Source organism: Serinus canaria, chromosome 20 (genome assembly GCF_022539315.1).
Source record: "Serinus canaria isolate serCan28SL12 chromosome 20, serCan2020, whole genome shotgun sequence".
Classification (NCBI taxonomy): Eukaryota; Metazoa; Chordata; class Aves; order Passeriformes; family Fringillidae; genus Serinus; species Serinus canaria.
The window spans coordinates 9,994,695-10,266,771 of record NC_066333.1 but is presented as its reverse complement, the minus strand read 5'-3'; the positions used below and the strand labels follow the sequence as shown (position 1 = coordinate 10,266,771).

The window sequence follows — 272,077 nt, the reverse complement described above, 5'->3', positions numbered from 1 at the left end:
ATACTTCTTCCACCCCCCCCCCTAGATCTACAATGTAGATAATGACTCTGGATCAGGTTAAGGTAATACCATTCTCCTTCTGTTTGTTTTCTAAAAATTAAGTTGGTCTAGAACTCATTACAGAAACATCTGACAGAGGTATGGATTGGGGTGACAAGGGACAGAACAGAGAAGCCTAGGGATGGTTTTAGTCTTACCTGACCCATCAGAAGACTAAAGGCCCATCAATAAATAGATAAAAACCTTATTGTTTTGATGGGTGATTTCTTGCTCTTCTTTCCTGCCCCTCCCTTTGCTCCTCACCCAGGACCATTTGAAACACTGAAAGTTGGAATTTAACCAGTAACACCTTGATTTCAAAAGTTCAGTCAAACAAGATGACAAAATTCACACTTTTGTCAGTTTCCATTGGAAAGTGTTCAGCAAAACCAAGATTTTGGGTTCATTCATAAATGTGCACTAACCTTGTAGCCAGTATCCCTCCCTACCTTTCTGCCTTGTATACCATTTCCTTTTTTTTTTTCTTTTGGAGGAGCAGAGGAGTTCAATGGATAATTTGGTGAGTAGAGAGTGTTAGGAGCAAAGGAATGAAGCCTTGGTTGGAGATGATGCAGGTCTGTGCAGAAGTTCCCCATTGGTAACCTTGAAAGTCTGTCTGCTGATTCTTCTGCAAATGGATGTCAGTCTCCACTAGCAAGTGATCAGCAAAAGCAGCAAGACTTCATTTGCATCCAAAATACAAATGTTTGACAATCTATAGGAAAAATATTCCTGGTTTAAGTATTTTTCTTTGAGTTTAAGGGCAAATGCAGTTTTACTTCAGACATGCACAAGTAAGGAAATAAAGCAACTTCAGTGCCCCTTGTAGTCTACACTCTTGACTGTCTTCTCCCTGAAATCTCAAAATATTGTTAAAGTCTTGGTCTTCAACTCATCCCTTGTACTTCAGTTGTCCTTAGGTAAATCCCTGAAGAAGTCTAATGCTCCTAATAAGGATTAATATTCATAATTAGGGTATCTCCTAATAGGGACTAATATTAATAATTAAGTATTTTATGCTGCAGGAAAATGTCTTAACCCTTGCACTGTAAAATAAAAAGAGGTGAACAATAGATTTGGACAGCAACAGTACAGTCCCTTTTTCTTTTATGATAATCATACCTACCTACACCCCTATTTCCACTGATGGACAGTGTCTGTCCTCATGGGTACTGGACTGTTTCTGCCAGCCACAGAAGCTCCAGCCTTGTGCTGCATTTCAGTGTTCTGGACAGAAGCCTCGCATGAGCTGCCAGGGAAGAGAAATGGCAAAAGCACCCACTTAAAGAAGTGTTTGTATCGGCATAACAATTACTGGAACTCCAGAAGCAGAGCAGAAAAAAACCCCAACTCTTCTTTTCATAAAATATATTTGATTGAATAAATATTTAATTAGGAAAGACATAGGAAATGTCTGTTACAGGGACAATACTTACGAGCTTGGTTTTCAAACCAAAATGTTAGCTGAGCACACAACTGCCTTGGCAATCTCCTAAGTGTTTCTAGGACAGAAGACTGTGCCTCTAGAACATGCTCCATGCAATTCCCACAGGAGTTATTTATGTGTGGCTCTCCTGAGGCATTCCAAAGTCCACGCAGCTCAACATCCGGTGCCCAAAAGAAAACGCCCGGAGAATATACTGTAGGATAAAGGATTATTGTTTCAAACCCTGCAAGGCTTTACAGCATAAAAGAGCTGTGGAAAACTTTTTCCTTCCCAGCTGCTCTTCATCTGGCTCATCATGCTTGTTACTGCCAAGATAGGAAGTATCAATACCTAGACTCATCTGTAAGGGAATTCCTAAGGAACTTTACTCATAGGAGAAAATGAAAGTTTCTAAGCACACACCCCAGCAGCTTACAGAGTTTTCAAAGCAAATCTTCGGAAGGGGATTACTAGCAAATGTCCAGAATTCTGTGTGTGGAAGAGACAAGCAGCAGAGATGTCAACTAAGATTTGTGTTTTATCTGTGATGAAAAATTTCTTGTGCAAGCCTACATGATTCATGGGAAAAAGAAAAATACTATTAGAAGATTAGAGGTCCTTCTGGTCACTACAACCAGCTTCAGTAATTTCACATATTTTGAATTTAGCAAATTATTAGAACTGACTGGGCAAAATGAAAATGCTTTCCTCTCTAAGCAAATTAAAGGACTTTTGGAAAATTGAATCACTATTTCCAAGACAGATTATGTCAAGAAAATGTGCCTACTGATGGGTCTCATTACTGGAAATCCAATTTGCACATTTTACAGTCAGGATTTGTTAGAATATGTTTGAAATATTTCTTTTTAGAGAAAGGTGACTTTGGCAGGTTTTGCTTCAATTTTTCTGTGAGTCTTTATGAGCAAAGTATGATCCTGCTAGGGATGTTTTATCAACAATATATCCTCAGACAACCTAATGGTACATGATACCATGGATATTCCAGTAATGGATTCCTGCCCTCTCTTGATTCAGAGCTGGACACATTTAACAATTGACTAGTTATGATAATCAGTGTTATCATCCTTCTTTATATGCTTCCCTCCACTCACTGGCCTTCAAAAATACATAAATAAAAATAAGTGAAAGAACAAAAGATGAATCTTCATCCTGTTTGTTCTTGGTCAGTGCCAAGAACAGGTACAGCCAATGCCACATCAGTTGTGAAACAGCAGTTGCTGTAGATGAAAACATTTGTCCTATGAAATTTCCTATCTAGAGAATGTAACTTCCAGGAGCAGAGCTGGACACACTCTTTATCTAAATCCTTCAGTAGCCCCATGGTTCTTCTCTTTTAAGATAGAGTATTTCAAAAGAAGATTTTAGCTCAACAATAATATCAAATTAAACTAATGGGCTGTAAAGTTGGTAAAACTTTCAGCATATGTTCAATACATAGGGGAAAATCCAGATTCTTTTGCATTTGAACTGGAAGAATAATTACATGTGCAAGCAGTTCTGAAAGTCATTTTCAGATGACAAAAATGGGTAAATCAGTTTCCCTACTCCATTTCTAGTTCACAGTCTGACAAATGCTCTTACCAAGCCTTAGGAGACAATATAATTCCTGAGTAACCTTAGAGAGATTATAAAGAAAACAGACACAAAAGACACTGAACTGGAAAGCCAGTGTAGACGAGGTATAAAAACATCATCATTTACAGAAAGAACAAAGTTGCTGTCACTATTCTTCAGACCAGTTCATGCTCTAAGTTAGACTTGCACAAACCTTTTGTCTTCAAAATGTCCTGCTAGCAACTGTGTGTCCCAAACAGCCTTTGGAAGTTTGGCACAGGTGATGTCATAGGCAGAGTAAATGCTGAGGATGCTGCTGAGTACAATACAGAGTCTAAGATAATGATGTGAGGTCTTCTGGAAAAAATTAAACATATTAATCAGAATGAAGTGAAAAAAATTGAAAACCCAAATCTCTTTTTTCGTTACTTTACAGGGAAAAAACCCTGTGGTTTAAAAGTGCACTAAATAACAAACATCTTATCGTACATGAAGTGATGAAGAAATGAGGTATAAGGCACAAATAATGCAAAGGCTTTGGAACAGTAAATGTCAGAATTGTCACATGTTTGTGAAAAGTGTGTACACACAGACTACAGTGGTAAGGAGAAGCGTGAGTTAGAAGGAGATTAAATCCCAGTTTATTGTCGTACAAAAATTAATGACTTCCTGAAACTGCACTAAAATCCTACTGCTATGAATTACTGTACCATTCTTGGTATCTTTAACCTAAACCTGAATTAAAACCTATAAACTTTAAGCTCCAAAGCCTCTTCAGTCTTATTTTTAAAAGGAAAATAACCAAGATAAATGAAGAACACCCTAGAAGATAAAACAATGACTAATAATTCATATCCTCAAAGACATTTCTGAAACATGACTTTTAAAACAAGTCCAGGAACAATTCAAGCCATGAAAGCTGCAGCAGATGTTGTGCAGGGAAAGAACAGCACACTGCCAAGGCTGGTAAAATGATCCCTTACCTCACTGAACAGAAAGAAGCCGAATCTACAACCCATTTGTAAAACAGGTAAGGAGGGGGAGATTCTTTGGCTGAAGAAGAATGAATGCAAATGAGGTCTCTCAACTGAAACATCTCAAAAAGAACTCTTTCCTCTATGTTCTCAGCCCAGTAATTTACATTATTGCCCTATGGTTTGATTTGCACAGCAAGAGCTGTACAGCTGGGTCTTGGTTCAACCCCACTGAAGCCTCAGTGCCAAGGAAATAGTGCTCAGTACTGATAGCTGGAATGTGTTCAATAGTTTGGAGAGAGAAAACTCCAGAGAGGGAAGGAGAAGCCCTTAAAGAAACATTGCTGTCGAGCTTTCTGGAATTTTAGCCAAACCCAGCTGGTGAAGGTAGAGTTCTATCCAGGGAATGGTGACATTTTCTGGTCTGCAACATCCAGGGGTCTGCAGTACTGCTTTGTACTCTCAAAACCATTTGATTTTGTTCAGAAAAGACTGGTCCCAGAGTGATGCATCAGGCTGTACTCGCAACTGCTCCTTGGTCTCTCCTCTGAGACACTGTCAGGTGTACCAAATAGGTCAGTTGTGACAGTCTGGTTGTAACTTGGGCTCTCTTCAGCCCAGAAGTTGATTTAGATCATTGGTTATCACTGCAGCTCTTGAACCTCTCAGAAAGTTGGGCATGAAGCTCAATACACAGATTCTTATTGTCCCAATTAATGCATAAATGTGAGCCTCCACAAAATCTTCCCCTGCAGACTAATCCTCTGCAGCATTTCATCCCTATAAGCCAATTTTTTTGCTTCCTTTCTCTATTTATTACTTCCTTTTCTTCCTTTTGATTGCAGTGTGTCTTCAATCCACCTTTTGCTCACTTCAAGCCTGGAAGAACCTTATGAAATCCCACTTTTATCCCATTCCCTCACATCAGTGCATCAGTGAGGATACAGAGAGGTTTGCCATTCACTTCAGTGCAATATACTCCAAAGAAAAGCAGCCTATGCAGCAAAAAAACCTGTCAGAAATTTCTCCTAATGGAGCTTAGTATCTTAGGTGCTGTTCAGTTCTCCCCACTCTCCTAGATAGACAACTATATCTCTTTATGCCCTAATTATTTCTAAACTTAGGTCTGAATCCTCTAACTCTTTTCAATGGGAGATAGATGCATAAATGCCTTTTTTAGATGTGTCTGACTTAAAAGTGTTCATCCTTCAACTTTTGTCCCCAAACTGCAAACTTCAGCTTTGTCAACCTTTTTTTGTATCACATACACTATCTATCCATTTAACTGTCTTCCTGAAAGGATCTCTTAAAATAATATCCAGCTTCCACATCTGTGAATAAATCACTACCTACTTAGCCAGGATAAATTCATCTTGCCATTCAAGATCCAGAAAGCCTTGGTATAAAAGATGCTTGCACTTCCTTAACTGCTTCATTCCCCAAACTTCAATGACAAAGTGAGCTGTTAGAGCAGGCAGGACTTTGGGCTGAGTTCTCAGTCTTATGTCTAGTACTAAGTGTGGGTTTTAGTCTCATTCCTATAAAGTAGACACTGGTGGAATGGTGTGCATCTGGAAAGTCTGGAAGAGCAGTTTGTGTTCATTCTAATAAAAGATGTTACACATGTCCAAGATTTACTTTTATAAAAACAAATAAATTGATGTTCCCACTTTACTCTGTTGCATCAAAAGTGACTCCTTGATAGATTAAGACAATCAAACACAACTTTTAAGTAGATTCATGGCATATAATTAGCAAATACTGGGCAGGTCAGAACAGCACTGTTGACTTATCCCACCCATTTAAGTGGATATACTGATATATCTTTAAAAAATGAAGAGTTCAGAAGTCAGACTGGTAATTTGAATCTTCCACATGGAAGTGCAGAAAAATTCTCCAGCATGCTTTTGGAATTTTACCACTGGATTTTCACAAGTACAAAAAGAAATGATAATTTTGCATTACAGCAAGGAACTGCATTACCTTTTAGAAAGTAGTTGATTTTTCAGGGAAAGTAATAACTGATTACAGTATGAAAAGTGGCATTGAATGCATTAATGGAACAAGAAAATAAAAATGTATCGTTGTAACGTAAGCATATTTACAATAAAGTTGGTTAAAGTGCAGATTAAGAGCCTGGTAATTCTAGTAAATAATACAAAATGCTGCTTTTTTAATCTTTATAGGTAATTCCTTATCTGGAATACTGACATCATACATTATAAACACTGTGTATCTGCACAAAATAAGATTGTTTTTAGCCAAACGCACATGAGCATTTCATCTTCTGTTTGTAATTCATACAGTTGGAGCATTCAAATAAACAGTGCCCAAAGTGTGGTTTCACTTTCATGCTCACAAACTCTGTGGGTCAGGATAAGAAGTTTAATTTCTCTGCCATCTCCTCCTCATTGATAAAATATATTTTGTCTTGACTGTGCAATGCTCTTGGATTGCTGGGAAGTGCAATGGAAAAATGCAGATTTATGCCAGTGCCACTGAATACACAGTCCTGGTACTAATTAAAAGAGCCAAACCCCCACAAGCCTAAAACTATGACATTTTATAAAATATTTTATTTAAAACCAGAAGTTAAACTGACTTTAAATTTGATATATGGGGGTGGAATGAAAGATGTCAAAATTAAAATCCCTGAGGTACAGACGCAAAACTGATAAAAAGAGAAAGAGAAAAAGGGAAAAGAGGACAGAACACCATTACAGGTATTACAGTCTCTGTATTTATTTCTGAAATAAAAAAGAAAACAGCACTTCTTGTTTTGATGGATTTTTTTTTCAAGAGACCCCTTTTCCTGAGATGTGAGGCAAACTGATGTAATTAAGCACTATTTTCTCCATACATCATTATATCTAGTTTTCTTAGATTGTGGGAAATTGAGAAACTAATTTTACAAAGCCCACATTGTCTAAATACAGGTTACCAATTCTTCTATTTTTTCTACTTATTAATATTTCCAATTTTTGTTTACCTTATTCCATTCTCCACCCCTCATTCTTCCCATCATTTTATTTTCCTTCAGTTGAATTCACATTCTTTTTTCTTTATTCCACTTCATCAGCTTTTCTTTGTGTAGAATAAAAATCCTTACAAGAGGATGCTTTTTTTCCTTCTCGTGTTTTCTGTTTCCCCATCCTATTCCAGACCTTCCTTCATTCTGGGCCTCTTTTCTGCTGCCCATTCCCCACACCTCTACAGAACAGTGTCCTGTACTTGGTGACCTTCCCCTCCTTCCCTGCAACTACCATAATCTTATTTTGAAATTACTGCTTCAACATCTCTTCCTCTAGGGCTCAAGCATTTCTCTCTTCCTTTATACCACTTGTTTTGTTTACCACACCCAATTCTATTTTCAGTTCCCCCATTTTCCATGCTTATTTATTTTCTTACCTCCACATTTTTTTATTTTTGCCACCAATTGCAAAGGCATCCCATTGTCCCCAGGTGCAGGAGGTGATGCTTCAGCAGGCAGTGCCTGGCTCCCTTCCTCCAGCAGCTGGAGCTTGTTACAGGGGTTCTGCCAGCTGCTGCTCTGTCCTTAACTCTGCCACAGCTCACATTTCCATGGACGTGGCCATCATCCACCACAAAAGCTCTCTCACCATCACACAGCCCACAGATTCTCATCACTGCAGAAAGGCACAGGTTTCTCTTTTACCTGCTATGAAATGTGCTTAGATACATGGCTGCTTACCCTCTCAAATGCCTCTAGTTGCCTTTCAGCTGCCACAGGAATCTCCTGAGTTCTGGCAACACAGGTTTTGCTGTAAATAAATTAGCTTTGCAGTTACATGGTGTGCCTGTACCCTACCTCCACTCTCCAAAGACCACAGGTACCTGTAGTCCAAGTGGCTGTTGTGTGAATCCTGTGTCTGCTCTGATCATGAGGTGCCTCTCTGCCAAATTTCTTCCTACAGCCACGATGAACTGCAGTCAGCATCTTCATATGAAGCCAAATGTTCCCTCTTCATATGAGGGATGCCTGGGATAGCACACTTGTAATGAATTTACACAATGAGAGATGCTCTTTGCTTCCTCCTTTCAACACTTGGTGGATGAGGAACTGTATTTTTTAGCAGAATAAATAATACTAACAGGCCACTTAAAATGTCAGGTGTCATATTTCTTCTTGCTGATGGCTTGTTATCTCTGACTGTTGTCAAACACAAGATATTGAGGAAATTCATTACAATAAGAGTATCTTCCAGAAGCAGGCTGATTTATAGCCATGGTGATTATAACTAAAATCCTGTATGTTTGCATATCTCTCCTTACCAGTGTATAGGTCATGCCAACTTGGTGTAGTTTTCATTTTCCACACTGCTTTAATTAGCCTTCCTAGAGGATCCACATCACTGTATTAGTACATGTGACTGTCTTTTTCTTCTCTAGTATTAAAAAGGAAAAAAAAGAAAAAGGAAAAAAAAGTGAAGGAATAAAAGAATCATAATAATACCTTGTGTTGAATAAGTCACAAAGTACTAGAACTTACAGGTGCTTATGAACCAGTGACAATTTTGTTTGCATAAAGAAAAAAATGAATCGAGCTGCAAAACCTGGAGCCCCATTTACTATTTCAAAAGAAAATCTTAAGAATGGAAATAAGAAACATCAATTTAAACATATTGTGGAGTTGGAAGATGTTAAGCAAAAGAGGGAGTTCTACTTCTCTACCTTTGGCTGCACTATTGACATAATTTTTTTCATTATAAATAATTTTTTGTGGCTGCCCCAATCTGAGCAGCCACATTTTTTCTATTTTTTTTTTCTATTACTTTCCCTATTATTTCTCCATTTGATCTTTTCTACTCTCAAAACTAGGCACTCCTCACACAGAGGAACTAGAGGTGTTTTTTCATTAGGGAAGTTTCTAACCATCAATTTGCCCACTAAAGGGCACTGTTTACTGCAGTCAAAAAGGAATCTCTTCTTTCCCTCTGTAAGTTATATTAAGGCTGAGCTAAAAATGTTGACTTTAAGGGCTGAGTTTCTTATTCAAAATTACTGCTTTTCCAATTACTATGTTTTTTTTTACTTTATATTTTTTAGGAACTCTATGCTAGAACAATTTAACAAGGAGAAGACTGAATGAGTGGAAAGGAAGAATCTGCCCTGTTCAAGCAGGGGAGATCTGCTCTTCAGGCTGTATAAACAGTACGAAAAGTAGCACTATAAAATACATAACGTCATAGGGCAGCCAGCTTGGGGCACTGGGAGAACAGCTCCCCGAGCCATGGTGTGCAAGGACGCAGGGATGAACCTCTGGGCTGCTTTCTCCCGTGTCGCTGTTGTATCGCTGATGGAAAGAAGGATGTAACTAAGGCAGGGGCGCCTGCAGCTCCAGCGAACCTCCCTGCTCTCAGACAATGGCTCCTGCTGCATTGTCCCCGGCTGCTGGCTTTGAATCTTAATTCGAGTCACACAAATTAGCGAGATCTGTGCACTCTGACCCGCTGCCCGAAACGCAACTGCCCTGCCTGATCCCCGTGCAGCCTCTCGCCGGTGAGTGATTTCCCCTCCGTGGCCATGTCTGCCAGATGCTGCCGGTTGTCTCTCATTGACCCGCAGATGGCCGGGGAGCCGGAGAGCTCCCGGGAGACGCCGCACGGAGCGGCCCCATCCTCCAGCTGCAGCCTGGCACGGGGTGACCACGCCGGGGTGACCCGAGCCAAACCGGGCCGGGCCAGCAGAACAAAGGCGCGGAGCGACCCGCACAGAGCAGGGCCCGCCGGGCACCCGCGGCTCTGCCAGCACCAACCGCGGCACCGGAGGGAGAAGGGGCTTGGGCAGAGGCGGCCATGGCTGTTCTGTGACGGGAAGGCCATGGTCTCCTTATCCCCGCGCTGCGTGACAGCAGCTCTACCACAGCGGCGAGGGGTAATAACACCCGGTGAGGGGCAGTGCCACACAAAGGGCAGTGCCACCCGGGCGAGGAGCGGTGCCACACAGGGGGCAGTGTCACAGAGCCGCCCACAGCCGCCCCTCCCCGCGCGCTCCCCTCAGCCGCGGCAGCGCGGGAAGCCAAGTGCGCGCACTCCCGCCCCGCCCCGCCTGGCCCCGCCCCGCCCCGCGGCGCACGTGGCACCCTCGCCCGCGCTGGTCACGTGACGCGGGCCCCGGGTGTTCCCCCTCCGCCCCTCCCCGTCTGACCCCGTCTCTCCCGTCTGGTCAATAGCGCGCGGCGCATGCGCGGTAGCGCATCACGCCCCCCGCCGCCTCCCCCCGGCCCGTCTCCCTCCGCCCTATATAAGGCGCGCGCGGTAGGGTCCTGGCTCCGCAGTGCGCGTGGGCGGCGCGGCGGCTCCGCGCGGCTCTGGGACCCCCTTCCCCTGCCCCGGCTCCGCCGCCGCCATGAGCTCGGGGACCCCCTACATCGGCAGCAAGATCAGCCTGATCTCCAAGGCGCAGATCCGCTATGAGGGCATCCTCTACACTATCGATACCGAGAACTCCACCGTGGCGCTGGCCAAGGGTGAGGCGGGGCCCTGTGGGGGGCGCGGGCGGGCCTAGGCCGGCGCTGGCTGAGGGGACGCGGCGGGGGCCGCTGTGCCGGGAACAATGAGCGTGCCCGGGGCCCGCCCGCCCCGTGGGGCTGCGGTGGGGCTGGAGCCCCGGGTCTGGAGCGCTGCTGCTCTCCGTGAGTCAGCACTGACAGGGGCCGCGCCGGAGGGGCGGGCAGGGCCCGGGATGCTGAGCAGCCCTCGGCTCTCCCCAGGAGCTCCCGGGCAGAAGCGCTGCCGGCAGCGCTGGCTCCCCTGGCCATTGTCAGAAGCGGGGAGGTGACGCTGGGTATCGCGGTGCGTGCTTCTGTTCCCCTCGCTCGGCTGTGCCCGGCTGTGTGTCTGTGCTCGGCTCGAGGCGGGCCCCAGGCCGGCGCTGAGAAAACAGTTGCTGTTGTGTCTTTGTTCTTTCCGTGATCGATAACTGGACTCTGCTCAGGTGAGGAGGGTGGGAGCTGCTGCACAGAGCACTGTGGGCCACCTGCACGTGGGTCTAGTTCGCCGACCTTGCTGGTTCCTCAGCGAGGCTTTACATTTTGTTTCCCTGTAGAAATGCTGATCGTTATCTTTGAAACAGTGTCATTTGGGTTCAGTTGTCACCTGTGCTGGGAACTCCTGTATTTCATCTCAGTGCAACCTGTCCTGTCTTGTCTAGTCCCTCAAACATGAACTTACTCCTGTACTGCTTTTCAAGTCCAGCTTGGCTACTTCAGCTAATGTACATCGGCTTTTTCTTTTCCTGAGTTTTGTCCTTCCTTATTCTGGGCAGTTCACACGTTCTTCATTGCCTGTAGCCAGCCATCGGGGTTGTCCTCAAAACAAACACCTTTTGTTTTGAAAGGCTGCTTGCTGGCAGGAGGCGCTGACTTGCCAGATTCACAACTACCCGCAAGGCAGCCTGTGCCCCAGTGTTTACCCAGCATAATGATGTTTATAGGATGCTGAACATTATTTAACGTCCATTACAGTGTTTTCTGAAGTTAAAAATGCGAGTTTTCTCAAATTCACTTTTTCTGTAGGAATGTAGCTGTTTATTTAAATGCACAAATGGAGCTGTTTGTGTTAGTGCTTGGCTTAAAGTACTTGAGAGGTTGCTGGAAGGATGCAGTTCCTTTCCTGTAGGTGCAGAAAGGTCTTCACCTTGACCCTGCAGCAATAAGAAATGCTTCTTACCTAGTCCTGCCTTACACATTGCACTTGCTTCTTCAGAGCTGGTGTGTTTCAAAGGCATGTGTGATTGAAGTGCTTTATGATGTGAGTAACTATATGCACTGGATAAGATTTCTGGCAGTTCTTGTATTTATTGGTCTCCCAGTGTTCAGTTTTGACGAATTGGAATGCCTAAGAAGTGGTCGTTGCAGTAGGTGGGGAATACATTTTTCTCTACCTAAAGAGCTGTTCTATAAACTTGACATCACAAACCCCCCTTTTCATTGTAGCTCAGAGGGGTTTTTCAAATTTAGAGACTTTATAGCAAAGCAAAATTAGTGTCAGAATTACAAATGTAGCAACAAGGCAGTATCAACTCGGTGTGTGGTGTCAGTGGTTTAAAACACTTTATCTCTGAGGCACTAGAAGGGCCATGAATTACTGACATGATGTTGAAGTTGTCCAGACTGCAGGTAAATTGTGGTTAAACCCTGGATGCCACTGTTTAAACACTTCCATGTGCAATGCAAGTACCATTCTCTTCAGTTCTATCATTCATAAAAAATATTTAAATTGAAAGAGACCTCAGGAAATCTGGTTGAGCTTCTCACTTGAAGCCAGGCTGACTTCAATTGATTTATATTTGTTAAACCTCAATACGTGCACAGAATCTTAAATGGTGGAGATTCCATGGACTTAATTCATCACTACAAGAAAGTTGTCTGTTTTGTTAGAGACTAAACTTAAATTGCAAACAAAGGAAGTTTAAACCCACTGCTGTCCTGTCAGGAACTCACTCCCCCTTAAGTAGAAGTCTAAAGAAATTGGAGTTTTTGAACAAATTATCTACATAAGCTCTGCTTTCCAGTCAGTCATGCTGTGCTTTCTGCCCCTTCTGAGCTTAATCTCAACAGCCTTACATGAGTAGGAACTGTGTTGTAAACCAGGAGCTGCAGTGTTGTGGGGTTGATTTTTTTCTGTTCATCTGTAAGCAGTTGTCAGTAACTTCATGGTAGACAGCCCTTCCCACTTCCACAGGAACTTTAAGCTGCACTTTCTGCTGTGCCAGAAACAGTTAAACACCTGAGGTGCAGGGACAGGCAAGCTCAACTCCTACAGCCCTGTTTTGTCTACAACAAGGACTTTGCTTTCCACACCTTTTGTGTTAGAAACCTTGGGACCAGCCAACTGTGAGGCTGCCTGGGCAGCTTTGGGCTTTGCAGGTCGTGTGTTTGTCCGTGTGGAAGATGATGGGTTGATCATGGTGCTTTCCAAGTTAGCTATGGAATCCTGCAGGAGCCCTGGATACTTTTAGTACATCATGCCATGAGCTGTAATAATCCAATTTTGAACAGAGAGATCCGTGGTACAGTTCATGTCCAAAAGGCTACAAGCATTGCTTTCAGTTTATAATCTGCTTCTGGTTGACTGGGTTACAGCTGTAATATGATCAAACAGCAGCTGGAGATCTAAAATAACTTGGGGAGGTTATTTACCCTAGGAACTCATGGAAGATGGCCATTGAAAGGAAGTGACTGACAGCTTGTCCTTGTACCAGTGAAGATCCCGTTCCTGTTAGGGGCAAACTGAGGTGCTGAGCAGTGTGACAGGGACATTCTGGCATTCACCTGCTCCTTGGGAGCTCACCTGTCTGTTAACAGGAGCGAAGGCCATTTGTGGCACTAAGTGCTGCCTGATGTGAGGTGACCCACCTGCATACACCCTGGAACAGGACTCTTGAGTATCCCTGGCTACAACTGCCAATGCTCTGTATAAGTTAGAAGCAGCATGGTGTGCTGGGGATGCTCAGTGCATACACTTCTGGTGTTCTCTTTCCTGGGAGGATGTGGTGCCCCCCTCTGTGTGACAGGAAGAGTGGCTTTTCCTGGTGGAGATGTTTCAGTGTTTCTGTGATAACCTGTTAGAAGCAGTTGAGGGAGTCCAATACTGAGTTCTTCCATTGGCAGAAAATGTGCATCAAGCCAGTATGTTCTGGTACTCATCTGAACTGGGAGTGCCTCTCAAAGACAGAAAGCAGCCACCTAGTGAACTTGGGAGTTTCTGTAACGTGTGGCTGAAATTTCAAGCTTTTACCTGTCAGTGCCACAGTGATGTAACTGTGCTGTTTTCCTGTGCCAATAATCCAGTCTGACCTCTTCTTACTTAATGGCTCAAATTAATTTATGCTTCTACCTAGTAGTTGCCACAGTCAGCTGAAGTCTTTTACTTTTTCCACTCTGATGTGTGACATTGCTGGTTAGTGTCTGTTTGAGTATTCTGGTAGTTGGCACTCAGTAAAGCCTCCCTAAGCACTTAGATTTTATCACTGATGGCTTGCTTTGTAGTCACATTAATCATAAAAACAGTGACATTGGAGTAGAGAGGGAATTTTAATAGGAAGTTTTTATCATTGATAAAACCACCTCTATCTGCATAATAAATGTATGAAACCAAAGGTGCAGATTTGAACTCTAAAGGCTCCTATGATTTCCCCTTGCTGCTTCAGGGGCCTCTCCGGGTCTGTTGCAGTTGTCTGGAGCTGAATGCCTGCATAGGACAGCTGCTGGGGAGGGAAGGAGAGTACAGCACTGTGGGGAAGTCCTTGGGTTTGGAGTAGGATTCTTCACTCCAGCTGGTCTGTGGTCTTTACCTTCACAGCTTGATGTAAACAAAACTGTTTACACAGGCTGCTGAAAAAGTTGGCATTTGAGGGAGCAGATGTGTGTGAGAAGGAGATTGAGGGTTCTGGAAGTAGCTGTTGTTGTTGTTAGAAATGGCAAGTGTTGAAGGAATGCTTTTTAATTGCGTGAACGTGAGCTTGCAGAGTGCTGCAGTGGCAGTTCTGCACTAATGTCACCGTTTCCATGCTCCAGTGCGATCCTTCGGGACCGAGGACCGGCCCACAGACAGACCGGCTCCTCCCAGAGAAGAAATCTATGAGTACATTATTTTTCGAGGAAGTGACATCAAAGACATCACTGTCTGTGAACCTCCAAAAGCTCAGCATACTCTGCCACAAGATCCTGCCATCGTCCAAGTAAGTTAGCCTGAAGTGTTGGTGAAAAGCTGAGATTGGTGTTGGAAGATTGCATTTTGGTAAAAACTTATAGAAATAAAGGCAAGTTAGTGTCTCCAGGAACCTTCAGATTATTTAAAGCATCCTGAATTTTGTTGTAATGTTTAAAGTAGCAGCAGCATTAAGACTCCAGTCAACAAAAGCCAGATCTAGCTGAGAATGCAGGAAAATCATAAAGAGGTAAACTAAACCTTCTCAGAATTTACTTAAGCTTTAGTAATGCTGTACATGAAGTAAAGAATCACTGCCAAAGCAAGTTGACTACTGGGCACTGTAAATGGAAATGTGCTTTGTCTTGTTACAGTCTTCACTGGGCTCTGCCTCTACATCATCTTTTCAGCCACATGTGCCTTACAGCCCGTTTAGAGGTATGCCACCTTACAGCCAGCTTGCTGCCAGCTCTTTGCTTAGCCAGCAGTATGCAGCTTCCTTAGGTTTAGGTAAGTACAAACGTTACTTGCTAGAATGGAGGGATGGTCTTGTATGCAGCTGTTGTGAAAGCAAATAACAGTTACTAACACCAAACTCCTTGCCAAGTGTCAGGCTGCAAGGAGCAGTGAATAAGCAGCTCACAACTTTGTGCAATGATTTTACTGCAAGGAGGCCTATGTTTCACTTGCATGTGCACACACACACACACACATGAAAGAAACAAACTAAATAGCTGAAGTTTCTTTCTGGAATTAATGGGAATACCTGACAGTTGAGGCCAGTTAATTTCTAATCTAACACACCTCACATCACATGTAAAAAGAACTTGTATTTCCAGAGAGGACTGTAAATAAGCTGCTCTAATGCTGTTCTAGAGAATCTTGTATCTCTTTCCAAGTCCTTCAGATGTTTCACTACCTTGTATCTTATCCATGTATCTCTGCTCTCTCTTCTTCCCTCTATCTCTTTAGAGAAATTGGTAAGCCCTCCAGCATCAGCAGCTGCTTCCAGCCCTAGTTCTTCTCCGTCTCCACAACCTGTTTCAGAGCCTGACATGTCTTCAGAGCCCCATCAGCTCTCTTCCAAGGGTAACAGCAGTTTGAGGACTCCAAATATTTGGAAGAACTGCATGGCACTTGCAAACACTGTTCTTGTTAACCCCTTCTAGAATGATAGTGCTTATATGGGTAATGCCAGTAGAACTAGTTTGTTCTCAGCTTTTTTTTGCCTTTCATTATGTGAAGTGTGATTGCTCCTGTCCTAGAAGTATCAATTAGAGAGACAGGAGAAAGGAAAAGTCCAGGACAGTGGATCCTCTTGTGTAAGTATCAGGAGAAGGATGAAGTTTAGAGATGCTAATGTTCTGCATCCTGTCCAGGAACATGTGTCACCATAGGGTTTGGGTGAGGAATTGGTCAGCCTTTCCTGGAAAAAGCAGCACACTGCTTCAATTGCGGGTGGCCTTGTGGTTGGAGACTTAGGCTCATCAAAAATTGGTTGTATTTTCTATAATTGAGGAAACATCAGGGTAGATTTCATGCATGATGGGGCATTGTACCTTGTCCAGACTCCCAGTTAGTAAAGCATGACTAACAATTAGTGATTCCTGAGTAGCAGAGATAACATGGTTTTGGGTGCTTGCTTATATGTGTAAAATCTTTAGAGAAGGTTGAGTTGAGATACCAGACTGACCTTCCTCAGAGCAGGGTGACCAGGTGCAGCCTGCATTTAAAACATGATCATTAGTTTCATCTGGTTTTAGCTTAAGCATGTATGCTTGTGTTGGCATGAAGCTTTTTACTTACTCTCTGCTTTTGGCCATCTATCTGTACATAGTTTCTCAGTACTCTGGCTAAACTTTGAAACTTTCTCATGTTAAACTTGCACATCAGCTTTGTCCTACTCAATAATCCTTAGGATATGTCTGTCTTCCTTGCAAGTTTTCCAGGTATACATTAACTGGGAACCTGCATGATGTAACCTACTGGGTATATCTCATGTTGGACTTGGGTGACCCAGAAGTGTCAGTGGCTTGGTTTGTGTGGACTCTTCAGTTTTTCACTTTTCTTGCTCTTTTAATATATTCAGTTAAAGTTTGCTTCCAAGCAGTTCTTATGCATAACTACATGAACCTATAGTACTCCAAACCTTCTAATTAAACCTAGAATGCAGTGTTTCTTCTGAGTACTGAAGACTGTCACTTTTTAATATAATTGGTGTAAGGTATACCAAACCATGAAAAGTATTTACATGTTTTGTAGTGTGAATAAATAAGCCTGGATGGAAGAGCAACAGAAGTCTTGGTAACACTTTGGCCTTGACCAAGAAGGAATTTAAAAGGGTAACTTTGAGATCCTGGTCTGGTTTCAGGTTTTCTTTGTCTGAAAGCTCTAACAATAAGCAATGAAGTTGAAGGACTTCTAAAAGCGGCTTACAAAAGGGGATATAGCTGAGGTGTTTAAGCTTTTGCTGCAAAACCTTTTTGACAAAGTGGGGTAACTTTGTTGAACAGTTTCAAAATGGTGAATTTTTGTTTCAGATTTAAAGTTATCATGTAAAGTAAAATCCTGCATAAAGCAGAAATTAGATTTTGGTATAAACTGTGAGTGACTGACTTGGCTTGGTTGTTTAATGTTTGTCTAACTTGATTTTAAGAAATATATGGGTATATTTCCTGAAACAGGCTCCGGATGTGAGAGCCATGACTTGTATGGCAGTGGTGCCTTACCTGGTGCCACTTAAACTTAGCCTGTAGATGCACACTCAAGGCTTTGAGTCATTCTTGACCAAATGGTTTCTCCCTAGAAGTGGGCAGGGTTTGAATGGTGTTGGCTCAATTTCTGAGAGGCACTTAGTCATTGGGATCTTTTCCAGGTGCTGGCTTTCCTTCTGTTCACCCAGTCCGCAAAAGCCCCATGGTAGAGCAGGCTGTCCAGACTGGCCCAGTTGACAGCATGAATTCCCAAAAGCTGCCCCCAGTGAAGGTTACTCCGGGGATTCCGCGCAGCGCCCGGCAGGTCCCGCAGGCCAACAGCAAAGCGAGCGGTACGTACACACCGCTTCAGCCCTGACTGCTGGGCTGGAGCAGCCTTCCAAGGTGCACTACAACCCTGAGCTGGCTGGGGATTGTTCTTGTGCTCCTTTAAAGTTTATTCTTCTTATTCAGTAGATACAGTTCAGGCAGCACCTGTGCAAACCCAAGGACAGGTGAATGATGAAAACAGAAGACCTCAAAGGAGAAGATCGGGTAGGTTAAGCTGATGCTAAACAGTCTCAACAGCCTGTGAAGGCAAGTGGTGTTAACTTCAGTGAAGGATTAACTGACAGAAGACTGAGAGAAAGCTTTGGGCATCCAGAGATGTTTCCCTAACAAAACAGCTTCTGGAGTCGCAGAAGTTCAGAACATTCCAGGGACAGAGTTCTAGCGCCTTTTCTAGAAAGTTGCAGGTATGTCATAAAAATCAATGCTGTGACTTGGCAGCAGCAACTCGATTTCTCTGAAACCTCAAGTATATTTACTGGGAGAGGCAGCCTGTTTGAGACTTTCCAGGGTTTTTATAAAAGAGAGGAGCTATGGAACACTTACCTCCATAGAGCAGAATTCTTATTTCAAAGTGGCAGTACAAGCATGGGCCAGAAGTAAGTGACATTCAAAGAGGTTTCTGCCCAAATAAAAGGAGAAGGGAGAGGAAACAACACTTCAGACTCTCAGGTCTTCAAATTAATTAGTGTGTAGAATGGGTCATAGTTTTTCAAAAAAAAATCTCAGTTGGAAACCAGAAACTAGACAGAGCACAAGCTCCCTTTGTGGGTAGATGAGTCTTTCGCTGGATTTTCTGAGACCTTTGCCATCAAGATGGGTTTTAGGCTAATTACAGTGCTGTGTTTGCAGGTGAAGAGCAGACAGATAATTTTCCCCACCTCTCTCAGCTTTTATTGCTGTAGTGCTTGTTCTGACTTCCTCTGCACACTGGAAGGAAAGTTGGGTGCACTCTTAGTGGTAAGACTGACATCCAGGAATGCTGCACAGAAAGTTAAAGTGTTGCTGTAATGTGTCTTCTACAGCCAAAATCAGAAGTTGCTTTCAAAGAGGTGTGGCCTAACCACAGGACTGGAAGCCAGAAACTCCTGAGTTCTATCCCTGGTTTCCTCTGGTCTTGAGCAAGCCATGTAACCTCCCTGTGCGTTACCAAGTGTTTAAACTCTCCTGCTTTCAGGAAACAGGAGAACCAGAAACCGTTCTAGAGGACAAAACAGACCAACTACTGTGAAGGAAAATACAATAAAGTTTGAAGGTGACTTTGACTTTGAAAGTGCAAATGCACAATTCAACAGAGAGGAGCTTGATAAAGAATTCAAGAAGAAACTAAACTTTAAAGGTTTGTGCCTTCATTAAATATGAATTGCTGAGCTAGTAGTAAACAAGAACTACATAGACAAACTGGTTTTGAGAAACTGCATGGTTACTTAAATCTTGTTTGAGGGAGCAAGAGAACAGATGGCTCTGCAGTGTGTGCCTCAAGGAGGTGTAATACATTTCATTATCTTCAGATGACAAAGCAGAGACGGGGGAAGAAAAAGGGGACCCTGGAGTGGCAACCCAAAACAATGATGGTAACGCAGAGGAGGACCTGCTGGGGCCCAACTGCTATTATGATAAATCCAAGTCTTTCTTTGACAACATTTCTTCAGAACTGAAATCTAGGTAAGTGTATTTTAAAAGCTTGGTTTTTAAAGGGAATTTCAGGCATAAAATTTCAGACATAATCTATGTGACATGGTTTAATTATTTAAAAATTTTAGAATAGACTTTAGACAGGGAATATTGCCATGCATTTGGTAGCTCACAAGTGATGTGAACCAAGCTTCATGCAGTGAGATCAAACAAAAAACATTTCAGCTGATATGATACACTTGCCTAAACTATGATAGAGGAGTTACCATTTCTGTTTCCCAGTACTGACTTTGAACCCATTGATTTTAAACAAATTCCTTATCTGGCTTGTGGGAGAGGAGGCATCAGGGTCATGCTGTACTGAAGGTGCAGCTGGCAGACAGGAGTGACCTAAGCCTGGAGGTGGGGCAGAGAGGTCAGCTTTGGCTATGGAAATGCATTAGGTTAAATGTTGGGAATATGAAGGGAAAGCTTCAGCTTTCACTGCCACCACTGATGCTATCAAGTGCCTGGAGAAATGAGACATCCCTTTAGTGTCAGCATGAGGGGTTCCCTTGGCTCTGTGGTGTGGCTGCAGAGGGGATGGCTTAGAGCAGGTACACTGCAGCTGCTGCTTGTTGCAGTGCAGCTCAGCAAAATCAGGGGTTTGAGGCTTCCTCTCTAAGTGAGCTGGTGGTTCTTTAATGTTTGTGTTCAAGCTGAACTCAGCCTTGCTCAGTTCCAGGCGCACTACGTGGGCTGAGGAGAGGAAGCTCAATACAGAGACCTTTGGAGTGTCTGGACGGTTCCTTCGTGGCCGCAGCTTCCGAGGTGGATTTCGAGGTGGAAGGGGGAGTGGAGCAGCGAGGAGAAACCAAACCACTCACAGAGCTGGTACTGGCAGAGTGTAACTTCAGAGGCAAGTGCTCTAGCAAGAGTAAATACTCTCTCTGAGCCAGGTTTGTCTCTTACTCCTTGACTGAACTGTCTGTGCAGTCTCTTTTGCCCTCCAGTCTAAATGATGTAGCAATAATTGTTCCTTACTGGATTTGACTGATATTTCTAAAGGGTAGAAGGAGATAGGGGTGGTTTAACATGTTGATTTCTAGGTCTCACCTGTCTGAAAAGGTTCAGCTCAAGCAAGCAGCTTTTTGCTTCTCTCTAAGCATTTCAGCTGATACAGGGGTGTGAGCTTTGCTATTTCTCTTCTTGGGAGAAGAACCCCATAATATCAAATCTAATTCTACCTTTTTTCTGAATAGGTTCAAACATCTCTCCTGAGAGAATGAAACTGTATATAAAAAGAAAACAACCAACTGCTGCACTAACGTGGGAAAATGGTTCATATTGTTTACTGTCTCAGCTCAAGCGACAGAATTTCATGTACTACTGCTTATATTTTGGACTTCCTTTGGACCAGCCACTGTCTGCTGGAATATTTTTTGGAAGAGGGAATGTGTTCAGGGGTACCTTCTTCAGGGTGTCTTTTCTTTTTGTTTGTGTTTTTCAAGTGCAGACTAACTTACACGGTTCTTCTTTCTGGGTCTCTCAAGGCTGCTATAGTCTAAGCTCAAAGTCAGACTCCTTTTCTGAACCCTGGAGAAGAGAAATCATGCTGTTTTAACACGGAACCAAAGCTCACTTGAAATAAACCAGCTATAATTTGTTTGTTCTGAGTAACCAAATGGATCCTTTGGTGCTGCTGGTCTCACAGATCTTGGCAGCAGGTGTGAAGTAGCACTTGGTATCTGGAGAAATGGATTCCTGGTGCTGAGGAGTTGTGTATATTGTCACTTGGGAATACTGGAGTGTTGATCATGTAGTAGTGTTTGACTGTACAGCTGTTTGTGGGCTGCTGCTGGGCTGGAGGTACCACAGGACCGTGGCTCTGCCTTGAGCTGCAGGGTGCTGGGAATGCCTGGGGCTTGGAGCTCCTGGCTGGAGTGTGAGGACACCATGTGGGATGGGAGCAGTGACTGTCCCCACTCATGTGCAGAGTTTTTGGCAGTAGTGACTGTCTAGGAAGGAGACCTGAAGCTCTGACTTGTTTGCCTCGGTTTGTACCTCGCTGGAGGCAGCACCAAATGCAAACAGTTCTCTGTACTCTGTAGACTGTGGTGGAACTCTTTGGAATGTTTTCATTCAACTAGGGATGGGAGACCATATAATGAAGCTTAACAGATGGGCATGTTTAATTTCTTTCCTCTATACCCCCATACTGTAAATAGTTTAGTTGTTTTTCTTTTGTTTTTAAAAATCTGTATGTGGGGAGAGGGCTGGGAGGGAGGGGTTACCTTTGTTTGCATGAAATAAGTGGGTTAAATTGCTATAGGCATGTGTCCCGTTTTTGGTTGGTAGGGAATTTTGTTGAAAAAGCACCTTGATGACTGAACCCCTTACATAGCTCAAGTTTTTTTAGTTATGCATTGACCTAGGTTACTGTAAAAGCTTGGATTTATTTTTGTAGGACTTTATTGCTGAGAATTAGAACATAGCAGTGGGGCTGCTCTTTGGAGTAATGTAAATTGTAATTATAATAAACATGTAAATGTTTAATGTTTCCCTCCACTTCTGTTCTGTACATAGCTCCATAACATCACTCCCTACACCTCCTCTGGCACCTGTCCTTGCAGGGCTCCCATCCAAGCTGCAGAAAACCTGGCTGCAGAGCTCTGGCAAACCTGGAAGTGTTATACAGTATTGGAAAAAGGCTGAAACACCCACATTAGGCACTGCACCTTGTACTGTTGCCTGGTTCCCATGCTGGGACTCAGCCTAATGAGGGTTATGTTACTCCAGCCTTGCAGAGGGAGGCCCTGGGGTTCCCCAGGAGCTGCTGCAGGCCCTGGCTCACACCTCTGAGCTGGGCTGTGCTGAAATGGCTCACTCAGAGCTGCTCTAATTTTGCTGCTGGTGAAGCAGCCACTGTGGCTCTAAGTGTGGAGATGGAATTGCACTGCCCTGGCAGAAGATGGGAGGAGAAATCCTCACTGCTCCTGTGTAATCACCATTATTCACATGTAGCTGTGCCTTTTCAATTGAGTGGGATCAATTCCCTTGTTTCCACAGTAAAGCTTCAGCTCCCAGGCATAAATACATCCTTGACACTGCTGAAGTTAGTGTGAAGCCAGGTGATTGCCTGGCTCCTGCTGTCCAGGAGCAGAGGGGCCTGGTGGCTGTGGCTCAGCCCCAGGGCTTGTTACCTGTGAGCCCTTCTTCCCCAGGAGCACTGGGGGCTCAGCTGCAGCCCTGTCAGCTTCCACATGGAAAATTCCCAGTGTGAGGACCATTGGAGTGACTTGAGCAGGAAACCAAGTGCAGCTTTTTTTACTTCAATGTTCCAGCCCAAGGGCTGATAAATTAACCTGGGGTTCCAGGACCACGCTTCCTCTGGCTCTTGTGGCTGATGTGTCCCTGAGCAGCAGCACTGCTGTGTCCCTGTCCTTGACTCCTGTGGGATTCTCTGTCCACACTCTGCTGGGCAGCATTTCCCTGTAAACAGCTCCTGGCTGGGAGAGCCTAGCCCTGTGAGCTCTGCTGCCTGGAGCATCCCTGCTCTGGAGCTCCTTGGTGGCCTGAGCAGGGGCTTGAGTACAAGAGCTGCCCCTTCCAGGTTCCTGGGCCAATTCAATCCTTGCTGTGCCTGCTGTCACCCCCAGTCCTGCTCTGGCCCTGTCACACCCTCTGCTGTTTCCAAGGGCAGTTTACTTCTACCCCTTTGGTGGATACAAATGGGGAAACTTACAATAAAGGAGCACCTGTTCCTATTGCTTCAAGTACTGAGACTTGAGAGTGTGAGCTCAGGTGCGGAGGGGCCTGAGGCTGCTCTGAAATGACGAAACAGCTCAAACCAACTCCTGGGGTAAGAGGTAGAGAAGAAGCATGTGAGGGCAAATACCAGAGGAGAAAGTGGAGGAGCTACAACTCTGTTCTATGTAACACTTGCTATAGTTACGGTTTAGCTCCTGGTGCATAAATCCCCTCTGGGAGCCACACCAGAAATGCTTTACTCTGAACCAGACTAGGAAGCACCAGGCCATGCACCTCTGCCCTGGGCATGGGCCTGCAGCAGCACATTGTCATGCTGACCCCCAAAACACAGCCCCCTCTCTCCTGTCCTTTAGCACTACAACACACACCTGCTGTCACAAGCTGCTGCAAGGCAGACCCAGCCTTTTCACCTTGAAAGATGCCCATTAGGGAGTAAAAATCCCAACTTAGTTATGTTGAGACCATAATACAACCCCCAAGACAGCTGCTTAGGGTAAAAAAAAAAAAAAAAAAGGCACATGCTGAGAGCTGAGACAGTGCAGAAAAGAACCATTAAACAAAGTGAAGTGTCCAGGGAAAAAAATGCAAGCAAAGTCTCTGTCCTTTAATGGGTCACTGCTGCTGTTCTGTAGCCAATCAGATCATGCTGGGTAATTAAAATCCAAGGAACAGACAGGTTTTTTTAAATAACAGCTTTAAAAAAAAATCAGTAGGTTTATTGTAGATCTCAAGAGAGCACAGTATGAGTAACTGGAATGCCTACATGTCTATACAGAATAACCCATCACTCGAATTAAAAAGAAGCAGCTAAGTGGGTGCATTTCATTCATCATGATGTTTTCTTCTGTTTTTTCTTTTCATTTTCTTCCTTTTCCTTTTCAATTTCAGCCACATACTTCTCAATTTCTTCAGGGTTTAGGATCTAAAACAGAAACATGGGTGGTGACCCTCAGGATATCAATAAACTTAAGAGACCTTCATGGAAGTGATTCTAGTTCTGCCATGGGAAGAACTGCTGTTTATCTGAAACCAGGTACCTGCTGCAGACACAACAACATTCCTTGGCCACGAAGAATAAACTGAAGTATTTGTCAGTACAAAAATGTGAGATTAAGTTCAGGCAGATCAACAAGGACAGTATCAGAAACAGGCTCAAGGGGAGAGAAGCAAACAACAGCCTCACCTTCAGCGGCTGCTCCCGTCTCATGACTGCCAGCTCAATGTTCTTCCCACCAGACTGCACCACCTGTGTGAGGCAGAGGGAAGCTTTAGGAGCCTGGCCAGGAATTCACTCCAAAAAACTCCTCTCAGGTCTCCTCAGAAGAATAGATGTGGATGGGGTGTATTTCACTCCTTGGCTCTTGAGCTTTCAACACCAGCAGCACTAACTCTCAAAAGGGTTTTCACAGTGGTGCCAGTGCCCTGGGCAGATGGAGAACACCTCAGCCCCACCACCTGACCTGTGCTATTTTCTGTATCTTGAACTACAATTAAAAAAATAAAATATTCAGCATGTGCTTTAGCACATCTCTGGTGCATTTGTGTTAACCCAGAACTGAAGTCTGTTTTCCTCCCCAGAGCTGCTGCTAAGTTCTGTGTAAACCATGGAAATTGTTACCCAAATATTCTGAACTTTTAATTCAATCCAACACCCACAGCCTACAGTAAACAGCTCTCAGAGATCCTTTGCAGTATTTCCTTGGGACATTCACAAATATTTTCCCATATTCACATCTAAGAAGTGACTCTGGACAGTGAAAAGCCACAGGAGAGATGTGAAACAGCCTCACCTCCAGAAGAGCCTTGATGACAAGTTTAATAGTCAGATCATCCGTTTCAATGGCCTCATCAGTGTAGTTTTTCTCCAGGAACTCACGCACAGATTTGGCTCCTCTGCCAATGGCATTAGCCTGGAAACATAAAGGGGAAAAAGAAAATGAATGGGAGTTTAGAAAAGATGTCATTTGCAGAGTAAGAAAGAAACACAAAGTTGTACAACTACATAATCTGTCACACACAAGGACAGTTATCTGGCACAGACAGGTTGGTTTTGGGTTTTTTTTGTAAAGCAGGACAAGACTTCCCAAGGAAAGCTGAACTGCAGATGGCCACTCTCAGTACATTTGATCATTAAGGACTTTTGCAGCTGTGAGACAGCACCATCTGGCCAGCGAGATCTCCCCTAGCCCAGTCCCACTTTAAAGGAGACATTAACTCACAAATATTCCATTTCCAGTGGGGACTGCACCCACTCACCTTCCAAGCATGGTAGGTGCCAGAGGGGTCAGTCTGGTACAGCCGGGGGGTCCCATCGAAGTCGAAGCCCACGATGAGGGCGGAGATCCCGAAGGGCCTGCGGCCGTTGCTCTGCGTGTACCTCTGAGCACAAAGGACACATCTCAGGCACTTCTGAACACCTTTCCAGGCTGCAAAGCACACTCTGGAGCAGTTACAACCAGAAATGCTTTTAGCTGGCTCTCTGCATTAGTCAGGACTCTGTATCCCATGGAGCCCCTAAGGCAGGCAGGTGAGAGGTAGTTCCTGTCCAGGTGTAGTTCCTACACCTGGTTACAGCTTCCAGAAGCACCTCCCAGCCTGCTGAGCGGTGCTGAGGCAGCCAGAGACAGGTCTACAAGCCCCAGTGTGCAAAAAAATACCACGAGGACACCTGAACAGTTTTCACTGATGATTTGCACTGATTCTACAGGAAATCATGGCAGCTCCTGCTGTAAGCAGGTTACACTGGAGCCATGTCACAGCCCTCCTGGGGCACTGCTAGCAAAGTCACACACCAGGGGCACAGGAGGGCTGACAGCCACGGCACCACAGCAGCAGGAGCTGGGCCAGGTGTGTTTGCAACAGGGTGAGAGAAATGGTGAATGTGCCAGAAAGGCAGACACAAATGTGAGATTGGATAAAGGAACAAAGTGAAACTCTGGAAGTGGTGCCTTGCTCTGACAGACCAGTGATTATTACAACAATCACAGTATTACCATCACCACTGCTCCAGCAGATCTGTGCATAAGTAATTAAATTTTCTCTAATTCTCACTGGTGGCTGAAAATCAGTTTAATACACTGGCAAATGAGTAATTTTCTCACAGAACACAGCTGGGCATATTTTGATGCTGCAGTCCATTATAAATTCATGACTATCAAACACAAAACATATTAAATACTGCACCAATTTGTTCCCCTCTTACCCATCCCTGCAATGGTTTTGCAGGAGTTAAACCAGGAGCCATAAGAAAAGACAGTAACCCAGGCCCACTGTTCTGGGAGTGAGATGAGCAGGGTGCTCCTGATGACATGAACATGGAACTGTGCAGGCCTTGCAAGCACTAGTTGCTTTATCTTGGGGGGAAAAAAAACTCAAACAGCACTCAATTGTTTTTTTCCACTCCCAATAAACACCCACAATGTGTTTTTTACCAGGTAAGTGGAGTGAGGCCAGAGCCCAGATATTTACACAACTTGAAGAAGTGTCATATATTCCATGTTACACAATGTGTGGTTCATGTAACACATGTGACACTCTAGTCCCACGTGGTACACATCTGTTACACACCAAACTGTACAGAATGCATAGCACAGGCTAGCACAAGAGCACATAAAACACCTCTGTCAGGTGAGGACACACCCTCAGCAGCTCTGGCAGCCCCAGGTACCTGTTTCAGGCTGGCAATGTAGCGTGTGATGTACTCCACGGTGACAGGGTCCTCCACAGTGAGCCTGTGGCTCTGACACTCCACCCGAGCTCTGTTTATGACTATCCTGGCATCAGCTGTCAGCCCTGAAATGACAGAGTGGCCTCAGAGTCATGAAAAAATCTCAGAACACCAATCTGGCCCTAAAAGGCCACGAGGTCAGTGTCAACAGCAAGGGAAAATCAAAGCAGAGCTCAAACTCTCAGGTTTGCTGAGCAAGAGCATTTGTAAGGCAGAAGAAAAAGGCTAATGCACAAAAAAACCTAAAGGGTTTAGTTTACAGCTTCCATGTTTGTGAGTTAAGTGACATACACAGTTCTGAAACAGGTAATGGGAATATTACTGACAGCATTCCATATCCCAGCAAATCTGCCATGCTTATTCTCACACACATTATTCCTCTTGCATTCCTCCAGTCTGATCTGCCCAGCAAACCTCATCTAGTTAATGAGGCTACAGCAGCATGATGTTAGCTGACAAAAGTGTGTGACCCTTTAAAAACAAGATTTCCAAGAAATTTAATTCTTATTTTACATTTTAGCTAATGCTGCCATTTTTCACGTACTGCCTTGTTTTTATTAGAGAATTTTTCCTCAAGTTTGTGAACACCCCTGCACATATCCCAGACCCTGGCTAAGGGAGCAAGGCAGGAGAAAGAACTGAGCCTCTCATTCCTGCACACTGAACCAAAACCTTGTCGTTTTAGTCAGTTAAATCAGATCTCCCCTTAAAAATATTATTGACACTGACACTCTATTTCTCCATATTAAAAAAGAAAGGATAAGCTGCTGTGGAAATACTGTGCTTCCCACAGTTCTCAGTCAGTTACACCCCTAATTTTGGGTTCCCATATTCCATAAACACACCCAAAGGTGCCCCGATAACTGCCAAAAGCCCTGAAGGGACCATGTACCTGCAAAAGCCATGCAGACATTGTCATCCAGAGCACAGATCTTCCTGACAGTTCTCTCATCCTGCAGCTTTGCCACCGACTTCTTCTCCACACCAAGGACAACAATATCCTTCCCTCTTACTCCAACCTTCCGTGTATGAAAAGAAGAAGTAAAAAAGTTAACCCAGGTCCAAACATCCTGACAGCTGCAGACTTTACTCAAGTGAGCAGTAACCAAGCACAAACCCCCACGCTGTAAGCATTACCTCAGCTTGAAGTCAGGATTTTATTTCCCACTCAACCCAGAGGCAGGACTGATGTAAAAAAAATTGCAATGCATTTCAGGGTGCAGTTTCATCACCAGTTTATAACAACCTAAATCCCTGTGGCTCCCAAAAGACAGACTCCAGCTCCTCTTACGAACTATCCTTTCTCCAGCAGTACCATCAGTGTTTCCACAGCCATGGAACACCCCACTAGTCCGAGCCCAAGGCACTGAAGATCAGGCCAAGTAACACCTACAGCTGCCAAAATGTTCTGTCTGTAGCTGCTTTAATTTCCTAATTTGTACCTGGAATACAAATTTTCCAACATCACGGAGGAAAAAAAAGCCCTTGACCCTTCCCTTTCATTCCCACTGTTTCTTACAGGGGGATGGGAATCAGCATGTTCCAAATGTTTCCAAAAACAATAAACTCAACAAAGATGGGTGATTATATTGCATGCTGTCTCCACCTGTACAGTATTTTTAATTTCTGAAAAAACCGAGGAATCTATTTGGTAATAAATCTTGTTACATTTATTCCCATCCCAAAGACGGTACATTTTCTTTTTGGTAATGGCAATTAAAACATACTACAACTATTAATACAATTACGACTTTTTTAAATTAAAACTTATTATTACTAGAACTTATTACAATCACTAATACAACGGTATTTGCAAATAACACTTTTTTTCTCCTCCCCTAAATGAATTAAAACTTTCATGGAGCAAAAGCTTGGGACAGCTGGAAGCCGGGAGAAGCAATGTACTCCTAGGGGCTTTTACCGACGTGTTCAATGCACAGGGACTCTGCCTCGTGCACAAACACAGAATATACCACACTCTGCAGCACGGACGGACCAGGAGAGGATCCCTCCAGGCCTAACGCTCCGCCGGAGCCCCGCAGGCAGCGCTGGGCTTTGCGCAGCCCCACGGACGGTGGATCCCCCCGGGGAATCTCCTGCAGCGGCTCCCGCTGCCCCGCGGCCTCCCGGGCCCGCCAGGCCGGGCGCGCAGCGCGGCCCAGCCCCGCCGCGGGCCCAGCCCCGCCGCCGCCGCCCCGCCAGCCCCGCGGCCGCCGACTCACCGCGGTGGAGCCTTTCTTGACCGCCTCCTGCGCGTACTCCACCTGGAAGAGGTGCCCGTCCGGGGAGAAGACGGTGATGGCGCGGTCGTAGCTCATGGCTCCGGCAGAACCCGCACCGTCATCCGGGCGGGCCGGGGGCGGGGCCGCTGCGCTCCTGCGCTGCGCACTTGGCGTACGCACTCTGCGCACGCTGCGGAGCGCTCCCGCCGTGCGCGCTCGGCGCAGCGCCCGGCACGCCCCGCGCTTGGCGAACGCACCGTGCAGGCAATCCAGAAGGGTTTGGGGTGGAAGTGACCCCAAAAATCAGCCCGTGCCATGGGCAGGGACACCTTCCACTACCCCAAGTTGCTCCCAGCCCCGTCCAACCCCGATTTGCACATTTCTAGGCATAGGGCAACCGCAGCTTCTCCGGGCACCCTGTGCCAGGGCCTCGCCGCCAGGGCAGGGAAGATTCTCCTACTATCTAACCTAAATCTACTCTTTTTCAATGAGAACCCATTCCCCTTGTCCTGTCACTCCTCTCTCTTGTAAACAGCCTTGCCGCATCTTTGCTGTGAGTCCCCTTGTGGTACTGGAGAGCCACCATCGGGTCACCCCGACGCCAGGCCGAACAGCCCCGATTCTCCAGCCTTTCCTCGCAGCAGAGGCGCTCCATCCCTGTCACCATGTCGCCGTGCTGCCCCGGCCGCTCCCTGTCCCCCGTTCCCGCTGTCCCCCAGCCGCACGCAGCGCACTTAGCGTAGCGACCCCGCGCCGCTCCCCGCGCTGGCGCACTTGGCGTACGCAGCCGGCGTACGCAGTTGGCGCAGCGGGCGGCGCGGCCGAGGCCGCGGGAGCCGGGCGGCCGGGACCGCACCATGTGAGTGCGGCGGGGAGGCGGTGGCGCCGCCGCTCCCGTCCCCTCCCGAACCGCCGCCGCCGCCGCCGCCCCGCCACCACGGGGGCTCGGGGGGCGCGGCCGGGGCGGTGCCCGGAGGCGCGGGGCGCGGCGCCCGCGGGCGTTCGCGGGGCGCAGATCGTACCATCTGCTGGCGCCCCCCTCCCCGTGCACTGCGGAGAATCCTCGCACGGCAATAGCAGCCAGATAATAACAATATTATTAGAGCCTGGAACCGATATATTATAGACACATAAAAATCCCCCACCATGTCGGTTGCCTTTGCTTCTGCTCGCCCAAGAGGCAAAGGGGAGGTCACCCAGCAAACTATCCAGAAGGTAAAAGAGCATGCTTTTATACAGACAATTTTAGACATTTATTCTGTCCATGCTCCTGCAGCTGGAGGCTGATTTCTAGGGCGATCAGGAAAACTCGTGAATTTGTGAGGGCTGCAGAGATGGACAGCTGGAGAGAGAGAGGTGGGGGAAGGAGGAGGAGGAGGAGGAGGTGGAACAAAGCAAAGGTGTTCAGATCGCTGCAAAGAGAGCGAGAGAAGGACGTAGGGAATAAAATCGGGATGGCACGTTATCCCTGCTGCTCGCCAAGGGGAAACGCTGCCAAGCATACATTGGGAAACGGCAATAACATTTGCAAATATGGGATAAATTTATGATGGTATGTCAGCTTCTTGCCCCCAAAGAATCCAACCTAAAAAAATGAATTCAAATAAAATACTGAATTTGCAATGGTTTTCTTTTGTATCTGGATGCAGAATTTTAATCTCTCAGAAGATAGAGGGAGCACCAGCCACTGGTATTTTTCATAAACTAATATTATTATTGTGATGTGTTTACTGATGTTTAATGACAAACAAAGGTTTTGAAAAATTTTCTCTGGAGAGGTGATCCCTACATGGGTCTCATGTGGAGGCCAAATCAGAGGGTGCTGAGTTGGGAAGTTATTGTTTCCTATTTCCCAGGACTGGCAGCACAAGCAGACCCTGGCACCCTTCTCCTGCAGAAGGTGACGGTCAGGAGCGAGGAGGCTGGAAATGTCAATAAAGAATGTGATGTTTTTACTGTCACTGCTGTTTATCAGGTGCATTTTGCTGTCATTTTGACTGTTCCCCACGGCTCAGGTGTGGTGGCAGCCAGGTGTGAGCTCCGTGTGCTCCCTTCTCTGCCAGTGACCAGGGCAGAAGTGCCACTGCCAGCGCAGCAATTAATCTGTCACCAGGGGCTGTGCGGCCAAGCCGCGATCTGCTGCCAATTTATGACTTCCAGGGGACAAAAATCCCCTCGATGGCAGCGTGTGACAGAGCAGAGCTGAGGGCAGAACAAACTGCCACGAGAGAGGCTAGAGAGATGACTTGCATCTCGGGAGAGTGTTTGGAAACATCCCATTTTGTGGAGCTCTTGCAGCACGTGGTGTTGTGAAACCAATTCGTTTTAAATACAGAAATGTTTCAGACTCAGTGAATAAGTTTTTCTCTCACCTGCAAATCAGTTGGAATGATTTCATAATTCAGTTGTTTGCAATTAAACCCACACCCACACACAAAAGTCAGATAAAGTGTCTTCTGTTCGATTTTCAAGTCCTTTCATTTTTGCATATTCATAAACTTCATGGAGGCTTCAAAATGTTCTTTCTTTAAAAATAGTGAGTGGAACCATTTCCCATCTGAGGTGCATTTGCTGGCAGGTTACTTTGGGACTGTTCATCAGTGTTGGGCTGTTGGCAGTGACCTCCTCTTTGACCATCAGCAATGCTGAGGAAGAGACTTGCAGGCACAGGACCTGGATGGGATTTATAGCCGAGAATGGAAACGGAGCAGAGAGAGCAGGAGAAAAAAAAAAAAAACTCATAAAGTCCTCATTAAAGTGAGCTTTTGAGAACACATAGAAAATTCTATGAAAAATATTGTTCTTATTTGCATTCATATTATATAAGCAGCTCATTTTTATTTATTAACTCAATTTTAATAGTCTTTCAAAGCTGTTCTTATCCCAGTATCAAATATTCCTAAAACAGATTTCACATGGAGGAAGTCAGAGCTTTTGGCAATAGAGTAGTGGTGGTGCTCCTCTAAAATAGTTCATCAAAGAGCATTTCCAGGGCAGTGAAATTCAGTTCTGAACCAGAAATGGTTCTTTCTTCAAGAGCTCTCCTGCCCCAATGACACAGTGGCTCAAAAGCCCAGTCTTACAAGCACTTGATAGCAGTGGTACCTACAAGCTCTATTATGCCAGAGACAAATCTAAATTTCTGTATGCTGGTATTATTTTTTTTTATTCATTCACCTGGAGAAAGCATGCTGCATTCACAAGAAATCTGGGGGAAAGGGACAAACTAATGTATCTGAAATTTCAGAACAAATCAAATGATATTTTAAGCTTTAATCATATCATGAGCTCATTAAATAAAAGTCAGGACATATCGGGATATAATTCTTTTAAACAAGGTTTCAGTAGCTGCAGTGATGCAAATTTTGTACTTCATCAGGTTCAGCTGTCAGCATGCTTTAGGAAAAGGAGGAAAAGGAGTAGGTTTAATTGTTTGAAAGTTTGTTTCCTACTTAAAAGTAGGCATGTTGGTAATAGCTGATGTTTTGGAAAGGGTTGGGTGATACTTTGGGATGAGGCAGAGATAACTCACAGTGAAAATGTTTTCCTTCTTCAGCATCAGAATTTATCTGCCATTTAAGGAACAAGCTAAGTGCATGAATTCTTTTGTATGGGTATTTCAAGGAACCACTTTAAAAATAACTGTTTATAAGTGAATCAACCCTGTGGCTCAATAAAGTCACATGTAGGTAATTTACAACAGCCAAAGCAACAAAACTGCACAAAACACCATCCAGTGCCAAGGAGGGTGGAGAATCACAGAACCACAGGACTTCCATACAATTCTCATGGTAACATGTTCTGGTCCTATTTCTTTTATGCAGATGCTAGATGAAAATCACCACCTAATACAATGTATTATGGATTATCAGAGCAAGGGGAAAACTGCAGAATGTACTCAGTGAGTATTACAAAGTGGGGAGTTTGTTAGAAGTGTTTCCTGAAGTCTGGCTCTTCCCTTTGCTCAGTGGCACAGCTGTTGGTTTGCTCTTGGAAACACTCCTGTTCCTTTCTAGGAGCTTTTCCAGTTCATGGAGAACTGTGAAGAAGCATAAATGGTTCTGGTGCTGCTTACTTGAGTAAACACTCCAGTTAGAGCACTCTTGAAAAAAAAGTCATGTTTTTCTCAGCTTGCTGGCAGGGAAAACAGGTTTTGGGCTTTGGAGTTCTGGAATTTCATTCCTATCAGGGCCCTTGTTAGACAGAGAAGGGAGAAGTGTCTGATTGTTGGAGCAGCTGACTGGGTATCAGTCCTCAAAGGTGGAGGTCCCAGCTCCACAGTTCAGAGTGCTTTCAAAGGAGGGTGTATTTTCTCTTCCCCCAAGTTTATCCTTTGAAGTTTATCCTTTTATAAAAGAGGTGATGAGCACACTGATCCTTGATGAGAAACATGACAGCACAGACAAAGGACATTGCTGCTGCTGTTTATTAGGGCAGATTAAAAATGGGTTAAGGTAATTTAATTAGCCATTTGTAAATAGGGGGGAAAAAAGAGAAATATTTGGAATTTTGTGTATTGTTAACCCTTTCCAAATGAGCTTTACTCCTTGTTCTGTAGATACCAACAAATCTTGCACAGAAACCTGGTTTACTTGGCAACAATAGCAGACTCTAACCAGAATATGCAGTCCTTGCTTCCTGCTGTAAGTACCAGTACAATTACTGTAATTAATATGTTAATGAATATATATATATATATATAACTATATTAGTTCTACTAATGTAATATATTAGTAGAACTAATAATTCTTTCCCTCAGATACATTAGCTGTGCCAGAGGGAAATGTTCTTTGATTCTGTCACTGATCACTATAAATGAACTGTTCTTTAGTATTTTTCCAGCTGAAAGTTTTGAAGTGGCCAAGTAGACCACCAATCAAAAGTTACTTTTATTGCATTTACATTATGTTCTTTGGGACATTTGTGTTAATCTCTGTCCCAAAATGATGCAGTGGTGCAGATCTGAACAGCTCCATTTGTTCCAGATTCAATATTCTTACCTGTTCTTACTCTATTCTTTACTTGTGGGGGAAAAATGTGCTGCTGATTTGCATCAAAAATCTAATTCAACACTCGGGCGTAGGTTTGTCTTTACACATGTTGTTATTCTTGCTCAGTGGATTGATTTGGGAAGTACCACAAGTAACACAAACTGCAGCATAGCTTGGCAAAGGTCAATCTGTCACCACACTCCTGTGTTGTCTTTGCTAATGCATTCCCCGCAGTGGTTGTGTTTGGAAATCCATGTGAGTGCAGAGGAACGAGCACAGAAGCCACGCTCTGTGACAAACACAGTAATTTCAAGCCTTTCCCTGTGCTGCTGCCTGTCAGCTGCTCTGTCATGCTCAATGTCATTGACACAGAGGAGTCAAACCGAGAAAGATTTACCCCAAAAGCAAAGCAAACACATATTTATCCCAGGCAGTTTTTAGTCATAGTCAGGCTAATTTGGGGGCTGCTATTTTTCTAATTCAAAACCTAACCAAAAATTTTGCTTTTTCCTCCTTGTTGTTTCGCAGCCACCAACGCAAAACATAAACTTGGGCCCGGGAGGGATGAGTCAGAGCGCCTCCAACCAATCCCTCCACTCGCAGAGCAATCTCAGCGATGCCATCGGGACCGGCCTTCCTCCTTCCTCCCTCATGCAGAGTCAGATTAGCAATGGTGAGCTTTGGTCCCCTTTGTGCTGCTTTGCTGTTGCCTGGCAACAAAATCATTAATGCAGAATATACTTAGAGAGCTGGAAAAGACCTCTCCTAACTCACCTTTCAGGCATATGGGGATTTCAGGCACATGCTGAAATCACCACAAAATGGCTACAGGCAGGAATGATGTTGGTTTCTGCAGTGCTTTGTGTTTCTGCAGAGGAAATGAAAGACTTTTTTTAAAAAAAAATGGATGATGAAAATCACCAAGTAAAGATGCATGCAAGTTTTTAGTAAGAAAAATTATATGTTGCAGTATTTTTGTCATGGAAGTGGCAGGGTTGGCCAGGGTAAAATGGAATTGCTTGCATGACTAACCACACAACCAAGCCTTCAGATTGCAAAGACCTTCCAGGATACATTTCTCCTTACAAATCATTTGGTGTTGCACCAGTCTTTGTCCCCTACAGAAGCTTGCAGAGGTTGTACTACACAGTCAAAGAATTTGCACAGACGTTTCATATTAAAAAGATAATATAATCTGTTTGGTTTTGTTCATGCAACTAAGCTAATTGAAAAACAATTTTTAATATGTGCGTTTTACATTATGAATAATCTGTTTATTTTGTAGATCACAGTTATTCAGTCAGTTGTTTCTGTGGGTGTCTCCCAGAGTAACAGAGAGCAAAACCAATTTCTATAAATAGAAAAATCTGATTGTAAAATCACAGACCTTGGCAGAGGAACTCAAGAGCAGACACAAGCCATGAAATTACTTCTGAGTTTTTGAAAATCCCTTCGTGGTCAAGCCTATTGTACCTTTTACAGGACTGGATAAGGGACCTGTAAAGTGAACTCACTAAATTTCTCAGGGCCTTTGTTTTGAAAGATTTAATACTGAGTATGAGTAATATATTAAGTCAGTCAAAACATTGTTTTGTGTTATAGAGAATAGGCATTTTCAGTGCTACTGTTGTTGGTTTTCTGATTTGCTCCCCAGCCTCCTCCAGATCTCTGGAGTAATTTTCTGCTGATTGAAAGAACCAGGCTGGAAGTCATGAGGACTGGACTCATCCACATATTTTCCCTTACAGTCACAAATTAGCCAACCTTTTTTTTTTTCTTATTTTAAAGAGGGCCAAGAATCTCTAATTTTTCCCATGCAAATAAGGCAAGGTTTACCAACACTTGCTTCACTCCACCTCTCACTCAAGGCAACTCTATCTCCATTCACACACTGTGTGACCTTGTGTTGCACCAGGATCAGCTTTACAACTTAAACAAACCAGAGCAAAACACAGAGATAATTTTCTGTAGTAGCATTTTGACCCAGCTCCACTGATTTCAGGAGAGCTGGCTCTCTTTATCTCTTGTTGAAACTGCTGCTTGCTTCTCTCCATCAGAGGAAAATATCATAACTTACAGCAAATACTCTCATTTTGATGTCTATGAAAAGCATTAAGGGTAATTAATGAGGTTTGTACTAAATGAGTTAGATGTTTTTCAGAGGCTGCAGATACACTTAATAACCCTGAATTCAAATATTGTTATTTAAACATTGCAACATAATTCTGCCTTTTCTAAGGATTCTGCATTCTACCTAAATTAATTGAAATTGACAACAATATGGCTGCATTTAGATAGACAACAATATGCACCATCACAGCTTGGATAGTAACAATATACAGTGAAAACAACTTTGCAAAACTCATTCATAAAACTATTTCCAGCAATAAACAAAAATAAGAACCCCATTTCCCCCAATATTAGCTACCCAACTGGAACAGAATTCTGAAAAATAAGCACACTGCCAGATAAGTAGGATGGTACAAACTCAGGATGTATCTGGAGCAGTCTGATGATTACACTCTGATGCTGGCAAGGGAGTAACAACTGGGATTGTAATGGTGGCTTGGAAAAGTTATCTTCCTCTGTGGAACTTTTAGTCAAACTTCAGGAAAGGGAGAGATAGGCTTGTTCTCTGAGCAGAGGCTGCATTGGTACTTCAGAAGCCCCAGTTAAGAAGGTGAGCTGGTTATAGAGGAACTATACAGTTATAGATAGTTAAATATAGTTATATACACTATGTAGGAATAGTGCATGCAGCAATCTGCAAAGTGTCTCTCAGCCACTGTTGTGCCTTTCCATTGTCACCACCTGTGTGAAGGGGGAAAAGGAATCAACTGCAGGACAAGAGGAAGGAAAGGACAAATTTCCAAAGGCTGGGATGTTCCCAGAGTCTATGTATTTTCTGAAGTACCTGAAATCAGTGGCATTATTTATTTCTGCTGCCTGCAAGGAAGTGGTTGTAGGGCATTGCTGCTGGTTTTGTTCTTTCCATCTGCAATCCTGTACAGCCTCGATTTGGCTGCCAGGAAGAGGAGGTTTGCTCTAACTGTGCAGCAGGCACTTTTACTTTGTCTGTACATAACAGGGAGTGTTAATACTGAGGACTTTTGGTTTTTTTGTTTTGCCTTATCAGAAGGTATTTCAGAAAGGCCGCGAGGCCTCATGCTCACTGTGCTTTGCCAATAACAGCTGAGATTTTCCTGTTGCTCTCTCTAATTTTTGTAGGTCCTAACCACGTGTCTATGCAGCAGTCAGGCCAGAACACCATGCCCACGACCTCTCTGAGCATGAGTGTCAGCAGCCATGGGACTGGCCCTGGCTACAGCCACACAGTGCCTGCGTCTCAGAACGTGCCAATGCAAGGCCAGGGCTCCATAGGCAATTACGTCTCTCGAACAAACATCAACATGCAGTCCAACCCAGGTAACTCCCTCTGCCTCCTCCTGGGCCACCTTGGCTTTCCACTGACCTCAGAGGGTTTGCCACGCATGACTTTGTTCTGTCAATATTTCCTGTGGAGAGTGACAAATGTACCGGAGGAAAAGACAGCTTTAGGAATCTCTGAATTTCCACGTGTCAGGGGTCAGTGTAATTCAGAACAGTTTCAGACTTGCTTTAACTTAGGCTGACTCGCCATGGTTAGGGCTGAGCTGGGGGAAGGAGGGTCAGGTAGAGGTGCAGCAGCATTGTCTGATAGCCCTGGCAGCAAATCCCACAGCCATGGGAAGGATCTGAGCAGCACCTTTGCCCAAGCACAAAGAACCTGCCAGGTTGTAACACATTTACTGTTTGTACATTACTAGCCCATTTTTTTATTTTATTGGTACTTCACATTGTTTGCAGGGCATTAAGAGACAAGCAGACAACTCAATCTCTTAATTAAAAAAAAGTTTGCTAGTTGAATCACATTGAATGGGATGTCTGATGCTTTAGAATTCTTTACAGCAGCATGACATTTAGGAATCAAATAAATCCTAGAATATCAGTTTACTTAAACTCTATAATCATCAGGTGTCTGAGAAGAAGGAAGCACAAGAAAGAATATATTAGAAAAGAAATGCAGCAATGAAATAGTCAGGAGGTAGACAGGAACAAACATCATTTCTTGTTTCTTCCTTTAACCCTACTGCAATAAGGTTTACATTCTTTTAAGCAAGCTAATAATAATCAAGGGCTGGGTGTATTTTTAAATATCTGCTGAAGCAAATGGCAAGAACTGACCATGTAATAAGATCCCTTCTGCATTCCAGTGCAGAAGAGTAAATAAATCCAGTAGGAAAACATCTCCCCCTGTGGAAAATTCACAGAATTATCAGGATGCATGTTAGCTGAAGGTTTTAGCTTGCCTCTAAAGAGACTAGGAGAGAACTGCCCCATGTTCACCTTTGGAAAACAATCTTTTCCATGTCCATTGTAGTCTCCATGATGCACCAGCAAGCAGCAACGTCACATTACAACTCAGCACAAGGAGGGAGCCAGCACTACCAGGGACAATCCTCCATTGCCATGATGAGCCAGAGCAACCAAGGCAACAGCATGATGGGGCAGCGACCCATGGGCCCTTACAGAGCTTCACAGCAAGGTAAAATTGCTATCAGATTATTGATAGAACCTCATTAGACTGATGACACTCAGTCTATCCTCTGGGATACATAAGTCACCAAAATTTCCAAGTCACATTTACAAACAGAGAATCTCGCCCAGGAGCAGAGGAAGTCCTGAATGGTGCAAGTATCATGACAATAAGATGCACTTGAATCTATTTTCAAGATTCATCAATTTAATTATTTTGGGTGTTTAGAAAAATAATTCTGTTTAAAAAGGATCATAAATCTCTAAAGAAAATATAAACAATTTGATATACAGCTCATTCAAGGCACTGGGAATCTATTAAATTCTTTCTCATGATGCTGGATCAGCCCTAACATGGCACAGTTAGCAAGGAACACATTTCTGGAAAGAAGATACAGTTTGCCAGCAATTAGAATGAAAAATTAGGCCAAGGAAAGGAAAACACCAGAGGATAACTACCATGCTTTAAGACCTCTCTGGAATAAGTTCTAAGAGGTAATAAAGATGCTACACTGATTCGAAAATAAACTGAATTTTGCTAATAAACAAATTATGTATTAATGAAAATATATTTAATTCTGACTGTGCTCTTGAGCATGGAATCCATTCCTGTGCTTTCTAAGATCTCAGATTAGTAGATGAAATGCAGCCCTTACTTTCGGTGTTACTGCAGGAGTGATTGTAGGAAATTTCAACCATCTTACCAGCTTTGGCTGAGAATACAAATTTATTTCCTTTTTCTAGTGAGAAAAACATCTTTATAACTGCTCTCAGTTGTTTGCTCTTCCAGAAATAAACTTTGTTTTCTTAAAAAAAAAAAATTGGATAAGAGAAATGCATCCCTTAGGAGTCCACAGACTCAGTCTGCCTTGTCTTGTGCCTTGCAGGTTCCTCGCAGCAGTACATGGGTCAGGAAGAATATTACAGTGAGCAGTACAGTCATGGCCAAGGCTCATCAGAACCCATGAATCAGCAATACTATCCAGATGGTAATTCCTCTGAGCTGGGCTCACCGTGATACTGCTCAAGTGCAGAGCACCACGACTGCCACATCCAAGGACACTGCAAACCTATTGTGCTTCATTTCCAGTTTCAATGCTGGAAAATTAGAATCCCAGGGGATGGGAGCCTGGTACAAAACATGCACATCAGTGCACCCTGCTATATTAACTGCTCCAAGAAGAGCCCAAAGCCCAGTTTGGATTAGTAAACACAAGAGTTCTGTCCATTGGTGTGACTTTCTTTGCCTCGTATTCGATATTCTCCCTAAGGGGTCTGTTTGTGCTCTTAGCCTCATCTTGGTGGATAAGCAGCTTCATAATATATATTAAATATACATTCAACACTGTGTCTATGGTCCCTTTAAGAATGTATTTGACAAATCTTTGTGACTCCTTGCAGGACATGGTGATTATGCCTATCAGCAGTCATCCTATACTGAACAGAGCTACGACCGGTCGTTTGACGACTCTACACAACACTACTATGAAGGAGGTAGGAAAACACAGCAAAATCTTAACAGTAAATTCAATATATTATTGAGATCCCCGTACTCTAAATTAACTGGTACTATTAACTGAATTATGCTGAAGCAAGGTGGCATTTAGGAGAAGCGATGTCATCTATGGAGCCTCTGTTCATTTTGTTGTTTCAGGATACAGCAAATGGAATTTCTATCATAGGTATTAAAAAAAAAATAAATACCAGTAACAACTAGATAAAGTGGTCTTTTCTGGGATATATGAATAAACATCATTATCATGAAGAAAATAAAATGAGAGGGCTTCTTGAGAAAGCAGCTATTTATCCTGGCAGACTTATCTTTGTGACTTTTTCTTCTGAAGCCCTTCTGGGATAAAAAAATTACTTTGGGAAACAGGTTGTTTGTTTGTTTGTTTGTTTGTTTGTTTAGTGATGTGTATAAATAAGTAACTCTCCTATTCAAAAGAATTAAAAATCACTGGAAAAATAAACATCTTGCTTGGCAAAATCCAATCATCTGTTTCTAAGAAAAGTATTTGTGTATGAGTTCTAGACCAAGGCTTCTTATGCCTTTGTTTTCCTTATCATCCACATGTACAGTGAAATACCTGCTTCATCTCTGACCAAACAATTCCAATATTTCCCTCTCCAGGAAATTCTCAGTACAGCCAGCAGCAGGCAGGATACCAACAGGGAGCTGCACAACAGCAAACATATTCCCAGCAGCAATACCCAAATCAACAGAGTTACCCAGGACAACAGCAAGGATATGGTAAGAAAACTTTCAGTGGCTGATCAAGTGTTTTCAGTGTTTCACCCTGATGCCTCCATTCCTAAGCTAAAATAGGCTATAAACTATTTCCTTGATTAACCTTGGATTAACAATGTACCCAAATTAGCCAAAGATCTAGTAAAGGGATTCTGGGCAGTAACATACATAAGTATAGCACTGCATTCCATCCTGAATCCCTCTCTCTTTTGATAGAAGTTAAAAATTCACATTTTCTTCGTGTTGACTTTATGTTAAACATCATCAGGGGGTCACTGCCTGGGTTCCCAGGCCTCCTACACATCTAGTCCTTCTGAACTGACATGAAAAGGAACATCAGCAGTCCAGAGGATCACTCCTCTGTTGCTTATGGTGGCACAGCCAGATTAGAGAGGAATTTAAACATGCAGTTGTTACTAAAATATAGGCCAGGTAGTTTGCACAGAGATCATAACTGAGCTGTGCCAATACAGATTTCAAAGAGGCTTCACTTAGAAGTATTATGACATTTTTTGAGCAAAGTTTAAAATCTGAAGTTTACACTACTGCAACTACATCATTATTAGTATCAACACCTCCCAGTGTAAACGTAGAGGGGAGGTCTTGGCAGAATTTACTCACTGTTCTTGCTCACAGAGCTTACTTTGTTAGTATCACATTTTGGATCGTGTTAACTCTTAAAAACTCCAGCAGATCAAGCCTGTAATGGATTTTACTGCCTGCAATGGATTTTACTGTCTTCTCAGGTCCTGCACAAGGAGCCTCTTCACAGTATTCCAGCTACCAACAGGGACAGGGGCAGCAATATGGAAGTTACAGAGCTTCCCAAACAGGCCCATCCGCTCAGCAACAGAGGCCTTATGGCTATGAGCAGGTAAATTGTCTAAATCTCTGCTCTGAAAGAGCAGATTAGGCTGTTAGCTCTGTCTATAAATCTATCTGATAATTTGGGGCATGTATATGGGTGATACTTCAGTAGGTCTTGTAAAATTCAGAGACCAAAAGAAATTGCCTAACTTGCAGTAAGCCTCCAATATATTATCCTTCAACATTTCTATTTCTTCTTTTTTTTTTTTTTTTTAACAGGGACAATATGGAAATTACCAGCAATAAAAGAACACAGTGCTGTGTCAGATTCCTTTCAATAGTATCTCAATCTTTTGAACTGGATGTACAGGCAGTTTTGATTAATTGTAATATGTTGGTTACCCCTTAGCACAAAGCAGCGTCTGTATGTGAACAGTGTTCATTTCATGCTGGATATGAAGCAGTGCACTACTGGTAACAAGACAATGCTTTAATGGTTTGATATTTGGTGCTGTGTATAGTACTGTATGTTGATACAACACAGAAGTTTTTCATTTACCCTCTCTTGTCCCATTCTTGATGTTTCTGAATAGCTTTAGGATCATTAGATCACAGTTGTGCCCCGTTCTGGAAAGCAGCCAGGTTGTTCTGCAGTCTGGCCCAAAGCAAAGCCCATCAGTCACATCTCAGTCCAGGGAAGTTCCCTGTGGTAAGTTACTGGTGTTTTTTTTAACTGGATGCATTGAAGATTACCTGCCAGCCTCCAAAATCCATGGCTCTTCAGTTTACTTCTACAGAACAAGGGGATGGATACATTCCTTATAAAATGTCAGTTCTGTGCTATATGACAAAAAGTAACTGCAACTTCTATAATACCTACCTACCCACCCCAATCCTATAATCTGCATAAGTCCACATTTCTCTTGTGAAAGGTACAGAAAGAGGATCCAAACCTATGATCATAGAAATGTTAATAAACAGATGCACCTTTTATATGTCCATGTACATATAAAAACAAAGGTATTTCTGTCGTGGAAAGAAAACCAGAAAGGAGCTCTGAGACCTGCAGTGTCAGCCTGCTCGACATCAATATTGCTTCATATCGTGCTTAGCTGAGAAAAATATCTGGCAGAAGTCCCATCTTGAATATCCTACTCCAAATTTTATAACTTGCATATACATTTTTGTGCCAAATTTTGCAAGCAGGTGGCTGGCATCCTTCTTTATTCTGATTCTTCTGCTGCCCTTGCTCAGATTCCCCAGCAAGCATTATAACCATAAATATTGTCAAATTTGGTGGTCTGTTGTTCTCACAGCTCATCATCACTTTTATTTTCCTATTGTAGCTTGACAGAAAAATAGTTCAGAGGTAAAATAAAAAAAATGCATTTTTATTGCAGACAAGCAATTAAATTCAGCTTTAATTGTGAGACACTATTATGCATATAGAGAGAGGAGCTATTAATGGGGTCAACCAGTGAGAGAATACCAATAGAGGGAGAATTTAGAGAGAAGAACTAGTGGTATGTAAAAATCAGTATGAACAATGTAAGTCTCTTCTATTCAGTTTTATATGTTCTTATAAAGTCTTGGGGGGGGGGTGAAAAAAAGGGCGCTTTTAAAGTGCTTATTTAAGTGTTGAACAAAATACTGTGTCCAAATTTCTCTGAAGCAAAAAGCGGGGGTGGCTGTGTAGCCCACAAACATTTTTTGATATGAGATTAACTGCAAATTTACAAAAGTAAATACACTGTGTAGAATTTTCTCCTTTTCTTTGTCTGACTGGTGTTATTTATGGGATTTCGAGGACTTTATATTTCGAAAAACAAAGACCACAGAACACATCTCTCAATTCATTACTTGTTTTTCCTTTAGAAGAAAATCTTTAACTGGACAAATAGGAAGTTTACTGTTAAATGTTGTCCAAGCACTGTCCTTCCTTTGTTAATAATTTCAACTACTGGTAAAATAGAAGACTTTTTTCAGTCAGTCCTCATTTATCTCATCTTTCCTGCTGGTGTTTTCATACAAATAAGTACTCTCAAATAGCAAGGAACAGAAAGGAAGTTAAGATTGTTTTCTTTATAATAATTACTATTACAGGTAGCCAGAAGAATGCAATATTGCTCTTTGCCAGTTTGGGAATATGCCTTTTATGTGGTTTTTGAAAGTGCTGAAATGCTTTTGAGAGAACATGAACAACACTTAAACTGAAACAGCAACATTACATCAATCTGAAATGTCTTACATTAAGAACTTCGTGAATGTTGTGTATATAATGTATTTGAAAGAGCACTTTGAAAATAGTTTGTACATTTATTTCCTAATTTATACATGATTTTTGGTGTTAATATTTCTAATTGTTAATAACAAAACTTTTATTTAATGTGTCATCCATTTTTATGTATTAATGTGGAAACAAAGTGATGCCAGCATTTTGACTTCTTCCATGAATTGTATCATTTTCTGTTTTGTAATACAGAATGCTTGAAAATGGTTTAGTTTAAATATTATCTGAAAGTGGATTTGGTGGTACTTTCCTTGTGGCAGATGGAATGGGTAGCACAGGCTACCCTTTCCTTGGGGGTGCTGATGGTGAGAGCTGGCCGTGCTCCAGCCCAGAAATCCCCCGGGAGCTGGGCTGATCCCGGCGTGGCAGCAAGGGAGGGAGAATTCAGCTCCTCAGGGCATGGACCTGCTGGAGAGGGCCCAGAGGACAAAGCTGGTCACAGGGATGGAGGAGCTCTGCCGTGAGGAAAGGCTGAGAGAATCGCCATTGTTCAGCCTGGTTAGGGGAACCTTGGGGTGCCTTCATTGCAGCCTTCCCGTGCCTGAAGGGAGCTGTGAGAAAGACGGAAAGAGACTCTTTACAAAGGCCTGGAGAGACAAGACAAGAGGAAATGGCTTCAAGCTGGCAGAGGACAGGCTTAGATGGGGTATTGGGAGGATGCTCAGTACTGCGAAGGGCGGGAGGCCCCGGCACAGGGTGCCCAGAGAAGCTGTGGCTGCTCCAGTCCTGGAAGCGCTCAAGACCAGGCTGGACGGGGCTTGGTGCAAGCTGGGATAGTGGAAGGGAGAACGAGGTGATCTTTAAGGTCCCTTCCAACCCAAACCATTCGGGATTCTGTGCCTCGCGGGGCCGCCTCAGCCCTCACGGGCCGGGGCCGGGCAGAGGCGGGACTGAGGCGGGGCTGGGGCCGGGCTGAGGCCGGGCCGGGGCTGCCGGGGGCGCGGCTTCGCCGCAGCGGCTGCGCCGGGGAGGCCAAGGCGGAGCTGTGGCCGTGCCTGTCCCTCCATGGCGGTGCTGTGTGGAGCCGGGCTGGGCCGCTCGCTGAGGCGCTGCGGGGCCGGGGGGAGCGGCCGCAGCCCCTGGGAGCCGGTCCTGCTGCTGCTCAGCCCGCCGGCTTTCTCCACGAGCTGCGCCCGCTGCGCCAAGGACAGGCGGCTGAGGCAGAAGAGAGCCATTTCCGAGCGGCAGCTGGTGAGTGCTGGGCTCTCTGCGAGTTCGGGGTGCCTCCCGCCGCTGGCGCTTCTGGAGTGAGGAAATACTGGCTAAAATATAATTGACTTCCAGAACAGTGAGGAAATGAGTCTGCCCCGCGATATTCTCGGTGCTCGCATTGATCGTAGTAGCGGTCCTCTCCCCCTTTGGCCTCTTTGGGCGGGAAGCATCCATAAGTCTAGAAAGTAAAAAGGTTTTTAAAGCTAAAGCTCTAAAATGGTGTTTTAGCTTTAAATCTAAAATATTGGTTTGTTTCTCACTGGTTTTTTAGTCTGCGGCGTAGTCAGCTGCCAAACAAGCATCACTTTATGTCAGAAAAACTTCAGGGTCCTAGAATTTATTCTTCATCCTGTTTTTATATTTACACGTTTCTGAAAAATATTATATTCTAATGATCCATAGATCACTCCCCATTAAAAGCCATAGTTTACTCTTTCGCCGTGTGGTGGTGCCAAATACTTTCTAAAAGGGCTTTTTAGTAGTAGTATAAATTTGCTTATCAAAAGTTGACGTGAGAGGAGGTTTTTTTCAGTTGCTTATCTTTGGTATCATAACACTATTAAGACTTTTTCTCCCTTTCGTACTCTTTGTGCCGTTTGTTTAAAGTGACCCTTGAAGCCCATTCTCGTTATGGACGTTATGGAGTCCCTTAGTAACTGACAGAATTAGAAAGGTACCACGATCACAGTCATGCTTTCTCTTTTCATCCCCCTGTGTAAACAATTCCACCTGTCAACGAATGTACTTCCCTAATATTTTCCCTTAGGAATTTCATCCATTTTCTGGATATAGATAGTTACATCAACATAGCCTTAGACATTTGCTTTTTCAAAAGTTCTTAAAAGCACTTGAAAGATGAGATCTGATTTTCTTTATTATTACACTCAGTACAGTGCATTTAGTTGATCTCTGAATGCCAGCAGAGTTCTGGTTCAGAGTTCTGTGATTTTTTTACTGTTGAATGAAATTCATCATGGTTAAATATAGCAGGTCTAGCTAATAATAAAACCTCTTGGAAGATGAGTTTGCTAAATTGTACTTCAAGGTAGCAACTGCCACCCTTGTTGCAGACACGTTATTTCGTGGATCAGCGGAAAGTGCGCGTGGTTGGAGGACAAGGAGGAGACGGGGGCCAGTCCTTCCACAGTGAGCCCAGAAAAGTGTTTGGAGGTCCTGATGGTGGGAATGGAGGTGATGGGGGTCATGTCATTTTTAAAGGTAAACCTCACTGAATCTGTTCTGGTTTGTGTTGTTGTTTTCTTGCTTAACACCCCACCCCAGCAAAAACAGCGCTGCACGGATGGTATGAAACGATAAATGGCAAAAAGGTTAAATTGGTTGTTTCTGTATGACATGTCTTCACTTTTGAAGTTTTGTCCTGAGCTGTGGTAAGGAGGACATAAATGACACTGACAGCCTTAGAAAGAATTTTAAAAATCTAGGTATTTTGCGGATACTTTAGTGAGTGGTGCCTGACTCTGTTATGTTAAGATCTGATTAAATTTTCCTCTTAAGATGAGTAAAGCTGCTTCTACCACCACCCTGCTGTAAAATCTAATCTAGCAAATTAATTTTGGTTTGGAATGACCACATTAATAAACCTAAGCAGCTAAGTACAGACAGTTAAACTTCATCACAACTTAGATTGATATTAGTCTTCCCTGATATGTTATTGTTGAGACAGTAAATAAAAAATAGGGACAATAAATAGTAAATAGGATGTGCACTCATGCAATATTCAAAAAGGGAAAGAACAGTCAAGAGTTGGCTTTTCTGTGCCTGTTTTACTAAAGCAATGTGTTCAAAATGTGTGTCTTTTGCTTTTCAGCTGACCAGCAAATAAAATCACTTTCTTCAGTGTTCCGCTTCTATCAGGGTTTTCACGGAGAGAGAGGAACAAGCAAAAACTGTTATGGAGCTAATGGTGCACACATGTATGTTAAAGTAAGTCAGTGGGTGCTGGGTGGTAGCTTGGTACATGGCTGATTTACAGGCTGGAGAACCTTATTGTGTAATGGAGGGTAAATGTCTGATGGTACTGTTTGAGTTCAGAAAGTGAGTTTCATGAAAGACAATTCTCTTTTTGGGCTCCTCACCTTGGGAATATGCAGGAGCGATTTTCAGCAAATCTGAAATCAGCTGGGGAGGATCAGCTGCAGGCTTTGAGCTTTGGTGTAATGCTTGCACCTCTTCCCTTTGAGGTCCCTGTCGGTACTTTGGTGAAGGAGGATGGTGAAGTTGTGGCTGACCTCACCCAGCATGGAGAAGAGTACATTGCAGCTTATGGAGGAGCTGGAGGGAGAGGGAATCGCTTCTTTCTCTCCAACGAAAACCGCGCTCCGAAATTATTTACTCCAGGAGAGCCAGGTCAGGAGAGGGTCCTTCATCTGGAGCTCAAGACAACAGCTCATGCAGGATTGGTGAGTTTCTGTTGGTTCAGTTTCCACTTGACTGAAGAAATAATGTGAGAAACATTTTCTTAGCCCCTGGCTTGCTTGTTTGGAGACACAGCTCGATGCTTTCTTGATCTTACTTGGTAGAAGGGTGTCCAAAGTGATTCACAGAGCTCTCACTCTCATGCTGCTTGGTGTTGTCCTACTTCTGCTAAAATCCATACCATACACAGAGAAACAAGATTCATCAGTGGTTGCTAATGATGTACAGAAGCTTTGCTGGTTCTGCAGATGAACACTACAGTAAAAGAATTCTTTTGAAATGGTTTGTTTTCTTGGTTTGGGCTTTTTTTCCCTTAAATTTTAAAGTTCAAATCATCTGTTTCATCCCTGTATTTCTCTTTTTACAGATCTTAAACATTTGACTTTGTTAGTGCCACGTTTATCATCCTCTGAAATGAAAAATGCTCAACTTGGAGCTTAAGCTATTTTTGTATTTGAGCATGGAAATATTCTAACACCAGCTGGCAAACCTGTGAAAGTTATGCTTTGCTGCAAAATGTTCTTGATGTAGTCCAATAACTGCAGAATAACTGTCTGGTCTAGCAGAATTTTGCAGATTTGTTAAAGATGGAGAAATTTGTGTGTTTTTATTCCAGGTGGGCTTTCCCAATGCTGGCAAATCCTCACTTTTGAGAGCCATCTCCCGTGCAAAGCCAGCTGTGGCTGCCTACCCATTCACAACCCTAAACCCCCACGTTGGCATTGTCCACTATCAAGACTATGAACAAGTGGCAGGTGAGAATTTGAAGTTTGTTGTGTGTACCTTGATAGCAATTTGTGTCACCTTTGTAAATGCTTTAAAATGCTGCAGAAAGATTCAGAAGTTCTCTAGTGTTCTTGCTAGTTCTAAAGAACTTCAAAGAAAACTCTACTGAAAGCCCATTTCACCTTCACTTGGTACCCTTAGTGCCAAACTGTCAGTCTGTATTCTGTCTGCACTGGAGTAATCTAAATTTAGGTGTTTTAAAAGATAACAGCAGCCAACTTAGCATGAGTTGTGCCTTAATATTGAGGCACTGAGACATAATTCTGAAAGTACTAACACTGGCCAGTAAAAGACTGGGGGGATTTTGGGGGGGTTTTATTGGATCTGCTGAATTCACTGTGAAATTTCTCTTGCAGTTGCTGACATTCCTGGCCTAATCAAAGGTGCTCACCAGAACCGTGGGCTGGGGATGGCCTTCCTGAAGCACATTGAGCGCTGCCGCTTCCTCTTGTACGTGCTGGATCTCTCTGTGCCCCAGCCCTGGAGCCAGCTGCAAGACTTGAAATATGAACTGGAAGCATATGAAAAAGGCTTGTCTGAGAGGCCTTGTGTTGTGATTGGGAATAAGGTTGACCTTGCTCAGTCCAGGATCAATCTGCCACTCCTTAGGGAGCAGGTAGCTGAGAGGGTCATCGCGTTGTCTGCGCTGACAGGAGACAACTTGGAGGAGCTGCTGTTGCATCTGAGAGAACTCTATGACACTTATGTGAAGACAGAACAGTCACAAGGACAGAGCCCAGTCAAGTGGTAGAAGCCACAATTGCTGTGAACTGTGCTGGAAGGAGAACAAAGTCAAAATAGCAGTTTGATGAGAGTGCATCTCTGTGACTGGGGCTTCCTGTGGGTTGTTTTTGTTGTGAATATGGAAGGGCACAGCATGGGGATTTGTTCTGGACTGCTGCTTTGGAAAGATTGTTTTGTTTGTTTACCTTTGAGGTGTCTCTGAAGTTTTACAACAAAGCTTGAAAATTGTAATCATGGTGAGTGTTGAACTGGAAGCCTGGCTCTTGTTTGGCATACTATGGAATGAAGAGAATGCTGTCTAGTAGAACTAACTGAAATTCAGGATCTGCAGGATATGTTGGCTTATTTTATGAAGTGTACTTAAGTCACTTTCTCAGTTTTCACTAATCAGAAGTTCTAAAATAAAATCAGGTTGTCCCATGTTTATTTGTTTTTATATTATGGCTAATTTCAGTCGTGTCTTAAAACTTTTCTCCTATTGTGGTTTGGTGTGGATTTTTCTCCTCAGAGGAAGGCACAGCTCAGTAATTTTAGGGAGGAGGAGCATGAAAGAACTGCAACTAATGACTGAAATTATTTTCTCATTAATATAAATAATTTACTATATTTAAATGCTGGCAGCAGCTAAGTAGCTGAATAAACTGGCCAGGAACCAGCCATTTGAGACTCACATCTGAGTTTTCCCATTTAGAAATCTCAGACACTGTTCTGAGAAATCCTAGGCTTAGATACATCAAATAAAATAAACATTCAGTTCTTTGTGTGTGTGTCCCCCTTTTTTTTTCAACTATATAATTTTATGGACTATGTTCTTAAGGAATTCAGGAATCTTAATTTAGAACAGTGGTCTTTGCCCTCTCCATATACTGAAAGAAGAGTTGCTTCTGTATACTCTGGTCATATTTTCTGTAAAAGATTATTATCTTAATAATGGAAAGTCCAAATTCATCAAAACGTATAATTAAACTTTTTCATAAGAGACCTGAACAGGCTTGTGGGGTGCTGAGACACAACACTGTCAGAAAGAGAGGAAATTACTGAGTGGATATGAAAAACACTAAGCTGTAGCCTCTAACCACTTTTTGTAATACACCACTGTGAAGGTGATAATTCTCTCTGCTTATTTCTCTGCACATTTTTGATTTCATCCCTGGTAGTCTGATGCTTCTGCATGGAGCATCCTTAAAAGCAGGGTTTTAATTCTGAAAAAGTACAGATCAACTTGAAAGCCTGAATTGATTAATAAATTAATGCCAACCAAGTAGTTACCTCTCCTAAATTCACATTCTGAGTATTTCTAGTTGTGGTCAGGTCTGGGGAGTAATCTCTGCATTATAAGCAGTGATGTTGGTATAAATAGGATCAGGAAAAAAATCAAAACTAATATTAAATCCTAAAGTGTCTCCTGTGTTTTGCTTCATCCCTGGGTTTTTCTGAGTTGAATTAAATAGAAGTTAATATTCAGTTCTGTTCTTCTGTTTGGATTTGTGCAGCATTTTTAGGCTTCACTGCTGTTCTTCCTGCTGTTGCTACGCGCTTTTCAACCACTTTTAATAAAACTAGGGGAAGGTTGCCTGAACATCAAAGCTGGTGCAGCTTCTTAGCAGATTATTTAATACCCACAGAGGCTTTTCACTCTCTCTGGCTGTGTTTGAGAATGCCAGAGGCCGTTCCAAAAGCCTCAGTACTCTGAGGAGCTCCCAGCCTTCCTTCAGTGCTCAGGTGCCCCAGTTCCTGCAGGGAGAGCAGTGTTGTTTACTGCTGTGTGAAAGCACTGGAGGTTTCCTGACACCTCCCGGCAATGTGCCATTGATCCTGCACTGGGCTCTTTGTTCTGAGCGTTTCAGCCACCTGCTCTGGGGTGACAGCACCAAGCTCCCAAAGCCGTGTTCCTAACAGGCTTCAAAGAGGCTTTGCAGCCTCAGGTGCTCCCTCATCCGGCAGTGAAAAGTGCCAAATACCTCCAGCTTTGTTGTTGGAACAGCTCTTTGGAGAAGCTTGGACTTCCCGTAGTCTTTAAGTGCTTGGGTCGCATTTCTCCAGGGTGTTCCTTCACAGTTAGCACAAAGATCTCATTCCAGTGGAGCACAGGACTGAGAAGGAACCTCTGGTTCTGCTGAAATTAAAGTATTTGCAAAGGAAATGCATTTTGCCTCTAAAAACAGTGAGGAAAAAAAATCATCAGTTTAATGGTGAATTGTTTGGGGGAATTGTTGTGTGCTATAGGGTGTCTTTCCACTTTGTTTTTGGCAGGGGCTGGGGTGGGTGGGCTTGTTTTGATTTAGGTTTTGGTGGATTTCTTCTGCATCATTCCCTTTTGCTTTCCACTGCTGAACCCTTTGATAGTGACTTTGCTCCTTAAGTTGGCAAGAGGAGAGAGATATGGTAGATTTTATTTCTCATTCTGACAATAGGCCATGAAAATTCAGTGTGAATTTAAGTCAAATCAGTTCTATTTCCTGGAGAAGCCTGAGCCATAATTTTGTTCAGCACTTTCCAATTCTAGTACTCTTTTGCATTTTTTCAGTACATGATTACAACATTATTTCAGTGCTAATTGTAGGGGGTTTATATTTATTTTATTTTATTTATTTTCCCCTTTGTAAGTCTTTGGAAAATGTAAGTGGTATCAATTGCTTGGAAAATCAAATGCTAATGTAAAAGCAAGCATTAGAAAGGATGGCACTTTTAAACATGTGGATACTGAGGACTCATTGCAGCACATTAACTAAAGCATTGAAGCTGTGTGTTTAAGCATGAGATGTTTTGCAATTTACTGTTTCCTAAAGCCCTTTTTTTATTTTTGCCTAATTTTTTTTTTTTTTTTTTTTTTTTGCATTAGGCAAAGATCTTCCATTATTGTCTGTGTCCTTATTAAGAGTCCTCATAGTAGATTTGTGGTAAGTGAATAAGTACTCTTGACTTGAACATACTGAACAACTTGTTACCTGTTCATTAATTCAAATTAAAGAATGACAGGAGTGGCTGTGAACCAGAGATGCTCGTGCACATCGAGTGGGATCTGGTCATAGTTTGGACAAGCTGCTGGACACGGATCCACCACCCAACTGCTTTTCTGTCCTGCCTTCCATGGGATCCTGTAAATGGGGCTCACTGTCCAACACCTGCATTGGCAGTCACAGTTGTGGAAAGGCTTTGGTGAGAATTAAAACTCCCCCCTGACACTGCTAAACTTCATCCCAAGGTCGATGTGTGCCTGGCCTTTGAAGAACAATTCTATTTTCTGCTAGTCTTCCATGCTGCAGGTCCTAGTGCCATTCCACAGCAACAAATTTTTCTGTTTTTTACACAGGGATTAAATGTGCCTGCACTGTTGAAGTCTGGAAATACTGCAGTTATTGCTTGGAGGGAAGTGTTATTATTTGGAGGGGAGGTTACATTTGTATGCCAATAATGATAAAAGATGATTTTGCAACTCTTGATAACGGAACAAAGCTCCCTTCAGGCTGCACTCTTGATTTTTCTCTAAGCAGTTCTGAAATTAATCATGTGGTGTGTGCCCATTTTTCTGAGTCATAAAACCTAGCTGGTAGAAGGACAAAGGCAGGAAGATTTTCATCAGTCTTGTTTTAATGCTGAGATTATGTTTGTCCTTCGTTTCCCCACTGAGAGTAATTTTTCATCTCCTCTTTTCTGATTGAAGTAGAATTGTCCAAGGAGGCTTTAACAGCATCTGTCATCCATAGGGTTTGGGGTTTTTTTTCTCTGCCCTTCTATATATAAAATATAGCTTTGACTCCTTGAACTGTGCATTCCTTACTCAGCTCTCTTCTTTGCATGTTGCTATATTGCTCTGCCATCAAGGTGAGGACATGTATTTGTGTATCTTATAGACATTTCCTGACTGATGAGTGAGAACAAGAGCCCAACCATACTACACATCCATATGATTATGGTTTAATAACTCACCGTGTCTGCATGTTCCATTTCAGTAAGGCTGTGGTTGGTTACTTTAATACAATCCATTTTATTCTGGTAACATTCAATTCATGTAATTGGAGTGAGTGGCATAAAGCAGTGGTGACCTGGCTCAGTTTGGTGGGCTTTTAACCTGACTGTAGCACTGCAGCAAACTCGGATGCTGTTATTTTATGTCATGATATCAACAAAACACAAAACATCCTTGTGCTATCCCCATATGCTGAAAATGTTTTATACAGACACAACCACCTTTTAAAGTGCAGGTTTAGAAATGCACTTTAGATGCAGACTTATTAAGACTGATTGAAAAACTGAAAATGAACTGCTGAACAAATTATCTTTTGTTATTCAAATCCTATGTGGAGCCTTTTTGTCTTTGTAACTGGAGAAATCGATAGGCAATTAATGTGCTGGTAACAGTCAATATTTTAGAAAGCATCTGATGGGTTGGGATCAATTTTTGCATATGGAAAAGCTTTGTCATGGTTTAAAGATTTCTCATTTGAATCTTGGCATTTGGGTTCTTGGTGCTTAATTACCTTTGAGACTGGAACATCATTGTTTCCCAAAGATTTGTGAATCCCCACCCAGGGCTTCCTTTGTATACACACTAAGCAGATAAACGATGGGAAGATTCCACTGATTGATGAATGGAAGAAGATACTTGCTTTTACAAATAAACTTTGCTGATAAACGAAATTAGACATTGAAAGATGAAAGGAGCAATGGGGAAGAAAAACCCCTGAATTCAGTAAGAATTAAAAATTAAAAGGGAGAGTTATACATTACAGGGAAATCTCTGGTATCAGGCATTCTGGGCAGTCTGTACCTCTCAAGTACCTCAGCCAGCGGGGAAAGAGAGAAGGGAAATGCGGCCGGAAAATTGGGATAAAAAGGGAGGCTGTGTCCTCCAAAAATTCGAGAGATCCCAGGGGAATGCCCCATGGCCTCTCCCTTTATTTGAATAAAGCCAGAAAGGACTCCTCTGTCTCCTGTTTGGACATAAACCTCTGGTGTTTGTAGATTAATTTTCCTAACAAATCGGTATTTTCTTACTGCGTGTCTTTACAAAACGTTTCTTCTCTTCACGTACCCACCCCCATAGCAGACGTGTAGTGGAAGTTTAAAGCAGTGGTGCAAGTGGGCAGTTGCTGGGATGCTGAGGTCTGTCTGGGGTCTAAAACCCCAAATCTGATGACATTAAATTACTCCAGAGCCAGGGGTTGTGGGTTTGAAGCTTGCCCCACTATGCTATGGGTTGGGTGCCACATTGGCTGTGCTTGTGCCCCTTGTGTCTATAGGCTGAAAAAATGTATTTTATTTTGGCAAGCTAACACTTCTCTGTTTCTAAATCAACCAAAATTTCCAGCTTCATTAACTAATTTATGGCCATTAGGAAAATGGTTTTGATGGATGAAAATTCATGGGTTTGAATTTTTTTTTCAATTACTGTACCTTATGTTTCTGAGTGAGTTTTTAATCTGATTTCAGTGGTAGAAACTGAATCACGGAAGGCTGAGGTCCAATCTTAGCCAGGCTTGGAAAAGCCTATATCCCACTGTTTTTTAAGCATTTTGAATTAAAATATCTGTCTGGATTTGGACCCTAGCAACTTGCAGAATCACAAAGAAATTCTATGGCAAAACAGATTACCTGAAATATGGAAAATAATCCTCCAGTATCCACTTTACCCTCTTCATGGAACTGCAGTCCATGGCAGTGTTTAGGAGCTTTAGAAGAGCTCACTCACACAACTCCTGTTTATTTTTTAAAGCATTCAGAAATTCTTTCACAGTAGATAAAACTTAATCTGTAGATGGATAACAACAATTGCCATGTGAAACATGTACAATTTACTAACTGGTGCCACTAATTGATATAATTATCACTAATTAAATGTTCTAAAGATAGTGATTTTTGTAATTGTTTTTCAATGGCTTGAAATGGCTTCTGAAGCTGATCAACAAAGCAGTTCTAGAATTGTATGCTAAGACTAAATTAAATTAGTGCTGCAGAAGTTATTTTCCTAATGTATTTAGCCTGAAATAAACTGATATCACATTTAGCTAACCAGGGCACTTGATGAATGGGTGCACAGTAGAAGATTTGCTTTTGGTTAATACTCAAGCTGAAAAATAGCTACATTCCCTCTTTCATGGCAGGATAGCCTAAGTGCTCATACATTAATCGAGAAAATAATTGCAGAGGGCCACAAATGTGCTTGAATAAAGAAAGAACTTGTTCAGATTTTCTCAGAAAATGCTCTGCCCATTCTGGTCTTTCAGTTAATAGACCTGCTTTTTCAAAGGGAATTTGGTAGATTCTGTCAGCACACAGATACCTCTTCAGAGTCTATTGTAAAAGTGGCATTTAGGCTGACTAAAATTTATGCTCTGTGTTCTTTTATTGTGAAGGAGGCAATTCTGATTTGGTAACTTGTTATGCCACTGTTGGGAGTGATTAATATTGATTACAAATATTTCCTATTTACAAATGGTGACTGGAGAGCACTTTTCTGAAGTGGTGCACAGTGCTGGTTCTCAGTGAAGTAATTGTTGAGGTGAAAGCATGGTTATTAAGATGAGTCAATTGTAATGACCTTAAATTCCTGATTTTCCCAGCTTTTAGCCATTTGTTCAGTACTGCTGGAACATCTCTCAAGAGGTGAGTGAAGGAAAGTTGAATTTCTGGGTTTTTTCAAGGGAAATCAGTGTAATCCCTGTGTTCTCAGGGATTATCTCATTTTTGAGATTGTTACTTCATAGTAGAGGACAGGAGCATGTGGGACTTGTGAGGGGGAATTTCTGAGGTATTTCAGCTCTTAACTCTCTGAAATAAAGAAGAACTCTTCTTCAGCCTTCTGTCAGCAAGAGCTCTTCCCAGTGAGAGCTTCAGGAAGGATGTGTTGGGCATTTTGGTCCTCTGCTGAGGTTTCACATTGCCCTGGTGCTGTATTCTTCCAATGACAGTTATATTTGACTTCAGGCTTTTCCTCACTCTTGAATTAGCTGTGTCTCAGCATTCCTCTGCCTATACAGTTCCATAAAGTTTTTGGTTAAACTTTTTAATGACAACAACAAAAGACCTTGTTCCTTTCATGAAAGCTCTTGGAGAACAGCTTAATTCCCAGAGCACTGACCACAGGCTTCCTTAAAGTATTACACTTATTATTTTATCCCTGTATATTTTGAATACAAGCTGTATCAGAGATACTAAATGATGTTTTAACCATAGTGGTCTATTAATTTGTGCTTCTTAGAATATAAAGTATAAATTATTTTCATAATGGAGGGTGATTGCTCTGCTTTGTCAAACTGTTTTCAATTCATGGACACTGCAGGGTGTACTTGCAGCCTTGTGTTCAAGGATTTATATGCAACCCCCATTATTGTTTGTTCTTCAATAAACAGCTTCTAAAGGCTAAAGTTGTGTGTGAGCTGTGAGTTAACAGCTAAAAATTTTGCCAGAACTCTTGTTGCCCTCCTAGTAGAGAGGTTGTTGTTTGTGAATGCTCAGGGAGATCTTGAATGAGATTATTAACTACTTTGCAATCAGTTTTCCTTCAGTGTTAATTGTGCTGCTAAATCCTGGGATATTGTGTTAAAAATAACTCCAAAGTCAGTGTCACACCACAGACACATTTTTGTGTTTGAAAGATGTTTCAGCTGTGGGACCAGTCTGCATAGAGAAAACTCCAGTTTTGCCATGAAGCCTTTACAACCCAACCAAAGGTCTTGCTTAGTGCCTCTAAATCATTAAAAAAAAAAAAATCAGGTAATAGCATTTTAAAAATGGAAAAACAGTAAAACAGTCTTGTTCTTCCCCCACAGAAGTGCACCCACAGCTCTACCTATGATGTTTGGTACTTGGATTAAGTATTGGCTTCCTTTTGCACCCAGACTGTGCAAGCACATCGCAAATGATGGAGGAAAAGTGTGAGGCTCGTAAATAAGTAATGCTTGTGCATCCTTAGCAATAAAAATGGTGCTGATTGAATGAGTCATTGACATTTCTGGGCTTGCAGCTGGAGGTGCAGGGACAGAGCTGGGGTTTTTTGCCTTTGAGGAGCTCACAAGTGTTCCTCTCTCAGGTGGTGGTGGGTTTGTTGAAGTAAATACCAACAGTAGTTTTAAATCTCAATAAATGGTGGTGCTGGATTAGAGGTAAGACCTTCCACCCTGCAGAATTCCTAATTGCTTTTCTAAACCCCCATAATTCCTTAAATGCAAGTATATTGTCAGAAAATTGTTTTAAGGAGGAAAGGAGGAGACTTAAAGTTAAGGGAACAGAGAAGTGTTGTGAGTTCCCTACTGTCCACAGGAACATCTGTGCAATCTTGCATGAAAGGCTGGCCTTGTGGTGGCAGAAACTGAGAGCTTTTCTCTTTTGTGGCACTCATCCAGGGCAGCTCACAGTTTTTGTTCTTGTCTGCAATTCTCACTTCAGAAGGAAAGATAACACTCCTTACTGTGCCTCATCTATTTGCAGAACAAGCTCTTTAGAGTGCAGGAGGTCTCTTTTAGGACCAGGTCTGTACTGCAAAGTTGTGCTGGTGACACTGCTCCACAGATGGGCTTGTGGAAAATCAATCCTCCCTCACAGAAATCACGTTGTTAAAGTTCTTTCTGGCAAGGATATTAACCCCTGGTCTTTCCATCCTAGTTCTGCTGTGAAAATGAGTGGTCATTTACAAACCATTAGCATTCTTTCAAATCAAAATATAATCACATCTTGCTACTTTCAAAGCCCTTCCCTCCCAGCAAATCTCATTAATTATCCCAGACAGGTGTTTTTCAACAAAAGCTCCTTGCATTCTCTCTTCTTCTCCAGCCTCCTCCTTGAGCTAATGAAGCTTCAGTGATGTCTGTGGAACAATGGAGCAATTTCTGTAACTGCAGGTTGGAGATGAAAAATAAGGGATGGTAATTGAGGAGGGGCTGGAGGAGAGGCTGTGGAGCAAAGTTCCTCTGCTGTGTAAAGAGATCTCTCATTACTGGTGATTAGGGAGGAAGCATTTAGAGAGACAGAAAGAAAGTAGCTGTGCTAAAATAAAAAAATGGGTTTTGATAGTTTGTTGATATGCAGATGCTGCTGTAGGAAAAGACCACAGAGCTCTTTAGGGCAGCCTTTATGTCCTCGAGTTAATGGAGTGGGATTTGTATCAAGAGAGGGGAACTGGCATCACCTCCACTCTGCTCCTGTGGGAAGTCTCTTATCCAAAAAGCTCCTGGCATGACTTGCAGCTGCCTGAATGCTGTTTAGCAACACTCCATGAATAAATTGGATGCTTCTCTGTGGAATTAGCCAGGTTTCTTTTCTCTGTGGAGATGTGCTGTGGAAATGAAGCCTATGTGCTTCCCCAAAAATTTTAATCATATTCATAATTACAGCCACTCTTCCTTCATGGCTGTTGTAAACAGGTCCTCCCTGATTAGCTTATGCCAAGACAATAGGAAAGAGGCAACTTTTTAGCCTGTAAAAATAAATGATACAGAGTTGTTTTGCTGGGCTGGATGACAAGCAGCCCTGCCTTATCCAGTGGTTCTGCATTTTCACAATTCATATTGCATTATGCCTAGAAGCTTCCCAGTTGCTGCCTCTTCCAAATGCATATGGACATTTATATTCTGAACACTGACAATCAGCAGAATTCAAATACTCTTTTAAGCATATTTGAATTAGTCATCAGCTGCTCTGAAACTGCAGAGCATCTCCCAACATTTTCAGTATGAAAACCAGGCTCAGGTGTGACCTCATGTCCAAGCATAAATAGTTGTTTTTCCTTTTTATCTGGCAAAGCAAGAGCTCTTATTTCAGGAAGGAATATAAGTATCTTCCCTGCAAATCCAACAATGAATAAAATTACTTTCAACCAAGTGTAGATAATTCTGCCCACATGGAGGTCAGAGACCATGAAAATACTGTGCAAAAGGCTCACAAGGAAATCTAATCTTTCCTTCCCTCTGGGAAAGGAAGGTGTCACACCAGGCACCTTTTTTAATCAGAATAATTGATCTAGTAGTTCCACCTCTCCTGTTGAACTGAAGAGAACTACAGCTGGAAACTGGTGCCTTGGGCACGTTATGGCTTTGCCATTTTTAAGTGAACCAGTGAGGTTTGTGAGTTATAGGAAGAGTTATTGCTGATGTAACCTCTGCAGATCCCAGTTCCATGTAACATGCTCTGGAAAAGGCCAGAAGCTGGAGAGAACTGAGTGATGTGCACTCACCACACCCTCAGGGGGCTGTCAGGAACCTGCTCACCAGAGGTAAGAGAAACTCAGCTGTGTCAGGAGCTGGCTTTTTGTGACATGAATAACTGCCTCCTCAGGTAAACCCATGGATGTTTTGCTTCCAGTTGGATTTTATCATTTCTGACAACATCTTTTATCACCATAAAATATGCATCAAGCTTCTTATAAAAATACTTTATTGAAGTTTTCCGAAGGGTGCAGCCACAGGGAAAGGTACGAGCAGACTCAACATTTATCCTGTCAATTCACAGCACACATACTTTGAGGGGTGATTTTTAACCCATAAATAACAGACTGACAGAACATGTCACAAGTCTGAAATATCACATCCACGAGACAAGACATCACTTAAAACCTGACTTCAGGTGACAATACTGATCTATTTGACAAATATCACTGAGATACAGTCTGATGGCATTTTCTTTTCACTTTTAGCAGCAGCCAAAAGCAGTTTGCTTGCAGCAGCAAAATGTAATTGGCGATCACAACATCATAAGCTTTTGGGTACTGCTTTACAACATTTGGGTTTCTATTTGTAAATGTGGTTTTCAGAGTTAGGATCTTGATCTCCCCTTTGCAATACTGTTAAATACGAGCATTTGCCATGGCAACTAATTACTTATTTGTGTTACTACATCTCTGAGCAGTGCCAGCAGTGGAATTAATCTGCTTTTTGGTCATACTGCCTCCGTGCCCAAAGAGGTTGCAGAACAAATGGGCAACTGTGATGAAGCATGAGATGGGAAGCAGAGTAAAATGACCAGGATTTTATGGTGAGACCAAGGCTGGAGCCCTGGTGTCTTGAATCTTGTGCTCTATCTGTGTAATTAGTTGACAGCTCTAAGAAAAAAAATTAAATTAAACAGGAAAAGAATTGATGCTTGTGTTGACTGAATCAGCTCAAGCCAGGTCTCCAATGAAGTGAGGTATTTTAAAATAAAGAATGCAAGAGTTCTGAAACTTGAAAAATTTAAGAGGTCTGAAAAGAACATTTTAAAAAGGAACATTAAAAAAGCAACAACACAAGATTAGCTTCTATCTGATCTTGTTATTCCCTAACACAGTGCCAGAAGAGTATCTTTAAGATCCTGCAGAAGATATTTGAAGATGTCTTTGGGTTGTCAGGATGGAGTCTGTGGAGAAGCTGGCTCTGTGCTGGCACCTTTCACGTGGGCACAGAACCCTTTTCTAGACCCCTCCAGGGCTGGTTCCTGCTGCATGGCTCTGGCCAGGAGGGAAGCACTCCCACGGGAGCCCTGGGCAGTGTGTGGCAGGACACAGAGGAAATCAGAGCAGTTTTGAAGTAGGGAGGGATCAAGCAATACCAACAGCACGATGCTCAATGCCTCAGAGCCTGGCTGTAAACTCCTCAGGGCAGAGATCTGACCCTTCTTGGGGTGTGGAAGGGACATCTATTGCAACCCATGAAACAGGGATCCAGATTATGGCTGCAGTTGCAGTTACAAAAATGATAAATGAGATGTTTTCTTCTGAGGTTTGTTCTTTTCTTTCTGTATCACCATCATCCATGTGTAATAGGTGTGAGGAAAAAACTCTCCCATTTATGAGGAAGATCGGGTCTGCCAACAGCTAAGCTGTAGTTTAGCACAGTAGTTTAAGCCAGATATTTATTTTTATTAGCTTTTTCTTTTCAGTTTGCAGTTCATCGGAGCAAAACGCTGGTGCTGCTCAGGCTGACTAGGTGGCAGCAGAGCTCTTTTGTGGCACCTGCAAGTGGCAGACACAGATTTCACTACCCGTGGTTAATGTCAATAAACCCCTTTATCCTTCTCTGCGGTGGGATTTTGTTTGTTGATGAACTAAAATAAGTTAATAGTGGGCTCTCTTCTGCCTTCCTCATCTGCCCCACACCATTGCTCTTGGGTTCTTCCAAGGAAAAAAGCTCCAATCCCAGCAGAAATCAACCAAATCTTTTCTCATCCTCACATTGGGCTGGCTTCACCCTCAGTAGTTCTGAAGGGCATAGTGAGGCTGGACCTTCAGCTTCTTGGGGCAAAGGAGTTTAATAAAAGCCCTTCTGAAGCTGGAGTGGCAGAGAGGGTATAGGACAGGGTTGACAGCCGAGTTGATCCACAGCAGCCAAAAAGAAGTCTCATACCAGAACTCAGAGATGCACTGGCCGTGGCAGCCAGCACGGATGATCATCAGGAGAGTGTACGGAGCCCAGCAAATCCCAAAAATGCCCACTATGATTGCCAGTGATTTGGCCACTTTCTTGTCTCTGCAGAGCCTGAAGTGCTGAGTTGTGCTCTGGGACACGATCTTCACCCGTTTCTCTGAGGACAGAGTGGAGGCTGAAGTTCTGCAGCTCTTTTTGTCGCAACATTTGGGTTTCTTGGAGCTCTCCGAGCTCGTTTCCAGCAGGTCTTTGGCATCCAGGCTGGAAGGGGAGGCTGCTGCTTGAGCTTTGCTCTTAGAGAGGTCGAGGGCTTCAGCTGACTCCTTCTGCTCCCACTTACAGCATTTCAAAGAAAGCTTTGCTTCTGGGCTCCTTTCTGTCTCTTCACTGAAGGACTGGTTGTGCACTTCGTGGAAAACATCCAGGCGCATTTTGGTGCGCTTCTGGATGTTCAGGTAAATGCTCAGGTTGAAAAACATCACGCTGATGAAAGGGGTGAAAAACTCCAGCGTGGAGGCTGTCATGAGGAAATACCAGTTGTAGAAGAACTCAGCATAGCATTCCCCAGTGGGGATGATGCTCTGGCCTGATATGTACTCCCAGCTGATAATGGCAGGTCCGTAGAGCAGGAATGCCAACACCCACACCATCACCATCTTCAGCACTGCTTGCCTGGTGTTGCCTTGCTGGGCTCTGTAGGCCACCTGCAAGAGGAAAGCCTTTTCTTACACACAGTCCCACACCCCAGCTGGCTGAGGCTCCTCACAAATGGACTATTAGTATTCCTGGTAAAGTTGCTAGGCAATACCCCAGCAGTCCAACAAATTGGTATGCCATAGGCAACGGGAGCAATTGCTAGATAAATCACACTCTTACAGGGAAGAGTTAGAGCACTCATTTTACAGCTCCAAAATATGGTGTCTGCTAAGTGGAAATGTACTGATTTGGTTGGGGCCTGGCAGCTGTCTGCACCCACCACTTACCTGAGCTGTCCCTGTCAGTCCCAAGGAGAGGCACTTGACCAACTCCTGTGCTGTATTTGTGGTCAGGGAACGGGCAAACAGCAGTGGGTCAGATCTGCCTGGGAACTGCTCATTACCTCCTGCAAAAGGCTGAGCATTTTGATCTCCCACAGTCTCAGAGACCTGTCCACATTCCCTGCCAAAGCTGGCAGTGCTATTTACTGCCGTGAAGCTGTGAGTCTGACTGCAATCCACTTGTTTGTCCTGGGGATAGTAAGCTCTTGCAAGTTAGTTTAAAGTCTGCTTACCTGGCTGGCTTGCTTGTACACTACTATTCTGTCACCTGGGAAGGGAACACCTGCACAACGGGGACTGAGCCTTAAGTGATTTAATTATGCCAGGAATGCTAATCTGAAACCACAGCTGAATTATACATTTGTGGATGATTATTGTCTTCCAGGCTGAAAGATTCACAATTTATGGAGGATTCAAAGAACTTTTAAGTATTGCAGACAATCTGGAGAATAAAGCAGGAGGAGAGTTATGTCCCTCTCAGCTGCCATGACAGGACTCACCGCTCTTGTCACCGAGAGGAATCTGTCGTAGCTAATTAGTACGATGTTGAAAACCGAAGAGGTGCACAGCAAGTAATCAACCACCAGCCAGAGTTTGCAGAGGCTTCTCCCGAAGATCCATCTCCCCGTCAGCACATAGGGCACGTAGAGGGGGATGCAGAAGGCACCTGCAAGGGGAGGGGTTCGTTCCCGGTGAGAGCCGGGCTCTGCCCCGGGGACCCGCGGGTGCCGGGGGGTCCTTCCCTCTGCGCGCCCGGCCGAGGGAGCGGCCGGGGAACAGGGTGGGGACCGGGACTGCGGGAGGGTGTCGGGGGCAGGAGTGGAGCCCGGGGGAGCAGCCGGGCCGGCGGAGCCCCGGGCGCGCTGCCCGCCCCGCCGCCGAATTGCTGCCGGTGCCGGTGCCGGCGGGCGCCCCGCGGGCGGCACTTTACCTACGAGGAAATCCGAGATGGCCAGGTTGAGGAGGAAGAAGTTGTTCTGGGTGCGCAGGCTGGAGTCCGCCACGAAGGCCAGCATGACCAGCGCGTTGCCAGCCACGGTGACGGCGATGAGCAGGGCCATCAGCGCGCCCAGCGCTGCCGTGCCCGCGGCCGCGAAGCGCCCGGCGGCGGCGGAGCCGTTCAGCGCCCCGCCGCTCTCCATGCCCGCACCGCTCCCGCCGCGCCGCCGCCGCGGGGCTGCTGCCCCTCCCCGCCCCGCCCGCTCCCGCCTCCTGCACCGGCCCCCAGCACCCTCGCGTACCCCCCGAGCAGCCCCGAAACCCCCAGAGCATCCCTAAATCTGCCCAAGCCTCTCTGCATCCCACGAGAGCAGCCCTGAGCATCTGCACATTCCCACGTATCTTCTCAGCCCGGGAACATCTTTGTACTACCCAGAGCATCCCTTCATCCCTCCGGGGCATCCCTGAGAATCCACACATTCCCCTCTCAACCTGGTAGCATCCTTGAATTACCCCGGAGCATCCCTGATTCCCCCCCAGAGCATCTTCTCCCATTTCCCTTCCCTTCTCAACCCTGGAGCATCACTGCATTACCTCGAAGAATCCTTGCTACCCCCCTTAAACACCTCTACATTCCTCTTTCCCCTCTCAACTCAGAAGCATTCTTGTATTCTCCCGGAGCATCCTTGCATGCTGCACAGGAACATTCCTGCATCTCTCCAAAGCTCCACCATGAGTTTTTTGCTCCTGCCGTGGGGTCTGTGCCTTAATGAACAGGAGAGAGCTCAGAACTTCATTTGCCTTTTAATCAGCCAGGAGGCCTCCCTGGCCAGGTGGAACACAGAGGGTGATGATCTTGCCTCTACTCCTCATGGGCAGCAGGAGGAAGAGGTAAAGCTGCCAGGGTGCAGACAATTCTGCAAACCAAGGAGTCCTTGGGGCCCCCAGCCCCAGCTCCAGGAAGGTGATTACCTCTTCCTTCTTCCACCACTTGTTCACCTTTCACAGCTAAAGAGAATAACTTCTGTCTGAGGACTTGTTTCAGCTGGTGATTCTGCAGGATGAAGTTACCTACCACTGTACAACCCCCATGCACGGTGTCTGCTCCAGGTGGCAGGAGAGGAAACATCCCCACAGGAATTGTCACAGGGGCAGGATCAGTTCTGCTGTCACCACTTCTGGAGAACAGCACAGGGATGAGCAGAGCAGCAGCTGCAAACACAGAGAAGGGTACAGGCTGGAGACCCTGACCAGGCACCCCTCTGTCTGGGGAATTCGAGAAACAGAGAGATCATAAGCAAAGCAAGAAAACTCTGCAAACCCAGAAACAAGCCTGTAGTTAAGGCCCACGGGGTTTGCCACCTTCTGATTGCTCCGAAAGCTATTTTCACCTCAGGAACTACTACAGCCTCACCGAAATCCTCTTCAAACACGCAGCCACAGCCGCTGGCGGCGGATCCTGCTGGGAGAGAGCTCTGCAATCGCTGTAAATCTTTTGGAGCCGGCAGAGCCGAGCACTTCTCAGCACTCCCGCAGGTTGTGGCCGCTGTGGCACCCACCAGAGTGGCTTCAGCAGGAGCCAGCCAGCCTCACCCTGTCCCTTAGCGTGCCCAGCCCTGGGACAGCGCGCTGGCTCCGCGCTCAGAGCTGGGCTGGCATTTCCCAGCTGTGCGCACAATGAGCCGGCAGCTGCCCGGCACGTGTGTCCCCCTCCTCGGGGACACAGGTGTCCCCAAGCCGGTGTCTCCATGGATGGCTGAGGCTCGGCCGCTGCCGCATCCCGACAGAGGATGTCACTGTGCGCTCGTGGAGCCGCGGGTGGGAGCGCGGAGGATGCGGCGTGCCAGAACTCCCGGCTGGAGGTGCTTGGTGCGTTCTTCAGCACTGCTCCAAGGGGATCAGACCAAACCACCCACCCAGCCACCCTGCCCGGGCCGGGACTGCACCACAGCCCAGCAGAGAGGACGTGAATTTTATGCCGATCACCACAGATGTGATAGAGAAAGAGTTATTTTTGTTTTTTTTTTTTTAATTTTATTTTTTTGACTCCCGTGATGTTTAATGAACCCACAAACCACTTTCACTGTGCGGCTGTTTGTGATTTGGTGTTATGTGTGATCTCCAGCCACTCAGTCAAGCATGAGTGTTCACTGGAATGTTTACAGATTCCAAACGATGGGGTGTGTGCTGTGCATCTCCTATCCCCAGGAGCAGTTTGCTGTTTGTTAGCTGTCAGCCATTATTCAGAATTTTCACCACCTGGACAGAAAGCAAACCCCCTACTTTGTACCTAAGGTAATTTACAAACTAATACAATACAATATGGACAAATCACAGTTATTTTTTTTTAATCTAGAGTAAATTTCTAGGATTGTTGGATAAATAAGAGGTGATAGAGCTCAGATTACAGGTTTCCTGATCCTGATGTTTCTCTCTTGCTTCAGCAGACAGGTCAAGTGTATTTCTAATACATTTCAGGAAAGGAAATCACACAAGCTGTAGTTAAAGCAGAGCACACTCAGACATGCAAGCAGATGGTCTGACAGCTCATGTTTGGAGCTGGCTTACACAGTACATATGCCATGTGTAGGTACCCCTTGTGCTCATAAGTGCTTATATAAGTTCACATGGGGTGTTCTGACCACCCTGCATCAGGCCATGGGCAGGGAGACCTCCTGACCACTGCTCAGTCCCTGTGGATCTGTACAGCAGAGCCTTTCTGGCTGGTCTGAGCTGTAGCTTAGCCCCAGGCTCTCCTGAGCCTCATTTCTGTTTGTTCTGAGGTTGTGCCTGAGCAGCAGGAGCTGGGGGTGGCAGATCAAAGGATGGTTCAGGCTGGAAGGGACCTCTTGGGTTTTTCCAGGCCAACTCCTTTGCTGAAGCAGGGTCAGGTACAGCAGGTTGTCCAGGGCTTTGTCTGGTTGGGGTTTGAATATCTGCAGGAATGAAGACTCCATAACCCCTCCAGATAAACCTGTTCCAGCTGCCCTCCAGACTGCCCTCACAGTCAAAAGGTCTTCTCTTGTCTGCACCATCATGCCCACAGACAGCTCTCTATAAACCTAGGACTAGGAGGATATGCACAAATTGTAGTTTTTCCATTGCTTACTTCTGCCCCATGGAGCCAGTTTGTCTCTGAAACAAACTTTAAAGAAAGAGATTATTAAAAAATCTCTTTGTGTTCATGTCTTTACTGATGAGGGTTGAAAGTCCTCTGGCATTCACACAAGTATCTGTGACTATGAAACTTTTGTTTTATTTCCTTTTCTTCTGCCTTTCATCATGGGACATGTTTATTCTGTTTGGAAAATTCCCTTTTTAAAGATCCCCTCACAAGTTACCAGCACACATGGGTGAAGAGAAGGGCAGTGAGGCAGAGAAAAGAGATTCCAAATTGGCTGAGGGCAAAATCTTCAAGGAGCCCTTCAGCATTTCCCTGCTTTGCCAGACCCCCAAGATACAGCACAAACCCTCAGTATAAATATTTCACATGATGCACCAACGAGTAAGACACAGAAAATGCCAGGGGAGCATTTCTCATGCTGGAGATGCCTTTGCAGTGAAATGCTACTCTTTGATATATATTTCTCTTAAAAACAAACCCAACAACAACTTGTCTGTCAAAGCTTGGGGAGCTGTTAGGACTGAAAACCAGCATGGCAATCCAAACCTGGCTGGGACATGATGGAATCAGTGACTGGATGTGCTTCACCAGCTCAGCCAGGTGTCAAAAAAGCTTCTGCTGCTGGCAGGAGGTCCCTTCCTTACCATACTGCAGGGGACAAAATTGAGCGAGCTTGATGTCAAAGACAATGCTGACCAAAATAATCCTTGAAAATGCTAAGAAATAACCTAAGAAATAACTAAGAAATTACCTGTGAGGCAGCTTTCAGAGAGGTGTGAGAAACTGACATCCACTCCCAAAGCAACACATGCTGAGAGCTCTAAATGGCACAAAGCCACCACGTCCCTGAGAAGGATCACAAATCCTGGAGGGGAATTGTCCCCATCTGGGCACAGTGTGTGTTCATCTGCACTCAAAACATGTCCTGTACCTTTTCACTTCTTTCTTTTCCTTCCTTCTTTCCTCTCCTTCCTTTGTTCTTTCTCTCCATTCCCAGCTGCAACCTGCAAATCCAAACTCCCAAAGTGTTAAAAAATGCATCCTTTGCTATAGAGAGACTTTTCATAGTTGGATCTGTCTCAAACTGCCATGAGTGCTTTTGGCTTCTTGGGAACAAGCTCCTTAAGATTACAAATCGCCTTGTCACTGAAAAAAGTCACATTTCTATCCTTGTTCTATCCAACAGCACTTTTGTGAGCAGGGAAATGCTGAGTTTGGGGGAGGAAAACAAAGCAGAGCAGGATGAGTAATGCCATTAGTAATGAAGTAAGTGTCTGATCAGAGTTAACACCTGACTCTTGTCAGGGCCAATTCAGTATTGTATTTCAAAATGAGAATTTCAGAGCACAGTGGGGAATGGAAGCAGAAGTCATCCTACATCTGTCAGCCTGGACTGAGTTGGCAGCTGCTGTTCAGACTGATAGATGTTTGCAGAGAGAGACAGCAGGGTCTGAATATGAAGATGTGAAATCCATGTGCAGCTGCTACCAACCATGCTGGAAGCATTTTGCCACATGGAGGAGTGAATGTTAAAGCTCTGTTGAAAGAGTATCCATTAAATTTGGTACTCCATCAGGCAGTGGTTTAAGAGGCAAGGCTGGCCTTTGTTTCTAATTCTCTTAATGGCAGCGAGCGGTGTGGGTTAGGAGTGAGAAAAAGAGATTTGGGAAGGACTAAAACATTTCTAATCAAAGCCACTTCTGTTCCCAGGCAGATGGAAAACAGAGCAGCTGTGGAGAAATGAGCTGGGTTTCTCTGGGCTGTGTGCAAGCTGTGGCACAGTGGGCTCCTTTGCACTCCATCAGACTTCATAAAACTTCAGGTCACTAAGCAATGAGAGGGGGAGGGTTCAGCCCATTTCTGGAGTCCATGGATATCTCCAGAGCCACCACCAGGTTCTCATGTGAGGAGAACTACAAATGTCAGCTCGCTTGCTTCCTGCAGGAACTCATTGGTAACCTCATGTAATATTTAACAGACTTCCTGGGCTAATTAAGTATATTGCTTTATATAGTAACTAACATATCTCTAATATGTATCAAAATTTAATTCAGTTTAATTCATTATTGCTGCTCAGCATGGGCCCAGTTCTCTTTCCCCTTACAAAGATGCAAATCCATTAATTCTTTGTGTGCATCAGGGAGCCCTGGGGTCACCAGACCCCTTCCACACACAAACATGGACAACTTTGCTCTTGTCTCTGCCCAACTTAACTGGACCAAAAGAGTTCCTTCAGGGCAGCTGAGACCAGAAGCTGTCCCCAGAGGCTCCCATCAGCTGTCTTACAGCTGGAGGGTCCTCCAGGCACAGTATTTGAGGGATTTAAGCCAAAGCTTGTATTTTCTGTATGACACTTCTTCCCCAAGCATATGTGGTTGTATGAGCAATATGGAATAGAGGGAAACACATTTCTCTGGAGAGTAGAGGGCAAACAAATCTCTGTGTCTGAGATTAGGAGAATCAGCAGTCTAGCTAACTTTATTTTGTTTATTTGGCCATTTGGCTTCTGTGGTAATGAAAATTAGTGCTCCCAGGTTCTGGGCAGTGTCTAGCCAAGAGGGTCTGAAGCTTTTGTTATTCTCCCCCTCTCCAGTGGCTCCTGTGAAATGATGCAGCAGCATCTGCCCAGGCAGCACTCCTTCACCATCTCTGTTATCTCTCTGGAGATGCTGCCATTTCAGGCAGGAATTTCAAGTGTTTGTGTCTCTAAAAGCTCTCTCAAGGTTTAGGATCCAACACTGAAGTGTCAGTTATCAAGGGCATTTTCTCCAGAGAAAGGTGCCCTTCCTAGGGAGAGGGAAACACATCCTCTGTCCTTCCAGCCCTTGCCACCTCTGCCAAGTTCCCTGTCTCACCCCTGTCAGCCACTGTGGCCACTGCTCCATTTTTGAAGGGGTTGGATTCTGTTCAGCTCCCTGGTTTGAATTCTGCTCCCCCTGCCTGCCCATTGCCTTCCAAAGCCTGACACACATTCTCCAGATCACTCTCATTCAGAAAGACCTTCACCTGTACAAGGATTTTCCCTGACTCCTGGCTTTTCTCACAAAAAACCATGTCTCAACCCATCTCTGTCTGCTTGAGACTATGCCAAGCCTACCCTTGGATCTGTGGCAAAGGCAGATGGAGAATGTATTTCCTACTGAGCTGTGGTGTGCCTAATGTATTCTCTTCTTTAATGATTGCTCTGGGTCCTGATCTCCAATTCATCATCTTTTCATTCTTTTGATGTTCATTATAAGGCAGCAGAGAGTAACAGAGTATGTCAGGCATCCAACTACAAAGGCATGGGGAAGAGGAGAGAAAAGGGACAGTGACAGGAGGAAGATGAAGATTTAGGAAGCATCAGCTCACTACAGGCAAAGCTGCAATGATGCTCAGGATGTTTCTGTAACAACTTTATGTTATCTGCTGTCTTCCTCTTCCAAGCTGTACTGCTGAAGCTAGTTTGACCTGTAGAAAAATCATTTTGAGTCAGATTTGTGTAAAGATAGTACAGGGAAAAGGAAACAGAGCCCTCCTGGGTCTGTTTGGACACAGACACAGCTCTGGAGAGCTGAGACCTCCAGCAGGTCTCTTTATTGGTCTGGCTTGCAGCAAACAGGGTTTTAGCAAATAAATCCATCTCATCAGCCACCCTGGGCTTTGCTGAGGCTTCTGGCCTGACGAGAGGGAGTTTGCTGTGGCTGTAAGTAACAGGGTCCTCCTTTGCCTGACTGTGATGATGAGAGGGCTCTAATTGTGAAAGCTCTCTTGGTAAGCTGCCTTGGGGGACTCCAAACACCACAGAGCTGCCACTGGATGTCACAACTGCTGTGATCTGAGTTCAGATCCCCTGAAAAAAAGGGGAAAAGAAGAACTGAAAGTCCTTCCCTCCCCAATGGGTAATCATGTCCTGCTGGTTCTGACCTCTGTTTATCCAGAGTGCAGCCGTGCTGGAGGGAGGAGGTGAGGACAAGGAACATTAATCACTCTCAGTGTCATCGAAGGGACTGAATAGCACAGGAGCTGTGGCAAAACAAGATGTGCAGGTGCTGGGCCATCCTTCTGAAGGGTGCTTGCTGTCAACCCCCTGGCTGTTCTCTGCCTCAGCACAGCAGGATCACTGCTCAGATCCAACACCTCCAGAGGATGATGGTCAGGCAGTGAATTTCCTGCATGGTGTAGGCCCAGAGAGTAGAGAAGAAAGAATTTGGGGGATGTAGAAATCAGATCTCCTTTTAGGCTGCATGACAAACTATACCTGCTTATCCCAAAAGCAGCAGCCACAGAAACTCCTTTTACCCTTTTGCTTCACACACATCTCCCTGTGGAGGGTGAGAAACATCACCCTAGCAGGGCAGGGAAGCATGAAACCATTCCCACCTGTCTCTTTCCTTTCTTTCCCGGGGTCTACAAGGCACTGTGAAGCTTGTAAATGAATGTCAACCACACAAAAATCCCTGTCTTAAAACTTTTGCAGGCAGTTTTATGTGATGGAGGCTGGGTTGGTGCTTGGTGGGTGGAGGATGCCTCAGTAATTTGCTTGGGAAAAGAGAGGAGCCGCAAAAATAGGAATGAGATGCAGCCCTGAGCATGGAGTGAGGATGCCAAGGGTTCCAGAGGTTACACAGCTCCCCTGGAGCCCAGGGCTGTCTCTGGTCACTGAAGAGAGGGAGTTTTCCTGCTTTCCAACCAGATGTTGAAGGACACAAAAAGCAACGATGCCCCATGGACAGAAAGGTTCTCCTGGAGCTGTGGCTGGAAAAGCAGAGCCAGGGCAACTGGGAATGGAGGAGGGGACCAAACTGCAGCCAGGTACCATCAGCATCTTCCTGGTGGCTAAAAGTTTTGGCAGTAGGTGAGGAATTGGGTATTCACCTTCCCCACAGGGGCCCAGGTCCCACCACACTGCCACCCCTCCCATGGTGCAGCTTCTCTTTTAATCTCCCCTTGTTCTGCTCTGCTTTAACTCTGTGAGTGAGGTGCTTTGTGGGAAAGGCTCTGCCTGTCATTTCAGGTGCTATTTCCTTTTCAGGTGCTATTTTCCCTTTTCTCTTCCCTTGCTTTATGCTGTCCATCAGGATTGTCTGACAGCACGACATCGTTCATTAAAAGAGGGAAGGATCAGGTGCAAGATTAATTTTCCAAATAATTTTGCAAACCACTGCGTGCAGAGGCACAGAACAGCTTTCTGAAACAGAGTTAATAATTCCAGTTGTTAATAATGCACCGCTCACAGCTGATGCTGCTCCCAGCACCCACGGCCAGGCTGTGCTGATCCCACTTGTTTGCAGGCAGGTTGGGAAGGAGAGAGAAGTGATTCTGAATAATATTTCATGTGACATCTGGCATTTAAGAATATTATGGCATTGTTTTACAAGTCTTCACAATTTCTAAGCAGTCCTTCCAGAGACTGCATGTACAAAAATGTGATTATTTGTTTCTATAGGTTGACTTTATACACGTGATCTCCTCAGCTTGTCACAGCACTTTTTTGAGCATTGGGACACACCACAGTCTTCCCCAAATTAATTGTGCAAAGTGCACAATGTTTTGAAAAACAGTTCCTAAATAGATAGTGGTTATTGAGCAAGAAAGGTGAGCAATTGGGAAAGCACATGAGCTGCTATTTGCAGCAGCTGGATTTCAAAAGGTTTTAACAAGTACAAACCCTCTTGACAACAAGCAGGGAATATTCCACAATATTCCTTTAATTCAATTACCATGGTTAAGTTGGGGTTTTTTAATGACACTACTTTTAGCAGCTGAGACCACCTGAAGTGCACCTCCTGCTCGCTGCCCTGGCCAGCAGGGCTGCAGAAACATGAAGGGATGATCAGGGCTCGGGCAGCTTCAGGGCTGTGCTTCAAAGAGCTTTGTTATTACTCTGCTCATCATCTTCAGAGCTCTGGTTGCTGCGTCAGGCTCTCAGCAAGTGTGGAACAGCGGAAAAAACAGTGCAAGGACTAGGAAGAGGGAAGGTTGTGTCTGTAATTGCTGGCCTGTAACTCTCTGCCATTGTGCATTCTGTTCCTGCTCCTCATTAGCATCGGAGCGCGGTGTTTAATTGCAGCTCAGCCTCGTGGGGCTCGGAGTGATGACCGGCCCTGATGGGGATCGGGAGGGGCAGCAGGGACAGCTGCTGGAGGTCAGGAGGCAGAATACGAATCGCAGGGTGCTGGGCTCCAGGCTGAGGTTGTGCAAGTGCTGCCATGAGCAGGCTGCTCTCTTCTTTTCTCTGATCACTTGGTGGTGGCAGAGTCCCACATCCCACTCAGCATCCCAACAGGTTTTGCAAAGTGAGGCTGATTTTCCAAAGCATCCACGGCTGGCTGTGGGGACAGGGAGCTGCAGGGACATGGATTTGGGGTTGCACCCTCCTGGTTGTGTCTCACATCCTGCCCTGTGCACGGTCATTGCATTGAAATTCAGTCCTGGGGTTGCACAACGGCAGCAGCTGCCTGGAGAGGAGAGGAGGGAACAGAGCTGAGCTCTTGGGAGTTGTGTGAGGAGGAGTGAGGCTGAAGAATGCACTGAAGTTGAGCCATGACTTGCAGCAAAGAGGCTCAGTAGCAGTGAGATGTACTTGGCCACAACTCACTTTGTTGATGCACATGGTGGGGGACAAGATGAATTTGAGCTACTCTGTGTGGAGCATCCAGAAGTGGAGGGAAAACTCTCAGACTTCACCTGCAGTCTGGCCTGCAGCACAGGGGGAGATGCTAAAGCTGTCCCTTCCTCAGTCCCTGCTCCTGTCACCTGGGCTGGAAGCTCAGGCTCCATTTACCTGTGCTCAGGCTGTGGCCAGTGCAGTGTGGAGCCTGCTGAGCTGGCTCCAGGCTGGGGACACACAGCTGGGTACCAGGGGATTCCAGAGAGCTCTCTGTGCCACATTTGTTCCACAAAGTGAGGGGTGGGACTTCAAACCAATGCTCTCTGCTCTCAGCTGCCCTCTTCCCTGCAGGAAAAGGAGTTTTTCTGTGGTCTGGCTGGATCTGTGCTCAGGAGCTGATCTGACCAGTGAGGAGGATAAAATCAACACTCTTACTTTGGCATGTTATCCTGAACATCCAAGACACCACACAACTCTGCAGCCACCTCATCTCCTGCTCCCACTCCCACAGCCTCTGTGCTGGTGCCCTGAAATGCTGCCACCAGCATTAGACATAACAGCAGGCTTAATTAAAGGGTGGCAGCCTGCCAGCATCCAAGAGGCAGAGCTGAGCTGGCTGCACTGCTTTCAAAGGGGTATTGGAAAAAAACCACACTGGGAAATAGCAGGGCAAGCCTTGTCACACTGATGGTGCTGTGGGTCAAGCATCTGCTCTGCCTCAGGTCCAGCCTGAGTCCTTCCTGCCTCCTGGGAAGAAGAGTTGAGCAGGGCTGCCCCCTCTCCCAGGATGCTCACAGGGACCCTTCCCAGCAGGGTGCACAGGGTGGTGTTGAGTCACCTCTCCATCCTGCCCTGCTGGAGAGGGAGAGGGAAAAGTGGGAGATGGAAAAGTGCAGGCTGGGCTGGAGCTCAGGAATTTATTCCTTTCTGTCACAAAATGAGATGACACAATATATTGCCATGGTTATCAGAGATCTCAACATCTCCCCAGAGACCCCAGCAGGAGAGAGGGATGGTGACCACCTGAGCTGTGTCCCAGCCCTGCTGTGGAGTTTTCATGGCATCTACCCCTCCATCTGATGGTCTCAGAGCAATCTGGATGCTGGAGGATCCCCATGGATGGATCCTGACTATCCCTCCTAGAGGAAAAAAAGCACTTTTGCATCTGGAAGCAAGTGGCAGCAGCTGCACAAAAGCAGGACAAGGACAGACCCACAGTGGGAGGAGAAAGGTGCAGCCCAGGGTAGCACTGTGCAGCAGGCAGATCCCTGTGGCACATGTGCTGCTCAGCTCGAGGCAGATAACAGACAATACCCTGATTATTGGAATGCATTTAGCACTGTGCAATGCCTGGTTAGAGAATAGCTCTTCCAACAAAAAAAGAAAAGACCAGAGAAAAAGAAATCAGCCTTTAGCTTCTGAGTCCTCGCTTTGCTTCACCCTCAAGATTTGGTCTGCTGTGTGTCCAGCATAATTATTAAGCAAGTTCTGATGGAAAAATTTTATTTACCCAGCCTCAAAAAGGAAGAAAGGAATCCTTAATAGTGGATTAGATCAAAAAAACCATAATTTATTTTTCAATAAGTGCTTCAGATGTAAGATCAATGGCTCGAGGCTGATTGATAGGAGCTGTTTGGAAAAACCTTAGATCTAATTGTACCCAGGCAATCACACAGACCTTTTCTTTGACCAGCACTAGACACCATCCCCCTTGTGCAGATGGGGGAAGGGACCAGAAAAAAGCAATACTTTGCATTGGAGAGTTGCTCAGCAACTGCCCCATATTATTTTTGAGTTATTCTTGAGCACAGCCTCTTTTCTCTTTGATCTTCACGCAATTTTTGTTGCTGTTACCTCTCAAAAAGACAGTGTTTTAAAAGAATTGCATCTCCATTTGCCACAATATTTTTTTTTAAATTTTTTTTTTTCCTTAAGCCCAACCAAAGCCTGATGACATCAGGGAAAGCAGTGCATTACTTTGCAGAGGAGAGCAAATTAATGTCCACCTACTCTGCTGGAGCCTTTCACAGGGCATGGGAGGCAGAGGTTTAGCATCTTTTTCTCTACATGGCCCACAGAAGATATTCAGAGGCAAAATAACTGTGTTTAACTCTTGCCACCAAGCAGCCACTCAGCTGGGTTTGGGCAGGCAAGGTGGTGTTGGAGCTCCCATTTTGGCAGCCTTTGATCAAGAAATGGCAGTGGGGAGATTTGTCAAGGGAGGAGAGTGCCAGGGCTGGGATTTCTCACCAGGCTGTAATTCCAGACAGAGCTTGGCATGGAGAACATTCCCCTAAGGTCCTGCTTTGGAAGGAGCACCACATCTCATCCATCAGTTATTATGAGCCCTGCTGATAAATGTGACACAAAAAGTGATGAAACCCTGAGTGGCTCAGCCTGAACCTGAGCTGCCTCCATGCTCTGGATGACACAGATCCCTCATGGGGCCCAGCAGAATGGAGCTTCTGATTATTGGGGTGCATCTGATCCTTCTCTCATTCATTTTCTGCTATTGCCACACACAGAGGGAAACAGGAGTTTTGCATTGCTTTGGTCTCTCCTTGGTACCACACAGAGAAGCAAACAAGTAAAAACCAAGTCTCTGGAACAGATTAAAAAAAAAAAATCAAAACCAAACCCTTAAGAAACATTTTGAAGAAAATAACCCAAGATTTTAAATGCCATTTGCAAATATGAGTCAGGAGCATTTTCTGTGAAACTGCTGCCAGCTACATGGACTAATGATGGAATGATTCCAGCACAGCCCCTGCTCAGGGAGAACACAACCACTCCTGAGCCAGGTTCCAGCCCAGCCAGAGGATGTTCTCAGAGGAAAAACCAATTTCATCACTTCTGTGCCTCAGAGTAACCCTGTTAGGCAATCCCTGGCCCAGACAGAGCACGGGGATTTCTTCTTGCACTCCTTCCCCCCAAAGCAGCTTGTTTGTTTTGCTGGTTTCAGCTTTGACCCCCTGAACGACAGAAAAACAAAACCCTGAAGCTTTACACGCAAATTAACCCCTGAGGCAGCAGGAGGGAGCAAATTTCTGCATCTTGTAAAAATCTCAGCTGCAAAGATCTAAAAATAGACTTTTCTTGCCTGGGGAATTCTAGCCTTGCCTTGTGAGTCGTGGTGCTGCAGATTATTGCGTTCATAATTTAAATGTTGGATGGGTATAAAATTACTGATGTGGGAGTTATTCAATTTTTGGTGAGTACATTTACATCAAATAGTGGGTGCACACACAAAAGATAGGAAAAAGTCCTTCCACCTCTGTTTGCCTGAGAGCATGTGAAGCCTCACAAGGCTGCTCTTGTGATCAGATAATGGTTTTTTTCTACTAAAAACCTGTTAAAGTCCACTCTGGCTGAAAAGGCACTTGTGTCTCTTCTCTTGGCATAGGGCTGCTCCAGGCATCCCTCTCCAGGTTAGAAGAACTCCCAGGGCTGATCTGAGCACTGCCAAGGGTGGGTGATGCTTTGAAACTAAAAAAAGCCTGATTCAGTGTAGATATTAGGTAAAAAAATTACAGTGAGCATGGTAAAATACCAGAACAAGCTGTCCAAAGAAGTGATGGATGTCCCATCCCTGGAAGTGTTCAAGGTGAGGCTGGACAGGGCTCTGAGCCTGGTCTACTTCAAGCTTTTTGCAGGGGGAATGGACCAAAATTTCCACCCCAAACTATGCTATAATTCTATGACTAATCTGAGGAAATGTGAGGCTCATTGGTTCCTTCCTCACCCCACTCCTTCCTGCCTCAGTCTCCACTCCTTCTGCCTCCATGCTCCCACAGAAGGGCTGCTTTTCCTCACCTGTGCAAAGCCACTTCCAAAAAACATCTGGCTGCATCTGGAGAGCCATTGTTGGACCCTGCTGGAGCTGATGTGAGGGGCTGCAGCAGCTCCAGCCCAGCTGCACTGCAGCAAACAGCCCTGGCCATCCCACAGCAGCACATCAAGGCTCCTGGGGCACTTGATAGCCAGACAGCCTGGGGGTTTCAGTGATTTCTCTTTTTTAGTGATGCTGTTTTAACTCAGGGAGTGTGAGCCTCCCAATGAATCACACCATGGTCAATTAGAAGTTTCCTGTCAGTTGTGCCTTCTTGGACATTTTTCCCAGCAGTGTAAATGCCACACTTGGAGCCAAAACTGAGCTCTGTCAGCCAGGGAGAAACCCTGACTCAGTGTAAGGGAGGAGAGAGGACCTGCAAATTCCCCTTCAGAATGGCAGGGCTGGAGAAATGCAACTGTGCTTGGCATCCAGAGCAGCTGTGCACAGGTAAATCAGCTTCTCCTCCTTCCAGGCTTCCATCCCTGGGACAGGAAGCCATGGGAATGTGGAAGGGGCAGTGCTGCAGGCAGAATGTCCCTTGCTGCTGGGAGGCTGAGCAGTTTGCCAGCTGGCAGGGCTCCTTCCTGCTGCCATGGGGCTCTGGCATGGGCAGCCCAGCCTGGCAGACCCCGGGCAGGAGCTGCCCTGCCAAAGCTCAGTGCCTGGATCTGCACCCCTGCTCCAGAGCAGGGCTGTGCTTTGGGTTCAGGACATCCTTTATTTTGCATGGAAATGAGGACAAGGGGGGATTTTTGCCATCAGGGTGAGCTGCAATTTCCACCAAGCTGCCTTCACTGTTAGAGATGTCTGATTTGAGATTTAGCTTAGTTATGGTAAAAAAGTCAGTTTTATCAGACTGAGTCCACCTCATTCTTCTGATACCCAATATGCAAACAGAAACCAAAATTATTCATGGTACTTTAATACAAAATAAAACAAACTCCTTACTCCACAACAGGGTCCTTTCTTTCCCTCTGACAGCCATTCTTCCACCTCATCACTTGTTTTCTCCCATTTTCTGAAAGAGCTTCCTGGACAAAAATAATGCTGATCATGTAAGAAAGCATTGTGAATATCAATGAAGGTTTCTCTTCTTTTCCTTCTGCTCCCAGTTCCTTCTCTGGGCAAAAAGTAAATAGAGTCAGCTGTAGCTGACACAGAAGCTGACGAGGGAGGCACATTAGTTTGTCTGCCTGTCGGGGATTTCTTGTGTAGCAGCCTTCAGATCCAGAGCCAAACTTCCCAGCTCCATCTGGGACAGGATCTGGGACAGGATCTGATTTTTTCTTTTTGTTCATGCTCAAATATCTTATTTACTTCATCACTTTTTTTTTTTTTTTGGTGGAATTTCATGATGAGACCTTTTTAAAACCAATCTGTAGATTAGTATAATTTATTTTGGGAAAGTTGAGACGCTAATTTATAAACACAGAAAATACAGAGGCACCATAAGATTAACCTGGATCTTGTTTTGATGCATATGTGTGAATTTGTAATTACTAATTAATTTGTTCTAGTGGTTGCCTAGGGACAAGTGGACAGGACTTTGTTATAAAGTACAGGAGACTATTCCAGCAAGTAATATGTGCACATAAATATTTGCTGGATCAAAGGTGCTAATTTTACTGAGCTAGAGAAAATTACATGCTAAACCAATCCATAGTGTATTAGTAAACACAGCTGGCACTCTGCTTTACAAAGAGTTTTTTTCTTTTTTCCTGCTGTTCATTTTTTCCTTTTTTGTAGGTGTTGCTGTTTGTCACAAGTCACAGGGTTAAAATCCAGGGATTTTTTGCAAAATTGCAGGGCAGAACTGTGCTGAGCCCATTCCTGGGGTCAGCAGGTGCCTGAGCTCTCTGCTGCATCCTGAGGAGGTGGCACCCTGGGTGCCAGGGCAGTTCTCCTTGTGCTGTGAGCTCTGCCAGGGGGGCACAGTGCAGATATGTCATCAGGAACACTTGGAAAATACAAGTGCATGCCACAGAGAACATTTCACTGCTGTCCCTTCATCCCCAAAGCTGCAAAATGGAGAGGGAGCTGGTGCTGCCTCAGGGAAAGGCTGTGCTACTGAAACAAGAGTATTGAATTTAGTGAATAATGAGGTTAAATTGGCCAACACCAGGAACATCCAACCTGGGCAGTGGGAATTTGGCAAAGGGAATATCTAAAAGGAAATATCCCTTCCCCTGTTGCCTGTGAGGAGTTTTCCTTCACTTTGCCCCTGCACACCCATCCTGCTCAACTGCTTTTCTGAGTGACATCCTGGTGACACAGGGAAGTTACCAAGGAAGCACTCAGGTTAAATTTTACTCCCACGTCAATTCTGACCTTGCATCAATAAGTATAATTAACTTCTATTGACTTGAGTTTCCAGAAAGAAGCCTCACATGAGCTGCTGGATTGATCCACTGCCACCACAGAGGGAAATGTGTCCCAAGAGTATGGGGGTCACTCAGCTCACAGGCAGCTAAACCCACATGTGGGAATTAATTCTAAATAAGATGCTTCTGTGGCTAAGTTTGACAAATAAACACCTATTAGTGTATAAAGCATCACTGACTGAAGACAGATCAGCTGGCAGCAGTGGTGCATAGGTATTGGTAAAATCAGATTTCTTCAGATCTGCTCCTGGAATTCAGGCTGAAGCTCATGTGCACCAGCCCTTATTGGGAGGGGGTTCCTAAAAGTCAGGTTCCACAGCATCCTCCTAAGGAGCTTCCCAAATCCCATACAGGTGTGTGAAGGATTGAAGTTGTGATTAAATCTCATCTATCCCATCTTCCCTGCCAGGAATATCCAAAAAAACCCCATGAACTCCCATCCCAGGGAAGATGGTACATGAAAGTGAGCTACTCTGGCCCAAATATTTTTATCCTGAGCAAAATCTCCTGCTCATTTCTACTCAGCTCCAGGAACAGGATTTTCCAGCACCAGAAGTCACACAGGGAACTAGAAGAATTCAGGACTCAGCAGAGGGGTACATCACATATTCCAAACCCCTGTGGATATGGCACTTGAGGAAATGTTTTAATGCTGACAGTTGGATTTGGTGACCTAAAGGTCCTTTCCAGCCTTAACAATCCTGTGATTCTGTGCTTGTGTCTAGACTTTGTGAGAAAAGATGTTTTTAATAAGCTTTCTGGCTTCCTGCAGAAAGCCCTTTGCACTCTCAGGTTTTTCAGCTTTCACAACTTTGGCCACAGAGATTCTCAAAACTTTATTTTATATTGAATGGAAGCGGCTCAGGCCCTGAATTGCCCTCAGCTGAATGGGAGCAGCTCCCAGGGAAATTATCACTGAAGTGGAGGATACAGGCTGTTGTGCCTTTTCCTTTCCATGCCACTACAAAGAACATGCTTATTCAGCCTTTTAACAGACTGGCCATTTCTACTTATTCAGCTTTTGCCATGTTCCTCATTATTTACGGGTTCCTTTTCCTCTTGAATTGCTTTTCTTCGAGGTACTGGTTAAAATTCATGTGGTTTCAGCATTACCACGTTTTTCATTGCAGCCTTATCAGTATTACCAATGTCTGCTTTTTTAATATTTTCTTATATTAAATAAATTTCTGTGACTGTAGCTTTTTCACACTATCTACCCCTTTTCAGTGCCAGCAGCTCAAAACAATCTATTACTGCCAATAGAACTCAAAATTATTGTCTTTTAAAATTATGTAGACTGCAGGAGGAAATCTTTATTTTTTGGATTATGGAAAATTTTCCATAAAATCAAAATTGTTTCCCATTTTGCAGAGCTGTGTCAGGCTCACTCATATGGGGGTGCAGGAAGACAGAGACCTTGAAAATCCTCCCATCAACTGCTTTGATAACTTGGGGCTTTTTTGCCCCGAGATATTTTGGGATTCCCATTCTGCTTTCAATTCACACTGTCCATCAATCCAAATAATCTTTAAAGTGTGGACAAGCCCCTCACTCCTCTAGGGTGAAGCTGTTGGTGACCAGGAGGGCTGGGAGCGTTTCCAAGGACATTTGGACAGAGCTGTGAGGACTCTGCTGTGGCTCTGAAAGGCTGGGCAGGAGCAGGGGCTGGGAATTCCAGCCTGGAGGAGGGACATGAGCACTGAGCTGGAGATGCTGGAGCCTCCTAAACAAATGGGTTTGGTTTTGAAACTCCCTGGCAAGGAGACAAGGACTAAAAAGAGCTTCCCAGAGCTGGACAACTTGCCCCAACATGTTGGGACTGAGGGACTGCTTTGGCTGCTGGAAGATTTGGAGGAGGAGGAGGAGAGAAGAGGCCTTTGTCTCAAGGGGTGATGGATGCACTGCTGACAGTCAGCATTTCTGCTGCAACGTGCCACATCTCCTTGCAATATCTCTGCAGCAGCATCTCTAGGTTTTTTGGTTTTCCATTCTGCCCTTGTGTCACCATTTAGGCTTCCCAAAGCTGCTGCAGTGACAAGGTTGGCTGGGAGCAGTTTTCCAAGGGGATTCTGTTTCTCCACAGGAGGGAAGCACTTGGGTTTATCGTAGGTGGAGCTGATGGTTACACCTATGCCTGAGACAGTTGCCCAACACTTTCCCCTGTAAATCCCCTGTTTAATTACTTTACTTTGCCAACTAGGCAAAATTTCCGTGCCATCTCCTTTAGATGGCAACTGCTCTCCTCCCTCAATGCCAATGCAGAAGGGAGGCAAATACAGAGTTAAATTCTTCCCACTGTCCAGTTTTGGGGGTTTATGGAGTTAGATTGCTAGAGAATAGCCCATGAATATTTAACAAAGGAAGAAATTGTCAATTATCCTCATTTTTTCTAAGCATGGAAATCTAGCTGAAATGCTCACAAACTTGCCTGGAGAAGGATGCCCATGCCTTCAATTAAGACTAGGAAAAGCTATAAAAATTCAATATATCTTGGTCATCTAATCAGTGGATTTGTCTTGCTGTGGTCCTTTTGGAGAACTCTTCCAGATCAGCTGCTCAGTCATGACAAAGGCCTGCATTGTCAGAAAATAAGAATAATTTAAATTCCTGATTACTTTCTGTTTGCGGGGCTTTGCTTAAAAGCTGCAGCAGAAATATTTCTGTGCTTCATGTTGAGACTTATAAGGTCGAGCAATCCAAGAGGGGTGGCTGAATTGGAGCTTACAGGGAAAAAAAATGTATTTCTGGACAAATCAGAAATAAATCAACAGCGTGCAGCCAAAATATTTGGGGATAGCCAGAGGCAGCTCTGCAGCAAAGGGGTGGTTCAGATTTCATGATGGTTTTTGTTTTAGATTTCCTGATGACTTTTGGTTCAGATTTCCCCCACTGCCCTCGCAGCCATTCCCTTGCTAAAGATGGATACAGATGTTAAAGAACATCTGCATTCACCTCTGATGAGTGAGCTGCAGAGTTAATCTGCTCTTCCCTCTGTTTGCTTTGCACTGAGAGCTGAATCAACAGTAAGAGAAGATAATTAATTTTGAGGAGAAGATAATTTTGAGGAGAAGATAATTTTGAGGATAAATTTTGAGGCCCCGGCCCCGGGGGCTGCCGGTACGGCCTCATCTGCATAGCCACGCCCTCATCTGCATATCCCCAGCGCCATTGGCCAGCAGTCTCCCCAGCGGTGGCGCGGCCCGGGGCGGTCATTCTCGACGCCTCATTAGCATTCGCCCCGCCTCCCAGAGGAGGACAGCGAGCTGATTCGTCGTCTTGGCAACGGCGGGGCGCAGCCGCGCTCTGCGATTGGTGGAGGTGCCTGTCAATCCGCCTCGGCCAGGGCCGCACTTCCGCCTCGGTGTCCGCGGTGCCGTCGCTGGAGCCGGTGCAGGTAACGCCGCGGGCCGGGCCCGGGGCCGCCGCGCTGCGTTCCGCGTTCCGCTACCCCGGGGCCTGCGCTCCCCTCGCCGGCCCCAGCGCCCCCACAGCCCCGCTCGGGCCCGGCTCGGGGGTCCCGTCCCGTCCTCAGCGGGCCGCGGGCCGCGCTGTCAGTGCGGCGGGATCGGGCGGTGGAGCGGCTGCCCCAACGCTTCTCTCCCGTCCCGGCGGCCCGGGGGCCCTTGATGTGCCCGGGTGTTTCGGGGCGGTGCGGGCCGCAGGCCCGTGCTGCAGCGTGGGCAGCGCTGGGCTGAGGTGCTGAGCCCTGCCCGGTGCTGAGCTGTGCCTGTGCAGAACCGTGCGCGGTCCTGTGAATCCTGTCCGGTGCTGAACCGTGCCCGGTGCCGTGATTCCCTTCGGTGCTGTGATTCCCGGCGGTGCTGAGCCGTGCTCGGGCCGTGTTCCCGGCCGAGCCGTGCCCGGTGCTGTGATTCCTCCCGGTGCCGTGATCCCGTCCCGGCCGAGCCCTGCCCCGTCCCCCCCATGCCGGGGCTCTGCGGGCTGCGGGACGTGGCTGTGCAGAGGCTGCGGGTCAGTGCGACCCCAGCAGCCCCAGCCTTGGGATTTTTCTGATTTTCCAGATTTTCCCGATTGCTTTTGCAGCTGGGTAGTTGAGCAAAGAAGGCTACGGCGCCCGGCTCCCCAGAGGAATGTACTGGGCTCGGTTTCAGCACAGTGCGGAGCCTCAAGGGGCCTTTTAGGTCACAGCTGAGGCAGTTGGGGTTTATTTGGGGTTGGCTTTTTTTTAAATTTTGTTTTTCAGTTACCTACTCGATGTTTCTCTTACAGAGAAGGAGAAAAGCAAGATGGGAAAAATAGCAGGAAAAAGGGCTTTTTTTTAAATAACATGCCACCAGAACTTCTGCATGGTAATAAAGGTATAAGATGCCATTTATTTAATTTGCTTATTGGTCATGTTTGTGCTCTCTGCGTGTTTGGATTCAGGACTTCTTTTGGAAGCAGTTTGTTACCGTGCAGCACTTGCAGGCCAGAATTTCAAATGTAGTTTCAAAATCACCTCCTGGCTTTTATGTGTGCAATAACTTTGTGTTTCCTCTCAGAAGTATCTGCCAAAGCCTGTTGAGTACAAGCAGATACTTCTTCCATTTACTGTGAATTTTCTCAGCTAAATTACGTAGTCTTCATTTGAGATTGCCAGGAAGGTAAAAAGGACACATGGTGGATCTGCAGTGTTGATTTGCACCACTCTTCTCATAGTGTTTCCTTTTCTAAAGCTTTGTGTGCAAGGGAAAACAAATTTGGTGTTTGCAGCTTAACATTCTGAAGTTCTATAAATCCACATTCATGTTGCCATCTGGGAGCAACCACACGTGTTATCACCTTAACAAACTTTACACCAGCATGCTCAGGGACTTCTGAAACCTCAGGGCAATTTCTGGAAGCAGTGACTTGGGTCACTTCCAAACATGAGGTGCTGTGCCGTGGGATGGGACCAGGAGAACTGGCTAAACTAGCATGGAAGCAAGAAATTCCAAGTGCTGATTTTTCCCCCTGAATAACCCCTTGGATTTTCAGTTACAGTAAACACAGCTTTTTCTTAAAATACTTGTGTAGCCATACACATGTTTGACCACATGACAGAAAACTGAGGGCAGTGTGGGAGAGGATCAGCAGTGATTCTTATTGCTGCTTTCCTGAACCAACAGCACTTCATGATGAACTTGTAACTTCAGGAAGTCCTCAAAAGGAAATGCTGAGATGTCTGCTGTCCAGGAAAAAATACAGCACTTTCCCTCCAGAACTGGCTCTGCAGTCATGCCAAAATAATCTGAGAAACAAAAGGCAAAAGTTTGAGGTAGAAAATGGTGATTAGACATCAAACTCTGTGCCTAGAGGCACTTAAGGACTAGATGGGCTAAAGGTTTCAGCTGATGCAATATTGAAAGGCAGTGTGGTTATTTGTTATTTGTTTGCTGACATGATCGTTTCCACCCTTGAATGGTTTCTTTAAGTCACTTTTAGTACTGTTACTGCTTTCCATGATGGGTACTTGCTGGCAGGTCTTATGACTGAAACTGGTATTTCTTTCAGTCTTTCTTGTGAATTCTACTGTGTGAACTTCACATATGCTGACCTAGAACAAAGGTGGAAAGCTTTGCTTTCTGTTATCTTACTGTTGGCTGGAAAACGTCCCAATCAGGCTTTTTTTGCTTTGATAAGGCTATATTTTGAAATCACTGTTTGTAGTGCCACTCAGATGAATTTTTTTTTTTTTTTGCTGTTGTTTGAAAGCAAAATTAGCCTGCAAGTACGCTGAATTTTTAAGCAGATAATTTATTAGCTTTGATATTTGAAGTAGCTTGTCCTTGAACAAATGCAATGTTACATCATGCTGTTCATATCTAGGCCTTCTGTTTACAAGGTGCCATTTTTCTAATCCTTCATTCAGCATCAATTTTGTCATGTCTCATGGAAATATAAGGAATGTCTGTATTTGACACTGTATGATGTTGTAAAATGATCAGTGTTTAGTCTTCTTTGTGAAGTAACTAAAATGTTTGGTTCTTACAATTCTTGGAAGAAATGCACAAAATGAGGCGTGCAATGAATATGTGTTAAATTAGGAGTGCTCAGGAACTGGAATGTTGTTGCTGAGCTTGCAAATATGCAGCTGATCACATGGGTATCTTCTCCAAGCTGAATAAATTGGAAAGTGGGAGCAAGGAACAAATTGGTCACTCTGTGTCTGCCACTTTGGAGATAGGGGACTTTGATGTTTTTGCTGTTGCAAAAAAACCAGAGGTTATGCTTTATGGCAGATCTTAATTGAGTTTTATTATTTTATGGAATAGACCACCACAGAACTTGGAATTCAAGAATTCATTATCTTCATCCTTGCATCTTAATAATTACTGTGCAGACAAATGTATGATGATGTAATTATTTACTTTGTATCCTTAAAGGCTTGTAAAAGCAAGTTGCAGGAGAGAAACAAGCAATTAGATTGTGTCAAATGTGGCTTACCCTAACTTTCAGTTATACTCTTTAAAAATGTATTGTTGATTCAGTGCACAAAGATAATGTCGTAATTTTCAGGATCAATAAGTTACAAGAATAGACTAAGCTTATTTAAACTTGATATTTTTTTTTCTTTCCTTAAATACAGTTACAATTGGAAATTCATTTGCTGGTCTAGACAGATCATTTAGATTAATTCAGTTTATTTTATTATGCACATAATTTAATGAGACAGGTTTGTAGTAGATTGCAGCAGCTCTCCATTCAGAAAATGCAGAGGCTGCAGAGTGTTGTCTTCCTGGGCTTGTTTATCCATCTGCTGGGAGGAGGGTTCACAAAAGGTGAATTGTCCCTGCAGCTGCAGAAGCAGAGCTGAACTTTTCAGTCTTGGCCCTCTTGGTTTTGTAGTCCCAAACTTGAACTGTCTCTGCTCTGTTGGACAGATAATGGCTGTGCTTGGTGTTAGACCAAAGTGGTCTGTGCTGTTCCTGCTCCAGTCCTGTTCCTTTGCTGTGCTGGTCAGTTTGGGATGAGATAAAGGCTCTGGGATGCTGTGAACCTCTGGGGTGTTGCAAAGTTTGTGTGCTATGGGTATTTGTCAAGAAATGTGTTTTCATGACTGGATAAATAACTTCATTAAGTTTTTGCACTTCTGACTAAATTTTTTTAGGGCTCCCAAAAGAATCTGTTAGGAGGTCTCAGAGTGTTTTGATTCTAGTGATAGTTGCAGGCAGTGGAGGTTGAAGGTGGTAAAGTGAGAATTCAGAGGTGTCTGTGGTTCACATCCCTCTTGCTCAGCTCACTAACTCACTAACCAGCTCCTCTGTTCCCTACAACATGTCAGGGCAGTCAGGTGGGATGAAAATCCCTTTAGTAGCTCTCAGTGATGAAACTGGTGTGTGTTAAGGCTGCAGAGAAATTCTCTCTCCAGCCTGTACCTAAGGGGCCCTTCTGCAGCCTGTGCTGACTGAAAGGAAAATTCTCCAGGAGAACAGAACTGCCCCATGTATGGGTTGTTTCTGGGCTGTGCACTTGAACAATGAAACTGTTGAGTGGTTGTTTAATAGTGGAACAAAAACTGTTACCCATCTGCAGAGGTGTAAATAACTTTGTTTACATTCTCTTGTTTTGTTTTAAACAAAGTGCTGTGCACCTTTTGTTACCCAAGTGGGTTAATGTTACTGAGCAGATAGCTGGGTGGGTTCTTTATTAAAACTGGGCTCTAAATGGAGATATTTGTCCTGTCTTGAGGAGTCAAAGGTAATTTTGTTTAATTTTTATCAAACAGAGTAGCAACCTTATACTGGAATGCAGTAGGTATTTACTATAAATACAACTTTAAAGGAAATTCAATCACAGCATAAAATCTGACTTCCTAAAGCTTTTGCAAATTTGTGGTATCACCTTAAAACCCCCTCAGAAATAGGCTGTTAGCTGTGTGCAGGTGCTTATGCTGTGGCATCTGTGTGTTTGAGGAGTTGGTGGTAGGCATAAAAATATGGTTTCTTCTCCTGTAGGGCTTTGCACCGGGTTAGTCACTGTCATCCTCCTGCTTTATTTGCAGTATAATTGCTGCAATAATTGTCTAAGAGTCTCTGTGAAAATTATTTACAAAATACTTTGTGCAGAGTGAATGTAAACCTGCATCTGCCTGGAGAGAATGAGTCCACAGAGACAGAGCTGCCTTTGAGGAGGAAGATCTATGAACTTACACATATAACTATTTTTGCTGTTCTAGGGGTTTTCTCCAGTGATATTTTATGCTGTAGCTGTCTTCATGTTCCTAAGCTTCAGTGATCAATTTGCAGGGGTGGTTGCATTATGATGAGAAATACCCAAGCATCCTTAATTTAATCTTCAAAGAAGTGTTCCAAAATGATTAATTATGTATCTACTGACACTTGTGTCCAAAGCCACTGTGCTTGGAGTTATTGATTACTTCCCACCTTCTGTCTTACCAGGAAGATAAAACAGATCCCCAGGAAACAACTAAGAAATAACTAGTCTTACAATACAGTATTGAATGATTTATTTTTTTGAACAGTGTGGCTAGAAATGAGCTGATTTATCACTCCTGATCAAACCTAGCATTATGCATCATGCGTGGAGAGGTGCAGAACAGAATTTTGTCATTTTTTACAGTCATGGGCCATGAAATAGTTTCCAAGGGAAGGTTACAGAGTCTGAAAAATGCTGTATCAGATGCTCTCATGTGGAAAAATGTCTCTGATATTGAGGTAGTGTTAAGAAAGGAGAACATTTGCAGAGTTCTGCATGAATTTCAATGAAGTGTTTTGTATCAAAAAGTATTAATCTGCTTGAATCAAGTTTCTTTGATCTGTTTGTTACACTTGAGGGAAGTTCTGCCAGCCAATATCCTTGGCTGTAGAACAGAATTTTTGGCTGAAGTGAAAGTGGGGAATAGCCATTGATTGCATAGGTAATTGAGATTATTCTGGGAGGATTTTTTCTGTCCAGATTCATCTTTACAATTTTTATGTTAAATAAATAATGCTTCTGGAGCAGCACTGGGACAGTGATTAGTGTGTGGGACAGTCACTGTCATTTGTTCTGATGCAGAAACAAGTTTTGTGGCATTTGCTCCTTTGAAAGCCAGACTTGTAGTGTTCCAGTTGTCTCTTAATTCCTGTGAAGCATCACCAAAAATTGGTATTTCTGAGGGAACAGAACGTGGTTCTGCCTGTCATAAATGGCTCAGCTCATTTGTTCAAAGCTAACCTTTCAGATGTTCAGTTTGTTGTCGTCATTGTTTCAAGTGCTGGCACTGAACTGTCCCCAGGCCATTTAATAACTCCCAAGTACATAAAAGCCTGTGGTAGGGACAGCTGCAATCTCCCAAGAAATGGAAAAGTGACAGTGGGCTGAGTGTTCAGCTGATCCTCCTCATTCAGCCTCTCTGCACTTTATTTAACAGATTTGAGAAGGAAGTTGTCCTTCTCTTGCTGTGGTTGCAGAGAACTTTATCTTGCCAAGACATCTGGCAGATGGTATTACATTCAAACCTTGTACTAAGAAACAAATCTCACTTGGTAAAGAAAATCCTCTCCTGGATTCTGCTGTCTGTGTGGCTCTTCTCTGGCTAAAGAGAATTTAAGTATGTAACAGTTAATCTAAATTGCCAATTAAATTTGTTTCTTGGCTAATTTTTGTGGATGTTTTAGATCCAGTGTTGCTGGTAACCTAATTTCATGAGTCAATTAAGATTCATCCTTGCTAGAGCTTTCATTCAGAGATGAAACACTGCAGTTTGATGTTTTCAGGAGATGTGTATGAATTAAACACACATGAATATTTATCTGTTAGTTCAAGTTATTTATTTCTGTCCCTTGAAGTACTACAGCTATGTTTTATTTCAGCTGGCAACTCAAGAGATGATGGGGTTGGCTCTTATTCCAGCAGTCGTGTTGTACACAGGGGGATTTTGTTTTCTTTTTTCCCCCATTTCTTATTTTTGCTGTTTTTATGAAGGATGTGGATGTTTGATCTTTTTTTGGCTCTTTGGGAATCTCTTTCTGGAAGGAAGGTACATCCTAAACCCAGGATGTCACAGAATCCCAGAATGGTTTGGGTTGGAAGGGACCTTAAAGCTCATCTCATTCCATCTCCTGCCATGGCAGGGACACCTTCCATTGTCCCAGGCTGCTCCAAGCCCCATCCAGCCTGGCCTTGGGCACTGCCAGGGATCCAGGGACAGCCACAGCTTCTCTGGGCACCTTGTGCCAGGGCCTCAGCACCCTCACAGGGAAGGATTTCATTCTAATATAAAATATAAACCTGCCCTCTGTCAGTTTGAAAATTCATGTTCTCCCTTGTCCTTGTTGCATCAAAGTAATGAAAATGTTTTTCATGAGGAAGGTCCCAAGTGCCTTTTTTTTCCTTCTTCCTTTTTCTTTATTACTTGTGATTTTTCTCCTTTTATGTTAAGAAACTCAAATGATTTTCAAATTTGCTGTGGAGATGCACACCCAACAAAACCTTGTTAGGCATGTGAAAAAGCTGGTGAATGTGCTAGTTCAGGAATTCTTTGGTGGCACTCTCAATTCCAGGGTATTGAACTCCTACCACCCTACCTGCTCATGCTGGTGAACCTCTGGGGTTATTTTAATGGCTGCTTATTGATTCTTTACTTGGTTTTACTTTACTTGCTTCTGGATTTCACAAGTAGATTCAATATCTGTGGAATGAACCAAGTGTTTTATATGTCATGTAGAGCTAGAACATGTACTTTCAAAGAAAAAAAAAAAAAAAAAGATTTTTAATTTAGCAGGGTGATGTCAGCAAAGCTTTCCAGAATTGCTGCATGATGAGAAATTTCATCTTGAGGTCTGGAGCAAAAAGGCACTGCAGCTGTCCCCAGCCAGCTTCAAACCTGAGCTTGCTGAGCCACATTCCAGCCCAGTGAGCCACTCATTGTAAATGCTGCTCTTTCTATAGAAATGTAAATGTTTCTTTAAGGAGGAGTAACTTTTGGCTATCCAGCTGGGTCTTTGTTGGGTATTAACCTGGAAGAACAAGTTAGGATAGAGGAACTAGTCAGTGAATTAACTTAGGGTAGTTATAGGTTTAAACTCTTACAGGGGTACAAGTTTTTGGGTTCTTTAATTGATGTATAAGTTCCTAGGATCCAGGAGCATGGTTGAAATAAGTTGGTTGTTTTTGTTACTCTTCTCCTGAAAAATGAAATTTGAGAGGGAACAAGCCTACGAAGTGACAAATTTGAGGGATTACTAATTTCCCAAGATAAAGGCAGTGGGTTCCCACACACTGGATTTGGAGAGCAGCCCTGAAGGTGGAATGTGCATCTCCTCTCAGAGAGATGCTCACATGCACGTCACAGAATGCCTGGAGCACATTAGGCAGTTTATAAAGTGATTTATAAAGTGATTTGCAAAGTCTTGCGCTTTTGTTGTCCTGGTTTTAAAAATAAGTTCAAGTGGGAGGAAATGGTTTAAAATAGGAATTGTGCAGAGTCTGGGACTGGTGTATTTCTGGAAGGGAATTTGTGTGCCTTCTACTGCTGGGGACTGTGACCTTGTAGGGGACACTGTGACCTGCAGAAAGCTTTGCATGCAGAGCGTGTTATTGGCAGCCACATCAACTGGGGCTTGTCACTGCCGAGTGACAGGTTCAGCTCTGTGCCTGACAGACCACTTTGTGTGACATTATTCACAACCACTTTGTTCTTCCTTGGTCATGGGCCCTGCCTGGGACTGTGGCTGGTGTGAATAGTTTGTTACACGCTCTGCATCAAGGCTGTGAGGGTCACTGGGAGAAGGGAGTTTGCTCCTGAGCTCCTCCTGGCAGCTGTCTGGTGTTTAGGAGCTGCCCTTTCTGTTTGTTCCCTCTCCTGTGACAGAGCTAGTTCTGGAAGGCAGGAATTCTGGAATTCTGAGTCATCCCTCCCCTCTGCAGAACCTATTTCAAGGTGTGCTGTGGATGTGCTCCTGCAGTTTTTATTTCAGCTGCGTGCTTTGTTTTGTCCTTTGCATTTGCAAAATCCTCATGTCCTTTAAGAAAGGGGCTGTCCATGGTCATCAGTCAGGAATGTGTGATCCTCTCTGATGAATTATGAGAATTTAAAGGAGTTTTAATGGTTATCACAGAGTCATAGGATGGTTTGGGTTGGCAAGGGCCTTAAAGATCATCTCATTCCATCTCCTGCCATGGAACATCATAAATTAGTTCGTGCCAATCCATAGCCTTTAAATATGAGGAAGTAGATAAGCTTTGTTGCTTATCCTGTTAACCACAAAATCCATCCTGGTTGTGGCCAGGGGTGTGTTGTCATCATCAAATGAGGATTTTCCAGTTCTCTTAAGGTGCCTGTACTTGCAGCTTTTCCCTGTTCTTGATAAGATGGTTTGGGGAGTGCATCTGGGCTGAAATCCCCAGGAAAAGCACATTTCTGGGTATCTGTCGTGGGCACCCAGGCCCAGCCCCTTGGCCCTGCCTGGAAAGTGAAGCCCGCTAAGGTAATTTTAGCCTGTAAAGCAGCAAACTCAACTGCTGAAAGTGTTCTCTCAACAAGTGGAGTCTGTGTGGAAACCTGTTTGTTACATTCCTGTTGATTACTGTGTATGCAGGACAATGTCCAAACAGACTTTGTGTTTCTTCAGCTCTGTAGGACTGAAAGGTGAGACCATGACAGGATGTTTATGCTGTATGGAAGGTTTTCCAGGAGAGCAGCTGGGCCTGAGCTCCTGAAGGTCTGCCTGACACAGGAGTGGTGCACCCTTCTTTCAATGGCAATTTGGATAAAAGCTGCTAACCACCCTTGCTGGTGTGCAGGTGAATTCTTCTGGGAACATCAGGGAATGGAAGAGGAAATCCAGATTACAGATGCTGAATATGAAGCCACCAGGATGTTTTTGTTTTCTGGTATTTCAGCCTAGTTAAAAGTAACTTTTGCTGTTGCTCTTAGTAAGAGAACAAGATTTAATCCCATTTCTTTGGCTTATGAAAGCTGAATGCTGTTATCACTGTGTGTTCAGCTATATGCAAATTCATGTTAATCTCTGCTGTATAAAAGAACTGAATGTAAAAGAAGTGATGCAAGTGGGAAGTTATTTATAGTGTAACTCAGCAAAATATATTATTTTTTTCTTTTTTAAAATGTTCCTAACACCTTAGGACAATATGTGACTGTAATTATTTAAAGTGATTTCAATGAATATTTTGTATATAATTTACAGGCATATGATTGAACTTTCAAATAGCAGTGAGCTTCAGGTGTGGTGTGAGGTGGATTTCAGGAGAGCACAAAATAACTTTGCTTTTCATTTGTCTCTGATTCTGGTCACTTCATTTGTACTTGGTGAGTGTTTTTATAGGAAAGCTTTGTTGTCTCTGCAGAGAAACTGCACACTGTGGGATGTAGTTCCACTTCACAAGGCCTTTTGTAATGCAATTATTATTGTGCAGGAGAGGGGAGAGGAGAAACTGGCATTCATCTGTACGATCTTATTTATTCTAATGATACTTGACAGTTTCATAAGTCATAATTTTTATTTCTTAATGCCTTCTATACAAGACTAAACAGAAGAAGGGAAGATGCAAGAAAATATGGAGAAAATAATGTAGTTGTAGTCCTGATCATGAGAGGGCTGTGTCTTGTAGGTATATAAGTTTCCTTCTGGAAATACTGGCAGCTGTTTTGCTAGAAGGATGCAATGCTTGCAGACAACTGAAAGCATAAATGTCTTGTATCTTCAAAGGTACTTGGAGGGTGAGGACTTTTGAATATGATATTGCTGGTGCAGAGATTGATATAAAATCCTATAGTAGCAAGGAGATGGGAGGTTCCTAAGGGAAAAGTGACAAACTGAAATAGCTATCCTTGAAAGAGACATAAACCACTTCAAGGCAAACAATAAATTCATTAACTCAGATGAGTCCCATAATGGGCTGGTTTAGCTCCTCCCTCTGAGTGCACAGTTAGAACTGAGTGTATGTGAGACATTCAAACAGCTTTTGTTCTGGGCAGTGAGGGGAAAAAGACTTGAAACACAGTCTGGTTTCTTGCAGAGAAAAAGAAGGAATTGGCTTCAAACATGGTGCACTCTTCTTCTAGGAGCAGAGTGCACTTCTGGCTTTGTTTCTCTTAATTGGAATGGAATTGTGCAATTATAATTACTCTGGAGAAACTACTGTCACAAAAGCAGTGCAATCTTTGGGATCAGAAAAAATTGAGACTGACAGATTGAGGTTGTTTTGGAGGAGATATTGATAGCATTGCTATGCTGTCATTTATTGCTGTGCACTTGGCTCATTGTTGGAACCTGGTGAACATTTGTAAGAATGAAAATAAAATCTTCTCATTCTTCTCCTTAAACTAAAATTGGGTGAGGTAAAAATATTTGCATTATACATTGTCAACCATCTGGAAAAAATCTAATTTAGTCCATCCATAAAGTAGAGCTGGAATGCTACATAAATCTGCAAGTTATTTGCAGAGTGCGTGGTTCTACTGAAGAAAAGTTTGTTGGTTCTTTACATTCCTTCTGGAGGGAAAAATCTCCAGTTTTCTCTTGGAGAGTGCCCAGCAGTAGCCTGACAAAACTTCTCTCAGGGTCACTACATATTGATTGCCTGATGTAGAGTCAGGTCCAGCATTTTCATGCAGTGGTCAGACTTTGAGATACCAAGGTTCTTTCTTGTCCTCAGCTTTCTTGGTTAAAGATGCAGTAAGGCTTATCCTCTTGCTAAGGAGAATTTTTGGTTTGCCAGCTGGCTTTTTCTTCTGTCAGTTCTCTGCTCCTTCTAGCTGTACTTGCCTGAAATTTAACTTGCTGTAAATATGATACCATTTACAGGAATGTATATGAAGTATTTATACAGAGAGAAGTGTGACACAGTAAATCAGCTGTTCTTGTGGCAGGTAGTAGTTGTCTTCAAAATTACTGTGGTTATCAAAGAAAGCTGTTTACTTATGAATGCAGAGATCCATCTTTTGCACAGGAAGAAACAGGAAAATTAGTGTTTGTCAAGTGTGAGCGTTTGTACACAGGAGAAATGTGGAAGCTGCTAATTCTGTTTCCCTTTCTTGTCAAACAGATCATCTAAAGCAGCTGGATATTTGCAAAAGGAGACCCTGACAGCATCCAGATACTTTAAATCAAGTTCAAGGATGCATTAGAGAGAGCTGCAGTGGCTGCACCAGATTTCACCCTGAAGGATGAACAGTGAAGAAGAGTTTTATGATGCCGTTACGGGTGAGTGGTGGGCACGGTGCCAAGGGGATAAATCCCCTATAAATTCCATTCTGTGTGTGGTGGGAGGATGGTAATATATGGCTGTTAATAATAAATCAAAAGTGAACTTGGGTTGGTAAAACTTGTAGTGCTGTCTTCTGAAAAGTAGAAGAGGAAAATTGTAGCTCGTGTTCAGGCTTGGAAATGAGGGGGTTTTTTGTTAAAGCTTAATGCCAGTTATTATTTCATCACTATAACAGTCCTTTAGTGGCCAGGTCTTGCTTTTATTTTCTGTGAAAATCAATTTAATAGCAGCTTGAGAAGCAGACCCTTTGAAAGGTGAAGTATTTCCTGTGGGTTGTTTTTATTGTTATTGTATTCATTTTTTTTATTTTAATGGAAAACTTATCCTAAAGAATTGAAGTAGAAAATGTTTTTCTAGTCAGAAACAAATTGCTGTAAAAGTATGTTTTCAAGATAGGGAGCCAAAAGTCTTTGCAATCCTATTTTCTCTAAAAAAGCAAACATGAATCACTTCACACTTGAGCAGTTTATCAAATGGTACTTTGCTTTCAACTAATGAGGATGAATAGTTATTTATAAGAGCTTTAGCGGTGAAATAAAATGCTTGAAGTATTTTAATAAAGAAAAAGGAAATCCTCTTAAAGATTTCAAACAGTTTTAAAGATTTCCACTGAAATGTCTCTCAAGAAATCCTGTAGCAGAGGTGAAATGAGAAATACTGAGTGCACAGTAGTTAATGTAAAATCACAGGAATGGAAAGAGAATAATGGTAAGTGTGAAAGCTGCAGAAATGAAAGCAGCATGGTAGGTAGAAGTGGGTAAGGTAGACTTAGACATGGTTGGTTGGAAATTCATGTCAGGAGTAAACAGAGGGGGTTGGGTGAAGCAGTGTGACTGGCAGCAGACTGTACAGGACTTGTCACAACTATGTCACAGAGGAGAGAGGAAATTTGGTTTGCATTCATGCCAGCTGGGAGTGATGGGGACTAGTACTCCAAATTCATCTGTAAAAGCAAACCATTGTACCATTAAAATCTTTCTGTGTTTCATTAATAATGGTGAGCTCAGGTTCACTGCCATAAATGAACTAGATTTTTTTTTCCACTGGAAAAGGTGTGAAAAGAAATGTACCTCTAAAGATGAGGTCTGTGTTGTTGATGGTGATGCATTCCTTTGTCCCTTGCTGCAGAACTGCACAGCCCTTGGTGTTTGACTCATCTGCATTTAGACACTGGTTTTGTCCTCTCTCCTTTTCCTCCTCTTTTTCCCCCTACCTCAAAAGGTTGATTCCCCCTGCAAGTGCTCCAGGTGGTGGTGACTGAGCTGTGGTGACTGAGCTGTTCTTGTACCTGCAGTCTTGGCTGACTGTGCTCAGGGTGGGGTGCTGTGTATCTGTGGGCACTACTTTTTGCATCCTCATCTTATTCTTCCACAGGGAAGTGCTGGCAAGAGATAAATTTTTACATATATATATATATTATATGTGTTTCTTGGAGCCTGGTACTTGGTTTAAGAGGAGTGCTAGGTTTGGAATACTTGCTTCAGATTTGTTCTCCCTCAGGACTGTCTGTCTTTAAGGACAGGTGCTCAATGCCTTTCTCCAGCTGGGTGCTTTAGGAGATGCTGACAGTTTGATGAGTTTTTTGCACAGACCTATGAGGTCAGACCTAGTTCTTTGTGGCTGTGTCTTGTCCAGGTCATTCAGAAATGTGACACCAAGAACCCCTGTAAATGGACCTCTCTGCATTCACGTTCCCTGGCTGCTGATGTCTGTGCTAACTCTCTGCTCCTGTTAACACTGTGGATATTTCATGTGGTGCTTTAGTGAATTTTTTGGGTGTTAATGGGTCCTGGTAGTGCCTGCCTGTCTCTCAGTTTTTTAATGGTCTGGACATGGCAGGTGTAGGTGCAGTACTCCCAGGAGATCAAGTCCACAATCACAATCCTTTCTGAGCCAAGGTGAGCTTCCAGGTTTACCAGTGAAAACTTCAGGATCTGAGGTTCCAAATTTTGATTAAAAAAAATGAAATTTCCTTGGCAGACTCCTCAGTCTGCTCTTTCCAAGGATGCTGTCCTTGTTTTTAGGTCAGATCAGTAGAAGGGCAGAAGCTGCTTTCAGATGTGCTTAATCTACTCAAAGTCTAGGGTGGGGATGTGGTTGCCAGGAATGAGCACATTTTCCAGCTGTGTTTTAGTGTTGAGATGAAAACAGTGTGTTCACCATACTTCTCTCTTGCTCCTGCTGCATCCTGGGTCCTGGTTTCTCCAGAAGGAGCTGTGGTGTGTTCCCAAAGTTCACTGATTTTAGGAATTGGGTGCTGGGGTTTGTTTCCTGTAGGGAGTAAACCAGGCTTTAGAGCATTTGGACTCTGGGAGTTTCCTGCCTCCTTTAAGGTAGTATGGACTCATTCCTTGAGGAAGTAACAGCTTCTCCATAGTTATTAATTAATGACATCCACTTGTAGAATATGAATGTCTCCTAAGGAGACCCCTGATTTTTACAGTGCTGGATTTACTCCTTGGCTGAGAGGTTTCCTGTTTCTGACACTGTCCCCATCTCATCCAAAAGACATGGTCATGGGAGGGAGTTGTGTGCTGTGTGCTTGGTAATCATCCTCCTGGCACATGGTTTGTCCCTGACTGGATGATGATGGCACTTGTGGAGCTGCAGCATGGACTGGGGTGTTGATGAATCAAGGGGATGGATGAGTTGGTGACAAAGTTTCCACGGGGAGAAGTTTCTTTGCAGTCAGAGGTTATTAGCATTGCTGACACTTGACAGCCTTACCTGGTGAATGAGTATCCCCTAGGGAATGTTACCTGTGATCCCACTTAATTCCAGACATCACAACTGCCAAGAATCTGCTTTTTCTCACATTCCAGTGGCCACCTTCTCTGAGGCTAGATCAGGATAAAGGTGGTCAATCCTTAGATGAATTTCAGCTTCTTTGAATTTTTCTGTGACGCAAGGAGCATATAGCTGTATCTCTGTCACCTTGGGAGTGTAAATGCCATCACAGACTTTGCAAAGACTGTGTGCCATCAGGGACTTCTTTTGAGCTCTATCCTTCACTAATACTGTCAGGTATCTTTTTGCCAGAATTTTGTGGAAGTGTTGCCACAAAGCAGAAGAATGCCTGGCTGTTTACCAGGGTAATTTATTTTTGAGAACACAAATAACTTAATTTTACTTTTTTAAATATTAGCCTGCAGTTCCACAGAAATGTGTTCTGTGTCCATGAGGCTCAGCTGGTTCATCCAGCCAGGTGTATTTGTGAGGGTGTTGGTGCTTTCACGTGGGGAGGAGGAAGTGAGGTTATCTGCCAAACTGATATATTTTCCTTCTGTCTGGATCAGACTGAATCAATGGCTGTGTAAGAACTGCAGATGTTGTGAAAGGCCAAGCTGCCTCCATCAGCTACAGCTTGTGACAATGGACTTCTTTTGGAAAGTGGAGAATGGTTAATTGCTGGCAAAGAAAAACAATACCTCTTGCTCCACTTGCTGTCTGCTCTTCCAGCATGTTTATCCCTATTCCTTATGCCTTTTTTAGGTCTGAGGGCTCTCAGTACCAAGGTGTTTTGATTCCCATTCTGCCTTGGCTGACAATTAATTACTGCTCAGGGAAGTTGCAGATTGTCCAAAGGGGAGGGCTGCTGTCCCTGTCCATGACTCAGAATCAGGGCCTCTGCTGCCTTGGCTCATGGGCAGCACACTCTGAGTGGACTTACTTCATTTGCAGGATGTGGAAGAGGAAGGCTAAGAGAACTAAAGTTACTGGCAAGTCACTTTTCTTTAAGCTTTTGAAATAGATTTATGTTGGCACCCAACTTAAGTATTTTACTTTGAAAGTTTAAGACTTTTAAAAAGCTTTTGTTTCACTGTTAATGCATTTAAGTGGGACTTCTGATTAAGCTAACTGTTGACATTGTATTTCTGCCTCTGGTCTCCTATTCTCCTTTTAAATCTCCATTTTTATCCTCACTCCCAGTGGCTTTTCAGTATGAAAACTGTCCTGTAAGTAACTCTAACCTACTCAGTTTTTCAAGTTTAAAACTTTTTTGGCAGTTGGTGTAAGGCTCTTTTTGCACCTTAGAAAAACTACAACAAATCACCTCTGTCTTCCAGATCTACTTCCTCTGCATATAACAGTGTCTGGATAGTTCTTAGTAGAGCTGTAATACCTAGAACTTCATTGAGAAGCATCTTCCTAAGCTTTCTCAATGGGCTTGTAGTGGATAAGTCATGTGATGCTAAGGTGGAAAGTGCAGCTGAAAGTCTGTGATTATCTGGCTGTGTACCATAGTGGTTTTGGTTTGGTGTTTTTTTTAAAGTAATTAGGTGGAAGTGCAGTCTAATAAAAGCAGACTTACCCTTCTGATGTACTTCCTTTTCTGGAGCAGGGATTTAATTTTTGTTGTTTGTCTGCAAGACGCTCATTTGAATTGGCATTTATTTATTTACCAATGACATATTGTTGTCCATAAATAATATACACACTTGAATCTAAATTCCTCTAAATTCCTCTTGTGCTTTACAGGAGCAGGACAAAACAATTCTGAATCATAGGAAACAAACACTAATGTGGATAACACAATGACCATTTGACAGGATTTTCAGGGTTTCAGGTGCAATATAAAAACTGAAGTCACAGTAACATTTACCAGAACTATTCCCCCTATAAGCCAGTGGACTATTCCTGTTGTGAAGCTTTACTTTTACATTTAGGTGTGTTAATCTCACTGAAGTGATGCTGTTCCTTGTTGTTGTGTGATCTTGATCAGATTTTTGGGTGAGGGTATTGTACCAAAAAGCTTTTTTTTTTTCCAACTGATAGTTAAGCTAATAAGTTATTTTGCTGTGTGTACTGTAACAAGTTCCAAAAAACCTAATATATGGTTTAAAATGCTATTTTAAAATCAGAAATATTTTGTTGTGAGTTGACTGAAGGTTTTTTTAAGACAGGTGTTTCAGGGTAGTCCTCATTTTAATGACCTGAATCTATATGTGACTGTCATGCTTCCCAGTTGAGTACTAAGAGTGCCAAGGTGTGGTTATTGCTGTGTAATTACATTCTTGTGACATCAAAATGTAGGAGACAGGACAAGACATGACATCACCCATTACACCTGCTGTTTACCAAATAAGATCATATCACTGGGACTTCCTGGTGCAGTTCTGGATGTTATTGCCATGGTCTTGATCCCTGAAAAAAGTGCAGCTTTTTGTTTCTGGAATGTGTGCCTTGCATGAATTCCTCTAATACAGCAAAAGCAGCCATTGGAGGGGTTAAAATAAAGTTGAAGTACTGCTTTCTGAAAAAGTTAATGGCAGAAGACAGAGCATTTTAGTCTATATGAAATTGAAGGAAAACTACATAACTGAAACAAATTATTGTAATTACAGTGCAGCTCTGGAAAAAAGAAAATGCAGCTAATCTGATTAGGTGCTACTTGAGAACTTCTAAGATTCTAAATTACTGTTCTATTCAGCAGTGTGAAAAATGATAATTCTTGATTCTAATGCAATAGTTGGCTCATAATACTCCTGGAAATTAAGTCACTTAATAAGGGTTTTCACTCTGATACTCTTTGAAATAAACCAACCTAGTCTAAGTATACTTCAGGTGTGACACTTGCAAAATGTGAGTGGCACTCTGTGGCATGGTAAGGCTCCTAAGAAAACTGTTGCATTTTGGTTTTTATACAGGCTTTGATTCTGACAATTCTTCAGGAGACTTTTCAGAAGCAAATCATAAAGGTCCAGAAATGCTTGATCTAGAGCCACACCAAAGCAATAGGACTGAAAAGCATAATGGAGAAACAGAGATACAAGAAAATGGGATTAAGAGACACAGGTAAACACAGAGAGCTGCAGAGGAGATGGGAGTGGAGCTCCCATCTCCCACCTTCTGGGGCATTGCTGTTCTCATGGGAGAAGATCATTCTCTGGGGTTGGAAAGTCATTTCATGTGTCTGCTTCCTGTGCCAAGTCTGGTGATGCTTTGCTTCCTTTTTAAGTTGCTTCAATAGCAAATAAAATGGCTTGTTGTTTAGTGGGCTGATAATGACAGTTGGATTTTTTTTTTCCCATTACAGGACATCATTACCTGCCCCAATGTTTTCTAGGAGTGATTTTAGTGTGTGGAGCATATTAAAAAAATGCATTGGACTGGTAAGTTAGCTTGAATGAAGCATCTGTGTTAGGTCTCCTAATGTCAGCTGATTAATTTTATTGCTTAAACATCAAGACACAAAGTAACATATGGTGCATTTTCCTTTTTTTACTAGGAAACAGCAACTCCCAAAATCTCAACATTTATTTATTAACAGTACTATTTCCATATCTTCTTTAGGCGTTAGAGTATGTGGATTGGCATTTCTGAAGCTGTCCTTCAGAACTAGACCTATGAAGCCATTAAAATATAATCAAATATGTTTGATTGACACAATGCTCTCTTACCTGCTCTTTCTTTTTATTCTTTATTCAGCAAAAGGTGATTTGGGACTTTATTTTATTAATTCATGTCATCCAGGAGATACAGTTGTTCTCTCAAAACTCCTTTTGGTGGGATGAGTGACCTATCTACTCAAACCTTTGCTTGGACCAAATCAGTTGAAGTTAGTTAAGGTTAACATTTTTCTTCCCTTGCCTGTGCCAAGGTGAGGAAAATGTTGCATTAACTTAATCTGGTGGCATTCTCCTTTCTGGCAAATTATAAGCACTTACATAGATGTGTTAATGCTCCTGAGTGCAACTTTAATTAAACAGCCAAATTTGCAGGGTGTAGTAAAAGACCTGGGGAGTTGGAGATCTCTGTGTGAACTTCGTGTCTGTCTTTATCCAAAGGGGGAACCAGAAACGGTCTGACACAAATAACAGGCTGCTTAAATAAACCACTAAAATCTGTTAGAGCAATTCAAGTGCTATTCTTTATGTAAATGTTCCTTTCAAAAAATAATTTGTGGTTGCTGCAGTGAAATAGATAGATTTTATGCAAATAAGCATGTGAGGTTTTCCAAGGAGTGTGTGGCACTTCAGTATCAGCACAGAGCTGGTTGGCACATTATTGCTGCTACCCAGGGAAATTTTAACCTCTTCTGCTTTACACAGAGCACAGCAGAGAAAGTAACATTCTCAGTGAATTCATTAGGTTAGCTGGATCAATGTTTAAAGTGGTTATTTCAGATTGCAAGTAGGGTTCTGCAGTGCTTCCAGCCCCTTTCAGCTGTACCACTTGGAGGTCTGCATCAGGCTAGCCAAATATCCTTTGAGAAATACTATAAATAAACTCACCCACAACTTTTTTCCAAAATTCTTGCTGTTGCCAGTTGTTTACTTAGTGTTGTGTCTAAGAAATCAACCTGCCCTTTGGTTATGTAGGAGCTGTCCAAGATTACAATGCCCATTGTCTTCAACGAGCCCTTGAGTTTCCTTCAAAGGATAACAGAATATATGGAGCATATATACCTCATCAATAAGGCTTGTAGTCACACAGATCCCCTGGAAAGAATGCAGGTAAGAATCCCCACCACCTTCTGGGTAATTCACAAGTTTTTTTTCTCCCAGTCTTTGATTTTAAGACAGTTTCTCATTTGAGTGTTTCTCTTTCTCAGGGGCTACAGTAAGAATGCCCAGTTTGTCTGTCTAGATGAGTTTTTCTTTCATAGTGGCTGTGTCAAATATTTGTGACACTTTGACACTTCATGCATGCACAGAGTTTAAAAGGAAAGTGCCACAATTGACCATGCCCAAGGATCTCAACTCATTTCTTTAACTGTGACTTTTCTTGTGGTTTTATGTGTTGTAAGGTGAAATCTTGGCTTTATGTGATTCTAAATTGGTTTGTTGAGTGACCTCATGATTTTGAAGTTCCCGGATGAAAAATTCTTGTGACAGAGACAAATTTACCATTTTCTTCTCCAAAACTGGTTGTTATTGGATTTTCTTCTCCCAAACTGGTTGTTATTGCCTTGGTCTCACACCAAGGCAGTGAATATGGTGACACCTGTGTGCATCAGGTTATGCTGGTGATGCTCACAGCTCTGGTTTTACTGAAGTGCAGTGGAGGGTTTATCTTGGCTCCTGTGTTTTTGTGGTCCAAACCTCCATTTCCCAGCCTGCAGGAGCTCCTCAGTGTCACCTGAACCTGCTGGCCTGGCTCAAGAAGTCTCATCTGTGCTAGAAATGGTTCTTAGGTGGCACTAGGAGACTGAGGCTCTGTTCCCAGGGAGCTGAGGGTGGGGGGCAGTCAAAGCTGGGGGAAAAGTAGATTTAAAAAAACAGGCTGATCTTGTAGAAGTAGGTGAGGCAGAGTATAATCTGGCAGAACTTACCACAGACAATAATTCCTGTTGGAAATTAGATTTTTAACAAGTACTTATATTTCTCCACTTCTCTGTCATTTCTTCTATGGCTTACAAATGTTTTTGCCTTAAGAAATATAAAGCAATTCCTTTTTGGAATAATAAATACTGTAATGTGCAACAAATAAAGTACAATAAACTTAGAGTTTCAGTGCACTGTTCTCATAACAATGTGTTCTTAATTTGCTTACAGGCTGTAGCTGCTTTTGCAGTTTCTGCTGTAGCTTCTCAGTGGGAGAGAACTGGCAAACCATTTAACCCACTGTTAGGAGAAACCTATGAATTAATCAGGTAGTAATTACTTTAATTTGGGAGCTGGGGCTGTTTTGTGTTCTTGAGTTAACAGACTCTCACACTGGTCTGGTTGTAGTAAAATACCATTAAAGTAGATTTCTGAGTATAGCTAAAATTCTATTCCTCAAACTATCTCAGATTTTCTGAGAAGTTGCTATAAAAGCAAATAATTTTATTTTTAGGTTCAGGCAGAGTATTATTTGAATTACTTAGAGAAAAATTGGTTCATGTTCTTCCACCAAAGATGCTTCCTGAGCAGACACTATTAATTAATTTAAATATTGTTTTGTTGATCATGTCAGATAGAGAAATTAGTCTGAAGGACTTTGAGCTTCCTCAGATAAATGGGTGATATGTCTGCAGTAGAGAATTTTCAGTCAGACCTTTTCATGTTGCCCAAAGGGTTTCTGTATTTTCATGAGTTATTTCAGTGAAATTTCTTCAGAGGCTTTTCTGGGTAGAAATCTGGTTTGGGGTATAAAAAGAAAGTGTTCAGAGTAGAAATCCTTTCATTTCATTAATTGTAAATGTGTCACAGAACTAGAAAAGAAAAAGTCTCACCTTCAGTTTAATCTAAAAATACTTCACTTTTTTTTTTAAGTATCAGCTCTTTCCTCTTGCAATATTAAAAATGTGCTTACTGTTTAATGCTCTTTTTTTGTTGTTGCCAGGGAGGACTTAGGATTTAGGTTTATATCTGAACAAGTCAGCCACCACCCACCTATTAGTGCATTTTATTCTGAAGGCCTCAATAAGGACTTCATATTTCATGGATCAATTTATCCCAAACTAAAATTCTGGGGAAAGAGTATAGAAGCAGAGCCTCGGGGAACAATTACTTTGGAGCTTCTGAAGTGAGTATGAGAAGTAAATAATGTTTTTTTTTACTTTTTGTAATAACCCTGTTGGCTTTTCAGAGGTGATTACCTAAAAACCCCTTGCTGAAGAGATTGTAAGAATTGATTTCCAAGTTAATTTTCACTGCTTAATTTCAAAGCTGGGTTTTTTTGTGTTGTGCTTCCATAGCTGTAGCAATTTGACCCAGTTTCTCCATCATGAAAATTAGCATTTTGGTTGCTACTGAAAGCTAGTTCTGTGAAGGCATGTTAAAATAAATATAGAGGTAAAATCCTCTTACTGGGCTGTTTACACTCATCTCAATTTTCAGTATTGTGTTGGTTTTGGTATTTTGTGTGGAAAGAGCTGCATCTCACCATAACTGTTCTGTGTGGTAAGGGAACAGGAGAAACTTGTCAGGATTGCCACTTCCAGGGAAGGATCAGCTTCCTGCTAAAATCAGGAATGCCTCTCCAGCCTGCTCCCAGGCTTGTCTCTCAGGAATTGCGTGATGTCCCACGAGTTGTTTTGTGTCCTGGTGGCACAAAGACTCTGGAGCTTTCCCAAGTGGGACATGAGGATGCACTAGAACAGTTGCAAATAAAGTATTCTGCATTTGGTCCTCTTAGAAAAGCCTTTCTGAGGCCTAACTCTGAGGTGGTTTTGAAATGTTGACTTAAAGTTCAAGACATTTGGTTCCAATAAAAAAACAACTTCCCTTGCATAGCAGGCATTGACTTTTCCTCTCCTTTCTTTGGGAAGTAGTTTAATTTTTCAGCTGTTAGCATCTAATATTCCAAAGTTCATAAAAGTATGAACTGGTCTTGGAGATAAATGATGATGGAAATAAAGGAAATTTCTTCTGAATGTAGAAGGAACTGTGAATGTTAGTGCAGAATGCAGGTGTTACCAAAATAATGTTTGCTCCTCGAGAGCCTTTCTTTAGAGGACTATTAAAATTCTTGCTGAGCCTAATCAAGGCTGAGATTTAAACTGGAATATAAACAGTTAAAGCCTTTACATGAAATAATTACTTCAAGTTAGCAGCAGAAGTTGAAATCAAATTTTGAGCCTCTCAGTGTTGTGATTCAGAGCATTCTGTTGCTTTGAGGAGTCTGAGAACTGCTCAGGGCCTGAGTGAACAAGGAGCTGTTTGGGAAGCAAAGCTGTGAGTCAGTATTAAATTGTGCCTTTATATTAACCATGACTATTTTTCAAAGCATTAGAAGACACTTTTCTCTCACTCCTCCAGCACAAAAAGTGCTTCAATTCATCAGCCCTGACCATAAGTGCCTTGTGTTGTGTTTTGGTTTATGCTGTAAAGTTTGTGGTGTCAGAATAGTTCAGGAATAAAACTGTGTTTAAAGGCTGGGGGATGAATTGGAGGGATTCTGGTATTCTTTCCCCCAGCTGAAGAGTAGTCATTGTTCTGAAGACTCCTTGAAGAAAAGGAGCTGTGGGAAATAGTGAGACTTCAGTGATCTGTTATTTCTCTGGAAAATGACAGATGGGTTGGAAACATGACATGGGAGTGTACCTCCATACTCCCTGGAAGTAGAAGTACAAGGCACTTTTTACAGAGGACACTGCTTTTTCTCTATTTTCTTTTAAAACAGAGTTTACAAACTTTTCTAAAATGGATTGATTGCCTACCAGGTAACTTCAGTATTTCCCTTACCAGAGTGGAAAGATGAGTGGGAATGGATGACTTTGACTCTGCTAGTGACAATAGGAATCCTGTTGTTTAACTTTTGGATCAATTGTGGAATAATGTCTTTTAAGGATTTAGAATCTGTAGACTCACCTTTAAAGCTTTTCACAAAACAACAAACCAAAAATAAAGCCCAGTGGAAAATCAATTCTAGGATTTTTCCTTCTCAGTAAATCTTTGGGGAAAGGATAGAATTGAGTTGTGAACTGAATTTTAAAATGTCATGTTTGTGGAGCTTGCAATAGTGCTGTTGTGTCCCAGTGGTGTTAACAAAATAAAAAGAAGCAAAACCCACTCACACCTCCAAAATCCCCTTCAGTGGCACTGGAACAGGCATCAAATACAGATAAGAAAACTTGTGGCATGTTTGTGCTGCAGCAGTTGAATAGAAGACACTGTTAGGCATTAGTTTGTTAATCTGGTTCTCCTGCAAATATTATGTTTTATCACTTAAAACTTCAAAATTCAAATCAAAAAGTTGAATTCCTGGACTGCTCTTTATGTTGGGCTGAAATTTGTAATCCAAAGCACAGCAACTGAAAAACTCATGTGAGAAGGGAGAAGAATAAGGGCAATATCACTTCATTAACTTGCACTAATGCTTGGTTACAGCACATGGTTGGCTTGTAAAGAAAAATCTGTTTTTCTTCTGTTTTGAAGCTGAGTGCTGGCTGTTTAGAAGAGTGCTAAATATTTTGCCTTGCCATGAGCAGAATTGAAAGCAGGCTTCCATCTCAAGCTCAAGAAAATGATTTCTTTCTCTTATTTCCTTGACAGGCACAATGAAGCTTACACATGGACAAATCCAACCTGTTGTGTACATAATGTAATTATTGGTAAACTGTGGTTAGAACAGTATGGAGTGGTAGAAATTATAAATCACAGGTAATGCTGATCATGAATCCAGGGGCTGTAGGGATTGTTGTGATCATTTGTGTTACAGAGCAGATTTTGATTTTTGTCAGACACACAGGAAGCTTTGTTTTGTAACTCCAAAGTCTTGTGGGGTTTTTTTGTCTTTTTGTGGGGTTGTTTTTTTTCTTCTCCTGACAAATGCAAGCTAACTGTAACCACCAGCTAACTGTAACTATATTAAAAAAGCTAAATAAGGAAAAATAAATTTTCTGATGTATTTAGGGGCTTGCTTCTCTAAGCATGTACTTATTTCCTCCACAGTACTGGAGATAAATGTGTTCTTAATTTTAAACCATGTGGACTGTTTGGGAAAGAGCTTCACAGAGTAGAAGGATACATCCAGGACAAGCAGTAAGTGAGAAAAGCCTCTTGGTCTCTCTGTTTTTAACACTGGGGCATTTCTTTTGCTAGCAATGTAGTTTGTAACCCATTTTTGTTCTCTGTGTCACTATTAAACCCCCTGATTCCAGGATGATAATTTTTAAGCATTATTAGAAAAACTCTCTAGTCCAGGTTTTGGAAATAAAGGGAAAATGAAGAGGAGCTGCAACTGATTTACTACTGTACAGTCATAATTCCAGTCTTCAGTTTAAAATAATGAGAATGTGGTTGTTAAAAGTTTTTAATTAACCCAGACCTGTTTTATGACTCTTGAGTCTCTGTATTATAATTGGCTTTGATGTACCCACATTCATTTAACAGTGGCAAAAGCATGTGACTGTCATGAGGATCTGTTCTGGAGGGCTGGAATGAGCTGAAACCTTTTCTTTGCCTATCAAACATCTGTGTTTTCTAAGAATCACCCATTCTGTGATTCTGTGAAATCTGCAAATAGAAACATAAAATGCAGCAAAGTAGGAAGCTGAGTATTTAATGTGGATCAGAATCTGCAAGGCTTGGCTTAGCAGGCTCACTCAGAAGGAAGAGCTCAGTGTCCTTTGCTTTCTGTGCAGCAGGAAGAAGCTGTGTGTGATCTATGGCAAGTGGACAGAATGTTTGTGGTGCACTGATCCCACCACGTATGAAACCTACAAAAAGAGTGAGAAGAGAGGCAGTGAGCTGAAGAAGAAGTCGGTAAGGTGAAGGATTCTTTAGGGAAAAAAGATTCTGAAATGTCCAAAATGAAATCAAAACATCTTATTTAGGTGAATGGAGGATAAAAGGTGTCATTTCATTGGACAGGGCAGTGAGAAGGCTCTTGGCACTTCGAGCTTTGCCAGCTGTGGTGTGAGCTGCTGGCATGGAAGGGAGCTCCTAGGAATGATGTCTGCTGGAGATTGGTCAGAGAAATCATCAAATATCAACCCCCAAGCTGATGTTGTCTAGTCCTTGAATGAGGAAAGTGGCTCTGCTGCCAACTCCAGCAGTAAAAATAGTAGGATTTGGGCAGTAAAAACAATAACAATTTTGTTTAAGTCAGATATGCTTTTTGGTGATGCAGATTTTCAGAACTTAGGATGTAGAAAGTCTTTACAAAAAAGAGGTCTGGAAACATACAGGGTTTTTACTTCATATGTAAGCAGTGTCAGGGAAGTTGCTGCCAATACCTCAGTGTCACATGGAAAATGGGAAATGTTGTATGGTGCAGGAGAGGACTTTGGGTTTCCTTATATCAACAGTTACTCACTGAAAATGAAAAGTTAAACAGAAGCTAAACACTCCTGATGTTAAAAGGCTCAAACTTTAAAAGTATTCACATCAGAAGAATCTAGAGCAACAACAGGCCTTGCTTTTGGCTCTGGATTCCATCATGGTACAGGCTTATATTTTGACTCTTTTAAAAAAATAATAAGGTTCTGTTCATCTTAAGAAAATCAGCTCTTTCTTTCCTTCCTTCCTTCCTGTTGCGATTATTTTTAGATGGGGAACTGTCTAACAGTAAACCAGATGTTGACATGGAAAGTAGCCTAGAACTGTCTTTTTAAATAATGAATACTCAAACCAAATGATTGAAATTAGACTCTTAACCATATGGAGCTGTTTTCTGGTGTATAAAACAAGCTCTGTTTAACCTAGTAGGGTATTTTTGATTGAAACAAATGAGCCATGTCAAAGAGGGCAGAAAGTTTTCCTCACTCCCACCCCCTTTCCATTTTCTGTTACTGTCACTCCAGGATGTTATTGCCTCAATCTTCCCTTCTGGTTGTTGTAGTTTTAAATGGGTTCTCATGGTGAAATCCTCTGAAATTCCACAATGCTGCTGTCTGTGTCCTGCAGCAGTCAGATTGTCTCAGACTCTGAGAGCAGCCCCCTGAACCATTGGAGTTTTACATGTGCAGCACAGCAGTGCAGCTGGTAACAAAGGAACTTTGGAGGAAAGTCACTGTATTCATAAACTTAAGGACACAGTGAGAAACCTGGCAGTGATAATTGTGATTGGAGTCTGGATCACACTGAAATGAGGGACTGTCTTTTTTTAACCACACATATGAATGTTTTGCAAATGGTGGAGCAATATCCAAAACCAGGTGTGTCCTATTTATGACTCAAGAACTAACTTGGGAACTGGTTGAAATTTCAGTCTTGGCTCATTTGCACCTGTAGAAATAATGGTCATGTGAGGTGAAATTAAGCTACGGCATAGATAGAAAGGAAGCTGGAGAAAACACTTCTGAAAGACATTCATTTACTATTATTACTATTACTGATTTTTTAAACAGATTTTCGAGTTTTAAGTGTTGGGAGACTATTCAGGGATATCAGGAGCAAGACAATAAAAATGAGAGGGGCTGTATACAGACTGAGGAAAAGCAAACAGGAGGGGTGAGGCAGAAGTACAGGAGTGTTCAGTATCTCAAATGTGAACAGATTCTTCAACAGTCACTGCAGAACCTGAGTTGAAACCATCCAGTGTTCCTTTGCTCCTCTGCCAAATGTTATCTCTGTTTCAGAATGAAGAAGATATTAAATCTGAAAATGATGAGGCTGATGATATGCCAGAGGTTCAAGACACAGTGCAGTTCATACCAGGCAGTAAATTGCTTTGGAGAATAAACTCTAGGCCACCAAACTCATCACAGGTATCTGTTTCAATCTGCCCCTGCTTTGCACTTGCTGGTGACTTAGCCAGGAGAACATGAGGAATGGTCCAGGGAATTTGTTGCAGTGTTACTCCTTGGCAGAGGAGCAGGCTCCGGCAGTTCTTGCTGCACTGAAATTCTCCAGCAAGCTGTGCTTTGGTCCTGTGCTGAAAGCAGCCCTGCTGTGCCTGAGCTGGCACAGGGAATGTGTGCTCAGAGTGCAGCTGGGAATCTGAGGACTCAGCTTAACCTGTCTGGGAGATCTTTGCACTGAGAGTGGCTGAAATGTGGATACACAGTCCCTTCTGCTGGCTCTGCTGTTCCAAGACAAGCTGCTACAGGGTACAGTAGCTGGGCAGCAGGATATTAATTTCCATACTTTCAACAAGACGTTTTGGTCTTTTAGGTGTGGGTGGTTTTATTTTGTTTTGCTTTTTCCTAAAAATCATGATGTTAAATATCAATATCATAGGAAATCTGTCTTAAGCAGTCTTTGCTTGTGAGGATTAAAAAAATGAAAGCTGTGATTTCTATCCCCATCTGCCCTTTCTTGTTCTTCCTCTCCAACAAAAAATCCAGCTGGTGTTGTATGAACCTAACCTTGCCTTCAGGGCAGCCAGTAGAGGTTTGACTCAGCAATTTCTCTTGGAGGTTTTGTTGTATCCATTCATTGTAAGGAACCCAGCACTGCTTTACTGGAATAACTTGTGTGTTCTCTTCAATTTGCTTTTCAGATGTACAATTTCACCAGTTTTGCTGTGAGCCTCAATGAGCTGGAGAAGGGCATGGAAGCCATCCTGGCTCCCACGGACTGCCGGCTACGTCCAGACATCAGGAACATGGAGAACGGGAACATGGGTATGTGTTTGCTGCAGGAAATCCTGGCACAGCAGTAAGTTTTGGGAGGGCTGGCTGAAGGGAGGTCAATGCAGGAAGCAGTCTTCAGTTTCTCATTCTCAGAGCAGCCTTAACTCTTTTTGATCCTGTGCACTGAACATGTTTTTGAACAGTGTATGATGTCTGTTTTCTCCCAGAAGAGCCTGGGAGAGCAGCTGCATCCCAGGGCTGCTATCCTGTGTTATGATGTGTTTGCATGTTGGTTAACTTGGGAGGAGCTGCAGATGTGCTCCGCTTGCTCTGGAGTTTGTCTGGAGAGACATGTGGTGAGCAGACATGCTCTGCTGCTCTGGTGTTTGTCAGAGGAAACACACGGCAGAGTTTCTCAGAGTGAAAAAAAATCACTCTCTCTGTTATTGCCTAATCTGAGTTCTTCCCTGCTCTCTCAGTGCAGTGTTTCTGAGAGATAAAACACCAACATTTCAGTTTCAGCTCTGTGTTTGTAGCAGCAACTTCTCTTAAATGAGTTTTAGGTTTTTGTTGCTAAAGACCGCATATAGCAAATGCTTTCTCATGCTTAAATAAATTCTATTTCATTTCTTTCCTGTGTTTTCTGCATTTTTGTTTCTTTTTTGCTAAATTACCAATTTCTCTTGAAACATTGGCTAGATGTGGCAAGCAAAGAGAAGGAGAGACTAGAAGAGAAACAAAGAGCTGCTCGCAATGAGCGTGCGAAGGACGAGGTGGAGTGGCACACACGGTAAGGGGCAAGGAAGGAGCAATTTGTTTAAGCTTGCAGTAGTTGGGTACACTGCTTGAATTGTTTTTATTCAGGACAGCATGTGTCTGATTGCTTCCATGACAGCACAATTTGTAGTGTCACTTAAAGCATTGCTGGGTCAACAATTAAATACGTAGCTGGAAGCCAAAATTGCTGATAAGTCTGTCCTGGAAAAAATATCTAAAAAGAAATGCTGTAACCTGTCATGATTAACTACTGTGGTGATGCTGGATTTTTTTTAAACCTACAAAGGTCATGTTTTTGTTAGAATGAATGTTAAAATGTTGACTGTCATCCTACTTTAACCAATTCCTGTCCAACTTTTGGTAGTTGAGCAAGACAATGTGGCCCTCCAGGACCTTTTATTTTCACACTCTTTGGATTTCTTGGCTTGGATACTTCAGAAATTGCTTTTTTAATTGCATATTCAAGTGATTTCTGAGTCACAGAGTGCATCAGGGAGTGATGTGTGATTTGGCTGCTGCTCCCACAGGGTGCTTTTAACAGCTGCCAGTGCTGTGCACTCAAGTGTGTGCTCATGTCCAGTTGCTTCCTTCAAAGGCAAGAACTTTGGGATGCTCCATGATTTTAGGAAATTCAGAGGAGAAAGCATTCTTTTCCCAAAGCTTGGAGGAGTAGCTACAGATTAATTCCAGTTAATGCCTTGAAGAATCTATTCCAGAGAATATAAAATTGGTTTTGGTTAATGTGGTTAAAAAGCAAGCAGCTGTTGATGTTCTGTGCAGGGCACAGCTCCATAGAACAGAAACTGTTTCCCCTTGGGAGAAATTTCCAAAAATGATTGTGTAACTGATTTGGCATTCTTTTAAAGTAAAAATTAATATATATAATCTAGAGTGTCAATGTTATTTTTACTTGGAATAGGACAGCAATTTAAAAATCCATTCAATAGTCTTTGACTTTGTGCTGAAACAAAAGGTGCTCTACAAGGTGATGATAATTGTGTAGGAAGTTCAATTATTTTCATGTTCAGAATATTTCCTAAGAATTTTTTTAATAAGAAATACCAGTGTATTTTTAGAATGTTGTGTGAAAGAAGCAACACTGGGTTTTTTCCCTGTTAATAACTATTCATTCTGTTTGGTTTTTTTCTTTTATTGTTTCTCTCCTTTTTTTGTTTTACAGATGGTTTCATCAAGGCACTAACCCATACACTGGGACTCCAGATTGGCTGTACTCAGGTGGCTATTTTGATAGAAATTTCTCAGACTGTCCAGACATATACTGAAATTCCAGAAGCAATTGCTCATCTCATCCGGACATCTAGTTTCTAGATTTCATTCCAAGCCAGTTACTCTGGTTTTGTTGATAGCAAGAACCAGCTTTTCAAAGTAAATTTTAACAGAAATTCTATCAGTCAACAATCAATGGTTTAATTCTCACTAACGTTGGATTGCCAAATATTTGAATACTGTTGCTCTCATTCCATAAAGCTGCACCTGAAATCATCAAGTTTTCACTAATTTTCAGAGGGACCTTTGGTTCTCCATTTCCTCCCCTAGTTTCTCTACCAGGAGGATATGCTGTATCCGTAGAGCACATAACATCCTTGAAAACTACATAACTTAAATAAACTAGAGATAATATCCTTGATACTTAGTACAATAGAGAAGAAGCTGAAGTTTTTGGCACTCGGAGCAGGGATGAAAAGCCAACACGGTACCAACAGGATCAAACCCAGTCCTGTCACACTCCCATACTGTATGTAGCACTCCCTGGGGACAGGAGCTCCTGGCCCCACTCTCAACAATTCCATAACTGAGAGCCTTGGGAACACAAAACCCAGCCCAAGCCTCTCAAACTGTAGTTGTCTGTTACAGAGTCTTCACAACTTTGGGACACTGTGAGCATTAAACTGTATACCTGTGATAAATCCCATAGAGCATACGTTAGGAGAAGGGAAGGGCACACCCACAATGTGCTTTTCCTCAGGTCAAATGCTGTTAAATGCTGTTCTTACCATAGGAGAAGCTTTGGAAGCAATAGCAGGAATGTCGAGGTGGTTCCAATGTACAATATACTGCTTGCTACCACTTGGAGGCTTAACTCTTCTGCACTACCTTTGGCAGCTTTGGCACTGTGTATGCTTCTAGACTAAACTTTCCTTTGGAAGCACTTCTGTGTGTGTGTCCACGCAGGTTCATGTTTTGGGGAAGTTTTGGTTTGCATGTTTCTCATTATTAGGTCACGTCTGTTTTGTATGTTGTGAAAAAGCAGAATCAATTTAAAGCTTTGGCAGAGTTATACCTATTACAAGTTTCCTGTGAGCACGTGATGTCAAAAAGTGGGATTTTTTTTTTTTTTTGTTCCATATCAAACCATCAAAGCCATATAATACTGCAAATAATCAATTACTGAACTGATGCATTTATTTCCTTTCAAGTGGTATACTTCAGGGGCCAGGGTGTGGAGGAAGGCTTGAAAAATTTGGTCCATTAATTAAAACTTATCCTTATGTTACTGCTTCTTTTTATGAAAGTTTTTAATTGAGTACCCAGGCAAAAATGGAGAGTGGCTGTGCTGCTGTGAAGTTTACAGTAATTTAGACATTGTTGGTGTTAAATGCCAGCAACATGAAGGATTCAAGAAAGAATTGGTCTGATTTGTGTCCAAAACATCTGTGATTTCATCCAGAAAGTAGATTTTTGAAGTGTTTCTCTCTCAATCACAGGATTAAAAAGCAAAAGAAAATTAACATATTCAGAGAGAAATTCTTCTATCAAATAATGTGTACAACAATTGGATTATATTTGGGGGAAATTAGTTGTCTTCATTGGAAAATAAGAGAGCTGTAAAACTTCAAGGCAGTAAGGAAGGGCACAATCTGAATCTTGTTCATGGCAAATTGATTCTGTTGCCAAAATTTGTAATTTGTGTTGATGGAAGTCCTCAGAACCTGAGATGGACTTAGTGACACAGTAGGGTTGTGTTTGTTCCTAGTCTGGGCACAGACACTTCTGAAAAGACACTGCTGATCCACATGGAACAGCATAAAAATAGTTTTTATAAAAACCTGAGCTTTAATGTCAAACTTGCTGTACATGCCATAGGGAATTTTTTGTTAGATGAGGATTGAAATGAATCACATATTAGACCAGTGGGAGTTTGAAATTTAATTAATTTACATAGTGTGTTCGATGCTGGAGTGATGTTTTAAAAACAATGCATATAAATAGAAATTGCCTGAATGGAAAAAACTGTACAGATGTTCTAAGAGGAGGTGTACAGGTTAGCATCCCTTTTCTCTAAGCCAGGATTTAAATTCAAAGACCTAAAGCCTTGTCATTATGTGAAAGCATGAAACAATTGTACCAATGTGTTTAATCCAAACTTCAGTATAGAATCTTCATGGGATATAAAAAGAATCTGGGAACATTTCCAGTGTAAGAACACTTCATTAGTTACATCTTCACTCCCATCTCCCTTTCCTTTAGTCTGAAGTTTTCAGTAAAAATTCAGATTAGTTCCAAACATATTATTTTAATTTATTGTTCTTCATTGGCAACACTTTCAGAACCCTTTCCCTGCGCTGCCAACACGGCTCTGCTTGGCCAGCCCTGGCATTCCTAATGCTCTCAAAGTCCAAAAGTTTTTATTTTCAATGCAGATCTCGCCTCAGTAGTTTGTGTCAAAACATTAATAACTTTGCACCTTTTGAAAGAATGTCACTTTTATAACTTGATTAAACACTGTATATAAGATAACTGTGTTAGTATATGTTAATACAGCTACATAGAGAAACCAGCTAGAAAGAAATTATAATAAATACTTAATAAATAAATACCCTTTGGGCCTCTGGATGGTGACAGATTTTTGTGAGACCTGTGCAGAGCAGCTGGTGGGGGGCCAGGAAGACTTTGGCTTTGCTCAGCCAGCTGTGGGGCTGTACCTTGATTTCATTGTGATGGTCACTGGACAAAGATGATTTAATTTGGAGCTGTCCAGCCATGGTGGACTCTGTTCCTCAGCACCTTTGCCCTGCAGGCCGTGGGGTGATGGGGTGCAGGACAGGCAGGGCTGTGTAGTGCTGGTGCTGCTGGATCCAAAACTGGGAATTGGAAGCAGGAAGAGCCTCAGGAGCTCCCAGCTCTGACCTGACGTTGTGTGATGATGGAGAGGCTGGGTGTGAGCTGGAGCTGGAGAGAGAGTGGGCTTCTGGTCAAAAATGTTATCCATGTCAAAGTTCTTGGTAGTATAACATTTGGATCTTGGAGGTGATGTCCTGCTGTAAATGGGGACCAGCTTTTCACACATCCAGCTTTTATAGAACTCTTGGTAACTGGACTAATGAGGACAGCAATCATCTATCCTCAAAGAAGACCTAATGAGAACTATTTATTTTCGTTTAATAATTTAAAACAATTTCCCAGTAAATTTTTTGCCCAAAACCCCTTTTAAAAAGCCAGCCCAAGACTCTTCACTCAGCACTGCTGTTGGGAACACGCCTGTGTTGGCTCTTTGCAAACAGCTGCGATTTGTGTCAGGGAAGCAATAGTGAAACACTGCGAGGCCACCCGGGCATTGGCTGTGGGCCCGGCTTGCCTTTCGTGGAAGGATTTATTTTTTATAACCATTCCCTGCCCGTTCCGGGAATAAAGGTACTGTTGGAGACGCGCTGGCCCTGGGCTGTGCTCGGCTGAGGGATGGGACGGGGCCGAGGGGGGGAATGAGGGCCTGGGGGGGTGAGGGGGGACCGCCGCCATGTTCCGTGACACAGCAGGGGCTCCTTGCTCCGCCCCCTCTGATTGACAGCCGCGCTAGCCAATAGCGCGGAGCCGCGGCGGCGCGCGCCCTGCGCGGGGTGGGGTTCCGGCGCGCGGGGCAGGAAGCGCTGAGGCGGCAGTGGAGGAGGAGGAGGAGGCTGAAGGTACCGCTCGGGACCCGCCGCGGCACCCCCGGGACGGCGCGCCCCACGGCGGCCGGGCTGGGGGTCTCCTGCCGGGGAAAGCCGCGGGGAAGGCGGCACGGCTGCCTCGGGGGAGGGCGGCAGAAGATCGCGGCCTCTGGGCGGGTGGGGGGTGCCCGGGCCGCGAGCCCCCCCTGTCCTGGCTCGGCTCGGAGTGTTTGCCCAGCGGCGGGGCCGGGGCTGGCCGGGCTGTGAGCGCAGCGCCACCCCGGAACAGCCGCACAGTCCCGCGGGGCCGGCCGGGCCCGGCATCGCCGCCAGGCCCGCGGGTCGGTCAGTGCGGCAGGGGGGCCGGCGGGTCACCGTGAGGGTCAGTGGAGCACGGGGCAGCCTGTGGGGCTCTGCGGGGTGCTGGAGCCGCAGTCTGAAGGTACAGCAGCGCTTCCTGCTTTGAACCGTGGTTCGAACTGAAGAAGGAAGCGCCAGGGCACGGTGGCTTCATTTTCAAGTGCCTCGGCACACAGTCTGGCCTTTATTAGTGGAGGGTTGTAGAGCCTTCTGTCTTCATCTAGGGTTCTGCTTTGGCTCATTTGAATCACCCTGGAATTCTGCAGGCAGCAGAACAGATTGCTTTTGTGAAGCCACCTGGTAAAGGTTGAAATTTGATAGTGGGAAGAGAGGATATGGAAAGGTTTCTCATCACACCTGCTGCTCTCTCTCTCTTTCCAGGATGTCTTCAGGTGCATTATTTCCAAGCCTGGTGCCAGGCTCTCGTGGCTCCTCGAGCAAATACCTGGTGGAATTTCGGGCAGGGAAGATGTCCTTGAAAGGCAGCACTGTAACTCCAGACAAGAGAAAAGGCCTCGTTTACATCCAGCAAACCGATGATTCCCTCATTCACTTCTGCTGGAAGGACAGGACTTCAGGCAATGTGGAGGATGTGAGTATGAGCTGGTGTTTCAGTGCCGGGGTGTTAAGTCATGTTCTGATCTGCTGGCACTGTGGAAAGAGCTCCTCCAGGACAAATTAGGGTGAGACTGTCACTGACAGACCTGCACTTCCACATGCTCTCTGCTCTGAGGAGCAGATGGAAGAAAGGTTGTGGAGGAGGGCAGAGGGATTTGGGAGGTGAAAAGGAATAGTGATGCATTTTCTCAAACATTTGTTTCTCCTGACACACTTTCCAGGATTTGATTATTTTTCCTGATGACTGTGAGTTCAAGAGAGTCCCACAGTGCACCACAGGCCGTGTGTATGTATTGAAGTTCAAGGCAGGATCAAAACGACTCTTCTTCTGGATGCAGGTTTGTGGGAAGCCAAAGACAAAGGTCTTGGATCAAAATCCCTCCAGCATGACTCATACCAAGAGCAATTCTCTTGTAGGAGCCGAAGACAGACAAGGATGAGGAGCATTGCCGTAAGGTGAACGAGTATCTCAACAATCCCCCTATGCCAGGGGCATTGGGTGGGAATGCCAGCGGAGGCCATGAGCTCTCAGCACTGGGAGGTACAGTCCATTCTCTGCTCCTTCATGTCAGAGGCTTTTTTTTTTTTTTTAATTTATGTCTAGATTAAGCCCCTAGAGTTCCTTAGGAAGAAATCCCTGATGGCTGTGGAGGGTGAGCTGGGGACAATGTTAATACCAGAAGCATTAATGTGCTTTTAGCAGAATAAACTGTGCTGTTAAATAGGTGCAGGCTGAAAGTTAAGACTGCCAGGAGAAATCTCTTTGTTTCCAGTAGATTCTCTGGAGTCTTACTTCTTTATGAAACCAAGTTACATTTATCTTTTATGAAGATCATGAATCAGTAAACACTTGAAACTGTTTTTCCATACAGAATGTGATGCCAATTAATCTCCTGCTGTTTGAGCCGGAGTGCTGTGAAAAAAAACCATGTGAATATGTTGTGTTTCAGAATGTTTTTGTTTTTAGGTGAGGGTGGCTTGCAAAGCCTTCTTGGAAACATGAGCCATAACCAGCTCATGCAGCTGATCGGACCAACGGGCTTAGGAGGACTTGGTAAAATGCTTTAATATCTTTATGCCAAAATGGTATTTTTCTCCTGCCAGGTTAAATCTTACCTGACAATGTTCTCAAGCAGTGCTATTGATCTCAATAGCACTTTTTCCCTGTGAGAAGGCAAGGCCCTGCCTCAGAGATGAGCTCAGGGACAGAAAAAGGGTACCAGATCCTACACAGCACTCATCTCAGGGCTTGATCTGCAAGGAACTGTGGTTCTGCTCCTTGCTGCACTGAATCTTCTGCTTTTTTTCCCCTTGTTTTTTTCTATTCCACTTTTTCTTCCCAAATATTCACTGGAGCAGGGGCTGAAAACCCGTGATTTGCTCCTGGTGAATGTGCTGGTTACCAAGCTGTGGAATTGCTTGTGTTGTCTCTGATTCAGTGAATATTTGTGTGCAAAGTAGAAAGAGTTCAAGAGGAAGGTTGGAGTGGTCCCACCCCACAGCACTCCCCAGTCAGAGGGGCAAGGCTCAGGACAGGGCTCTCTCTCCTGGGCAGCCCTAGGGAGAGCTGGAGTCATTGGTTTCTGAAGGGGCTGTGGTCTGTTCTCACTGCCATCCATACTCCAGGAGCATTTTCTGACAGGTCAGACCCTCGAGTGTAAATAGGCAAAGGAACACAGCAGTGACAAAGGTTCTGTGCTTAAACTCAGAAGTCCATTTTTGTGGTTCTGGCTGGTGTCTTTTTGGCTTCAGATGCATATTGGTGGGGTGTTCAGATGCAAATCTCATGGTAGTGTTGGAAAAATCTGGCCTTTTAGGATGTGTTTGGGAAAGATCTTCCTCTTGAAGCTTCACGTAATCCTGAGACTGTCCTCCTTTTTCAACACTTTTCCTCAGCAATTCTTCTTTCCTTGCCTTTACCTCCAGCCATAAGCCAGATTGACATGTAACAGAAAGAACCATCTGCTAGCTGCTGCAAACAGTGGTTGTGGTGAGTCCCTGGGGATCATTTCCCCTGGGAGTGTCATCTTCGTCACAGCTGGTTTGCATCTCTTGGGGCTCTGCAGAGCTCCAAAGGAGCTCTCTTGCTCCTGTGTCATTTTTACCTTGAAATGGAGCAGAGCAGTGTGTGGTGAGCTTCACCTGCCATGCCTGCTGCTGGGGAAGTTCTGGGATAAGTGACAGGAAGTGTTGGTTCCATGGGGATTGTTCCTGTACAAGGAGGGACTGGCAGGGCCTCACTCTGACCTGCAGGGTCTGTAGCTGCAGTTGGCCACGGGTTTGCTTGCTGAGTGTTCTTGTTCTGTCCTCTGTTCCCAGGTGCTCCCAAAGGTGGGTGAGAAATGCAGGTGCTTTTTGTGTATAATCAGGTGTGAAGGAAGGAACTGCTGATGGGAAATGGAGTGTTTGGCTGATGTGGCTCAAAGGAGTTATAGGGAAACAGTTGAGTCCCTGACAGCTCCAAGGGGGCCAGCTGCCAGGCCTTTTCCCAGCTGAGGTTCTTGACCCTGTCATAAGTCCTTGGTAGTTGGGAAGTGTGATGGAGGAGGCTGATTCTGGCTTCTTTGGTATAAGGGTGTTGGTTTTGTGCTGGCTGCTCTTCTGAGAACGCTCGGTGTGTGGAGCTGTCCTTCCTTTGCCTGTGAGGTGTTTAAGAGCTTGGCTGATTCTGCTACATCTCTGCATTAGGTTTGAAGCTGCAAACCCTTGGTCTGCGGAGAGAGAGTGGTGGCGACTTAAAGACACCTCTGGGATCTTCTGCTGAGGGCCTTGGTTTTAAAGTTTGCAGAAAAGTTGGATTTTTGGTTTAGCAGATAAGAGGAGAGGGCTGTGTTACAGTGGTGTACATATGGCACAAACTGGAGTAACTTCATCCTTGTGTACACCTAGAAACTAAGTCATTTCTGAGATGTTCAGCTCTAATGGGGATGCAAGATCAGAAAAGAAGATTCTGTTAATTTGGAGAAGGGGATAGAAGGGTGGGTTGGGCTCTTTCACCCCCTCCTCTATTTTAGCAAATAAAACCTCTCAGGTACAAGAGCAGCCTCTCCAGAGAAGAGAGGTGCAGAAAACCTGAAGAAATAAATGTCTAAACCTGTTCTTCTTTTATATTCATGGAAGGTGGGCTGGGTGCACTGACGGGACCTGGGCTGGCCAGTCTGCTTGGGAGTGGGGGACCTCCAACCAGCAGTTCATCATCAAGGTAGGAGGCCTTGTCTGCCCAGGGCTATTGCAATGGGAATTTGCCACTACTGTGGGAGTAATCATGGCTTATTGAATGGGGAATATGGTGGGAATCAAGGCTGCTTATTACCTCTCTAAAATGAGGTAGGAGTTTTTCGTACTGTAAGGGTTTGAAAATAAGCTTTTCAGAATAGAAGAGGTTTTTGCAGGGAATTAATTACTAATTATCTTGCCCAGCTCTCGCAGCCAGTCGGCTGCAGTGACTCCATCTTCCACGACTTCTTCCACCCGTGTAACGCCGGCCCCGTCCGTTCCTGCGGCTGCCTCGGTGACCAGCCCCAGCCCTGTTCCCAGTTCGGGTAATGGAACCAGCTCAGCCACAAGCCCAACCCAGCCCATTCAATTGAGTGACCTACAGAACATTTTAGCTACTATGAATGTGCCATCTGGAGCAGGAGGACAGCAAGGTAACAGTGCTCTGACCAGGCAGCTGCTGGATCCAGGAGTCCTTTGGAGCTGTTTTACTGTCCTGTCCTGTTCCACATTGGTTTGAAAGGCCTCTTCTTTTTTGTTCCTGTTTTTTGGTGGTTTTTTTTTTAATTTTGATGCTGTTTTTAACTGCTTCAGGAGACTTATTCTTACTCCAAAACTGAGAGGAAGAAAAGATGGTGGCAGTGTGATAATAATTTTAATACTCAGACCCTGACTAATTTGATTTACATGACAAAAACATGGGGTTTTGGGTGTAGTCTAATGGCCAACACTTTGTTTTCCCCTAGTGGACCTGGCAGCTGTTCTGACTCCCGAGATCATGGCTCCCATCCTGGCCAACGCTGAAGTTCAGGAGCGATTGATGCCTTACCTTCCCTCAGGGGAATCCCTGCCGCAGACTGCGGAAGAGATCCAGAACACCCTGACGTCTCCTCAGTTCCAGCAGGTAGATGCTGGCTCAGGGGGGAAGTGCACTTCTTCCCCCTTTCCCATCCTCCTGATTCACCTTGCCCTGCTTTTCCAGGTTCCTGGCACTGTTCAGAGTGGGAAGATGCTCAGTAGAAGTGGAAAGGAGGAGGGATATGGTTTAACAGTTCTTTCTGCAGTCACTCAAGGGCAGATGGGAATGGTTTTTACTTTTTCTTTTGGAGTTGGGCTTTACCTTTTTCTTTACTATAAATGTGCTCTGGCAGATGACAGGAGTAGTAGCAAATTCATAGTTCCCTTTCACCAAATAGCTCCTTAATTTCAGACTGAAGGGAGGAGATGCTCGTGGTTACTACACTACATCCCTTGAAACACCAGTCCTTTATTGCAGGACACTGTGTGTGATTAAAGTTGGTGTCTTAACAGACCAATCTGAACTAGTAATTTACACCAATTGATTGAAATTTGTCTGTTTGCAAAATTTCAGGAGCTGAAATGACTGGTTTAAACTGTAGCAACTTCCATGCAAAAGGAAGTGAGGGACATGTAATTGGTGATTATTTTATTACATATCTGTTCCCAAGCCCTGCTCTGACAGGACTGCTCTCCTCCTGGGGTTACGGCTGCAGGGATCTGATGAAAACTTTATTTTGATGCTCTTGACTCCAATCCACAGGCTTTGAGCATGTTCAGTGCTGCCTTAGCTTCAGGACAGCTGGGCCCACTCATGAGCCAGTTTGGGCTACCTGCAGAGGCAGTAGATGCAGCAAATAAAGGCGGTGAGTGCTGGTGCTGGTGGGAGCCAGAGAAAAGGGGGTGTTGGAGGTGTTGTGCACACCACCACTGAATGTGGGGTGTAAGGATCAGCTTCTCTCTAACTCTCCCTCTCTGAGAGTTGTGAGTCTGCAATGTGACTCTTGCACTGATGTTTACAAGGAAAAGGTGGGTGGGACAGGTGTTCCAGCACACAGAGTGAGGCATTATGTGCAGTGAGAGAAGTTGGGGTTCTGCAGAGATGCAAAGACTCTGGAGGTGTCACAGTCACCTTGTTCAGGAACGCCTTTCTTGTGGGAGCCTTTAATCATTCACTTGAAATCAGTGAACATAGTCAGGGCCAGCTCTGGCAGTGAGGCAATCCCTTTTCCCTAATGAGCTTTTAGTATCCCTCCCATTAATGTAAGAATTCTGGTTTCAGGATGCCCATGCACAATTAAAGTGCATAAAATGCTGTGTCAGAGAGGTCTGGATGTGTGTTACTTGGTTTAAAATTTTCCTCCCTGCTAATTCATACTGAAGCAACTGTTTTTGCTTTCTAAGTAATGAAGCTTTAACCTTGTGTGGACAATGAGCTCCAGCCCAGGAAATGCAATAACTCATGTGTTTAACTTCTAGATGTAGAAGCCTTTGCCAAAGCCATGCAGAACAGTGTCAAGTCAGACCAAAAGGAAGGAGACTCTAAGGACAAGAAAGATGAAGAGGAAGATATGAGTTTAGATTAAGTTATTTGCTCTTCCTTACAGATACTCCTAGATACTAACTTAAGCAACTGCAGTAGGATTACTAACTTCATATTATGCTTATATAAATCTACAAATAAAGAAATTTTCTTTATCTGCCATACTGTTCCTTCCAATCTGTACAGTATCCCTGCAGTGCTGATTATCCCTCTTCCAGCTTATCAGCCTGATGCTTACTCTTCCCCAGGTAAAGTGAAAGAGAGTAACATAAAACTTTATTTGACTCCAGAGTATGTACCAGTGATTTACAAAGACCATCTTTAATACTACAACTTTAAAAACAGGTCATAATTACATTTAAGATGGACATGTTAAAAACCCATTTTACAATATTTACCCCTCATAAAAAAACCCCACAATATAATGATATAAGTTACAAGTCCATTTCAGAAGCAAGATTTTGTCCCCAAGTGGCCAGAGATATATATACACACACAAATATATATATGACGTGTAAGTGCACAAGTGAACTGGGTGTCTTGGGAGAAAAAAGCTGCTTCAAGTGGAGACTGCACTACACCAGGGCTGAGGGAGGCTGAGCAGGAGCCAGGGTGGGTGAGGGCCAGGTGCTACCCCACACACCTGGCCAGATGTGGAGGCAACCTTTCTATTTCTTCCCTTTCAAGCAATGGTTTCTTGCTTCGCACAACAGGACTTTTGTCAGTGTACTACCAGTGCTGAATGCGAGTGCAGAGCCAGTGGCGGTTGTGCCTTTCTGCTTTCCCTTAGCAGTTCTCCCAGCCTATTCTGTTCTTTTTTTGATTCTTATAAATTATTCTGGTAAGAAGATGCTAATTCTGTGAACAGAATTTTGTCCAAGTTCCCCCTTGCAGAGCTCTTTGCGTAGCAGTAACAGGTGAGCTGAGACTGCCCTTGGGGGGAGGTTAAATGTGCCCTTGCTTATAAAACCCCAAAACCGACGGAATTAATCCAGTTTGTCCTAATTGCATTTATTATAAACCAGAAACTGTCTGCAGCCTTTATCAGCAGACAGTCTGTGACATCTATTAACAGCCTCAAGTGTTTGGTGAACTAAATCTATGTGCCGTGTACGTGTGGGGTGAAGGGAACAGGATTCAGGACGAGCTGCAGGGCTGCTCTGTGCTCCAGCCCACGCTCCCACCACGAGCCACAGGGCAGCACGAGCCCTGCTGCAGATCCTTGACCACCCAGAAGGACTCACCTGTCACCACATCCCGCTCCAACTTTTTGGTTCTATTTGTGAAACATCCCCAAAGTGGCCCCTTCTCCCCAGCCGTCCTCCCCTGCCCTCCTTCCCCTGGGATTTGTGGCCCCTCTGGTTTGGCCCAGACCTGTGCCTGCAGTCACTGGAGATAAGTGTGCCCGAGCACGGGCAGTGCTCTGAGCGGTGAGCCGGGGCCGCAGCACCGTTCTGTTCCTCGGGCTGTCCCTGATGTGGCACTCAGAGCACGGGGCAGCCCTTCAGGCCCACAGAGCCCCGGGCAGCCCCAGCTCGAGGCAGGTCCACGTGCCTCTGGTTAATCTGCAGGTTCCTGACACAGCCCACGTAGTGAGGGAGGGGAGGTAACAGCAGCCCTGTGCTGGCCTTGTCTGTCTCTGCAGAAGAAACAAGGAAAAACAGGCATTAGTCTGGCAAAGGCTTAACCTCTCCCTCGCACCAGGAATAGTATCTTCATTGTCCTCGGGGTTTTAATCCTGGCACATCTTTCCCCACTCACCTGGCAGCCCTCCCAGGGAGAAGGTTGCCCTTGTGCTGGGTGCAGGCGGCTGGCTGCGTCCCACCGTGTGGTTGCCTTCTGTGTCCACATCCACCTGGATTACGTTTTTCCATTTGGTAACTTCAAAATAAAACAACAGTCAGTGATGCTTCCTTACCCATGGAGCAAGCCCACCTCTGCTCTGCAGCCTAGACCACAGCTGCAGCAAGTGCAAAACTACTGAGGGTCAAAGGGCCTGGCCTAGCTCTCAGGAAATGCCCAGAGTCTGGACAATCCCCCAAAACCTCACCCAGCACTGGCTGAACAAGATGAAGGTTTGAAACAGAGCTGTGCTGAGATGGGGCTACAGCTGTGCCCCCAACCCCAAAAAGGGCACTTGCTGCACGGCTGAGTTAAAGGCTGAGTTTCCTGTACAGGTATGAATTCTGCAATCCCTGCTCCCAGCTAAGAGCTTGGAGCCCTTTGGACACACTCGACACAAGCAAATTGGGGTTTCACTTCAAGCTGGACACAGTCCAGGATGGATCAATCCTGTGGCACATCCCTGGTCTCGCCAGCAGCTCCATGAAGTGGAAAACAACCTGCCTTGCCTGACTACCAGAGCTGACAGTGCTGAGATCAGGCAGGAGTTCTTGGTAATTAGGAAATTGACCTCATGGCAGCTACAAACTCCCAAATTACATGCACACAGCAGGGGTACAGGGTTTAAATTGCCGAGCCTGGGCTTGTCCTGAGCTCCCCTAGGAGATGTGGGCTGAGCAGGGCTGGAACAGAGCCACAGAACCAGGGGAGCTGTCACCTCACCTGCAATGGTGTGCCACTGCCCGTCGCAGAGAGCTGGGCTTGTCACCGACGCTGAGAACTCATCAGCCCCAGCACCTGCTCTCACAGTGACCTGGGGTGAGACAAACCCATCAGAGCTGGAGAGCTGAGAGGCAGCAGACACCCACGCCCTCTGAAACCTGTGGGGAAGCCCCCCTCCCAGTACCTTGGTCTGCTCCATGTAGAGCAGGAGATGGTGGCTTCTCCTCGTGCCGATGTGGAAGATGAGGCCAGAGGCACTGCGGGGACGCACCTCCAGTGTCACCTCCAGGTCCTGCTCAGTCATCACAGCATCAGCTGGAAGAGAAATGCCACTGGTGAGGAGAGGACCAAGGGCATTCCCATGGAATATGACCCTCCTAGTCCCAGGCCACACTGGGGTACCTAAGGCGATGGAGCCGCCATCTGTGGCGAAGAAGACGCCGCTCTCCAGCGCGCCCTCGTAGCATGGCGTCACCCCAAAAGTGCGTGAGGGGGGACCCAGGGGCCTCCCGTCCAGCTGGGGGTTCCTCAGGCAGCCATCAAAGCTGGAGGCCGATGCAGCCTGTGGAGAGAGGCCACTGAGCACAGAGGGGGAAAAAGCTGGGAGGCACCAGGTGATGCCACGGGACTGGGAACAGGCTGAGAGAGGGTGATGCCATGGGGCTGCCAAGCCCTTACCGGTATGTGAGCCTTGGCTTTTCCAGCTGGAAGCCCCCCCACATACAAAGGGGTCTGGGCCACGAAGAGCCCCGTGGTGGCCATTGCAGCACCCTGGGCTCGCAGCCCATCGATGACCAGCTGGGCCCGGCTCTGGTCTCTGCTGAAGAAGACCTGCAAGGAGCAAAGGTCAGTGCCAAGACTGGGAGCTTCCTGGCTGGGAGGAGCCTCAGCTCAAAAGTTCAGCCCGTCCCGGCTGTGATTTCACTGTCCCCTTTGCTCCCCTGGAACCACAGCATCCCGTGTGCAATCGAGAAGCAACACCCAGAGCAGGGCTGCATGGAGCCAGCCCCTGCAGGGGCGCTGATGTGGTTCAGGGAGGTCCTGCTGAGCCCCACGCCCCGCTCACCGTGTGCCACCGGCGGTCACGGTACTTGTCCTTGCTGCGGATGCGCAGCCGGCGCCTGCCGAGCTCCACCAGGAAAACAAAGCGCCCGTTGGAGACAAAGAGAGCCATGGAGGAGCCCCGCTCACCCGCCACGTAGAAGAGCAGCCCACTGGAGGAGTTCAGCTTCACCTCCAGGGAGAAGTGGGACCTGCAGGGACAGGGAGTGATGGGAGCACCCGGCTCTCCTGCAACTGCATGGCACGTGTGCTTCCAGGCCATGATCCCAGGGCCAGGATTGCACAGGGTGGGCATGGGTTGAGGCTCACCTCCACCCGAAGGAGGCTGGGATCTCATCGAACTCCCAGCGGCTGCTCGGGCTCCCCCCAAAGCGGGAGGAGCCCCTGGCTGCACGGGGCTGGGGGTGCAGCTGGCACAGCCCATCCTGGTCGTGGCGGCGGCCCTTGGGAGCAGGCTTGCCCGGCACCTATGCAATGGGCACCAGGGAATGGAGTGAGGGGAGCATCCCTGCCCTGCCAGCAGAGCTGAGCAGTGGCACCTGAGGAGGATGAGGAGGAGGAGGATGTGGGGAGCTCTGGCAGCAGTCGGTACCTTGGGTTTCCGCCTGTCCTTCTTCGGAGTGACTCTGAGCTGCTGTGACTGCTCGCCCACCGGACAGCTCATGGTGACATTGATGCTCTCCACGTTCTGCTGCAGGTCCACTACCATTTGTGGCTCTGAAGTCCTACTCACGGGGAGAAAAGGTCCCTGTCACAGCAGCTGGGAGGTGGGAAGGGGCTGAGCCCTGCTGTGTGGAAGGGGCACGCTGTCACCCACCGCTTGACAAAGACATTCCCGATGCAGCCGCTGAGGTTGCCGAGGGCCCCTGGCTCCGGGGAACCCCCGAGCTGGAAGAGCCGACGCCCGGCCTGGCGCCGCTGCCGCCGGCTGCGCCCGGGGCCCGCCCTGCTGTCCTGCAGCTCATCATCCACGTACAGCCTGACCCTGGGGTGGCAGCAGAGGGTCAGCAGGACCTGTGGCTGTGGGCACCCCGGCCCCCACAGCACCCACAGCAGGACACATACCCACGGGCATCGCTATAAAAGGCCACGTAGTGCGCCCTGCCGTCTGCATAGGCACTGTCAGTGGTGACTTCGCTTCCCAGCAGGTTCAAGGCCAGGTGGCCCCTCTGGAGAGACACCTGGCACGTCCCCTCCTGCAGAAAAAACATCACCCAGCAGCTCATCAGCTGAACCTCACTGCCCTCCAGGAGCTCAGGGTGCAGATTAACATCCTGGCCCCACCAAAATCCCCTCTTTCCCAAGGGGAAGCAGCACCCTCCCCAGCAGCCCCACTGCTGGGATATCTGGGGGTCTGCAGGTGCCCACCTGGGTGGAGTGGTGGTAGAGCAGCCCCTCAGGCTGGCTCGTCTGGAAGCTGAAGCCACTGTAGAAGTCCCGCAGCCCTGGTACATCCGTCAGAGCCAGGGTCAGGTAGCCATGGCCATGGACACTGACCGAGCGAGCAACCTGTGAGAGACAGCACAGAGACAAGGTGGGAGCCTGGCCCTGGCCTTGCAGGAGCACTGGGATATGAGGGAAGAGCTCGGCTTCCTTGCTGGTTCTGGCTGCTGCTATGGCCAATGACGTGGAGCAAGCACCTCACCACGACCCCTCTGCACTGAGGATGTAGGAGGTTTATGCTTGTTTCTGTGGGAATGAGGGGAGATGGGGCCTGTCCTGGGTGTGCTGTGCTCCCTTTCCCTTACAGACCCTTCCCCCAGCACGCTGGCCAGGCTGCCAGGGCTCTGTGCTCACCAGGAGGTCCGAGGTGCACCCGTAGCTGACGCCCACGGTGCTCATGCGCTTCAGGTCGACGTATTTGCCAAGAGCCTTCAAGCCCTTCATGCAGCCCCGGATGGGCCCACCCGTGGGGAAGAGAGACTTCAAACTGCAGGAGAAGCAGACAGTGTTAACAAGAACAGGCCCAGGCAGGACACAGCCCTGGGCAGGATTTGGCCCCGCAGCTCTTTCAGGCAAAGTGCCTGGAAAGGAATTGTGAGGGTGATGGGTATCTCCAGTGCCAAGGCTGCTCCAAAGCACTCAGCATGGCAAAGGACGACTTGGTGACACCCACGAGCAATTCACCCCTCACCAGAGATGGAAAAGTTACCATTCTTAAAAGCTCAGGATGATGGACAGGGAGAGTAAAACTTCCCCCCTGGTTTCAGCAGGGTTCCAACAGCCCTGGATGGCTGAGAAAGGGCCAGGACCACCACCAGGGACTGGAGGGGAACATGCTGACTGTCCCACTCCACTGCAGGCTGGACCCACCTGGGGGGCAGCACAGCTGGGGGCACACCCCCCAGGTAGTAGGAGACAGCATTCTCCAGGGAATTCTCCTGCTCCACCACAAAGATGGTGAGGCGCTCCACCCGCACCAGGATGCGCTTCTTGTTATTCATTTTGAGGAGGAAAATTTGGATCTGGAGACAGAGCAGAGAAATTATCTGTCAGTCTGGGGCAGTTAGGTCCATCACAGAGGGCAAGACAAAGTGTCAAATTAACAGCTCAAGTCAAAAAAACTCTTGCAGCTTTGACGCCCTCAAAAACAAGGGTCCATGTGCCTCCCCACCCTGGATGAAGAGCCCTCCCTCCAAGAGAGCCCTGTTACCTCTTACCGCTTTGTTTGTGGTGCTGCTGATGGTGAGGGATGAGGAGTTGCTCGGTTTTGCCACCTCCAGGCCAGAGCTGAAATCATAGTAAAGAGCCAGCTTCCCATCCCGGATGGCCAGACACAGGAATTGACCCTGGGGGAGGCAGGATGGACACTCAGCAGATGCACAGGATGCAGCTGTGGCACTGACCCACCTGCCCTTTAGCACTGGTGGGAGCAGGTCCCACTTCAGTGCCCTGGTCACAGTCATCTGGGACTTAATTTCATTCAGCAGCCCTGTGCTGGGGCACAGGAATAACACTGCAAGCTTGCAGCACTGCCTGCCCTCGTGAACCCTGGCCTAACTTGGAGGGTCTCCCAAGCTCAGGGGAGCCCCTTCTGCACCAGCCAAGTGACTGCTGTGAAGTCTGGGTCCAGTCCTCTCATGGCTTTTAACAACAGTGCTAAAATCCTACTCCAAGCAGCCCTGAGATCTCCAAAGCCCTCCTCTCCCAAGTGCCCTGCACTGGGAACACCTGCAAACAGGCCTGTGACTGTCCACTGAGGGATGGAGGCTCCCCAGGGGAGCAAACACCTGCCTGGTTCTCCAGGAAGAAGATGATGCCGTTGTAGGAGACCACCCTGATCTCCTGCTCGAAGCGCTTGGTGGTGCCGAACTGGCTCTCAAACTTGATCTCCGCGTAGCCGCTGCCGTCGAAGTAGGAGCCGTCCGTCAGCCAGGGGTCTCCCGTGGACTTGGACCTGAGACACACAGCAAGAGCCATCACTGCCAAGGCATGGAGCGAGCAGGGCTGAGCTAAGTGCCCTGGGCAGGCTGTGGTGCCCACCTGGCGCAGGGTTTCTCGGCAGCCGTGTCCAGCTCGAAGGTGTGCTGGAAGTTGTACAGGCTCACCACCTCCTCGTTCAGCGTGTCCAGCTCCAGGCACCCGCGGTAGTTGGGATAGCGCAAAGCAGGAGGAGGCTGGTAGTTAAACACAACACTTAAACAGGGTTTCCCTCCTGTAAGAACCTCCAAAGGCCTGCTCCCCCCTCCCTGCTGCCTGCCTCACCGTGAAGCTGGCGGGGTAGCCCCCCACGTAGAAGACCACGTTGCGTGGGTCCAGGTTGAGCAGCCCCTGCTCTCCCTTGGCCACGCTGTCTCCCTTGATCTCGTGCACCCTCTGCCTCTCCACGATCACCGACATGTGCCCGTACTGCAGGATCCTGCAGCAGGGAGGAATGGTCAAGACCAGGGGAGACCCCCCAAAGGAGCAAACCCTGCCCTCCCTGAGGAAAGGCCCTACCTGTTGATGGTGATGGTGACAAACTGCTCTCCAATATCCTCGTCGACACTCAGGGAGGTTGGTTCCTCATCTCCCAGTTTGTAAATCCAATGCACTCTGCGGTCCTTGAGCACAATGCCCAGGTAGTCTCCAGTGGCCTGAACTCAGGGAGAGACAGGGCCACATGTTGGCATTTGGGACAGGCAGGAGCTCTCCCTGATGTTCCCAGGGCTGCACTGGACAAACAGCCCCTATTCCACTCCCCACCTAGGCTGATGGCTGCATCCAGGGGCTTTGTGTCCCCCACAAAGTTATCCAGGGACCAGGTGAGGGGCTCGTGTCCAGGCATGGACATCATTGATGCAACAATGGCTCCGTCACCCTCTGGCCCCATCTCACCTCTTGGCTGCCCAGGTACAACACGAACCGCCCGTCCTCTGCCCCGTCCTGCTGGCTCCTGGGCTCGGGGTTTTGGATGTAGAATTTGAGGGATGTGTAGGCTGCTAAATCCTGCAGATTGCTGGGCATCCGGACCTGCACCCCTGAGCTGCCATTGAATTTCATGGGCACTTTCACCTGCAGGGAGACAAATCCAGCCCTGTGGCACTGAACCCACTGCCACCTGCCTGGTCACTGCCAGTTCTACCAAATCCCACAAGAAAGGGACCTTGCCTGGTGGCCCCAAACACCCTACCCTTTGCATGCCACCCTCAGGTAAGCCCTCCTCCAGCCCAGCCCTCCCCCTCCCCTGAGCTCACCTTGCTGGCGGCGTTCCTCGCCTGTGTGATGAGCTGCCGGATCCTCACGATGTTCTCTGACACTGTGGCATTTTTGTTCCTCCTGTTCTCCAGGCTGCTCAGCTTCTCCAGCAGCAGGGGAATGGTGCTCTCCAGGCTGGACACTGGGGTTGAAGAGGAGCCCGGAGTTTTGGAGGTTAGCAAGGAAGGGAAATGCAAAGGCAGTTTAAGAAATGCAAGTCAAAGCAGTGGTAGTCAAAGCATGCAACTTCCTGCAGTAAAGCTACAGGTGATACAGACATTACAAGAGAGGAGGGAGAAAAGAGCCAGCACTTAAAGCATCCAGGATTGGCTACCTCCCTCTGCTGTTGACCTGGAGTTGCAAAGCACAGCTTTCAAAAATACTCTGGGGGCATCTGTGCATGCAGTGGCTCATATCAGACTCACCCTGGCAGCACACCAGGCTCAGCACTCACCAGATTTCCTGGCATCCTGGACTGCCTGGTTCAGGTCTTCATTTCGGAGGCCTCCATACTGGTCTTTCCACTCATCCAGGTTCTTCTTCATGGTGCTCAGGGCATCCTCCACTCTTGCAGCTGTTTCGTTGGCCTCAGCAGCAGCTGCTTTGGCATTCTGGATTGTGTCCTTTGTGTCCTCTGCAAAGAAATAAATATCTCTGAGGTGTGCAGGAGCAGGGAGGAAGCACATTTGGATCACAGTCAGTGCACAGAGAAGGGAGCAGAGAGAATCCAGTTCAGCCACCCCAGAACAAACCTTGCTCCCTGCCCAGCATGTCCTGCACAGACTGGAGCTGGGTCAGGAGCTGCTCCTTCTTCACACGGAGATCAGCCAGCTTGTCCTTTGCTGTCTGCAGAGTGCCTTTAATAGCTGCAATTAAAGAAATGCACATGCTGTTTGCTGGAGCTCAGTCCAGCCCAAAGGACAGCAGATCCTGTAAGAAGACTCTCTCACCCCCATTGAGTTTGCTTTGCTGTCTCCTTGCAGCCTCCTCCAGACTGCTGCTGTTCCTCTTCAGTATCCTGGAGGTGGCCCCGAGGTTTTCTGATATGACATTCTGTGAAACAAACATGGGACTCTGATGAAGAATTCAAGGCTCTGGCTCTGACTGCACACAAAAATGTTTGTTCAGAGAGCTGCAATGGGGTGTGACAGGGAGACCTAAACACTGAGTGTGGCCCCAGCTGTGGCAGACTCTGCTCTCAGGCACAGAGCACAGCACCCTCGTGTCAGAGGGAAGGGAGCTTGTTTTTTGCAGGGCTCCCCACAGCACTTACCATCAGGGCCTCGCTGGCTGCCTTGTCAGCATCACGGGCTGCTTGCTCTGCTTTCCTCACAGCTTCAATGATGCTGGCGTAGGCATTGGAGGCATTGACTGCCCTCTGGATAAAGCCATCCTGGTTTGTGTCCTGGATAATGCTGTATTGGAAGATGAAGCCATCAAGTCCATGGAATACAGGATCTTGCCCATGCCCTCACAGACAAACCCCTCTGTGCTGCTCAGCACAATGTGTGCTCCAGTATAAAACTCTGGAGGTGATACCCTGCTGTTCCCCTGCCATGGTGGGGCTGCAGTTTCCCTTCCCCAGCTCTGGCAGCAGACAGGCTGACCAGCGAGGCTCAGGACAGGTGCCTCACCCAGACAGGTTCCTTGCGAGCTCATCCAGGAGCCGGGCGTGCTCCTCTGCCTGCTCCACGATGGGGATCTTGCTGCTGGCTGGGGAGAACTTCTTCACCCGCTCAGTGAGGGGCAGCTTGGCCCCATCCAGCAGTGCTGCCAGCTTCTCATATGCCTGCAAGGACACCTGTCACTGCTGAGGGCTGCCACAGCTCTCCCTCTGCCCATGCCAGTGTGCCTCTGCCACTCACCTCCTTTGCACGCTCCATCATCTGCAGGAAGTCAGAGACCTGGGCAAGGGCGTCCTTGGCCATCTGCAGGGTCTCCTGCACCAGTGCATGCTGCTTTTGGAGTTCCTGGCTCTTTTGCTGGACACAAAGACCCAGAGTTAGGAGCAGCAGGGCTGGGACAGCCCTCCCTCACTCCATGGCCAGGACCATGGGGAAGGTCTACCTGACTCTCCTCCAGGTTGTTTCGGTTCAGGCTGTTGAGCTCCTCTGTCTGCCTGGTTTTGTTCACAGCCTCGTTGAGGGCATCTCGCAGATCCATAAGCTGGGAGCTGTGCTGGGCCAGCCGTTCCTGGGTGCTGCTCAGCAGGTCCTGGTTGGACTGCCAGCGGGCGTGCAGCTCGCTCTTCACCCGATGCAGCACTGTGCAGGAGGGGAGAGAACTCTTGCTAATTCCTCCTCCTGTGTTAAACACTCTTTCTGTGCCTGGCTGCCCCAAAGCCTGGCTCTGGTGTTGGCAGATACCAAGGCCAGAAGTGACCATCTTCCACCCCTTCCTCCCTCCTTTTCAGCCTACATGGCACAGGATCTTGTCCGTGACTGTCTACAAACCCTCAGAGAGATGGGATCCCTTTCAAAGACACACAGCCATGCCTGAAAAGATCCAGATGATGGACCTTGATTACTTTCACTGTGAAAAATTACATATTTCCAACAAAAGCCAGTTTATAATTCCAGCTTTCAGCTAATGAGTTATGCTTTGCCAAGGCTTGTTAATCAGAAATGTTCACTTCCTGCAGCGCCAGCATCCCTGGCTGGGATCACTGCTCTCACTCCTGCAAGGATGCCCTCAGGACAGCAGAGCTACTGTGGAAGCTGGCTGCTGGTTGTTACTCTAAGGGGACAGCAAATAGGAAGAAACATGGTGTGAATTACTCCCATCCATGTGTGATGTAAATACATCACATAATAATGGTGATTCCTGGTTCTAAGTGTTGTCATTTTTGTTCATCAAACAGAACTATGCACTTAGTTCTGCTCTAAAATTTGCCTTAAGGGAAAAGGAACCACAAATTATCCTGTTGGAGTGTCACAGGGGACTCTGAAACTCCTATAAAAATGGCTGGGGGTGCCTGGCTCTTAACAGCTCTCTCTAAACACAACCATGATGTGCAGTGTCTGCGTGCAGTGTCTGCGTGCAGTGTCACCAAGCCAGACCCAGCAGGACCTGGGCAGCCCTGTGCCACCGAGCTGGACTCACACTTCTGAGCCTCCTCGTGCTCACGCCGTGCCAGCTCCTCCTGGGCTCCCAGGCTCCTCTCCTTCATCTCCCTCAGCATCCTCTCCACCTCGGCCAGCTTCTGCCGGAACTCCTCGCCGGAGGTGGTGCTGGCGTTCTCTGCCCCAAACCTGGCCATCTGCCGCAGCAGCTCTGCAGGGAAACCCACACCCCCGTCAGACTGACCAAAGCAGGGCCTTCACAACTCCCTCAGGTTCTTCTCCTCACAAACCACTGACAGCTTTCAGGCAGCACTCAGGCAACAAACTCCTTGAGATGACCTAGAGGCTAGTGTTTCAGCCTCCTTGGCCACTACCAGTAACACATGTTACATCCTGAGCATCTTTCTGTGGCTTTACCTTTTGTCCAAAATCCAGCCACTCTGCTTTGCTCAATCTCTCCTGAAGCTGCAGCGCAGACTGCCCCCACTTTATGCAATTTAGTAACATTTGTGGAAGTTTAATATGTTTTTTCCTCAGACTTGTGTTTAGCAGCTGAGAATCACAATAAGGCTGGTCAGGTTAAAAGCTGGGATTCTGCAGGGATCTTCCTTTGTATTTTTGTCTTCTTTGTTCTCTCCATGGCTTTCTCTAAGCACTGCAGTACTTGGCAGTGCTGGAAACCAAGAGCATGGCATATCCCAGGGGAAAAACCCCAAAGTGAAGGCCCTTCTTGACATACCTGCAATGCCCCTCTGGATGCTTTGGATGTGCAGCAGGAGCTGTTCCCCCCTCTGGTACATGTCCCTCGTGTGCTGCTCAACACGAACCGCTTCTCTGTGAGCCATGGTCATCTACCACAAAAACAATGCCTTAGTTCAAATATGAGATGATACTTTATGTGATTTATCAGTGGGACTGTTGCTCCCAAAAGGCACACAAGGCCTGGGAATGTGTTGCTTGTGAGGTCTCTGAAGGAGCCTGTCCCACAATGGATGATCTTATTTAGCTCCTTTGGAGAAGCACAAGCATTAAATACAGCTCCAGTGCAACAGGCTCTGGATGCTGGAACAATCCTGACACCACAGAGTTCAGCACTGCTCTGTGCTCTTAACACAAGGAAAGCCCCAAAGCTTGGAGCCAGGCACACCTGGGTCCTGATCAAGAGACAGGGGGCTGCAGTCTGTCTGGTACACACAGGGCAGTTTGTCTTTGCAGCTGTCTGGGGAGATATGTCATCAAGTAGAGATTTTCCCCTCTCTCTCAGATTAGGAGCAGGCAGTTTATAAATCAAGTGAAATCAAATCTTGCTCAGTTTATCCATTCGCTGTTGATGCAACTCCTAGGTTTTAGACTGGATATAGATTGCATCCATGATGGACCCAGATGTTTTATGTACCTTACTTGTATGTTCCTTCTATAAATGAGATTTGATTTTTACTGCTTAAAGTTGGACCCACCTCTAAAGCAAGCAGTAAATCAAGAAAAACTATCAGTATTATGAGATGTTTCACAGCTCTCCATGGAAGGAAAGCAGGTAATCCAGCTTGAGCACTTAACACTGCAACTTAGTTCTGGTCAAGCAGGAGACCCAACCTGCCTGAACTAGGCTCCTCACAGCCTTCAAAGCCCTCATTTTGGTAAAAGGGGGACTTGAGAAATAGAAAGGTGGAGAAATACCCTACTTTGTGCTGCAGAGTGTTCAGGTCCTGTGTGAGGTCCATGTTCTCATCCTCCAGCTCATCAGCCCTTTGCCTGACCCCGCTCATGGCTCTGTGGTACTCACGGAGCTGGTTCTAGGGAAAAAAAAAGGCTAAATCAGGCCAACAGGCCAGGAAACATGGGCAGAAGGTGATGTGAAGCCTTCCACATACAGCAATGGCCAGAATGGTGCTGTTGAGGCCGTGGAGGCGAGCCCAGGCGATGGAGCTGGCGTTGAGGGTGACCAGCTGGCCGCGGATGGACGGGAAGGACATCTCGATGCTCTGCAGGTCCTCCAGCAGGAGCAGGACACAGCTGTCACACACTGCAGGGACACAGCAGTCAGCACAGGCCCCCTCCCGGGCTCCCCTCCCCTCCTTCCCCAGGACAGTGGCACACAGACCTTCACACTTCATGCTGTCGGGGCCGTTGGCCACCAGGATCTCGTGCTGGCGCAGGCAGACGTCGCACTGCTTCCCCGTGAGCCCGCTGGGGCACGTGCACTCCCCAGTGCGAGGGTCACAGGAGCCCCCTCTGCACTCACACTCTGCAGGGGCCAGAAACAGAGAATCATTCTGGGCTTTTACCACGCTGGAGAGAGGGGAAGGAGAGGTTTTATTCCAGCTGTGCCCATCCACAGGCTGCTGGGGGTTCCCTGTGCAGTGATGTGCACAGGCCCTCAGACAGCTGCCAGCTGTTTTCTCCCTCCAACAACTGGACCAGCAGCACAGCCCTGTCCCAGTGCCCCTGGCTGGGACCCCACACTAGTAATAGGAGCTTCTTTGGGCTAGGTATTATAAGCTTTTGGAGGTCTATTTTTCACTTAATATAGCTCAGTTACCTTTGGAGGCATAAAATTAGCAGAATGGTTTTTGTTGCAGTGTTGGAAACAAAAAGGTTTAATAAAAGGCAAAACAACAAACTCCTTACAGAGAAAAACCAATTTAGTTGCAAGAAGTTCTTGCTCCTAGTAAAACAAACACCTCACAAAAGCAATTAGTTTCTTTGTTCTCTTCTTTTTCTAGCAAATTGCCCAAGCAAGACTTTTTGGCTTTTGCCTAATTAGTTATCCTTAAGTTCAAAGTAAAGTCTTTCAGGCCTATGAGATGCTTTTTTTACTTAACTGAGAAGAAAAACGTCTAAGCTTCTTTCCTTTTTAAAGAAACAAGAGATACTTTTGTCACTCCATTAACAAGAAATGCATTCCTACACACACACACTCACTTGTGCAGCCGCCCTGGCCGAAGCCCCAGTAGCCCGGGGCACACTGGTGGCAGCGGGAGCCGCTGACCCCGGGCAGGCAGCTGCACTGGCCACTCTGCAGGTGGCAGCTGCTCCCCACGGCTCCCACGTCGCAGTCACACCTCCGGCAGCCCGAGCACCCCTCGAAGCCGTAGTACCCCTCCTAGGGAAAAGCAGGACATGGATTCCCTAGTCAGCAAGTGTGCCCCTCTCCCGGGTCAGTGATGGGGGACCCCCCCCTTCCTTTCTAGGTGTGTTTTGAGCACCACAAAACTCAAAGCAGCATGGTAAAGGTGTGGAGCTGCAGTGAGAGCACAGCACCCCACAGCACTGTGAACCTGCCTTTGCCCAAGCTGGATGCACTTGGGAAAATGGGGTTTGCTGCAGTTTCACAAATGATGCCACTTTACTGGAATGTTGCCTGCACTGCTTGCTCCCAGATCTTTAATAGACTTTTACCACGTACTTATGCAAATTCACCAGCTGGCAGCCAGCCCTGCTCTGCTCACAGGCCTGGGGGATGACACACCAGGGCTGCCCCCCATCCCCATGGCAAGGACAGGCACCGTCCCAGGGCCCAGGTGACCCTCACCTCGCAGCGGTCACAGTGCTGGCCTGTCACTCCAGTCTTGCAGAAGCACTGGCCAGTTTGTGGATGGCAGGAGTCAGTCCCACAAGGTGAACAGTTGCACTCTGCCAGGGAAAAATACATCCAGTATTAAACTGAAGAGCCTGTCAGCCACTCACAACACTTACTGCTAACAGAAAAACTGCTATTTCCCCTCATCTATCAAATTTAAGACAGAGCCTCTCTCCTCTTGGATTTGCTTCTCACAACAGCTTATGCCCATGACTGTGGTAGTGTTTGAGGGTCCCCAGGATGAGGGAAGAGATGAAAAGGCTGATTTATTATTTTATGATATATATTAAAATAAAAATAATATATTAAAACTGTACTAAAGAAAGGAGACATCAGAGAGCTAGAAAGGAATGAATAATAAAATCTTGTGACAGACGCTGAGAGTCCAACACAGCTGGCTGTGATTGGCCATTAATTAAAAACAATCCCCATGAGACCAATCAAAGATGCACCTGTTGGTAAACCACCTCCAGACCACCTTTCACAGCCATGATAGTTATTGTTTACATTTCATTTCCAAGGCTTCTGAGGAGAAAAATCCTAGCGAAACTATTTTCATAAAATATGTCAGTGACACATGACCCCTTTTACAAGCTGCATTTGGGCTGCTGTTCCTCAGAGGGATGATGAGCAGAGCTGGGAATGGGCACCCTCCCCTGCCCCACTCACGGGTGCAGTTCTTGGCCAGCACGGCGTCCCCGTAGTAGCCGGGCGCGCAGAGCTCGCAGCGCGCGCCCGCCGTGTGGTGCATGCAGCCCGAGCAGGCCCCCGTCAGGGGGTCACAGCTGCTGAACAGCATGTTGGGGTCTGTGTTCCCACTGCAGTCACAGGGCTGGCACGAGCTGCCAATCACCAAGGGGTTGCCAAAGTATCCCGGGGCACACCTGGAGAAACACAAGTTACGACAGAGTGAGGATCCTGCAGCCTGGAGTTGCACAACTGGAACGGTGTGAGAATCCAACACTTGTAACTGCTGCAGCCCTCAGGGATCTCAAAGCACTCTGTGTTTTGCCTAGGGATACCTCAGAAAGGTGCCTTTATCACAGGCTGCAAGTCAAGGCAAAGCACACCTAAGTCATACACCCACAGTAACAGAATTTCAGCAGCTGGGCATTTACAGGCTGAAGAGGACTGAAGGAAATGCTGCCAGAACAAAGCAGCTGTTTCTGCTGCAGTCCTTAAGGAGAAAACTTCTCTGCCACAGAAATGGCTGCACAGGGTTGGTGTCTGAGGCCCCCCCAAACACGGGTGCCACCCCCTTACCGCTCACAGTTTGGTCCAGCATAGCCTGGCTTGCAGAGGCACTGCATGTTGGATCCCTTGTGGACACAGCCAACAGCAAAACTGAAATGAGAATGGGGACACAGAGAGGAGCAGTTACTCCTGATGTGGTGCCAGAGGAGCTGATCACTCACTGTGGGCTGCTGGGGCCTCGGGTAAGAGGCCACAAACATGGTTTGGGGACAAGGACAAGGCTGGCACTGGGACACCTGCCCTGGTGGGGCACAGAGTGGTTCCAGTGGTTAAACAGTGAGGCCAAACAGGCAATCCCATCCTGAGGTGCTTACTTGTTGGAGGCAACTGAGAGAGGGCATGGGCACCCAACACACTGCAGGGGTTCCTGGGCAGAGGGGCTGCCCATGTAGCCGTCCTTGCACCGCTCACAGTGGTCTCCTTCTGTGTTGTGCTGGCAGTTCTGCAAGGAAAAGGCAAACCCTGGGCTCAGCACTGACAACAAGAATGGTGGATGCACTAAAAAACTCCCCATCAGGATGCCTCAGTCCTTCCTCTCTCCCAGAACTGCTTTGCACCCTAAGCTGACCCTGAGCAGGGTCACCACTGAAACAGTGAAGCCAATGCTGTGACCCAGGCATGGTTCTGCCAGCCCAGTTAGTATATAAAGAGCTTCTGAATCACATGCTCCTAACTACAAAATACCACACTGCTCCACTGTTTACTTACAAGGCATATGCCAGAGCCTGGCAGGCACTGATCTGAGTGGCCATTGCAATGGCAGGGGATGCATTTTCCCAGGAAGAGCCCCTTGGTGTCCCTGTAGTAACCTGGAGCACATTCCTGAGGAGACAGAAAAAGAAGAGATCTGAAAAACAGCCTGGTACTTTTGGGAAAAGCAAAGAAACTAAATTAGTTTCCATGACAGAATTCCCACTGGGTTGTACTGGTGGAGAAAAGATTATAAGCAAAGATGAAGAATTTTCAGTGCAGTTCCTTCCTGCTCCTTTTTACCAGGAGAGAATTAGCCAGAGAAAAAGACCCATTCCAAGGTACTGCAGCACCTGAATGATTTCCCCATCATGTCCCTTCCAAGAAGGCAGATGGAACTTTTGCATATCTCACAGGTGGATGGTGTTGTGATGGGGGAATGTTCCTTCCTTTGGAACAAGCCAAGCTGTCTCTTCAACTGAAGCTCTCAAGAGTTAGCTTGGAGGCAGCTGGCACCCAAAACATGACTATCTGACCCCTCTGAGTGGAGCAGCCTGTCCACTCCCCCCTCACCTGGCAGGAGTCCCCCTGGTAGTTAGCTGGGCAGAAGCAGAGCTCCACGTTGCTGGCACGGATGCCCGTGGCTGTGTCTGTGGCCATCTCCAGCACCACACGGCGCAGGGACACGGAGGAAGAGAGCTGGGAGAAGAGTGCCCGGATCTGCAGCTGCTCCAGGTTTGCCAGCACCATCATCAGCTCCTCTCTGGACACAGGGTTGTGAGTCTCTGTGTGCCTGAAGTTACCCTGGTGGGAGAAAACCTGGCGTTACTGGCAGGAAGCACAAGCATCTGAATGTGCAGCCCAGCCTCCACATCCCTGCTGCTGGAATCATTCCTCTCTGCACGGGTGAAAGAGCCCTGCAGCACCTAAAATGCTGAGCTCCAAGCACCTTCCCTCTATCTGCACGAGGTTTTGTATTTTCTGGGTTCCCCAGATGAGGGAAGGAATGATGAATCTGACTCCATGTTCTCAGAAGGCTAATTTATTATTTTATGATATTATATTATATAAAAGAATGCTATACTAAACTATACTGAAGAATACAGAAAGGATACTTACAGAAGGCTAAAACGATAATAATGAAAACTCCTGACTCTTTCCAGAGCCTCGACACAGCTTGGCCCTGATTGGCCAATAAGTCAAAACAATTCACATGAAACCAATGAAACAATCACCTGTTGGATAAACAATCTCCAAACACATTCCACATGTGATCACAACACAGGAGAAGCAAATGAGATAAGAATTTGTTTTCCTTTTCCCCTGAGGCTTCTCAGCTTCCCAGGAGAAAATCCTGGGCAAAGGGATTTTTTAGAAAATATGACTGTGACAGTCTTGTCCTTTCCTGCATTATCTGAACACTTCACCTGTGTGTGCAAACTCACCTCCACCAGCTGCAGCTGGCCTTGATGTGCCTCCCCTGGGGATGGGTAAGCACCTTCCAGAAACATGATGCTCATCTGATTTCCCTGGGAAAAGCAAGGAAGGTGTCAGTCATCACCTCACCCTGCTCCTGCATTAGCAGGGGACACCAGGGCATTTCGTGGGCTGCACCTTGAGGATCACGTCCGGCCGGGACTCCATGGGAATGAACACGTCACCCCTGCGAGGGTTGGAGTGCAGCTCGTAGCGAAGGTGCCCTCCATAGGAGGAAACCTGAGGGAGAGACAAATCCCATCCATCCACATCACTGAGACAACTCAGAGATGGCTGTGCTCAACCGGAGCGGGAGCAGTGCCTGCAGGTGAGGTCAGGGTGGTTCCCCATTCTCTTACCTGGTCCCCAAGGTAGGAGCTGGGTGCAACCCAGTAGAGCTCCTGGTAGGCATCTGGGAGGTTTTTGAGGTCAGCAGTGACGAGCTGCTCCCGTGGGCTCAGAGCTGTTGGCACCTCGTGGCGGTCGCTGCTCAGCAAGAGCCACCCGTTCATGTCGACAAACTGGAGGGGAAGAGCAACTCTGGGTCTTGTAGTAGAGTTACAGAAAGTATCTTTGTGTTGGTGCTCCAGAAGAATAGGTCCCAGAGCAGCAGAAAGGGGAGTAACAGGCTCACACCTCACATGCATCCTGATGGAGCCACAGGAAAGCTGAACATCACCCCTGCCCAGCACATGAGACCCCAGAGACCAGGAAAAGGGGCTGAGAGCAGGAGATGGGCACAGGGAGTCAAAGACAACCCTCCTCACGGTGTATCTCCAGCAGGATTAATGCAGGACAGAGACCCGAGGGCAGCAGGGAGCCAGGTGGATGGGACACACCTGACCTCAGGCTCTGGTGGCTCCAGCCCCTCTCACCTCAGCTCGGTGCTTCTCGGCGCTGCGGCAGCGGTCGGTGGCACCGAAGCAGAAGCACTTGGTGCAGCCCTTGGGGTTGGTGGCATCCAAAGAAAATGTCCCCAGGCGGCACTGGTCACACCTGAGGCCCTCCACGTTTTCCTGAAAGATAAGCAAAGCTCAAGTGTCAGCTGTTTCTCACAAGGCCTCAGTGGAGGACAGGGATGGCTGGCTGAGTGATCAAAGCTAAGTGCTGTGGTGCTGGAAGATGTTTAAGCAGTCCCTCAAACAGGTTTGCTTGAACAGCACCCACCAAACTTAAATTCACCCAGAGAAAGCACTTGTAAGCCCTACAAAGAAGCTGGAGCAGGCAGCTCAGAAACTGTTTTGAGTTACTCTGCTGCCATGGAGCCTGGAGCCAATAAGGCTGACAGTGTCCCCAGCTCTGACACAGGGCTGGACTCAGACTGGCCATCTCCCCCAGAGACAGCCCAAGGAGTGAAACTTCATGGGCAGGAAGGATGAGGAGATAAGAGCTTTTTCAGGGTGCTCTGAACCCACCACCCCACAGGGCAGGCTGGAGAGTCAAGGCAAGGAGAAAGGCACCACATGGAGGCATTGGGGGACTGACCTTGCAGTGACACTGCCCCGTGACAGGGTCACAGACGCTGGCCTGGGTGCCAGCCTGGTGGCAGTCACAGCGCCTGCAGTCAGGGTAGTGGTAGTAGCCAGGGGCACAGAGGTCACACTGCCGCCCAATGATGTTGGGCTTGCACCTGGGAGGACACAAGAGCCACAAGAGCTTTCAGAGCTGACCCCCATCTGCACATTTCCTCCCTTGAGCTTGCCAAGGTGTCCCAGCAGGGAGGGGACTCTAGCAGGGAGCCCAGGGATGCTGCCAGATGTCCCCAGTGCCAGAATAAGGCTCCCTCACCTGCACTGCCCGCTGTCCACGTCACAGCCTGGCTCTGTCAGCTCCTGCACGCCGGGCCGGGAGCAGTTGCAGTCCTCACAGCCGATGAGAGGGTGGCAGCCAAAGGTCTGGGGCTCACAGACAACACACTCCGGCTTCAGGGTGTGGGGAGGGCAGATGCACTGCCCTGTCACCTCATCACACAGACGTGTCCCGCAGTCACAGGCTGCGAGGGACAGAAAAAGGCTGGGTTTGGGTGAGCCAGACCCAGGAACCAGGGCAGGCGTGGGGAATGGACACAGAGCAGGTGCCGGCAAGGCAGAGGGGCAGCCAGGGGAACTCACGCCTGCAGTTGGGGAAGCCCCAGTAGCCGGTGGCACAGCGGGAGCACTGGCGGCCGATGACGTTGGGCCTGCAGGGACACTGTCCCCCGAAGGGCTGGCACTGGCTGCCCCGTGCCCCGGCCTCGTGGCAGCCGCACGGCTGCGCCCCGTTGTTGTAGAAGAGGGACAGAGAGACGGCAGAGTCACGGCAGAACCTCGAGGACGTGCTGGGGCTGCAGGGGGAGGCAGGAGGGGTCAGTGCTGCCCATCCCCACAGCCTCCCCACCACCCCAATCCAGCATCTCCTGCAGCCACGGGGAATTTGTGGGACCCACAGCCTCCCCACCACCCTAAATCCAGCATCTCCTGCAGCCACGGGGAATTTGTGGGACCCACAGCCTCCCCACCACCCCAAATCCAGCATCTCCTGCAGCCATGGGGACTTCGTGGGAGGGAGAGCCCTATGACACTGAGAGCTCCCAGATACCCACGTCTGGTCAACAGAGAGAAAATCTGAACTAGCCCCTGCCTGCCACACACAAAGGGAAGGGGTGCTGCTCCCTGAGGAGTGTGCAGCCTGTGGGCAGCCAAAGGCAAGCATCTCACTTGATGTAGAAGCTGTTGATGCCACAGCTGCTGATGAAATCATAGGACTTGTCCAGGGGTTCCTCCTGCAGGTACTGGGGGGTGTAGCTGTCCTCAGGCACCACCAGGATGTAATCCTGTAAAGCAAGGACAAGCTGGGTGAGCCAGCTCAGACAGACAAGCACCATTCAAAATGACCCCAAAGTGCAAATGCACCTTTAACCTTTCATGCCTTGCTGGGACAGAACCTAACACACCAAGTACTGCAAAGACCAGGAGCCACCTCTCTCTACTAAGGTCTGTCCCTCAGGGTCCATTTAACCTAAAGCTCCTCATGAGGAACAGCACAAATTCACTGGACTAAAACCAGGCAGAATACCCCCAGAGCACAGCACTGGCTGTGCCTCAGCAGGGAGGCAGTCTCTATCATCTGAAATTTCTACACATGAAAGCACCTGGGTTCCAGTTCTGTCTTTCAGCCATTTATCCAAATTTTGGTCAACCCTCTAGTCCTGCTGCCTGAGAATAACAAGGGCTACCTACTCTCATGATGAGGCCTGCCTGAACAAACAATATTATGCAGGTTTGAAATATTGCTAGAGCAGGAATAAGGCTTATTCTGGATTACCACAAACTATATATGCAAAGTAACAGCTTCACTTTCTGCCTGGTTTTGATATCAAAACCAGACAAGGAAGGACAGTGTCATATACAGAAGCTGCCCCTGTAAATACTGCCCTCAATTACACATGACTAAGGCTGGAGACTGCAATTGAAATGCAAGTTCTAGGGTAGTTCAGAGATGAGTGATGGTGGGTAACATTCCTGAGGTCACACAGTGACAAAAATCCAATGCAAAGCCCTCTGCTGAAGCCTGCCCAGCATGCTCTGGGAGCTCCCTGGAGAGAGACTCACCAGCCACAGCTGCTTGCCCTCTGGTACTCGAACAACCACAGTCAGATCATTGTCAGTGACATCCAGGATGGTCTGGTCCTCAGAAACCACCAGGCTCCGACACCCGTAGCCATGTGGGCAGAAACTCGCGTTGGTCTGACCTGAAAAGACAACAAATGTGTTGGCCTCACCTGTCCCTTGAGTCCCCATCCCATCCTCCCACTTTGGAAGGGGTATGTCAGTCTTGGTTCATTTTTTGCAATCCCTGAAGAACCCACAGTCATCCTCTGGCATGGAAAACTTCCAGGGCTCCTGCCAGCCAGCAGCTGCCCAGGTCCTTGCTGCTCTCACCTTGCCAGATGCGCCCACCATTGATGAGCACCTCCACGGGGAAGCTGGGGTGGCTGGGCTGGTACAGGTGCAGGATGAAGGCGTAGCGTCCCAGGCTCTGGATCCTGCTGCTGAACACCACTGCAGCCTGCCCCAGCAGGGGAGAACACAGACAAAAACCCACGTGTGACACCTGCACCCACGGCTGGCATGGTCCTGAATTACTGCACAGATTTGTGCTACTATTGCCCAGCTGACAGGAGTTGGGAATTCAGTGAATGAAGTCCCCCATGCCTCCACACTCTGCCCCCTCTAATGCTGCCACCTGAAAAGCTTTTCCTGGGATCCCAGAGAACCAAATAAGGCTGGATAAAGCCAAGAGAGGTGAGTCCACAGAAATTACAGGTTCAGGGAGAAGTTTAAAGCTCAGATTAAATTCTGAAAATGCTACTTGATAAAGCATTAATCAACAGGTAAAGAAAATTTCTCCCTGCCCCAGTGGTCCAGTGTCACAGCACCAGCAAACCAGCCCAACCCTTGCCTGTGCCCCTACCTGTGGGGACTGCAGGAGGATGAGCTCTGCAGTGGGGTCCATGGCTGTGGGAGGACGAGGAGCAGGTTCCACTGGCACCCCAGATGGAGCCACATGGACAGCCTGAGCCAGGGGCACCTCTGGGGCAATGGGCAGAGCCTGGGCCCCCTCCAAAATGATTGACTGAGAAAGCTTCAGGAACCTTGAGGGGACACAGGAGCTGCTGAAAAACAAAGAAAAAACAGGATGTGAGTATCTCCAGAGAGAAACAGAGGAGGGAAGCGTGCCCTGTAACTCCTGGTGGATTACAAGGTCTGCCTGCTGAGGGAGAGCACACTGCCAGCACCCCTGGGGCTCTGGGATATGGGCTCAGCAGGAAAAACAGGAGCCTGGCACAGGCCAATTTCTCTGCAAATATTTATCTGAAGCAGTGTCAAAAATTTGGATACAGCAAGGGTCTTGCTGTATGTGAGCAAGCACAGGAATGCCTATTTGGGACCACACTTGAGTGTCTGCTCCAGGAGACAGAGTGGGGCTCAGGCACAGGACCAGTCTGATCCCAGTCTGTGCTCAGAGGACACAAACAAGGAGGCAGCTTCACCTAGCTGGACATCTCTTCATCAAGAACTTAAAAAAGTCTCTGAGCCTGAGGGAAGCGGGACAAGCAAATGTTTTTGGAAATAATCCCATTGATGCCAAAGCTAAGGGGGACCTGAGCCTCTCACCTGTTGGATGAGAAGGTGCCATGGACACTGATGCAGTGCACCTTCGGCTCGATGAGCTCCATGGTGAACTGTGCAGCAGGGATCAGGTACACTTTGTGCTGCCACACAGGAGAGAGACACCTGGTTATGTGACAGCCTGGAGCCACAGCTGGCCCTGTGCCCACCAGCCAGCAGGCACTTCAGCTAATGCATGGCACTCACACTCTGCTTATTCCTTGGCACAAGCCTTATGGCATTTAGAAGCTCCACATATGGATGGGATTCTTCCATCCTTGGCTAAACTAGAAATGTTTTCACGATAAAGAAGGAACTGCCCCACTGTTACAGAGCTCCCCCTGCAAGATCAGCTGCTTCTTCCCATCTCCTCCCCACTCCCAGCCCCTTGATTTACTTCAAAACACCCCACTGACCACATTCTCCACTTGGACCGGTCGTGACACAGACTAACATCCCGTATCCAGTCCAAACAGGACTAGAAAACCCACACTAAGATCGGAGATCCAATTCAAACAGGACCAGAAAACCCTCCTACAGGCTGGGTCTCAGTCCAGCCTTTCCTCCCTGTGACCTGCTGACAGAGCTGCCCTCAGAGGGAGCCTTACCAGGAAGAAATCAGCCAGATCAGAGGTGAAACGAACAGTGGCCTCTGAGGTGAGTTCAAAAGTTGCCATTCGACTCTGGGAATCCACAGCAATCCCTCGACAAAGGAAACTGTAAGAGAAACACATTTTGAAATCAGCCTTGCACAGGGTCATGACCCATTTCTTGTCCTGCCAGCTCTATGTCCTGAGGGGATTTACACAAAGTCCCTGGAAATCTTTTGATGTTTTTTCTGGCTGCTGCAAGAGCAAAATTTTCCAAGGACACCCCAAACGTTTGTTTCCTACTGCAAAGGTTGCAATCTGAAGCCAGACAGGGTTTGACCTGTCTCCAATAAACCTGCCTGGAGGTCATTCCCTAAGTCAAGGTCCCTACCAACAATTCAGCTGTAAACAGATGCCCAAGATTATCTCCTGGCAGAGGCAGGTACATACTTCCCTGAGATGGGAAAACCTGTGTCCAGCTAGAACGAGTCTGGACACGCAGAGCTTAGGTGGACAACACCGAAGCTTGCTTTGTTTATGAGATAAACCCAAAAAAGTTCAACTGGAGGAGAAGCTGTCCTTGCCATGGCAGAGAGCTGGACCCTTTCTGCCCCGAGGTGCCCTTACCTGTAGGCACAGGGGTAGAAGGTGAAGGTGCCCTGCTGCGTGGCCGAGCGCGGCGAGCTGACGGCGATGCCCACGCTCTGCAGGGCGTTGGTGTTGGCATATTCCACCAGCAGCACGTAGTTCCCAGGCTGGGCCACAGACAGGGACAGCTGCACTTCCACCTGCAGCACAGAGGGATGACTGAGGGAGTGTGGGCAGGGTGCTACAAACCAGCCTCCTCTGCAGCTCAGGGGACAAAGCACCAAATCCCATCAAATCCTCGCCAACCTTTACAGGTGAGACTCTGGGTTTGGGTGCCTTGAACAGGACACACAAGCACACAGCTGCACGGGGGCAAAGCCCTTCTGGTGTAGGTAAAGATATGATCAAATGAAATGCAATTGAAAAAAAAACAAAAAAAAAAACCCAGGAAAATTGGGAGATTTAGTGATGACAAGAAAATGGTCTGGGAGAAAATGAGGTGCAGTGCAAAGGACCAAAACATGCCAAAACTAACCTCACAGATGCTGCAAAAGCAGGGGAAAAAATCAAGGAGGAAGACACAACTTTGAGGGCAAGATATGAGGGACATGGCATGGATACTTAAAAAAGGTGTAGGTAAAGCCCCAGAGAGGAGGGGCAGGGTGGCCAGGAGGGGGACAAAACAGAAGTGCCACTCACATCAGTGCCACTGCAGGTGGCCATGCGGGGGTGGGAGGGGGTGAGCTGCTCTGTGGGACACAGCCTGGGGAGCCTGTTGTCCAGCCTGCACACTGCATCCACCCCTGGCACGGCAGGGAAGCCCTCCAGGGACAGGTACTTGTACAAGAGGCAGCTGGAAATGCACAGAAATAAATTGTGAAGTACAAAAGTTACAGCATGCTTATAAAAGTCAAGAGCACCCACACAGCCTGGCCCAGCCAAGTTTGGAGAAGGCTTTGGTCTATCAGGAGGGCCAAGGAGCAGCTCTGGGCAGTGGGGAGCAAGGGACTGGGCATTACAGGACCAGAGAGAGCAGTAACAACAAAAAACTTCTCCCCTTGCAATGGGCTTTATCCTGGGGATCACTGCTATGGTGGATGGGACAACCAGTGTCCAGAGCCCAGCCAGCCTTCTTGCCAACATGGACAGAGAGGTTCTGGGCAAGCAGAAGCACTGAGATGCTCCAAAAACAACCAGACTCCGTTCATTTTAAATAGTCCAGCAAAACCTACTCATTTTTGAGGAGACACACAAGCTGGTACTGGGAACCCAGCCCAGCAGAGAGGTGGGCTGTGGAGTCACTGGGTGAGCTGGCCCTCCAGGGTCCATGAGAAAACACAGCCTGGCTGTGCCATGGATGAGGAGATCTATGGGCTGGCTTTCTGGGCTGGTGCAGGTTCCACAAGCCTTACTGGACACAGCCAAGTGCTCTACGAGCAGTTTTACTGCATCACTGAGTATGGACTGTGTACATTCCTAAACCCCAGGCCAAGAGGAGCTGAGCAAGCCCCACACAGCACAGAGATATGCAGATCCTTACTTCTGGGTGGCTTGTTCAGGGGCTGGCTGGTAGACACAAGGCTCTGTGACCTTCAGCTGCAGGATGGGTGCTTCGTAGTATGAGCTGGGCAGCAAAACCAGATAGTCCTGGGAGGAGAGATGGGAGAGGTGTTATGCTTGGCACACTTGTCCCCAGGGAGCTGCTGAAGCCCCCACGGTGGGTGGAGCACAGGGCCTTACCAGCAGCACCCCCTGTGCTTCAACAACCAGAGACCAGGTGTTGGGGTTGAGCACGAAGGGCTCCCCGAAGCTGTTCTGGGGCACAGTGACAAAGGCTGGCTCCGTGCTGGGAGCAAAGACAATCTGCTTGGTCTGCTCTGTACCTGGAATGGGAGGGATGAGAGGCTGTGAATGGAAAACTGGGGCTGGACATGGGAGGCTATGCTCAGGGAAGCAGCTCTGTGGTGCAGTGGGCAGTGACAGGTTCCCACTGTCTCGGTGCACCACAATCCCACACTGTCCTGGAACAGAGACATCCACTCTCAATCTGCTCAACAGCCTAATGGGAGAAATAAAAATAAATCACTGCAATCCTTAATGCAAGTCCAGAGCTCTCTCAGTGTGCTCTGCATCCCCAGACTGCAAAGCACAGAGTGTTGCAAGCCAAGGAGCGTTTTGCCAGCTAGAAAAGGAAAGAACTCATCTGTGAAGAGTTAATTGTGAGACAGGCAAAAAGAATTGCCCAGGTACATTTTTTCCTAAAGGAAATTCTGACCCCAGCTCCACAGGCAAGATACCTCTCTTCTGGCAAACTTTCAGGCCCCCAAGGTGTGCTCCTGCCTTTCTTCCTGCCAACCACAGACTCTGCACTCGAGATTCAGATGTTATTTTAAACTGACAGAACAGAATGGGTGCAACAGCATGGAATCCTGCTGCTGCTGAACAGCCCCTTGGCTCATCTGACAGTCCCACAACCTCTTCATTAATGGATGCCATCACAGCACAGCCCCTAGAAGCAAACTTTGTGCCTGCCCAGCAGGTCAGGAGCTTCTGAAGAGCACAGGTGAGAGGGATCCGCCGGGAATGGCTGCTCGGAGAGTGGAAGAGATGGAGAAGGAAGTGGAGAATGTGGCACACCGACTGTCCTGGTGTGGTACATGGACATCAAGGCACAGCACACAGGGCAGAAGCTAAAGCAAGGGCTTGTGCTGCTGCTGGGATGGTTAATAACCCCTTCCCATGTGTGGTAGCTCTGTGACATGCCTGGCATCAGCTGAGGCTGGGACCTCACTTTTCCACATAGGAAGCAGAGGTGAGGATTCAAGGAGTGAAGAGATTCCTCTGAACTGGCACTGGGGTAGATTTCCTGGCAGGTTGAAGTTTCAGATCCCTTTGAGGCAATAGACAGCTCCAACTGAGATGGCTTCTGGAGGCAGAGTGGAAGAAACCAGGCTGAAAATCCCACACTTGGCAAAGGGCTCTCCTTTTGCAAGCCACAACTTCCAACTTCTTTCCAGGCTGCTTGTTCGTTGCCATATGAAGCCCTTTCCATCCAGACATGAGGTGGCTCAGCACTCCTGAAGCCTCCCAAGGATGCTGCTGTCCTGTTGTTGGTGTACCAGTTTGACTGCTTGCCTTCAGCACTAGAAAAATCACGTTGCTTCTGCACAAAAAGTGAAGCCCTTTTTAAGGCAAATGAGCTCTGCTGCTTGGATAGGACAGGTTAAATACTTCCTGGCCTTTGGTGGGATCCTAAAGCATAACCACAGCTCCTGCTCTTCTTGTTCTTCTGCAGTGTAATATGACTGGACATAAAAAATAAGCCATGTTTCCTCTCAAAAAGAAAAATAAAGGCGGCAGAAAAATTATATTTTGGCATTTCAAACCTTGCATATGACATCAAAGGCAGAGCCTAGGCCAGCTCAAGACAGAGGAGAGCACTTCACACACTGATAAATCAGGCAGTTAGTGTTGACAGCCTTGTGCTGTGGATGTGTGGTCTGGAGGAAGAGTTTCAGCAGGACAATGTGGCTGTGGCACCCCAAGGGGTAAAATCAGCCAGCCAACCACCCACCATGGCCTCAGGTGTGTTCCCATGTAGTCTTGCTCAGATTGTTTCCCAGAAAAATCGCTGTCCAGATTTCCAAGCTTGTTCAGACATCTTTTGGTGGCTCTTCTCCAGCAGCTCATGGTTTGATGAGAGGACACTGCACCCGAGTGCAATGCCTGGGTAAGATGTGTAACTCCACAGCACTTCCAAGCCCCACACCATGTGTGAAGGGAGCAGCCTGGTTTGGGAGAAGCACACGGGAAAGGCAGGACTGCCATGCCAGGGCATCTGGTAAATAAAACCACAGCCAGCTGCCAAAGACTGGATTTACTTCCCAGCTCTTGGCCCTTTCTGCTTTTGTGGAAAGTCAGCTCAGCTTTGCCTGCGGCACCGGGGTGATCTTGTCCTGTGCTGGAAAGGTTGTATGGAATTGTACAACAGCTTTATCTCCCACCAGCCTGCCTGGTGTCAGTCCTCAGTGTGCAGCCCCAGGGCTGGGCCCACCTTGCTGCAGCTTTGGTAAATAAAGGGGGCTGCAAACTCAAATCAGCCTTTCACCTGGGAGAGCAGGACTAATGGGTAAAGCCATATGGAAGCGTCTTCTGGAAAGGATGATGCAGAAGGCTGCCTGGGATGGGGAGGAGGTGGCGATGGCACAGGGAAGCAGAGCAGTCTGGGATCCTTACCTCTCCTTCGTGGCTGATAAGCTGTAATTTTGCCATACACAGTGGCCCCTCCTGAATTAATATACCTCAGGATGACATGGAACAGATAGAGCTCTGCCTCCTTCACGTCTACAGTGACTCTGATTTTATTCTGCAAAAAGCAAAAGAGCACACGGGGCACACATCACTGGGGGGGCAGCTCCTGAGTGCCCACCCGCTCTGGGGAGGGCCTGACCCGCCTGCCCTACCTGCCTGCCTGCCTGCCTCTCTTCCCCCTCCCTTCCAGCCCAGGCACGGCTCTGGCCGGCCGCCTGACACGGGCACTCTCGGGACGGACACACCTGGGGGCAGGAGAAGGGGCAGAGGAGCAGTGTCGCAGCGTGGGATGCTCTGGGTTAGTCTAGAAGTGAAAAATGCACTTACAGTTGGCACAAACATTAAACTTTCCTTCCTCAAGGACCGAGACCCTCCCTTCCACACTGGCGGGCCCCCGGCTGACGTAGCGGAAGACGAGGCGGAAGAGGTCGGGGGAGGTCACATTGACAGTCACCACTACCTTGGGCTGGTGGGAGAGAGAAAGGGGAGAGAAGCAGAGCACACCTTCAGTTACCTCCACCACCCTCACTGCCAGCCCAAGCGCAGCCCTCGGCTCACTGCTCCCAAAGCAACATGCCACAGCGCGAGGAGGAGACAAGCACACGGACCCTACTGCTCACGGCACCTCGTGACACTGTCCCTCACTCTGGGGACACTTGGGGCCAGCCACCCAGGGAGCAACCTGCCTGTGGAAGGGGGTGGGAAGGCTGTGACCACACCTGGAGGATGTTGTGGCACAGCAGGGTGGCTCATCTGTCCTGGGGCACACACAATTACATGGGAAAGGTTATGGGAAGTTGCTGCTTTTGTTGTCAGCATGCTGCTTTTGGGTTCTACGTGCTGCAACCAAGCACCAGGTACCAAACTCCTGCCCTTGTATTTATGGGGGTCTGCCCAGCTGCCTACAGAACAGGCTGTGAATTGAGCTGGTGCCTCATCCTCAGCAAGGTGCAGTGCTAAGGACCAGCAGGGCTAATGGACCATACAACTGATGGCACATCTGCTCTCCCCCTGCCTGGACAAGAGCCCGGCGAAGGAGATGCTCAAGTCTGACCCATTCCAAAGAGATCCTAGGCTTAAATAACCTCCTGCCCAGGGAGATTTTTAATGAGGGCTGTGCTCTCCAAAGCTCCAGTTACACACCATCTTCCCATGGAGAGCAAACTGGAAGGGTTTTGATGATAACAAATTACAGGTGAGACCTGACAGCCAAAGCCACATATCAGCCCTTCTATCAAGGTCCGTTTCTAGCTCAAACACCCATGCTGTATGCAACACTGCAGCTACGAGCTTGAGCATGAGATCCATCCTTAAGCTTTAAGGCTGGGATGTTCTCAAGGGAGCCCCACAGGAATTCACTGCTTAGCTCCTCTCTAAAATTCGGTGGGAAACAGCCCCTCTGTTATTTCACCTAAGCACAAAAACGTGAAGAAAACTGAAAGTACATGCACCAGAGTAAGGAGCATCTTACATGGAACAAGACTGTCAGAGAATCACTGCCCTGTACTCCATCCCCACACGTGCACACACTTCGCAGAGGCCATGCAGAAGAAACCACCAAGGAGAGAAAAAGAGTCAAGAGAAGAAACAGCTTCACTTCTAGGGCTTACACAACTCCAGGTTAGCATAAACCATTGTTACAGCAAACCAGCTAACAGCAAGGGCAAAGGCTGAAGGGTAACAAGAGGTCCAAGCTGAACATGGCAGCTGAGGAGGAGACACTTATTTTTGGAAAGGGGAGGAAAGGTTATGCAGAGCTATAGGAAAGAGCAGAGCCAGTTGAAAGAGGAACAAGGAAATGGAGAGACAGTGTTTATAGACATCCCTGTAAGTAGTCACCATGCTGCCACCTTTGTCTAAATAGATTAGGATGTCACGGGATTCCCAGTTTAGGATCTTTCCCCTCATCAGTCTATGCCACCCCCAGCACTACAGGAAGTATCTGCACAAACAGGCTATATATACACTGTGCTGTTTATGTTGGCCATCCTGTGACATGGGGGGTTTCAGGAGCACTTGGGGTGAGAGAGCTGTGCCAAAAGCACATCAGTCCTCCACCGGCCACATCCTCCCCACAGGGAGCTGGGCTGGGCTGCAGCCACCAGCGTACCTGGATGGAGGACATCTGTGCATAGCCTCGCCAGCTGAAGCCCTCAAACTCCAAGGGGTTGTAGCCAAAGCGCACAGCCCGGCCCGACGGCGTGGTGCCTTCCTCCAGCTCGAATTTCAAGTGGTGAAGGTCAGGGAAATAATGATCCCGTGCTGGTCTGGGGAAGAGAGAGAGCATCGTCACCTGCGGGGCTATCAGAGCTGGCAGAGGTCACCTCCGCCAGGCTGATGTGACAGCAGCCCGGGCGATGAGGTCCCCATCCCCGTGGTGGCAGAGGACACCGTGGGAGGCAGAGCATGCCAAGGTGCAGCTTACTGTGTGCAGGTGGGACCGCGTGTGCTCTGCCGGCAGCGACAGGCTCCGCTCCGCGCCTCGCAGGACGGCCCCAGGGCCCCGCCGACATCGCACCGGCAGCCTGCGGGCAGGAAGCGCCTGTTTACATTCCCGCCGTGCTAACGAGCTCCTGGTCGCTAATCAAAGGCACATCCCCAGCGGGCGGGGAGCCTGGGGCCACTATTTTTATTCCATTGTATCCGTTTTCATATTTGGCCCCGGCCCCACTTGGATGGGCTCTTCTTCCACCTCAGCGCGGAGCTATTTCCAGGCGGCTGATGGAACAAGGTCTGCAAACCTTCACGGACAGGAGCTGCAGCCCTGCCACCAGCCCTGCTAGCTCGGCGTGGGATGCCTCCAAGCAGCCCATCTCCTCCTTCACCTCTTCCCATGGACACGGGGGAGAGTGGGATCTCCTCCTTCACCTCTTCCCATGGTAGAGAGTGGCCAACCCCACGTATCCGTGCCCACCCTCTCCCAGCAGGAGGAAGGGGCATTGCTGCAAGGATGTGACCAGTGGTTCACATTGGGTACCAGTTTCTGGTCCCCAAAGGGGGATCTCACCTGGCTGTTTGCTCCCCAGCCTGACAGACCTGTGTTCAATAGTGGAAAAGCACAACCTCAGGTCTCCAGAGCCACAGTAATTCCCAGCCCATGCTCTGGGCTGTGGTATAGAATTACAGAACCACGGTTGGAAGAGACAAAAAGCTCATTGAATTCCAACCATCAACCCAGCACTACCACTGTACCCTTAAAGCACTTAACGGCATCACCCCAAAACGATGACCCAAAACAGAAGGTAGGACATCTCCTGCCCCTTTTCTCCAGTCAGTCTGTGCAGTGGGGTCAGTTCTTGTGGCCCCCAAACACCTCACAGAAGGGCTCACCTTGGCAGCCAAAGTAATTTGCATTCTCCATGTTGAAGTAGCCATCCTTGCAGGCTGAGCAGAGCTTCCCACACACGTTGGCTTTGCAGAAACACTGCCCATCGCCCTGGGAGAGAAGCAGGCATGGAAACACATTCCTTCCTGTTGCTTGTCATGGCTAAGCTGTTCCTCAGTTATTTGGGTTCTGGTCTGAGACACTGCAGAAGCAGCAGATTGAGATTCATGCTCTACATGGCTTCCTGCGCGTGGGTGGGCCAGATAAGGGCCAGATAACTTAAATTACCCAACAATGCAGGCAAACAAAAATCCAGGCATCCAGGGACAGACACAGAAATATTTAGGTGCCTAATTTATGACAGGTCTTAATCCCACATTCTCATGCAAGCCCAGATTGTGGTGCAAGAGCAGAGAGCTCAGTGCTGGGGCCTCTCCAGCAGCTGCTGGGATAGACAGAGCTGAACACTCCCAACACAGCACACTCAGAGGAGCCTGGAGGCAGAGATCAAACCCACCTGCCGGCACTCTGTGATTCCACTGATGGTGCCCTTGGTGTCACACTTGCAGCCTGAGGAGAGGAAGATGAACAAGAAAGCCAGAATGTCAATCAGCCCCCGAGAAGAAACCTAATGGTGCCAGCATCCACCACACCAGAGGACAGTAACTGGGGTAAGAGGAGCCAGGAACTGGTCAAGTAGAAGGTAGCCCTGCACAAAGGCTCAGATTTCATTTTGGATAGATACTGTTAAGGACACAGCTACCAAAGACATTTGCCTTTTCTGCATATTTGGCCATAAAAAATCAGGTGTCTGTAGGGAGGGCTGAGAATGGCATAACTCATTGTATGAGCCCTATGTTTCATCCCAAGCAAAAAGCTCCAGGCTCTGGTCTTTCCCCTTTCCACATGAGGGTTACCCAGAGGACTCCAGCTCTGACACATCACTTCTGGGTGAAGATGGAAGGAAGGCCATCACTTCCAGTCCTCCAGTGATGGTGCTCACTGGCTTGGGTTTGGCTCCTGCACCACGGAGGGGACTTTTGTGGGCTGTGCAAATGCCATTTCCTTACTCAGGCAGCCATAGGGGTTCTCTGGAGTCAGGTTCCAGTATCCAGGCTTGCATCTGTCACAAGCTGGGCCTTCCACGTATGCCCGACATGCACAGGAGCCCTGGGGAAAGGCAGGAGGAGAAAAGAGCAAGTGAGAATCTGCAGCACAGTGGTTGAAAGTGGGGTCTGCTGCTCTGGCTGAGCTTAAGAAAGGACTTGGTCCAAAAGGAGATAAAGCAGACCATACAGAACGACCTGCAGGGGCTGTGGTAGGTTCATTACTCACTGGAGCCAGCGAGGGATCTGCAGTCTCCAACCCTGCTGGGTTACAGGAGCCCACTAGAAAAGAGGGGTAGAAGAACAGATTTATAGCACTAGCCCACCCCTTAGCTGGGTTTATGTCTCCCCTGCAAAGCTTGTGGGGGATGCTAAACACATTTACCAGCCCCCAAGAGAGTGGAGTGTGGCAGAGATGAGGGACAAGGGGCTACCTTGGCAGTGGGGGAAGCCGTAGGCGCCAGGCTCGCAGCTGTCACAGCGCAGCCCCGTCACCCCGGGCCGGCAGCTGCACTGCCCCGTGTCCTGCTCACAGGTGCCATGCAGGGACCCCTCCCGGGAGCACTGGCAAGCTGCAAGAGAGGGGAGAGAGCTGCTGGAGGGGCATTCAGGGCTTCCCAGCAACAGCCTCTTTTGTCTGCCTGACCTTCACCCAAAGCCGCCAGACGTGGATTATAAATAAAATTCTCATTCTTTTCTTTTGGTTAAAACCGTCCCAACAAAAAGCAACAGAAGTCTCAATGTTTATCACAGCCATCCACATGCATTTATGTGTATTTCAGAGGCAGGGAAGAGTTTTGGTTGAGGAGAAGGGGTGTGATCTCATCCCCCAAAGGTCATTTGCAGTGTTGTATCAGACCCTACAAAATCCCAAACACCCCGAGCAGCATTTGGCCGTCAGGGTCTGCCCTGTGGATGCTGGATGTGGGCAGCAGGGTGAGGGCAGGGCAATGGCTCCACAGCTTCTGCATGACCTGCTGCCCATGAATGCACAGAGATCCCACTGCCACTGCCCTATCACAGGAAAGGTCAGCAAGCTGCCAGGGAGCTGCCCATGCCTTCCTTGCCCAGCCAGTACACCTCAAACCCCTGCCAAAGGAGACATTCTAGGCTGACACCCCCACACTGGCTAACAGCTAAAGACTGCTCAGGAAACAACAGATTTTAGGAAAATATAAAAATCAGGTGGTTCTTTTCTTTCCTTGCTGTGGGTCTTCTACAGCTCTGCAATCTGGCTATGGCTTTATGAGACCAAAAAAAAGTGACTACTGAACTCCTGTGAGACCATTTCATCTCTGCCTCCAGCCTCTTCAAAGGCATACTGCCGGCATCAGCATTTGGGAGGAGAGTTCTGCCAGCTGGCAAGGCTCAGGAGTCCACATTTAGTACTGTGCAAGAGGGTGATGATGCTCTTTTGTTGCTTCACGGAAATTGTATCACGGATTACTTTTTAATGAGCAGTAAATTCTTGCTGGGAGACATAAGAGTACATCTGGCTTCTAGTCGGGACTGCTGACTGGGAGGGAGGTGGGGACACTCTGCTCAGAGCTGGGGAGGGCTGGTCAGAGGATCTGGGGCTGCAGGCACCTGCCACAGGCACCAGCAGCAATAGTCCAGGAGTGATGCAATGCCCAGGGAAATGAACAGGAGCAGAGAATCATTAAGGTTGGAGAAGACCTCTAAGATCATCACCCAACTGTTCCCCCAGCACTGCCAAGCCCACCACCAAACCATGTCCCCAAGTGCCACCATCCACACAATTTTTAAAGCCTCCCAATGATGGAGACTCCACCACTGCCCCGGGCAGCCTGTGTCAATACTTGACAACTTTTGGTGAAGAAATTTTTCTTAATACCCAACCTAAACATCTCAGGGTGCAATGTGGGGCCATCTCCTCTTGTCTAGTTACTTGGCAGAAGAGACTGACCTCGGTCTGGCTACAGCCTCCTCTCAGTGTTTGTAGAGAGCAGCAAGGTGTTACTCACGTGTGCAGCTGGGGAATCCATAGAAGCCCAGGGCACACTGGTTGCAGGTGGGTCCTGCAAAGTTCCCGTGGCATCGGCACTGCCCCGCTGGGCTGCAGTTGTTGTCCACTGCACCCCGGGAATCGCAGGAGCAAGCTGTAAGAGCAGGACTCTGATGATCCCTGTGGGTCTGTGGCCAAGCACTGCTGGTCTGAACCATCATTCAGACCCCCAGGAATCAGCCACTTCCATCAGAAAATATTAATTTCTTAATCCCTAGGCAAATTTTGCCGTATTTTCACAACCATACCAGGAAAATGCACTGAGGGGTTTTTACAGCCCATTCAATGTTCCCCAGCAGTTTAGTAGGCTAATGCTCTAAAATGACACACACAAAAAGGCCATAAGCTGAGACACCAGGTCACAGCAGGGTTGTGATGAGGAAGAGTGACTGATAAAAACTGCTTTGTCTTCCAGGCTTTGCTATGATTCATGACCCCCAAAACAAGCCTGCCAAATTCACAGTACAAACCACACAGATTTGATACTGAGAAACATCAAAGTCTTGCAAGAACAGCTATGTTCTTTAGAGCAGGAGCTGAAGGTTCAGGCGCTTACCATAGCAGTGGGGGTAGGAGTGGTAGCCAGGGCTGCACTGCTCACAGCGTGGCCCAGCAAACTCAGCTCTGCAGAAACAATTCCCAGCAGAGTCACAGCCTCCTGGCAGCGTCCCCACAGCACTGCAGCCACACACTGCAACACAAAGAAACCACCTCCTCAGCTGGGAGCATCAGCCTGGGATGCCTGTCTGAGAACCCAGGAAAAAGGCATTTTGCTCATGGCAAAATGCCTTTTTCCTGGGTTCTCAGACAGGCATCAGGTGCTGCTCTAAGCATTCACACCATCAGTCTCTGCCCATGGCACATATTCTCCAAAACCCCCTTCCAGCCCTTCAGTCCCCTGTCAGAGGACTCTGGCTGTGTCCCCACCCAGGCCCATGAAGGACAGATACTCACACTGGCACAGAGGGTAGTTGAAGTAGCCTGGAGCACACTGGTCACACGAGTGCCCTTCAAAGCCTGTCCGGCACACACACTGCCCTGTGTCGCTGTCACAGGTGCCATCGTACTGACCAGGGCCAGAGCACTGGCAGGCTGCAAAGCAACAAGGGCATCAGTAAATCAGCAGGATTTTTTGTCCTTAGCCTTCCCAGGAAAAGAACCAAAGCATCTGTTCCTCTGGGGTAGAAGAGCAGTTGCTGGAGAAAGCATGGGGAACAGAGCTGACAGCAAGCATGCCTGGCCCATAGCGAATTCCTCCAGAGTCCCCCACAGCTTGGGAGGATGCTGGAGGGTCAGGGCTGGGTGGAAAACAACAGCAAAAGTGCAGAAGTCATGGGAATTTATCACTTGGAAGTAGAGCTGTGGAATTCCTCCTCCCCAGCACGGGTGGGGAACAAGGAGAAGCCCAGCAGGGCGAGCTTAGGGACGCTGCCCGCTGGGTACTCACGCTGGCAGCTGGGCCCGTAGTGGCCTGGGGCACACTGGTCACAGTGTGTGCCCTGGAAGTTGGGCTTGCACACACACACCCCCACCCGGGGGTCCTTCCGACAGGCGTTGCCTTCTGTCCCACCCGCGTAGCAGTCGCAGTCTGGATGGGGACACACAACACACACCACACACGGCTGTCAGTCCAGCTCTGAGGTCCCACAAGGACACGGCAGGAGTTGCCCTGAGGCAGCTCAAGTGCTCAGGCATTTGCTTCCATACCCTTCCTATCAGATAAGAATGTTTCAACCACCCACGCCTGGCTCCCGGGGTGGCTGGGAGGGCTCAGCACCACGCTGCTGTGAAGGGGCAGGGTGGGCAGCAGGGCAACACACAGGGCAGGCAAATGCTGCTTCCACAAGCCCAGGCAGAGCTGAGTCACTGTTGTGTGGGAATAACCACAGCCTTGGGCTAATCAGGGTGAACTCTGGGCTTTCTCTCTGGTCACTCCATGCTCAGCTGCACCCGAGACCTTCCCACTTCCAGGGCAGGGTGTTCCAGGCAGGCAGTGCCAAGGCTCTGAGCCAGCCCTGCTGTCACCAACAGCAGTGGTGTGGGGTGCTGGGCTGGGAGAGGCAAGGACAAACATCATCCAAAAACCAGAGGGAGGGGGAGGTGAGGAAAGGAGAAGGGAAGTGAGAAATTCCAGCTCAGGAAAGAAAAAAACCTGTCTGGAAGATACAGACTTCAGAATATCAGAAGGAAGGAAAAGGTTATCTGGAGTGTGCTGGGGAGCATGAGACAGGGGAGGATTCGGTGGGAAAAGAGACAGAAAAAGGCACAAGGGAGTAGATGAACCAAGAGGAGTGAGCATGAGAGAGGAGGGAGGTGGAGGGGAGCAGGGATGAGAGCATGGATGAGCTTTCTAAACAACAGAGGAAGTGACACAGAGTGAGCGGCTGTCTGTGCATGACCCTTCAGAGGTGCCCACAGCAGAACTCCCAGATCAGCCACAGCTCCTCCATGACCTTTGGGGGAGGTTCCTCACAGGGAGGGCAGAAGGGACATATCCACAAGGCCTGGACCCCAGAAAAAAAATCACACTGTCACTCCAGCCTAGAGCTTCTACATCTGTAAAAAGGGGATCATAAAACTTCCTTTCCCTCCAGCTCAGCTGCTGGTTGTACTCTCTTAAAACCACTCAGGGCTGCCCCATACAACAAATGTGCCCAGTAAGCTGAAGACCTGATCTTGCATTGGATGGGAGGTATAACAGAAATGACAGCATTGCCAAAGCATCAAGGAAAATTGCACTGCTTACTTATTATCTGTCCTGCAGGAAGCACTTGTTCTCCAGTACTGTTGTGAGAGAAAGCTGGAATGGCTGTGCAGAGAAAGACACAATGGACATGTCAGCACACACACTCAGAGAAATCCTGATGGAATATCAGGGACTTGACAGTCCCAAAGCCGAACAGGCTGCACAAAAATGTGGAACATGGAACAAAGCACAGATGTCCCACTAAACATCAAACCATTAAAGCTCTTTTTAGCCTGTCTTTCACAAGAAAGTGGGAGATAAAACTCCAGCCAAATGGGAAGCTTCTGTTAACTCTGTGTTCGGAGCAGCTCAGCTCTGCTGCAGCTCCCACCCAAGCCAAATGTGGACCTGAAAGAATTACTCCTGGTACAGGAGTGTCACGTGGCATGGGGAAAGGACACGCCAAGAGCCAGAAGTGGAGCTGCTGGCCCTTCCCAGAGCTCCCAGCTGTGCAGCCCCACTCACGGTAGCAGTGGGGGAAGTTGAGGTAGCCCTCGGCACAGGCCTGGCAGTGCTCCCCGGTGTAGTTGGGTTTGCAGTAGCAGCGCCCGGTCAGGTCCTCGCAGGTGCCATCGGTGAAGTCAGACTCACAGTTACAGCCTGCAGAGAGGGACAAGTGTCACTGAGTGAGGCTCAGACTGCCTACAGCAGCAAAACCTCCCAGCCCAAGCCTCCAGAGTGCCCTGCCCAGTGTCACCCAGGCCAGCAGGATGTCACTGCAGAGCAGTTCACACTCACGGTAGCAAATGTAAGGAGAGTCGATGGGGTGGTCGGGGGATCGGTAGTAGCCAGGGATGCACCTCTCACAATTAATGCCAGTGGTGTGGTGCTGAAAGACAGTGGGTTGGAGAGGCATCAGCTCCTCTGCCTGCAGGATTCACATTCATCTGCCAGATTTACTAACAGCTCCAGGTTACAGAGGAAGCAGCTCAGGAGCAGCAGCACACCGAAGACCCAAATCTGCTCAAAATTCCACATAAACCAACTTGGGAACAAAGCACTTCCTGCCAACTGTATCCTCCCATAAACACAGTGTGAGTTTCAGGTTCATATCTGACCTTGAGCCCATTCCACTTCTTTCAGATGGCAAAATGTCCTGACCATTTTGTGCTTGAAGGATGGGAGCAACCTGTTTCCTCCCAGCAAGGAAGCACAGCCAGAAGTTTCATGCCAGTGCATGAATTAACCGAGTCACAGTCACCGTCACCTTGGGAAGGGAAGAGCTACTTTCCACTTTCACAGAGACTGAAGACTGGCATTTTGGTGGGCAGAGAGACATCCAGGGAGCTGCCAGAGCACTGTGAACTAGGTAGAGATTACACAATGTAATCTCTACAGCAGCAATCTGTCCCTCCCAATTCTGGTGTCTCAGCAAACTAAAGCTTTAGGAGGAAGTGGTACTACCAGGGTACTAACAGCTAGAAACCCAAGTGCTGTTCTCATTACTGGTACACACTTTTAATCCACAGCAAAGAGACTCAATTTCCAGGCAGAGACCTAATTTAGATAATAGGGTGGCTTGGTAGAGAGGTCCCAGGAGGCTGAACTCCAGGCTGACAGCAGAAACAAACACAAACATTTACAACAGCCTTTTCCAGAGAAGCTCTTCAGGCCTACCTGGCAGTCAATACAAACACCTCCCCCTTCAAACTTGTCCTCACGACTCCTGCTGGCTTTGTGTCGATCCACCTCCGGGTCGTAGTAGCAGTCATAGGCATGGCCATTGCAATTGCAGGCTGGAACACAAAGAGAGGGGAGCTAAACCACCCGTCCTCGGAGCTCCTTCAGTCAGCAACTGCATCTCAAGATGTCAACTCTCCCTCCTGGGTCTGATGGGTTGCTTTTCCATGAGGAAAGATGCCTGAATGCATCTGGGGGATTACATGATGTCCCAAGCTCTCTGAAGTCTTTCAGTTTAAAAGCACAGAAGCAGCAACTCCTTCACAAAGTCTGGAGAGTGCAGCGGGCACAAAATCACAAGTAAAGTATGTGCAGGCGTGTATGGACGAGACAGAAAAATCACCACACCGTGGGGCCTCGACTAGCCTGGTTTGGAGAGCAACATTCCTGCCTCTTTTAGCCCACCCTGGATGGAGGTGAGCTGTAAAACCCAGCACCAGGTGAGGGGGCTTTAGAAACTCCCAGGATTTAAGATCCGCTGCCACCCCGTGTTTCTAAGACACCGTGTGGTGCAGCTCTGTGCTCTGCGCTCCCAGTGCAGCAGAAATTCCACTGTCGGCACTGACCAAAGGTTTCTCCAGACACACAAAGATGTCCTGAATGTAAACACACCCAAACCTAATTCATCTTGCAGACAGAATTGAGCAACAAGACTCGCCTGCACGAACCCTTGGACACACTGGAGGAACTAGAAGGCAAGCAGAGCCAAAGTCCCACACGGACCTCAGAGACCTCCCTGTGTGAGCCTCACCTGAGCAGCAACACCTGCTGTGCAGAGTCCTCCCTGCTGTGTCACTGCCCCCAGCTCACCCAGTCCCACTCAGCACCAGCCCCAGCAGTGCAGTGAGCAGCTGCTCTGCAGCAGGGCACGGGGCAGTGCCTGACAGAAGGGAAAGCCCAGCCCTGTCACCATCATATTTTCTGAAAAATCCCTTCGCCAGGATTTCTTCTCCTGGGAAGCTGAGAAGCCTCAGAGAAAAATGAAAACAGTAACTATCTGATTGCTTCTCCTGTGTTTTGCTGCTTTGGAATGTGGTCTGGAGATTGTTAATCCAACAGGTGGTTGTTTGATTGGTTTTATGTGAATTGTTTCTACTAAATGACCAATCACAACCAACTGTGTCATGACTCTGGAAGAGAGAGTCACGAGTTTTCATTATCAGTCTTGTTAAGCCTTCTGTCTGTATCCTTTCTCTATTCTTTAACATAATATAAGATAAAATAATAAATTAGCCTTCTAAGAACACGGAGTCAGAGTCACTCATCTCTCCCCTGTTGGGGCTGTCTGCAAACGGGCCCCAGCCCCACTCACGCTGGCACTCGTTGGCGCTGTCGGCGGTGGCAGGCTTCCAGGGGAACTGGTGGTAGCCAGGGCAGCAGCGGTCACAGGAGCCACCACAGGTGTTGTGCTGGCAGTCACACTGCAGCCTGCAAGGACAGGAACAGGGCACACACAAGGTTTGGATGGTGACAGGGATGAGTGGGATAGAGAGCTGCTGTGTGACCCTGCTGTGTATCGCTGTCGCTGATCTGGTACATGAACAAGTGGTATCCCAATATATATTCTAATCCAATAATCTAGAAAAGAGGCTTCCAAGGCATTTTTTTTCCCAACTTTTTAAGTGATTAATTTTTTTTCAGAGACAAACTTTGCTATTCCAGCTGCATTCTCTCCCTTTCTTCTCCTCCACAATCATTCTTTTTCTTCACAGGGAGATAAGGATAAGAGAAAAATCTGCCACTGCCTAGCCAGCTCTGCAGAGAATAAAATGTGAAATCGTTGGAGCTGAAGCTGATTATCTGAGAGAGTGCAGGAACACAAAGATGTCCCCACCACTGTGCAGGGGCAGCATGAAAGGAAAAAATGACAGCCCAGAGCTTGGAGAGGGATGGGGCCACACAGGTGCTGTCTGTTCCTCCAGGCACACCTGTGCTGCAGGGAGGAGGGCATGAAATTTGAATTAAGGATTTCAGTAGATGCTGGCCCCATGCTCCCTGTGCACTGCACTCTTGCTTTCCAGGCAGGGCTGTGCTGGGTAAAGGAATCTCGACAGGCACCCGATGGATCTCGTCCCTGCCCCACTCCAGGGTGATTCATTAACGTCAGTGACATCAGCCCCAAAGCCTCCACTTAGCACAGGGCCATTCCCATCCAACACAAATGCTTTCTGTTGTATTAGACTTATGGATAATACAGCATGTTCCAGCTTTTATCTGTGCAATTACTCATTTCCCCTCAGGGCCAACCTGCCACTCCCATCTCTCCCTCCTCCAATGCTTTTCCATTCAAAAGCAGTGTGTTTAAAAATAAATGTAATTCTTTTAAAACGTTAGAAACAAAAGGAGCAGTTATTCAGGGTGAAGTGTAGGAGTGCAGACAGTCTGCACTGAGCTGAGTGCCACAGCTTCCACCTACATGTAATTTTAAGATGTGGGACCTGTCTATGTACAGTGAATTGCCAGATAGAGGCAGCAGCACAAGTGACCAAGTGACCTCATTTTAATGAAAATAATGGGATGATCTGAAAGTCTGGGGGAATGCAAGCAGGATCCACACTCAGCATGTTTGCTTCAGGCAGAGGGGTTGAGAGGCAGAAGGTGCCAGTGGTGCTCCCAGCCCTTCCCTTGCAGATGCCACGGGACACTGGGCTGCAGTCACTTCTCCAGCACTCACCATGCCCCATCCCTGCCACATTCACAGGCTGGGCAGTACCTGGCAGAGTCCAGGCATGAAACTGAACCCCTGGCTGGAGCTTAAGTGGCAAGAAAAAGCCCTGAAACATCCACTAGGAACTTTGTTCTTCAAGTGTTTTGCAGACCCACGGGGGAGTCTCAATGAGAGGCAAACCTTGGCCGTGTCCCCGGAATGCAACCACCCACAGACCTCTCACCTGGCTGACCAGCACTCAGCACTGTCAAGGAAACTAAATTTTATTGTTTTTTCCACAGCAGCAGCTGGAGATCAAGATTAAGATCCAGATACATGCGTGTGGAGAAAGATGGTCACTGAGTCAGGGAACTTACAAACCTGCTGAGCAGTGTTAATCTCCCTGACTGGAGGACGTGGCTCCAGCCACACACCCCAGGCTCCTTTAGGCTCAAGATGTTTGAAAAGAACTGGTTCAGTTCCCAGAATGCAAGAAGATGGCACTGCATGAGTAAAGATGCTGATTTCAGAGGGAGAAGGAGGTATTTATTTAGTCTCTGCTGTCCAGAGTTGGTGATGACCTCTGAGAGAGCTCAGCTATTACAGCTTCACTGCACCTTGTGCCGAGTCTGTGCTGCTAATGAATTACAGACAAATGTGCATAAACCACAATATTTACATGTTTCATTGACTGAGTATATACAAGGGAGAAGAGGGAGCGGCTGTGTCCACACAGCACATATTTGCTGGTCATCCTCTGTAAGAAATGAAACCGCAGTACTCCTGCTGGAATTGGTGCTCAACAGCACAGACTAAACAGTTTCCAGTGAGCAGCTGTGGCAGAACTGTGAGCAGCACAAACACTACAGCATCTGGATTTGGCTGGGACATCTGAGGAGCACAATCAAGGGAAAAAAAAAAACCCTTCTTTTGTTTCTGCCTGTACTGAGAAAAAAAACCTGCAAAAAATGACTGACAGATGGCACAGATCTGCTGGCACACACGGTGCTTTGCCTTCCAAATGGGAAAGGGGAAGCTGAAGTTCAGGATGCAGCAGTGGGACAGCATCCCTTATCTGTAGATGTGCTTCTGACCAGCCAGGCTGCTGCTGTCTTGGTGGTTACCTCTAGCATCAGGCACAGAAGGAGCCTGGCTGTCTCCTCTCCTGCTTGTGCCATCTGTGGCAGGGCAGTGAAGCCACAGAAACAGCTGCTCTTACCAGGCAGATGCAGAACCCTTGTAGGGCTCTCCTGAGCTCACTCAGGCTGTCAGCACACAACTCCTGTCTGGGCTCTCCAAGCCAGGTTCCTGATGATTCTGATCTCCCTGCTCCAAGGGATTGCCAGGAGAAAGGGTTGTGGCTCGTGTTCACCTTTAGGCAGGAGAACATTCCTGCCCTCTGCTTCACTCAGCCCATTCCAACTCAGGGCAAAGAGAGAAAGCTGTGAGAAGTGCAGGGAGCCTTGAGGAGGCTGTACCTGCCCACAGGTCCCTGCAAACAGGGCTCACATGTGCTACCAGCTCAACAGAGCTGGACGTGCAGCCTCTGTAGCTTGGCACTTCACACAAACTTTCCAAAGTTGCACAAATGTTATCACTGATGGCCAGGAAGGCAGCTCATGGACATGCTTCATCACGTCCTGAAGTCTTTGCCAAGATTTCTAGCTCACCTCACCCCTATCAAAGTGCTCGTCCTGCCTCTCTGAGCAACAGGCACAAGAAACATGGGGACGTGCAGAAGAGAGAAGTTAAAATTAATAGCAGAGACCTTCCCCTAGGCTGAGATTGTGGGATTTTTAATAGGGCCAGGCCAATCCACATCCCTTTATCTGCATTTCCTTGCCCAGCTGCTGTCACACACCAGATTCTGAAGAGGCAGGACATGTGCAGGGGGCACACCACACAGATCCCTGAAGACATGTGGAGTTTCTGGTAGCTGGGCCTGTGTCTCAAGGGGTCAGTGTGTCTGAGCCCCAGCTGATGAGGCATTACAGACATCCCCAAGCTGGCTCTGTGCTGTGTCAGGGCAGGAGGGCTGGGATCCTGCCCAGCAGTGCCCACTCCAATGGGAGGGCTGGACACAGCTGCTCCCACAGCCTGGAAAATGGCAGCATTTCATCAATTACTCATTTTCTCAACTGAAAGGATCAGATTTCTGCTGACTTGCCTGTGCTCCTGGGCTTGCGAAAGGGTACAGCAATGCCATGAGAAGATCTTTTATCCAGCACTTTTTCCTGCTGTATCCCAAAGGACTTACAGCTGTTATGTTCTGACTGTACAAAGTACACAAGTAGGAAATGTTTCCTCCCTCAGGCCAGCGTGATCTGCCCTGGGTGAAATGCAACAGCTGCTTACCAACATGTGCTGCAACATCAGACAACAGGCTGGGGCCAAGAGTGAGGATGCCAAATGCATCCAAAATGAGAGCAGAGGAGAGGAATTTCGGGAGACAGAGATGGTTGCAAGCAGAAGTGGCACTGAACAAGAATATCTGACATATCTCTCCTTGTTCAACCTTCCCTCCCTTCTTGGAGAGCCCCAAGCCATTGATACACCCAAGAAAGGTCCTGGCATTTCCATGTTAAAGTATCTTGTCCCCATGAAATCTTTTATCCCAGCACACAGGTGCACTTTGCATCCAGCAACACCAATGTCTAAAAAACAAGAACTGTACATTCAAATATTTCTGAACTTCCTTTAGTCAGACAGTTTGGCACACTCAGACAGGCTTGCTTACCAATACATCTTTGTTTTAATACTTAACAGCTTTAATCTTGGCTGGGACTCACTGGAATTTTATTTTAGATGATCCAAAAGTTCTACATGATCCTGATGAGAAAGAAATTCAAGCTCCCCTCATCCAGCTGAATCTACCCACCCCTTTCATAAAGGCAACATTCAAGCTGCAGACAGATGGCTAAAAGCAACACTTCCGTGGTCTGAAGCAGCTCTTTGGCATTCCAAGTTGCCAAGGCAGATGGGAAGTTCCATTAGCCAAAATATAACTTCTTTACACACTCTTCTTCTTTTGCAAAGAGTTGTTCAGATATGTATACAACCAATCTACGGTTCTTATGAGCAGAATGGGAAGCAGCCTCTGGTTTCATGGGAGACCATCTACTTATGAGAGCACTGCCCCAGTGCTTAAGAAGCCACATGGGAAGCAAGAGACTCCTCTGCTCAAGATCAGAAATGATCCCAGGACTCTGATGGGAAACCTCTCTGCTCTACATCAGTATCCCTCCTTCTCATTCTCACACTCTGCTCCAGTGGGATGGCAAAGTTGTGGACAGGGAAACTTGACCAGAGAGCTGATCTGGCTGAAAAACAGTCTGACAAAAAGTGTGATTTTTGCTACTTTGTCTGGAGCAGTTTCTACTTTTTTCTCAAGGCAGAGGCACAGGCAGAAGTTACGGCACCATCACAAGCTCAGAACAGGACACGACTAACACCTTTCATCCTTAGAACAGCAGCTCAAATGCTTTCCCACAGGGCAGGGATTTGCAGAAGGTACCTGTAAGGGTCACTGGGGTCTTTGGCATCGCAGACGTCGGCGTGGCCGTGGCACACGCAGCGCCCTCCAATGCTGATATCCTTGATGCTGTAGTAGTACTGCAAACCACATGAAAAGTTGGCCATTACTATTTTTACAAACCAGATTCATTCAAGATTCAAACCATTCTACTCCAGATTCAGCAGGACTTTACCCAGTAGAACGATGTGCTGGGCTATTTCCCTTACAGTGACGTTGCAGGCTGCAGTATCTGCCTGTGGTAAGATCCACCACCTCCAAGAGAGCCCATTAGCTATGAGTGGAGGCTCCCAGCACGGCCAGAAAGCCACAAGTGACACCAAGAGAGGTTTCCCAGTTCCACATTGTTGGTGTCTTCTCCAGCTGCAGCCACAGCAGCATCTGCTGCAGGTGCCTTCAGCTTTAGGGGGTGCAAGACAGAGAAAATCCCCACAGGCAACACCCAGGGTGTCCCCTCCCAGAGGTGGCTGGCACAGCCCTCCATCAGATCAACCTCACCAGCACGAGTATCAAGGCCTGCCTTACCCTCCTGGTGACCGTGGGGTCCCTCAGAGCTTTGCCCATCAGGTGGCCCAGCAGAGTGTTGGTCTGCAGGAAGCGCAGGCGGATGTTGGTGGCTTTGGTGAAATTCCGCAGCAGAGGGGAGTAGGAGAAGTTCATGGCTCCTGGGCGCCCGTTCACCAGAGAGACAACAATCTGTGCATGGCAGGAGGGAAAAGGCCAGGTTGGACTTCCACTGCTCCAGAGGAAGCTGTATCTGCTCATGGCAGCGAGTTGGAACTGGGTGGTTCCACCCCACACCATTCTGTGAACGTGTGAGAACAAATCTGTGTAACCCTCTGGGCTGGGAGGAAATCAACTGAAATAGGGGTCTCCTTGAGCCAGGTTTCATAAGCTCTTGGAGATCTATTTCACACCCAAAATAGCTCAGCTACCTTAGAAGGCATAAAATCAGCAGGATGGCTTCTGTGGCAGTGTTGGAAACAGAAAAGTTTTATTAAAAGGCACAATAACAAAACTCTTTACAGAGAAAAACTGAACCAGGTGCAAGAGGTTCTTGCTCCTAGTAAAACACCTCACAAAAGCCAGTAATTTCTTTGTTCTCTTCTTTTCTAGTAAATTGCTCAGGTGAGACTTTTTGGCTTCTGTCCAATTGGCTATCCTTAAGTTTGAGGTGAAGTCCCCCAAGTCCTATAAGGTGTCTTTTTCGCTAATTGAGGAAAGAAACTTCTGGGCTTTTTTCCTTTTTAAGGAGACAAGATAGCTTTGTCACTCCATCAACAAGGAGCACATCCCTACAATCAATCCCTCCTCAGATGAATGGATCAGCTCTCTGTCAATCTTATTTGGTTGAAGTGGATACTTACAAGTGGTATCCCAAAATTGATATGGAGCCCATTAACAGGAGTGCCAACAGCCCCTGAGTAACCCTGGACACTCCAGGGCATGGAAGCAGGCACGTTTCCAGGCTCACCTCCCCATTTTCCAAAGGCACGATCCGGGAGTACTCCGTGGTGCAGATGGCGTGGTCATCCCTGGTGATACGGTCCACAGTGTGCTGGCCAAACTTCTCAATGCAGTCCCTCCTGGAAGCTGTTCATCAGCCAGAGATGAGAGCAGTAAGAGAAAATGAACAATTCCCAGCCCTCTCCATGGATTTTCCCACGCTGACCACAGGAGAGATGGGTGTGCAATCTCTGTTAAGCATTTACCACATAGAGATTGCTTTGTGTCATTAACTCTGTCATGGTTCCACATCCTCCACTAAGGGAGGGTGTCACTCTCACAGTAACAGGCAGGAAACTCCCCAGATCACCTCCCTGCAGTAAATGAGGAAGGTCAGGATAGCCACTGCACCTACTGCCACTGCCTGCAGAGACACCCACCCCTCAACTTTGGCATTAAGCTCACAGCTTAACCAGCCTGAAATCTTCCTCTGGTCTCAATCTGCTGCCTGGCTGGCAGTGGATTTGCAACACTGCTTCCACTGAACTGCAGAAGGGCTCTTGGCTGCCAGGGCTCTGCTCCTGGTGTGGGAGCTGCACCATCATTTCACATGGCTCCTAAACCTGGGTCAGCCCTGAAGGCAGCACAGAACCCACAGCAGAAGCAGCCACGGTCACTGCTGGGACATCTCCCCCCAGGCAGGTGGACAAGCAGACATCCTGCAAGCCATTGCTCTGCCTCTCCCAAATACTGCAGGTCCCCTCCTCACACCTCACTCTGAACTCTGCTCTTAAAGCACTGCCACAAACCAGGAATGCCAAAGCCACACAGAAGCACTCCTTGGGGACAGCAAACCAGGGCTCCTGCCACTAAGTGGCAATGCAAGGCTGGATCAAGTCAGGGAGCAGGCGTCACCAGGCAGCCACTCTGCTGGCTTGGTGACCTGCTTTGGGGACACTGAATGCCAACACTGTCCTTGCAGCTACAGGAATGGCCTGGCTTCCCAGTATGACTGCTCCTGCAAGTCCAGCACCCCTGTCCCCAGACGTGTGACATCCCTGTGCTGGCAGAGCCAGCCAAACCACTGCTGGGGCAGCTCAGGGCCTGACTGTGCAGGGTGGTGAGCACCTGCATCTACCCATGCAGAAACCTGCTGCTCTCAGGGACTGTTCCCTCAGGAAGAACCTGGACAGAGGCTGCTGCTCCTTCCCACTCCCTTTTCACCTGTGCCAGGAGCTAACAGCAGAGTGCTGAAGTGAATGTCACTGCAGTGCTCCTGAGGGTGCTTCCAAGGGGAGAAAAAGGAAGAAAAGGCAGCCAACGCAATCTCCTGGTCCTGCCAGAGCTGCTCAGCTCACACAGGAAACTGAAGGGAAAATGTTAACCCAGTTGATAGGAATAATCTTCCAAAATCTGTCTCAATGTGCCTCCAGAAGGCAGGTCCCCCACTCCATGTGCTGCATGGGTAGGCTGAGCCAGGCAGAAGGAACAGCAGAGGTGGAGCAGAGAATTTCTGCTTCCCTGCCTTCACCTCTGGCTTGCACCCACCCACACCTTGTCTCCAGAAAGTGGCCTTGCTCTGGGAAACACTGTTTTGGCAACAGCAAGAGCTCAGTTGCATCCACAGGAAGATGTGGAAATATTTAACATCAGGTCTCTGGCCGCCAAGGTTTGCTTCACCAGGTGCTTTTTTAAAGGCAATTTATTTTTAAAGCCCCAGGCAAGGAACCTGTCACCACTGGCTGGAGATGATTGATTTCCAGAGCACTGCCAGGGCTGCATGCAGACAGGATGCACAGCCCAAGGAGCTACTCAGGAAACCCAAAGGACTCCTCCAGTTGTTGCAAAACCTGCACAGGCATGTGAGCCAGGAGCTGGGCATTCTGAGCTAAACCAGAGCAACCCAACGGCCACAAACTCGAGCAGTGCTTTAAGGTAACAGACTGGGACAGAGCCTCACCCAGCAGTCACACCCGCGCACACCCAGACACACTCAGGCACACCCACTCACACTCAGGCACACTAGGGCACACTCGGGAACACCTAGTCACACTCAGGCACACTCACGCACACCCAGTCACACTCGGGCACACTAGGGCACACTCAGGAACACCTAGTCAGACTCAGGCACACTCACGCACACCCAGTCACACTTGGGCACATCCAGACACACTCAGGCACACCCGCTCACACTCGGGAACACCCACTCACACCCGGGCACACTCACGCACACCCACTCACACTCAGGCACACCCAGTCATACTAGGGCACACTCGGGAACACATAGTCACACTCATGCACACTCGGGCACACCCAGTCACACTCGGACACACCCACTCACACTCGGGCACACTCACGCGCACTCAGTCACCCTCGGGCACACCCGTGCACACTCGGTCACACCCATGCACACTCGCTCACTTAGTCCCACCCTGTGGGAGGAGAGAGAGGCGAGGTGCCCAAAAGCACCCTGGCACCTCCCGTGATGGGCAGCTCGAGGGACAGTGCTGAGCCACCCCTGGCAAGGCTCACTGGCTGCTCTGCATTTCTGCCACTGGCTTTTAACCCTGGTACTGACCTGGCAGTGTGTTATTAGACCACCTACTGAATTCCCTATGATAAAAATAAACCTCTGCAGAGGACTTCTTGGGCTTGCAAATCTGGCAGGTTTTGGAGCAGCCACCTCTTTACTTCCATGGGAATTTTCCACTGGGCTGTGTCACTGCATCTCCCTTCTCCAGGGGAGGGGTAACAGGGCCTGATGTTTTGGGAGGGAAGGGAACTCCAGATGTTGCAGCACTGACACTACAGACAGGAACACACCAGTGGGGCAGGAGCTCCAGACCATGCAGGAACACGACTGTAATGGGCCCCAAGAGAGGCTTCAGAGCTGGCAGAGAAATTGTCAGAGATTACAGAAAAAAGCAAAGCAGGAATTTGACAGCAGTAATTCCCCACCAGCACACAGCAGAGAGAAAAACATCCGCCCCAGAGAGCAGCTACCACGCTAAGGCAACACAGGGTAATACATCTGCAGCTCCTTCTTGCACAAGGAGAGGCCAGAAACTCAAAGCACAGCCTGACAGGTAAGCCAGAAATATGAGCCTTTAGGGACAGCCCAGGGCAAGGCCTCTGAGTGCTCCCAAGTCCTTTCTTGCCAGGTTTTAAGCTCTGGCTGTAGATCTTAACTCACATCTTCTCCCAATTACCACTGCTGCTTCTGGGAGGAGCTGGTGGTTAACAAGTTCCTCGTATCCGGCTACCCCACAGACCCTCTGGGAGAAGAGTTTTGTAGAACCAGCTGTTTCTTAAGGTTTTAATCAGAGAACTGGGAAGCCAAATGCACAGGCTGGATCTCCCTTCCAGCCAGCTGTCTCTGATCCCACCTTGCACAGCAGCAGGACAGCAGTTCCCTGCCCTGCACAGGCTGGATCCAATCTCCGGTACTGATAAGCACAAGGGGATGTTTTCTGCATCCAGACTTTTCTGTGATAGCAGCCACTTGGAAGTGAGCTGCTGCTTGGCTTCTGGAGGAGCCGAAATACAGCCTGGGATGGTACAGGGACGAGACTGAGAGAGGAGGGCAGGGAGGAGATAAGAAATCTCACCTGCAGACCTAGAGCAACAACACCCAACTGCAGACACTGGTGCCAACTTTGGCACACCCTACATGTCATGACAATTTTTTAAAAAAGTACATTTAGTACCAGAGAGTAAAATAATTCTCTTGTCCTGAGGAGCATTTAACCTTTAACTCTTGCAGCCTAACTGGGCAGATGAAACAGAAGACACGTGCTGCATGACTGCAGTGACTCAGGACCAGCTCCAAACCCAACCTTGTATTTGCAGAGTTATCTGCAGCACAGCCTCACTCCCTGGCACTGAACTGCAGCCCCCTGTCATACTCACAGGCAAAATACTGCCAGGGCTCATAGGTGAGGCCAAAATCAGTCGATCGCTCCAGCACCCAGAGGTCAGGACGAGGGGAATTGGCAAACTTGATCAGGACATACGCTACGTGGAAGAGCTGAAAGAAAGAACACAGAGTTAGCTGGCTGCTGGAGGCATCCTGAAAAGCAGAGAGAACTTCTTGGGATCCAAGTGGAATAAATGAGCTGGCACTTTGCAGCTCCTGCTGCTCCCAGGCAGCCTGTGGAGCGAAATCCTCCGTATCTAAAGGGATGGTGATACGACACGGCTGCTGCAGAGCAGATTAGGGAGCTCAGCTCCCCCTGAATGCAAACACAGCTCAGACTTTGTGGCTGCAGGCTGTGCTCAGGTTGTGCTGGGAGACACCTCAGGCTTAGGCTGAGCAGGCTGCATTACAAGCCAGCTACAGTGCTGCCCTGGGGACTTGGCTTTTGGGCTCTGTGTGGGGTAACAGGCGACACACTGGCCAGGGAACATCCAACTGCACCTTGCAGACACTACCACAAAATCCTTCTTTTTGTTTTTTTTAAGGCATTCCACATACCAGCCCTGCTTCACCAACAAAACCTGTGTTTGGAAGCCTGTTTCAGAAAAACCCCAGCACAGGTCCTCTTGCCCAGGTGCCACAGGGAGGGGAGAGCAGGAGACCCACTTGGCTCCAGCACAGCTCCAGCACGGGGCTGCTCCCATTTGTCTGGACACTGACATGTGCACACACACTCCTGCCAAGTATAAAATAAACCTAGTCTTTCAAGAGCTCCAATGTCAGTGCTAGAGAGAAACAAAAGCCCCAACAGAATTTCCCTTCCCCGGCTGGCACAGGCTCGCTCCAAGAATCCCCACTCCATCATCCTGTCACAAAGTGATATTTAAAGGCAAATAAAGTTCTCTTATCAGAGGAAATTCCTAATGTCAAAAACAACCCAAAAGGGAGTTTAGTGCTTGAAAAGCAGAGATTTATAGCCCAGGAGTCCCTCCTCATGCAGAGCTGGGGCTGTATGAGCATACACCCCCCTGAAGACTGACAAGTATCCAGAGGGACATTTCTGCAAGGGGAGGAGAAGGACGGCTCTGTGCCCATCTCAGCCATGCAGGAGCCAGAACAGCAGCCAGCACCCCAGCCCTGCCCTGGCCACACACATCACCAAGCCAGAGGACACTCATTAATAATAACATGCCTCCAAAACAGCCCTGACAATCCACAGATTGGGCAAGAACAGAAGAAACAAGAAAGAGGCATTTAAATCTACCGAGCCATCTATAAAGCACAGATCTTGCTGGGGTCAGTCAGACCAGGGGTCTGCTGGTGAGCAGATATGGAGCAAGAGGATGTGGGCAGCCCTGAGGACTGGCACCAGCTCAGTTCCCCCCTCAGCAGGACATTCAGGCCAAAACCTCCTCAGGAGACTCCCAAATGTTCCTCTAGCTCTGGGGCAGTCTCTCCCCCACTAACCAGGGGGATTGGTGTGGTTCCCACTGCAGGCTGGTGGCACCTGGAAACACACCTGGGTTTAGGCTAAGGAGGCTTGAGAGAGATGCTTGGGGAGGAGTGAGCCAGATCCAGCTGGGAAATCCACATGAGGATAAAGCACAGGGGGTCAGAGGCTGTTCTCCAGCAGGGAATGGGCAGGAGGGTGGGATTTGTCACCACTCTCTGGGTTTGCACTGCTGAAGACTGGTGCCATCCAGAATAAAGAAACCAAAGCAGTCACCCAACTCAGTTCTCTGCTGCCAAAAGACTTTCAAGCCTAGCCAAGGGGGAAACAGGCATCCTTTTCAAAAAGTGAGGGAAAACAGACCTCAGTGCTGCCCTAGTTCCCCTCTGCAGCATACGTGCTGTCAAGGCAGACAAGGCTAGGCTTTTTTGGAGGAGCAGCTTTTTCTGCCAGCTTACCCTCTCAGCAGAGCTGCTATTTGATAGGGAAGCCCAAGAGGCTTCAGCTCAGGCAGCTGCTTTCTCTGCAGGACCAGTTCTCACAGCTCAACATCTGCCTCTTGGCATGGGAACAGGGCTGAACACCAGCCTGTGAAGTGACACCTTCCCTCTGCTCTAAACCCCCCTCCAGCTTTATTCCACAGGGAATAAATGAATGCTCCAGCTGGAATCAAGCACTGCCTGTAACTGCACAAAACTCCCTGTGGCTCAAAAATACCTGTACATGTTCTGGCCTCAGGCACAGAGGGTTCTCTGCTCTGAATGAACAGCAAACACAAATTCAGAAATGTGAGGTACATCCCTCTCTTCTGCCTTTCTTTTTGTGAAGCCAATAATGAATTTACTGCCAGTAAATCCCACAGAATTTTTAGGGGGTCCTGCTCTTTGTTCATCAGCTTTATGCTGGAACAGAGTGTTCCTAATTAAATGTGCTGGAGTCCAACTCCTCACAGCTTCTGGTTCTCAGAAGTCCCCTCCCTCTGGAGAGCATGGATTACCAGGCAGGCAAATTGGGGCAGCTTTTGCCCAAACAGTGAAATCTGACATAAAACCAAGCCTCGGGCTCAGTGATTCACCCAGTGAAAACAACAGCCAGAACAAACCCAGTGCTGCTGGTTGCAAACTCAGGTACAAGTGGGACAGGGCAGGGCAGGGTTGGGCAGGCACAGGCTCTGGGCCCCTCTGAGCCCTCTCCTGCTGGAAGAAGGAGGTAGGGATGGTTTCAGAGCATTTTGAGTCATGGGAGACACACAAATTGTTGATAAAACAGTGTCCCTGCCTGCTGGGAGCTCTCTGAAAGGCCAGTCCCAGCCCCACTGCCAGGGTCAGATGTCCAGGCCCAGGGCTGGCACAGCTTTTATCTCCCATCCCTGCTTTCCACAGCAAAGCACAAGAACCTCTGGGTTCTTGCTGGATATGTCTGGATCATCTGCAATACCTCAGCCAAAAGACAGGGCAGATATCTGCTCTCAAAGCTAAACACAGTTCCTCTCTCCATACCCAAATCCATTTCCAGCACTGCTGTTACTGCTGCTGAATTTTATTCCAGTTGTGACCACAGTCTTGGGACACAAATAAACCAGCCAGCCCTGCACAACCACTCCCCTTCCAGCATGGAAGGGTCATTCCTAATGGAGCACAGAAAATATTCAGGAGTCTGTGACCACAGTGACCCCAAACCTGGAACAAGACCCACGTCCTGGTATTCAGGGGGATTTTTGTCCAGTCTGGTGAGTCCCCTGCCCCTCCATCCAACATTATCTTGCAGATTATCACAGCCTGGCCAGAAAAAGTAACAGCAAATTGCCTGTTTCCAGTGCATCTGCTGAGAAAACTCAGATGCAAAGATGGAGCAGTAGCTCTAAAAATAGAGCTGGCAGAAAAGCCAGACTTTTCATTCCATGTTTAGTTCTAGTACAGTTCTGCCCAACCAATATTGCAAGAGAAATGGTTGGATTTTTTTCAAAGTCTTTATTTAGCTCCTATTATCAGTCAGATGAATAAAAACCACTATATGCTCTCAGCCACTTCAGACATTTTCTTCCCTTCTTCATGGAGAAAAGAGGTGAAACACCAGCCCTGATGCTCACACTTGTCTTCAGGCACGCAGATCCCTTATTTTCCCTACCTCTGAAAACATGCCAGGTACAGCTCAACCTTTGACCAGCCTCTGGAATTCCATAAAACGACCTTCCAGCCAGGAAATTCTGACACTACTTTAATTAGCAACCAGATTTCTTTGAAAATAGTAACATCTCTGCATGGAGCTGGTGTTGCTGTTAGTGGTTTTGAAGCAAGTTTCCTTAGTAACAATCTCTTGCAGCTGCCCCAGTGCCTGGAAGGATGGAGCAAGAGCCAGAGCCAGGGGGGGAAGATGGAGATGAGAGCATTTCCTCTGTGTCCCACATTCCATCCATTTGTGCCTTTAGATGGTGGGCAGCTTGATCCAGCACCAAAATACCATTAAAATATAATAAATACCATTAAAGTATAATCCTGATTACTGCCCAGTGTGTGACAGTGCAAAGACTTAAGGAGTAAAAACAGATTCCAGAGAGTCAAGAGAAACTCAGCTGCTTTTGGAGCAGCACTTTCTCTGTCCATTGTTCATCCATCCTTCTGTGTAAGCAGCACATGATGAAAAACTCTCCCATTTCTTCTCTATTCCTTCCCTGGAGACACTGATTTCACTTTTCCAGCTCTGGGAGGTACGTGTGGGAAGAAGAAAAAAAGGCTGGATGAGGTTTGTATCCTGTGCTGCTTTGGTGAGGCAGTTCTGGGGAAGTCTCACTGATATTAAAAGGCACCTCAAAGCCACACAGAAACATTCAATAACCAAAATAAATCCTCACATTGTTCAAACATTGACAACTACATTTTCACCAGCAGCAAGAGGGGCTCTTTCTGGTTGTGGGATTAGAAGGTCTGAGCAGGCTGTGCTGGCTGGGAGGCAGACCCAGCTCTGCTCCCAGACCCTGCAGGAGGAATTTACACAGCAAACCACTCGCTAATTTTCCACAGGACAGATTTATTACCTTTGGCATTGACTTATGAAAATAGCACCACGTAAAACAAAGCAGTTCATCTCTCCCTGACCACTGCTCCAGCCCCCTGTGGAGGGTGTGTGTGCAGAGCATTTCCAGCACTGCTCATCCCTGCTGGGCATTTCCTGGGAGGGTGGGAAGGACCTGCTGAGCCATGCCAGGGCACAGGCAGTAACTCCCACTGTTTAGGAGCACATGCAAAATCTAGTGGCAGGAAAAGCATAAAAAGAACTGCTATGGAAAGTGTGGGGAAGCGTTAATTTAATTTTCCCCTCTTTCAAAAATCAAATGATTTTACTCCCTCCCAAGCTCATCCAGCCCATCAGGCACTGCCTGGTCCATCCCTGCAGCCACAAGCCCACCTGGAAAACGTGGAGATGGCAGAGCCTGGATGGGGTTATCAATCCACAGTGGCAGGGAAAAGCAGCTCTCAGAGAGCACAGGTCACCTCTGTCCACAGCCCAGGCTGCTCTGCTGCCATTGATCAGCCTTGGAAACACTCAGCAGCACTGGCACCACAGCACTGGCAGCAGCTACAGCTAATAAGGTGTCTTTTTGTGCACCTTTTATCCCCACAAACAAACATGCAGGAGGTGGAAAAGCCCCGGAAAGGCAGAGAGCTTCTGCCTCACTTTGAATTTCTCTAGGTCAGTGATCTGCCCCTTTTGCATCCTTTGCCTGTAATCATTTATTCTCATGGAAGCAGTGAATTTACTCATTAACAACTTGACTGTCCCCCTGCTGAGCTTCTGCAGTCCTACAGCAGATTTATTTCTCCTCACCCCATCCATCAAAATCCTTTAATAAAATCTCTCACGTTTAGTGTGTGCCTACTTTTTATTTTCAATCACACAAGAACTGCTTCAACCCTTGCAGGCAGCAAACAAAGGTGCTTCCCCTCCAAGTGGGCACGGCTCTTTATCCAGTCATTTTTCTATAAAATACTCAAGTGCCTGAGAGCAAACAAACCCCAAGTACAAAAGCACAAAAGTCTGTGTTTGAAAGAGGGGTGTGCACTGAAATATGCTTTGCCCCCATTTTGCTCTTTTCCTCACAGCAGCTCCTGGCTTGCTCTTGTATGTCTGTGTCTCAAATCCTCACTCCTAAAAATTATGTTTTTCCAAGTTATTAATGGAGGATTACAAGGTTCTGAATGAGAAGGTTCCCTATGCTGGTATCTCAAGATTTTGACAGCCAGGCTTTAGAAACAACCAGCCATCCCTTTCACCAAGGGGGAAGGACAGAGGTGCAAAGTGGCAGCTATTAAACACCTCGGTAGGGCAGGGAAGAGAGAATCCATTGAGAATCCATTTTGCACTAACCTTTTTTCAAGTTTTTCTCTCAAAACTCTGGGGTTTTATTGAGAGAGATCAAAGAAAACACTCTCCATGAAGCCACAGATTCAGAGCTACCAGCCAGCGTGAAACCTGCTCCGTGCCATAACAAGCAGCAGCAGCAACCCAATACTTTAAGATGTTATTTTCTAAACAGTGCCTGTTCCCTTCCTAAGCAGCTTGGCTTAGATGAACAGCTGATGGAGCATTTTCCACAAAGGATTTTTTTTCTTTAAACACCACTTCTGAGAAGGATTTGGCTCGCCCACCGATTTCACACACAGCGCTGCTTTATCTTCACAGCATCCTCCTGTGCAAGTTGTCCTTCCCCTGCCAGTGCCACACACACCTCCTGCCAAAGATCCTTGGGGGACTAAATCTGCAGCACTTGGCACATGGCAGGGCAGAGCAGTGCCATCCCTTGTGGCCTGCACAGTGCTCAGGATCTGGATAGCCAGGTTTTGGAAGTGCCCTCCAACAGGGCAGCAGCAAGAGCCTGACTGGCAGCAGGTTCAGCCAGCTGGCACTAAGGAGAGGCACAGAGGAACATCCTGTTAAATCCCTGCCCAGCTGGAGCTGCAGACAGCAAATGCCACACAGCTACAGGTGCAGCATCCAGGGATGCTGACACACCAACCTGGTCAAACACAAGTCTGTGCTTAAACCCCAGGTGGGGATCAGCCCTTGGTGTGTGCCCAGCAGCCACCCAAAGGTCACCCCAGTAACCAGAGGCATCACAGAAGAGCAAAACTGGTCAGGCCAGAGGGGGATGGCTGGAATTCCTTGGGATGAGGCTTCAGTCACTGACAGAGAAGGACTTTGCCCACCACAGCCTCTCACTGCCCAGGAGGAGATTCCTGCACTTGACTGACATGGAACTTGGCAACTTCCTCGGTTGCTGGGCAAAGTGTTAAGTAACCCATTAAAGACAAGCCTTAAATATTTGTCTTTTAGCCCAAAGATGAGCTACCACACCCTCAGGGAATGGCTACCTGGACTCCCCTGTCCTGGGCACCTTGTAAGGCGTGCAAGCATTGGTGTGCAAGGCCAGCTCAGCCCAGGAGCTGACTGAGCCCAGAGAATGTGCAGAGGGTCAGGTGCCTCCACCAGGATTTCCACCCTCTCCAGTTGCTTTAATCCTCCTGCAAACACCATCAGAAACCCAGCACAGAGGTGGCTGTAAAGAGGCCCTTAAAACTTCCTGGTGCTGCAGAGATAAGACGTGTAACTACATTCAGGATTTCAGACTATTTACCTTGAGGTGTCAATTGTCCTTGATGGTTAAATGCTTCTAGGAAGCTTCTGGGAATGTTTGGTTGGGGTTTTTTTTAGGAGTGGGGTGTTCTGGGAAAATATGTGAATTAATAATTAGCTGGCAGGATTAGTGGCAGGTCATAGCAGGGTCTTCCTCCCAATAAAATATAGTATTGCATGAGAAGGATAAGGAAAAAAGTGACTCAAAGGAAAAAAAAATCCTCTTCTACAGAGACACAAAATGCCCTAATGGCCCTCACTGTAAGAGCAACGTGCAGAAATGAAAAAGCCAAAACTCCTGCAAGCAGCTTCAGGCAGACAGCTGAGCAATAAGCAGGTGTTCCAGGAAGACTTGGTATTCTAGAGGAATTTAACAGCTAAATAAATCCAGCCACCTACTTCATGAGAGAGAAAAAACCTCCACATAGCTCTCAAGGCTGATTTTTGAGGGGCCTTAATGATCCTCCCTTAAACTAACAGGAATTTGAGACTAATTTTAGCAAAATGAAAACTACACCATAGCAGAAACTCGTAATCCCAGAACTTACAGGAAAAAAAAAAGTGCCTTCCTATAAATAGAAAAAGTGGGGAATTCCAGCTTGTTAATACTAACTGGTGTGTTTGCAGCCTAAGTCTGAAATTGCTAAGAAAAAGGCTGACTTGAGGGATGTCATCTGACTGCAGTTATTTGAGACTGTGAGAAGCAGAGTCTCTTCAGGGAGCTGTCACTCCACACACCAGGGGAGTGGGGTTTTTGTAACTAATGGGAAAGAACTGACTCAGCTTTTCATGCCAGACAGACTTTGAAAGGAAATAAACAAATCTCCTTGGAGTGCCCCATTGTGCCATGGTAAATTCTACACCAGGAACACATCTCTGCCCTGGAAGGAGATGAGCAACCCCTGTGCCCAGGATGAAGGGCTCAGTACCTCACACTGAGCTCAGCATGGCACTGATCTGGAAATGAACCTTTTAAGTCCATCTGGGTCATCCTCCAGTGTTCACATGGACAACACCCTCAAGAGTGGCTGATCCCAGTGCTGCCTTTGCTCAGGGGACAATCTCACTCCTGTGTTTCAGGGACATCAGCTGGGTGCTTTGTGAAGAAGACTCAAACAACAGACAGGAGACACGAAGGAGAGGATAGCACTACCACAACCTCTTCCCATGTGGCTAAAAAACCTGATCTATCCATTAGTTCTTGGGGAGAAAGTGCAGATTTGGAGACAAACCCATCCCTCTTCCCTTCCCCAGTGCCTGGCCATGGTGCTGGGAGGAGAGCCCAGCCCAGGCCCTTCCTTACTGCCAAGCTGTCCCAGCAGCTGTGGGTATTGTCTGTAATACCCTGGGCATCTGCTGCTGGGACAGAGAGGAACAGGCTCCAAGTCAAGAGCTGTAATACTTTTAGCAACCACAGCCCTGCCTGGTACCTCCTGTTTATCAGTGTGCAGTCTGACAGGGTAGAGACGATGACCTTGAGCACAAGGAAAAGAATTCCATTAAAACCCCACGTTCATTCCTCTACCTGCCAAAGACATCACCACCATGAGAGGATTTCACCCAGAGTTCATCAGTCACTGCTGCTCATCTGTTTCCTCAGAGAATGACTGAACAGCTCTGGGTTAATTTGGTTTAAGTGTTCCCCCAGCTGCCTGCGTGCTGACACACAGGGAGCAGTGTCCACAGTCACGGATTGTTTGCTTTTAAAACATATAGGAGGAATCCATGGCTCTGGCAGAGAGTGTGATGGAACCAAGCCATGAAACCAGGGCACATTCCAGAGCCAGATGTATGGGCACAGCTGTGACAGAGCACAGCTCAGAGCCTCTGCTGTGCTCAGGTCTTCTCCTCCTTCTCCCTGAAAGGAGGCACAGTGCTCTTCTCACACCTCCCAGTCCCACCACAGCACAGCCTGCAAGGTACAAGCCACTCGTGCCCTTATAAATAAAACTCTGGGTGAAGCCTCCATGGATTTGCCTCCCCCAAGCTGAAGCTCCCACACGACCAAGCAGGAATTTCAGCCTGCAAGGGCCAAAATTCCGCAATTTCCTCCAAACAGCTATTCACTAAAAAATCTGGTCTGACCTTTTGTATCACTTCACTTCTTCTGCTCTGCAATTAAAAAGTGGCAGAGCCAGGACATCGATTTGTGCATTTGTTTCTGTATGGAACCAGCGTGGGCTGCTGGGGATTTGGGAGTAATGAGGCAGATCTGTGTGGCAGATTATGTGGCACCTACACTGTACTGCTGGTGTCTGAACTTATCAAAGCCTGTCTGTGGGTAAATTACACCCCAATAAAGATGGGGAGCCCACAAATATGGAACCCCCATGGGCGTTTCAAGCCAAGCAAGGAAACTGGCAGATTAAGAAAGGAGTCTGCCTGGCTCTCAGTTTGGGTTCAACCTCAGAACTGAGTTCCTGAGAGTTGTAATACTCAGCAATTTTCAAAACCATCTTTCAAGAAAGGATTTTTGTTTGAACATGTCTGAAACCCCCCGGAGCCAGTGTAACCCTGCAACCAGTTCCTGCAGCTCACTGTATCTCCCCATCATCACTCTGCCTTCAACACCTCCCAAACCCAGGCATTTAGAGACAGAAATGCAATGCAGACAGGAAGGAGACCTCTCTCCACAGGGTTAGCAGAACCCTAATGATCTAACACCAACAAGCTGGGGTGGGAGGGTGCAAAATCAAGACAGAATGCACAGTGATTAATTTCTCCTCCTTGTAGAAGTGTCAGATACCACAAGATGGATTCATGGAACAAGAATGCAGGGGAGGAAAAGCTGAGGAGGGTACATGAGAAACCTTTTGCTTTAGGCCAGGTATTAACAGCAAAATCCTTTAAATGGACCAATATTTAAAAAAATTAGTGAAGTAACAGATATGACGTCATACAGCTCTGAACATAATGAACTTGTATCAAACAGTGGTCCCAGTTAAACTAAAAGCTGTCTCAGGTACCTCACAAGCCAATGCTGTGCAGAGCAGCTGGTGGGAAAAGTAATCATCCTGAGCAGCCAAAAGTTCAAATTTCCTTGAACTTTCTGCTCAGCCAATTCACTCATATTCTCTGAAGTACATTATCTCTGCTGGCATGGCTTACTCCAGCCTTTCATTGTTGTCTTATCTCCAGCCTCTTCCTGCCCCAGCTTCAAAAAGAACACAGAGCATCACAGAACAATATGAATGAGCTAAAAAAAAATTTTATATAAATATATATATACACACCAGCCCAAAATCTTCATCAACCAGGCTACCCAGCACACTTGGAGAGGCAGGAGGGGGTTTTGCATGAAGAGATGAGGAGAAATGATCTCTCCTGGCTGATGAGGACAGGGTAACTACAAAACTTCCCCAGACCAACCTATTTGCAGCCCATCAGTAACATCAAGCTAGGCAGCATCCACTGGGACCAGAGGAGCAGGGAAAAAGGCAAACACATCTCAGGTATGTTTGTGCCAGCAATATAAACTATGGTCCATTCTGGGGTATGATGGACCAAAGCAGCTTATCTACAACTCACAGGGCAAACTTTTTGGACAGCAAGCCTGTAAGCAGTTGGTTCCTGCAGTTGTGTTTGTGAGAGTGCACTGAGAAGGGTTTCCCAGGAGCTGGAGAAAACAACCTTCTCTGCCTGGCTGAGGAGAACGTGTCCCAGAGAAGACCTTTTCCTTGGACAACATCCATGCATGAGAAATCCCCACGCATGTCAGACCAGCAAGACACATCCCTGGTGGTGGGCAGCCCCCTCCTGACAGCACAGCAGGATCCACACATCTGCACAGACCCAGAACAGCAGTCAGGCACCCAAGAGATGCCTCAGAACACACCTGAGCCTCTCTACAACGTCCAGGACAACAGGTCCCACAGCTCTTCTCATCTGCCAGTTAAAAAAAAAAAAAACCAAAAAGATGAAAGACAAAAACAAACCAAAAAGCCCCAAACTGCCTGGTCCCAGCACCTCCCACACAGTCCAGGGCTTGTGAGTCACAGCCACATCACATCCCAGGCTGCTGCTATGGGATTTTTGCACAAACCTATCTGCCCAGGAAGAGCACAGTTATGACACCAGAGGAGACTGGAGACCAGCACAATCTCCCAAGATAAGGCTTGGCTGTGGTGAAAGGAAATTGGCTGCTCTGTTTCAAAGCAGAGCTCCCTGGTGAGCACCTTTGTGCACAGCCTGCCTCTCCTCCCAGCCCTGTGCGTCAGCTCTGGACCCAGCAATAAATCCCTGGGGTGGGCTCTGGGCCAGCACAGGCAGCAGCAGGGAGGGCTGGGCTCTGCTGGGAGCTGCCCTCCCTGGCACCTGCTCAACTGGGCCCTTTAGACCCACTGCACATTTCCAGAGGCCACTGTGCCCCACCACTGAGTGCTCACTGAAGGAGCAAACCCAGGAGCCCCATCCATCAAAGGCTGATGCTAACGAGGAGCACAAACCAATTAGCAACCCCCAGCTGACTCATCAGGGGTTCCTGCATGTGCTGCAGGGTGTTCACCTACTCTGACTACACCAGAAGTCTCTTGAAAAGCAGCTTTGAGGTCATCCAGGCTATTCACATTTTGGGTTATTTTTAGGGCTCCAAATGATGTTGGGATATCCGGGAAGACTTCACAGATTTAGTCCCATTCCCACAGAGTTCAAGACCAAATTGCTCACAAACTCATTTTATCCTCAAGGGTTTTTTCTTAATGCTTGGCTTATACCCTCCTGCTTCTACTGGTATGTTAATTAGTTAAAAAACCCCCAACTTATTAAGCATTATTTCAAAGTGAAAATATGCTGCAGTTTTTTGTGGTCAAAGCAGATATTTCAAAGCATTTCCCACATTGGGAATAAAGGTCTAGAATATCTGAAAAGTCCCATCTTGCCTTTCCCATTACTTTTGAGCTGTTGCCACAGAAAATGTGAGAAACAAAAAGAATGGAATAATTTTTAAAGTTACAGAGGCAGGATAGAGCACAGCAGGCGATTTAGAATCCAGGTTGGGCTTTGTAGAGATGGCAAGTACAACACCAACAGTTGTGTTACAGGAGTAACTTGCCCAACATTCCCATTTGGATACCTGTGCCTCCTTACACTCCCCAGAGGCCACATGGGCTGCTTGTGAGCTGCCCATCCCAGGGGCAGAACAGGGATCACAGCAGAGACCCGGGAGAATTCCCAACCCTGGGAATCAACCTCCTTCCCCCAGCCACTGGGCTGCTCCTGCCTTTCCTGTCCAAGAAATACTGCAGATCTATTGTCCAGCTCAGCTCTTTCCCTTTTGGGACTCATGCTGGCTCTTACTCCTTCAAATTTTGATCAGCCCACAGCATTTTTGATATTTTTTCCTTTCACACTTCAGATGATCATCTGCAGCATCAGTTGCTGCTGTTCTGCTCCCAGGAGTCCTTGATGGATGCACCCTGGTTACAACACCACTTCCATGATTTAGGCTGCTGTTACCATCAATGACAACTCCCATCTCCATCTTTTCCTAGAAAATCCCCTCACATCTGGGCACTGTCACAGCTCTCCCTGGCATCACCATCCCCTGGCACCTCCAAGCTGGATGCAGGGACTAGAGACAAATTCCTGCAGAGGCCCAAATTTATCTCCTCTAACCCTATGCACCTTCTTGACCAAAGAGGAAAGTAAGTGCCAAACTTTGGCAACTCAACTACCTAAGATGAGCTGGAACGAGTGCTGGATGATATCCTGCAATTCTCTACTTTGTGGAAGTGCCCAGGCAATGCTGGCCAGGACCACTAGAAGCAAGCTGGAGCATCCTTGCTAGGACCAAGCCAATATTGGCAAGGACAGAGTAATCCACAGAACAGGAATTCATCCCTCCTCCTCTTAATCCAAAATAGCCCCATTGCTGGCTCATCAGGCTCAGCCCAGAACTCAACTGCTTTGGGGTCAGATGAGGAGAAAGGAATGGTAGGAGGCAGCTGTAAGTGGCAGGGCTGGAAAGTTAATGCAAAGGGGCTGCTAAGGATTGCTGCTGATTTCTGCTGTGGGGCTTGGTTCTGAAGGCAGAACAAGGCACCATAATCCAATAAAGTGACTGTGCACAGCCTGGGGACAGCTGAATCCCTGCCCCGTCCATCACACTGCTGCTGGATCCCCACAGCAGCCATCTCTGCTGCCCAGAGACCAAACCACACTAACTCACTTGTCCACAGCAGATTATGTTGTGGAATATTTATTGCCTCCCTGATAGAAGAAAGAAACATTTCTCTCTTGGACATAATGAAGAACACATTTCCAGCACTTAACAGCTGGAAGCTGGAAAGGTGGCCAAAGAAAATCCCTAACTATTTTTTTTTTCCCCTTTAAAGTAAGCATCTGGAAAGCTAATTTCTGGGGAAGAGGAACCTTCCTAAATCAATCCAGGGAAAGAGTCAAACTTGGTCACAATTTACAGGCAGGGGCTGATAAGATCATATTGTGAGTGTGATATCAACAGCATGGTTTTTGTCTGCCCCTGTCAGCTTGACTCCAAGAGGATGAAGAAATGCTGTTTTTATTTAATGAAATGCAGCAACTCACACTGGCAGAGATTTTCAGTATGGTTTTGATCATCCACTGAAATATCAGGGAGTTTTTAAATCTCCATCCCACATTACTGCAGCTGATACATTCTGCGTGATGCTGACAAGTTCCCAACCCCTCGGGATGACAAGCGAGGTCCCTCCACTCCCTCAGCCCCAAAGTGTCCCTGGGACCAACTCCTCCAGCCTGTGTCAGCATGAACACAGGGAATACCAACTGGCACATGTTCTTGCAAGCAAAACACTGCTCTGCCCAGCAGAGCCTCACACTAACCCATCCAAAGGATGACAGGGTCCCTGTTCCTCTCCTTGCATATTAACACCATTAATCATTACATCCTGAGCACTGAGGTCTGGAGGCAGACATTGATGATGCTGCAGGGTTAAACATTATCTGCCAGGGAAGCCCTGTGCCATGGCTGGTTCACCACCTAAAGCTGATGCCAGGCTGCCCAAATCTGCCTCTGCTCCAGGCCACAGAAGGTGCTGCTGGATGGGCACTCCCCAAGCCAGTGCTCCTTGCCCCCACAGCTCAGCACAGCCCTGCTCTGCACACACTGAGGGCTCTTCCCAGAAGCACAAACAGCTGATGAGAACAGAAATGCTCCGCTTTGGATGAGATGTCTGGGAAAATGTTTCTCCTCCAACTTTCATGACAGGTTCAAATTCTTTCAGAGGGAGGGCTAATGTGGGTTGTTTTTAAACAGGAGCTGTGTTATTGTAACCAATAACAGGAAATTGATAGCTGGCAGTGTGGTGGGACACAAGGCAGTCCCCCTGGAGCAGGCAGGCTGCTGACTGTCCCCAGCATGGCCATATCCCTGTGGGCTGGCTGCCTTTGGAGCAGAGCCTGCAGAAAGCACCCAGCAGAGGGAAAAGGGAAGGCAGAATCCAGAGCCAAAGCCTTTCCAGATGCCCCATCCCATGTGTCCTGTAGCTGTGGGGAAAATGAAGCCTGAAGCCTTTGCCCAGGTTTGCTGCAGCTATGCTGAACACCAAAGGCACTTCCAGAAACGAAGGGTGCCACATCCCCTACCTTGGGGACAGGCAAAGAGACTCCCCTCCCCTCCTCAATCCCTGGCTGCCACACACCAGCCACTGGGAGAAAAGATGCTGCTGGCAAATCCAAGAGTTCTCTTTGAGAAGCAGGGATAGCTCACGCTGCTCCCCAGCATGGGCCCGGGCTGTGCCAGAACAAACAGCACATCAAATAAACAGCAATTAACACAGCGCACGCTGCGCACACGTGCGGGCACTCTGCTCCCCAGCCCAGCGGCTCAGACAGCCCCAGCAGCTTCACTCTGCTCCCTGTAAAGCCCCACGCTCCCCTGACCTGCCTCAGGGCTGCCCAAAGCAGCTTGCTGCTGACAGAGAAGCCCAGCCCAGCTTCAACAGCTCGCTCTGCTGAGGACTGGTGCTCTCAGCACACCCCCAGCCACGCTGCTCAGACAGGGCTTGGCACACAGAGGAAGAAGAGGCCAGCTGCAAAGCACATCACTGGAGTGCTGCTGCTGCTCAGTCAGCACCCAGCCAGGGCAGCACTGACCCACCTGCTCACATTTCTCACACTGGATTTCTGGCTCAGGCAGCAGCCAGGGACGGGAGGAAGTGACACAGCCCAGAACTCCTCGAGCCTGTCCATCGGTGTGTTCCAGGTCAGGCTCCTGACCCAGTTCCAAACCCGGGGGGTTTTATTTGCAGAGCACAGGGAGCTGCAGTGCCAGCCATGCACCTGTCACCCCCCTCCCTTTCAGCAACCTGAGCCAGGGCCACCGCACCATGAACACACTCACATCCTGTCCCAGCCCTGGGGACACTGAGGCACGCAGGGCAGGAATGCTGAGCTGCACCAGGACTCTCTGCTGACGCTGGGATGTGGGGAAATAAACCCCAAAGCCTTCCCTACACCAGCACCAAAGACAACCCAGCCATCTCATGTTTCCTCCTTCCTGGCAGCGTAGGGACATGATAACTGATCAGTCCCCCCACTGCAGAAATCCAAATCCTCATCTCCACTCCCTGCCCAGAAAATAACATCACCAGGGGCAATTCACTATCCCTCAACACAAGAAAAAAAAAAAGGACTGGACCTCACATACTAGTTATGGATACAGCATGAACAGGGGATTACAAACTCAGCACGCCTGGAACGCCCAGTGCATGTCCTCACTGGACATGTGTGCAGCCATCAGCACCCCAGGCACAGGGAGTTCATCCTGATCAGGCTCTGGGATTTGCCCTGGTTCTGGCAGGGACAGTGCACCCCACACTGCTGCTGAAATCTGGGATCTGGGCTGCTCCTTGGAGCAAGAACCAAGGACACGAGGCTGGTACTTTGCAGATGGCAGTAGCATTGTTGTAGCAGATCACATCACTAGGAGATGACCACAAAGCTTTTTCTGATCTTTTATTGGTGTGAATGTCCCAAAATAACTTCAGAGCAGCCAAATATTAATAACAATAAAATAATTCTACCCTTAAACACTCCCAGTTCTTTAGGAGGCAGAGCCCTTCAAGTAATTTAGCATGGAATGCAGCCCTGTGTGTAACAGTGACATGAACACCATGGGGTCTGCAGTAAGTGGCTGTTGGGAAGAAGTGGGATCTCAGCAGGACACCAACCTGAGCAGGTCTGGCTCAAGAGCAGTCAGACAGCTGTACTTCAGTCCACAGGAGGCCACTGTACTGTAAGGATCTGCTCCCAAGGGGAGCTTTATAAATATTTTCCAGGATGAACATTTGTAAATAGTGTCTTTCAACACGTCTTGAGAACAGATCCCTGATGTCCTGTTTTCAAAAGAGAATCATCATCTTCAAAGGCAGGGAGGCGAAGCCATTCATGCAAACAGCATAGCCACAAGCCATGCAGTTTGGCACTGGTCTCCAGAGCTGCTGAGGTGGGTCTTTGCACTAGATGTGTGTCTGCCAGGCACAGCCAAAGCCTGCCCTGTGATGGCTCCCAGCCCTGTTCCCAGGCACAGGGCACATCACCCTCACAGCCCCCAGCAATCCGATCTGCCTGGGGAAACATGATCACCTCCATTCCCTGCTGCTGAGGGACACGGGTCACACTCTGCCAAGATCACAGCAAAGCACACTGGCATCTGCCTGGGAGCCTCATAGCTCAGGAAATCAATATACAGGCCATGGGAGTCATTTTGTCTCCTCCACTCTTTTGAAGAGTTCCCTCCTTTCCTTCTCCCCAGCCACAAAACCATGCCCTGGGTGGTCCCATCCAAGACTGTAAATTGAGTTGTTGAAAGCCTTAGCAAAAGAAAGGTCAGATGCCTTATAAACACAAAAGTGTAAGTGTACAACTGTCCAGACATTATCCCAAGGACATGCACATCCCCACAGCTGCTTGCACCACAGCAGGCACTCATACCTCACCCAGGTGTCCTCACATTGCACAGGTTTCCCCCAAAACAGCACCTGCAGGTGCAGCCTGCTGTCATGGCCCAAAGCTGCACCTCTGCCTACAGACTGGGGTAGGGGTGTGGTGAGCTGTGCATGGCAAATTCCACAGGATTTCACAATATCCTTATTCTGGCTGTGAATAAAGGGGACAGACAGCAGCGACAAGAGCACAGCTACACCTGACAGCAACCTGCAAAACAGTTTGCAGTCTCTGTTAGCTGCAAACCACACAAGAAACTGCAATTCTGGACTGCATCAACACACTGCAAATCCCATTGCCTCACACCCTAAAACATAAAATCACCTTGCAGAACCCCCAGCTGCCCAGCAATTTGAGAAAACCCAGCTGTCCTACAGGTGCTCTCAGCCTTGCCTGTTGCTGTTAAGCCCCAAAGCATCACTGCAGGGCAAAGAGGCATTTACAGCCCCTCCAGGTTCCCTGCTCCCACTGCCCAGCCCTGGGAAGGAACAGAGATAAGGGGAGTGCTACAGAAAACACAAGGGCTTAGGAAAGCTCTGATTTAGTGCAGATAAGAGGTCTGGGTGAGTAAGCACACACCACTGAAATAAAGACCACTGCTGAAAGAAGGGCAGGCACATGGGATGGCACATGTCCAGGGTGGGGACACAGCACAGGTGTGGCTGACTTCAGAGGTTAAAAACCAAGACTTTAAGCAATATCTATGTTGCCGTTCTCATGGCACCACATCCTGATGAAATATGCCCAACTGGCCTTCGTGGAAGGGACTCTGCAGATGCCTCGTGGATGCCAGAGCAGCTCAGGGTGGGCACTCACCCATTTCAGGCAGAAAGCAGCCCTGGTATAAAATACACAGTGTAGGGCAGCATCCAGCCCCTGACCTGGCTGATGGTGTGTGAGCACAGCCCCACCAAAAGCCCCCAGCACACCCTTCTAGCAGGTGCACAGAGCTGCTACCAACAGGGCTGGGGAGCTTCCAGCAATGACACACATGAACAACAAGGTGGGGGAAGAAAACAAAGGATTAACTGGACAGAAAAATCACATCTCCAAACACAGGGCTTGTTCCATCAAGAAGCAATCCCATGTCTGCAGCAAGCTCAGAGCCAGAGGGAGCCTCCTAAAAACAAATCTGCAACAACTGGGGCTCTGCAGGGTCTAAATGAGCTCCACTCTCCTACCCAGTGCCTCCAAACCAAGCTGCCAGCCTCAGGGACAACACGAGCCAGGAGTAGCAGCTCAGCACAGCCCTTACTCTGAGCACACAAATCCCCAGGCTCCTTAATAAGACACACTAATTTTTCACACTGCTGAGGGGAAAGCAAACAGCTCAGCCATTTCTGCTCCTACAGCAGGCTCTCGAGCCTGGTGCTGCGTATCTTATCAGCAGCCTCAGCAGCCTTTCGAAGCCGTTTCAAGACTTTGGCCTTCAGAAACCTGCAGAGGGGGTGGAAAAACCCTCCATTCATTTCTACCAAAGCACAGCACATTTTCAAGAGGACATTCCTACCATCCAGAGCAAACAAAGGTTCCCAACTGTATGTTCCGTGGGGTTGTTTGAGTTGCAGCAAGTAAGATCAATACAGGTTCACTGCACAAGGTATTTAAATATTCTTAGAGGAGTTCCTGGGCCAGTTTAGAATTAAAAGGGAGAAGCCAGACAAAAGAATACTTGTCTGTGCTTTAGACAGCTCGCAGGCTGGTTTTTACACCCAGAGTTTTACAAGCACAGCTCCATCAGTCAGGACAGGCTCTCCAGAGCATGCTAGGAGCTGTACAGATCTGGGACCTGCTCCATCCAGACATCCCAGGCTCTGCAGTACTAAAAATAAAATTTAAAAAATACTATAAAAGAGCTATAGTAAGACCATTTTCAGTACTGCCAAAGCCTTGCTGATTTGCTAAGTTTGCTGAGGAAGCCCTTGGTTAAATCACAGGCTGAAAAAAGAAACACTCAATACCCTTCCATAGGATAAAAACAGGATTTTGTGCTTTGGATGAGACTTGAAACAGCATCTGCTGCTTCTGTGGCCAGCAGTGAATAACATCTCTGTGACATTCCCAATTTTCTGGAGGGCAGGGATGTCAGGATCTCACCAAAACACAGCATGTACACAGATAAATGCCACCTGATCTGCTGTGACAAACAGGAGCCAAATCTTGTGTCCCACAGGGCACAGTGGGCAGAGCAAGGCCAGGTGTCAGCCCACCACAGTCTCACCCCTCCACACAACACCCCAGGGCCCTGGACATCATTGCTTTGGCCACAGCAAGGAGTTGAGTTCCAGACACTTCAATCCACTACTTTTCTTGCCATTATCAATACAGCTCTGAATTTGTGACAAAAATGACTTATGCCTTCATGGAGCACTTGGGAATCACTAAGCAGAGCCTCCAGCTACAACACACTGAATGGTGCATGGTCAACCAGCATCTTCACCACAAACTGAATTCTAAAAAAAAAAAACAAAAAAACCCAGACCTGTTGCATCTCAGCTCTTAATTCAACTAAAAAAAAAAAAAAAAAAAAAAAGATTGATTTCAACCTTGACAAGGCACAACTTGTACATCTGTGACACAGCAATTTCCCATCAAAGACAGGATTTCAGACCCAGACTGTCTGTAACCTACTCAAATCCTCTTTTTCCTTGCATTTATGGGATTAAAAAAAAAAAAAAAACAAAAACCCAAAAACACATGTCATACACTTCACTTCCAGAGCTGCAGGAAATCCACTCTAAGTTGCATGCCAGCTCCAGCTCCAAGGGTTTCCTTGAGCTGTTCTCTCAGCAACAAGAAGAACAAAACAATCTTGGCAGCAGGCCATGCTGCAAGTATTTCCCCCCATGCCCTGGGATGAAGTGGATATCCTGTCACAAACCTGCGTGCATGGGAAGGGTGAGGAGAGGAAGGAAATGGAAGAGGACGAATTAGCTAAAAATTGGCACAACGTGAGAGGTCTCAGCCTGCCACCAAAGCCCCTGAAAGGCTTTTCATTTTAAATGGCCAAGTGCCAATGATGAATGACTCACATGAGCCTCAGGAAGCCCAAGCTCCCCAGCACCCAAAAGGAATATACTGAAATCCTCCCTCCACTGGATTTGGAAGGGCACATGGATGCTGAGCTGTGACACCTTATTTGTGTCTGGTTCTGAACCCAGTTCTCAGAGGTGTCTTTCCTGGGATTCCTCAGTTCACCATTTCCAGGGCCAAGTGGGTTTGGAAAGCCCCTCTCTGGATCATTGTCAGGCTCCAGATCCTGACATGTACCAAGATGACTTATTTCCAACAGGAAAAGTCTCCCTTGCACCTTGTATGAGGTCCCTGCACCAAACCCCAGTGCCCCCAGCTTCCAGGCAGCACTTTCTGCCTCTCTGGAATTCCTCTGCATGGCTCCTGCAAGCCTTGACAGCGCTGCCTTTAAAGCCTGGTCGTTAGCAGATTCCAACAAAGCCAAACTTGACACATGCAAGCAGGTTTATTCTTCTAAAAATCTGCATCCCAGCCGTGCAGCACGTTGGGATTTGTCAGCAGGTTTCCTTCCCCACCGTGACACAGCCGGGTGAGCTGACCCAACAGCAGCACACAGCAGGGTCACAGCAGGATTAACATTCCCTACAGCACTGCTAACACCAGCACAGATCTGCAGCCACAGTGCTTGTGTGGAGTTCTTGGTGCTGGTCACACCTACAAGGCTCACAAGAACACGGGGTTTGTCCTCACAATCCCCCCCAAGACCCCCTTGTATTTCCAGCCCTGTTTGCAGAAACTTGAAGCAAGCCCGCTCCAAGGCAGAAAACAGCAACTGGCAGAGAAAGAAATAATCAAACCCCTTCCTGGAGTCCAGCCAAAATCTTTGTGCCCACTAAGTTTGGGTGGATGCAGACGTTGCCAAAGCCTGGAAGAGGATTAAGGAACAGCTTTAGCAAACAGCCAGGACAACAACAGTGAAGTCACGATGAAACCAGCAATAGAGATTTCTGTTTGCAGTCATGAGCCTGTGTTTACAGTTTGCAACTATGTGCAAATACCAGAAAGCCATTCTTTTCCTCTTCCCATTGGAGCTTGGCATTAGGCACATTTAACTAGATCCAAGAGATGCCTACAGCAGCATGCCAACTGGATTTTGGGCACAGAGCATGCTCCAACCCACAGTGATGGGAACTTGCAGGAACCCATAAATAGAGCTCAGCTGAGTGGTGTGTGTGTGTGTGAGGGAGAGCTCTGTATCAAAGCAGGCAGAGAGAGAAATGGGAAAGAGAAACTAAAAATTAAATTGTGGCATTCTCAGTTTGGCTGTTTGCTTGTCCTTGCATGGGTTACACAAACAACCACTGGCAAGACTCAGGATGCCAAGCAGAAGATGCAAAGTGATTCTCAGGCAGGGCACAACAACTAGAGCAAGATATAAACACAAGCTTTGCCAGGAAATCTGCTCCATCAAAGTTTACAGCACACAGCTGCATGGGGAAAGCCATCAGTGATTTGCAAATCTTCTAGCACAAAGGCAACTTCTTCTAAGGGAAACTTGTAACTTCCAGATAACCATGCAACAGGAGCTCAGCTGGTTGAACCCTGCTGCTGAACTCCAGCTTCCCCAGGTAGATGTGCCTGGCTGGGAACAAGAGGCACGGTGCTTTCTGCCTCATCTCCCATGAATGTTGTGTTGTTTGACAGAGGGAAGGACAAGAATGTCAGACTACCATCCTAACACTGCTCTCCAGGGGCTCTGACTGACAAGTCCTGGCAGGACTTGGTGCAGCAGCAATTGCTGGCCCTGATGCCTGCTCATCCTCTCCCTGCCTGTCTGGCTGCCTTGCCAAAGCCCTGGGGCCAGGTTGGGGTGCCTGGAGGAAACAGGCAATGTGGCTTCCTGCACTGCACAAACAGGAGCTGGCACCCTCCAGACCCACCTTCCATTAGCAGTGACCTCATGTTAACAAAGGCGTTTTTATAGCTGTGCCTGGCAAGTCCTGCTGTGGGGAACAAAACGTCATTCCTCTCGTTCTTGTCAGAGACTCTGGTGACCAAAAATGCCCCAAACCTCAGCTCAGTCCTTGCCTTGTGCAGAGCCATCCATGTGTCACTCCCAAGGCTTTGTCCTCTTCCTCCCTGCATCTCCCAGGATGACTCATCCCTGCTCCCATCTCTCCTCTCTAACCTCCAGAATGCCTCCAGAAGCAGAACCTCAGTTACCAGCTCTGTGGGAACAGGCCACATTTCCCCAATCAACTGCCACTGATCTGGAGTCTGCTCTTAAACCATTTAGGAAGATTCTTCCCCAGCACACCAGGCATGTGCCTTCCCCTTGCGTCTTCCCACTGATCTCCATTTTCACGTCTATCAAACGGGGATCAGTGAATTATTTATTGCACTGCTTGGCATTACACACGGGAGGGGAAGTCTGGAATTTGAAGAGCACAGATTCCAGAAAACAGGAAACAACTGAGGATCAAGGCTGGGCACAGCCTGAAGGCCCACGTTTATGACTATAATAAAGGATAAGGCAGAGATGAATGCAGGGCTGAGCCAGGCTTGGTAAAGCATCAAAAGAAAGGTGCAGGGGGCTAGAACAGGCTTGAAAGAGCAGAGAAGCCGACTAGGCAGATGATCAAGAGTGTATTTAGCATCCTCCCTGCCAGCCCTGTGGATCTGAGCCAGGACATAGCTGTGCTGGAGCTGTGCAGGGCAAGGACAGCTCCTGGAACTGAGCCCCAGGAAGCAGGAAGAGCTCACTTGAGGGGCTTCTCATCCCAACCAGGACAGGCATCAAGAACCCAACTGGATGAGCAATGCCACAGGACGAGCCTGTCTCTCACAAGAGCAGGGCTGGCAGGGACTGCAGGCTCACAGGCCTTGGGGGTGTGTGCAGGACACGAGTTCATGGACAGACAAGCACTCACAGGGCTGAGGGGTGCTCCCACTCACTCACTGAAAAAGTGACAGTCAGGAAAAGGGCTGCACAGAGCCAAGCCAAGAGCCTGACTAAAGCAATTATTCCCTTCTGCAACAGATTGGTGTGGTGCTACAGGGGCTACTGCACAGAAAATGATGGAGATAAAATGCAGTATTCCCATTCTGCAGGTGGGACAAGCCAAAGCACAGAAAATGCCAAACCACTCGATGGGATACATGCTCTGTGTCAGAGCTGCGAACCTCTCTGGCTACACTGACCTTCCCAAGAAGCTCCCTGTACCATCTCCCTGAGGGAGGAAAACAGCACCAAGAGGGGCCTGACCCAGGCAGCCCTGCTCTGTTTTTAACTCCCCTGGCACAGCCAGGCACGGCCAGGCAGGGCTGACCCCGAGCACGTGGAGCCACACACACCCCAGTCAAGGCACACTCTTGTTTTCCAGCCCAGCCAAGCAGACACTTTCCAGGAGAACAGCAAGAAATTACCAGGCTTGCCTTCCAGCTATTCATTACAAACTAAAGCCTCCCCTGCTCCAGCCTGACCTTTCCACAGCCCACACTCACCCCGGGGCTCTCTCCTAATCTTTGAAGAATCCCAGGGAGTTGAGAAGAAGGGACAGGCTGGAGGAAATAAGAAGCTCCACAGCAGGAGACCTCACTGTCAGCCTCTTTGTTTCTCATCACACCAACGGTATAAATAGGCAGCAACACCAAGGGAGAAACTAAAATGGAAATCTTGCATGCATTTCTTAGAACCAGCAATTATCCTTTCATCAGTCATTACCTGGAGCTGTTCTGGGGGGAGAGGCTGAGGCTTATTTTAACACCTGGTTCAGGTCTAGGCAAAGCAAGCACAGCCTCTGGGAAGATTAAGCTGTTGAAGCACAAGGGTCATTTGTATGAGATGCAAAGAACAGGCAGAAACAACCTCCTGAGGCCACAAAAGGTGCCACCACGCTGAGTGACCTGCCCAGAGCCTCCTGCTGCCCTGCTCCTCCCTGTGCTCAGCCTGGCAGACGTGGGGCAAGGCAGGTCTTTTGGGATTCAGATGGTACAAGTGAAATCCTACTCACTGCAGCCCTGGAGGACTGATTTTAAGCAGTACTGGTTCATGACTTGACTAGACATAAGATACAATTAAAATTCACGTGTCACCAGTGATTTAGCCACACCAGTATCCTGCACATCTTTTCCTTTAACAGCAACCAACAGCAGCAGCAACAAAGAGGAAAGAAGTTTCAGCATTGGCTGCTCTGGAGCTTGGCATCCAATTTGGCAAGGCTGTTTGAAAAGGAGAGGATGGCTCTGCCCTCACTGCCAGAGGAGACAGATCCCCACTTGATTAACAACCAGACACTCCCTTCCCGCTCACCTGAGCGGCTCCCACACAGCCCTTGGAGCCAGGAATCTATTGGGAGCTGGCACATGGCCCTTCCCGACCTTTCTGTGCTAAGTGAAAGCAAAAATCACACTTTATCAGCACCAAAAAAGGGAAAAAAAAATTTCAATAGCTGCTGGTCCAGGTCAGGGGAACCTCAGCTTGGAAGAAACAGAAGAGACTTCACAGCTAAGTTAATTTAAACAATAAAGTGTGAAATAAACTGGGAGAGAAGATCCATCCACTTGGGCTGGGTGCCAGCTCTCAGTGCTGCACGCCCTCCCAGTCACACCTTGCCCAGAGGAAGAATTACAATTGTTCACCCTGCTTCCATCCCACATCCATGCCAAGGACAGCAGCACTGAACAGGTTCTGCAGTTAAATGTGAGCTACAGACCATCTCAGATCAGGGAGCTAAAGTTCTGAAACCTACAAACAAAGATCCTGATCTATTTTTGAAGGATTTGATGGCAATTGGAGAGGACTCTGCACAGGAGAAGAGACCACAGGCTCAGCTGCTGAAAATAAAAAAGATTTCTGCTCAGCCTACTTAATGTGCTTTATTTTTAATGCTGCTTTGCTCCAAGAGCCAGAGAACAATTTGGAGAAAGAAGGTCTTTGTTAGAGATTTTACGCCCCAGCCCTTTATTTAAGGTGCAAAAGCTCACAATAAATGTCACTAAGCTCTCCTACCCCTTTCCCACAGTGGTGCCCCAGCACAGTGAGGACCAAGGAGGAGTAATTACCAAATAGCTGCTCCTCAGCAGTAAGGGAAGTTAAGAAAAGGAAAAACCAATAAATGAAACTTCTTTTCCTCCTTCTAAGCCCAAAGGGAGCTGCATGTCAAGGAGTTCTGGAGGTCTCCACAGGAGAAGGCTTCTCCTCTCTCCTCAGCAGAAGTGAATGGATGTCAGCATTTCTGTCAGGCACTGCCCAAATAAATACCTCTGGGGTATCAACCAGAACTCCCTGCAAAGCTTCAGTCTGAAATCCTGCTGCTCTCTGGTGTCACCAGGGCCAGCAGAGGAGGCAGGGGGAGATGGGGACTGCTGCCCAGCCACCCTCCCTCTGCAGCAATTAACCTCCAGCAAGCACTGGCACGAAGCTCCTGCTCTTGCATGACTGCAAGCATTCCTCCCCCAGAGTTTATCATAAAGCATCCATAAACATCTCAAGGAAGGGCTGGCCTGGGTTCACCTTCATGCAAGGAAGATGTCAGGCTCTGGCAGGGAGCCAGCCATTCATGTTTCCCTAAACCTTGTCAGCTCTGACTCAAATGACCTTTTTAGTGGGGGGGAAGCAAAAAAGAATCTTCCATCACACCCCTTCCTCCCCCTCCACCCACAGTGGCATTTAATCACAGCAGGATCACAGGGGACAATTCCCATGGTGGCTGTGAGTCATGGTGTCCTGTCCCTCTGCTCTCTGCACAGCCCCTCTGCAGCAGAGGCACGTTCCCATTTCAGCTGGCCTGGAGGCTCCAGGCAGGACAGGAAAGAGCCTGGAGCTGAGAGCAGCAGCACAGCAGGTTTAGGAGCCTCTACCACAACGTGGATGTTTGCCCTCCAAGCCAGGCAGGACAGCCACTTTTTGGGATTTTGACAAAGCCAGACAGTCCAGTGACAGCAGTGTCCTCTCAGCACACAGCACCCTCAGTTCTACTCTCCAAAACCTGAGCTGTGCTTCATATGGTGCCATGATGCATTTTACACCAAATTCATGCAGTGGCCCAGCCTTTATCCTAAATATAATAAGCACAAGGTCATGGTTAAAAGCAAGAAAAAAAAATTCTCTCCATACTCCTGAACATCCCCTAAAATCCATTTAACTTTCCTCCCTGGAGCTATTTGTCATATTTCTGGCACTCAGACCTGGGTCTGACATGGAAACCTCCAAGTGACTTTTCATCCTCTTGCAGCCTTTTTCCCCCACCCAATTCTGAAAAGCAAAATCACTCCTCCCCAAGGAGGCAGGAACAGACAAGGTACCAGCAGGAGCAATTCCCATCCCAGCTGATACCTGGACACTGCCCCATCCCAAGCCATGGTGGGAGCCCTGATCCACCTTGCTGACGAAGCCATTAAGATCAGGCTGTGAGGAGAGTGTTTAATATCCTCACACCAGCTGGGTGGCCAGCCCAAGCCATTCTGGAGCTTATTTGCTGGCTGTGAATATTCCTCCTTCTCTCCTTCCCACAGGATTTTAACACCCCTGTGAGGAGAGCAAGCTCTCAGCCAGCAAAAAGAAACGAGCAACAGGCTGCTTAATTAACTGCCCCTCTCCCAATTGCCACAGCCTTGCCAAAGGCTGGAGAAACCCAATTCCAGCTGGTAATTAAGCACTTATGGCTGGAGAGGGATGGAGCCAGCAGGGAAGCACAGCAGCAAGGGAAGGGGCTGAGACCACAACCCCCTGTGCCAACCCTGTGTGCCCCCAGTGCCATCAGCACTCCTGAGCCCCCAGAGGGACAAAGGCTTTTAGTGGCTGTGAATCCCTTAAATGAAACATTAATTGGTCCAAGAGCTCTCCAGATTGATACACAGAGCAAGGAGAGGCTTTGTTTGCCAGCCAGAAAAAAGCCCTGCTGTCAGACATGCCTAGGAGGGCGTTGCTACCTGTGCAGTTCCCACTGGTATCCAAGGAATTTGGGAAGCCTGGCTGCCAGGTACACTGGCCTGATCCTGCACCTGCCCTGCTGACCACACTGGGTCCCAAGAATTTCTCTCTCCTCTATCCTTTCAACCAGAGTCAACTTCAAAAGGAGGAAATTGGCGATTCTCTAGCATTTAATCTGTTTCTATTGCCCGACCTACCAAAACAAAGGAGTTAAAAGCAAAGGACTGACTCTCAGCAGGAGCATAAACAGGTGATTATAGCAATTACATGCAATGAGGCCATGTATGAAGGGGAAGCCACTAAAACCAGCTGAAGATTTATTTAGGCTTGTGCTGCTCTTGGGACCAGCTGGGTCTATCCTGTATTGCAAAGGTGACAGGGAAGCAGAGGGTCTTGTGAGCCCAGAGAAAATCCACACCAGGTGAAGCACCTGCCACCAGCACCACACGTGCAAATTCTGACAGCAATCCTGCAGAAATGATGGTGCAATCCCACCTCCCTGGGTTCTGAAGGCAAACAGACTCAGGAGAGAGAATGCCAAGGTAGACCAGCTACGTTTTAACAGCACCCAAGTCCTCCCGAATTATTCCAGGCTCTGGCTCCCAGCACAGCAGCTCTGAAGGCTGCAAACCCCCAGGTGAGCCAAGCCCAAGCCCACTGTGCCTGCTTTGCAGGCACAGTGCAGCTGGGTTAGCTTTGGCCCAAAGCCAGAGAGCTGCCAGGGAGAGGGACAAAGAGGAGCAGAAGCTCCATTGCAGGCTGGCCCTTGGTCACAGGGCGAGTGAGAGCAAAGCCATGCACCCAGCAGCACATCCCTGCCAGCTGGGATGTTTCTAAAAGACAGACACAGCAGATGCCACCTCTGCTGGGGAGGGCTCAGCTCTGGCAGGCTTTGTCCACACAAAGCTGCACTGCAATGGAGAGTACAAAAAACCAACATTTAACTCTGGCCAGAAAAATGTCAGGTATCAAAGCAATTCAGAAAATATAGGGGTTTCATTCAATTCAGAAAATACAGCCTGCTAATGCAGGCTGTTCCACAATTCCAGCGAGGTCCACTAAAGGATTTTAGCAGCAGAAAAGCAGTTCCTCACCAGCCAGTCAACAGCATAAAGAAGAAAGGATTTGTGTTACCTGTCCAAGGTCCAGGGTGACGTTGACCTGGTTGAACTCCAGCCCCCGGGAGAGAGGGGGGCTCTGCCACCAGCGCTCTGTCCCATCGATGGCATTTGTGATGGGGTGGGCCTTGTTGCTGTTTGCAGAGGAGCAGATGTCACAGTACTGGCCCTGGCAGAAAGTACAAAAAACAACATTTAACTCTGGCCAGAAAAATGTCAGGTATCAAAGCAATTCAGAAAATATAGGGGTTTCGTTCAATTCAGAAAATACAGCCTGCTAATGCAAATCAAGATGCACAAAGTTTTGTTTGCACCAATTCAAAGTGTGGGTGAAAAAAGTACATGAAAAGGCTCAAAACCCCCACAACCACCCAGTGTAGAATTTGGGCTGCTCAGAGCAGCATCCCTCCTGAATTTCAGATATGCAGTGAACATTGACAAAGGACCCCAGACTCAAAGGACTGGTTACCAGAAGCAGGAGTGTCTGAGGGAGAAGCTGCACTGCAACAGAGAGCTGAGGCTCAAACTCCATGGTCAGCAGCTCCTGTGCTGGGGCTGCCCCTCACACCCAGCCCTGCCCAGCCCAGAGATCCTGCCCTGAACCATTCAGTCATTTCCATGGTCTCAGACTGGCAGCTCCTCTGCCCAGCTCCCTGCAATCTGTTTCTTGCCCACCTATTCATCCCACACTATAGCTCTTTCAGCTACATTTTCAAGCTTAGTCTTGCAGCCAAGTTCCTTTTGCTGATGATGCTGCAATGCAAAGCCAGAAAGGGACAGCCCCAGCTGTCAGCCAGCCAGGGACTGCCACCACTTCTCTGCCTTGCTTTTGTGGCCCGGGGTGGCTTTGTCAGCTCCATGGACACGCTGCCAGAGAAAACAACCCCACAACTTGAACAGCACCTCCTGAGCAGGATCAGACAAAGACCTGAGCTCTAAGGGGCAATTCTTTCTCTCTCATTAATGGACAAATGAATCTGACCCACGCTCAAAGAAACCTGCAAAGCCCCCTGAAAACTGGCAAATTGTTATGTGGAGCCACTGTTGTGTCACTTGAATTGCTGCTACAAACAAACAGCCTGGAAGGGAGCTGGGTTAGAGGCAGTTTTCCTTTTAAAGGCACAGTTATCCCCAGGCAGGAATGCTGCCCTTGCCTGTCCCAGCTGCAGCCAGCGTTAATATTGCACCAGGTACAAGATCTCAAGACAGGCAATCCCCTTCCTGCCCCTGCCAGGGCTGAGGCAAGGCAGGGCCACTGCAGAGCATGTGATTCTCCAGATCCTCCAAACTCTGGAGGAATCTCAGTGCAAAGGAAACAGATTTCACAGCATTATTCCCCACCACCACGTGCTTTGTTACTTACAGAGATGTGAAAATAGAGATGGGCAAGCACAAGGCCAAAGAAAAGGGGAGCTGAAACCATCCAGGTAAGCCTGACATAGATGCAGGGAACACTCAGTGTACAGAGAGGTCACAAGGCTGGTTTGGACATGCTTTGAGCCAGGAGGGAGAGCAGACCAGATAAAACTGACCCAACTCTTCAAACCTTTAGTGGGAACCGGTGCAACAGGTTGTGTGGAAATTTCTGCTGCACAACACACAACACTGAGGTGGGGGGGAAAGCGAGGCAAGGTTACAAAACAGGGATAAATAGCAAAAAAAAAAAAAAAAAAAAAGTAGTTTCATACTTTAAATTCTTGCCACAGATGTAAAAACCATTTTGAACCCAGACTTCACGTTGATGGGAGACAGTCAACTCAAGCTAAGTCAGAGGGGAGTAAAAATTAGGATCAGCTGCTCCACATTTCTAATGCTGCTGTTGTCCCTCCCTGGGCAGCCTGCTGGGCTGGGAACACATCAACAGCTGAAGCAGGTTGGCTGTTCAAAGGGTGATTAGCCTCTCTGATGCACCAGGTGCTCATTAGCTGTTTCACTGGAGCCAAACCTAAACCTGACCACAATCAATCCCAGCTATTTGTATTTTAGAGCAGCTCAGGCTCCTGCACATTGTGTCAGGTTCTCTACAGGGAAGTTCTGACATCAGCAAGAGGATTTTAATTAAAAAGCAATTGTGAGCAGCAGGCTTAGCAGAGATTGCAGGTTGCCAGAGCAGGAGAGGCATGGACACTACAAAGGTGTCCAAAGGAAGAACCTCAGCAATGAAAGGAGTTGCAGGGCAGCTCAGAGAACATAAAACTGCCACTGTCAGAGCAAACTGCAGAGAGGGAGAGATAAGGAGGAGGACTGAATGAGGGGCAGCTTCCACGGACCTGCAAGGCCTGATCCTGCTCAGGGCACTGGAGCTTTGAAGTTCCCCTGAGCATAAAGACCAGCTGGGCACCCTGCTGGCACCTCTCTCAGGGGACACAGGTGGCTTTGTCCCAGTTTATCTGGCCCTGCCATGACCCAACACCAACTCCCCTCGTTCTGATTTATCAGAAAGCCACAGGGAGCACGGGGCTGCTGGGGATGAGGTAAAAAGGGCAGGAAATGGGGTGTAAAAAGTACTGTTTGAGACAAAGTGCCTGCTTGCAGGCTGCTCCCAGGGCCGTCCCTGCAGATCAGCTACTGTCACAGTTAGGCAGGTGCTATCCTGTGGGCAACAACTTGTTCCAAACCTGTGTTTTCAGCCCCAGTTAAACCCCTGAAATCCAGCACTATCATAGGTGCAAACACAGAAGAGACACCTACAGAGAGGCACAGCACCAATTGTCACCTGGAGCACTGAGAGCCCTGGGCTGAGCCAGATTCCTTCTGCCACCACCAGACAGGACATGGGATAAAGAGGCACCAGCACAAATGGTGACACTTCATTCTGAGACACTCAGGGATGAAACAGCTTCAGATCCCACCTGTTATCAACACCTGAAGAGTGAGAGGGCCAGAGCTCTGGTCAGTGCCCACACTGCTCGGGCAAGGACAGCTCAGGGCTGCAGCTCAGTGCTGTGAACAGGCTTCTGAGGAAGGCACAAGCAGCACTGCCTTGAAATCAGTCAAATTTATTGTACATTCTTAAATTGTGAGGTCTGTAATTGCTTTAATTAATGCCAGTAACCTGCCTCACTGCTACAGTCCTAATCTGAAATAATAATCTACAGCCCTGCCCCACCCTGAGGAGCAGTGCACCATCCCTGCTGGCTCTGGAACAGCCCCCAGGCACAGGGTGGGATGGGGAATATGAGCACACAGCTCTGCCTTTGCAGACTTGTCTTGGAAGGCAGCACCTCCAGTAAAGCTTAAACAAAAAAAGAAACTTCTCTTCTGCCTTTTCCTCGAGACATTATCACTAAGGGAGGGCGGACCCACACTGAGGAGTGAATGTGACAAGGGAAGCAAACCTCCAAGGCAAGTCTCTTACAGCACACCTCAGCACTGCTGTGCCTCACATCCTTCCAGACTGAAAAGCCCCCCACAGTTGGAAATGCAGTCCTCTGCCAAAAAGCCCTGAATAAAGCAAAGGAAACTCCTTGAAAAGGTTTACAGCCTTCCCACAAGCTGTGCCAAAACCACTGCAAGTGTCTTTAAGGCAGTTTACTTCAGAAAACTTAATGATTATTGACATTTTAAGACCACCATGTTTAAAAGTCAGTGAACTCCCTTTTCTGAAGCCTTCTGTAATGTCAAATTAAACCAGCAGAAAACAGAGAACTGACTCAACTAATTTATTAGACAACTATATTAATGTTTATCCCAGGTCTTTAACCAAGCAAATGTCTCTTCACCACCACAGCACGTGGATGTCTCTTGCAGGGTCCCAAGTGGCATTTCTCCAGTATTCCTGATGAAAACTCCTTATGCCACAGCACATCACACAGTAATGAGCAGGTGAATGGAGGAGGGCAGGGGCTCTGTGCTGGTGGGACATGCAGGCAGTGAGGGCATGCATGTGGAGTTCATTATTGCTGTTTCAGTCTGCTCAAATTGAACACTTCCCTCCCACCTCCCTCCTTGCTTTAGTCACCCGGTGGTGCCAAGACCCCTAAAGGGGATGAATTGGGAACTCTGACCTCTGCTCTGATGCCTCCTGTTTCCACCCCTCCCTCTTAGGTGCTGCCTGTGGTCATGGAAAGGAGCCACTACAAAAGGAATTTTCTAAAGCTTTCAGACTGAGTGAAGCCTGCTGGCCTGGGAAGTGGTGCTCAGATCAAAGCCCCCCTGAGCCAGAGCTGCACAGGGGACAGGAGGGGGTTGCTGCAGAATTCCACAGCTCAGGAGCTGTGTTTGGCACAGGGGGGATGCTGGGGCTGCCCCCAGAGCTGGTACAGCCTGAAGGGTTCATTTCAGTCAGCAGCATCCTTAATACTGCGTGTCATGCTGAGCTAGCAGGGTGGCCAGAGCACAGATGGACACACGTGGAGTGATAAATGCACACCCACACTCGCCAGCTTTTCCAAGCAGCCTTATCCTCCCCGTTTTGTTTGGCACATCGTTCACATATTTGTTTGCAAGCGCACAGAGCAGCAGTTACTTCCTCACCTTTACTTACTCCTCTGCCTCACTGGAGGCACAGTTACTACATCGAGGTCCCTCTAAGCCTCCTACTACTGGGACTTCAGGCAAAACTTTTTCTCTTTTACAGTGCAGCGAAGTGAGACATGGCTTTAAAAGGTGGCATGGCTTGCAGGAGGATACATCAGGTTTTTGCCATCCAGTGACATCTTCAACCACTTATACTACACAGCCAGCAAAATTCCGTGTCATAACCACACAATAGCTGGGAAATTCCTAGTGTTGCACTAACTCAGGAGAATGTGGGCCAGAATGAGAAAAATGCTTCAGAGGCGATCTTGTAACTAAGCCGAAAAGGCTGAGAAAGGCTCGGTCCGAGAAATTAACAGTTTTCCTTTGCTCGTCCCTGTTATGTACAACAGGGACAACAGCACTGCTCTCCTGCAACAGGTGAGTGGCACAACAGCAGCACATAGAAAACACCGAGCAGCAGCTGGTGGCTCCATGGCTGGCTTCAGGAGCATTTCAAATCAGAGCTGCTCTTCCCGGCTTGGGCTGCCCTCGGAGGGACACTGGGTCTGGAGTTCCTGCAACTAAACCTCGTGTTTTACAAGCCCCTTTACAACTGTTCTTTCCTCCCTTCAAGGGAGCCATGGCTGTAACGCTGCACTGCAGCTTTTACCGTCCACATTCCTGGCTGCAAGCTCCCTCTGGGCAGCTTAAAATGGGACCCCTGAGATAAATCACCTGACATTCGCCTGTAAAATCCGCTCTTGTAACTTTCCCCTCTGCTCATCCCAATGCCCCGCCGAACGCACGGAGCTAAAACACATCAATGTAAATATTACCAGTTCAAGACGCACCAAAGTAATCACTACCACATTCACCGTAACGATTCCCTGACTACCAAAGGGAACTTAGGTGCTGGTTTGCCCGGGATTTTATAAACACAAAGAACCCACAACTTTAAAAAGAACGCCCCGCGACCCCAGCGAGCCGCGTTCCACGCGAACAACTCCCGGCAAGGCTGGGAGAGAGCCCGAACACGTGCGTGCCCCCAGCCCCGCTGCTCCGGGGGATGCCCCGGGACCAGCCCTCGCTGGTTGTTCCACAACCAGAGCCCCCAGCACCGACCCACCCGCGGTGCTCCGCCCGGGGGATGCGTGCGGACACCCGCGGGGAGCGGGGCCCTGCCCGCCCAGCCCCGCTGCCCTCGGCGGCGGCACCGGGGGCGCACAAAGGGGGGCTCGCACCCGAGCGCACCCCGGCCGGGCTCCGTGCCCTCGTCCCCCGGCCCGGCCGTACCTGGATGGTCTGGTTGGGGTCCCCCCCGGCCACCGGGCCGCCCACCAGCTTGCAGTACAGATCCTCCACGGCGCGCCGGCTGCCGGCGCCCGCCGCCTCCTCGCCGCAGGTGGCGGTGGCGGAGATGCGGGTGCCCTCGGCCAGGTTGAAGTAGGGCGGGTGGAGGCTGTGCCCGTTCACATCGCTGGGGAAGGAGGCGGGCGGCCGGGCGGCGGCGGGCAGCAGCAGCAGCAGGGACAGCAGGAGCAGGAGCCGCACACCGCCCCGCTCCGCCGCCTTCGCCATCTTCGCTCGGCGGGGCCGGGCAGCGCTGCGGCACCGGCTCCGCTGGCCCGGCTCCGCTCGGCTCTGCCCCTCTCTGCCGCCGCCGCGCTACTTCAGCCCCGGCTGCGGGGAGGGGCCGGGCGGCCCCGCCGCCCCGGTTAACCCTTTGCCGCCTCGGGAACCCCCTGTCCCCGCCGCCCCGGTTAACCCTTTGCCGCCTCGGGAACCCCCTGTCCCCGCCGCCCCGGTTAACCCTTTGCCGCCTCGGGAACCCCCCGGCCCCGGCGGTGAAGGATGCCGCCCCCTCCCCAGGGAACAATGTGCCCATTGTGTCTGCGGGGCTGCGCTGCCCGCGGCGGCTCGCTGGGGTTTTAGTACGGTAAACTCCATTAAGCGATAGATCGGGTTATCTACAGGAAAAACTCGATTACTAATTAACAAAACAGGGGAACTGGGCTTGACCAAACCCAGTTCGCGCTCCTCGAGGTATGCTGTGGGTTCTCATTTAATTTGGGTAGCGAAAATTTTACTTCCACTTTCCCCGGAAAGGATGGCTTTGGGGAAATGACTTTACCTTCTCACCTAAGGGGGAAGGAAGCAGCTCAGCGATAGCCCAACTTTCTCCCATCACTGCCTGTGGACAATCCCTCCGTGGTGTGACACATGCACCGTCAGCTCTTTATGCTGCTGGGGGGGGGAGACATTTTACAGATAAAAACCTGAACATAAAGAGCAACACATAAATTAACTCATCAAACCACTGCTTTGATTTTCTGGCAAACACAGACTGTTTTAAAACCCAAGAATTAAATAATACACATGAAATGTTGTGCCTGAAGTGGACAAGACTGCATCTTTAAAGTAGGACGTACCAAGACACCAGGTCTGGGCTCCAAACAGTTGGATTGCTGCAGTATTTGAACCCCACAGGAAGGGAAACAAGCTCTAAAGCCTGCCCAGGTCTTCACAGGCTGCTGCTGGGCATTTCTCTTTGCATCACATCATCCTCTTTGTTTCTTATTTTCTGTGGACAGCCTAGGAGGTACCAGTCAGTCCTCTTGGAAAAGCTACTGTCTTAAGTATGAAAAGGTTTAAAAAGAAAACAAATAAACAAACAAAACCCCCCACATTGTGATGCCTGTGGCTCAAATATATTCAGTTCCACGAACTGAATTTCCACATGGCATATACCAGCCGGGTTCTGCAATTACCCTGATTTCAGCACTTTCGGGGGCTTTTGAAAGATCCCTCCTGCTGTGTGCGGAGCACAGTGAATGTATATAAATGTATATATGGATTTATTGTCAGGTTTCCACAGGGTTCTGCAGACAGTGGGGCACTGGCAGCCCTCCAGCCAGGTGCTGCTGGCGGCTCCGAGCACCGGGAGGGGGAGGATTTGCCATTTTTGCCATTCCTTTCCTGCCCCACGCCATCGGGAGCATCCAGTGCCAGCTGTTTCCCGGGGATCACATTGTCATGACATCAGGATTTGGGAGCGCAGGGCGGTGAGAGGTGCCTGGTTCCACATGGTGAGGAAGCACTGAAGCACGGCCGCCAAACCCATTCAGTTAGAAAGATTTCCTAAAGCGCTTTCAGACATCTTTTAACCCCTTCCTGCCCGCCCGTCTCTTTGGAAACCTTTCCCTTGGTTTCCCCACTTAATGCAAGATCTTATCTCCAAGCGGATGAATGTATCCTTTAAAAGCTAAATAGAACCTTTAAAAACAAATTCTTATCAAGAGAACGGACAGTCTTTGCCCTTTAAACCGTGCTTGAAAATGAGTAGGTTCCGCTGGGAACAGCCACCTTTGAAAATATTTCTGCTCTGCAGTAATCGTTAACTAACATGTTTATGTGGGGGAGACCAATACTCCACAGGACAGGAATTAAAACTTCCTTCAACTTTATCAAATACCATATTTAATTAGCTACTTACACCCCATGGCACCTGTAAATACGTAAAAAGAGTTAACAAGGAAAGCAGGGCACAGATTAGGAAAATAACTTTCTCCCACCCCCACAAGAGTTTCAGGGCAAAACACTTGGGCCAGTCTAATATCTGTAATCCCTCTAGTGGTAATATAATTAATCTCCCTTCCAAAATGCAATTAAGGAAAGTGAAATCACAGTTAGCACGTGGGTTTTGTGGCACAGACTCAAGAGCACCACGCAGAAAAAATGACCCTTTTGCAGTCTGAACTGGCCTCCAGTTGACTGCAGAGTCAAAGACAGTTTGAAGACTGAAATCATACTTAGGCTACCTGTAACTGAGGGGATCTGAAGTTTTCCAAGAAGCAATGGAAATAGTTTAAAGACAGGGCATTCTGGAGGTCTTTTTCCAGCACAGGAAGAAAAAGACAGAGGGTTTCTAGCATTGCTAAACATTTAATTTAGAGGTTAACCAAAAAGTTGAGGTTAACAGCTTGAACCCCTTCCCTGATGCCAACTCTTTTCAGCCACACTCAAGAAAAAAGGTCATGTTTACTGATTGGGACAGGAGTCCCATCTGGTCTAACACCTCACCTGAGAGTCACCAGCAGCAAACATTTCCAGTGCAAACCCCCATGGGTGGCTGAGGAATACTCTGCTCCCAGAAAAGATGTTGCCTGATTTTTAACAGCTAGAACTTTGCTTGAGTAGTGAAGCCTTTCTTCCATTTAAGAGCTTTTTCTGAGCGTAAATTTCAACATCCCTGGACATTTGCCATTCCTTTACTGCTCTGATCCCTCTTTGAATTTTACTGGTTCCTTGAAGCACTGGTGCTTCTTGGCTTGGCTTCACAAAGCTGGTCACAGTGACATGCTCTCAAATAAGAGGTGTTGAAGCAGAAGAGACTTTTCATTTTAAACCCAAACCACGACCAGTGAATGCAGAGAGAACTGGAAAAGAAGAATCCAGCCTGTAGCATTCCTGCTCCAGTCTTCTTTCAGCCTACATGTAGTAACACGACCTCATCCATGCTGTTATCCATCTGCACCTGCTAAAGGCATCCCAGTTCCACTGAAGGTTTTACTTTTGCCTACCTAAAAACTGCAGGACCATGAGGAGCTTGCCCAAAGCTGCCACCAGAAACCACGAGCTCTTTCTTCAAGCAAACTGTAGAGTGGCAGAAGGAATTTGGGGGCATGGAGGGACAGGAAGAGCTTAAAAGAAATCTGAGAACAAATTCAATGTATGGGCTCCAAACAACTTATCTTGGTGAGGGAACCCAGTTCCTAAATCTGAACAAAGATTCTGCAAGTTACAAGTGAGAGTTTTCCTGTCTATGCAGAACCTTTTAACCTACAGCAGGAGCACAGGGAAGCATCCCACAGCCAGGAGTGAGTAATTCAGCAATGACACAGACACATTCTGCTTCCTGTGAGTAAATTCTCTGGTTTTATCTGGATTTACAGAGAAATGTAAGTTCTTTCACTCCAGGAAAAGCAACATATGGCCAATGGAGAAAGACCCATTTCCTTGCAATATTTCCTACCAAGGCACCACCACAGCCAGAGCCATCACTGAGAGCAGGGCCTGAGCCAGGGGAAATAAGTGAGCATAGGGTTGTTGTATGGTGTAGGGTCAGGAACAGGGAAGATTTATCTCAGGGAAGATTTAATCACTTTCCTGCTACCCTGCTGCAGGCTCTGTGAAGGAAGGTGTTTCCTGAGCTGTGCTCTGTGCTGACCCCAGAACTCCACACCAAGCTCATCATTTATAAGAGTGTTGTGCCTTGACTCAAGTGTGTCAGGAGCAGCCACCAGGAGCTAAGAACTAATTCTGCATGAGCTGGAGTTGACTAACACAAACCAGAAGTGCAATCAATATCCTTCAAGCACATCTCCAGCTTTATAATTTTACAGTCTCCACAGGCTCTACCTCAGATGGTTGTAAAACAAACCCACAAGAGGCATCAGCAGGTCCCATGTGAGGTTTGCAGGGGTTTGCTGAGTTCACAGAGGCTCAGAAAGGAGCTCCCCTCCTGTTCACACAGACCCCCACACATGCACATACAGACAGTTCTGCAAACAGCCCCAAACAGAGACCTAAAGTACATTTCCCCTGTTTGTTCTTCAAACTGACAGCTCAATTACAGCTTTTTAAACCCTTCTGCATCGGGGGAGCTAGGGCACAGCTTGAATCTGCAGTGGGAAAGTACTGGAGAGTTTTGTTGAAGGCATGAGGAATTTGACCAGGATTTGCCTTGGTTTCTCAGACTGGTTCTTATGAACATATGAAGCCAAAAGCCAGAGGGGATGACCAAACTCATCACACTACCATCTGCTGTAGTCTGCTTTTATGAAAACTGGTTTTGCCTCATTGACAGAAATAGTTAAGACTGAACAAACCAGACCAGAGTGATAAGGTGATTCAATAGGAAGCAACTCTAGGAAAGACATAATTCTTTATATCTTTTTTGGAATTGAATTACACCATGTGAAAATGCAGCCCCCTAAAACTGCCAAGTACCAAGGAGGATTGGCAAGAACCAGATTAGGAGGCATCTGGAATGAACAGTTATTTTTCCTCTCTCAGTAGAATTACTTTAATGTGTTTTATCTTTGTTTCCTTTATAGTGTTCCTCCTTTAACATTTATCCAAAATTGAAAAAGACTGTTTTGAGAGAGAGCTGGTCAATTTGCCATGCCCAAGCATCACCTTTTAGTTAAAACCAAAAGCAGCAGGCATCTGTGTTTTGTCTGCTGTGGACATTTTCACCAAGAGATCAAGAAGATTCGTAATGTAGCAGGACATGTTACTCTACACCAGAGAATTCAACTCCCTTTAAGGTCAGCCTGTACCTTCCCGGTAATCAAATGGTTCCAAAACCCTCCCAAAGCCAGAACAGGTGTTTCATTCATACTGTCTGTCTACCTGGCAAGGACCCAAATACTTTCTTTTAAAGCCTGAACTCTGTATTATCCTGGGGCACATGGAAAACACACATAAGTGCTGTCTCCTAGGCACGCTCGGGGCTGGGTCATCACTAGCTGTGTGTTTTTCTTTGCGCAGCTCAAACAGGAGCACAGCTGCTTTTCTGTTAATAACTAAATAATGTTTTAAATGTGCCACACAGCCCTGCCTTCAGCCAGAAGGGCCCTGCAGATTTAACGAGCTGACATGTCAACAGAGATCAGTTCACCCACCAGAAAAGTGCAGCTACTCCTGGGGAGAGCTTTGGTGCTTGTTCAGCACTGCAGGAGGACCAAGAGCTCTGTGTCAAGTTGAATCCAGGGAGGAAGCAGGGGGATGAGTGAATGTGCTCAGGGTGAAAACCAGAGCAGTGCTGGGGTTACACACTCCCTCGAGTGTGACAGAGCACTGGGACAAACTGGAGACACACAGACAGAACGTGCATTTGCTCCTTGTCTGAAAGGTGGGACACATCCAGCACTGCAGATGGGAAACTGACTCAAGCCTGACTCAGAGAATAGGACTTCTCCTGCTATGTCATTGAAACTTCTTTGAATGCCTGGAAGTTCATCCTCCCACAGATTACTTCATCTGGGGTTGATTCTGTGCCCTGTGGCTATGTGCACATAAATAGTCTTCAGGCATGGGGTCATGACATACCCTTGTTGGCTTTCACCAACATCAAATCCAGTTTTTCAAAAACTAGGTTGAAATTACTGGTAGCAGATAAAAACCCAGTAGCACTTCTAATCTCTGTCATACAGGATAGCTGTATTGCCATTTTCCTATTAAATCCTGTTTCATTAACAAGAAATAATACACAGCTAATGAAAAGTGTAATTAGGAACAAGCAACAGACCCCTGCTGCTGGCCCAGAGGAAAGAACATCTCAAGCAATATCCCACACCAGCAGATGCCCTTTTATTTTCACATGTGTTTTCCCAGAGGGACAGGATGCCCAGTCCAACACACAGTGGCTGTGACTCCCCAAGGGAATCAGTGACAAGGAACCCAGTTAGGGAAGGTGCACAGAGCCAGCAAACACAGCAGTGACAGCCACAGTGGCACTGTCCCCCAGTTTGAGGTCCTGTCCTGGGGCAGGTTGTGCTGCAGCCCCTCTGAACGGGAGCTGGCACAGCTCTGCTGCTCTGCACCTCCTCACCAGTGAGGATCAGTTCATACCTGCATTTTCCATCTATTTCACAGCTGGAAAGAGGGAGATTATTTGGGCTCTCCTCAGGGCACAAGGCAGTGCTGGATGACAGAGTTTAGCTCCAGCTGTGCATTGTGCCTCTGCCTAAAGGAAATGCTTCACCTTTTTTTTTTTTTCTCTCTGGGATACATTCAATCCAAGCACAATATTGACAATCAACTCTTCTTTCTGAGATTCCTAGTCCTAATCCATGGGACTTGCAGAGGGCAGAAGCATTGTAATGAAATATTAGCAAGAGTTGCCTTGGTAACTGCCCAGATGAAGCCCTCTTATATTCACTGAAGTCCTCCCAGCGTGACTAATACCTCCTGGGCTGCAGTTACACCAGTCTGAACGTCCTGAATGCATGACCAAGTCAGCAGAGCAAACACACTCAAGCCCCATTTATGCAGTTATGGCTTAATCTGATTGTTTGTAGTTTGACCAAGTGCAAGAGAAATTTGTGGAGCTTCACTCTGCAGCTCCTCACTTTCATCTCACCCCTCTCAGTAACACAGGCTGGGCTTTCCCATTCTGCAGTTTCTAAGACAGAAAAGCCAGCAGCGTAACAGCTGAGTGCAAATTGCAGTCATCAGTTAGAATGCATTTGGTAACATTTTCTTTACCCTGTTAACCTTATTAGAGAGCAGAACACATGGGGAATGCTGAGGGCCTTCATGCAATGCAAAGTAAGAAATGCTCCATGCACACATCTCAGTGGCCCTTCTGCCACAAAATCCAGATCTGAGCAAGCCTCTCCCCTCCTGTCCCTCCCAGGCTCCCTGGCACTGCAGGCACACTGCTCCCCACTTGCTGTCTGAGTGTTCAGGTTGTGCTGATGACGATGTACAGCTTAAGGCTTGCACAGAGCAGAAATTCTCTGTTTGAGCAGATCCCTGTGAAGAAAGCCCTGGATTACAGCCCTGCTGTCCCCATGAAGGCTGTCCCCATCTCATCCACAGGGCATTGACAGCAGGAGAAACTTCAGCTCCAGTTCCCTTATAGACTGCACCTGACAGCCTGGAGTGCCATCCCTGCCCCAGACCTGGGCTTGCTCCTTGTGCAGGCTCCCTCCATCCCTGCTCTCCACCTCGAGCCTTAATTTTCATTTTGTGAAGCTCCTTTCACAGCCAGGATTGAGGATTTACAGGTCCCAGAGAGAACAACTCAGTGAGTGCCCTGATCCTCCTTGCCTCTCACTCTTGCTCTTATTTCTGGGGAAGGATTCATTTCCCTGAGTGGGATCAGGCAGAGTGCCTGCACAAGAGGAAGGCTTGCAAGAGCAAGAGTTGTCAGCAGTCCCCAGCACCAGCTGACTCCCACACTAAATGCTCACCACAGGCTGGGAGCTCTGCACAGAAGGGATATTTGTGCCTTTCTGTAGTGGGTGCTCCCCATGTGCAGCACAAGACACATTTCACACCTGTGTCCACCATCAATATAAACAACCCATGGTTTGGGCTCCATGTCAGGAAAAGATTTCATTTGTTTCCATTGTCACAGCCATTAATCTGAAATCTAAATTACTTCCTATTTGGGAAAGCATCTGAGGGGTTTTTTTTGTACCATGCAGATTATTCCTACAGTAGCTCATTAGGAACAGCCAGCTGTTTTGTGCTTAAAAATAATTCCCTCCCGTAGGAAGAGGTAACAAATAGGAAAATAGGTGCTTTCTCCACAATAGAAGAGCTATGAGCCTGTTTCAGACATCACAGAGAGAGATGGTGCCACAGCCAAGAGCTTAAATTATTCCTGAGGCTCAAGTCCCTTCACTACTGCTTCCTTGCATGACCTTGGACACATCCCTGAACTTTTTCTTTCCCTCTTTACCTCAACTCAAAATGAAAAGGAATTGCAGTCAGAGGGGTATGAGAAGAATAAAAGCTGTAAGATGCTCAACGATGCAATGTAGGTGCATTTTGAAGTTTGTAAAAAATGGATTTAACAGCTAAGCCCTGCTTGGACCCCATAAATCCAATAGACTTCAGTGAAAATCCCACAAATTCTGCCCAGCCTCTTCCCCTTCCAGGAGATCAAACAGCAAGCACAAGAACTGCTGGTGTGTCAGGATTTACACAGATCAGGAGCACAGTGAGCCCTGAACCCAGCTCCAAGGGCTGGTGAATGGAAGGGCCATGGCCAGCTCTCATCTCAGGGCTCTCCAGGCTGGGAGTTCAGGAGCTTGCAGAGGGATGTTTCTCTACAAACAGCCTTGATACCCTGGAGAATCTTGGATTGTCCCAGAGGATGAGCTGAAGTGCAGGGTGGCTGCAGGCTTGGAGGTCAGGAATCCTTTTTCATACCAGGGGGAAGCACTTTGGGATCCTTCAGTGCAGAACTCTGAGTGCAGTTTTGCAGCCCTAACACTTCAAATAAGGCAGCTGGAAACAACAGAGAGCAGCCCTGGGCTCATTCTTTGGCTACTGGTTTTCCCTTGCCATAAGCTCCAATTTCCTCAGCACTTTAGGGAAGGTTTATGTTGTGCATTACCTTTGTACAGCCCAAGTAACCCAAGAAATCTCAAACTCAAATGCCTGGTTGCTGGGATAGATCCTATTACTGCTTTTAAATGCTTTGCATTCATATAGAGGATGATATTTTAAATAACGAAAAAAGAAACCTCATAATCACAGCCAGGCTATTTGTGGGAGGTTTCTTCTCAGTTTTCAAAGATCCTTGAAAAGCTGGCAAGGAAAGCAAAAGCTATCTTACTTTCTTTAGGAGCACTAAAGGGAAAAAGGCACTTTGTGGATTAGGAGATTAAAATTACAAATACGCTGTCTGATAATTTCATAGTAATTAAAGTAATTAACTTGATTGTGTGCTACCGTTTCAGCTGGCTTGGGCTTTTAGGATCTTATTTAAAGGAGACACATCATTAAAGAACTTCAGATGTGGAGTTACTGCAGAAAGGTATCCACTCTGGATTGATCCATAGCTCTGAACTGGTAAGGACTCCCAAGATGAAAGCCATTTGGAAACTCCTGATGTGATTTATGCATCCAGTGCCTGACATCCTCATCTTCATGGCAGGGGATTTATTCCTTGCCTAATGAGGTGAAGGTCAGGCCTGCCACACTCCTTGTGGCAGCAGAGAGGGCACGGGCGTGTGCCCCTTGGCATTCCTGCCCTGGGCTCTGCACTCCAAGGGGGAATAAAGCAATTTAATTAGTTCTTGCCTGCTTCTACTAAACAGCTCTAGAGGGAGGGATGCAGAGACAGTGTGATAGGGAGGATATGTGATTTGCATGCTAATAAAGGCACGCACACTTTCTCTGGACAAGCCTTGACTTGACACCAAGATTAGAACTTGCCCCAAACCCAACTGTGCTCCAAAGTGAGCCTGCCACACACAGCAGCAGCAGTTTCACAGGGTTTAAAGTTAATTACACTCTACTCTGCTTCTGCTCTTTTATGTCTCTCTGGCTGTTCCCTGGCCTGCAGCTCCCTGGAAAAGCAGAGTAAGTGCTTTGGGGTGTTTATCAAACCCTTGTTATTGCAGGCCCTCTCTGGCTCTGGGAGAGGAAGTGTCAGAGTCCCTTTGCTGTTTGTGGATGGTGTTTGGGGCTGCAGGGAGTGGAGGGGACCTGCTCCCCACACAGGAGGGACTGAGCCTGGGGCTTCACAACATGTTGTGCTTGGCAGCAGCACTGACACAATCACTGCTCACCCTTCTTCCCCTTCTGCTTGTGCCAACAGAGCCGTTTGTGGAACCAGGTTGTGAACTGACCCAGCTATAAAAAGGGGGGTAAACAATTCTTTTACAGTTTGTTGTTTTAAGCTCTCCTAACCCATTTAAGGAATAGCCCTCCCTGTGAGACTGCACAAGTCAGGCATGTGGAAGCACAGCTATGTCTGTGTGAGGCTGTTAACACAGGTAAGCACTGCGAGCTGCTGAAAGGCACATCCAGCTCTTGCTGATTTAAGGCAGGAGTTCCTAATATTAGGAGTAATGATGAATAGCCAAGTGGAGTGTCATTAAGCCAGAACTGAAAGTGATCCATCTGCTTTGTAGGAGAGAAAGACAGGTCAATGCACTTAAAGCAGAGTTTTTAATTCTTAGAGCATGCATAAGCTGTGCTGTTTCAGCCAGCCTCACAGATCTTGTCAGGGCAAAATCCCAAATGTTTTGCTGGAGTAGTCTCCAGCCAAATCCAGATTTTCAATGGGGATGGCTGAGTTTGTCAGGAAAGATAAATGAGCTGCAGTAATCAGCAGCAAAAAAGAAAAAAACCCAAAATATTTTAAGTGCTTATCTGGAGTCTGGATTAAGTCCTTAATTTTCATGAGTTTCCTACGTGGTCCTGGAAGGATTGCTTGCCTGCACCCCAGTTTCCCAGCTGGAAAGCAGACACAATCAGACTGCAAACATATTGAAGTAAAACACTCTCCTAGGAGAACAGGAAAAGGACTCACCAACACTACATGGCAGCAGCTTGTACCCAGGGCAGGGACAAGATGGCAACAGAACCTCACAGCAGTTTCAAAGCACAGCCATGTTCTCAGGGAAGAGTCTGGGTGGTCTCTGCTGCAGCTGACATTGATAATTTGCAATAAAACACCATCTTGGCAGCATACCTCAAACACCTTCCTCCTAAATGAAAGCCTGACTTTGTCCCTGGAGCTGTTCAACCTGACACAGCTGCTCTGAACACGGTCCAAGGGCCCTGCAGAGCTGGGAGGTACCTGGGAAAACCCTGCACAAGTGTAGGTGAAACAACCTCCTCATTTCCCCCCAGATCCCTCAGGATGGCTGATCCCAGCCCAGGCATGGCTTCTGCACTGCTGGTTCAGCCACCCCACAAGTGCCTGATAGATATTCCCTGTCCCACCAAACCACCTGCACCAGCTGGGCTTGGGACCTTCACCCCAAGACCCCATGCCAAAGGATGAGACCATCTCTTGTTGGGTGCATTTTCCCCTTCCCCAGACTGCCTTACTGTCACCAACCAGCAGAAACTTAATTTCAAATCCAGCAGATATTCCACATATGCAGTGGGCTGGATTTTTCAAAGGCTGCAGCTGACATAACCCAGTTCAACTATCCCATTTTTGGGAAGATCCACTTTCACACTTCTTAACCCCAGAGTATTTCACAAACTGTACTAAAGGACTGAGTTTGGGGTTGTTTTTTTGAGAGAGAGATGTAACTTAAAATCTGCATTTGTACACTGTAAAATGGTTACATTTGAAGGTAAACTGTGAACTCCTGAAAATCAGACGTGCAGCACGAGACACAAGATCAATAGCTATGTTGGGAAGCTCTGCCTGGTGTGCAAAAGATTGGGCAAAAAGGATTCCACATGAACACTCTGAAATGTATAGCATGACAGAGAATTGCTCTTCTGCCAGAGAGCAGGGGTGCTTTGGAGTCAGAGCTCCTTTCCCGAGAGCACCACACAGGACCTGAGCCAGCAGAAAAGCCCCAAATTCTTTGACAAGTACACACATCCTGTTGCCCTGCTTCACCAGGGGTGAGCAGCAGTCACTTACACGAGGTTACACTGAACCCATGCCAGACTTCTTTAGAAATACTTGAAAATCCTCCATGAGCATCTCCAGACAGCGAGTTTGAAAGGAGATGAGCTGGGGAATAGCTCAAGCCCCACCAAGGAAAAGGAATCCCTGCAGAATTCCTCAGGAATGCAGAAAAACCTTACAACTCTTCCCAATATTTTTTTCTACTCTTTTGGCGATTACTGATCTTTATGGAGTTTACATTCCATCTATCATTTTTATAACCAGAGATCAGAGAGGGATTATGGCTGGGGGTTGTAAGCTATTCACACAGAGACCCTGTTTATCCAAGCAAAGAGAGCAGCTCTCCTACTTTAACCATTTAGAAGGTGGCAGAAACACCATGTGGGACATGTTCAGAGCTCATTTGTTGTCCTCCACCAGAAATTTAGGTGGTGCCACTTATATTTTGTCAGAAGCATCTCTAATACGGAGCAGTCAAAACAAGGACATGCCCCAGCAGATTGTCATTTTTACATTCAGTTCACATCAAGCTTTTCTTTCTTTTTTTTTTTTTTTTAAATCAACATCAATGATTGCATCCCTTCTCCCACACTGGGAGTGTGCTGGGAGCTGGAAGTGCTCTGATGATGGAGAGCTGTGACCCCAGGACCTCTGGCAGCCACAATTTAGAGAAGTCACAGCGCAGATCTAAATTCGTACTAAAGGTCAGAGCATCCCTTGGGGGCTCGCTGCGGCCAGAGCTCGGCTACAAGAGAGCTGGGCTGCCCAAACTGACCAGAAAGGAGCTGAAATCCAGCCCCCTCGGCTGGATTTGGTGTGTCTCAATCCCCCATGCCTCGGATGAAAAGGTTGGTTACTTAAAATGCGGCTGCCACCTCTTAAGGGTAACAATGATGTTTGAAAAGGTTCCTTTGATCTTCAGCAAACACTACAGCCCTGATAGCAGAAATACTTGAGCCACCCAGATCCCACTTCCCGTGAAGCTGAGAGGTTAAAAGAAAAAAGAAAAAATAAAAGAAAACAAACACCAATATGCAAAACAAAACAAAAAAAAAAAAAAAAAGAGGAGCAAGAATTTTTTTTTTAAATAAAATATTTGTAAATATTTGGTGGCTAAGAAATGAAATTGATTCCCTGGTGCACAGCAGCATCCTCTTAAATATCAGGGAGAGCTTTAATCCATAAATTTACATGTAATGAGAATAAAGCAACTGATGAAGGGAAGGAAAAGGGACCTCAAGAGACTTTTTGGAAGAGAAGGGGGGTCCAGGTTACAGCAAAAAGGGAGAGTTGGGGATTTAATGCTGGTAAGGTCATAGTGCAGACTTTCTGAGGAGTGATTTCCCCCCAGTGTTGTCTTGCAGAGAGCCCTTACACCTTTGAAGTGCTATATAAATTATCCAATAACCACCAAGAGTGGGACTTGCTGGCCTGATAGTGCTTTCACCCAGTACTTTATCCCAATTTAAAGAGCACTCCCTCTGTGCAGATACTCACAGTTACTTCAAAGGCAGCTGGCACCCACTCCCTTCTCCTGCCAGGTGTGTTTTTTTATCTCCTGCCCAGCTATTGTTTCTGTGGGCAGCTCAGAGCCTCAGCAGGCACCGAGCCTGCCCAGCCCTCCTTCAGCCACTGCAGCAGGGTGGGATTGCAGCTTTCTGCCTGGGCACAGCCAGGAATGGGCATGAGGCCCTTCTCTTGTGCTCTGCTCTAGGATAAACCACCAGACTAAGCTGCTGTGCAGCAGTAAATAGAAGATCTGAGCATCTTGAGTTGGTGGGGAGAAGAAGAATTCTTTCAAAGCAGAGCCTGATCCCCAGCCTTTAGGAGGGAGATGGCTGCTTGCAGCACTGGGAGATGCTCTGCAGCCCACAAGGGTGAGAAGAAACCTTCTGAAACAGCTCTGAACCACCCTGGGCATGAGCAAATCCAGCACTAGAGATCCCTCCTGAAAACGAGATTTTCTGTGTGTTTGGAGGCAGTGTCAGGACTCCCTGGAAGGTCAGAAGTGTCCCCAGGCTGCAGCACAGCCCTGCCAGGGAGAGCTGGGGCTTTCCAAGGCACCTTCCCCATGCTCCCCACTGCCAACCCTGCAGGTATGAGCAGCCCCAGCCCCTCCCCACCTCCCCCTCAGCCCACGGGGGCATTTGCAGCCAGAAACAGCCTCGGGACAGCCTCAGACAGCTCCGGAGGCAAAGGTTACAGGTGTGAGCCCGGGGTGACAGCTTGATGAATGACATGCCACGGGAAGGCTGGCAGCTTCTCTGCCTGGGAGGAGCAGGGAGGTGCAGGAGCATTTTTCTCCTCTGAAATCATCTCCCTGCCTGCCTGCCATTTCTAGTCCCTGCAGCTCTGGTTTTTTCCCCCTCAATAAAATGTTTTCAAGACAAAATGTACCAGGAGAAGATCCCCTCCTTGAGACGAAGACAGTCAGCATTCCAGGGATTTCCATCCTGTAGGGCTGGCTGTTTTCCCAGTCACCTCCTGGCACAGCAACACAGCTGTGGCAAAGGGGACAACTGGCACTGATAACCTGGCACTTCTTGCACCTTTCTTGGGGAGAAATAGGAGAGAGAGGACAGACCCTTGTCCCACAGGTCACTCCTGGTTATTCAGAGCACTATCATCTGTGCATTTCTGCTTTATCTTCTTCCCAGTTTGGATACTGGGAAGAGTTTGGTTTTTAGCTCTGAAAAGGACCCAGTGATTACCTTTCATTTCCAGAACAGGTGGGAGCAGAAATCACAAGCCATTAACTCCAGTGCCACGTGTACTTCAGGCAAAGCAGCGAGATGCTGCCTGATGAAAACCTGAGAGTTTCCCTTCAGAGTCCTTTCCTGCTATAGAGGAGAGGCATTCTGACAGCAAGAGACTCCCCAGGCAGCTTTGGATCAAACCCAGGGATCTGCACAGCCCCACCGTGCAGCCTCAGTTCCTCAGCTCAGTCACAAACGTACAGAAAAAGCCAAGTCCACGTAGAAAACCGCTATTTCTTCTCTGAAACTGAAGATGTGAAATAAGCAAGACTACAGAATTCTTTTTACCCATGGAAAAAGCCAAAGCAGGGAGCACCAAGGGAAAGCCTAGCACCTGAAGCTGCAGGCATCACTCAGGCAGCTGTGCTGCAGCAGGGACACACATGCATGGGAAAGGACAGCCTGCAGCTCCCACCACATCCAGGAGGCCCAGGGCCCACCCCCCTCTCTTTTGGCAGTTTCAAGTGACATCTGACCATGGCTCATAAATCTCAGCTAAGCAGGGCATTTCCTTAGGCCCTGTATCTTTGTTTAATCTCTGTCTCTAGACCAGGCTGACTTCCCAGGTCTTGCATGCAATAGCTCAGCAGTTCCAGCAAGTGACAGGAATGAATGATGACCCCAGGAACCACCCCAGGGCCCCATGTGCCAGTCCAGGGCCTCATGTACCAGTCCAGAGCCCCATGTGCCACCCCATGAACCACCCCAGGACCCCATGTCCCAATCCAGGGCCCCATGTACCACCCCATGAACCACCCCAGGACCCCATGTCCCAATCCAGGGCCCCAGGTACCACCCCATGAACCACCCCAGAGCCCCATGTCCCAATCCAGGGCCCCATGTGCCACCCCATGAACCACCCCAGGACCCCATGAACCAATCCATGAACCACCCCAGGGCCCCATGAACCAATCCATGAACAACCCCAGGACCCCACATATCACCCCATGATCCACCCCAGGACCCCATGAACCACCCCATGGCCCCATGATCCACCCCACAGCTCAGGCTGCTGCTGCCTCTGCTCACACTCCAGAACATCTGCCCCCAGCCTGGTCAGGGCTCACAGCAGTGCCCCACTGCCTGCACAAAGCTTTACTGTTCCACACAGGCTCCTGTGGTTCACTGTGCACCATCTCCCATGATGACAAAGATTAAATGAGTCATTCTTTAGCAAGTGTTTAGCTGGCCAAACACAACCTCATGGGGCTCTCTGATTGTAGCTCAAGCTACTTAAATCTGTTCTACATTAGATTCCCCTGAGCCACAGAGGGTTAATTTAAAACTTGTGTCAGGGTGTTATCACAGCTTGTGCTGCAGATTTGATAAAGCCCACAGTGCTCCAAGACCCAATGTGGTAAAAATGAGATTTCAGGAAGGTGCCTGAGCCAGCCAAGCAGTGTGCTCTTCTGAGAGAGAGGGAATCTGACTCCAAAGGCACCTCACTTAGATCATGTCTGATACCAGCCCATGGGAAAAAGTTGGTATTAGCAAGGCCCAGTAGCAAGGAGTTTAACTCGTCCAAGTCTGGGGACTGCTCTTTGAGTTTTCAGTGAGTGACTGCTATTAAAATCCTTGTGCTGTAAATAGTCCAAAATCAACTATAATTTTAGCCTGTGACTCAAGCAGAATTAAAAAAAAAAAAAAAAAAGAAGCAAAACTAAACCACCACAAGAACATTTTAAAAGCAAAACAAAAGATGCTTCACTTTCATTTCTGAGTTACAAAGCAGCTGAGACTGGACTTGGGGAGGGGACATTAATTCACCTACAGAAGGAATGAATGAGGCAGTGGCTTGTATGTAATGAGTTTTAAATATATTGGCCATGAAACTCCAGTGTCCCATGCATCCTGGCCTTTCCCATCATTGGAAGACTCCAGCCTAACATTTAAAAATTAGAGATTGGTGTTTACATGGGATAATAGTTTAATCTTTTCAACAATGGGACTGCCTGCCTGGCAGTGGTGGGGAGGGTTAGGTATTAAGATGCAGTTTTCCGAATGGGGACAATCAGTCAGAGCTGTCAGGCTGGTTTTGTTTGGGTAATCAAAGTAATATGCAGAAGTGAAGGTGTTCTTAGGGAGCCAGATGCCAAATGCAGCAGGGCTTTGCCTTGCAGCAATTAGCAAACAGGTGAGGAGTCATTGCAAAGGAAACTCACCCTGTGCAGACACAGACACAAAAATATTTGCAAACAGAAATCGGTTAAGACTCTGTCCTGATGTCACTTTCAGAAAGCACCTAGTACAGATCCCCCCCTGGTCCCAGTCCCACTGGCTACCCTAACCCATGCTGACCATTTACCTCCATGTGAAGCCATTAAAAGTGGTGCCCTGTGTGCTAATGAGCAGCACACCAGTGCTGAGCTGCTTCTGCATGCCCAGGACTCCTGCTGGGGCAATGGAGAGCTCAGGCTGTTGTCTCACCTTTGCCTCCACACCTGCTCCTGCCTGGCTGAATTTGCTGGGAAGGAGCTGTGCAGTCTCAGCTAGGACACAGCCATAGCAGGATGAGGTGGACTCTAATATTAATTTCTGACTTCTGTCCCCTGGACCAGTTCCTGAAGGGAACATCTCTCCATTCAGCTCAAAGACATCACACTTGTCTGAGTGCAAGCTGATCTTTCAGAACACTTGGGGGAAAAAACCACCCCACAGATGGTACAGAAAGGATATTTTCAGCTGTCTCCATTCCCAAAAGTGCAGCAAAACATGAAACACATGAGCAGGTGAGGTCAGAGCACACAGGCAGACACTGTCTGTCATCAGCACAGCACAAATGGCCCCTGCAATTAAAAGCACAGGCTCTGTCTGGTTCTGGCATCACTCATTTCTGATAGCTGCTGCCATGCAAGAGGCTGTAGGTGAAACTAAACCTGGGAAACCATCATAATATATCACTTTTATCCCAATATCTGAAGTGAAAAGTATGCTTATGCTGGAATGTGACAACTTAAGTGTTGTTCCTGTCAATCTCCAAAAGCATTTGCAGTCACATTGAGCTGCCCAAACTTCTTGGCTCCATTTGAAAAATTATGAGTAATAAAAACAGTGTTAGGTGACGAGCAGAGGGGACAGGTGATGCTGAAATGGATTAGCATGTGAAGTCTTGGGGACATCTCTGTACCTCCTCACCCTGCAGGCACCTGTCCCTTGGAATATTTTGATATATGTGGTCTTGGTTTGGAAGAACAGAGACAAGTGGGAACAGCAGGAAAAACGTGGTGTCTGAGCTTGTCTGTGTCTGAACAGCGTGAAGCACTGGGGTGGAGGCAGGGAGCAGAATAGGTTCAGAGCCCCGGGGGAGCTCCCTGATGGGCAACCTGCAGGGCCTCTCCTGTGTGATGGTAACCAAACAATTCCCATTACACGGGGAACAGCTCCTCCTCCCCTCCCCAGCGCCTCCATCCAGAGCACACTGTGTTCTCAGCCTGGGCACTCCCATCCCCACACACCCTTTTTCCATGTGGGAAGCCTGAGGGCGGCCAAACAAAGGGATTTTTCAAATTTCATGTCCTGTAAGTGCCACAGCTACGAACAAGATGAAAAGAGGCCCCAGCCTCTGTGTGCTCTCCAATCCCACTCCTGCAGGGGCACTGCCTGTGCCAGGGCAGTTGCATGTCCTTTATCTGTGCAGACAGGGTCCTCAGCTCCCCATTCAGCCTGGGACATCCAGCACAGGCTTTAGTTAATCATCCACAGGAGGAACACAGCCCTCTTTGTCAGAGCCCCGCGGGTGTTAAAGGCTCTCCAGGGAAGGGGTGGGCATCACTTGAAATTATGACACTAACGAGGGTCAAACACTCCTTGTTTCCCTTCCATTAGTCCCGTTGAGCCTGTGCAGCACAGTGGAAAAGCTGCATCTGGAGCAGGGTGCCCACAGAGGGGACCCTGCCCACCATGCCAGGGAGGGCTCTGGACATGGCCAGGCTGGAATTGGTGGCATGTGGGCAAGCACTCTGTGCCTCTGGCTCCCTTCCCCAGCAAGGGACACCTGGGCATGGCACAGAACACTGGGAGAGGGCTGCTGGCCCACCAGTGACTCCCAGAGCTCTGGCTTGGAGGGAAATGCCTGTCAGCAATGCTACAAGACTGGCTGTCACTGAAGCTTTGGTTGTCACTGGTGCCTGGGGTGTATAAAAATCTGCATCCACATGTGCCTGGCAGCATCCCTCCAGCACAGGGGGGATGGAGCAATCTGGATTTGCCAAATTTTTCCATTGCTGTTTTGAAAACTGCAGTGTTCTTTCATGCCTTGCCTCCCCACTGCATACATGGCCTCCCTTCTTTTGGGATGAGGCACAAATCCTTCATTAACAGAGTGGGGTTTGATGTAAACCCCATCAGCCTCTTCTCAACCAACCACACCATGACACCCCCTTAGCTCAATATCTTCTTGAAAACTTAATTATTTTGCCTGCTGAAGTGCAGCAACTCAAGCAACAGAAGTTTCCAGAAGTGCCTCCTTTGGGGCTGAACCTCAGAACAGCCCAAACCACTCCACAAACACCCCCCACATTTCTTGTGTTCCATCACAAATCTTAAGGAAAGCCCAAGTCGTGGTGGCCTGAGGGGAAGCCGTGGTGCATGGTGACACCAGAGCTGTGTACACTGCCAGAATGGTGCTTCCAAGCTCAGAAATGAGGACTGAGGTTATGTTGGTGAGGGCTGGTGACTGACCACCGGCTGCCCTGCGTGGGCTGACCCACTGTCATCCCAGGACCTACAGCAGCCAGAAGAAATGTGCGTGGGCAGAATTCCTGCATCCACAACTGGCCTCAAAAATCAGATAATACCATGGGAAAATAGAGGGATGACCCCTGGGGGAGCAATCCTGTATCCCCAGCAGCCTTCTCCAGAGTGGCTCTAAAGCTGTCCCCGCTGCACGTAATGCCCCTGGGCTTCTGTGGCTGCAGCAAATGCTGAATTGTCTGAGAGCTGAATCCCAAACAAACTGCCTGGATCTGAGCAATTAGAGAGAAAAAGAAGTATATTCTACCAGCCAACTGCTTCATTATCGAGGGTATTAAGCACAGCATGCAGCTAATAGCAAAGCTTTGGATTTTCAGGACAAGCCTTTCTCCCTGCTCTGTTTGTTGGAAAGAATCTGAGAAATAACAGGATCACCACTCATTCCCAGCAGTACCAGCCCTGCTGTGGGGTGAGATGGAAATGCCACTGTTCTGGGTACAGGCTCTTTGCTCTGCTCCCAAGGGAAAGGGTGGACTTTTGAGAGTTGGGCAAGATTCCCATGGTGGAGAGAATTCCCCTGGTAGGTTTGTACTGCCCTGTGACCATAGTTGGCTCTCTGTCATTCCCTGAGCCCTGGGATGGGCAGAGCAGAGGATTTGGTGGTGTGGAAGAGGGCAGAGCCCTGTGAGCTCTGGGGGATCTCTCCCTCCTCTGGCACTGGAAGCCCTGCAGGGAGATAATGCTGTCACTGAGTGATGAGCCCACTGGCACTGCTGACACAGCATTTCTTTTCAAATGTAAACACTTGTTCATGGTCCAAGAAAGCACTTCACACTGCCCAGCCCAAACATTTTAATAAAAACCCCTCCTCTCCCTGAGTCTTGTTTAAGAACCTCAATTTAATTTCCATTAAGTTAATGAACTTTAGTGTTTGTTATCTTCACTCTGCTTTCTGGACTGTCCTTGGAGTGTATCTAAGTTTTTCCCTACAGATTTCATGAGAAGAAATGCAGCTTTTTAAAAAAATGCAAGAGGAAAAGGAAGCTAGCAGTAAACCATCTGATACTGCAAGACATGATAAAATCAGGGGAGCTGGCAGAGCTGGCAGGCTGCCCTCTCCTCCTCCAGCCCTGGCCTGTGTCCCTTTGTCAATTGGCCTTTGTTTGCTACAGATTCACTCTAGCGGTTTCTCACACCAGAAATTAAGCCCTATTTTATCCAAACCTGGCCCAGAGGGCCTTTGGCTCCCTGCCAGAACATACAGAGCATTTCTTTTTATTTGCTCTTCTTTTCTCTGTCTCTCTCCCTGCAGGGTACTGCTATTATTATTATTATTTTTTTTTAATCTTGCATTTTACTGATTAAAGCGCTTACATTCATGTTGATACATTTGTTTTGTGGTGCCTTTGGGGTCATCAGGAAGCACAAATTATTCTGGATTGGAAGGGAGCTGGGAAAAGCTGAGGAGAAAACCAGGATATTATCAGGCATTCCTTTGGTACTGACACAGGGGCACTGATATCAGCCTGCTGATGATTCAGGGCTGGGGAGGAGGGAAATGGCATTTGGATAGAATGAGGGGGGCTGTGATGGGCCTGAGGAGGGCTCAGGGGACAGGCTGGTATCAGCAGGACGTGCTGTGTGTGGTGGGACAGGGCTCCTGTCCCAGCCCAGGCTGTCCCTGAGCCCCGCACAGCACCTCAGTGCCACCCCTCCAAAACCACAGGAGAGCAGCACCCAGGGGCTGCTCCCAGCACAAACCTTGCCTTCAGGGAGGCACACACATCTCTGACAGCAGCACCAGTCCCCCAGGGCTCTGCCAGGTGTGGCACTGCATCTGCAGCCAGGGCAGAGCTCATGTCCTACCTGCTGCTCATGTCCTGTCTGTGCTGCAGGCTGCTTCCCAGGGCTGCTCCTCTGCTCCTGCTGCACATCCCTGGCTTTTGGCTCTGCTCCCAGGGAGCTGCCAGGCTGCTTCCCAGGGCTGCTCCTCTGCTCCTGCTGCACATCCCTGGCTTTTGGCTCTGCTCCCAGGCTGCTGCTGCACCTTCCCCAGGCCCTTCTGCTGGTGCCCTGAGAAGGAAGGAAAGCTCAGGTGAGGAATCTCTAAGTGAAGACTGGCTGAGCAAAGCTACACCTGCCCTCTCAGCTGGGTGTAAGTGGCTTGAAAAGGGGGTGAAAATCTGCACCTGAGAGACAGAGAGTTCTAACAATGAATCCCAGCATGGAGGTTGGAGAGCAGAGACCTTTCAGCAGCTCACAGGTGCTGCCACCTTCCTAATTCACAGGGTTTTGGGAAAGCAGTGCCCACGGGGTCAGGAGCATCTCAGAAGTCACTGTGTCCCCTGCTAGCACCTTGCTCTGCCTCTGGCCTCTCTGGCTCTGCTTGGTCTCAGGCCACAAGGTGTAGGCTGAAATCTCTAATGGGGGAGAATGAACAGAATCAAGTGGGGAAATATTAGAGGATTGTAGGACAAAAAAGGTTTTCTTGGCATCCTATAGATTTTCCTTGCCATCCTCCTGTTATCTCAGTTCCTTCTTCATATCTAGTCTCCATTTCCACCTTCAAATTCTCTTTCCTGATCCTAGAGATCTGATTGTGTGCAGGCTGTTTCCAACAGATAGCTAGCTCCCCCCAACACTGACTGAGCCCTTTCCCTTCCTTCTGTCCCACCCTGAGATGAGACCTTGTGCAATTGTCTGGTTTTTACCCCCCAAGGGCTGTCTGCCTTCCTCTGATAAGACCTGGACCCCGTAAACATTTGCTGAAAAGCATGGAAAAAATAACTGCATCTACCACGACCTCAAGCAGGTTAGAGAAGAGTGTCTTTATCCAAATCTGGAGTTGACTACAGTTCAGTTTAAATCAATTTAAACTGAAATAAGATCCATTCCTCCCTCCTTCCCTATGCAAAAGTCAGCTGCAATCACAGGACACTGAGCCTTGCACAGGCTGGGGACCAGAATGTGCCTGTGACAGGAATGCTGGACAATTTATCACAGGAGATTACACTCGAGGGTGCTCATGTGACTGGGATTTAACAGTCAATTAAATAACACCAACACTTCTAACAAAGGAGCTGGGGTTAAGGAAGGACTCCAAAATGACTCCTTTTCCTTCCCAGCTCTGATGCCAGCCTTGGGAATCTCCCTGTCATTAACCCAGATGTTCAATTAAAGCTGACAGGAAGAAATAAAATCGTTCTGAAATGTCCCTACAGTGGGAGTCAGACAGCAGGTCTGTCCCTGAGGCAGTCTGTAGGAAGCTGTCCCATGTCTTGGACTTTATCAAAAGGATTCCAGCCATGTGTTTAGTCCAAGTGATTACACTGCTGCTGCTCAGGTCATTTCTGAGGAGCAGGCAGGGAAGTGCTGCTTCTTGTCAGGATTAGCCAGTGCCAGACAGGGCAGATGAACACGGTGCTGCTGCTTCAAAAGGACACCTCCAGCTGCCCACACGTTCACCAGAACACGTGGCAGGGCAGGGCTTGCACACTGAGCCCAGGGTCTGGGCCCCACAGAGCACTTAAATACACAAAACCTCTCCCTTCCCCATCCCTTCCAGCAGGCAGCAGTGCCTCCCTCCAGATCTCTGATGGCTTTCCTTGAAATTCCCCCCAAGTCATGAGCACTTCAGTTTTGCCAGATGTTTCCTCCTTCCTGCCCCACTGCTCCTGAGTGTGCCCATTGCTCCTGCAGTTATCCTGCTTCATCCCTCCTCACAAGCAGACTCACTCCCAGAGCTCAGGTATCTCCTGCTCTGGTGTGTGGGGTTGATGGGGGTCTCTAGGATGAGGTGAGAGATGAGAACTTGACTCCAAGTTCTCAGAAGACTGATCTATTCTATTCTATTCTATTCTATTCTATTCTATTCTATTCTATTCTATTCTATTCTATTCTATTCTATTCTATTCTATTCGCTAAACAAGAATGAATAATAAAAACCCATGACAGACCAGGGTCCCAAGACAGCTGGACTGGGATTGGTCATTAAGTTAAACCAATTCCCATGGAACCAATCAAAGATGCACCTGTTGGTAAGCAACCTCCAGCTCACATTCCAAGCAATCAGATAATTATTGTTTACATTTCTTTTCTGGGGCTTCTCAGCTGCTCAGGAGAAAAATCCTGGTGAAGAGATTTTTCAGAAAGTACACTGGTGGCATCAGCTCCAGTCCCATGTTTCTCTGCTCTTTATCTAACTGCCAAGCCACTCTGTCTGTCCTCACACCTCACCTCTGGTGTTCTGGTGGGGTCCCTGTGCCCTCCCTGCCTGGCCAGCAGAGAGGCTTGCACACAGCAGCATCTCCTGCCCCTTGTGCAGCACTTCCAAAGCTGCAGCAGGACACACACAGGCTCATGGGCTCAGCATTCACTTGAGCAGCTCCTTTCAGGACAGCAAGAAAAGCTTGCTGCTGTATTCACCCTTCAGTAGGCACCAAACATTTGCATCTGTTCTTATATTCCAGTGGCTTTTTACAGGAGTAAAGAAAAAAAATATTTGTGACGCTTTTTGCCCATTTTATCAATTTTCTTTCCCTAAATGCTGCTCCCCAGGGCTGTTCTTTGGGAATCCACTCTTCACCGGCTCACCCCTGGAGCCAGAGCTGTGGCAGCACTGGGTGTTAGCACACAACAATCCTGCTTGGGCACAAACAGCACGTTTAGAAGTTACCTGATAAATAGAAGGACACAGATTTTGTGACCCAAGTTTCCTCACCACTCAAGTCAGGAAGGGGCTGTTACATTCTTGTGAAGCTGGCCAAGATGCTGAATTTTTTCCCGTGGCAAAAGAAACAACCTTCCCCATTCCATCCTCTATCTCTCTCTTTGGGAAAACCCAGAGTTTTGTTTTGTAGGCTGCTCTAAAGCATCAGGGCTGTTCCCAGCATCCTGTTCTGGACAATTCCTCCCAGAAGTGTATGACATGGTGTTTTCCTAAAAGCCTGTTTTATAAGGTCACTTCATCATCTGGTCCCTGTTCCAGGAGTTCATTCAAAAGTCACAGCACTGGAGTCAAAATCCCCCTATGCTCATTTTGGTGTATTGGAAACTACCAGAATGTTTGCTGGGAGAGACAAAATGTGGCTGAAATAAATCCACAGATTTTTCCCTAATAGAGTTGTTAGAAAAATATCAAGACCATGACTCCCCCTCACTCCTCATAATTGCTGCAGCACAGCCCTAAAGGGGTGGCTGACCACAATACAGATATTTTTTTCATATGGCAGGAAGGAGTTGTTGAGAAATCTCTCGGAGCACATGGATATCAGCCTGATATTTTTCTTGGGAACTCCTTGACAGGATGCTCATTTTCTCACATCTACATCGTTCTTTAACACCAAATCCACACCTCTCCATGAAGAAGCTGTGGGATTTTTTCCAAACAGTAAATGAATATTTTCTCCCTTGTTTGTATTAGGATGTAGCACCTAAAAAACCCAAACTAATGCTTGAGGTAAAACTAGAATAAAGAGACAAGACCATGGTGTGGTCTTGTGTCCTTCTCCTCAAATAATCTTCCTCTGCAGTGGCAGGGATGACACCAGAGGGTGACAGTGACCAGAGGAGGTGATGTTATCCACCAAGGCAGGGCTATCAGGTGTCTATTTACAGCTCCCAGGAGAGACACTGCCCTTGTGTCTTAACAAAGACTTCATGTTCCACCAGACACCTGAAGCCCAGACCCAAAAGCCAACACTTAAACAAGCTCCCTACTTCTGGCATGTTGTTCTTGCCAATATTTACTGCTTTAATCACAAGCAACAGACAAACAGTAATTTGGGCTGTTCATTAGAACAGCACCACGTTCTGCTCCTTCTGAGGGCACACAGATATTCTGAATTAGCAGTCCCACAAAGTTTTCCAGGAAGTGGTGGCTCCTGGGAAGCTGAAGGACAGAATGGAAATTGCTGATCGGAACAAGAAGCTGGAGATCCCTTGAGGGGACACACAAAGCAGCACGGGATGCTGCTGACACTCTGTTTGAATTGGGTGGATTTATGAGCTTTTCTGATAAGAACTGTTATCTGGGGCTGGAATCACACCCCACCCCCTTTGCTGGAATTTCTCTTGGTTTGTTCTGTTCCCAGCTCTGAGCATTTCTGGAGAGTGTCCACCTTGTCTCTTGCAAATTCATGAAGATGGGAATCTAAGGCTAATGGTGTCCTGTGGATCTGCATTAAAGGCTGCTCTGACCTTAGGGATGCAGGGGGTCTTTAGGCAGGGCAGGAGCAGCCTGGCAGCTCCAGCTTTGTGCCTTGGGCTGGGCTGACAGTGACCAGTCCTTGGTGGGATTTGCACTCCTGGGTGCCAGCTACTGATACCAGCAAGGGGTGACTGAGAGCAGGCTCCCCATGAGCACTGCATTTTGCATTTCAGAGTCTCCAAATACCAGAGGCATTATCTCAGGCTGCAGAGCATTGTAAATCAGAGTTAATTCTTTCCAGCAGTCAGCTTTGATATGGCCCTCCCTCTCATTACCCACTCCCTAAAGGAAAAAAGAACACTCTAAGGGTCCTACCCCCATAAACGTTCCTGGATTCAAAGAGACAAAAATGACACTATTTTATTTGCATGTCCAGAAAATTGGTGGCGTAAAATTCCCCTGCAGGACAGAGGATAAAACCAGAGGTTAAAAAGTAAACTAACACACTTTCCTCTGGCTCAACTCTACTGAGTTCATTGCAGATCTTTAAAGTTTATCCTCCTTGTATAAGTTATTTAGAGAACATTTTTTGAGCACTCTTTATATTGATTTAAAGCTTCCTACTTTTTAAAATCACATTCATTTGAGAGATGAGTAAATTCTGGTATAGGATGTAGCAGTTGACAGGTTTTGCTCAAAACCAACATCCCTGCTGGAAGCAGAAATGAGTCTCCTGAGCCTTGGTCCCAGTGCTGCAGTTTTATGGAATGCCTGGGATGCACACTCAGTGGGAAGCACACCAGGAACAGTTCCCTGCTCTGCAGAAACAAACAGAACATTTTTTTTTTCTTTTTAAAGGCACTGAAAGCAGTGAAGGCTGAGTAACAGAGCAGGCATGAGCCATGAGGTGTCTGATGAAATGACATAGTTTGAGATTTTTATGTAACCACATGTGTGTTGTGTGTGATGTGTGCATGAGACTTTCCTGGATATTCAGAGTTTTCAGGGAATTATGACTTGCAGCAGTGAGTCAGCACTGTTTCAACCTAGGCAAGGATTAACCTTCCTGTCAGGACAGTCTCAAATAAGCTTGAAAAACAAAAACCACAGAGATAGGTGACAAATAATACATTTTGGGAAACAAAAGATCAGCACCTGGGGCCTTAAGACCAAAGCAGATCCTTATCAACCATTCAGCCAAGATCAGAAGTGAGCAGTGGCCACAGTGCCACTGGCAGGCAGGTACCTTCCACCTGTCCCACACCTGCAAAGCCTCCTGTTTCCTAGGTAACTTCAGCATTTGGGAGAAGGTTAGAAAAAAAACCCTGTAAAATTGTCTCCCTTTAACTTGGAAGGGGTTCATCCCTACTGTGCTCACACTTGTAGCACTCCCCAAGAAAGCTGCTGAGATGTTAATTCCCTATTCAATGAAAAGACCCTAAGTTTGGCTCTGTGATCTCCTGCAGGAGGATGCAGGCTCTCCAAAGGCAGTGCAGTGTCACCCTGTGCTGGGCTCCCAGACAGATGAGCTCTGTGCACAGTGATCAAGCTCCCTCTCAGGTAATATACATCCCAGCCTGAAAGCTGCTTCCTCCACCTCCCTTTGTAGTCCTTGTTTTAATCAGCACCAGCTGGGATTAGCTTCCTTTTATTTACTTATTTTTGGGTACAGGCAGTCTTAGATCCTCAGATTTTGGTCAGCCTGCCTGGAAACTCTTCAAAGTTTGGGATTACCAGCTCATGTGCTGGGGACTGGGATGGGGGCTCCAGGCACTTGGGAGCAGACACAAGACAGGAACAAAAGTGACCCATCAGCAGACACTGAACTTAGCTGCAGCATCAACTTTTTAAGGTTATTTTCTCAGCACAGCTGGCTTGGGGGCTGTTCTGTCACACATCCATGCTTGGCTGAGTGATCCAGCACAAATGACCCCATTTTCCCAGGAATGCAGAGGGAGTTTGCTGCAAGCATGGCTCCACTGGCCACGACAGAAATCAGGCGTGTAAATCCCTTTCTTTTAGCCTCAAGCTGGTCAAAGGGACAATTAAATCCCCAGCCTTTCTAGCCCTTGTAGGGGAAAGAACTGAATGAAGCAGGGACAAGCAGCAAGTAATGATCTCTGCCACCTCCCCTGTGCACTACCCAATTTATTCTGAAGTGCTATTTTTGTTCAGCCTCAGACATTTGAAACATTTTGCCTGGAGCAGGAAATATCACATTTCCCAGCTCGATGAGCAGCCTGCACAGAGTTGTGCTAAACACTTCATGAAAAAGCTGTTCTGTGAAATAAAATGTGGTATTTTAGCATTTTTGCTCAACCTGACTTACCTGACAGGCACTGCAGGTCACGAGAGGGAGACAGCCTGAGTGACTTCACATCAGGGCACCACTGCACTGTAGTTTGGTGTTGATGGAAGGATGGATCAAGGTGCTTGTATGGGCTCTGGTGCCCTGTGAAAACAGCAAAAAAGATTATTGTGCTTAGAGCCAGATAAGCAGCACCTTAATTTTGATGGATGTGTTGTGTCCCAGCACACAGCTTACAGCTCACCAAAATGCAGGTGTGACTCTCACTTCCACCCCTGCAGGAACCCCCAGGCAGTTCCCCACAGGCCTTGGCTCCCTGCACAAGGATTGTCCTCCACCCTCCTGGAAGGGCACCTGAATGAACAGAAAATGTATTTACAGCTCTGGGGCTCCCACCATCTGCAGCCTAATCCTGGTGCTATCAATCCAGTCCTGTTTTAATAAGAAATAAAAGGATTTTCCTGTTTTGTTCATGATGGTAATTGGTAAGTGACCTCCCTGCTGTCCCCCATGTGTTTTTCCACCCTGTTTTCTGCCCTGCTGTGGAGGAGGAGAGGGGAACAGCTGGGTGGGCACTGGCAGCTGGCCATGGTCAGCCCAGGACTGCAAACAGCAGCCAAAGGGGCCCCAGTCCTCAGCAGAACAGGCACAACCTGCTCTTCTCCATGGTCCCAGTCCTGTAGAAACAAGCCATGAACAGGATTTGTTAACAGATTTTTAAGTTTGCTCATTTGTTAACATGCTCAGGTGTGTACATTGCAAAATACACTTGGATCAGCCTGGTCACAGTCGTTTTACTCATTATCAGCTATCTGAAAATAGATGTTAAAATAATACCTTTTTCATCATAATTTATTAAAAAAATAAATCTCACATTGACCTTATCAATTGTTCTTAATTCTTAAAATCTCAGTACCTGCAGTTCCTGCTGAGGATTTAGCCAAGCAGAACTCCTGTCTGATGTTAAACAAAAGCGTGTTTCCTAGCAGGAAAAAAAAAAAAGCCTAATTAATTTTATTTTGTTTTTTTCCATGGTTGATTAGTCCAACATACATACAGGGAAGCTGCCTCCCTAGGGATGCCTCAACACAAACAGCCATAAATGAATTAACTGAAATCAAAACCTCCCCTCACCTGCTCGAAGTACCATTTGCAGCAGAGGTGTATTTATCTCTGTGTTTTACTCAGAGTGACAGCAATTGAACAAAACAGGAGCTGGGAATAGAGGGCTCTCCATAACATCCAACTGGAAAACAGAACTGCTGCCAAATCCCGTGGAACCAGATTATCTCAGTGCTCTAGGTGGGCTTTCAGCAGCCTCCAGCACCAGCACATGCTTTGGGAAAACAAACAACATCCCACAGAGCTGTCCCAGGTTCCCTTGTGCAGGGAGCACTGCTGAGACAGCTCTGCTCCAAAACTATTTTGGTGCTTGGACCCACATGGAGCAAAAGGACAGCCTTTTTTTGGCCTTTTTTGCTCCTCCCCTGAGTCTCCTCAGTCTCCTCTGTGCAGAGACCCATGAGCAGTGCCAGGGGAGCACTTCTGGCAGGGCTGTGCCTGTTGGGCACCTCGAGCAGGGCTGGTGTTCTCAGAGCTGTCACCTCAGTGCCAGGGTGACAGGAGCAGCAGTGACCTCCCAGCCCAGGCTCTGATCACAACAGGCTCACAGCTGAGACCACTGAATCAGCTTTTTGGCTCTGTGGAGTTCATTAGAAGAATGTCAAGGCTTAAAAGAAAAATCAGTGTTATGAGACATTGACAAGATCCAACCAAGCCCCGAGGTGTTTTCAGGAGTTTCAGGCTCTTGTCTGAGCAGCAGAATTTTGCCTGAAGACATTAAAATAGCCCCAGTTAAATCAGATGTCTTTAGGATGCCACTGCCAAGTCCTCATAAGTAACAGCAAAGAATTTCACGACTTGGTGCAATGTAACCATGTAAGGGCAACTCTGTCCATCTTGTACAGTAGAGTACAGTTCATTCCCTTTCATGGCCCTCAAACATCTGAACTATTCCTGTTCCAGGAAAACAAAGAACATTTTACATCACAATACTAGAAAATGCAACTGAAAGTGGATTTTTAAAGGGACACATGTCCCCCCTTGACAGGATTCTGCAGGAATTTTGGTAGGACTCACCTGCAGTGGTGCTGGTGATGATGGTGTGAACTTCAGGAAGCCTTTAGCACAGCACCAATCCATTCCCAACTGAACTGGTTCAGCATATGGCACCATTAACATTTCATATTTTGACAAGAAATTAATGAGAGAATAATTTGCTTCAAATTTTTAAAAATTCCAAAAGCCAAATGGCAACAATCAGTGTTACAAAGCACAGAACTTTTTAAATTACAACATAATCCTTAAACACTTCAACCAGAAGTGTAATTTTGGGTCAGCTGTATACTAATGGGGTTGTACTGCTTAAAAAGACATCTGAGAGACCTCAAGTTCATCTTGAACTTTTAAGCTGTCAGTTCACTCTGCCTTATGGAGGAATTCCACTGAAATCCACATGGATGAACAGAGTCTCAGGGGATTAGGAACAAGTCAACAATATTTAAACTCTTTGGTAAACCAGGCATTTATCAGCAGCAAACAGTTAAGGGTTTTATATAAAGTTCTACCCTAATGCCAAGGCAGAAGCAGCTAATTTAAGATATGCCAGAAAAAAAAAATCAAGTCCAATTAAAACTTATCTCCTCTTACTGTGTATAAAGGAAAGTAATAAGGATTGGACATAAGCCAAGCTGAAATCTTTCCAGTTTGAAGACTGTATTTTTCTTTCCAGAAAATGTTTTCACAGATTTATCTCCTGGAAAAATGAATTATTTCTAGGAGAATCACAACATTGTCATCCCTCCTCCCCCCTTTTTTAACGCATCTTTCATGGTTAACTCAGATGTCATAAGAAAATAGCTCAAAAATAAAGTATGAATTAACTTCCCCCCTTGTTTTAGTATTTAAAAGGTTTCTCTCATGTGCTTTGTGTATTAAGTTCAACATGAATTCAACACAAACAAATATTTTTGGCCTTTTTAGCAGAGTTCCTCCCTACTTGTAACACCCAGGAGTTCATGTTTTAAAAGTTCTATCAGCTCAGAGTAGAAGTAAATTCAAGTGTTATCAGTGGGAAGGGAGACTGTGCAGCCAAAGAAGTTTCAGGTTATGGATCTGCTAAAAACACCTCTCAGCCTGTTGAGCTCTGACTTCTCTGCTGCAACTGCTCCTGGAATAAAAGTTTGGTTATGGACTTCATTGTAGCCATACAGTAGCTTACACCACAAATCCTAATTCATTATTTGCAAAAAAAACCCCTTAAAATTACTGCAAAAACCCTAAACAACACACAAACTCCACATTAATATGGCCTGATTTGCTCTGCCAATATTCAGTAGGTATCCATGGTGCCAAACCAGGACCTTCCAAACAAATATGCTGCACTTTGTCATGCCTGAGAATTAAAATACAGATAAGGAGAAAGATACAACACGTGGGTAGCTCAGCCATTCTCATTAGTCCAGAGGGAACTGCATCCCTGCTCCAGGCTGTGCTGAGAGCCCTGAGCCCCATTTCCCAGAGGGAACAGCATCCCTGCTCCAGGCTGTGCTGAGAGCCCTGAGCCCCATTTCCCAGAGGGAACTGCATCCCTGCTCCAGGCTGTGCTGAGAGCCCTGAGCCATTTCCCAGAGGGAACTGCATCCCTGCTCCAGGCTGTGCTGAGAGCCCTGAGCCATTTCCCAGAGGGAACTGCATCCCTGCTCCAGGCTGTGCTGAGAGCCCTGAGCCCCATTTCCCACATGCAGCCACAGTAACAGCAAACAAGTCAGAAATAAAGCACATGGTGACCCCTCCCAACGGTGACAGCTTGCAGCATAAACAGGAAAGCATCACCAAACAGCCTCTGTCACTTGGAACAGCTCTGGGAGGGCCTGTGCAGAGATCTGAGGGTGGAAACTGCAGATGTTAACCCAGAGATGACCACAAGCAGGGAAGTGTAATCTGGATTAACCTCTGAGCAATGAGCAGATCAGGATACACCACCAGGACAGGCCCTGTGTAGTTGTGGGTATTGTGGAACTGGTAAAATGCAGCTGACAGGGGAAATCTTCTATACAAGTCATACCCTATTACCTTATTTTATAACCCAAACTCATATAGGACATTTATTTAAAAAGTGACAAACAAACCTGCTGTGTGCAAACAAAATCTACCAACACAAAAGCAGCACCTGAAGAAAGGACAGACCCTTTCTTGAATCCTAACAAGAAGAATTCCCTTAGTTTTTCCAGTGAGAAAGCAGCAAGCTCAGTTAGATTGCTACACTGCAAGTGTTCCATTACAGATGCAAAACTTATTAAATCTGGAAAAGAACAGTGACAGTGAAGCCAAGAACAAAGTGGAAATCCTTGACTCTGGCAATGCTTTACAAGCTGATTTGTTTTAAGAATTCACAGTGAGAATCTGTATATTTTTAAGACACATTTCCAAGTCTTTCAAGACTAACTATAATAACCCCACTCATGTTTATGACTTAAACAAAAGACACAGCACAATGTAATTTTGAACTGTTTATTTCACATGTTCCATCCTGGAGTTTCTTCAGTTAAAAGTTCCTACAAGAAAATGAAATAAACATTGTTACAAATGAGTTTGCTTCAACAGCTCAAGTAAATATCTTTGACCAAATGTGTAACCATCCTATAAATACAATGTACAGAATGTCCTCCTAAAAGCTGGATTTGGGAATGGAAGTTCCCCCTGCAGGAGTTAGAGGGTAAGATAAACATACGTACTTGGAAACAATTCCATCATTTTTTGCCAGACGCAAAATGGAGTCATCTGATTCACCCTGTAAAGAGAGAAAAGGAAATATTCTCAAGTGTCCAAATAATTGCTGACACATGTGGGAGAGAGGCAGCTGCAGCAGTTAGTGCAGATTAGTATTTTCAAAATAAACTGTTACTTTTTGGTCATCCTTAAGGCTAAGGAATCACTTTAACTGCATAAAAACATGCATTTGCATGAACAACATATATTTATGGGGAAGTGGACTTGTGATGAACTCCTCGCACCATTTTGAAGTCAAGGTGGTATCATCTCCAGTAATTATAAACAGATAAAAGCCAGAATTAGTACCTTGATATATTCTTAAAAGAAAATCACTTGCATACTTTACTTTAAAAGAAACTCCAGCAAATATCTCCAGAAGAAATTGATTATTTCAAGCGATCCGAGGCCCTGGGACAGGGTGCCCAGGGCAGCTGTGGCTGCCCATCCCTGGAAGCGTCCAAGGCCAGGCTGGACAGGGCTTGGAGCAACTTGGGACACTGGAAGGTGTCCCTGCCTATGGCAGGGGTGGAATGAGATGAGCTTTAAGGTCTCTCCAAACCAAACCTTTCTGTGATGCTGTGAATTTGTTCATGTGTTTCCTCTGCCCCAAAAACCCCTGTGGAAACACACTTCCCACAGTGTTTTCAGGGCCAGACAAACAGCTAATTAATGATTAGTGATCAGCAGCAGCAGCACAGCAATTCTGCAGGTCAGCAAGGCACTCACCATTCTCCGGATGGGGCCGCAGATGGCGTAAGTCTTGAACTGGCCATTCACCCTGCCTGTCACCTTGTCCACCTGCAACCACAGCAAAGTTTTACACTCTCACAGCACACATGACAAGCAACTCAAAGTTAAAAATAGAAAAACGCAGAAAAATACTTGCAGTGTTGAGAAAATAAACCACAAAACCTCAAGGCAAACACTGGAGTCAGAAAGTCAACTACAATGATCTCTGCACAACAAATCTGTAGCTACACAGTGCAGCCATTAAATTTAGTGGATCACACAGATTGACAAGAAGTGGTAGCTAAAAGAAAAAAATATTTGAGTTCTGAACAAATGGAAAAGCTCTGTGTAAAGTAGATTTTCCTGCCTTTACTCTTTTTTTTTGTTACTTTTAACTGAGGTCATATAATGGAAAACTGAACTGAAGAGGGAAAGGGACAGAGTTGTTACATGGGTAGGAAAACGTCCAAGCTGAGAGACAAACTGTCTCACTTTGTCAAGCTGCTGAGACATTTAACAGGAAAATGACTAAAAGATTTAAATCATGGATTTAAACAGTGTAGTGAGCCCTGTAATACCAGGTGGGCTCATTTCCATGTTCTGCTAATCTCTGATCCCTTGAAAACAAGGAATAGGGATCAGAAGGGAATAGGGGTTATTCACTGAAAGAATGAAACATGGTGAACAATTCCTTAACAATTGCAGGAAATCAGAATCAGGGTGGTTTTTTAAAGTTTTTTTTTTTGTGAGATAATTCAGGAGACTCATATTTTTAAAAGATGTGGGAATGTGGTCTCCCATTCAAGAACCAAATCAAGCTCTGTAACTCATAAGCTACAGGAACACTGTGTCCAAAGAATTCCTGAAAGCTGAATTTAATAAACAGTTGGGGAAAAATACCTCCAAACCATGCTACAAAGAGCTTAAATTAATTGGAACCCACATCTATTAACTGGGAACCTGCAGGAGTCAAGGTCTACTGTGACTTTTTTTACTGAAGATACATCACAAGCTGTTTAATTCTGTAACTTTTATCAAAAGTTTAAAGGTTTAGCTCTCTCATCACATATTCTGTGGATAAACTTACCTCAGAAATGTTTATCTGAATGGAAGCATGATCCTTAGCACCAATGATTCGGTTGCTAGCAGAGCTGAGGAATAAAGCAGGACAGATTTAAACAAAAGGAAACAGGCAGTGACAATGACAAAGAAAGCTACTAGAGCCAATTCTACAGGCAAATCAAAATTGCACAAGAAATTTACACAGTAAAGTTTAAGCTTTCACTACTTAGAAGATTAAAATCCAGCTTTAAGTACATTTAAAGCATATTTTCACTGGGTAGCATCACACTTATTAGTCAATTTTCCCTTCACTTTGGTTTCTATGTGTCCAGTTCACCTTCATCCAGTGTACAGGCCTTCAAAACACACAGAATGTTATTTTCTTTTCCAAAATGGAAAAATACAGTCAAGGTAATGAATAAGATTAGTTCCTATGCCTTTCTTGCTGAAGACACTATAGCTGTCAGAGACACTCAGGCTGGGATACTCAGGAATCACAGGGTGTAAAACATATTTGACTTAATCTAATAAAATTCATAGAAGTGGCTTATTTTTACTGACTTTTTAAATTGACAGAAATAGCAATTTTTTTTCTCCCCCTACAGATATTCGCTGCTACAAAAAGCTCCTCTGCACAGGTGAGGGCTCCAGGGATGTTCTTGGGATGGATTTTGGGGTATTTTGGGGTCCATCCAGCCCTGGCTGGCTCCTGGGTTCCTGCTCACCATTTCCGAGGGACATAAAGGTCCACGAACTCGCCGGCGTCGTTCTGCATGTCGCCCTGCTCCTGCTGAGGCACTGAGCACAGACACCTGCAAGGATCACGGGGTATCTCCGTTTGGAAGGGACCCACAGGGATCACCGGGGCCAAGTCCTGGCCCTGCACAGGCACCCCAACAACCCCACCCTGGGCATCCCTGGCAGCGCTATCCAAACGCTCCTGGAGCTCCGGGGCCGTGCCCATTCCGCGGGGAGCCTGGGCAGTGTCTGGTTCTGGGGAAAAACCTTTTCCCAAAATCCACCCTCACCCTCCCTGACTCAGCTCCAGCCTTTCTCTTGAGTCTCGTCGGTGACTGCAGTCACCAGAGCCGTGAGGTGATGCCGGAGCCCGGCCGGGCCCACGGGCTGCGCCCTGTAGCCGAATCTCTCCGTCTCCGCCCTCAGCATCGCTTCCGGGGCTCCGCCACCGCTCCCGGCCCCGCTGCCCCGGCCCCCATCGCTCCCTCCGGCCCCGCCGCCTTCCCCTGCCCCGCCGCCATTGCTCCCACCTCGCGCGCGGCCGGGAGGAAAGGAAAAGGCGGGGCCGGACACGGAATTACGTCACAGCGCCGCGAGCGCTTCCCGCGCGCCCGCCTGACGTCACGGCGTGGCCCAGCCCCACCGGGGATGGAGCCGGGCCCTGCGGGGCCGCGGGGCTCGTCCTCGTCCCCTCTCCAGGGACTGCCCCTCGCTGGGGGCTGCACACCTGAGCGGGCCCCTCAGGGGCCATTCCGAGCGCAGCCGCTGCAGGTGCCGCTCCCTCGGCAGGGGGTTGGGAGGTCCCAGAGGTGCCGGCCGTCCTGAGCCCCCTGTGGGATTCTGTGAGCAGAGCACCCCGGAACCCCCGCGGAAACCAACAGAGCGTTCCGAGCTACAGGACAGGGGCCGTGGAGGCCCCAGCGATGTTGAGGGGGCTGGGGCTTCTCTCTCAGGATGTCTTTGGAGGAGAAGGGCCTGAGAGAGGCTCCTCAGTCCTCAAATATACAAATATCCCCAAGGCCTGGCAGATAATGTTGCCAGACTCTTTTTCGTGGTGCCTAACAACCAGACAAGGAGAAATGGCCATAAACTAAAATACAAAAAATTCCCACCTGAAGGAATAATTTTCCGTTAAGGGTGGTAGGTCACTGGCACAGCTGCCCAGGGACACCGGGCAGTCTCTGTCTCTGGAGACATTTCAGGCCCACCTGGACACGTTCCTGTGTCACCTGCCCCAGGTGAGCTGCCTGAGCAGCAGGGTCAGAGGGGATGATCTCCAGAGGGCCCTTCCAACACCACCCATTCTGTTACTCCAAAATGAGACATTTGGTTACAAACCATGTACCAAAACAGGTTTTATTTCACAGCATCTTAATTTCACAGAAGAAAAAACAAACAAACAAACCCCCAAAACAGGCTACAACTGAGACTTTTAAATAATGGAATATGACAAAACTAGAAGAGTTTTTGTTTACAGGAAATGTACAGGCTCTTCTCAAGAGAGTTCTCCGTGCTGAGCCACCCCAGCAGCACCTTCACAAAGCACCAGACCCCCCCGGGGTGTAAAGCTGTTTCTCTTCAGAGCAGGAGGAGTTCGGCTGTGCAAACGTGAACCGGCGGCTCTGGGTCTGGCTCTGGGTCTAGCGCCGAGTTTGAACACACAAGGTACTGAGAGTCCTTTGCCACACGGTGGCAGCTTTTAGGTGAAAAGAGAGAGATTCCCGCACAGGAGGCAAACCCGGCAGAGCAGGCGGAGCCGGGGGAGGATCCCTGCAGAAGGGCTGGCTGTCCCTGCTCTCCCTGCACACACACACGTTCCTGCACAAGCCCCAGGCTCTGGGCAGCATCACCGCAGCCCGAGCTCTGCCAGACGCAGCTGGCACAGCCCTCGCTGCCCTGCGTCATCCTTGGCTTCCCAACTCGAGTGTGTGCCCGAGCCAAGGGCTAGAATAACTGTTAGACAACATTCAGCTTTCTGTAATTTAATGCTCCTTTATCCCAATTTGTTCTCCTGGAAGAAAACAAAAGCTTGCCGGTTTTATGACGTAAACCCACAGATTCTGGGAGTGTAATTTCAGCCCAAATGGCCACTTGAACTAGACAAACTTCCACTGAATAAAGACTGCAAAGTGTTGCAAACCAAAGTGCGTTTTGTTCCCTCAGATGGTGAGAAAGGAAAGTTAATTTTGTTACAGAAAACTCTTTATACACTAAATAAAGAAGTTCCCAGAGAAATACACGTTCAGATTTCATTCATACTAATCAAGCTGTTCTATGAGAAATTTCTTGGCTCTGTTGTACCTCTGGCCTCTCCACAATTCCTTGGGAAGTGGTGGAGCACCTCAGCTGTCTGCACCACTGTTTGCTAATTTGGAGGCTCGTTACACACTAGATGTTTAGTACATCACTATTTCTGCATGCAAGGACAGTTATATTCAGTAGAAAGTTTAACTAGTAGGCAATTTGTTTTAAACATTTTGGAAGATATCTGGCAAGCTTATTGTCTAAGCTATTAGCTACATCTTACTTCTGGAGACTGGAAAGTCCTTCTGTGTTAGAGAAATCACAAGCATATTAAATTTTACACAAATAATTTGAAGCTACATACAGCTGAACACAGTTACAAAAGGTTTGATAGTCACTGTAATTATTATATATGAAAAATACACTTTGGGCCCCACTCAGAGAGGAAGGGGCTCCAGTAAAGTTTGCTGCAATTCTAATGAAGCCAAATTAGCTTCAGACCAAACACAGCTGAAGAGCAAGGATTCAGCTTTGGTTTTGGCTACAACCAATATTTAATACAAGGAACAGGAATTTACATTACTTACATATTGGATAGCAAGTCCCTGACCTCAGCATGAGGTCTGGCAGTTTAAACTTAAATTACAACTTTCTCAGTTGGAGTAAACCAAGTATCAGTTTTGTTCCTTGCAAAGGGACCCAGTAACTTGTATCAATAATATTGCTTCAGAAAATAAACCCAAGAGCCAATACCAGAGAAGGTTCCACGTATAATCAAGAATTCATTCCCAACCTGGATATTGTAAAAATAAAGGAAGGAATAAGCCAACGGGCAGAGAAGTTATTTGAGCTCTGTGTATGCACTAGAGAGCTGCTGGGCACCAGCCAGTAGTGGCTGCTCAGATGTGCAAGAAATGCCAGTTTTATGAGGACCATCACAGTGATGCAACGCTTGGAAGAACAGAGAGTAAAAAAAGTAGCATTTTAAATACTGAGCATGCTTTGTTTCATTGGCCTCAGTTGGCAGCAGTAAGTCTACTGGCTTCATATTTGCTCAGATAAGACCATCTATAATACAGTCAATCCTAAAAAAGGTGCTTATTTCAGGCTACAGAACAGAGAAACAAATAAAACCCCTAAATTATACATTTGACAGCAAATTGCTCTTAGTCAAGTGCTCATCTTCCACTCAAGAGTGAATTAGGATGGCAATCACTTCCCAGCTACCTCACTCAACGTGTGGTACTTCATGACAGGTTTTCAAACCAATTTTCCTTCTAAAGCAAAATGTATATTTTTAAGTTATTTATAGTAAATAAATTGAAATGGAATAATTTCAATCTCGCTACTTATAGATCATAGAATAGATGCCCTGTATATTATTAGTGCAGATATACTGGAATTGTTTTCCTTGTATGCAAGGCCAATGCAGGTAAAGAATAAATGGCTATACAAATTCAGGTTTCCCCACTAAATAACAGAACTAACTTAAAAAGCACTGGTACCAGACCAGCCAGTTTTAGGCACATCTTTAAAAAAATAAAGTATGCATTTCATTAATGTAAAAATGTGAGAAGGTTCTTAGAAACATCTGAACTTTATGGTGCACTGGAATGGAAGTGATGTTCCTTCAGTTTCAAGGAATACAATAAAGGCTTAAAACAAAATAAAAGAAAAAGAACCAATACCATAGTATTCTTCATAGGGAAGAACAGTTTTAGTAAAACCAGGAAGATAAATAAGGAATAATAAGCAGCCATGACAGCTGACTGGTGAATATTTGTGCTTTAAATGTCCAAAAGAAAACAAAAGTTCAATAACTCTTCTCGTACCATCCCCCAGATTTGGCATCTGTGTCCACAGACCTCGACAGTTCCCATCACCCTGCAGCCTTCCCAACGAGCTGGAGCCAGTGGCAGCTCCACAGGCAGCATCCTGGGGTGGGATCCCAGCACAGCTGGATGCTGGCTGGGATGGAGCTTTGGTTAAGACTGTTGTGTGAGCCGTCTGTAATGAGGTAAAACTTGGTTTTCAGGGAGATACAGAGCCAGTTCCAAAGCCACAAGGACAGTGAATTCGAAACCAATGAGATCCCTTCTGTTGAATCTGAATCTCTCTTCTAGTTTCTATCACGGTGGTAACAAAACAAAACAAAGGAGGGGAGAAAGAATCAGTTAATCCAGGTGATTTCAAGGCATTGTTAGATTAAGTCTGTGATGCACAGCCTGAGCTGTATTTTCAGAATCAAACCAGCTTATCAGCTCAGCTGTGACACCCACACAACTGTTACTGCTTCTCTGGCAAACATATACAAGTGCAAAAATAACTTTACTGGAGGATCAGTAAGACAGTAGGCTGCACCAGGCAGATAGTTTTAATGAATTAAAAAAAACAAAGCAAGGAAGAGCCCTAATGAGACACAAAACTGACTGAAAGAGCTGGTCTTCCATGCAAGCACGTGCCACTGAAAACCTTGCATTTAATCTTTGCCTATGAGCTAGGGAGGAGGTTCTGAGAGCAGCTGGAACAAAGCTAATAGCACTTACATCTATTAGGTGTTTCACTTCATGTTTCCTGAGGTCACTGCTGATCTTGGCTGCGAGCAGAACACAAGCACCAGCGCACAGTTTGCGGTTCTGTTTGTTGAGTTTGCCTTGGAGGACGAGCTTCTCAAAGTAAACGTAAGCCATGGAGACAGTCACTGGCTCCAGACTGCACTCCTCACTCAGGTTTCTCATCTCTCTCTTTAAACTGGGAATAGGAGAAAAGACACCCCCCCCAGACATGACAGATTTTATTAAATGCTGTAGAAATACTGCAGCACAGCAGCTCAGAGGAGCACATGGGCAAGGCTCCTATTTGGAAAACCATGACAAGTATTATCCTAGAGTGGAAAAGCTCAGCTGGTGCTGATGCACAAACTGATTTCACCTGGCTGACAACATCATCTGCCCATGAACACCAGAGCTTAGCTGCCTCACTAACACACAGGCTATTGCTGTAGGATTTCTTCTGTGTTCCCAAACTGGTTTGTGATTCAGATCACAAGAGTGAACCACCCTGACCTACAGCAAACCACAGCAGAGCCCTGCAGAAGACAGCAGCTGCTGCACAGAGACCTGTCTGGTAGACACCTTGTGTAAGAGCCAGGTGTGAGGGGAAGGCAGTCTGCTTTCCACACTCCCCACACAGCCAGCCCTTCACCTCAGCACCTAGCAGGCTTGAGGTGGATGGCTCCTGCCAGGGCCACACTGTACCTGCATGATCTCTGCAGAACACACTGCTCTGAATTGCTGCAAGAGGGGCATGCAGGACTCAGGCAGGACAGACTGCCCAAGCAGACCTTTCCCTGGAGCTGAGCTACACCTGGCCCTGGTGACTCAGCAGAATCGTGTTCAAGCTGGCTATTTCAACAGGCTCTGATTGCATCAATCTCCTGTAACACCAGCAAGATTATAGCTCTCTGAAGGTGCAACAATGCATCTTGGTGAGGAGCAACCAGATGCCTTTACTCAAGGATGAGAAATTCTGTGTGGCCTCCACAAAAAGCTTTTCTTTACCAAGTCTCCCCAGATCTAACACTCTTTATCCTACAATCTTGTTAGAGTCTGTAGTCATGAGTAAGTCTGGTAATTGAAAGGCAAAAATAGCCAGAGGGCCCAGAAAGCCAATCCAGTTGGAGTGGGATTGCACTGCAGCCAAGCAATCAGGTTACAAGGGTTTGTTTCAAAGCTAATGCTACTCCACTGTTAATTGGCTCCTAGTGTTAGTACACCACAGTTGGTGAAACAAAACCCTTGAGGTGGAACTTTGAAAACCAACCCTTTCTCAGCATCCTAAAGATTCCAGTGCAGGGCTGTCACCCTACAATTCAGCTCAGCTGACAACAGGAGATTAGTGTTTAATCATATATGCTATTAATAGAGTTTATATTTGCTGCATACAAGTGCAGCCTCAGACAGTGTGGGTGATGTCCTTGTTACTTAAGGTTTATTTCTTACCTCCTAATTTTGCTCAGTGTCAACTTGATATGAGGAAACTTCTCTCTAAAGGTTTCATTCATATCCTTTTTAAGGTCTGAGGGTTTCACATACTCTATGACTGTAGTCTGAAATGCAAGAAGCAAAATTTATCATTTGTCTTGTGAGCAGGACTGACAGCCAAACAACTCTTCCAAAAACACTAATGCAAAGGCAAATTTGAGTTTTATGATTCACAATTTAACATTTCTGAAATGTCTTAAAGTTGAATCCCAATTATAAACAAAGTCTTTAATAAAATAGTAAGCAAATGGTTACAAGAAATAAATGACAACATGAAGACAGGTGTCAGGTTGGCCTTTGACAAGCTCACTGTACAAAACTCAACTGTTTGTACTTTTCCTAATCAATTATCAGAAAAAATACTTTTTCTTCCTAGAAGAATTTTTCTTCCTCAAAAAAAAAAACTCTTTAGAGGAGGATCTGTCAGGGAGTCTCTCCTCTTTCGGGTATGCCAGTCACTCACCATGTAGGAGGCAAAGATGAGAACACGTTTATGTTTTCCACAGGGCCACTGAGGATCATCCAGAAGATTTGGATCATACTCTGCAGCTTCTCCAGCTTCACTTCCTGAGGGAATGAGGAAAGCACATTAGGTCACCAGAAAAAGAGCTTTAAATTCCCTGTCTCCTCCTTAAGGAAGTTTTCAAATAGCAAACGTTGAGTGTTGGCAGATCTCACAGTACAAACTGCAGCTACAGGCACATGCATGCATTTCATAAATGCACCAGTCACAAATTAGAGCAATTAAATAAACCACACAATCTCGTTCTCCACTACATAGACACCATGCCTGACACACCATTTTAGATTTAGTGCAAACTGAGTTTGCATCTACAAATATACCCAGAAAACAACTACCCAAGACTGAATTATTTTGCCTGTCCTTTTAACAGACAGCAGCGTTGTTGTCAGGTTTGCTCTTTTACACAAGAGAAGGGATTCTTGGCACAAACTCTTGGCTTATTGTTACTGTGCTAGAAGGCAAGGAGAACCACCTGGATCCACATACACCAGATGTTTCTTGGTGAGAAATATAAAACTTTACATTCCCAAGGAAAAGCTTTGTGCCTCCTGAATGGCATAAACAGAACTAGGCCAGATATATGGAGGCTGTAAGGAGTTTGTGGAAGCCTCAGTCCTAAGGCTCATCATTTGCACTGCACTAATGAGCTGCAGCACCTCCATCCCAATAACACGCTGACCACCTGCAGCTGTCTCAGACAAATCTCTGCCTTTTCTGCTGTGTTCAGTGATGACAGGGCTGGCTCTGCCCTTACCAATGTCTGTCCCTGCTGGTATTGTTTTTGCTGTCACAGGTTTGTATCTTGATCCAGGAAGACTCCGGGGAGCACTGGCTCGACAGGGGGGAACAGCACCGTAGGCGTCGGCTTTGCGGACAACCAGAGCGTTGGTCGGGTACAAGAATTTTGCATAGGACACAACCTGAAAGAAGAGAAAGCTGTAGTGGTTATGGGGGGAAATTTACTGAAAAGCTCATTTCCAGACACCTAGGATTTCCAAATCAGAGTCCCCTAGAGTCTGGATTTGGGAGTAGGGAGCTTGGAACTGTGAGACAGGAGGAAGGGAAAAGTTGGATGAGGCGTGCCTTGTTTCCACAACTTTAAAATGAAGAGTTGTAGAAAATTTGGTGGGATGACAAAGAAAAAGTGAGAATCACAAGTAAAATTCTGGCATTATAAATTTAACTAAAGCAGTATGCATTTCATCCATATTTCTATCAGAACTTCACTCACATGTTGCCTCAGGTAGCAAAGTCAAGTCAATTCTCCAGAAATAGAGGCAGAAATGATCACAAGCTTCAGCAGCCTCTTCAGAAGAAGCATTATCACAAGCCACAATTTCAAACTATGGGTCTAAAACTTCCACTGGTCTGAAAAGCCACAGCTCTCACATAATGGACAGCACAACACTGCATAAATTGATTTGTCCCATCATGAAATAGCCCCGGGGTGAAAAAGTAAATGACCTTACCTTGCCATCAGCACCCAGCTCTACTCCTTCCAGTCCAAGCACCATCTCAGTAGATACTGAAACTCCTCCAGAAGGATGTCTCTGCTTCTGTCCTTCCATTTTCAGATCACTAAATGCAGGTAAGAAAGAGCACTGTCACAAAATGCAAGCCCAGCTTCCCATGGTAAATACCAACCAACACCACCAGGTCAGAGTTCTCCTGTGTGGAAACAAGCCAGCCCCTCAATGCCACCTCCAGGAGAGCATTATTTTTTAACTACTCTTTTCAAAATGTGGAGATGTTCATTAACTACAGCATCAGATTTCATTTCAGTTTAACACAAATCTACCAATCTAGTTATTGAAGGTAAACTGTTTTTAATAAGATCTTTCTGCACAAGACCACATCCTTCCCAACTCTCTAATGCTCAAACAGGTAACAGCAAACTTGATTTACATTACTTGTTTTCCAGGATTAGAAACCTGCCTTTCAAGAGCAAATTTGTGACCCCTGAGCACACAAGCTCAAGTTCAGAATGAAGTTTCAGGTCTCTGTGTCAGCGATGGCAGCACGTGGCTTTGTCACCAAAATTCCAATACAAAATCCAGTTTTCAAGCGAAGAACTGCCTTGCCAGCTTGCAAGCTGAACAGAAGAGTGCTCAGAACTGCTCTGAAATAGCTCCAGTGACCTTGCTGCCTTTCTATTATGTGGGAGAATATTTTCCCATCAACTATTTTTATGGCATGTATTTGCATACAATACAATTCCCACGACTAAGCATCCGTTTCCTTTGTCCATAAGTTACGGACAGGACAGAAGTGACAACACAATTGTTTTGCCAGAACAGAATTAGTGTTTTGTATGGCATATTTGTAGATAACAGACCTTCACAGAATGGACTTAAACTTCACAAGGGACTGAAGAAAGACCCAGAGAAATCCAGTTTGTGGGTTTTGTTTCTCACAAATGATCATACTGACAGCTGTAAACAAAAATGTAGTCTGAACACCAAGAGTAGTGTGACTCAGTCCAAACTGTTTCTGCTTTTCTTAGGTTGCAAATAGTGACATTCACAGCTTAAAGATGAGAAACAGAAGAGCATCTTTAACTTATTTAGGTGAAAATTCACTATAAACCCTTGAGAATTTCCACTGAAGGCAACAGCATCCTTCCCTGAAACTCCCTGTGCTTTTTTGCTGACACCACTGTTGGTGGCTCTAAAGACAATTGATTTCTGACCACTTTAGGAGTATAGAAAACCTACAGAGCAGCCAATCACATTATCTGTTCAAAGCTGCTTTCAGAGATTTCACAGGACTGGAGTGCTTTAAAATGTGAATAAACACTGGAAGACAACTCTGCCTTTCCCAGTATTTTTCCCTTGGAGTTGGAACAAACACTTTTACAGTGTGGCAGTGTCTGGTTTTACTGCTCTGACAGCAAGCTCTTGTCCTTACACATGAATGCCAGGTTAAATAGGCTCACTTGCTTCAAAAAAGGAGACCTACACCAAGCACACTCATTTCAGGAGATCTCTTGAAACATCAGAGCAGACATTTCACAGAGCAGCTGAAGAGCCTCACCTGATCCGCAGCCCCTCCCCGTAAGGCAGGATAGAAAACGCCACACACAGGGTTCGTTTAGCACAGATCAGCACTATCCTGTAAGCAGATGGGGAAAGATCAGGGTATGAATTAAGATCCAGAAGTTACAAAGCAGCTTTTCATGGGGTATTAACACAAGGCTCTTCTTATCTTGCTCTGCATGTCAAAGATACTGCCATGGATTTAAGATTTTCAGAAAGCAGCAGAACAGCAGAGGTTTAACATTGACCCTGCAGATCCTTGGGGCTCTCTATCAAATCTCAGTGTTTAGGGCCTGCCATCACCTTGGGAGCTCCTCAAAGGAGATCCCAGTCCTTAAATACATATCTATATTTATGTAATTTTTACATAAACCTTGTGAAAAAAATGTTGATAATATTCTACACTTAGATGAAACCTCACACTTCTATTAATAATAAATACAGCCTCCCTTTCTCTTCTGCTGAGCAACCAAGAGCCAAGAATTTGGCTAAACCAAACCATTCTTCTTAATGGCTTCTCCATTTCTTCTCCATTCTCAGCTCTGACGTCTCTGCGCCAGAGATAAGGAAAGTGAGAGAAATAAGAAATGTGAGAGAAGAAAAGAGAGAATGATTTAACCTCCTCAGAGTAGGATGGCAGAATCATCAATGCAAATGTAGCAGGTATGAGCACCTACCACCTTTGACAGAAGTCTGGATAAAACTAACAAGGCCAGGGGCATCCTCTAATTCTCACTGATACTAAATGTCTCACTGCATGGAACTGGAGGCTGCTTCCTACTGCACACAAGTAGAGGAGGAACCTCAATCTCCACACGTTACCTGCTGTTCTTGGTGTCATACTGCCTCATGTTCTTGATGAAGTGCATCTTCTTCAAACTTTTGTGCCTTGGAGACCCAGATATATGCTTGGTTCTGCAATGATAAAACAAAAAAACAAACAAAAAAGCCAAATCTGTTAAGCGTTCTGAGAAAAATTCATGCCAGTTGTATGATCAGATGGCAGCACTAGCATGCAGGACCTCAGATATTGGCGTGGAAGAGGGTGGAGGGAGGAGAGGACTGCATGCAACGAGCTGAGGTTAATGCTGCTTTTGAAAACAAGTACCTTCGGACACTGGCATATTCCACTATGTCTTCTAAAAAGTCTAGAGAGCAGCGCTGGGAGATAAAACGCCTTCTGCAAAATGCACAACACCACGAAGAGTGAACAGCATTAGTTCATGGCCTCTGAGTTTAGGAACTGCAACAGATCTATGAGCTCTTAGGATGCATGGCAGGCTGTCTGGATTTCTGTACTGTTGCAAGAGTGCTTAACTAAGAGTTTAAAGTTTCTTAAAAGGCCAAGAACATGTCTCCCCATCTAGGACCCTTGAAATACATACTTTTACCAACTTCATCAACGAGACCATTCATTATCTGCCACACAAAAGAACTCCTTCCTATAAGTTAAATACCTAAAAAGCTTCCAAATACTCATTTACAATCTGGCAAGAATGTCACAAAAAGATCCCCCTATCAAGGCAGGGGAATAAATCATTTTATATCAATTTAAGGTCAGATACAGGTACATCTGTACGATGACCAAACATCTGTGTCCATTCTCCATTCAGAACAGCTGTCTCCAGCTCTAGGAGTCAGCAGACCGAGAGTCTGTGACTGCAGCCCAATAAAACTGACAGATCTCTCTGAGAAACAATAGAGAGAGTTAATAGAGGAAGCAAAAAGTATTTGGCATCCATGTGAAGACCCAGAATGGAAGACGCAAGAATAATAGCTGGGCTCACATGAGTTAGTGTAACAGTGATAGGATATCACGTTCAAGCAAAAAAAACCCAGACTTTTCCAAAGTAAGATGCATTACTATTGTCCAAGTCAAGTCTTTCTTTGTTGGTAGAGATTTAAAAATGAATTGTGCAACTCTGACTGCAATTTCCATAGGAACAATGCACTCCACCAGCAAAAAGCTGACACTACAACTACCAGAGTCTGTATTTTCTGCCTTTGAGCATGCATTATGCTACACTTTCAGCACAAGCCATGTGTGCTTAAGCCCAAGGTTTTCTTCCCAAATGAGACAGGAACTCAACATGGGCAGTGCTGCCATGGAAGTCAATGTAGAAACAGCACCACAAGACAAAAGTTACAGGACTCTGGTTTGACAAGACCAGCTTCTGGCAAAACAAAATAAAAATCAAACCTCAAGCTGCAGCAGAGCAGACTCTGAGCTGCACTGTTCAGGCACTCTTAAAAGGAAGTAAAGCTCAGAACTCAAACAGGTAGGAGGATGAAAAATTAGTGTCCCTTTCTGCAAACACAAGGGAGGCAAGCACTCCCACAGGACTAACACTTTCAGTATTGCTAGAGACTGCCTCCTACAAGTCCACAGCCATTAAGGTGCAACTGGAGAACATTCCTGGCACAGCTTCAACACCCTCCACCAGCACTTCAGTTTTAAAATTATTACTGGTTTGCTGCTTTTCAGCAAGAATGGCGCAGGAATGTTTAATACTTTCACATTTACACGGCTCTCCAGTCTAATCGAGCATCTAAAATTGAATAAAAAACCCTTCATGAAATGAGGAAGTAACTGCAAACCTCCTGGCTCTAAAGCAGTTGGTAACATTCACAACCTTCTTCCCCTCCCAGGGGAGACCTGGCTGGATGGAGACAGAAAGACTCCGTGTATGGCAAGCAGAGGGAAAACACAGCTAATGCCAGTGGGCACTGGTACAGAAAAAGCACATAGTTCTGTAAAAGGATGCTTGGTGTGAGTAACAGGATGGATTGGGAGAGCCATGGCTAGATCCTCACTCCTAACTCCACGGTGGAGACTCAGCCAGGGTGTTACACCTTCTGAATACCCCCTTGTTTTCTCAGTAACAGGGACAACAGTGCCAAACACCTGAACCGAGAGCAGATCTGGAAGTAAAACCTTGCTGCAGCGAGGGGAAGATCCCTCCCCTTGACTCAGAACCACAATGACTCATCCCTACTCTGCCAACAGGAAACTGCATTTTTAGCTACACTTGTAAATAATTTCTGCCCTCAGCGAAGCTGTCACCTTGGAGGGATCCCTGACGCTGAGCCAGACACTCACCCTCAAATCCCCAAACGGGGTGTATGTAAAAAATTCTCACTAACCCAGAGTACCTGAAACAGTTTGTAGGCCCAACCCAACACTTTCCAGCAGCACAGCATCCTCAACATGTTCCGAGAGTCACTAGTGCAGTACTTAGAAAATGCACCAAATTTTGACACTTTTTGAGCAGTCAGCACTTAGAAATATGCACACACATATATTTGCTTTAGCTTGAGTGCTCCTCTCATGCAGCCAACTCATACTTGCACAACAGGCTGCATTGGGTCACTCCAGTGACTGCTAACTTTGATGACAAAAAATGTCAAGTCACCTATGCTGTGCTAAGCAGCTTCACCCAGGATAACACTTCTTGCTTTGCTTCATGGAATTCAAAGGATTTTAAGTGGTTTGCACAGTGTGTTTGTTGCTGAAAGCAACCTAAATACTAAGAATACCAACATCTCTACATATGCTGAGTTATGTCATGCAGCCTTACCCATCTGTGACCTGGCAATTTGCAATTGAAATACCCAATATTAAAATGTTCATGGGTTCCATGGAGCAGGCTGTAATTCCAACAGAAAGTCCAAACATGCCTGTTTGCCAGCACCAGCCATTGCTGTGACAAACTATAGAGGGTTTGGGCACTTGCATGGCCCTGACCAGGAGCTCATTTTTGGGTGCTTCCCAGCCTTTTATTTCAGGAGCTAATAAAGCCAAAGCAGTACACTCTCAAACCATTAAAAACAGCAACAGTGTTTACAGAGCCAGAACCTCGAGGGGACCCATTAAGTGCAAAAACACACAGAGCCCATGTCCAGAGATAAGGGGCTATCAAGCAGAGGAATTCTGGATTACGCCTTGGCTCCTTATCTCCATGTGCACACACGGGCTCACACAATCCAACACTGCTGCCAAATCCCTGACCAGCTGAACACGCACTTTAAAAAGCCCACAAAACCCCCTTGTGTTCAGGAAAATACCCAACAAATTATCTTCAGAGCCACATTTTGACTCCTGCCCTGGGAAGCAGTAGCCAGCCCACACATGTATTCTTCCTGATGGATCTCCCACTGAGGAAACCCAACGTTTGAGTGCTTCCAGCTCCAGAGCTGTCCTGCCAGGGTCCCACTGGAACCCTCTGCAGAGGCTGGACACTGGATAAGCAGCAGTGGGATCCCCAGCCCTGATGGTGACACAGCTCTTCAGTGTTCCCAGCAGGACAGGACACAGCTAAGAGCAATCTATGTATAGCAGTGGTAATCCCTACATGTCCTGTCTTATGAATGGAAAGAAGAAAGCTTGTTAAGTCACAGCTCCAGATTAGAGAACACTGCCCTTTCTGCTGGCTTGCCAAGAGTTTTCTCTCTCCTCCCACCTGCACTGAGCTACCTGCAGACACCCAGGAGTACAAAGATGTTCCTGCAGTCGAAGTGTGCAAGTTCTTTAGCAGGCACTGAATGCAAGGGATGCTGGCCTTGTGCTGTCAGATGTGGCTTCAGGCACAGACAAGGCTCATCCACTCCTGCTGCTGGGCCACTAAGAGTCCTCTAAGGCACTCCCTGGGCACCCATGGCCCCACTCTGCACTCACAGATTCTGCAACAAACAGCCCTCACAAATGTCCTTTTAACCCCTGAAAGCTGGGCCTTAACCCCCAATACAGGGCCTGACAGTGGCCAGTGGTGCAGCTGCCATTTGGCCACTTGGAAGCTCCTCTCCATTTTCCCCTTCTGGTTCCTGCATTTCTGCCACAGCAGGTGAACAGACCCGCTGGCCTCCTGAAGGGTGAAACTGCAAGCTTCTAAAATGTCACAGTGGTTCTCCCCCATTCCTCTCAGGGACAGGGCTGCACTCTGAGCCCACCACACAGCCAGAGTTCAACCAACTTTCAGACATTTCCATAACACAACACCCTGAGTTCATCGTATGCTGTGATCTCTTGTTCTCATCACCTCCAGGATCCCCCAGCCCTGCAACAGGAGTGTTCAAAGATGCTGCCAAAGCTCCCCCTCCTCCAAGGGGCCCAGCAGTGTGGATTTGTTTCTATTGGAGCTGCATCCAAGGCCCTGCAGATGCTGCATGCACACACAGGCACCCACCCCAGGCACTGGGCTAAAATTAGCAGCAGGGCTGATACTCTCTGCTGCTCTTTAGCCATCCCTACTGCCAGCAGATGACTGGAATGGGGGAGGTCAAGGATTTTTAATTACTGTGGAAAATTAGGGCCTAATAGAATTTGGTTTCCTATTTCTCACTTGAGGTTTTTTTTTTTTTTTAATATGATGTCCCTTTGTAATGTCCTTTACAGGCCTCAGTATGATCACATTTGTCAAGAGGTTGAGTTATTAAATATAACAAGGACAAAAAATCATTTATTGGTTTTTGGAAGCACTAGCTTAAAAACAACTGTCAAAGGTAATTTGCAAAAGAAATCCAGATCCCAAATCCTGTTTACAACAGGAAGACATACCTGTCAGCTCTGTTTTTCCAAGATATATTTTAAAGGTTAAGCTGTATTGTTTTCATCCCTTAAGGCAAGACAACAAACAGATATGAACCGTGCTTGGGCTTCACTAGGTAAAATCCAGGCATTGGGGGATTAAGAAAACTACTCCTTGTATTTAAGCTTACTTTTTAGCAGCTGCCATTTCTGCTGCAGCCCAGGAGACATTCAGAGATTTCAGAGTGTGTGAGTGGGAGCATCCCTGTTCTGCTATCAGTGCCCTGTGCCTCACCACCCTCGGCGCTCACACTAATGAGTTTCCTGCTCAAAAGCAGATTGAGTACAGCTCACTGGTAGCAACAAGTTCTCAGTAATTAAAGCCAAAAGAAGCCCAAGACTGCATTTACACTGAATCACATCAAAACCATGTCTTTGGTAAAACAAATGACTTCACAAAGGATCTGTGTCATGAAGAGCCCAGCACCGAGCAGGCTGTTTCCATGGGGGGATGGTTTCAGCTCGGATGCTCCTTGAGAGGCAGAGAAGAAAGACACTTTGCATCACCAAGAGTAAGTGTACAGCTCAGTGCTCCTTCTTCACAAAGTCAGCTCTCACTGTTTTATGGCACCACAAACATGTATTTGGATTGCAGGCCTGTCCCAGGAGCTTTCTGACATTTAAGTACCAGCCTGCCAGAGAATAAATACAAGTCTCACAGCAGGGCTAGTTTAACTTATTCATCCAGTCATCTTCATTTTAAAGGGTAAACTGAAATCAGCCACATAAGTATGAAAAATACTTTTAGGCTACAGAGCAGGTCCCTCTGTGAGAGCCCAGGATGAAGGAGGAGGCCTAATTCCTTCAGCTTTGTGTTCCTACTCAAGGTTTGTTTGCAAAATTGAAAGGGCACCAGGGGCTTTCCTGCTGGTCCCAAACAGCCAGGAGAAAACCCTGCACTCCTCCACCAGTAAGCTACATGCAGGAGAAGAATGTGTCACACAGCCTTGAGAATGAACAGAAATTAAGTATAATTTGAATGAAGGTGGAGGCCGAGTAAGTGGGAAGCTCACTAAGCCTGGAGAGTTTTAAATACTAACAAGGAAAGAAATTAGATAATCTTCACAGCAGCTGCTATTTCATTGCTGATTCACAACCACATATGATTAAGACCTAATACAGAATGAGCTTTATATTCATTGAGTTTCATAAATCACATTGTTTTGGTGCTCAGAGTGTTTAGACAATGCAAGGAGAAAATAATGCCTTCCAGTAAGTATTGTGAAAGCCCAGCTGTTGCAACAGAACCACCAAACCAGATGTAGAGTTTGCTGTGCCCACGGCCCTCTCCTAAAGCTCACTCCTAAAAATCCCTGCTGCTTCTCACAAAGCAGACTAGATGTGCTGGCCAGAGCACCACCAGCATTTCTCCAAATTTCTCCCAGTTTCTGGAGGTGTTTGTAGCTCACCAGCCTGGCTGCCCCCTGTGCTTTGTGCTCTGCTTACTCAGCACTGAACTGCTGACCAAAACAGGCACGTGAAATGCAGAGTGTGTCCTTGATGACACCGTGGGCATTATGCTAGAAATATTCATGCACTTCACTGAGAGATGATGCTGTCATTTCATCATGTGCCTTGCTAAATAAAAGCCTTCAGCACAATAAACTCCCAAGCTGAAAAAAAAAAGGAAGGAGAAAAAAAAATGAAAGAGAGAAGCTCTTAACTGGGAAGGAGAAAATTAAAACTGTTGACTGGAGGAAACCAAATCAGAGCAAGTTCAGAGAGGTCCCAGAGTGCTTTTATGGGCACCTGGTTTTTCCCATTTCATCAGTCATCCCCTTCAATGCACAGTCAAGAGGTTGCAGCTTTACTAGGGCAAAATTTTATGCTTAAACTGCAGCAACCACAACAGAGCAAGAGGAAATCTGTCCTTGCTGTGGAGCAAGCAGCCCTGACCAGCAGCAGTTGAGCCCATGCTGTGGGGACTCCAAAATGAACCAGCTACCCAGCTCTGAGGCAGGTCTGCACTTGGGTACCACCAGCTGAGCAAGAGCTGGCACAAGAGGAGCAGAAGAGCTCCAGGATCACAGCCTCAGCAGCAGGGTCAGCTTTGAGTTTTAAGGGCTTGGTATGTGTTGTGAAACAGAGGGCCAGCTGAAGGTTCTTCCTTTAACACCTTTTCAGGGAATAGGTAAATTCCTCTTACAGCAGGTTACAGTAACTCCAGGTGAATTCCAGTTACAGCAGGTTAAATACACAACAGCTGTAAACCAAAGGTCAGGAGTTTGGAGCTCTGTCTGAAGAACTGGGTTGACTGAGTGGCTTTAGCTCAGCACCCTCCACCTGCAGTCACCTGCTTTATCAGCAATACCTTGTGCTCATTAAAGAGCCTAAATTTCATTGTGCATTTTTAAAACTCCAACTACAGAGCCAGACACCTTCAGAACAACCTTCAAAAGAAGGCTCAAAAATATCTTCAAGCTTGCTCAGCCTGACAGCCTCACAGCTCTAACGGGTCGACAGATGGAAAACAGGAGAACACAGTATTTAATATACTATATATCTAATATACTATATATAACTAAATAATTACTTTTAATATCCTATACTGTAACTCCTACAGCACTTGCTCACTGGAGGTCTGAATGGGATTCCCAAAATTAAGTTATTCTGATTTTTATATTTAATTTAGTAGCATTTTCATTCTTGGCTGATGAGTCCTTGACTTGAAGCAAGACAACATCATTCTGACCAGCCTCATCACCTCCTGCAGAAAGGAGCTTTGAGCTGCAATTCCCAAACCTGCAGCATCCTGAAATCCACTGCCAGGACTCCTGTATCACTCTGAAAACCTGCAGAATCCATTCACAGGTAAAATCAGCTGCAAGTGCAGGTAATTGTGCACTAACTACTCCTGCCTGGAGAGCAAAGATCTCTTTAAAGCCTCTGGACTGTCTAAATTGAAGAGGTCAAATAACCTTGGTGTTGGAAGTGTCTCGGATTGCCTGACCCAGACCCATTCACAGGAGTGCACAGGATACAAGGACTTGGATGTTCTGATCTCCAAGTTTCCTGCTAGGCATACAACTTACTTCTTCTGCTTAATTTATCTGGCTGGGAATGTCAACAGGCAGCTATAAAACACTTAATATTGGACACATGTAATTCACCTGCAGTCAAGAATATGAGAGAAATTTGCTGAAGCAACCTGGGGAGGAGACTGCAGCCTTAAAATTTCAGCTGAATTTTAAATGAAAGGCTCAGAATATGCTCATTTGGAGCCTCGAGCAGCACATCCCAGTCTGCTGTTCACCTCTGAAATGTCAAAGCTTGTCATCTTTGACAGAGCTCACTGCTTCCTGAAAGGCACCATGTGCCCAGCTTATTCCAAATTAGGTTCAAAATTTAAACTGAGATTTATTTCATCCATCTCAACAATTTCTGTTTATTAGCAGAGGGGTTTTTGTAAAAATGTTTATATTCCTTGAAGTGACAACAGCAGCCAAGTTGACAGTAGGACAAAACAACACATTACCCACCATAAGTATAAAATCCTGACTAAGCATTTCTGCTGTTCCACCCACAGAACTAATCTGATCATACCTATGTCAGCAATCTGGCATCCAATTAGCACTCAAAAGCAGAGTAGGTCCAGAGTGTTGCTGTTATCAACTATTGTTTAAACTCCCACTTTCAAAATGACCTAAATTTGCTGATAAATCAGAAATGACTGAGCTATCACAAACACTCAGTTCAGCTCCCTGACCACTGAACTCCAAGGACATTAAAGCATCAGTCACAAATAATTTAGTCTCTGTGTTTATTCTTAAGCCCAGCAAAATGCAGCAAATTATGGCAAAACCAGCTGCTTTTACATTACACTATAATGAAACCTCAGAAGCACAACAAGCATTGACATCCAGGGCTGTTGTTTCCATTTTTCATGCTTTCATAACCTGGCTATTTCCAGGGCCCTCTGCTATCTGTGTTCCCCCAGAAAGCTCTGTCAGTTTCAGACCCAGCTGCAGAAATTCATTAAAAATCTGTGAATGCCGATTTGTTCCCTGTTTGCTGCCTCCCTCCACTGCTTTCTGTGAAGCTCGTTCTTTGAAAGAACAAAAGAACAGAGCAAGATGGAAAAGGAGAAGGGAAGAGGGATGGCAAGCAGATCAGGCAAGCTGGTATAACACAGCATTGTAATTTAAGATCCTGTAAACAGAAGATTCCTTAGGAAAATGAAAGTAGAAGATTAAAGTCATTCCATTTATTATAACGCTCAGCCAGCAGCACAATGAAACTGAGCATCCAGGTTTGAACGGTGCCTCCTCTGCTAAGTTTCCATCCTAAAGGACCTGAGAGCTATGGAGGAACTCCAGGTTACATCAGGTGAGCAGATGTCTCCTTCCCAGGATACTGCAGATCCTGCCTGTTACCAATAACCAACCCCAACTCGAGCAGAGGTGCTGTCACACCCTGCCCTGAGCCATGCTGGCCGCTCTCAGCAGCTTCTTGCAACCTCTCAATCAAGTCAAACAAGGTCAAGTTTTGTAATAAAACTCTGCCCAATGATACTGTCAGTAGATAGAGATGCTGATAGTAGATAGAGATCTCCGTGGATCAGGACAAGCCCCAGCAGGATGAAATTCCCAGACATGGCACAAGACTGGTCACTGAACACAGGCAGAGTGAGTCTGGGGACCCTGCAGCCAGTGATCCTTGTGCACCTGAGGAAAATTCAAAGCAGCTCTTGACAGCGACTCAAAAAGGACTCTGAAGAGAACAGCTGCCTGAAGTGGATACCAAGGATGAAAAGCCCAGGATGGCAGAGCAGATTCCACTTCCCCTTGCCTCCACCAACTTCACTCGCCTGTACCTCTGCATGATGCAGGCAGCTAATGATCTAGAATAGCAACACTGCTGCATGGCAAAACAATTCTCAGTTTCCCAAGTCCTACTAAAAGAAGATCCAGTTTGTAATTGCTGACTTTGGAATCTTTGTTGGCAAACAGCTCACCCAATACAGAAGGGGACGAAGTAAAAGCACCGCTGTCCTGAAGGACATTCCTCCTGTGATTCCCTGAATTATTCCTCATGTATTTCCAACAAGAAGAGATGCCTCTGCTCAGTGGGGATGGAGAGATATTGTCCCAGATCAAAGCATGAAACTGTCCAGTGAAAAATAAAGAGGTAAGTCACTCACCCTGTAAGATGACAGTGAAATTGTCATAACAGAGGGATGGTCCGTTTCACCCACTCTTGTGCCCAGTGTGACTGGGATGAGGTACATTGGCTCTAACACATCTCCACAGGCAGCACAAAGCAGTCCTTTTGCCAGAAGATGTGTGTGTCCATGTGAAGATGTGAATCTCCGGTCTGACGGTTTCAGCAGATGCCCTTTTTCTTTCAAGATGAAAACCAGATGAACTCTCACTCTAAATCACCCTCAAAAGTAGTATGCAAACTGATCAATACAATATTCTCTTCCAGCCAGATCTTCCATGGTTTATTTTGTCATTACTCAGATAGAAACCTTTTGATTCCCTTGATTGCCTCTTGCACTTCTCTCTACCTTTTATTTCTGATTCATCATTCTTTCCAGCCAGATTGATTAGAATTACTGTAGTGGAACGGCTCAAACCTGATGCCAAAGAAAGAGGCAGGAAGGACATCAAGTGAGAAGATCCTAGGAATATTTTCTTAGTGTCCTATTGACTTGGCTTGGGAAGGGGAAGGATCATCTCTCCAGAACTCTGCACGCACAGGCACAACGAAAGCCACATCCACAAAGGGAACTGTGCTTTGAAACTCTTGATGCAAAACCTGCCCTCAAGAGCTTTGCCTACAATATAAAAGCAATGAAATTAAATCACACAGCACCTCCTGTGCTGGCTTTTGTGGACCAGGAGTGCTGGGTAGGAACTGTTCCACAGCAACACCCTCACTCCAGGCTTTCCCGCTCAACAAGCGGCACACAGCTACAGAATACAGGGCACCCAGCTGGCAGCCACAGCTCCAACTTCTCCAACAAACAAGGAGGGAAAGGTCCCTTCCACAACAAGAAAAGCAGTGAGTGGTAAATAACCAATAAGCAGTGAGTTTCAAGTGGAAAACACCCCAGGAGGGAAAACACATAAGAACCCCCCACATTACTGACAAACAGCTACTTCTCTTCAAATTCACCTGAACCCCCAAGGTGGGGATACACAGGACATCTCCAGTGTGAGATGCACACTGAAAAGGGGATACCCATCAACTGCATTAGCAAACTCTCTGTCTTTAAAACACTGACAACATCTCTATTTCAGCTCACTGACAAAGCTTTTGAAACCACTGTAAAGACCACGGAGACTTAAAGCCTTTGATACTGCTGCCTATCTGCAGCCTCAGAGGGCCAGCTCACTTTACAGAGCTGTTTATGCAAGAAATGGCCTGAAAAGAGTTCTTTCACAGCTCAAATCCCCAAGATCTGAGCAAGAGCCTGCCTTCCAGTCGACTAGAAAAGCAACACTTCCAGCCTGACAGAAGTCCCTCGGAATTGCAATGGTAATCCTGCTCTGAAGGCCAGAGCATCCTCCCCCGAGGCTGACAAGTTCCTTGTGCACAAGCATTCATTAATACACAGTTGCAGAGACAAGCAGCACAAGAACAGGAGAAAGCACGACACCAGCAGTGCAGGAAGCGCTCTGCCTAACAGTGACCCTGCCAGCTTCATCTGGAAACAGAGAAATGCAGAAACCGGGCTGGGGAAAAGCAGAAGGCAGGGTTCAGGGTACCGCAGACCTGCAGACACAGCCTCAGCGAGAGATCCCGTCTGCAGAGCCTCCTCATCCGCCGCTGCGCCGGCCGGGGCATCCTCCGCCTTCCCGGGCCCGAGCGGCGTTGCCGAGGCGGCGGCAGCGCGGGCCGGGCAGCGCTCCCCGGCCGGATCCCCGCGCACCTCTGGCCGGGCCGCCGGGGCAGGTGCTCCCTCCCGGGGCCACCGCGGGGCCGGCGCCGCCTCCCACGGCCGCTGTCCCCGGGGGCGCCCGTTTCCCATGCCCCGCTCCCCCCTCCCGGAGCCGCCGGCCGGCCGAGGGCCCTGGGAAAGTCCGGCTCTTCCCAGGCCCGCGGGGGGTCCCGGCGCTTCCCACGGCCCGCGGGGTCAGCGCGGCGGGGGCGGGGGGTGTGGGCTGGCCCGGCGAGCCCCGTCCCCTCACTCACCTCTGCCGCTGCGCCTCCAGAGCGAAGCCGCCGCCCGCCGCGCTCTGCGAGGGACTCAGCAGCCCCGGGGCGCCCGGCTTGGGGGCCGCCAGCATCCCCGGCAGGGCGGGCGGCGCCGGGGGCGGCGGGCACAGCGGGCCGCCCAGCAGCAGCTGCGGCAGGAAGATGCCCCCGCGGGCGGGGTCCGCATCCCCCTTGGCTCCGGCGGCGGCGAGCGCGGGCACGCCGGGCAGGAGCAGGGCGGGCGGCGGCTGGCATACGGGCGGCGGGGGCAGCAGGCGCGGGGGGGCTCCGGCCGGCTCCGCCGCCGCCTCTTCCCCGTCGCCCGGGCCGGCGGGCAGCGACGGCTTCTCGGCGGGCGGGCAGGGCGGCCGCCCGTCCAGGGAGATGTTGTTGAGGAAGAAGAGGGCGGCCTGCCGCCGCCGGGAGTCGCCCCGCTTGCGCGGCGGCGGCTGCTCGCGGGGCGGGCGGGGAGGCGGGGAGCCGCACGCCGTGGCCGCAGCCATTCTCCGAATGAGCCGCGGCCGCCCGGGCGGGGCGGCTGGAACGCAGCGCGGCCGGCGGCTCGCGCGCCCATTGGCTGCGTCGCGCCTGAATGCAAATGAGCCCGGCGGCGGCCCCGCGGCCATTGGCTGCCCGCGCGAGGCCCCGCCCCCAGCCCGCGGGGCCGTGCCGGTTCTGGCGCCGCCGGAGGGGGCAGCGCCGGGAGCCCCGCGGGGTCGGGGCGGCCCCGGCACCCCCGGAGCCTCCCCGGAGCCTCCCCGGCCTCTCCCTTTGCTCCCTCGGCGGCTTCCCTGCCTTAGCCACGAGCCCACCGTGCCCCCGTGCCAACACCCCCGTATCCCCGCACGACCACCCACCGTGTCCCTTTGTGTTACTTTCAAAAAACTTCTCCTCCCCTTGTGTCGCCACCCAAACCATCAGTAGCACCGGTGGCCGCCTGTTCCCAAGAGGTCCTGGCCTGGCTGGAGGCAGGAGGACACATCTGCTAAACCCATCGCAGGCGGCTGAGCACGTCCAAGCGCTGCTGTAAAGATGAAGATGCTCTTGCTCCGTCCCAGCGGGCTCGGAGCCGAGCCTGTGGCTGGCAGGGCTGGGGCGGACCCCGACCCGCCGGCCCGGGGCGCAGACCCCGCGCACTGCCCGACACTCACCAGCAGCCCCGGAGCCCGTGCCGAGGGATAGATCCGCACGCTGCCAGCTCCTGAAGCAAAGCCAAGGCAGTGCTGATCCTGGGCCGTATATGGGCAAGGCAGACCCGGGGCTGGGAGGACATAAACTCAGTATTTATCTCCACAAAGTTACTCAAGGCATCTCTGCGCGATACCGTTGCTTCCCGGACTGGTGTGTTTATACTGCATAGGATAAACATTCCCCTCAGGCACTTGAACCCACGTCTATCACATTCCGGGATGATGCTCTGCCCTTTCCTTTCCTCAGAGAACGTTGATGTGCTCTGACAATGCCCATGCCACTGGAAGGGGAGGTTTGGGAGCTGTGCTGGGTGTGATGGAGCCTTCGGAGCTGAGAACAGCAGTGTGTGGGTGCTGGTGGCCTCTGTGTTCCTCTGAAACCGAAATGAAGCCTTCCCATGCTTCCCACCTCTCATGCCCTGAAGCAGCTTGTGCTCCCAAGCAGGATTTTGCCCACACAGTACATATTTTAAAGTGCAGACCAAATCTGCCGTTTGAGATGTTTGCCATTGAAAGTTGCAATTACTGTGTTTGCAACACTGGACCCTTAGAGTGGTGAATGCTTTTGCCAAATAGACTTAAAGAAGCCACGTGGCAACTCTTAATATTGCTTACAGTCTATACCAACAATCAAACTGATGTCTGATGATATGGCCTGAAATATGGGCACTGAGTAAAAGATAGGTTTTGAAACTGTCCTATAAAACACATAGAGGTTCTGTGTCTTTTCATATGGCTGTTTCATAAGATCATCTTTTGTATGCTGTTGCAAGTGGGCCATCAACACCTTACAGTATTAGTAACATATAATAATAATAACAACAATAGGATTAAGATAGGAGATGTAAGACAATGTTTTCTTGTAGGCTTCCATTAACAATCCTACAGTGAAATACAAACTCAGCCCTTAAAATGCCAAGAACATGCTCAGCATCTTATACTATTCAATATAGGTCAGATTTTGAGCCTAAATTATTTGGCAGAACCATTTCATATCACAGCTGTGGAAAAAATAGTTTGGGATAAAAAGGAATTAAAACCCTTCCTGCTGGCATGCTCATCAAATAAGCCAGGGGATGAATAGGCATGGAAACCTATCTAGGCTTGCTGCAAACAATTCTTTAGAACCCAAGACTGGATTTTGAAAAATAAATGTGTGGCTTTTTTCTCATTTTTTGCCTGTAAAAATAGCTGTGGGATGTAAATCGTCCCACTGAGTCAGCGCAGAGAGGAGCAGCCTCCATGGCTTAGTGGGTTGCTAACTTCAAAGCTGAATTTAGCGGTTGGAGTGTTGCTGCTCTTAATGCTGGGGAGCTTTTATCTGTGTCTGACAACTCACAGTGTTTGAGTACAGCGAGCACAGCGCTGTGTTTCAGAGAATCTGATGCTAAAACAGATGAGTGGCACATCAGCATCACTCCCACAAAAGGCAGAGACTGGGTACAACCCTGAGCAACCTTTTCTCCCTGTCTTCTGCAATAAGGGAATCCCTGAAGTGGGGAATGAAGGAAGCCCAAGCTCATGAATGTTCTCTCCTTCAAACACACGGATGCTGTTTTGGAGACAGGCTGGACTCTCCTCCCTACTGCTGCACAGTGCCTTCAAGTTCTGGCTGAAGCCTTTTCCAGCCTTAACCACCATGAAATCCTGGACAAAGAGAAAGAAAGGCAGGCAGTTCTGCATTTACAATGACATTATTGCACAGATGAAAAATGTTCCTCTGAATCACCAATACTCAGCTCACACTCATTTTGCTCCTGGAGTTTCTGCTCTACCTTAGAGGATGCCCTGGGTTGTTTGGATACGTGTCTGAACAGTCAGGGGCTGCTGGAATAAGGAGCTGGTGTGAAACAGGACAAGCCTGCAAATCCTTATTCCAATACTATCTGGGGAGCAGAGCCACCAAGGTCACAAGGATTTTTCTCCATGCAAGAACTGCAGGATCTGGTCTAAGCATCTGATATGAGACAGCATTTTAAAGTACTTATGTGGGCTGGCTGTTATATTTCTTGCAAAATCATGGCCCTGAGTCAAGCAAAGATAAACAGGTCATAAGTATATTTAGGCTGGGAACCAGAAGTGCAGCTTCCAGTTGGAGGAACAACTGGTATTAAGAGAAGGGACCAGAAATTGCTGTAGACATTTTTCCAGCCTCAGCAGGGTGGGAATGGGGGTCCAAGAGACCTCACAGAGACCAGGGCAATATCTGGAAGTCTGGGAGGACACAGAAGTGCAATGTACATCCAGAACTTACTGTCCCTTGTCTCCTGAACAGACTCTAATCCTTGTCCCAAATTTCCTATCATAGTTACCCCGTTTAAATTCTCTCTGGAAATCAGCACACCTGGGGACACCAGCACTCTTTTGTGCTCAGCCTCACACTCACCACATCCATATAAAGACCAGCCATTGACTTTTTGGGAGTACACATTCCCCTAAACTCACCTTCTCCCTCCTCTTTGGTCTGCCTCAGGAATGGCAGGTGCCATTCCCTGCTTGTGTTCCATGTGCAGGGAATGATGAAACCCTTCCCAAGCACATTCACATGTTGGACCACTCCTGCTCCCTGCTGGCACATCCATCCCCATTGCTCTCCTCCTGCATCCCAAACCCGTGGGACAGGTTTGACTTGAGCTCTTAGTGCCACCAGCTGTGCAGCCTGAGATGGCTTTAATCTGCCTCTTTAATCTGCCTCCAGTGGGTTCCAGGTGGGGGTCCTGGTGTCTTCTGGCTCCTGCTGGAGCAGAGTAGCAGAATTCCCTGGATTGCCATGGGCTCACCCTGGTGGGTGACACAACCCTCTGCTCCTGCTGTGCGTTCTCAGGTACAGCAAAAATCAGCTGCTGCTCCCCAGGAGGCAAACACTGCAGCCCTGTGTGCCTTGGGGAATGACTCGTGTTCTCCTGCATGACACAGAGCATTTAAAAGCCATGCAGCTGATTGATTGCAGTCTATTTCTCTGTGCTCTGAAGGGCCCTGGGCTCGAGTCAGGAAAATGTTGTGTGCTGTTTACAGGAGGATTTGTGAATGAATGGATCAAACTCTCTTCCCTGAAGCACGTGGTGCTGCACTAAATGCTGTTATTAATAAATCAATCATTTTCATGGGAGAATCTTGGAAAATGTGCTTTCTGGAGAGGTCCCACTGGAGTTCAGCACATCCAGCAGCAAGTTTGGTATGAGCAGGGCGTGCAGCACAGCCTAGGGAACTCCTGAAGTGTTGGTGATGATATTCAAGGCAGAACAGAATGCTGTGATACCCAAGGGATGCCAGAGGAACTTGCATTTTGGCTCCAAAACTCCTACAGTAAACTCTGCTTGAGATAAAGGAGCAGAGGAACCCCCCAAATCTCTTCAAGAACTACTGCTGCTTGCTGGATTTGCTAAATCTATCCACAACTTCACAGCCTCCTTGCAAAAGTGTGAAGGCTTGTCCCTATGCTCTGTTCTGAACACCCAAGCTGTCCCTGTTCCCTCTGAGCTGCTGGTTGTGAACTGCAGAGATGCATGAGACTGCCAGGATCCTTTTTCTGCCTTTTTCACACGTTCAAGGCACATCTGACCCTACACAAAATGCCCATCCCACTTAAATCCCCAAAACAGAATTGAAGCAAGACTTGAGTAATGCTTGGAATGAGTTTTCCTGTGGTGGACTGAGGAGTGAAGCTGTGTTTCCAAAGCCAGCACTATAAATGGGCACTGCTCACAGAGCAGATTGCAGCTAAAAGCATTTCACTGCAGAGAAGGTTGTGCTCAGGCTCATGGAAAGGGCATAGGTTAAATCACCTTCAGATTATCTATTGCCAAGAAGGCAATGCCACAGCAGAAGGTTGGGAGGGGGAAGAATCTGATGTGCATATCTCTATTTCTGGAGCTTTTGCATCCTGCATTGCAGCCAGCTGAGTTCCCAGCACTGTTCCCTCTTGCTTTGAGCTTGTGGGACTTCCTACCTTTCCTCACACATGCAACAGAGGAACCTTTGTGTGTGAGAGATTTTTTTTTCCCCCCTGAGATGGAGATTTATACTCACAGCTCAACTTGCACAAATTTACTTCTCACAAATTTCTACAAATTAAGCCTAGAGAGAAAGAGAAAATGTCATTTTACTGGTGAGTTTGGTGGGAGGCTGATGCACAGGGAGGCCTGGAGGGTCTGAGAGCTAAGATGCTCTGTGCTGTGAGGATGATTCAGCATGTGCAGATCCTTAAGCATCAGGAAGCAAAGGAGTTGCAGTGGTCTGTTACTGGAATTGTTTGGTTTGACAGGCAATAAAGGAACCACTCACTGCTGTTTCTGATGGACTAAAAGTGAACAGAAATGGTGACATCATCTCTCTCCCAGATTTCTGTGCAATTTCAAATCCAGCCCCTGGGTGAATGCAAGCTGGGCTCTGAACCCCTTCCTCTGGGCAACCACTGCACTGGCCCACATGCCCTACCTGCATCGTGGCACTGGTGACATCAGAGCTGAAATTTGTCTGAAGAAAACGAAGTGTGAGCTGCCAGCCTCCCAGGAGATCTGATCTGCTCTTGGGACAGCTTCCCTTCTGCCCTATTGCTTTGTGGGATGTAACTCATGCACTCTAAGGGTAATTTCAGTACATTTTTGAAGATTATTGTGTAAAACCTCCTTCTCATACTCAACAGAAGTGTGGCAACAAAAGGGATTAACTCTGCAATAAGCAGAGACTGCTGGGTCTGATATACAAATGCCATTTGGAGCCATTAACCAAACTCCTGTGGAGTTATTAAAAGGCTGCTGTGCTGAATGCTGCCCTGGGTGTTCCTGCAAACAGCACCTCAGGCAGGGCTGAACCTTCACATGGAAACCTCTGTGGAGCTCCAGAGCTGCTTGCAGGGCTCAGATTTCTTCCTTACAGCGGAATAATTCAGGTCTGAGGCTGCCTGCATATCACCAGATCAATACATGCAATTACCTGTCAAGAATGACTTGAACAAATGACTGACAAGCATAATTTTGAGAGTTAATAGACCCCAGCAATTATCCATCTTTCTGTAGCATGGTGGGGAGGTAACAGCAAGCCAGGGGATGGTAGGAGCAGAGAAATTCCAGGGCTGGATCAAGTGCAGCATGTAAAGTTTAATTTACTTCATCAACTTGCACAGAGGAGCACTTTGCTCAGAGCTGGCAAAACTATCTTTTGTTTTTTTAGATATGGGATTGCCCTAACTGTGAAATGTGTCCCTGCCAACCCCTCAAACACACCCAGCACATGATATGGGTGAAAACATCTAATTAAAAATGGCAACATAAAAGGTATTAAAA

The 272,077-nt window shown here is 47.0% G+C and overlaps 10 protein-coding genes across 17 annotated transcripts; 5 read left to right on the top strand and 5 right to left on the bottom strand.

Moving 5' to 3' along the window:
* The first annotated feature begins 10,273 nt into the window (after window positions 1-10,273).
* Window positions 10,274-21,898, top strand: LSM14B (LSM family member 14B). 4 transcript variants are annotated; one of them, XM_030232125.2, is made up of 10 exons: window positions 10,274-10,504; window positions 14,555-14,718; window positions 15,062-15,197; window positions 15,660-15,776; window positions 17,563-17,733; window positions 17,858-17,935; window positions 18,906-19,067; window positions 19,240-19,393; window positions 20,082-20,261; window positions 20,605-21,898. In XM_030232125.2, the coding sequence occupies exons 1-9, from the start codon at window positions 10,384-10,386 to the stop codon at window positions 20,251-20,253; spliced, it is 1,275 nt and encodes a 424-aa protein (XP_030087985.1). In that variant the 5' UTR covers window positions 10,274-10,383; the 3' UTR covers window positions 20,254-20,261; window positions 20,605-21,898. The 4 variants fall into 4 exon arrangements, with proteins under 4 accessions (XP_030087985.1, XP_030087984.1, XP_030087987.1 ...); XM_030232124.2 differs by having other exon boundaries at window positions 10,277-10,504; window positions 17,855-17,935; XM_030232127.2 differs by lacking the exon at window positions 15,660-15,776 and having other exon boundaries at window positions 10,277-10,504.
* Window positions 21,899-23,807: 1,909 nt separating this feature from the next.
* PSMA7 (proteasome 20S subunit alpha 7) lies at window positions 23,808-29,230 on the bottom strand. Its single transcript, XM_050982109.1, has 7 exons — window positions 29,063-29,230; window positions 27,733-27,859; window positions 26,781-26,905; window positions 25,370-25,492; window positions 24,904-25,023; window positions 24,297-24,359; window positions 23,808-24,035 (listed from the first exon to the last, which is right to left on the bottom strand). Exons 1-7 carry the CDS (start codon window positions 29,156-29,158, stop codon window positions 23,943-23,945), a joined length of 747 nt encoding a protein of 248 aa, XP_050838066.1. The 5' UTR covers window positions 29,159-29,230; the 3' UTR covers window positions 23,808-23,942.
* Window positions 29,231-30,208: 978 nt separating this feature from the next.
* Window positions 30,209-42,871, top strand: SS18L1 (SS18L1 subunit of BAF chromatin remodeling complex). Its single transcript, XM_009093125.4, has 11 exons — window positions 30,209-30,277; window positions 32,887-32,963; window positions 33,621-33,705; window positions 34,582-34,726; window positions 37,282-37,479; window positions 38,474-38,638; window positions 39,516-39,617; window positions 40,030-40,122; window positions 40,763-40,882; window positions 41,626-41,753; window positions 41,966-42,871. The coding sequence occupies exons 1-11, from the start codon at window positions 30,209-30,211 to the stop codon at window positions 41,990-41,992; spliced, it is 1,209 nt and encodes a 402-aa protein (XP_009091373.1). The 3' UTR covers window positions 41,993-42,871.
* Window positions 42,872-44,944: 2,073 nt separating this feature from the next.
* MTG2 (mitochondrial ribosome associated GTPase 2) lies at window positions 44,945-49,911 on the top strand. The gene is made up of 6 exons (XM_030233730.2): window positions 44,945-45,167; window positions 46,259-46,406; window positions 47,017-47,132; window positions 47,390-47,608; window positions 48,241-48,379; window positions 48,767-49,911. The coding sequence occupies exons 1-6, from the start codon at window positions 44,982-44,984 to the stop codon at window positions 49,159-49,161; spliced, it is 1,203 nt and encodes a 400-aa protein (XP_030089590.2). The 5' UTR covers window positions 44,945-44,981; the 3' UTR covers window positions 49,162-49,911.
* An 11,403-nt stretch (window positions 49,912-61,314) lies between these two features.
* HRH3 (histamine receptor H3) lies at window positions 61,315-63,668 on the bottom strand. The gene is made up of 3 exons (XM_030232256.2): window positions 63,458-63,668; window positions 63,027-63,193; window positions 61,315-62,193 (listed from the first exon to the last, which is right to left on the bottom strand). Exons 1-3 carry the CDS (start codon window positions 63,666-63,668, stop codon window positions 61,315-61,317), a joined length of 1,257 nt encoding a protein of 418 aa, XP_030088116.1.
* Window positions 63,669-82,650: 18,982 nt separating this feature from the next.
* Window positions 82,651-115,129, top strand: OSBPL2 (oxysterol binding protein like 2). Of its 2 annotated transcripts, XM_030231758.2 has the most exons (15): window positions 82,660-82,788; window positions 83,625-83,713; window positions 94,389-94,546; window positions 100,259-100,406; window positions 100,648-100,723; window positions 101,933-102,067; window positions 103,109-103,206; window positions 103,881-104,063; window positions 106,535-106,642; window positions 106,934-107,023; window positions 107,626-107,746; window positions 109,564-109,692; window positions 110,427-110,550; window positions 111,199-111,289; window positions 112,457-115,129. In XM_030231758.2, exons 3-15 carry the CDS (start codon window positions 94,510-94,512, stop codon window positions 112,557-112,559), a joined length of 1,443 nt encoding a protein of 480 aa, XP_030087618.2. In that variant the 5' UTR covers window positions 82,660-82,788; window positions 83,625-83,713; window positions 94,389-94,509; the 3' UTR covers window positions 112,560-115,129. The 2 variants fall into 2 exon arrangements, with proteins under 2 accessions (XP_050838063.1, XP_030087618.2); XM_050982106.1 differs by lacking the exon at window positions 83,625-83,713 and having other exon boundaries at window positions 82,651-82,788.
* Window positions 115,130-116,110: 981 nt separating this feature from the next.
* On the top strand, window positions 116,111-122,860 carry ADRM1 (ADRM1 26S proteasome ubiquitin receptor). 2 transcript variants are annotated; one of them, XM_050982108.1, is made up of 10 exons: window positions 116,111-116,198; window positions 116,907-117,117; window positions 117,365-117,481; window positions 117,561-117,684; window positions 118,111-118,197; window positions 120,264-120,345; window positions 120,564-120,793; window positions 121,106-121,263; window positions 121,921-122,023; window positions 122,637-122,860. In XM_050982108.1, the coding sequence occupies exons 2-10, from the start codon at window positions 116,908-116,910 to the stop codon at window positions 122,741-122,743; spliced, it is 1,218 nt and encodes a 405-aa protein (XP_050838065.1). In that variant the 5' UTR covers window positions 116,111-116,198; window position 116,907; the 3' UTR covers window positions 122,744-122,860. The 2 variants fall into 2 exon arrangements, with proteins under 2 accessions (XP_050838065.1, XP_050838064.1); XM_050982107.1 differs by lacking the exon at window positions 116,111-116,198 and adding an exon at window positions 116,583-116,607.
* Window positions 122,861-122,954: 94 nt separating this feature from the next.
* Window positions 122,955-208,240, bottom strand: LAMA5 (laminin subunit alpha 5). Of its 3 annotated transcripts, none has more exons than XM_030233299.2 (80): window positions 207,932-208,240; window positions 202,194-202,346; window positions 174,123-174,240; window positions 170,242-170,360; window positions 169,293-169,463; window positions 168,750-168,847; window positions 163,901-164,016; window positions 162,526-162,644; window positions 161,647-161,737; window positions 161,374-161,508; window positions 160,909-160,971; window positions 159,610-159,750; window positions 159,117-159,254; window positions 158,719-158,853; window positions 158,122-158,256; window positions 156,571-156,708; window positions 156,366-156,418; window positions 156,101-156,200; window positions 155,548-155,600; window positions 155,036-155,141; window positions 154,131-154,230; window positions 153,816-153,972; window positions 152,033-152,171; window positions 149,135-149,277; window positions 148,935-149,041; window positions 148,094-148,247; window positions 147,434-147,594; window positions 146,825-146,933; window positions 146,223-146,320; window positions 145,519-145,720; window positions 144,987-145,113; window positions 144,657-144,796; window positions 143,763-143,878; window positions 143,178-143,389; window positions 142,855-143,059; window positions 142,552-142,696; window positions 141,942-142,082; window positions 141,426-141,587; window positions 141,205-141,306; window positions 141,036-141,119; window positions 140,164-140,394; window positions 139,609-139,722; window positions 139,215-139,342; window positions 138,910-138,990; window positions 138,316-138,530; window positions 137,599-137,699; window positions 136,989-137,169; window positions 136,168-136,311; window positions 135,938-136,089; window positions 135,749-135,859; window positions 134,806-134,917; window positions 134,107-134,277; window positions 133,072-133,268; window positions 132,870-132,986; window positions 132,639-132,793; window positions 132,278-132,419; window positions 131,955-132,057; window positions 131,757-131,870; window positions 131,459-131,638; window positions 131,004-131,146; window positions 130,645-130,821; window positions 130,267-130,403; window positions 130,033-130,186; window positions 129,811-129,944; window positions 129,562-129,724; window positions 128,988-129,116; window positions 128,641-128,792; window positions 128,125-128,257; window positions 127,696-127,836; window positions 127,393-127,523; window positions 127,145-127,312; window positions 126,920-127,052; window positions 126,637-126,794; window positions 126,332-126,518; window positions 125,944-126,096; window positions 125,668-125,827; window positions 125,450-125,580; window positions 125,266-125,356; window positions 124,462-124,581; window positions 122,955-124,339 (listed from the first exon to the last, which is right to left on the bottom strand). In XM_030233299.2, exons 1-80 carry the CDS (start codon window positions 208,214-208,216, stop codon window positions 124,185-124,187), a joined length of 11,070 nt encoding a protein of 3,689 aa, XP_030089159.2. In that variant the 5' UTR covers window positions 208,217-208,240; the 3' UTR covers window positions 122,955-124,184. The 3 variants fall into 3 exon arrangements, with proteins under 3 accessions (XP_030089159.2, XP_050838060.1, XP_050838061.1); XM_050982103.1 differs by having other exon boundaries at window positions 145,519-145,717; XM_050982104.1 differs by lacking the exon at window positions 152,033-152,171 and adding an exon at window positions 151,631-151,760.
* Window positions 208,241-240,226: 31,986 nt separating this feature from the next.
* RPS21 (ribosomal protein S21) lies at window positions 240,227-243,635 on the bottom strand. Its single transcript, XM_009093121.4, has 6 exons — window positions 243,561-243,635; window positions 243,018-243,104; window positions 242,318-242,381; window positions 241,228-241,299; window positions 240,465-240,520; window positions 240,227-240,284 (listed from the first exon to the last, which is right to left on the bottom strand). The coding sequence occupies exons 2-6, from the start codon at window positions 243,065-243,067 to the stop codon at window positions 240,275-240,277; spliced, it is 252 nt and encodes an 83-aa protein (XP_009091369.1). The 5' UTR covers window positions 243,068-243,104; window positions 243,561-243,635; the 3' UTR covers window positions 240,227-240,274.
* A 737-nt stretch (window positions 243,636-244,372) lies between these two features.
* Window positions 244,373-266,105, bottom strand: CABLES2 (Cdk5 and Abl enzyme substrate 2). Its single transcript, XM_050982211.1, has 9 exons — window positions 265,600-266,105; window positions 253,698-253,790; window positions 252,874-252,951; window positions 251,310-251,418; window positions 250,595-250,760; window positions 249,781-249,884; window positions 249,276-249,382; window positions 247,821-248,025; window positions 244,373-247,400 (listed from the first exon to the last, which is right to left on the bottom strand). Exons 1-9 carry the CDS (start codon window positions 266,103-266,105, stop codon window positions 247,260-247,262), a joined length of 1,509 nt encoding a protein of 502 aa, XP_050838168.1. The 3' UTR covers window positions 244,373-247,259.
* Between the last annotated feature and the right edge of the window lie 5,972 nt (window positions 266,106-272,077).

Bases quoted from the DNA above. Each gene is read 5' to 3' on its own strand.
- MTG2 (XM_030233730.2), top strand. From the start codon at position 44,982: ATGGCGGTGCTGTGTGGAGCCGGGCTGGGCCGCTCGCTGAGGCGCTGC. The intron at 46,407-47,016 runs GTAAACCTCACT...TTTGCTTTTCAG, and splicing joins GGGTCATGTCATTTTTAAAG to CTGACCAGCAAATAAAATCA. The intron at 47,609-48,240 runs GTGAGTTTCTGT...TTTTTATTCCAG, and splicing joins CAACAGCTCATGCAGGATTG to GTGGGCTTTCCCAATGCTGG.
- SS18L1 (XM_009093125.4), top strand. From the start codon at position 30,209: ATGTCGGTTGCCTTTGCTTCTGCTCGCCCAAGAGGCAAAGGGGAGGTC. The intron at 37,480-38,473 runs GTAACTCCCTCT...TGTCCATTGTAG, and splicing joins CAACATGCAGTCCAACCCAG to TCTCCATGATGCACCAGCAA. The intron at 39,618-40,029 runs GTAATTCCTCTG...GACTCCTTGCAG, and splicing joins TCAGCAATACTATCCAGATG to GACATGGTGATTATGCCTAT.
- PSMA7 (XM_050982109.1), bottom strand. From the start codon at position 29,158: ATGAGCTACGACCGCGCCATCACCGTCTTCTCCCCGGACGGGCACCTC. The intron at 26,906-27,732 runs GTACATGGTCCC...CTGTCATTTCAG, and splicing joins TGTCTGCATGGCTTTTGCAG to GGCTGACAGCTGATGCCAGG. The intron at 25,024-25,369 runs GTGAGTGGGTGC...TTATGTTTCCAG, and splicing joins GCACCTACCATGCTTGGAAG to GCTAATGCCATTGGCAGAGG.
- CABLES2 (XM_050982211.1), bottom strand. From the start codon at position 266,105: ATGGCTGCGGCCACGGCGTGCGGCTCCCCGCCTCCCCGCCCGCCCCGC. The intron at 252,952-253,697 runs GTAACGTGTGGA...ATCTGCTTACAG, and splicing joins TATGACACCAAGAACAGCAG to GATAGTGCTGATCTGTGCTA. The intron at 249,885-250,594 runs GTAAGGGCAGAG...TCATTCCCTCAG, and splicing joins ACCAGCAGGGACAGACATTG to GAAGTGAAGCTGGAGAAGCT.
- OSBPL2 (XM_050982106.1), top strand. From the start codon at position 94,510: ATGAACAGTGAAGAAGAGTTTTATGATGCCGTTACGG. The intron at 100,724-101,932 runs GTAAGTTAGCTT...TTGGTTATGTAG, and splicing joins TAAAAAAATGCATTGGACTG to GAGCTGTCCAAGATTACAAT. The intron at 107,024-107,625 runs GTAAGTGAGAAA...CTTTCTGTGCAG, and splicing joins GGATACATCCAGGACAAGCA to CAGGAAGAAGCTGTGTGTGA.
- LSM14B (XM_030232124.2), top strand. From the start codon at position 10,384: ATGAGCTCGGGGACCCCCTACATCGGCAGCAAGATCAGCCTGATCTCC. The intron at 14,719-15,061 runs GTAAGTTAGCCT...GTCTTGTTACAG, and splicing joins AAGATCCTGCCATCGTCCAA to TCTTCACTGGGCTCTGCCTC. The intron at 17,734-17,854 runs GTACGTACACAC...CTTCTTATTCAG, and splicing joins GGCCAACAGCAAAGCGAGCG to TAGATACAGTTCAGGCAGCA.
- RPS21 (XM_009093121.4), bottom strand. From the start codon at position 243,067: ATGCAGAACGACGCCGGCGAGTTCGTGGACCTTTATGTCCCTCGGAAA. The intron at 241,300-242,317 runs GTAAGTTTATCC...CTGTGGTTGCAG, and splicing joins TTCAGATAAACATTTCTGAG to GTGGACAAGGTGACAGGCAG. The intron at 240,521-241,227 runs GTGAGTGCCTTG...CTCTCTTTACAG, and splicing joins GCGGCCCCATCCGGAGAATG to GGTGAATCAGATGACTCCAT.
- HRH3 (XM_030232256.2), bottom strand. From the start codon at position 63,668: ATGGAGAGCGGCGGGGCGCTGAACGGCTCCGCCGCCGCCGGGCGCTTC. The intron at 63,194-63,457 runs GTAAAGTGCCGC...CTCCCCTTGCAG, and splicing joins CATCTCGGATTTCCTCGTAG to GTGCCTTCTGCATCCCCCTC. The intron at 62,194-63,026 runs GTGAGTCCTGTC...TTCCTCTTGCAG, and splicing joins TCCTCTCGGTGACAAGAGCG to GTGGCCTACAGAGCCCAGCA.
- LAMA5 (XM_030233299.2), bottom strand. From the start codon at position 208,216: ATGGCGAAGGCGGCGGAGCGGGGCGGTGTGCGGCTCCTGCTCCTGCTG. The intron at 160,972-161,373 runs GTGAGTGGGGCT...TTCTCTGCACAG, and splicing joins CAACTTCCCCCACTGCTACC to CCATTCCAGCTTTCTCTCAC. The intron at 137,700-138,315 runs GTGAGTGGGGCA...TTTCCCTGGCAG, and splicing joins GCTGGCCAAGAACTGCACCC to AGTGCAACTGTTCACCTTGT.
- ADRM1 (XM_050982108.1), top strand. From the start codon at position 116,908: ATGTCTTCAGGTGCATTATTTCCAAGCCTGGTGCCAGGCTCTCGTGGC. The intron at 120,346-120,563 runs GTAGGAGGCCTT...TATCTTGCCCAG, and splicing joins ACCAGCAGTTCATCATCAAG to CTCTCGCAGCCAGTCGGCTG. The intron at 120,794-121,105 runs GTAACAGTGCTC...GTTTTCCCCTAG, and splicing joins TGGAGCAGGAGGACAGCAAG to TGGACCTGGCAGCTGTTCTG.